The sequence below is a fragment of the Mauremys reevesii genome, linkage group 5 (genome assembly GCF_016161935.1).
Source record: "Mauremys reevesii isolate NIE-2019 linkage group 5, ASM1616193v1, whole genome shotgun sequence".
Taxonomy (NCBI): domain Eukaryota; kingdom Metazoa; phylum Chordata; order Testudines; family Geoemydidae; genus Mauremys; species Mauremys reevesii.
In genome coordinates this window covers 118,714,240-118,931,737 of record NC_052627.1, presented here as the reverse complement: position 1 = coordinate 118,931,737, position 217,498 = coordinate 118,714,240, and the positions used below count along the sequence as shown (strand labels likewise).

Below are 217,498 nucleotides of genomic sequence, written 5' to 3'. Positions count from 1 at the left end.
CCACTTCTTACCGGTACACCATACTGGCCCGTACTGGCCCACTTTCACCTCTGTTAAAGGGTGACTTGAGTACAGTTTATAGCAGTGATTCTGAAACGTTTTTTTTCGCGGACCACTTGAAAATTGCTGAGGGTCTTGGCAGACCACTTAATGATCTTTCCAAATGTTGTTTGTACTGTTGGCTAACTATTGTAAAGTGCTTTGGATAAAAGTGCTATATAAAAAAACCTTCATAATTAACATTTTTTGTTCTACAAATAAAAGCACACAGCTCCATTTTTTAATATCAGTAGTCTTACCTTTCTAATTCGATGATTGCCCTCTGTCCCCTGCCACTGCAGCCCCCGAGCTGGGGCTGGGAAGGAGGGGTGGGTCTCTCCCCAGCAGCAGCCCTGGAACTGCGGAAAGTCACCTCTTTCTCTGGCTGCCACAGCCCTGCATGTCCCAAATTCCCCTCACCACCTTTTCTCACCCCACTTCCCCCTCCCACCTACCCCCTATTTCTCCCAAGGCCACCACCTCACCTTACGTGTGCATCTTCTCCAGGGTCCAGGCAGCTAATTAGTGGAGCCACCTCTGTGCGGCTCCACTAATTAGGTGGGTGGCCCTTTATTCTCTCATGTGTGGCTGTCCAGGTGTGCACCTTAGAGGGAACTATCCGTGGATCACCTGAATGGAGCTTGTGGACCACTTGTGGTCCTTGGACCATAGTTTGAGAACCTCTGGTCTATAGGTATCTACACAGGGAAGACATTTAATAAATGTCTCTTCAATCTAGCATGATCCAATAGCTGGAAGTTGAAGCTAGACAAATTCATGCTGGAAATAAGGCATATATTTTTAATGGAGAGAGTAATTAACCATTGGAACAATTTACCAGGTACCACAATTCAGTGTGCAACTGCAGTAAATGAACACGAATTTCTTTCTAAAATTATCTGCACCTCTGAAAACCTGGCTTTGTAATGAAGAGAAGTTAAATGATCAAGAATGGACAGAACTAAATAAGCAAATTTTATCCCGAACTTCAGATATAGCTCTAGAAAGACTCCCTGGAGAATCATCAATCTAGTGTTAAACATCTTTCTCAGAGAAGATGAAAAGGCTTAACTTGTGTAGTGTGAATATCTATTTCAAAGAGTCTTTTTTTAGCAGGTGGAGCTTATATTAGCCATTTAGCTTTCCTAGTGTAGGCAGACTTCAGCAGCTAGTTTTCCAAAAGCTGCATACATTTTGTTGCAGATTTTTATTACATTGATAAATTTTTCCTTACTTTTTCTATCTAATTTGCATAATAAAAGGATTTCAGTTAAATGGGTTCAAGCAACCAGTTTTATTAAAGCCAGAAGTAGTAACTGTGTGGAAAATTCAGTGCAACACTACAGTGATTCCCCCCCACACACCAAAAAAATTAATTTATATTGATAGAAGTATTGACTTAAAAAAACCTACTTCACAACAGTAGATTGTAAAGTTAATATTAATTAATTTTGCAAAGAAGAGCAAAGGTACTTTTGACACAGAACATTATAGGAAGAAGAGGAGCGGTGCCTTCATGTAAATCAGGGTACTTGGACAAGTTTTACCTTCAGAAAGGCGAAGGCTGAAGAAGGCAGAAGTTTTTAATTCAGTAACGCTGAATATGTACAAGGATGAATGCTACACAAGTAAATAGGAGGTCTATATGAATGCAAAATGTCATGCTGGTGTGAAATATAATAGTAAAGTACAGTCTTAATATAAACCTAGTTTACCTCTGACCTGCATCTGTCTCAAAACAAGGGGTGGGAAAATAGAAAAATGGGAACTAATTCAGACGAAAATATTCTGTGTGGCAATGCGTCACTGGTTCTTTTCAATCTTTTAGCGTGAGTTCTTATAATAAATGTCTCCTTTTAGCCTATGTCAATGTCTTTGTTCTGTAGCGCATGTGCTATTAGAGTGGAAATGTGGAGAAACCTAATTGTTTTTTCCATTTCAACAGAGTAAAAATCAAGAGGGAATACTACTTGGGAAGTAAATGTTTATTAAGTGCACTTGTTGGAAACCTGTGTATTTGTCCTGTAAAACTATTTTGAGTGCTGATAGCACAGGTAGTGTTTGGCACGTGTAATTTGTAGTGTACAAGTTTATATATAAAATATTGTTTGACCTTGTGGAGTTCTGAGTATATTCTTACAATTACGTTTTTTAATACCTGTGCCTGTTCATTCCAAAGTCAAAAATTGCTTTTCAGAAGTGTCTTTCTGAGCTCAGATACTGTTATCCCTTACCTCTATGTCCTGGTCTGCTCTTAAACCTTAGGTCAGCCTAGCTATGTGACTCAGGGGTATTAAGCTGTCCTAAACTCTGTTATTGATACCACTAGCTCAGTGATGGAAAACCCCCTTCCAGTGCTGTAGCAAGTGTCTACATTACATTTCTAGTGAAGTAGCTGCAGCTGGACCACTGTAGTGCTTACAGTGTAGACATACCCTGTGAGATGTATATATACCTTAGGTGTATGCATGTTGTCCCACTTCAACTAAATCTGTATTATAGAAACAGTTTGTTATACCCTGCAAGGGTGGAACCAGTTTAGCTGCATCAGGGCTTGTTAATGCAAGGATACTCAGGACTATAAAGATGAACTGAAGGTGCAAAGAACATCAAACCTACAGGAATACTGTCATTCAATTCAACCTTAGGATATGTCTGCACTACAGCAGCATAGGTATGCCACTACAATGCTGTAGTGTATATGCCTACTAGATCCATGGAAGCTTTTTTTTTTTTTTTTTTTGAGAACCACTGAAGTAAATAATCCAGGTCTGCAAGAGGGGGCAGAGCTTGGTTGATGGAAGAATCCTTCCACTGTCCTAGACATGTCTAGGCCAGGGGTTGGTTTGATCTAACTATAACATTCAGAGCACAAAATTGTTCACAGCCCTGAGCAACATCACTATGTTAACTTAAATTTTAGATGTAGCCCAGGCCTTAGTTTGCTTTATCTGAATCCCTTCTGATGGTATCTTAAGTTAATGTGAATGAAGTGCACTTCACTTTTGAATGGGAGTGTCTACATTAGGGTTTAATATGCATTTACTTCACACCAGGGCTGCCCACAGGGGGGTGCAAGTGGGGCATTTTGCCCCGGGCCCCACAGGGACCCCCACGAGAATATAGCATTCTATAATATTGTAACTTATTTTTCATGGAAGGGGCCCCTGAAATTGCTTTGCCCCAGGCCCCCTGAATCCTCTGGGTGGCCCTGCTTCACACCTGTTGTCCTTAATTCCTCTTACGTGTTACTGAGGGTTAAAGGTAGGGTGACCAGACAGCAAATGGGAAAAATCGAGACGGGGGTGGGGGGTAATAGGAGTCAATATAAGAAAAAGACCCAAAAATCGGGACATCTGGTCACCCTAGTTAAAGGCCAGACAGAGCCTGAGCCCCTATAGCAAAAGCAGCACAAGAGCTAGGTGTGCACAGACCTGGAGCTTGCTCTGTGTGCCCTGCTGTCCCCACGGAGCTAGGGCCTGCTCTACGGGAGCCCGACCATTCTGCCAGAGGCTCCGCACGCACCATTCGACGGGCGGAAGCTGGCAAATGGGCCCAAGCTTGACACCAACCCAAGGGGCACTAGGACCTGACAACCATCTTCCCGAGAGGGGGCGGAGCGCGCTGAAGCGAGCGTGGCCGAATTTGTGTTTTCTCAACCAAGCTTGTGTTTGTCTGAGCGGTGACGCTGCCCCAAGGCCTCCTCTCCCGCTAGTGGTGGTTAGGGGAGGGGGCGGAGCGCCTGCTTTCTGATTGGTGGGTGAGGCTGTCGCTCTTTAATTTTCCACTCCCTCCCGCGGGTACGCCGGGCCCAGTGGCCTGCGTGGGGAACTTTGCTCCAGGCCGGGCCGGGAGGGGTAGCGTGGGGGATGATGGGAGGTTTCCAAGATGGCGGCGAGGTGGCTCCAGAGTGATCGCGCCGCCCCGCAGCGTCTCCTCCATTCATTGCAGTAACTGGGACGGTGTCGCGGCGGCCCGGGCGCGGCGAACGGGGAGTCTCCGGGGCCCCGGGAGCGGGCAGCCAGCGCGCTGAGAGGCTCCAGGCTCCCGGCCGCTGTGAGCGGGGAGGCGGCTCCGGGTCCAAGCGAGCGGCTCAGGGGCTGTGAGGAGAGAGGGGGAGTCCGGTCCCCGGGCGCTGCGGTCGACTAGCCCCCGCGGTGCTCGGCGCGGGCTGAGCGGACATGGCCACTATGGAGAAACTGATGAAGGCCTTCGAGTCCCTCCGCTCCTTTCAGCAGCAGCAGGGGCCGGCTGCCATCCCCGAGGAGCCGCTCCAGAGAGCGTGAGTGTCCGGCCGCGGGGCGGCGAGGTTGGGTCGGTAGCGAAGACTAGGCGGGGGTGGAAGGGAACTTCGAGCTTCTGAGAAGCTGCTGCCCTCAGAGGGAGCGAGCTGGTGTGGGAAGAGACGCCCGTGGGCGCCCTGCCACGGGTAGGGGTGGATGGGCCCCTGGTGCTGCCCCTTGAGTTAACGGTTGTATGAAGGCGGGTTTCGTAAGCACTTGGTTTCACTTAAAGATCCTCCAACAAAATCCGTTCTCACCAGAAGGAAAAGCATTAACCTGCTCCGCAGGTTCGCTCGCCGGAGTGAGTTGGCTTCGTCTCCAGGCCGCTGCTACCTGCGACTCCTCGTGACAGCCAGAGAGCCTCTTGCACACGCCCTGGCAAACTCCAGGAATAATAATAATCCACGTGTGTGCCAGCAAAGCACGGCTGGTGTTCTGCTGTCAGCTGGCCCTTTCTCACTGGAAGAAGATACTTTAATAAAGTGTCTGCTCTGGTAACTGTCTGGGTGTCTGGGTATCTATCTAGAAAATACTGAAACCTTTTTTTTTAAAGAAGTTATGAGAAATAAACTGTAGTTATGTTGCACCAGTAGCGTTAAAGAGCAGACAAATTATTATAGTACTTATGATAACCTAGACAAATAAGTACAAATTAAAAACATAACCACTCCTTTATACAAACATCTACACTTTACTGGACTCAAATCTCTCCAAATACTGGCCTTCTGGATCTTGTTACATTATGTGGCATTAGATAGGTATCATCTTAGTAGAACCAGTTCCCCAGAGGAATGCAAAAAGTTCAGTAGTATATCATTCAACTTTTACCAAAAGTGCTGGCACTTATTTGTCTGTTATGCCAGAATCTGTTTCTTTTAGGGAAACATTTTTAATCTTGTAGAAGTAATAATATGTTGTTTGAATTATATGTAACAATTTCTTAAAAAACCTGAACAGTGAAAAGAGATTAGTTAGTTTTGTCAGTTTTATGTTCTACTTCCTGTTGCAATGTCTGAGTGTCAGATACTGCTAGGGAGTGTTTAAATCACAAACAAAACTGGTTCTTATACAGGTGGAGTTTTACTAAAACATTATTATAGCATTGATTGTTTAGGTGATCCTCAAGTATACATTTTTTCACAAACCAAGAAAAGCAGTGACCCCTGTGTGTATTATACTAAGTATCCCAATTAAAAATAAATAAATTATGTCTTGGGCGTAAATACAACATTTAAATTTCATACCTAAACTTCCTGATAGTTTCCCTATAGTTTTAATATTTTTACAAAATGAACTCTCAAACCCCAAAGGTCTCCATTCATTTGCCTATAATATACAGTAACATTGCATAGCAAAATTCTTAATGGGAATTATGCATCACATAAATTAATAATAAAAGTATCCTGTGAAAGTTAGCTTTCCAATTGTTTACACTGATGTTAAAAACTTAGATGATAAAAGATGACAGAGTTAAAACTTAAAAGAGCAATAGCAACTAGGCCTTTAAAAAAAAAAGTAGTTCAGGGTGCTGTTTCTTTTGTTTATAGGCTCTTCTGTGATATCTCAACGAATTTATTCTCAGAACACCTGGCAAATAAAGAAGTACTATCCCTGTTTTACAAATGGAAAAGAGACAGGAACGAATGATTGGGGCAGGGTCACACAAGACATTGCCTAACCCCCAGTGGTCCAGTGCCTTAACCACGAGACCAGTTTTCCTCCACCACACATACCCGAGTCCCTCTGTCACTTTGTAGTTTTACCACATTTTCCTATTTTTAAGTGAAAGACACGAACAGTTGAGGAAATTGACCAGCTGTAGAGCTGAGGCAGTGAAAGAGACCTTACACAAACTTCTGTGTGTCAAATGCAAACTTAACACACCAAGCGAGACATTTTTCCTTTCTAGTCTCTCTAAATTATAGTATTCTTAGGTCAAAATATTGCAGGTAAAAGTATGATTTAAGTTGAGCTTATCCCTTGAAATTCATAAAAGCATTTAAAAAAACATAAGCAAAGAGTATCACCACATCCTATGTGGCCTTAGTGTGTTTTAGTTTGCAACTGTATTTATTTTGGGTTCCGCCAGGAACTATCCAACCAATTACCTGGCATACCATAGAGCCTATTCTTAAAAGCAGAGTCAATAAGATTAGAGCAGAAGACTGAATTTTCAGTGCTCTTATTTTGCAAATTTAAATTCAGACCCTTACATCATATTTTAATATCCACTTGCAGATATTTGTACCCAATACTTTAACAGGTCTTTTGTGAAAAAGCTACCAATTTAAGAAATTATCTTATTAGTGTAGACTGGAGAAATTTAACTGGATATGTTAAAGTTTTCTGGACAGTGTTGTTCAATGGTAAAAGCAACTTTCAGTCTACTCTCTAGATAGTAAGAAGCACCAGCACAACAGATACGCAAACAGTGGGATCATGCTACTGCCACATGAGAAGGCAGCTAAGAACAAGATGCCCCAGGACAGGGGTATGGGCTAGCTTCTTCACAGACTGTTCCCTGGAAAAATGAAAATGGGTTGGGATCATTTGCTAAAACTTTCTCCAAATATGAAAGATCAAGGTGTATGCTAGGATTGCAGACTTCCTTCTGGCAATTCAGTGACTTTTGGCAAGTCAGAAATTAGAGAGACAAGATAGATGAGGTTATATCTTTTATTGGACGGAACAGAAGTTGGTTCAGTAAAAGAGATTATATCACCCACTTTCTCTCTGATATCCTGGGAACACCACCAGCTACAACATCACTGCATACAAGTCAGAAATCATTTAACCCACCTCCCTTCTATTTTCCCTAATGCTTTGGGAATCAGGAAGAACACAATTCTGTACACTCAGTGTTTAGACAATAAAGATTTTAATTTGGGGCCTTCTACACCTGCTCCATCAAGACCTTCACAGGAGACAATCACAGTGATGGGATGCTACAGCACTGGGACACTGAACAGCTCCTTGCCCTCATCCTCCACCATAGCACTAGTTAGAGTCCAGAACAGTCATGATTAAGGTTAAGATTTTTGTCACGGTTATTTTTAGTAAAAGTTACAGATGGGTCCCGTCCAATAAACAAAAATTCACAGAAGCCTGTGACCTGTCTGTGACTTTTACTAAAAATAATGGGGGTGGGGGAATGATGGAGAGATGACTTAAGACCAAGGCGTGGAGGGAAGACAGCCTGAACCCTGCTGGGGGATGTCCAGCACCCACAGGCCCTGCTGGCTGACAGCTCTGGGGCCCCCGGCACCTTAGGGTTGAAGCAGAAAATGTCACAGATGTCCCTGAGAGTCATGGAATCCTGTGATCTCTGAAACATAGCGTTATCCTTTGTCATGCTGTAGATGTTGATAATGATATTAGTCACATCCAAGAGAAAGATCTGATCTAAGAGATAAAAGTTCATGAGGGAAAATATCCCTTGGAATTTTTTCTCCATATTTCTCAAATGCATTTGATAATATTTAAGGAAAACAAAAAGTGCTAGCTGTTTTAAAGTTATTCATTCCTCAATACCAGTTCCTCCTAGTTCTCAGCATCACAATTCCTTAGTAAACAAGATTATGCACAGTGATGCTTGTCATCAAAACTCAGGTTCCCAGAAAAGTAGTTCTTTAATAGAGATTCATCTTTAAACATCACACACAGCTGTATTAGAAAATATTAAGTTAGTGATGAAGAAAGGGTTGGCAACTGGAAATGGCCCATAGTTCCATGTTTCACATTGGTATATTACCCAAATGTTAGCTAGTGAAGTGTTTGCATTCTTTGTAGACTTTCTCCTTCTAAAATCTGAGCATAAACCAAAATAAAGTATGAGTCATTCTTTTCAGGAAGATTGAGTTTGTTCCATTTTTAGCTCAACTCATTGATTGTAGATTTTTACAGTGGATTGACTTTCACAGAGATGGGATTACCCTGTGCCAGTTCAACTAACTTTGAAGACATGCTGAGTCTTGGTTGGGGCTGGAGTGTCTTTGGTTTAATAATGAAAAGTACAAAGGTAGCCAAATTCAGCAACTTAATTGGCATACTTTATATCTAGTGAGTCTACATGCATGTCCAAATGTAACTTGATACAGTAAATTGCACTCTTCCTCTGTGTCTGTACTGAACATTGCCTACTATAGTGCTAAAAGGCACTGTGCTGCTGGAGATGCTTGGTAAACATTTTCCAAAGAACCTAAGTGATTTAGTAGTTTGATTTAAGAGCTTGTTGACTTTAATTGGGCTTAGACTCTAAATCACACAGATTCTGAGTATTTTAACCTGCTGTTTTAAAAGTGTTGTGAAATGGAGATTCTGACATTGGTCATTAAAGGTCCTATGACACCTTTCCAGGAGTTACTGGTGTTTACTCATGGTCCTTTTGGCCAAATTTCAACTTGGTTGCTCATTCTGCCTACTGCGTAATTTGGCCATGGCATTTTTCATTATTTTTGTCTTAAACTATTATGCAGCGTTGATGTTAGCTCTTAAACTGCTGCTTTTTTATTGTGTGTGTGGTTGCATTTAAGTGTGTGTGTTGGTGGGGGGCTTGAAACAATTTATGTAAATTTGTAAGATATTTTAGCATTCTTAAGAATGCAAGGTGCTTTCAAAATAAGATTTTATTATTAATCCTCTTCTTTGTTCACTCTTTCTTCAAAAAACCCCCAAAATCTTGGGTTGAGATGAAATGTGAGGAACTTCATCCCAAAAGGGAAGTTTTTGAGAAATGTGAAAACAGTGTATTAACTATTTCAACCTATGTTTGTGAAAAATTGAATGTCACTTACTGACAAGAAATAGGTAGCTGAAATTTGTGTGTCACTGAAGAAACTCATTGTTACAAATTTGGTTAGAGACATACTGTCAACGTTAAAATCTTGCCAAGGTAAAAGTAGTTTTTAGGTACTGTCTGCTTCTTCCAATTTTTGTCATTCTTCATTCACACCTTCTCTTCTTCAAAATTTGTTCCTCTTTGCTGCATGAAAGATGTGTAGAAAGAAAAAGGGAAATTATATGGGGATAAACTAATTGACTATACACAAAGTGCTTTGTTTACTTTGTGCATTTAACAGCAAAGATTTTCTTTCTAACCTTCTAGTTCTAGCAATCTTTAGAGTTGCTTTTAAATCAGTAGGCTAAATGTTTTCAGATTTTTTTTTTAAATTGGTGTCCCTTTAGATAATTACATGCAACTTGCCTCTTTTTGCATCTCTCAAATAAGTATTTAACTTAATGTCAAACTTTTGTACCTTTACCTATTGGGGATTAATATGAACCCATATGCAAATATCCCCCATGCCACCCCTTTTCCCAACAAAGGGGTGGCATTAGGGCTGCCACAGAAAACCTAACTTTGAATTTCCTGACCTGAGTATCTAAAATCTCAACATAACGATTGCATTAGTATAGTTCATGGGTTCTCAAACTGGGGGTTGGGACACCTCACGAGGTTGCGAGGTTATTGCATGGGGGGTGTCGTGAGCTGTCAGCCTCCACCCCAAACCCTGCTTTGCCTCCAGCATATATAATGGTGTTAAATATATAAAAAATATTTTTAATTTATTTGCGGGGGGTTGCACTCTGAGGCTTGCTGTGTGAAAGGTACAAAAGTTTGAGAACCACTGATATAGCTTATTACATTTAATATAGTTTCTCTTTCTCAATGAGGGGTTCAACTCTTGTATTAGGATTTACTTCAGTACTCAGTGGCAAGGCAATTACATCTTTATGCAAAAAGACAAATTAGTATTCTGAAAGTGAGAGCTTACTCTGTGTGTGTATTTTATCTTTTAGCCTTGTTTGTGATTTGTATGAAAATCTACCAACATCATATAATTGGATGAGGAAGTAAGATGAATCTGGCTTTTGGACTACAATTTTCTAGAATTTTTCTTGTTAGTAGTCTGTGCTTTCTCATTTTGATCGTGTCATATTGACCTGCAAAAATTGAAATGTACTTCATTTTATACATCTATGGATCTGTTTTACTGAGACTTTCTATCTATCCTTGCTTTCCACATGCTTAATCAACCAATATAATTTTGCCTGAATTTTTTGTCATTTGCTCAAACAGTTGTGTAATGTATGATTATGCAGCTAGTTTATAAACCAGGTGCGGAAAACTAGCAAGTCAGCACGACATACTAGATAGGAACCCTGCACTGAGAGAGTTAGGGACTCTGGGTTACAATTTTGACTCTGCAGCTAAAACTTTTTGGGGGACCTTGTTTCCCTTACCACTCCTTGTCTGTCTTGTCTCTTTATATTGTGAACTCTTTGGGGTAGGGACTGTCTCTACCTTTGTTGTACAGTGCCTAGTACAATAGGGGTCTAAATCTTGGTAGGGGCCTTTAGATGCAAGTATATTTTAAACAGTAATAATTAAAAAATACAATCATTATTTGCACACAGACTCTAAGGTGGTGGAAAAGCTCTATTTTACTACAGAAAGAACAGGAGTACTTGTGGCACCTTAGAGACTATCACTCATAGGACCCCTAACCATAGGGCGAGAATCCCACCCTTAGGAATCCTAAACCTAGGGCCGGGAATCATACCCAGGAGAACCCTAGCCCCATGTCCCCTACCCTTGGGAACCCTAACTTTAGGGCTGGGAATCCTAACCCTAGGGCTGGGAACCCTACCCTATGGGAACCCTAATCCTAGCCCCAAGTTCCCTATCCACAGGAACACTAATCCTAAATCGGGGAACTGTACTCATAGGAAGCCTAACCCTAGGCCCAAGTCCCCTTCCCCTTAGGAACCCCAATTGTAGAGTAGGGAGCTCTACCCCTAAGATCTCTAACCCTAACCCAAATCTACTACCCATAGGAACCTTAACCCTGGGGTGGGGAGACCTACCCCTAGGAACTTTAAGCCTAGCCCCAAGTCCCCACCCTGGGAAACCTAACCCTAGTCCCCCCCCAAATCTCCTACCCTTTGGAACCCTAGCCCTAGCCTGAAGTCCCCTAAGCATAGGAACCCTAACCCGAAGGTGGGGATCCCTGTCCTTAGGAACCCTAACCCTAGCCCCACCTCCCCTACCCATATGAACCCTAACTCTAGGGTGGGGTGCCTGCCCCATAGGTACCCTAACCCTACAGGGGGGAGGCCTAGGAACCCTAATCCAAAGTCACCAACCCATAGGAACTCTAACCCAGGGGACGGGGGGAAACCTACCCATAGATATCCTAACCCTAGGGTGGTGAGTCCTGCCCACAGGAACACTAGCCCTAGCCCCAAGTCTCCTACCCATGGGAACCCTATCCCTAGGGCGGGGAGCTCTATCCATAGGTACCCCTAACCCAGGGTGGGGAGCCCTAACAGTAGGAACTCCTACCCTAGCCCCAAGTCCTCTATCCATAGGAACCCTATCCCTAGGGCTGGGATTCTAACCTTAGATACCGTAACCCTAGCCCCAGGTACGCAGACTGTTGGAACTCTAACCCTAGGGCAGAAAGTTATACCTATAGGATCTGTAAACCTAGTCTTAAGTCGTCTAACCCTAGGGCAGGGTGGATTTGATTTCTTAAACCATGTTTTAAATCACTAGTCAGGAAGACTCAATTTAATCATGGATTTCTACATAACAACCAACGAGAATGTACTTTTATAACCTTAATACATATTCTTCACAACTCAAAGATAGATGGTTTCATTTTTAGAAGGTACACACTATACATTTTTAAAGTGATTTATTTTGAAAAACTTTTTAGATTAGTTTTACAGCTATACCAGAAAATGTATGAATGTTTGGTTATTTCATTTACCAAAGGTAATTTAAGCAGATAGTTCACCTCCCAATGACTTCATAAATATCTCCAATTCAGCAGGTTAATCATTAATATTTGGAGGATTTAAATTGTTTTATTTAACTAAAACAACAATTTATGTAGTCTGGATTTTTTTCTTCAACAGCAAACATATATTTTAACAAAACAAGTATATTAATTTTTGAATTTAGTTAAACATTCAAGTTTTTTAAAATCAGGGTTGTTTTTGTTAAAATTGTTTTTAACTAAAATACACCTCTACCTCAATATAACGCAACACGATATAACACGAATTCGGATATAACGTGGTAAAGCAGTGCTCTGGAGGTGTGTGGCTGCGCACTCCAGTGGATCAAAGCAAGTTCGATATAACGTGGTTTCACCTATAATGTGGTAAGATTTTTTGGCTCCCGAGGACGGCGTTATATCGAGGTAGAGGTGTAGTTCAATGAAATTTAAAAAAAAAAAAAAAAAATTAAATCAACTATGCCAGCCAGATCAACATGAGAAACTTAAAATATTGGCTTTTGCAGCTAACTCAGTAGTATTCACCTTCATTTTTCTGTTTGTTCATAATCTGGAAAATAAAAACAAGCTTTCCTGCTTTTTTCAGGTCCCAAATGATTTCTCAATTTGGAATGAATTAGTCCAAAGGAAGAAAATATTCTTTCTACACTGGTAGAAGAAGCTACTGCTGTTAAAAGTGAGATTATCACTTCAACAGTCTCTGAATCCAAGTGACTTCCACCAGTTCACTGATGTGACTTTCTTTAAAACATCATCAGCAAATACATTTCTTGAGTGGTTCACCCTTAGCTCTGAAGTTTATTATAGTTGGCATTATGGAGGGATGATTGTGGGTTGTCCATGTCATAGCCAACTCCTCTTCTTCAGCAGTTAAGGTTTGACCCTGGTACCGAGTATTGAGAATATTTGCAAGAAAATGAGCTGGAGATAGTGCTTGTCCCATTTGTTTTTTTAATGCTTGTAATTTAACTCTGTCATTGCATATTTCTCTTTTTAAGATCTCACTCAGTTCCTTCTAAATTTCAACAGCGTCAGCAATAAAACAGCTGTTTCCCTGCATTTTGTTCAAGGCAACAGAAATAAGCTTCAGGGTACTCAGCATGTGTTCAACATTTCTCTTAAGCGCAGTGTTGAGAACTTTGGCTGTAACGGTGCCATGTATTTTTTCACGATTTTGTTCACAAACTGTCATCAGATTAGGCCAATTCTTGATATAGTGCTCAAAACAGTCCACTAGTGACTTCCATCACACATCTTGTGGGAGAGTTAGCTTAATTCCTCCCACTTTTTTCAGAGCGGCTGCTGCAAAGTGGCTGTTATGGAAGTATTTTGGAATTTCAACAACATTAGCCTTTATTTCTGGAACACTGAAGTCTTTGGCTAGGAGGTGCATCAAATGACCACTGCAACCATATGTTATTAGCTTGGGACGCTTTTCACTCTCTTCTAAATTTTTTCTCATCTTGGATACATTTGCAGCATTGTCTGTGACCAAGCTGCGTACTAAACATTTGAATTTTTTTCCACAGTTTGTTATAGCTTTTACTGCTACTTGTAAGTATTCTGCTGTGTGTGTATTTCCTGATGTATCAATTGTTTCCGTAAGGAATACATTCCCTTCTTTTGTTGTCACACAAGCACATACAACAGGATCACTGTGGACATTGCTCCATCCATCAAGACTCAGGTTAACACTTTCACCCTCTAGACCTTTTGCACACTGCTCAATTTCTCTTTCATATACTTTATCCAGCAATTTGCCTGCAACATCTGCTCTGTTGGGTGGACTGTATCCTGGTCTTAATGACTGAACCATGTTAATCAAGTGTGGGTTCTCAATCATACAGAAAGGAGAGTTTGTTGCATAAACAAACCAGGCAATTTTTTTTCATCAACTATCTCTCTTTGTAATATGCTGGTTCTTATCACAAACTTATCTATGGTGGTTTCTGGATGATGGAGATATTTTTTTTTCTTTTTGCTGCTGTGATATACTGTGGCTATGTGACACACATGATGTGATTGAAACAACTATCATTGGCACATAACTCTGAAACTATAGAAAATGATGGTGATCGTGAAGGTGGATAGTCTTCAGAATCCTGTATGTTGAGGATAGATTCTCCTAAACAAAATAAGTCAATGCAGTTATTTAATTATTATTACCACACTGCTCATTTAGTATTACTCATTGCATTCACTGACACTCAGTACTACTTTAAAGGTGAAATTGTAAAAGGAAGATCTGCCTATTTCAGCTATTTGTTTTTTATCACAGCTGCGTCTAAAATGATAGTACCATAGAGTAACAATTATATTTTTTGCTCAAACATGAGAATTCAAGAATAGTCCAGAAGGAAGACAGGCAGTCCTTTAGAAAGAAGTATGAAATAAAAAAGTTTACCAATCTGAAGATCCTGCATGTTCAGACATGTTTCTTTCATCATCTTCAATGCAGCTTCCACCTGAGAAGGAACACTTCTCATGATGTTGTTTCATTTAGGCAACCAGGCCTTGCATTTCTTTGTTGCACTGTTTGCATTTTGCATGCATGCTTGTCTTACCCACACGTAGAGGAACTTCATTAAAATATTCCCAAACTGGGTCTCTTTTACAGCCTGCTGCCATTATAGGTTTTCCCTTCTAGTGGGAGAATGGTATGGTAGATCTCAAATCAATGAAGGCTTCACTCAGAAAGACCTCAAGACTTCTGGAATATGCTGCTCAAACAGTTTCACTTTTGTTTCTACTGCCTGTCCCTCCCTTCTCACATTTATCTCCAGACTTCTCCTTGTCCAGATCTGTTCCACCCCCAACAATCTTCTTTTCATTTAACTTTTTGAAACTTTGCACTTTTAGAGAGAAGTAAGAGATTGACTCTGTGTACACAAATTTGCAGAGGGACAATAGGGTTGAGGTCTGTTATTTCTCACCTCCATGTATTATTGATTTATTCAAAAACATTTTTGCTGTTAACAAGCATGTTATCTCTGGAGATGCAAATCCACAGTTTGAGAACTGAAAAACTAAGTATCTCTGATGGTATCTTCTAGACTGACCACTGAGTCCCATTGGGTAGATAGAAAGATTAACCTAAATAATCTATACAGATGCACCTGGAACACCTGAGATTGGATCCCTAATCCATGAACTATTGGAACTCATTTACAAAACTTTTCTTAAAACATTACATGAATATATTGTTTCATACTACAGAATTAGAATTTATAATCCCTATTCTATGGTGAGATATCTTTGAGCTATAATGTAGCTTAATTAAAACTATCTTTAGATAGGTTTTTTCCTCAAAGCATTTTATCAAAAAATCCGATTTTTTTAAATTGATTTTTATCCACCCTGCCCTAGGGCAGGAGCTGTACCCTTAGGAACCCTAAGCCTAGGTCCAAGTCCCCAGCCCATAGGTATCCTAACCCTAGGGCGGGGAGACCTAACCGTAGGGTGGGGATCCCTACCCTTAGAAACCCTAGCCCTAGGCCCACCTCCCCTACCCATATGAGCCCTAACTCTAGGGCGGGGTGCCCTCCCCATAGGTACCCTAACCCTAGGGCTGGGAGCCGTAGCCCTAAGAACTCTAACCCTAGCCTGACGTCCCCGACACATAGGAATCCTAACCCCGAGGTGGGCACTGTACCCACAGGAACCCTAGCCTGAAGTCCCGTACACATAGGAATACTAGCCGTAGCCCCAAGTCCTCTACCCATAGGAACCGTAACCCTAGGGCTGGGAGCCTTATTTATAGGAACCCTAAACCTAGGCCAAAGTCCACTACTCATTGCAACCCTAAATCTAGGGCGGGAAGCTGTACTTATAGGAACCCTAACTCTAGCCCCAGGTCCTCTAACCATAGGACCCCTAACTCTAGGGCCGGGAGTCATACCTATAAGAACCTTAATCCTAACCCCAAGTCCCCTACTCATAGGAACCCTAACCCAAAGGTTTAAATTATCTGTTAGAATGTTTGTGCAGCACCATGGGCTCTTGATACTGGTTGGGCTCTTTATGTACTATCACAATAGAAAAAAGTAATTAAAGCAGTATTGTGCCTCAGTTTCTTATAATCCGGAAGTGCCAATATGGTACCATGACTTCTATCTCCTTCAGGTATAATCTGGTTGATTTTAATACCACTTATGGGCTTCGTAGGGAGTTCTGATCCGCTTTCTTTGGCTGGAATGGATGCCAGCTGTGATGCAGGTCTGTGAGAGTGCTATGTTTTAAAACAGAGCTAAATTGAGGATAAGGTGTTATAAGGCTACTGAACGACAAAACTTTTGTCTTTCAGAAGTGTTAAACCCCTCCCACCTGAAAGATTTGCCGACGACAAATGCCAGTGTGAACAGCGCTTTGCGTTGTCGGCAGGTGAGCACTCCTGCCGACAAACGCCGCTCGTTAGGGGTGAATGTTTTTTGTCGGCAGGAGAGCTGACAAACAGCGGCTACACGGTGCGACTTTTAGCGGCATGGATGTAGCAACGCAGCCATGTTGCTAAAAGTTGTGTAGTGTAGACATTACCTTATTCATTTAGGCTATGTTGGCAAATAAAATAGCTGATTGTGTATCTGTCAGTCCTGAATTACAGTAAGGAATGCAATATTTAAGTTGTCATAGCACACAAACTAACAGTGATTGGTTTGACATGTTGTTTGGATTTATTCAAAGTACATTCTCTTCTTAATTTTAGAAAGAAAGAACTTTCAACTACCAAGAAAGATCGAGTGAACCACTGCCTGACAATATGTGAAAACATAGTTGCTCAGTCTCTAAGGTAATAAAATTCTTTCTGAACTCATTTTATTAATGTTGGTAAAGTTACTCTGGAGTTTTTTATGGTTTTCTCATTTTAATCAATCTTTAATTCTAAATGTTGAAAATACTCTTTTTAAACAGGACATTCAAGGGCTTGAAAAATTTACCAGACAGACTCTCTGGAGGACCAAACCCATTATCCAAAGGTTGTTATGAGACCTTGCAATAATTGAGGTCCAGGAGCAATGCCCTGGTGAAAACCCCAGTCCTCCAGATTTCTTCAGCTACTGGGAAAGTGCTGAGATTTCTACCTGGAGTTAGTCCCCAGATTCTGCTTGGGAGCTTAATCTTTCATATCGGCCTTTGTTTGGTTTACTTATACAGGAACAGATTCAAATTATAGGTGCAAGCATGCAGAAATTACATCTTTTTTCTCTCCTTCAGGGCCTCCTGGCCTTGCAAGAGCTACACTTTCCCCTTATTATACTCCTACCCCAACTTCCATCCTTTGTGTCATTCTCCCCAGTAAACTTCTGTGTCTGTCTCAGCTGCATCTCATGGCATTCTCAAGGAACAGTGTGAAAGTGACATGGTTCTTGACAGTTTCATTGTTTCCCAGGGACTTGTTTATAGCAATATTTATGTAGGTTGTAAGCTGTTTGGAGAATATGCTATCTTTTATTGTATGTGTGGTCCTAGCACGATGACTCCTGATTGGGGCCTCAAGCCTTTTCCACAATATAAGTATTATTAATAATATAATAGTATAGGAATTGACCAGGTCTTTTTCATTCAGTTGTTGCTTGGCAAGAGTAAGAGAATAGTAGGGGCACTGGAACTGTATATGTGCAGACTCCAAAGAAAACGCTGCTTGAGTTTACTTTTGTTTCCCGTTTAGTGACTTCATTTTTTAAAATGAAAGCTTTAGCTCTGCAGAAATTTGCTTAGAGCCCACGCTCATCAGGCCCTTTTTAAGTTGTCTCACATTGGACATCCAAAATTAGTAGTTGCTCTGAAAAATCTTGGCCCAAATATATACTTGTTTACTGTTTATTTACTCTTTGTATTTTCCTAAGATCAGAATGAAACTATACTTTGGACCAGATCCGTCATGTGGTTCCAGTGACAGGATTTGGGTCTCAGTTTGTAGTTGGTGTTGACAAAACTGCAGGCAAAGTAAACTCCTTGGGGCAGGGATGGTCTCTTTTTTTCTGGTTGTACAGCACCTAACACAGTAGGAACCTAGTGCATAACTAGGGCTCCCTCATAGGTGATACGGTAATAACATCCATGACAATCTTTTCAGTGACTTTAAAAAAAAGTTCCATGTAAATATTTGTGTTCACATTTAATTATTTTAGCAATTTGGTCCTACACTATTTGACATGGAATGTTATGCAGCAGGGGTAGGCAACATATGGCATGTGTGCCGATTTTCAGTGGCACTCACACTGCCCGGGTCCTGGCCACCCGTCCAGGGGACTCTTCATTTTAATGTAATTTTAAATGAAGCTTCTTAAACATTTTAAAAACCTTATTTACTTTACATACAACAAGAATTTAGTTATATATTATAGACTTATAGAAAGAGACCTTCTAAAAACGTTAAAATGTATCACTGGCACGCGAAACCTTAAATTAGAGTGAATAAGTGAAGACTTGGCCCACCATTTCTGAAAGGTTGACGACCCCTGTTATACAGTAAGGTGAAATAAGTTTTATTTTTGAAACAATATATTGTAAAAAAAATACAGAATATTGATCAAAAGTATAATTTCATCTTTAAGGATTACATTTTAAAATGAGAGTTTGGCAAATACATAACTTCTGTGTAATTTTTGCCGTGCATTTCTGTTGCTTACAAACTTGGGCTAAAATTGTCTACTACATGTTAATGTTCATTTAATAATGATTTAATAGAGAAGGCAGAGTTTGGTATGTTAACTTTAAAAGCTATATAGATTTTCTTTGAATTACCATGTTTCTATGCCCTCCTGACTATTTTAACTTGATATGTTGTCTTCCCTGAGAAAGGTGGTGGATAATCCTAGCCATTGCTAAACAGTTGACAAATCCCAAATGAAGTATTTTTTGCCTATATGAGACTCATCTGCAGGTCCCTTTTACCATAATATCTGAGCAGCTCACAATCTTTTGTTTTTTTAGTGTGGTTATCCCTACAACACTTCAGTGAGGTAGAGAAGTACTTTTAGCCCCATTTTACAAATGGGGAACTGAGACTTGAGTGTCTTACCCCAGTTACACAGGCAGTCTGTGGTGGAGCATGGAAAAGAACCAGGTCTGACATGTCCTAGGCAAATGCCCTTGATCAGTGAACTATCCTTCCTCTCGCATAGGGGAAAAAAAAAGTTTTGCTTGCCCCATGTAATCTGTGTTGTATTTTGCAAGGCTGCTTTAAAGAGATTAGAGTCTCGTGGAGGAATGCTCTCTGGATTCTAAATAGTCTGTCTTTGCAATTTAAGAGTGAGCTTTGAAATCAATATGCTGGTTTTTGGGACCTAGACCAAGTGCTGTGATTTGTTGTTTTTACTGATTCAGTAAGAGCAGTTAACACACACTTCTGAGGTAATGGGTGACTCTGGTGCAAGGACTGTCTCTTCTGAGCTGCCTTGCTTTAATATATTGTTTGCAAGATGCAGGGTCATCCTGGGGTAAAAAGAGGATGGGATACAACTCCAATGGTATGTAAACAATATGATGCTATATTGACCACTCTTACATTCAGAATATTGGGCATGGGAAATTCAATTCAATTGTAAAAGGACAACATTTGTAATAACATATTTTATTTCCAAACCGTGTCAATCAGAAAAGTGAAAACTATAAATATGGACTCCAGTCTTCAGCCTGTCTATCTTCACAAACAATAACATTCATTTAACTTTCCATAGTGTACTTTTTAACATGCTAACTTTTTTTTGAATTTAGGAATTCTCCGGAATTTCAGAAACTGCTGGGTATTGCTATGGAACTCTTTCTTCTCTGTAGTGATGATGCAGAGTCTGATGTCAGGATGGTTGCTGATGAATGTCTCAATAAAGTTATAAAAGTAAGACTTATGTAATGTATGTATTTTTATCAGGGTTGTCCTTTTTTAAATATGTTGTTCTATATGAAGATAAATTGATATTCATTTCATCATCTGTTTCCCTGATTCTTGACCGTTTCTCTTAACACATTGAGAGCTCAAGTACACTTGCTAACCTTGCTTATCCACCAAGGTCAACACATTCCTTAAGAACAAAAGCATGTAAGAGACTTTCTGATATACTGTTGGCACTGTTTCTTTACTTTTATCCTTTCAGGCCAAAAGGTTTCTAACGATAAGGGTAGTTAAGCTCTGTAATAGGCTGCCAGGGAAGGTTGTGAGTTCCCCATCATTGGACGATTTAAGAACAGGTTCAACAAACACCTTTCAGGAATGATCTAGGTATATTTGATCCTGCTTCAGTGCAGGGGATTGGACTTTGACCTCTCAAGGTCCCTTCTAGCCCTATATGTCTGTGATTCTGGGAAAGTGATGAAAAGCTGAACTTCTGAGGAGGGAGAGGGTCTGCAGAGGAGAGGGTTTTAACTTGGTCCCCAAGACAACAGGAGATACCAAGGCTAAGCTGGACCTACTGCTTGAAAGAAATACGAAGCTTAGCTAAAATTATATATGTTTAGGTTTTTGTTGTGTTGACCTTTTCCTCTGTTGTGTCCTATGGGTGGGTAAATGTTACTTGATTTTGAATAAGCTGTTCTGTGACTGCATTCTTCTCCTGGTCTAGATTCCCAGAGGAAAGTCTAATCGTGGGCTATAACCTAGCTAGCCCTGCTAAGGCTACAGTGGCAAATGAATACTGTAATTTGATGACCCAGTCAGAGTGGGGGTGAATCATGGGATTCCACCATGAGAGAGGTGTAGATGTTAGCCTGTAACTTGGAAAGAATTGCAATGGAGAGATTGAGTGGAGGGTCAAAGGTACAGCTCACTCTGTAACCTTAACAGCAATTAATTGGAATTTCTTACTTCTTATTGTAATGAGTAATAACTAAAAATAAGCTTGTTCATAAGAACAAAAGCATGTAAGAGACTTTCTGATATACTGTTGGCACTGTTTCTTTACTTTTATCCTTTCAGGCCAAAAGGTTTCTAACGATAAGGGTAGTTAAGCTCTGTAATAGGCTGCCAGGGAAGGTTGTGAGTTCCCCATCATTGGACGATTTAAGAACAGGTTCAACAAACACCTTTCAGGAATGATCTAGGTATATTTGATCCTGCTTCAGTGCAGGGGATTGGACTTTGACCTCTCAAGGTCCCTTCTAGCCCTATATGTCTGTGATTCTGTGAAAGTGATGAAAAGCTGAACTTCTGAGGAGGGAGAGGGTCTGCAGAGGAGAGGGTTTTAACTTGGTCCCCAAGACAACAGGAGATACCAAGGCTAAGCTGGACCTACTGCTTGAAAGAAATCTGCTTAGCTAAAATTATATATGTTTAGGTTTTTGTTGTGTTGACCTTTTCCTCTGTTGTGTCCTATGGGTGGGTAAATGTTACTTGATTTTGAATAAGCTGTTCTGTGACTGCATTCTTCTCCTGGTCTAGATTCCCAGAGGAAAGTCTAATCGTGGGCTATAACCTAGCTAGCCCTGCTAAGGCTACAGTGGCAAATGAATACTGTAATTTGATGACCCAGTCAGAGTTGGGGTGAATCATGGGATTCCACCATGAGAGAGGTGTAGATGTTAGCCTGTAACTTGGAAAGAATTGCAATGGAGAGATTGAGTGGAGGGTCAAAGGTACAGCTCACTCTGTAACCTTAACAGCAATTAATTGGAATTTCTTACTTCTTATTGTAATGAGTAATAACTAAAAATAAGTCATTTATCACGAGCCTTGTTATAATGGGTTTATAAACTAATTATGATTTTGAAATGAATATATGGGTAAAACAAATTTAGAATTGGTGCCTCATAATGTGTAATCTTTAATGGCAATGCCTTCAAGAATTAAGTTTGTCTTACACCTTGCAAAATCAGCCTGCTTCAGATAGCTAGCATTGGATTTGATCCTGTAAGCTGCTAAATACTGTAGATTTCCATCTAAATTGATGAAAGTTGAAGCAGCTCATCACTTTGTAGGACAAGGCTGCTGGCTTTTCCTTCAGATATTTGTCTTCAATAGCAAACATCCATCACCACTGTATGTAAGCACTTACTAGATAAATTAGGTTTTCATGACAAGGGAACTAATAGACTTGGAGTCTTCTACTCTTTTCTCTTCCTTTGTATTGGAGACTCTGTTTGAGATAAATATTTCCCCCCTCCCTTCTTCCTTCCCTCTTCCTTTTGGCTGTGGTAAAAAGCTTTCTCAAAGAGTAGAGTCTTACAGCATCGAACACTTGCTCCTCTCCCTCCACCCCCCACCAATAAAAGAGCATCTGGTCAGATTGCCTCGTATTTTCAGAAGCTGTTCCAGTACAAGTGTAGCATTGTTAGTTGAAAATCACATTCTGCTGTGGTACAATAAACTCTGTTTCATTTTGTTATAGGCTTTGATGGATTCCAACCTTCCTAGGTTACAGTTAGAACTCTATAAAGAAATTAAAAAGGTGAGTGTAGTTCTTTCCTTTTATCTATTTGGGCATGTCTGATATTTAATAATTTTAAATATTCTGTTAGATTAATGTTATGTATTGATCTGTGAAGTGATTGTTTTTTAAAAGTGTAAATTTCTCTTATTAAATTGACATTTAAATTGAGCTGCTGCAAGAGCTATATTTATTGATTTCTTTTTAATGTATATTTGTGTGTGAGAGTGTGTGGATGTCAAACATAAAAATGTCCCTTGTTAACAGCTGCTCAGGTGACATGCACCTCCATATAGCTTGGCAAACATCTTTCTTTCCACTGAAGACCACACTTTTATTATATATGCAAGCTAATTATTTTAGTCTGTGGTAGCTTCTGTAGCAGGTGCCTGTAAGAAGAAGAAATTAAACAAATGATAAATGCAGAACACTGTATCATTGGGTGACTGCTTACTGCACCTGTGAAGACATACGCATGAAGAGAATTTATAGCCGGACCAATGTTATCATTAATCATTTCTAACACATTCTTAATGCTTTTAATATATTTCTTATGAGAGGCAAGGGAAATATTACTCACTAGAATAGTGTTCAGGGAAGATAGAAGTTCTATTCAGGACTCCAGCAGCTCTTCTCTGCTGAAGACTAAAACACCCTGTGGAACTCTATGCAAGTCTCTCATTATTTGCCATGTTATATGTAGCTGCTCTTGCATCTTGATCAGAACTATGAGTAAAAAATAAACCCTATTATTTTCATTAGTTTTAAAAAATACCCAACAACTTGAGACATTCCTTCTAAGGCAGGGGTTCTCAAACTGGGGGTCAGGACCCCTCAGGAGATCGCGAGGTCATTACATGTGGGGGTCACGAGCTGTCAACCTCCACCCCAAACCCCTCTTGCCTGCAGAATTTATAATGGTGTTAAATTAAACACCCTTTTAAATATATTAATTAGGGGGGTTGCACTCAGAGGCTTGCAATGTGAAAGGGGTTGCCAGTAAAAAAAAGTTTGAGACCTGCAGTTCTAAGCGGTAGGAGAAGCTGACAGTATGAAAGGATTTTACATGTATTGAGATGTTGTGCTAACTGTTCCACTCTCCTCCTAACCTGTGCTATTAATGACTTGTGAATATTAATCTTGTCTACATGGACAGATTATAGAAATACAAAAAGAGACAGAAAAAATGTGTTTAAACTGAAGTTTGAAACACTCTCATCTGTTCTTTGAGTATATGCAGCCATGTATTACACTTGCGCGCTCGTTGCACTGGAGCTGGAGAATTTTGACTAGCAGGACCCGTGTGTGCACACTCACTTCTCAGGGCCATAGCTCTCTTCCCTCCCCACCGGCTATATGAGGAATTGCTGTCCCGACCCTCTTCAGTTCCTTCTTACCACCTGTGGCTGGAGTTTGAGCTCTGTGTGCTTTTCACCTCACCTCTATTTTAGTGACTTTTTCTAGTTGTATATTGTTGATTAGTACCCTTAGTATAGTGTTAGTTAGATTGGTATTAGTTAATTTTAGTTTAAGTACTTCTCTGGTGATCCCCCCTCATCAGGGTTTAAACATTGTCCATCACGGCGGGGGGGGAAGGGGTGAGCGATCCCCACATATGGTGCTTGTGCTTAGGAGAAGCCCAGGTCAAGGAGTGGAGTTTAATTTGCAAATTGTTCACCAAATAGACTCAGGTGGCAAAGGATCTTTGTCTAAAGCAGCACCTGCTTAAACAGGCCGTGTAGCCTGCTTCAGCACCAATGCCTTCAGCAGATTGGAGGTCACCCCTGGATTCTAAGAGTGCTGCTGCTTTGCCCTCTGGAGCTGGCGCCTCTCTGAAGAGATGGAGGAGATGTTTCCTGTCAAGTGTGCCAAGGAAAATGTCGCATCTGGTCTAGATCCTGTGGGGACCCATCTCTCTCCTCCAGAAGTGTGAATTGGCACAGTGTGAATGCCACTGCATGGGAAGGATTGGGTCCTGGCAGCCACTCCCCAGTGCTATGTGGGGAGGTCAGAGGTTGATTCGGTTCTGGTCCCAGGGTGTTGGTTGAGTTTGGTACTGATGAAGGTGAGCCTGCCATCGGCTGTTTCTGTGCCAGGAGTGTGTAAGTGTCAACAGACTTCCTCTGCCTCTTTCCTGATCTCTCCCTTGGTTCAGGAATTTGCTAGGCCTGTGTCCTTTATAGCCCTGTTGGCTGGGTGGGCTTCTGAACCTGTGGGTCTGTCAACACTATGCCCCTATGTTTCCCCTTTGCAGTCGGTGGAAGTGGGGTTCAGTACAAGGGATCTCCTCAGCACCAGGAGCTTCTTCAGCACCCCTATGGTCAATGTCACAAATGTTACCATGGAAGCACTCACCTCCCTGCTCTCTGGTATCATCAGTTACCTTGGTATCGCTGCCAACTTTGGGGTTAGTACAGCTTTCAGCACCAGAACTGACTGTTCGCACCAGCTCCCTCTTCATTCTGGGCTACAGATCAGTCGGACTGGAGTCAGGGTTGGTGCCACCATTATCCGCTGAAGGTTGGGATTCCTCAGTGTCTGGGTTGGAATCTTCCTTCTCTCACTCTCTACCTGACCCACATTGGGAGCTCTTCATGGAGTGCTATGTGTAGGAGGTTGGTGCTTGTCTTGTGGTCAGGACAGGGGTCCCTGGCATGGCTCCTGCTGACCACCAAAGCCCTATCCATACCAGTGGCTTCTGTGGGATGCTCCTCGGTCTCTGAGGTCCCACTCCATATCTTGCTTGAAGGTGAGATCACCGGACAGGTCTGTGGCAGTGACTGTCAATCTGTCACAGGCCCAGGCACTAGTGAGCCTTCCCCTCTCAGAGCCCCCAGAATGTCCCATCCAGGTCTGTCTGTCCTGGAACGGGATCCGGCTCTGCCACAGTTAACCACTTCATCTTCATCTGTGAATGATTCTGTGATTCCTGGCTCTTCATCTCCCTTATACCGGAGATTTCAAGGCATACAAGAACCTTTTGCAGTGCATGATTGCTTCCCTGGATATTCAAATGGAGTTCCTGCAGGAGAACACCTCTGGAGCATGCTGCATTTGTTATTGCCTGCAGCAGAGCACATGGAGAAATGCTGTTTGATTCCAGTGCAGAGATTTGAGAGATTCCATCCAGCCCCAAATTCCCTGGTTGTAACCGGTGAACGGTAGGGCAGATTTAAGTCTGCTCCCACAAGATTTATTCCACCTTTTCCTTGCAGATGTGGATTGCTAACCAGCAGGCATCAGGCTCCATTTGAGGACCTGGCATCTCGTCCCTTTCTCCTTTTGTGTCAGACAACTGCATTCCTGGTAGTGATAATATCTGCAAGAAGAGTGTGACGCTCCTTATTCAGAGTTCTCTAATGACAAAGTGATTTTATGACTACACTCAGAATGTTCAGTTTAATTTGAACCAGGCAATATATTTACCTGTATTCTTTCCTAAGCCGTATTCCTCTCCGGAGGAGCAACGTGTCCTTATGTTAGATGTCTAGCAATGTCTAGCTTTTTATCTGAACAGGACTAAACTGTTTCACGATTTGCTTTGCCTGTTTGTGTCAGATGCAATTTGTATGACGAGGTAAGTGGTTTTTTCACAGATGATCTCTAAATGGATAATGTCCTGTATCAAGACTGGATATGAAATAGCTTTGGCTATGCCTCCTTAACAGATGCAAGATCATTCTACAAGAGCTTGAGGAATGTTAATAGGATTCCTCAGGGCTTGGCTACACTTGCAAGTTGCAGCGCTGGTAGAGGCTTTCCAGCGCTGCAATTAGTAACTGTCCACATCTGCAAGGCACATCCAGCGCTGCAACTCCCTGGCTGCAGCGCTGGCTGTACATCTGGTCAGGTTGGGGTGTAGCGATTGCAGCGCTGGTGATCCAGCGCTGCTCATCAAGTGTGGACACACACCAGCGCTTTTATTGGCCTCCAGGGAATAAGGAGATATCCCAGAATGCTTTAAACTAAATTACTCTCTTTGTTTTGTTATGCAGCCTCTCTTTGTTTTGTTGTGAACTCCGATGAATCGGAGCTCCGTTGAACTGCTTATCTAAAAAAACAAACACTGATCACAGCAAACAGGAACTATCTGTACCTGGCTGTGAACGATCAAATGAGAGGCAGGGAGTGAATGTTTGCTTGACAGAGAAACAGCGTTGGATGCAGGCTGTTTGCAATTAAGACTAAGGGTTCGTGAACATTTTGTGATTTTTCAATCCAGGAAGCTAACACACAGTGTTGGCTCCAAAAATCCACTCTCTCTATCTTCCCCGCTCCCTGTCACAGTACACCACCCTCCACCTCCCTCTTTTGAAAAGCACGTTGTTGCCACTTGAATGCTGGGATAGCTGCCCATAATGCAGCACTCCCAACAGCGCTGCAAATGCAGCAAATGTGGCCACACACCAGCGCTGGTAGCTGTGAGTGTGGCCACACACCAGCGCTGCTCCTACACAGCTGGATGACCAGCACTGCAAACTACCAGCGCTGCAAACCGTAAGTGTAGCCATACCCTCAGTGACATCTCAGTACTGTACATTTGCAGGGCTGCTAGGTGTTCGTCCATATATTTACAAATCATTACTGCATCTTCCAGGGTGGATACAAGCTTTCGTAAGCAGTCCTGCAATCCTTGTTTAGTTAGACTCCAAGCCCCGCCTCCTGGGGTGGGTATTGCTTATGAGTCACCTAAGTGGAATACACTACTTACTGTAACTGTGGTTTTTTGAGAGACGATATAGGTGGGTATTTCACGACCCACCCTCCATCCCTTCTGCATTGGGTATTGTCTCTGGATGTTTGGTGCGAAGGAACTTAAGGGGGTCAGGACAGCGCCACCTCATATAGCCGGAGGAGTGGCTATGGCCATGGGGTGTGAGCACCGCTGCTCTTTGGGCCCTGCTAGGCAAATTTATCTGGCTGGCATGCTGAGCATGTTCACATCTAAGTGGAATGCATGTTTGCATCACACCTTGAAGAACCACAGTTACAGTAAAGTTACCATTTCTTACATTGCTTTTAGACTCCAGTCGCTATTTGGCAAAGGATTCAACTTCCACTTCTAAAAAATAGAACAGATTTAAAGCAATATGTTCCCTTTATGCTGAGTCACAAGAAGTCCTATCTAGCAGGGGCCTATCTGCTTTAAAAAAAAAAAAAAAAAAAAGCACATGGTACTCTCCCTATTTTCCATTGCTTGGTTCAGGACAATAACCCAAATCCCAAGGGGTACATAGTTTGGATTTCAGGTGAAGTTTTTACTACAATTTTTTACAAGGTTAAGTATAATCTTGTTTCTTTGATACCACCATGATAAGCAGCTTGTATATAGGCAGGAAGAATTCACACATGAGAAACCAATTCAAGAATCCCTCAATTCAATCTTTAATCTCTTTGGTTTCTAACATTATGGGATTTCCTTGCAGTTGATATTCTTGAAAGCACTTGGTATTAATGACCTGCTGAAGAAGAGTATTAAACATCTACACATTTCAAGATGCATATAATGACTGTAGTGTCTCATATCATTAATTTAACATTGCTAAAGAGTGAATTTTTTTTCCACAGTATTCAAAATGACTTCAAAAGGTCTCCTATTTGTCTTTCCCTGTGAGTTTACTGTTTTGAACCAATTCTGTTATGGATGAGGACCATACTTCTAACTAAAGTGGTTTAAAAAAAAAAAAAAAAAAAAAAAAGCAAACACATCTCCCTCCAGCAGCATGCACATTGCAGGCTTAAATCTTAAATTGAAATGGCCCGGCCATCTTGGGCTGTGGAGTGAAGCCTGAATTTATGACTCTTGACCAGGAACTATTAGATGTTGGCATTTTATCATTCTACGTTATACTGTGAGATGTAGGATGGGGAGCAAGAACAATCTGCTGTTACTGGCTGGTCACTTTCTTATCACTGAAGTTGATCACTTTTTCTTACATATGACTACCTTCTCTGGTCCCTATTTTTTATCACTTCATAAAACTCCAGGAAGAGACTAAAAAATTGAGCTTTTTTAACACATTTTTATGTTCCTTTTCAGCTAGGAGAGAGTTTAGGCTGTCCTTTGTTTTTAATTTCACTTCCTGTCTGGAAGCCATATTAGGATTTACAAGCATGAGATGTAAGGGAAGTGAATCTCTCTTGTAGTTAAAATTCATATACAGTCAAAATCACTTTATCCAGTTTTAAAGGATGTTTGTGAGTGCTGATCTGTAACAAATTATACATTCAATCTATCTAGAATGGTGCTTCTCGAAGCCTACGTGCTGCAGTTTGGAGGTTTGCTGAGCTTGCCCATCTGGTTCGACCTCAGAAGTGCAGGTAGGTGACTTACATTTTTGGTATGCAGAAGTGCTATTTGTCTACCATACACAAACATAAAACTGAAAAAGTAAATACATCATCACTGGTGGCAGTGCTGTTTCATAATCCAAACTGAGATGTTAATTTAATAAAGCTGTTGGGTGGGATTCAGTGGGATTCTCGTATGGTCCTTTGACATTCCACATGTTGCGCATAATTCAGTGGTATAAATTTAGCTGTATTTTTACCAGAGGATAGAATTTTGATGTAATTTCTTTATCTCCCTCATCCCCCCAAGCCTTATTGTTTCACTGCATTAAATGTGTTAACTGAAAAAAAATCTAGACAAATTAGCATCACACAAAATACTTCATGCTTGCATAGCGCTGTGCATCTGATCTCAAAGAACTTTACAAAAATGATAATCCCCGGTTTCCAGATGAGGAATCCAAGTCACAGATATGAAATAATTACTTGCCTGAGGTTACCTAGCCACACGTGGCAGATTTAGAAACTGGATCCGAGTCTCCTGACTTCCTGTCTTTCTGTAACTACTAGACCACACTGCTTCCTATTCTTATCTTGTGAGTCTCTTTCTATAGTTATTTCTATTAACTATTTATTATTGTATAACCCAAAGATCCCATTAATGATTGGGGCCTGTAGCAATAATTGGGGCTTAGTAGGACTACCCTAGTTGTGAGCTTAACTCTGGGAAAGTGGATGGAAGCTTATGAAATAGTCCGATCTCTATAATAACAAATGTTGATGGGAAAAGATAACAAATCCAACTCAGTCTGTTAAATAAAATTGTTTTACAAAATTTGTAAAGGTGAAAAACAGACTGACTTAATCTAAACAAAAAAGTCTTTCAGATATAATTCAAGGATTCTGGTGAGATCGTATCTGGCAAACAAAAAGTGTGTGGGACTGGAAATTAATGGGCCAAAACTGGTGTGTTGGAAATTAGGCGTAATTGGTGGACATGTTAATGAAAGGATGGGTTATTACACCCATCACTTCCTTTTGGGGTCCTTAAACAAAGAGACTTTGGGAGGCAGATTGGTGCAAGCGAACATTGCCTGGCAGAGATAAGGGGGAGGGCGCGAGCTTCATTGTTCTGGCTGCCACCTCCACCATTTTCTGAGAGCCTGGGATCCACCATGGCACTGTTGGGCCTTCATTGTCGTGATCCTAAAAGATGCCCTGACTAGACTGGGTCAGATTACATGGCCACCTCCATTGGCTCTGATTAAATCCCAAACACCATCAGAGATCTGAGACTTTGTCACGCCTCTTGTGTGTCTTTTTCTTCCCAACTGTATTTCTTTCTCTTCGCTATCCCTCTTCTTTTGCATTCTGTATAAGAATCTGGCTTACCCAGATAGACTGCATATTTTACAACATATTTTGTTGCATATTTTGTAAGCCTGTGACCAAAAAGACAAGCAATGCCTAAACAGCCCAATGCTGGTAATAGTTTGCCAGGTCTCAAAGTAGCTAATAAAATGGTGTGTTTGTGCATGTGTTTCTCCAGCAGTGAGGTAGCTAGTAAAAGTGAACACCACAGATGGAAGCAGTAGTATTTTTCTATCTCTGCTGGGTTTTTTCCTCTTCCCTTTTGTGTGCATTTGTCTTGTTTTGTCTTAAAAGCAAACAAACAAACAAAAAACAGGACTGGACTTTAACAACAGCTCCAGCCCATTGCAACTAACTTAGCCTCTTTATTCTGGAAAGGACAGTTATTGCCATCTTTTATACTATCGAAAGACTGTTTTAAAAAGGTTTGTTCCTATAAAAACTCCCTATAGCTAAAGAGAAAGGGAACAAAGGTTATGGTTAAAACGAAAGCCTTATTTAACACTTTACATTTCAAATGCTTTAACTGTTTGTTTTTCTTTCTTTTCTGTATCTTTAATAAAATGTTAACAAAAAAATTAATGGAGTGTTTGTCATGGTATTAAGGAGGCAGAGGTTTCTGTATACTAAAAACTGAAGCTTGTTTGAATCTATTTAATGTGGGACAGTGACAGTTATGTTAACACCTTTAACACTTTGATTGGATATAGTCCATTGAAATGAATACAACAGGCCGCATTGTGTTTTGCTCTATACAAACCCTCATGAAGACAATAGTCCCTGCCCCAAAATTTTAGTTCAGTGTTGTGTACTCTTTGTAATGTCTTTCACTTCTAATCACCATAATGGTGTATATTGCTGATATATTGTATCTTTATGTATGTGAATATAATAATGTTGTACAGCACTCCGAGCTTTGATGGGGGGGGTGCATTAGAAAGAATGTATCAAATGCTTATGATTAGATAAGATATAAAATATTATTGACCAAAATAATTCTTCTTCCTGTGCTATAACTAGGCCATACTTAGTCAACCTATTGCCCTGTCTAACACGAATAAGTAAGCGGCCTGAAGAATCGGTACAAGAGACACTGGCTGCAGCAATACCAAAAATCATGGCAGCATTTGGCAACTTTGCAAATGACAATGAAATCAAGGTACAGCTGTTTTAAACTATTAAGAAACATTTTTATTACACATGAGAACATAGTTAATCAACCATTAGAACCATTAATCAGATGTTACAGACAGCAGTGTAACAGCTACCAGATTTGAATTATTAAAACATGTATTATTTATATTCTCCTCCACCCCTTGGATTATTGATAGGAAATTTTAAATCAAAATAACTTTTTGGGTGGATGGAGGGGAAGCATTTTCTTGTTTGCTTACTGACTTCTGCCTATCTTTAAGTAACTTTTATGATTTTTTTTATTTTTGTAACTTTTAGGTTTTATTGAAGGCTTTCATTGCTAATCTTAAATCCAGTTCTCCTACCATCCGTCGAACAGCAGCTGGATCAGCAGTTAGCATCTGTCAACACTCACGAAGAACACAATATTTTTATACCTGGTTACTGAATGTGCTTTTAGGTAAGATTCAGGAAACTGCTCCTACATCCTCAAGCCATGAGCAATATTGGAAAAAACAGAATTGGCAAATATAAAATTAAACCATTATAGTAATTCCTGTTAGGTAGCTTTGCTTGCCAACTTCTAACCTGCATGTTAGGTGTCACCAATGCTTGCTCTATGGGTACAAAGAGGTCTTCTAGGGGCTACATCAACTCATTTAGACAGTTACCTAGTTTTACAACAGGCTACCTATAAAGCACTAACGAAGTCAGTACAAACTAAAATTTCATACAGACAATGACTTGTTTATACTGTGCTCTATATACTATGCACTGAAATGCAAGTACAATATTTATATTCTCATCAATTTACTTTATAATTATGTGGTAAAAATGAGAAATTAAGCAATTTTTCAGTACTAGTATGCTTTGACACTTCTTGTATTTCTATGTCTGATTTTGTAAGCAAGTAGTTTTTAGTACGCAAGACAAATCAGACTCCTGAAAGGGGTACAGTAATCTGGAAAGGTTGAGAACCACTGCTTTATGGTATTGTGGCACATTTAATCAACATAATGAAAAAATTAGGTATGGCCCATTTTTGCCTTTTGTCAGGGGGACTTTTACAGATATATATAATGCCATATTTCTGTGGTACTCATCACCTCTTCCCAAATCAGATAAATGCTATATCAGAACTTTGGATAGATAATCTAGAAGCATAGATTAATGAAAAAGCATAGTCCACAAAATAAAATGAGAGAGCATTGTGACTTAAAACATGTATATAATGAAAAAAGAAAAGTTGGAATAATCCAGTAAATCAGAACTCCCAGTGTGCTTGAAGGATCAACAGTTTCATTAGTCTGGCAACTGTGAAAATGTCCTTCTAATTCTAGTTCTGTTAATGGAATAAGCATGTGGATTTATTGCTAAAAGAAAAAAATACAATTATTTCATTGCCAAATCTTAAATTTTTATCAAAAGAGTTAGAAAAAACTGAAATCAAATCAATGTTATGATTATTTTAGTGTTTAGGCTTGGCAAGATGGACACTGCCCAGGCATGTGTCACGTGACTATTATCTAATGTTGAAAGATAATAGGCAAAGAAGGGGAGCATGCATTTGGGGCATTGGGAGGGGTCGTTTTGGGATCTGAGAAGACTTACAAAACGTGTGTGAAACCACTGTTGTGTGCAGTAGGGTTTTGTCTTTGGTGTGAAGGGTCTTGGTTCTTTTCCCTGAGGGTATCTGTTTGACTTTCTAATTGCTTCTCTTTGGTGGATACCTACATTTTCTGGATTCAGAGTAGCAGCCGTGTTAGTCTGTAAGTACTCCTGTTTTTTTTACATTTTCTGGAGTATCCTTCATGTCCATTTTTCCTTCTTTAAAAGCCAACCTTGAAGATCCTGCTGGCCATCCCTGCTTTAAAGGCACTTCTTTACCTTTCTGTACTTGAAGAACTAAGTCTTGAGTTAATAAAATGCTTCCACAATTTTAGATGGGTGGAGTTTGCACTCTCTTCTAAAAATTAGAAGGCATTCTGTGGCTGCCCCTACCCGTAACATGACATTGTGTAGTTACTTTAGAAGGGATACTTTGAGCAGAGACTTTGAGGTCCCCGGTACTGTCCACCAGTAAGCATTGAGGAGGGCAGGTCAGGGTCTGCTCCAGAAAGAGTCCCTCCACAGTACTGACCTTTTCTAATTGGGGTCATCAGTTCCAGCACCAGTGCCTGGGCTGTTGAGACTGATGTCTGCTATGGTACTGACTACTTCATTCAGCAACAGAAGCACCAGGAAAATCTCGGCAGCAATGATGCTGGAGGCCTGTGCCGTGCCACAAGATGTACTCTTGGCACTGGACTCACTGATGGTATCGGAGTGAAGCCGGCCGATACCAGTGTGGATCCTTAGGCCATGGCTACGGACTTAACTCAGAGTTGTGATGAAATCTTGATATGGGGCAGGGCTAGATCATCAGAGCATCCAGCACTTGCTTGACCCGTGCACTCTAGGGGTAAACCTAGCATATCATTCCTTGTAGTGGTATATCTCTGGAGAGAAGCTCTTGAACCTCAGCACCATCCTCCTTGGAGTGTGAGAGAGGCTCTTATGCTCCTTGAAAAGGAGGAGGCACTCCCCTTCTCCTTCATCAAGGGAGTTCAAGCAGCAAAGAGTCCTGTGGCACCTTATAGACTAACAGACGTATTGGAGCATGAGCTTTCATGGATGAATACCCACTTCGTCGGATGCATGACATGCATCCGACGAAGTGGGTATTCACCCACAAAAGCTCATGCTCCAGACATGCATCTGACGAAGTGGGTATTCACCCACGAAAGCTCATGCTCCAATACGTCTGTTAGTCTGTAAGGTGCCACAGGACTCTTTGCTGCTTTTACAGATCCAGACTAACACGGCTACCCCTCTGATACTTGACAAGGGAGTTCAGTTACTATCCACCAAATGTTCAGAGACAAAGACTCTTGCTTCTGTCATGGTTCCTGGAACCCGTGGGGCATGCCTCCCACTTCCGGATCCTCTCAAGTTCATCACCAGATCTCCTAGCAGAGGACATGCGAGGGCACATGAGGAGGCCCAGGAGATTATTGTTGGTACCACGGAAGACCCTCAGGACTGCAGGCATTGGAACCTCCACCCACTGCACTACAGGAGGATCAGCCTTAGTCTCCTTTGCAGTCCTCCTCATCGCCAAGTGAGACTGTTGTACTCTGAGATTCCTTACCTGTCCAAAATGACTGTAGGACTTACCACGATCCTTTAAGGAGAGTAGCTACCTCTTGATATTCCTCTTGAGACGGTCCAAGATAATTCTCACAGGCTGGTAGACATTCCGAGTTCGGCAGAGCCTTCTGCCTATCAGCAAGGCCAGACTAAATCTGCAAAATCCTTGTGGCAACTGTCACCCTCTGCCTTCAACAGCCAAGAGAACCAAGAGATGGTGTCCCTTCTCAAGTCTATGAATGTTTTTATAACTATCCTTCCTCAGTTGTCACGCCAGAAAATGAGAGTGCCATCAGGGTAAACCCTTTTCTACCTCAAAGGACAAGAATACAAAGAAATTAGGCTTTTTGGTAGAAAAATTTATTCCACATCTGGTCTACAATTTTGTATAGTTAACCAACAAACCTTATTGGCCAGATGCGACCTCTTCCTCTGGGACAGTAAGATGAAGATCTCAGACAAGTTGCCAGAGGATGCCATACACTGCCAGACAAGGGGAAGCTGTTGGCTCACAGCTCTCTGCAAGCATTGTTAGGTGGGGCAGATTTGGTGGCCAGGTCCCTGGGATCTGCAGTATCTGTGCACAAATGTTGGTGGCTTCAGTCCTTGGGTCTACCACAGGAGCCCAGCAGACGATCTAGGATCTCCCTTTTGCTCTTCTTGCAGAAGACTAATGAGACACTCCACAGTCTCCAGGATTTGAGGGCCATGTTGAAATCATTGGGAATTTTCATGCTTTTTCCTAAAAGAAAACAATTCCGCCAGCAGAGATCCCTTCCTTTCCCATTGAGGCAGCCTGACCAATCTAGAAAACAGAGGAAAAAGCACAGGAGAAGACCACTTCCTCCTCAGTTTTCTTCTATGGCAGGTTCTTCAAGATAGTTGGGAAATCCATAGATGTCTGTTTGACTGTCTTGTCAAGGACAGAGTACCAGATCACAATGTACCAGTTTTCTCCCTCCCCATTTTTTTCCAATAGGTTATCTCACTTCCTGTATGCTTGGTCCCATCTTACTACAGACCAATGGGTCCGAAGTACTGTGGAACAGGACACACACTGCAGTTTCTGTTCCCCTCTTTTAATCCCCTTTCCCATCTGTCTTCAGGGACCACTCTCATGAGGATGTCCTTCTCCAAGAAGTGCAGTCTCTTCTCCATTTGGGAACTATAGAAGAGGTTCACCCTCTCCACCTAGTGAAGGGTTTCTGTAAATGTTACTATCTGATTTCAAAGAGAAAATGAGGGCTCATACCCTTCCTAGACTTGCAACATTTGAATAAATATATAAAGAAAATAAGGTTTCACATGATCACTCTGGCCTCTGTCATCCCCTCCGAGGATCCAGGCAACTGGTACTCTGCTCTTGACATGAAGGATGCATATTTTCATGTCGCTATTCATCAAAGCCATAGAAGATTCCTAAGATTTCTGGTCAGCAACATTATCAGTTTATGGTCCTGTCCTTCAGCGTGTCTGTGTGTCTGCAAAACGCATGGTGGCCGTAGCTCAGGGGTTCTCAAACTGGGAGTCAGGACCCCTTAGGGGGTTGCAAGGTTATTACATGGGGGGTCACGAGCTGTCAACCTCCACCCCAAACCCCACTTTGCCGCCAGCATTTATAATGGTGTTAAATATATAAAAAATGTTTTTAGTTTATAAGGGGTGTTGCACTCAGAGGCTTGCTATGTGAAAGCCATAGCTGCATTCCTAATTAAAGCAGGGATGCAAATATTTCCGTCCCTGTACGATTGGCTGATATGAGGTCTATCCAAGCTCTAAACAGAAGTCATTCTATCCTGGATCTGTCCCTTTTCAGTGTTCTGGGTCTGTTGATCAATGAGGGCAAATCAGTATAAATAAATAAGAGAATAAAATGTATAGGGATGATTCTGAATTGTATAATAGCCAGGGTATTTCTGCCTGAAGCCAGATTCCAGACAATGTTAAACATTTCCATAGATCTGAAAGCCCATCCACTTACAACATTAAGAAATTGCCTCAGACTACAGGGACACATGGCCTCCTGCATGTATGTGATTCGGTATGCCAGACTTTGTCTCAAAAAGTTGCAGGGCTGGTTCAAGTTGGTTTACTCCTCCCTCGTGACCCGTTGGACATGCTGATTCAAGTACTAGCCTCGTTGGACTGGTGGTGGATGGATCTGGCCAACATATATAATGGGAATTTCCTTCATCCTCCCTTACCCATATTGACTCTGGTTACAGATGCTTCCTCTGTAGATTGTGGAACTCACCTGGTAAACCTACCAACTCAAGCTGTGTGTTCTCAGCAAGATTTGACCCTCCACACAAACATGAAGGAATTGTGGGGTATTCATCTGGCTTGTTGATCTTTTCTACTTCACATGAAGGGGAGGATCTACAAGTCCTCACGGACAACGCTGTGGCAGTATTCTATGTGAATGGGCAAGGAGGATTCAGATCAGATTGCCTCTGTGAAGAGGCAATATAGCTAAGAGTTTTGTATTGCCAATGCAATACACCTCAGCCTCCTGGGAGTTCAGTAAGTAGATTGTTCAGCAGAGATCACAAGCAGACTCTCAAGGTGGATATGGTGAGATTAATTTTTCAAACCTGAGGGGTCTCACACATAGACCTATTTGCTACTCTTCCTAACAGAATGTAGTAGGTTTGTTGTTGCAGGACAGCGCACAGTCAGGGATCTCTGATAGATGCTTTCCTACAGTCTTGGAACGGCAATGTGATGTATACCTGCCTTCCCATTCTGCTTCTTCCCAGGGTGTTGCTCAGGCAGGATCATGCTTGTATGATCCTCATAGCCCTGGTGTTGCCACGCCAGCATTGGTTCTCCAGTTTGCTGAGTCTCTTGGCAGGGCTTCTTTGGTACTACCTTCAGAACTGGACTTGATCTCCCAAGATCCCAACCTGCTACATCCCAACCTGGCTGCTCTCCATCTCACGGCCTGGATGCTCCATGTTTAATGCCTCAGGAAGCAGTGTGTTTGAGGAAATGTACAAAAAATTCTCCAGAATATCAGAAAGCTACCTACTAGATATACTTGCCTGTTAAAGTTAAAACAATTCTCCTTATGGTCAAAACAGAAGGGTGTTTTGCCAGTCCTAGCTTCTCTCCAACATATTTTGGATTACTTGTTCTACCAAAACCACAAGGCCTATCAGTTAGCTGCCAGGTAAACCCTAATGGAACTATCTTTGCTTTCCACCCTCCAATTGTGGGCTACTTGGTATTTTCTGGTCTGATGTCAGATTCTTAAAAGTGTCTGGACAGGTTATATCCCCATGTCATAGATCACTTTCCTCTCTGGCTGTTAAATCTGGTGCCAGAAAGTGAGATGGGATTGCCCTTTGAACTGGTTGCTGCCTGCTCTTTGCTGCATCTCTCTAAGAAAGTAGCATTTTTGATAGCTGTTACCTCAGCGAGAAGAGTCTGGAGTTATGAGTATTGGGAGCTGATCCTGCTTATGTTTTTTATATATTTGTGTCTATGCCTCAAATTCCTGACAAAGGTAGTATCAAAATTCCACGTCAGACAGGGCATATAATTACCAGTGTTCATAAAGAGGAGGAGAGGCTCCATACCTTGGATGTAGAAGGGCCATTGGCCTTTTACTTGGACAGGACTAGATATTTTATGTTGTCATCCCAGCTGTTCGTCACAGTTGCAGACAGGATGAAAAGCCTTTCAGTCTTGATGTAGAAGATTTCATCCAGGATTTTTTCCTGCATATGCCTATCCTATCAATATACCTCCCCTAGCCAGGTGGTAGCTGTGCAAGGTGTCATGCAGCTTCCACAGCTTTTTTGTGGGTGTGAAGGAGGCAGGGGCTCAAATACTCATTGCAGACATTTACAGAGCTGCAGCTTGGTCATTGGTATATACGACTTCTACTTACTATGCTGTATCTTAGCTTTCCAGAGATATAGCAAGTTTGGACAAATAGCTCTTCAGTCCTTGTTCAAGTAGATTCTGAATCCCACCTCCAGTTTGAACTGCTTGTGATTCACCTGAAGTGGAATGGACATGTGCAATCACTTGAAGAAAAAATGATTACTAACCTTTTCTGTAACTGTTGTTCTTAAAGATGTTTCACATGTCCATTCCATGGTCTGCTCTCTTTCCTCTGTATGGAATCTGGTACTAAGAAACTGAGTGGGGTCTGGTATAACTCTGACCTTTATACCATGGTGCAGCAGCACAAGACAGCAGATGCTGCCTGTGCTGCCGCAGAGGGTACCACCAAGGGAAGAATGTCTGACTTGGGTGCACACATACCCCTGAAGTGGAATGGACATGTGCCACACATCTTGAAGAATTACAGAGCAGGTTAGTAAACCTTTTTTGTTCTCCACTACTCTTGCTTTTTTAGTGACATTTCTGACATAGTTGTGTTTTCTGTTTTTTGTTTTGGATAAGTAAAAGAACTGATGATAATGTCTTGAGTTAATTTATAGTACTTGTACTACCAATAAGATAAGAGTCATAACTTTTTTGCAGGTTTGTTGGTTCCTGTGGAAGATGAACATCCTACTCTTTTAATTCTTGGAGTACTGCTCACACTAAGGTATCTAATACCATTACTGCAGCAGCAAGTAAAGGATACCAGTCTGAAAGGCAGTTTTGGTGTAACACGAAAAGAAACAGAGATATCACCTTCTCCAGATCAGCTTATACAGGTGAGAGTTGAATGGTAACTCTTTCAAAGTACTAATTGGCTTATGAGCTAGCAAACATCCTTGTAATGTACAGTATGATGGATTTCTCATATTTGTTGTCAGCTATTTTAGTTCTGAGTTGGGAGCCATTTACAGTTTATTTTTGTCAATATTATTTGATTATATGTTTGCCCAGTGACTGGCAAAATATAAATATCCCTACAAAGGAAAGTGCAATGGCAATATTATGAATTAGTAGTTCTAAGGAGCTAAGGACCATCACAAACCTTGCCAGCTTCTGCTTCAAGTGCAAAGTACACTTATTTGACTTGCCTTCTCTAATATAGCAGTGTGTACTTTTTAAAAATAAAAACACTACCAAAACAAAACACATTACACACACAATTATCTCTGTGGGAAGAGAATGAGTTAAAACAAACCGCATGTGACAGATGTTAGTCACGTCACTTAATGCACTACTGGAAGTTGCTTAGAACCTCTGGCTGCAAGAGTAGTGTAGGAGCCTATTTAGAAAAGGAGATAGATAGTTATAAATATTTACTACTAAGGTTTCTTTGATTTATAGGTCTATGAATTGACTTTGCATTACACTCAGCACCAGGACCACAATGTTGTGACTGGAGCTTTAGAACTATTACAGCAACTTTTTAGAACACCACCGCCTGATCTTCTTCATGCCCTGACCACTTCAGGAGGCATTACACAGGTCAGTGTATCCAAAGACGAGTCTATCAGCAGAAGCCGCAGTGGAAGCATAGTGGAGCTTATAGGTAAGCAATATTTTTGGTGTTTTAGCTGAGAGATCAACACACATCGTAGGCTCTTTAAATTCCTTAGTTAGCCAAAATGATAAAAGATTAGTGTTAAAAAATGGTGTGTGGAAACTTCAGGCTTGTTCAGAAGTAGGTATGCAGATTCTTTATGCATGTAGAGGAAATTGGTAAAGATTGGCGTTTGGGACAATGTTCTTAATATACATATCTTAGTACAGTCATATGTTTTGTACTTATCTCCTTTTGTTTAACCAAAAGTTGTAAGACCACCATTCTAATTGATAACTTTGAGAAAATTAATACCCTTCTTACCAATCTTTTGACCAGGCTGCTGTGATGCATGGAAAGCCGATCTAATAAAAATGTACATTAACTATGAAAGCTCATTGCCAATTGTCTAGTTTACTACCAATAATAAGCACAAATTCTCAGTGTAACTATTAAGCTTGTTTATAATTGTTTCTTTAGGTTTTGATGCTCTTGTCTATTAAGTGCATGTTCTTATAAATAAAATATTGTCTTAACTTTTTAATTTCCAGAAATGAAAATTTTAGCCCCCGATTGGATTTTTTAAAAAACTTCAGTTTTATGGTGGACTCATTTTCTATATTAGAGGAAAGAATGAACTTTCCAATCTCTCTGATTTACAAGTTTTCTGATAATAGATGGTAATTCATTAGCCAGGCCAAAAAAACAAAACAATACTGCAATGACAAATGAATTGTATATTTTTAAAAGTAAAAAACTTCAGTTGAGTTTATTTTCCTGGAGTGCAAAGAAGTGTCTGAGTACAACATTTTAGAGATACTGTACCTGACAAGGATTTGAAACCTTAAAGGAAACACATTTTCTATTTAATTTCTAAACTTTATCTAATAGCCTTATGAGGCTATTAGAATTCCTTCTTAATTTCAGCAGCTCTGTTCTTTTCTCTGATTTGTTACTTTGTGATTTGCAGCTAGAGGGGGGTCTTCATGCAGTCCTTGTCTGTCAAGAAAACTAAAAGGTGACTATCTTCAGAATCACAATTGCTTAACCACATGCTTTTTCACTTTTTGTCTTGCTAAATTTTGGTTTCTATTCACTAATGCGTTCCTCTTTGCAACTGGGATTGAAGAGCATAAATCTAATTTTTGTCAGAGTTTGACGCTACAACCAAGATATAGTGAAGTAATTAAAAAAGCAGAAATATTATTTCAATTTTTTTCTTTGCTTTGCTGGCAAAATTATTTTGATCATTATTGATGCAGCTTTCACTGAACAGGGTCTGGTTGCCTTTTTTAACAACAGTATTTGACCTGGAATGAAACAGGCACAACAGCTAACAGACAATTAAATTGGAAAATTGTGCTTTTTGATCTTTCTAACTGTTGCATTCCTTCACTAATGCATGTGTATGTCTTGCATGTTTTAAAATACCACTTGTGCTCTGATCTGGTCTGTCTGTCCTGTGATGACTAACACTGCTCACTTATGACTATTACCTATCATTTTGATTTTTTTCTCCATTACTGGAGGTTTATGTTGAAATCTTAGTTTGAGCTATCACCCTTAGACATTCTGTGCGCAGTTTGACCATAATAACGTACTTCATGTTCAGTCATACTCGTGTAGTTTTCTAAAGAAACTTGACAGCAGTAATGGAGTCATTTTAAACCCCACCCTACATCAGGATTCACTAGTTCTGTCTCCTGCTGTGCCACTGCAAAATCCCATTGGCTTCTGTGGTACTCTGTGTGGGAACAGAGGTCTGTGCTAGCGAATTCCAGTATAGGATTTGGGGTAGAGAAGGAGGTATAAGGGAGAAAAATACCTTTCCTGGGATAAACAGTTTAGAAGTAGAACGGGGATTCAACAAGCATGTGTTGCCACTACATCAATTAGGGCCACCACAGCACCTAATTTACACTGTTACTCTTTTTTCCCTCTAATTGGTTATTTTTTGTGTGTGAAAATAAATAAAAAATAAACTATTCTTGATCTCAGTGTGATAAGAAAATATCTTAATGTGATAAACTGTGATGTTGCTGAATAGAATGGATGCTTGGGAGCTACAGTGATAGGTCTGTATAAGACTCTTTTTAGGAAAGATAAAGGAAGAGATGGTATTGAGAAAGTAGAATCTATTTCTATATGCATCTGGAAGCCGGCTTACTATGCGACAAAATAAGTGAACACCATGTTACACTATGTACTAATAAAGGTGTAATCTTTGTTTTTCATGTTTGGTTTAAATATTTTGAATATAGCAGTAGGTCTTCAGTAAAATAAGTTTATATTTTACTAATAATGATTATAGATTAAACAGTCCTTAAATTAAAAAATATTAAACTGTCTACAATTAATGAATATAATCTTCATTTGATAAAACACGTTTTGCACATCTTGTGTCATTGCTTAATGTCAGGTCCTGCCTGTTAGATGATCATGAAATGAGAGCTGATATTATAATTTATATGTAGTTGCATGTAGCAGGCTTTGAGGTCAAAAGGGACCATCGTGATCATCTAGTCTGGGGCCTGTAATGTGCAGGATATCAGAACCTTACCCACCCACTCCTGAAATAGACCTCTGGCTGAGTTACTAAAGTCCTCAAATCATGCTTAAAGACTTCAATTTACAGAGATTTCACCATTTACTCTAGTTTAAAGCTGCAAGTGACCCAGGTCCCATACTGCAGAGGAAGGGAACCCCCTCACCCCCAGGGTCTCTGCCAATCTGTCCTGGGGGAAAATTCCTTCCTGACCCAGATATGACCCTGAGCATATGGGCAAGACCCACCAGGCAGATACCTGGGAAAGAATTCTCTGTAGTAACTCACAGATCTCTCCATCTAGTGTCCCAACTCCAGCCATTGGGGAATTTTGCTTCTGGAAGTTGCCAATGGGCCACATGCCATTGTAGGCAGTCCCATCACACCTTCCCTTCCATAAGTTTATCAGGCTCATTCTTGAAGCCAATTAGGTTTTTTGCCCCCGCTGTTTCCCTTGGAAGGCTGTTCCAGAACTTCACTCCTCTGATCGTTAGAAACCTTCACCTAATTTTGAGCCTAAATTTTTTGATGGTCATTTGTTCTTGTGTCCACCTTGAGGCTTAACTTAAATAACTCTTCTCCCTCCCTGTTTTTTATCCCTCTGATGTATTTATAGAGAGCAATAATATCTCCCCTCAGCCTTCTTTTGGTTAGGCTAAACAAGCCAAGGGTTGAACAATGGCTATTGTAGTATCCTAACTGAATTTCTTTACTTGTGCATATTTTAATCCCATACTTCATGTTCATTCCTGTAGTCTTCGGTATAAATGAACAGAATATTCAGTCTAATTATCAGTTCTTACCATGAATTTCAAATATGCATTCCCCTTTTAGAGAAGACTTTAAAAATTAGCAGAAGTAGCTAGTTGCATTGAAGTGGATTTCTAATTTTGCAGTTTACTGGCATATAGAGCATTGGGGTTCTGCTCTTTTTGCTAGGAGTGGGGCTATTGGACTTTTAATATGCTCCCCATGGGTCAGTGGGTGGAGAGGTGAGGAAAGGGAGGGAGAAACACAGCAGCATTTGATTCCACCCCCTGCACGCTGTAATATTCTGTACTCTCTTGGTGCTGTTGCTTCAGGGTATCTGTGGTTTTAGTTTAGGCTTTGGTTTATGTTTGGGCCATATTTTGAAGGCTGTCTTGTCAACCATAAGAATGAAAGACTACATATTTTCTAAATGAATCCTTACATTTTGGACCACAACTTTACAGAATTTTAAAAACAGAGCAATTATCTGGTTGTTTGCATGGCCACATAATCATATTCTACAAAGGGGCCTGAACAGAGCTAAAGTTGACTTCAGCTTTTGTTCACAACCTACTTTGCAATTAATCTTAAATTTGGGAAACTAAAAACTGTCCTTTTTAATTTCTTTAAAATGTCTAAATGCATGAAAAATTGTAAAATGAAATATCGTCTTCCCTAGTTTTGGTGGTGGAAATCCTAGTAGAAGTTTTTTCATCCTTTCATGGGTATAGGTGTATGCATGTATGATTTATTGCTGATCATGTGACTGGCCTGTACACAAGTACAGTGTCTTCCCTGAGGACATTAAAAATCCAGAAGATGTGGATTATAAAAAAAAAAATCTGAGGAAGCTTGGAGCAGTGGGCAAATTAGTACACCTCTACCCCGATATAATGCTGTCCTCGTGAGCCAAAAAATCTTACTGCATTATAGGTGAAACCGTGTTATATTGAACTTGCTTTGATCCGCTGGAGTGCGCAGTCCCAGCCCCCCCGGAGTGCTGCTTTACCGCGTTATATCCAAATTCGTGTTGTATCGGGGTAGAGGTGTAGCATATTACTTGTAGTATCAGAGAAGTAGTGGCTTTTAGGAAGGATTTGAATGAGGAGAAAGTGTTGAATCTTTCAAGGAAAGTGTTTATTTTCCAAGTGTGTCCAGGTTTGAATTAAATAGGTGTTACAATTTGGGATTTAAAATTTTTTTTTCCAGAAAAACCCACTATCTTGGTAGTTCGGTCTTCACTTCTTTACCAGTTTTGGTGTCATCCCAGTATTCCATTTTTAGCTAGAGGAGTGAAGAATTCATGACTTGACACTTCAGATGTAAAAAACCAAGCCAAAAATTGCCATTCCTTTATGCGTCAAGGACAAATAAAAAGGGCAAAACCCCACTTCTTTTCCCTTTGCTGGTCGCCTTTAATGATGGTTACCAGCAAAGATCCCTGGAAAAGTCATGGAGCAGGTCCTCAAGGAATCAATACTGAAGCAATTAGAGGAGAGACAAGTGATCGGGAACAGTCAGCATGGATTCACCAAGGGCAAGTCATGCCTGACTAACCTAATTGCCTTCTATGATGAGATAACTGGCTCTGCGGATGAGGGGAAAGCAGTGGACGTGTTATTCCTTGACTTTAGCAAAGCTTTTGTTATGGTCTCCCACAGTATTCTTGCCAGCAAGATAAAGTAGTATGGGCTGGATGAATGGACTATAAGGTCGGGGACGACTCACCTTGCAGCACCTCCTACTGGTTGTCCAGGGAATTAGCTTTTCCAGCCTCCGGAGCACCCTCTGCAGGCTGATGCCCCGCTTGCTGCTGGCCCCCGTATCCCACCCAGCCCTCGGTGCCTCTTTGCCTAGGGATTCTGCCCCCTGGCAGGACTCCCACAACTGTGGGTCTCCCCTCCCCGGGGAACCCCTAACCCTCTATCCCCCACCTCGCCTCAGTCTATGGCTACTGCCAGTCACCATCTAGCCCCTGCTCACTGGGTCCAACTGCAGTGTACAAGCCATTCATCATTGCCATGGAGGGTTTGGACCTGCTGCCTTTGCCTACCCTGGACTGTCCCTCTGCAACCCCAGTACCTTTCCGGCCTTTATCAAGGCCTGCAGCCTAGAGGGTTTCCAGGCTGGAGCTCCCCAGCTCCTCTAGCTTTCCCCAGCCCTGCTCCACTCAGGTACCCTGTTCGGCTCCCAAGCAGTCATGCCCATTTCTCTCTTCTGCTAGAGAGAGACTGCCTGAGTTCCTGGCTCCCAGCCTCTTATAAGGCCAGATGTGGCCTGATTGCGGTGTGGCCCCAGCTGTGGCTGCCTTCCCCAATCAGCCTAGCCTAAGGCTTCCAGCCCCAGCCCTCTCCAAGGGCTGGCTTTTAACCCCTTCTGAGGTGGAGCGGGTAATCACCCCACTACAGGTGGATAGAAAGCTGGCTAGATCGTCGGGCTCAATGGGTAATGATCAATGGCTCCATGTCTAGTTGGCAGCCGGTATCAAGTGGAGTGCCCCAAGGGTCGGTCCTGGGGCTGGTTTTGTTCAATATCTTCATTAATGATCTGGAGGATGGCGTGGACTGCACCCTCAGCAAGTTTTCAGATGACACTAAACTGGGAAGAGTGGTAAATACGCTGGAGGGTAGGGATAGGATACAGAGGGACCTAGACAAATTAGAGGATTGGGCCAAAAGAAATCTGATGAGGTTCAACAAGGACAAGTGCAGAGTCCTGCACTTAGGACGGAATTATCCCATGCACTGCTACAGACTAGGGACCGAATGGCTAGGCAGCAGTTCTGCAGAAAGGGACCTAGGGGTTACAGTGGACGAGAAGCTGGATATGAGTCAACAGTGTGCCCTTGTTGCCACGAAGGCTAACGGTGTTTTGGTCTCTATAAGTATGGGCATTGCTAGCATATCTAGGGACATGATCATTCCCCTCTATTTGGCATTGGTGAGGCCTCATCTGGAGTACTGTGTCCAGTTTTGGGCCCCACACTACAAGAAGGATGTGGAAAAATTGGAAAGAGTTGAGCGGAGGGTAACAAAAATGATTAGGGGGCTGGAGCACATGACTTATGAGGAGAGGCTGAGGGAACTGGGATTGTTTAGTCTGCAGAAGAGAAGAATGAGGGGGGGTTTTTATAGTTGCTTTCAGCTACCTGAAAGGGGGTTCCAAAGAGGATGGATCTAAACTGTTCTCAGTGATACCAGTTGATAGAACAAGGAATAATGGTCTCAAGTTGCAGTGTGGGAGGTTTAGGTTGGATATTAAGGAAAAACTTTTTCACTAGGAGGGTGGTGAAAGCCCTGGCTGGGATGATTTAGTTGGGGATTGGTCCTGCTTTGAGCAGGGGGGTTGGACTAGATGACCTCCTGAGGTCCCTTCCAACCCTGATATTCTATGATTTAATGATCATATACTGAGTCTTCTGTGCTTGAGATTCAGAACACAGTATAACCTTAAGTATACTCAGCCATTTTCAGCATAATTAATTATTTAAAAAAATACGTTCTCATGCGTTTACAGCACAAAAAAGGGAATTTTTAGTTGCATTATTTTCCAGAGTACCGTGAAGTTGCACAATTCCAAATGCCACATCTACATTTTCCTTATCTGTAGACTTGGGTACTCTAAAACTTATGGTGCTGTGGATAAACACAATTCTGCAACTCTGTATTATCAGAGCTATGTTTCATTTTTTTCTTCACATGAAAAATACAAAACCAAGAATATTAAATGCAAATGTCTGTGTTAATGTAGCCTTGTGGTTGCATCGTAAAAGAAAACAAAATTGTAAATGCAAAACAATTCTCTGCCACGCATTTTGGATTACTTGGTTAGTCTTTCTAAATATATAATTTAGTAGTATGTGTCACATAAGCTGCTAATACTATTATCATAATATTAACTCTTTTGTTTCCTGGGTGTTTTTAATGTATTATCTTATTGCATTAGTTGGGGTTTTGCATCTTTATGTAACCCATACTTTTTTTTTTTTTTTTTTAAATATGTGTATTATAGCCCAGGCTGAGCACCCCATTGTGGGACTTATTAGGCTGCTGTATTAGACTCAAACTTTGCATCCCCCACATGCTTTTGAATTTACTGAGTGTGAGCAGCATCCGGACATGGACTTGCTCTGGCCTTTCAGGCTCACTCCTGGGGTGCAGACTGGTGCAATGCTAGTATCTTCTCGGGATGTGAAGCCCTGCAGCTGAGCTACCCTTGATCCCAAGACCAATGTGGACCTTCCAAGTCTCACCAGTAGCTCACACATGCCTTCTCCAGAGCTCCATCCTCGTGGATACTCCGGATTACTGTTTCACCTTTTGGGGATTTTGTGACAATTAAACCAGTAACACACAGACTTTGTAAAGGCGCTTCTAAACCACACACACTTTACTTCTTGGCCATGTCTATACTTTGAGTGCTTTGCTAGTATATCTATATTGGTACGTGTATGCTGGCAAAAGGCTCCTAGTGTGGATGAAGGTTGTACCAGCAAAAATGTGCTTTTACATCTATGTGAGGGGCTTTTGGGGACACAGCTGTCAGTCAGGGATCACACTTCTTTACACCCCTGACTGACAGAGCTATGCTGGCAAAAGTCTGTAATGTAGACCTGGCCATAAACAAAGCACACAAGATACACAGATCTATGGGAAAATATCAAACACTTGCATGTGAGACCCTCCTCAGTTTTCTCACCCCTTCTGAGAGCCCTTTGAGTCTTAATCAGCATCTTCTGGCGCCCAGTCTTCTGCAGCCTTTCTACTCCTGCCCAGTCTTGTCTTCTAGTTTTGATATGCTGCCTCCTTGTTAGAGAGTTTCCTTTTTAACAGCAGATTCCAGTACTCTTCCTGTCCTTTCCTTGGAATAATTCCACTCTGTAATTCTTTATGGACTGCGGTCTCCAACCCTCAGTCTTTGTTACTGGGGGTAAGAGACATTTGGAAGCCAAACATTTTTGGCTGGTAGAATCTAATACCCTGATAAGGGAAGGTTATTGCAATGCTGATGGTCCTTAATGTCTGCTTTATTCAGGGGAGACACCCAGACCTTCTCCCTTTAAACAAGAGGATTAATGCAAGGATACAATGAAAGCTATGAGTAAGGGTATAAGCATACAGAGAATTCATAAAAGATTGGAATTCATAAGTTCACATAAACAGATTCCCAAACTGTCATGCAAAGCAATCAGCCTTCATTGTCGATTTGTCATTGTCCACTTCTCCCCGACTACATAGTAAAATGCTGTCTGCTCTTTCTCTTAGTTATTCATTTTCCCCATATCCATTATTTTATAATAACCTAGATATTTTTTCAGTGCAAGGATAGATAATCTACTTCAAAGAGGGTAGACATTTTACATCTGACTCTTTTTTCATGTATGCAATGTTGTAGCCATGTTGGTCCCAGGATATTAAACAAGGTGCGTGAGATAATATCTTTTATTGGACCAACTTCTGTTGGTGAGACACAAGCTTTTGAACTTAAACGGAGCTCTTCTTAAGGGCTGGGAAATGTACTCTAGAGCAGGGGTCGGCAACCTTTCAGAAGTGGTGTGTCGAGTCTTCATTTATTCACTCTAATTTAAGGTTTCACGTGCCAGTGATACATGTTAACATTTTTAGAAGATCTCTTTCTATAAGTCTATAATATATAACTAAACTATTGTTGTCTGTAAAGTAAATCAGATTTTTTAAATGTTTAAGAAGCTTCATTTAAAATTAAATTAAAATGCGGGGCCCCCGGACCAATGGCCAGGACCCGGGCAGTGTGAATGCCACTGAAAATCAGCTTGCGTGCCACCTTCGGCACGTATGCCATAGGTTGCCTACCCCTGCTCTAGAGTATCATAGCTAAATACAAGGTGGAACAGAGCTAAACAATATGTTCCACCTTGTATTTAGCTGTGCCACTCCTGAGTACATTTCCCAGCCCTGAAAAAGAGATTTGTGTAGCTTGGAAGCTTGTCTCTCTCACCAACAGAAATTGGTCCAATAAAAGATATTACCTCACCTACCATCTCTCTCTTTTTAAAAGCATTGGGACTGTTTCCAGGATGTAGGATAGCATTTTTAGCAAACTTAAACATATTATTGCTGCATCATTTATCAGGTAAAGTACTTTTAGGAGAAGAAGAAGGCTTGGAGGATGACCCTGAAACACGGTCAGAAGTCAGCACTGCAACTTTTGCAGGTAGGACTGCATTCTTTTTAACATGGAGTTTTTGGTGTAATTTCTGCGTTTCTGTAAGCTGTTCAGCAAGTCCACCTTGAATAGTAAATAAGTGTCTGTCCATAAAGTATGATTGACTAAAAATGGAATAGCCCAAGGCTATATACAGTTATATTTTACCATCTCCTTTACCTTTACCATTTATCCTTTGTTCGTTTACGAAGTGTGGACGTTGTTAAGTCTAATTCAACTGTGATTATGGAATTTGCGTAGTTGAGGATTAAAGGGGAAACAGCATAAAAGCTGTTTAATGCGGCATCATGTATTTAAAAGAATCATTATTTAAAAACAAAGGGATAAAAATGAATTTAAAATCTAGAAAGAGTTGAATGTAGTTTTAAGTATTAAACCTGTTCCTGGGTAGTCCTGCCAATCTTTCTCTTTACAATTATATTTTCCTATTTAAAAAAATGTTTCTATTCATTATTGCTGTGTTGAAAGACCTGAAAACAGGGGAAAAAGACTGTCTATACAATGTACCAAATGCACTAAGTAAACAAGTTTAAATTTATAGATTTTTTTCTGATCTTTCTGTCAAAGTAATCTTGGTGTTTCTTGTGACACTAAGTGAATAAACTTTCACAGTGTTTTTATTATCACATAGTTTCCTTTTAAAATATCTGCCTACCTTCTCATCTCCTTCATTCTAGTCGCTTGCAACTGTTTCTTGCTGTTATTTTAAAATGTTGTTTTTAAAGTGCTGTTAGCAATCATAGTAACAGAAGATGAACAAATAATATTTTTTAAAGTAGAAGATGCATACTATTTAGAAACATAACTCCCTCAGACTCGTATCCAAATTTGCATACATTTTCTTTATTGAACTTTAAAACCCTGCTTCTGGCATCTTAACCCGTAATTAAAAAAGATGGTTCTTGGACTGCAGTGTTCAAATCCAAAAGGACTAAATATGGGCCTTAAGGTCTGGTTATAGCCGTTATAGAAGAAGCAATGAAAAGTTAAAAAGGCTGTACTCTATACCTAAATGGCTTACAGGCATTTACCTCCCTAGCAATATTTTTATTGCTTCATTCACTGCTCCCTTCTAAGCCTTTTCACTTAATCCAGTTTTATATCAGAGGTATAAAGCTGAATTTGATTATTTTATTTTTCTTTGGTGTTTAAATCTTTTCCTTAAAGTTTATACAGATAATATTTTCTTGATAGATGACTTTGGATCACTAATTGCTTTTTGTTTCAGCCTCCATGAAGAGTGAGATAACCAGTGAATTAGCTTCTTCATCAGGAGTATCAACAGCTGGATCAACAGTAAGTTCTGCAGCTGATCTCACAGGACATGACATCATCACTGAGCAGCCACGTTCACAACATACTTTGCAATCAGACTCTGTAGACCTGACCAGTTGTGATTTGGCCAGCACAACTACTGAAGGGGAAGAGGATGACATGCTTAGTCGGAGCTCCAGCCAAATCAGCACTGTCCAGTCAGACAGCACTATGGACTTGAATGATGGCACGCAGGCTTCTTCACCAGTTAGTGATAGCTCTCAGACTACCACAGAAGGTCCAGATTCAGCTGTGACCCCTTCGGACAGTTCTGAAATTGTAAGTGTGCAACGGGCAGAGCGGGTATCCCAGTCTTCTACTGAGGGGCCCGACATATCTCAGAGCTCCTCCATGGAGGGCCCAGACTTGGACACATCTACTTATTCATCTTCTACTTTCCTGTCCTCAGCTAGTAACACTGAAAAGGTCAGCAGCTCATAGCTTTAACTGAGAGCTTGACCTCATTTTAACACTTTCACTGCAGCTTTAAAAAATGAATTGCTGTTTATAAAAATTAGTTTGAACACAAGGCTTTAAACTTGACCCTATGTATTAAACACATTATAAAATTACTCTTTTCACTGAAAGAATGAAAATATTAATGGGTTTTCATGAGAAATTTTCTAAATATTACATGCTTCATTTTAATAGCACGTTAGCCCTTAAAACTAACTAAATTGTAAACCTTCCATTTAAAAGGGTTAGTGAAAGTGTTAAAGGGTGAACCTTCCATTTGGAATAATAGATAAATACCCCTCAAGTCTGAGTGTTTCAGCCTCATGCTTTCATGTTGCATATTCTGTGGCTTATTGCCTGTGCTTTCTCACTTGGAAATTGTTTTACTACCTCTTGTATACCCTCTTGGAATGTCTGTTACATTGTTTGAACATTGCATAACTTCATACGCACCGCACGTTGATGCTTTTATGCTTACTTCAAGCATTTATTCAGTAGTGTACTCTACAGATATTTCAGTATGCCCATCTCTTTTCGGTGAAGATGTCATGTAGTTGAAAAAGAACAATTCAACAGACACTAATGCTTTTTGTTTGTTTGTTTGTTTTTGTTCATTTTAAAAACTTTTTTAAGGGATTTGGCAAATGACACAATCAAATGCAGATGTGTAGCATATCAACCCTCAATTCAGGCTTCCAAATGCGTTGTCAATGCTTGACCTAAAAACAGCTTTGTGAACTCATTGAAGATAAGTTGGGAAGAATAAAAGACCTGTGGAGTTATTTTTAAAAATGGTTACTTTATAAATGTGACAGACAGGTACTCTTGCTCAAAAGCGGGGTCAGATTGTGCAGAAGAGAAGTAGTAATATTTTCTCAAACTCTGACCAGCACTTAAATGCTCATGATGCAAAAATGAGCTGGTGTTCAGAGTAGATCATACAGATCTTTGTAATAGGATTGACCTTCTCCTTTCTTGCAAGCTCCCAATAGTGAAATAGCTAAGATTGTTGATTTCTAAGAGGTCATCATCAGGCTTCAGTGTGAATGCTATATTCAGAAGAATTGGAGAGTTCCCATTTCCCTTAAAGCTGTTGCTTCAGGCTGTCTGCATGTTTGGGCTGATATCACTGCATTGGTTTAGACTTGTTCAGATTTTGATGGTTATCGTTGCAATCATAAAGTTTGGAGTCTTAAGCTTTTTTAAATTCATAAATATTAAGACCAGAAAGGACTATTAGGATCATAGTCTGATCTTCTGCATCACACAGGCCATAGACTCTCACCCAATAATTTCTGCATCAAACCTCTACAGACGCTCCCCGACTTACGCAAGCGTTCTGTTCTGGAATGCCTTGCATAAGTTGAATTTTGCGTAAGTCGGGAATATACCCGATAATTATGTGCGCGCAAAAAAAAAAAAAGCTTATGGAGCTTTTTCCATAAGTGCGGATTTGCGTAAGTCAGGTCTTGCGTAACCCAGGGAGTGTCTGTAATTTCTGTTTGAGCTATAGTATATCTTTTAGAAAGATATTCAGTCTTGATTTACAACTTCAGGCGATGATGAATACAAGATATCCATAAGTAATTAAATAAAGTTTAAATCCTAAAGCCCAAGATTCCGCCTTCAGGGAAAAGTATCAATTTGGTAAGCTGCTGAGCCAGATGATCACACTTATCCCACTTTACAGATGCAGAAATGCCAAATAGATACGTCCTTCACTGATAGTTTTTAACTCTTACATATCTTTTATTTCCTCCTTTCAGTGTTTAGTATGCTCTCGTAGCACATAACCATTGCTCTGATGTACTGGGATTGTGAACTCTGGAAATGAACAGTTTGGACAGTTAAGGTCGTACAGAGTTCTTTTCAACATGAGTTGCAATCTAAAATTGTCAACGGCTTTCATATTTTCTTGGTACAGTAACTCCTCGCTTAATGTTGTAGTTATATTCCTGAAAAATGCTACTTTAAGCGAAATGACGTTAAGCAAATCCAATTTCCCCATAAGAATTAATGTAAATGGGGGGCAGGGAGGGTAGGTTCCAGGGAAATTTCTTTTGCGAGACAAAAGACTATATTTTATATGTACACACACACACATACATATATGTATGTACATATACACATATATATATATATATTTATATACACACACACACACAGTATAAGTTTTAAACAATCAATTTAATACTGTACACAGCAATGATGATTGTGATGCTTGGTTGAGGAGGTGAAGTCAGAGGGTGGGATATTTCCCAGGGATAAATTATGCTAAATGATGAACTAGTGCTCGGCTGAGCCCTCAAGGGTTAACACGTTGTTAATGTAGCCTAACACTCTACAAGGTAGCCCCAATGGAGGGAGGGGAGACAGCATGGCAGAGACAGACAGCTTGTGTGAGAGAGAGACGAGCATTGCACCTTTAAGTACCCTGACCCCACTCTAAGTACACTGCCTTTTTAAGTATCAGAGGGGTAGCTGTGTTGGTCTGGATCTGTAAAAAGCACAAAGAGTCCTGTGGCACCTTCTAGACTAACAGACAATAAAAGCTTATGCTCCAATTCGTCTGCCTTTTTAAGTAGATCAGCAAGTTGAGACAGCAGCTGCTGCCAGCAATATCCCTCCATCCTGAGCCTTGTTGTGTCTCGCCTACCCCCCTCCCCCCCAGCGGAGATGAGGTAAAGGAGCGGGGAGTGGAGAGGAGGGGGACACCCTGACATTAGCACCCTTCTTCTCCCCCCTCACATTAGCACCCTTTTTCCCCCCCCTCCTGGGAGCAGCTCTAAGGCTGAAGATAGTAGCAGCACACAGTGAGCGGGAGGGACAGCCTACTGCCCGGCAATTGGTAGCCTGCTGGGCTGCCGCACAGGGAACTTAGGGGAGCGGGGAGTTGATGGGGGGGCTGCCGGTCCACCCTGGTTCCAAGCCCCCATCCACTAGCTCCAACTGTCTGCTCTTTCTACAAGCAGTGGACAAAGCAGGCAGCTACAATGTTATAAGGGAGCATTGTGCAACTTTAAACGAGCATGTTCTCTAATTGATCAGCGAGGTACCAACGAAACTAACGTTAACCGGGACAACATTAAGTGAGGAGTTACTGTACCTGTTTTGGAAATCCAGTACATATATCTTCAGTGAGGTTTAGTGATACTTAATGCATATATAAAGTGCCTCTGAAAGGCATATTGTACTGTAAGTTGATAATTATCTAAACAATGAACTGGGAAATACCCAGAGGTCACCAGGTATTTAGCAAACAGGTTAAGAATTAACCATTTTAGATGCAATCTCTCCTTAGGCCTGTTCATTCAGAACAGAATTTTATGATGGCATTGCAACAAGTGTGACTGAAGTTAGAATTTGTCCTGCTGAATCTTATTGCTGATTCCATTTGCTGTGGAAATCATGTTCAGTCATCATAAAACGCTGCAATGCCATTTCTAGTCACTTTTTATTGTAAAACTATAGTGCAAAATACAAATAAATTTTAAAAACCAGTGTTTGAAAAAGGTTTTTATTTATCTGCCAAAACCTGAGTTCAGGGTTTGGAATCTTCTCTGCAACAGCTAATCAAAACACAGTTATCTAAAATTATACTTCCTACATTGTCATAAGCTTCCCCTGGAAGTTGGGAACACTGAACTTGGGTTTTGGCAGGTAAGCAAAAGAGAAGTTGCTTCACAAGTACTGTTTAAAAATATTTATTTTAAACACACACATTAATGTAATGATTTGGCCTTTAAAAATATTTGAGTCTGTTTATTTTTAAGAAATCTATGGAAAATTTGATACCATGGCAATAATAAAGCAGAGTATTCGTGTATAAATCTAAATCTGTTATAGGTTTAGACAAATAAGGAGAGAAGTTAGACTAAGCATATACCCAATAGGATTTTGAAATCCAAATAAGTGATGGAGTGACAATTCTGAAAGTGGTCATATCCTATATAATCAGGTGAGCCGGGCTTGCCTTTTTCATGTTAAATTGGTTATCTTTGGGCTGTGGGCTTTTTCTGCCTGTTGTCTTTGTTTATGGAGTTTCCTGCCATATGAAATCCAAGAATGCTATCTCTTGGTTTCTTAAAGATATGCCATTTTAATTTGGTATTTTGTTACACATTTAAATACTTTCAGACTTACATGTTTTTTTTTTTAATTTATAGGCTGCTTTTTATTTGCATTGTATAGTGGGTTGCTGTCATAAAAACCATGAGGGATGTTTCTAGCTAGTTTGTTGCGATGGGAGATGAGGTGTCACTTCGTCTTTCTGCATGCTTATATAATTTTAGTAAGTCTGGATTTGCTGTAAGTAGGTCCTTACAGGTCTTTTTAATATTTGAAAGAGAACTATTAAATGATTATAAAGATTTGTTCCATAATTATATGGTTGGATCTTAGGCTTTTATAAATTAAAGACAAGAGACTGTCCATAGTCATTTCCTGGCCAGTGCATGATAGGAATGTTAAAGGTAACTGACTCAATCATCATAATTGTTTACGTATTTATTTTCATATTATAGTCCAAGCAGCTAAAATTTCTTGAGAGCTTAATTGGTATCTTTCACTTTTAACGATTTACATCGCATTTTGCAGCCAGAAAATTAACAGTTACCTTCTGATAGTATAGCTGTGAAATGTTGTTTTGCTACGTTTTGGTGGTGGTCTCTTTACATTACTTAAATAAGTGGCAAGTCCATAACATTAGTATCAGGGGTTGGGTTTTAAAAAAAAAACCTCCTCATTTCCATTAGACTTTGAGTTAGAATGAAGGGATAAAATGAGAGTATCTTGAGGAGGTCCAGCCCTATGTTTTGTGGTGCACAGTGGGATCACTGCTAGACTTCCATTACCCACATACTGCATCTGAGGTCATTGGAGAGTTTGGCAGCTGGACAGTTTAGGTCAAGCTGGGGCCTTAAAAAGGGGTGGTGTAGGTTGATAGCAGGTGGAATGGAGGATCAGTTTGCCTCACATCAATGAGAAAGGCCCAAGCCATAGTACGGAGTCAGGTCTAAGTCAGATCTGTGAGCTATCAAGATCACAATTTTGCATCTTGGAAAAATGAGGAATCTGAGAAGTTTGAGGCCAGCACATAGCTGCACGCTTATGCTAACATGCATCAGACTGACTTTGGTTTGTGAATTACTAACATTGCATGTTTGTGCTCCGACTTGTGCACTCAAAGTTAGTCTACTCTAAAAGTCCATTCCTTGTATATCTTAGGTTCTAGAGGGTACTGAAAGCCAATATTCTGGAATGCAGATTGGACAGCTGCAAGATGAGGAAGATGAAGCTGCAAATGTTCTCCATGATGACTCCTCAGAGCCTTTCAGAAATTCTTCCCTTGGTATGTTGATAAATAGGAAAAATCAATTACAAAAATAGTAGCATCTTTCTCATCTGATTTCCAGCAAGACTGATTATCTATTTTATGTCTACCAGAAACAAATATAACAACATTATGATGAAAGTACACCTCTACCCTGATATAACGTGACCCAATATAACACAAATTCGGATATAACGCAGTAAAGCAGCGCTCCTGGGGGGCGGGGCTGCGCACTCTGGCGGATCAAAACAAGTTTGATATAACGCGGTTTCACCTATAATGCAGTAAGATTTTTTTGGCTCCCAAGGACAACGTTATATCCAGGTAGAGGTGTATTTTCATTTCTTTAACAAATCATTTTACTTGTTAGTTCTAGGCTACTTTTTTTAACTGTCTGGTAATAAACTTCAGTTAAAAGTGTGTGGTCTGCATTTAGCTTAATTTACATCTTAAGTAATGTGCTATGTATTGTTTTTTTTCTGAAGCCCTTCAGCAGCCACACTTATTGAAAAACATGAGCCATAGCAGGCAGCCTTCTGACAGCAGTGTAGATAGATTCATGGCAAAAGAAGAAGCAATAGAATCTGTTGATCATGAAAATAAGGTAAGATATTCTCACACTCAAGGTGGGTTTTTAAGTTAGGTGTTTGTTAAATTTTCAGAACAAGCATACATGAAACAATTAATGGAATTCTGCTTTATAAGCAGATAATTTGGTAATCTGTACAATAGTAGGTATACTTTACGGTATATATCTCATCTTTAAAAAAGTGCATTCCAGTCATCAACATTCTACTTGTAATTAAAACTTCCTAGATCACATAAATACACTATCTTGAAAACTTACATATACAAAAGACGGTACATTATTAGGCAAACATAAATAGACAAGTCATGCAATTAAGGGTGTCAGAATTGCAGAGAGAAAAAGAACAACTCCCCCTTGCTGTGTGCATGAAGAGTAACCAAGGGACATGTAATGAATTTTTCATCTGCTGCTCAAATATCATTGAACTGTCTACCATCTGTGATGAACAAATACAGCAAAGAACTGCCAAGGAGTTCAAGTTGAATGCAATGAGTTTTATATGGGAATTTTTTTTTAAATCCCCAACACTGAAAAGGTATGATAGATTCTCTATCATACAGTTTAAGCTAATAAAACAAATTTTGCAACTTCCAGAAGGATGTTACTCTTGAGCTGGGTTTCCATATTATGTTTCCAGAGAGCATAACTTTGTAGCCGAAGGAGCCTCATGGACAGTCTTTTGTCAAACAGCAAGTCTAGATAAATAACAGTCTACTAGAACTGTCATATTAAAGTTTTTATGGTGAAATTAGAACAATTATAGTGCTGGTGGTGGCATCTTTGCAAAAATATTTGGTTTTAGGGCATTCTCACAGAAGATGTATTTAATGTGCCTCTGATTTATTACCAGGGATCCTAGTTTTTCATGATTAAAAAAACCAAAATTCTCAGATTAACCCTTCCCCCCCCGCCCCATAAAATCCATGTTTTTCCACATTTAAAATAAAATGCTGAACTTTAATAATAGTAATATTAATAATATTTCAATATAAATAGGTGTCACTTGAACACAATGTTTAATTGATATATTCACAATTTTTAAGCTGGCAGCCCAAGCCCCGGCCATTTTCCCTGTTATGTTACTATATATGATTCTGTTTTTTCAAAAAATATAAAAACTAAATATGCTCTGTAAAAATGCAAATTCTGTGTTTTTCTATGGCAAATAGATTTCTAGGATCCTTGTTTATTACTTAGTGTTTCTAAATTGTGTTCCCTTTTATGATTTTTTAAATTTAAACTTAATCTTAAAAACATACATAAGACCTGTGATTTGCTTTTTGTAACAGCCTTCCAGAATAAAGGGAGATATAGGTCACTACACAGATGGAAATTCTGCTCCTCTGGTTCACTGTGTTCGTCTCCTGTCTGCTTCTTTTCTGCTTACTGGGGAGAAAGGTGGTAAGTTGCTGTCAAAAACAGTGATGGCTTATTGTCTGCCTCAATATACAAAACAAAGTGTGATCACTTTATCTAGTTGTGTGGCAGCTCTTCATTGACTGAGTGTATCATTTTTTCATGACAGGACTTTAAGTATGACAACAGCTTGTAAAGAGCTTTAAAAGGATTTGTAGCCTATTTCGTAATTGCTGAACCTAGTTTTGACCTGCTTGTTCCTGATGAAATTATTATATTAGTGTAAACTTGCTGGTCAAATATTAAGTTATTAAAAAAAAAAGTATTTTAAAGGATGTTTTAAATGGTAAAATAACCAGGTAACTTATTATTTAGCTCCTTAAGACACCAATTCTCTAATTCTAATCCGTGGGGAGCTGGGAGGTCACATGATGATGCCAGCAGCTCCTCCATTTTACCAGTGGTTTACATGGGTGTTTAGGTTTTGTATAGCATAGTTAAGAGTTTGCTTAGACTGCTGCTGCATAAGTGGAGGAAATGGATTTTTCTGTCTTGTGCCAGAGCCATCAGCAGGAGTGGAACTGCCTATCAGTGAAGCCACCAGCAGGAAGGAGGGAAGGACTACTTACAAGATCAAAGCCACTAGCCAGGCAGTGTGTCTATAGGAGCAAATGGAGAAGAGACTAGGTGGTTCGGTAGCATATCCTGCACAGAAGAGAGCCAGGAAGCAAATTCAGGGTGAAAGAAGGACTAGACAGCCTGAGGAGTGTTAGGGGACCAGACAGTGGGGGGAAAAATAGCTTGTGCAGGGGAACAGGGAGATGGACGACTGTTATAAGGTGCTAAAAGGAACAGTATATGCCTTTTGAAAAGGACCAGACACTGTATTTTACAGTTAAATACAAATACTTGAAATTTTCCATTTAAGCAATTGCTGCTGTTGTCACAGGGAAGCTCTGTGACTGTGTGGGAGGGAAATCTCTCAAGATGTGGTCCACATTATATGAAGCTTGTAAAAACCCCATCTTAAAGGGATACAACTTAAATAGAACACTCTTTTCTCTGAACATTCTTTATCAATGAATATTACATAAAGATACCCAAGTTTATAATAATTGAAGTATGAGATTTTCCTCCTCCCCCCTCCCCACTTTTCGCTATTTTGGATACTTATGTGGTCCCCCATTACCATATAACATCTGAGTGTCTCAAACTTTTTTTTGCCCTCTCCATACCCTTTTGAGGTAAGAAAGTACTATTGTCTCCATTTACAGATGAGAAACTTAAGTTATGCAGGGAACTGAAGAGGGATCTCTTAAGTCCCAGGCTAGCATCTCAACCTTAGACTATCCTTCCTTCATATGTGCAGTTGACAGCATTTTGTGTATAATTAGCTTGGCTGTTTTCTCTGTGTGGATCTTCCATGCTGCAGTGGGGGGAGAAACATTTTTAAAAACACTGAATGTAATTTCTGCAAAAATTGAAGTGGGGACTTAGGCAGATGTAATACATGAAATTAATTTTAACTTCATTTTTAAAATGGATTAGGTTTTAAGCTGACATTGCCCATTTAAGTGATTTGTCATTTTTCTTTTAGCAAATACAAATATTTCTGTTTTGAAATGTGTCTTTGGTTCAAATTCTAGATAGCATCTTGTTGCATACTAGCATGTTTATATAATAATACCTAACTCTTTGAGTACTTTTAATCAGTTGTTCTCTGGGCTTGTCCAGTGTGTGATAAATCAGAGTGTAAATCTGTGGTGCTATAGCCTGTTGCACACTCACTAGCCATGTGGATCCTGCTACCATGCAATAAAGTGCCATAGTGCACTCTGCTGCAGTAGGTCAAAGAACATGATAAGGAATTTTTAGGGTGTATGGAGTCTATCTCTCTGGCCCAGTGACTTTTTATCCAAAGTGGAACAGTCATTGAAGGAGAGAGACACACTCTAGTCCAGTGGTTAGGGCACTCCCGGGGGAAGTGGGAGACCTTGGGTCCAGTCCCCTTACTCCAGTCACTCTTTTGTTGTTTATGCGGAGTGGAACAGCTTCAACAGGAGAGACAGAGGGAGTTACATGTCACAATATCTCATGGTTAGAGCAGGGGTTCTCACAACAAATTTTTTGGTGACCTCAGAGTGTGGCCACCAACTCTTGCAGGTGGCCGCTATGACACTTTTCCCTAAAACACTTAACTTTAGGAAAAACAAATATGCACATATACATGTCCAAATCATAGTAATTTATTTATGTAGGGTTTTTTTGCAGATTCAGTAATAAAAATAATGGACAGTTGTGTCTATTCTTTAGTGGAACTAAACAGAAGAGAAACACAAATAAGGTGCTTTGCATATTTTTGTCTTTTGTTGTTGTTTCTTTTGCTTTTTTGGTTTTGGTTTTTTTTTAATTTGCTAGATAGTAAGCCTGTTTTGTGAACAATGATGTTTGTTGATATCACTTTTCACAGCAGCAGACTTGCTAGTTAGCTGGGAGTCAGTGAAAAATATTAACAAACATGCAAATATCACTTTTCACAGCAGACTTTCTCAGGCCTGGCAAGCCATGAGACAAATTAAGCCCTGGTCGGATGCGTAGGGAGACAGCGGGGGCCAAGGGTGATAGGATGGGTGAGGGACCAGGGGATGGAGCCTGCTGGGCCCTGCGGCTGAGGAATGGAGCCCGTGGCCAGAACCTGCCACCACACAGCCAGTGCCCATGTGCAGAGCCCACCGCTGAATGGCTGGAGCCTGCCTCCCGCGACCCCAGTGCTGTAGCCCTGAGCTCCATCACCCCCAGGAAAGGTGGGGAACTCACACCAGCTGTCTGCTCCTCTGGCATTTGTGTTTCCAGAGGGGGGATGACCCAACACCTCTGGGCGGCCCCAGGGGAGGGGCTGCTTAGCTCCTCTCCCAATCACTGCTCAGGAGGCTGTGGCCGCAAGAGAAGCCCTTCATGGCCACATTTGAGAAACTCTGGGTTAGAGCACTGGTTCTGAAAGGTGTGGGAGACCCCAGTTCAAATGCTTTCTCCCCTCTTTGCCTGAGGAGGGACTTAAGCCTGGGTCTCCCACATCCCACGATTTAGTCACGGGAGTCACAGAATCGGTGACTTCAGCCCTGGTGGCTGGGAGCTGCAGGGTCCAGCAGCCTTTCGCAGTGACAGGGAGCTGTGAGGTATCCCTCCACCTAAGGTAGCGGTTCTCCCAAGCTCCCAGCTGCCGTGGGCAGGCAGGGTACCCGGCAGTTCCCCGACTGCTGGTGGCGGCATGGGGAACCCCTGCAGCTCCGTGGCTGCTGGCAGCTGCTACTGCTGGCTACCATGGGGGGTAGGGGAACCCTTCAGCTACCAACTGCAGGTGGTGATGGTGTTGGAGCCTGGAGCTCCCAGCCACCTGGCATCTGCCCAGCCCCTTCCCATTTTACCATTGATATTTTTAGTAAAAGTCAGGGACAGGTCATGGGCTTCCGTGGATTTTTCTTTATTGCCTGTGACCTGTCCGTGACTTTTAGTAAAAGTATCTGTGTTAAAATCTTAGCCTTATTAATAACCACTAGTGCCACTCTGCTCTCTGTCGGAACCTAAACCAATACCCCAACATTATATGAGGGATGTTTTTAGAGGTGCCCACTTTCAGATGAGATGTAACATACAATTACTGATTATATGTGGATAGTAAAACCTCCGTAGCAATGGTAGGAGAGTTTCTCAACCTCACTGTCCCACTCACATTCCAATTTGGGTAAATAATTTCCTCCCAGTGGAAATTCTCCTTACAGTTTCAGTTGGATGTGGCTGTGTTAGACCTGAGTGACTGACTTGTTTTTCCTCATTCTTGAGCTCTTGTCAGCTTCACCTTGAAATGTAAGAATATTAACAAAGGCAAAAGGAATCTTTCCTCACCCACATTTGCTTACTATTATTACTGTTTACATTACCATAGCACTTAGTAGCCCTAGTCATGGACCAGGGACTTCATTGTGTTGGGTGTTGCACTAACGCAGAATAAAATGGCAGTCCCTGCCCCAATGAGCTTACAGACTAAATATATGACAAGAGATACCAGATGGATACAGACAGACGTGGAAGTACCAGGAAAAGTTGAGATAAAACTTGTCAGCATGACATGTAGTGGTCCCTGTGCACAAGTAGTTCCTGGTAACAAACCTAACCGTTGTCAAGTTTTTTGTAAATATCACGGGAAAGGAGAGTTTTGAGGTGGGTAACGAGCATCTGCAAAGCTACCTCATGGGAAGCAACTCCCATGTGTGTAGAGCAGCATGGGAGAAAGCGCAGCAGTGCTTGTTCGAAAATTTAACAAGTGAACAGTACAGGCTGGCATCATGAGGTGATTGAAAGTGAGCATCAACAGCAAGTGAGAGATGATAGGTAGTGTGTATATTGATAGTGGAAGGCCTTGAAAGTGAATTAAAACAGTTAATGTTTGAGGAGATGGAGAAGAGAGCTAATGAAGGGATTCAAAGAGGGGTGACACGATCAAAGCGAACAGTCTAGGAAAATGATCTTTGCAGCAGCATTCTGAATGGATATGAGTGGAGTAAGATTGCATTTGTCAAGGCCAGAGGCGAGATGAGAGCTTTGACTAGCGTTTTAGTTGCATGGCTGGATAAGAGAGGCCATATTTTAGAGACGTTGCGCAGAAAGAATCAGCAGTATTTAGATATAGACTGGATGGAAGCACCTAAAGAGAGATGGTGCCAAGACTATAGGCTTGGATGACAAGCATTCTTTCATTTTTATGCCGTTAGTAAAAATTCTTACGGGTTTCTTAATTTCCTGTACAAATTAACACAGTTTAGATAATCTAGAATACTGTATTTTGAAACAGCAACTATTTTGCCTTTGGAATACACCATGCTGCAATAAAATGTCAGGGAGCTATTTTCAAAAACACTTTCTGGTGCAGTATGCCCATCCCTTCTTTTTACATGGATTTTGTCTGCTTCTGCAGTGGGGATAGATGTAGTTTTAAAACTTAGATAAGCATGTCACACTAGGATTTGATATATTCTTTCCTGTCCTAAACTATGTAATATTGTACACTGCTAATGTAGCTACCACATTCTCAGTGGACGGAGAAAGCCAATGTTTAGCAATTGGAAATTTTTTAGGAGGAAGGTGCTATATAAATGATTCTAATAACTAGATACAATTACTGGGTCTTCATTAATACCTTGTCAATAATATTTATCCAGGTTAAGTTGTAACAGGATATTAATTTTGTGTGCTTTTGCTCTTTAACAATTGAAAGTAGTTACTTATGTTCAACATTTTTCTTTTTTTTTCTTTTTTTACAGCTTTAGTTCCTGATAGGGATGTGAGGGTCAGTGTAAAAGCATTGGCAGTAAGTTGTGTTGGAGCTGCTGTTGCCCTTCATCCTGAATCTTTCTTCAGCAAACTGTATAAGACACCTCTTGAAACCATGGGAGAAGAGTATGGTATGTTGAGATTTACATTGTAGTTCCCTACTCTTTTGTGAAACATTTTAACTTGTTGACTTTTGAATACATAATTCAATGTCCAGTTCCGTTCTTTAGTGTACACAGAGCTCACATATACTAGCCATGTCACACAGTTTAAGTATTACTCTATGTGCACACTAGTGCTGTCTTAAACTATTTCAGTTACAATGCCCACATTTCCCCCTTGGCTATGAGAAGCAGTGGACACCGAGAATTTGCAGCAGTACCAGTGCACTATGGGACAGTAGCAGGAGAACTAATGAAATCATTTTTGCTTGTCTGCAGCTATGCTGGCACCGAACCAATTAGTTTAACCAGTTTTAAATATGCTAATGGTAATCTGTTCTAAATGGTTTCACAATTGTTTGTAAACCATTTGGTGTGTCTGTGTGGATGCATAGTGTTCTTCAAATGTTCTAGGGTTTTTAACAGGTTTTAATTTTTTTAAGTGTCAACAAAGCCTGAGTGTTACACTTCAGGAATCCTGTTTTAGTTCTCACCATTACTACACCCAATGCAAAATTATATGTCTAGGAACAAAGAGTATAGATCAGACTTAGGATGAGGGTCTGTATCCTGCAAAAATAGTGACTCTCCAAAGAAGTTAGAGGTCTTGGTTGATAACCAGTTTAAAACGAGCTCCCAGTAAGATGCAGTGGCTAAGAGGGCTGATGCTAACCTTTGATGTATAAATGTGAATATCAAATGGTATTACCTCTGTATGCAGAGTTAATGAGACCATTACTTAAAATGCTATCTCCAGTTTTGGTACCTACACTTTAAGACAGGATGCTGAAAAAGTAGAAAGGGATCAGAAAAGACCTACAAGAAATATGAGATCTGGAAAACATGCCTTATAGTGAAAGACTTAAGCTCAATCTATTTAGCTTATCAAAGAGGAGTTTACGGGTTAGGTGATATGATCATAGTCTAAATATGGGGGGAAAGATTTCTGATGATGATTTTGGACTCTTTAATCTGGGAGACAAAAGCATAACCAGAGCCAATGGCTGAAAGTTGAGGCTACACAAGTTCAGACAGAATATAGGATACAAATTTTTAATGGTGTAATTAATCAGTGGAATGACTTGCCTAGGGATGTCGTGGATTCTGCTCCACTTGAAGTTTTAAACCATAAGATGTCTTTCTAAAAGAGGTACTCTAGCCAGCCAGAAGTCAGGGGTTCGATGCAGGAGTTGGGTGAAATTCTATGGCCCCTGTTATGCTGAAGGTCAGACTAGGTGATCATAATTGTGATATTCGTATTTTTTGAAAAGTTCGTTTCTGCAGCCTACTGTCTCTCACAGGTCTGGGTATCTGTGCTGCACTCCTCTATCTGTAGCTAACAGAGGCGGGTCAGTGTTCTTGTGCTGTGTGGTCTGGTCACACTGCCTCTGCTCCTGCTTACTGCCAGATTGTCTGTCTCTGCAGCAGCAGACAATGGTGGTTTATTTTGCTGCCTCCCTTATTTCTTCTATTTTAACTTTACTGCCCAGTTTTTTGGGCAGTGGAGAGCTGTTCCTCCTCCTTAGTATTCCTCCTCCTTCTTGGGTTGGGTAACCCCTTAGGGGTTCAATCCTCCTTGAGCCTCCACTGCAGCATCTCTGTGAAGGCTCCTCTGTCCCTTACAGGCATGGTAGCGCAGCAAAGAAAGCACTGGAGCAAATCCAGGCAGTGCTCTATATGTGAGATAGGTTTCCCAGGCTCAGCAGATGGAGAGTTCTGCTCAGCCTGCACCCAGCCTTCTAACCCTAACTCCGTTAGGTCTTGGGGCAATGAGTCGGATACGTCCCTGCCCACTGAGGCAGCTGTAACACCAACTGGGGAAAAATGGATCAGGAACCCCAGTGCAGAGCAGGAAGAGGTTCCAAAAGCAAGGACCTTGACCACTTGACTCAGGGGTTAAGTCCTAGGGGACCTCTGCAGAAGAAAGAAGAGAAGCCCGTGGGGCCATAAATCCCCCCTTTCCAAGTCTTAAAGTGGGTCCTGAGCACCCTGAGGAAAGAAGCTGGGCTTCTAATCAGCTCCTTCCAACCAGGAAGACTCTGACAATGAATTCCTTCTTTCCCCCGTCCCAGGGGGAATGGGACCCTGTGGGCGAGGATTCTGAGACAGACCGTTGAAGAGGGTTCCAGGCCCTAAGAAAGACGAGCCGCAAAAGGCCTCCCCAAAGCTGCAGTAGAACTTCTATGCTCTCAGTGTGCAAAAAGGTTTAAAAAAAAAAATGTGAAAAGCCAAAAGGAGAGAGACAAAGCACAAAATATGCAGGAGAGAGGAGTCTTCCTTCTCCCCTACCCCTCCTCCACTGAGGAAGATGAGCTGTCTGGATCTGAAGCCTGAGTAGGCTCCATTGAGTAAGGCTCAGAGTAAATTTCTCTATTTCAAAATCCTCCCCTGATGCTGCAGTACCCCCTTGCTCCTCCTTTGAGGAAGTGATTAGGGATGAATGGAACAAGCCTGATAAGGGCGAGCATGTTAACAAGAGCAACCTTAGGCTTTATAACATTCAGGAACCAAAGGGCTGTATTGCTGAGGTCATTGATATCGCTGTTGTGTCCCTCTCCAGGGATAAGGTTATTCCCTCAGAAGTTCTTCCCTGAAGAGCCCACAGATAGAAAAATGGAGGCTGCTTTCAAAAAGGGCTTTGAACCCTCTTTGGTTTCTTTAATGTATAGTATTAGCAATAATCTAACCAAATATCTTCATTTGCTCACTTAAGGGCTTTATAACTTATCTTTAAATCACAATGACCTGAAACTTACAGATATGATTTTTTTTTAAAAAGTTGAATATAAATAGTGTAGAGATTCTGGCTTTCAGATTTTTATCTTAAAAAAATACAGATTGGTGCTTTTTAGGTATCTTGTAGTTGGGTAGTGGATTTCAAAATAGCAGCTTGGTTGAGGTGGTGAACTTAGAAGGTGGAAGAGGGAGGGATATTTCCCAGGGAATGCCTTGATGCTAAATGATGAACTAGCACTCAGCTGAGCCCTCAAGGGTTAACACGTTGTTAATATAGCCTCTTGTTAATGCAGTCCTTTGAAGGTTTGGTGGTTGTAATTTTTGCAGCTATGCTAGAATATTATTGGATTGGGCTTAGAGACGGAGAAGACCTATTAGATCCTGCAAGGACAAAATATTCATAGATTTAAAGGTCTGAGAGGCCCATTATGACCATTTAGTCTACCTCCTGTATAATGTGTAGAGCACAGAACTTCGCCAAGTAATTTTTGTATCAAATCCAATAACTTCTAGTTGAACTAGATTTTTATATATTTTATATATACACCTCTACCCCGATTATAACGCTGTCCTCCAGAGCCAAAAAAAATCTTACCGCGTTATAGGTGATACTGCATTGTATTGAACTTGCTTTGATACGCCAGAGCGCGCAAACCCCTCGCCCCCTCCTCCGAGCACTGCTTTACGTGTTCTATCCGAATTCGTGTTATATCAGGTTACGTTATATCAAGGTAGAAGTGTATAATTTTTTCTTTAAAAAAAACACCCAATCTTGATTTAAAGATTCTCAGTCATGGAATAAATTGTTGGAGTGGTCTTCTAACACATTACCTGTTCTATACTATGTTAGATATTAATTGGGCGACAAGTATCATTCCAAAACTGCCGCTTCATTATTAATTTAGTGCATGCTTGGATGATAGAAAATAGTAACATGCTTTCATTTTATTTGTTTTTGATGAAGCTTTGTGCCTCGTTTATTATAGTTGATTTACTATAGTCTGTTTACATTTATTGTAAGCAATGAAATGTCAATAGAAGACTTTTTAAATCCTAGAATTAGTATTTTTAAAATAAAGTAGTTGTAACTTATTTTCTCAGAAGAGCAGTATGTATCAGATGTTTTGAACTATATTGATCATGGAGATCCCCAGATTAGAGGAGCTACTGCCATTCTCTGTGGAACCATTGTCTACTCCATTCTCAATAAATCACGTTTTGATGTGGAAAACTGGCTAGCAAATGTCAGAAGTTCAACAGGTAACAGTTGAGTTATTTTGAGGGGGTTGTTTTGGTGCATGTAGTGAAAACTTTGCCCTTATTGTTTCATTATTCTTTTTTTCAGGAAATCTCTTTTCTCTGGTAGACTGTATACCTCTCTTGCAGAAAACTCTGAAAGACGAATCCTCAGTTACATGCAAACTGGCTTGTGCAGCTGTGAGGGTAAGCAAAATTTCTATTGTTTTTTGCTTATATTACTGTAGAGCCCTTGTCATGGACTAGGGCTCTATTGTGCTAGGTGCTGAAAAATCACAGAACAAAAAGATGGTCCCAGCCCCAAAGAGCATACAGTTGAAGTATGAGAGAAGACAGCACATGGATACCAACTGATGGAAGAATTCAAGGAAATTAGATAATTTTGATTAGCATGATAGGCAGTAGTTATTAATGCACCCAGTGGCCTAACCATTCTCCAATTTTTATAAGCATCATAGTTGAGGAGAATTCGGAGGATAATGAGGTTGCTTTGTAGAGGTTCACTGGGAGCTGCTCCCAAGCATGAGGGACAACATAAGAAAAAAGTTTTTAGTAAGTGGGCAGTGGAGGCTGACATGATTGGTTGGTTGATAATAGGTGGGAGTTAACGGTTTGGTAGTGAAAGAGAGATTGTGGAGAGCCTTGGAAGACAAGCAACTTATATTTGATACACTAAAAAGGGGGAAGCCATTTTAGGGATTAAAAAAGAGGGGTGATATGGTTAAAGTGGCAAGTCAGAAGAATGAACTTTGCAGCAGCATTCTGAATGAATATAAGTGGCACAAGATTGCATTTGTCAGGGCCAGTGAAATTGCAGTAATTGGATGTGAGATGCAAGCAGAGTTTTAGCTGTGTGGATAGGACAGGTCCTAGCTTAAAGATGTTATGCAGAAGATTCTGCAAGATTTATACATACCCTGGGTGTGGGGACCGAGAGAGAGAGCGGTCCGAGTCAAAGATAATGCCCAAGCTTGTGGGGAAAGATTAAGAGCTCTGTTTAAACCATGCTAAGCTTGAGTTGATGGCTAGACACCCATGAAGAAACATCAGAGACCAGCAGAAATTTTAGGTTAGACAGAAGGAGACAGGTCTGGAGTAGTGGTAGATTTCTAAGTTTTCAGCATAGAGATGGTAGTTGAATTTGTGTTTGTGGGGGTCTCATTACCTAGAGATAAGATGGGGAGGGAGAAGAAGAGGAGACCAAAGACTCCGTTGAACCCTCACAGAAAGTTGTAGAGTAGCAATGATACACTGATGGAATGATTAGAGAGGTAGGAGAATCAGGGGAGGGCAGAATCACAGAAGCCAAGCGAGGACAAGATTTCAAGAATAGGAATATGGTTCCTTGTGTTGAAGGTGGCTGACAGGTCAAGGAAGATGAGGTTGGAATACTGATTCGTAGCTTTAGCTAAGCAGAGGTCATTAGACTTTGGCGAGAGCAGCTTAATTGGAGCACAAGAAGCCGAACTGGAGAGGGTCTAGAATGGAATTGGAGGAGAGGAACTTGGGTCAATGAAATGTAGTCGTTTAAATATGTGAAAAAGTTCACATTTTATGGAAGCTGGGCTCTTTACCCTGTAATCCATGATGATTTTAGGTATGTATTCATGCAGTGGTTGCACTTAAAATTCATTCCATTTTTTAAAGATTTACTGGTTCCAGTGGCATTTCCCATTTTAAATGTAGGCAATGTTGCACAAAGTGTGGTGTAGAGTCTTTTAAAGCTTTGGAAAATTTAGGGAGGTATAGGGGTGGCTGGATGTGACTTTGGACACTCAAATTTGGGTAGTCCTCAATTAAGCATATTCTACTATTATAACACTTAGTCTCCTTCAGCATAAGTAATTCAAAGCACTTTACAGCTATTCATTCTCAGAGAAAAGTATATTACTTTTATAGACAGGTAAAGTGAGGCATAGAGGTAGAAGAATCCAGAAAGGTTACATGACTTGCCCAAGAACACATAGTGAGTCAGCGCAGAATTGGGGATAAAACCAAGGAGGTATGACTCAGTCTCTTGCTTTTACATTTAAATTTAATATTGCTCCGGCCCCCCCTGTAGGAGTCACTTCACTAGGGAAGAGGTTTTTGAGTAGGTAGAGGTATCCCTATAGACCGTGGCCCCTCAGGTGCTGTCTTGCTGAGTCTTGAGGTCTCTTGCCAGAGTTTGGAGCCTTCAGACTTTCCTAGCAGCTCGCTAAGCTCAGTGCCGAGCCCCTGTAGAGGTACTCTAGAGTTTCTCTGCTTTGGCCCCTGCAGTAGGTTGGTTTTAGGTTTTTATATGTTGAAGCACGAAGTTGGTGCAAGAAGAGACGCTCTCTAAATCAATAAAAGGTAACATAATAATTAAAAACTTGTGTCTCTACCTTTTTAGCATTGCATCATGAGCTTGTGCAGTAGCAGTTATAGTGAACTAGGTTTACAGTTAATCATCGACCTCCTTACTCTGAAGAATAGTTCTTATTGGCTAGTAAGGACAGAGCTTCTGGAGACTCTTGCTGAGATAGATTTCCGGTAAGTGTGCATATTTCAATAAGTTGTGTTGTAGCTGTGCATACAGTACCTAGCTTGTGAATTTAAGTTTGAATAGTTTGAAAAATTAATGAACCTCTTATAAAACAAATCCTCAAGACTGACTAGAAAGCTGCCATTAACATCAGTGGTTACAGGATTGGGCACATTAGCAACTTCTGTGTGTTCTTTTAATCTGCTTGAATCTGTCTTCTAAAAAACAGTGAACAGATAGATATGGCCCAGTGTTCAAAATAACTGGGGACTCCTGTGAAATCTATTGGAGTCCTAGATGCAGCACAATTTTTAAGCTCCTTCTGTTAGCTTTTGTCAACTATTTTCCACTTTTCACTTATTCCAAAAAACTGTTTGGGTAAATAATACTGCACTTATGCCCTTCCTTTTACATTCCCTTACTCTCCAAAGGCTTTTCGAAATAGAAGTCTTGTTTTAAAAAATAAATTAATACAAAATTGCCCCAGCCAGATCCTAGTTGAGCATGTTGGAAGCTTTAGAATGTTGTTTCAATATATTGTCTTTTGGAACAGATTAACTAAAATGTGCTAATTCTGACCTTTTTGCCTAAATAATTAATAAAAGTAAATTTTAATTCTTTTAAAAATTAATTACACTGTGTAATACTTAGGAAAAGTTCTTGTGACTTTAATGATGGTTAGTAACGTGGTCTGTCTTTGTCCATTTTACCTATTAAGGTTAGTCAGCTTTTTGGAAGGAAAAGCAGACAACTTGCACAGAGGTGTTCATCATTATACTGGGGTAAGAAGCATTGTTCCCTCTAACTTTTCCCACCCATGTGCGGAATGAATTTTGTTATGTGCACCAATATGGAGGGGACGTGTGACACATCCCCTCCATATTGGTGCACATAAAAAATGTCATGTGGTGGGGGTGGTTTGGAAGGGTTTGGAGTGTGGGAGGGGGGCTCAGGGCTGAGGGTTGGGATGTGCACTCTGGGGTGGAGCTGAGGATGAGTGGCTCAGGGCTGGGGCACATGGTTGGAGTGTGGGCTCTGGGGTGGGGCTGGGGCAGAGGGTTGGGTGCAGGGGGTCGGGCCAGGGATGAGAGGCTCAGGGCTGGGGTGTGGACTCTGGGTTGGGGCCAGGGATGAGGAGCTCAGGGCTGCTGCAGAGGGTTGGGTGCAGGGGGTGAGGACTTCAGCTGGGGGTGTGGGCTCTGGGGTGGGGCTGAAGGGTTTGGAGTGCAGGAGGGTGCTCCAGAGCTCCAAGGCTGTGGTGGGGAGAGAGGACTCCCCCGAGCTCTTTCTCCTCGCAGCAGCACTTAGGCTTTGGGGGAGAGGTGTGTCTCCCCGCTGCGGCAGCTCCGGGGCTGGAGCCGCAGGATAGGCACCTCTCTCCTGGCTGCGGCAGAATTGGGGCTGGGGCAGGGGGGCCATGGCACATTTGGGCCAGAGGTTCCCAGGCAGGTTCCCTGGGCGCCTGCGCGGTGCTAAATAGGCTACTGCATGGCCATGCGGCCATGCAGTTTACAGGGAATTTAGGTAAGAAGCCTATCTTTTGCATATTATATCAAAGCATTATGATTGGGGTTTTAGGCACTGATCCAGTAAAACACTGTAAGTATATGATTAATTTTAATCAGGTGCTTAAGACCTACAAAAGCCAATGGGATTTACACATGTGATTTGCTGAATCATGGCTTAATTCTTAGTACTGGGCGTAAAGTTGCTTTTCTGTTGAAATGTAGATCTTTATAGTATGATTTTAAAAAGTTATAATGTTTAGATTATTTACATATGTAAATAAACAGTTTGTTCAGCAGTGTAGAAGTAAAACTGTTATATTAGTAACTTCTGCTTACAAAGGAATCATACTTTTAAATGTTGACATTACAAAATACATCTTTAATAATCTGTGAAGTTGGTCAGAGCAGTGAAAATGTGCTATGATGTTTCATCTTTGCTTTTACTTATCTATTCCCATAGCTATTAAAACTTCAGGACAGAGTGCTCAACAATGTTGTAATCTACCTTCTTGGTGATGAAGACCCCAGAGTGAGACACATAGCTGCAGCTTCTTTGATGAGGTATAAGCTAAAACAAAGGATTTTAATAATATCCTAGCCTAATACTTCCTGTACCTGTACCTAAATAATACTTAGCACGTACTTAACACTCTACATTTTAACCCTTGTTTTTATGTATATCTATAGCTATACACACACACATACGCTACTTGTGATGGAAGGAATAGATTAGTTCTGAATCACCTGTTGTTTTGAATGATCACACAGTGATTTCCATTTTTCAAAGCATTGCATAAACATTTAATCTTCACAATACCCTTTGAGGTATTACTCCTGAGGTGTTAATTCTGTGCCAAAAAATTCTGCACACAATATTTTAAAATTCTGCATATTTTATTTGTCAAAATAACACTATATAATCGCACCACTTTAATTTATTTTGGTAATTTATTTGAAAATACCTGTCAGTAGCTATGTCTGTATTGTAACAGACCCAAAAAAATGCCCCCAGGAGTAGTGTTAAAGAAACAGCTAAGACAACCCAGTTCCTGTCTCTCTGTCCCATCCCCTCCAGAGCCCAGCTTTAGGGCCAGACTCCTGCACCCTCTCTTCCGCCTGAGCCCAACTGTGGGGTGCCCCCACAGCCCAGACACTTGCACCCCTTTCTCCCCCAGATCCCAGCCGTGCGGCACTCCCCAGCCCAGACACTCACACCCCATCCTCCCCCAGAGCCTGGGGATCCAGAGGGAGAAACAGCCTGATGCTGGGTCCCAGACTTGTTTGGAGTTTCCTGCACGTCACTTCCTTCTTTAGGGCATGCTGGGAACTGCAACTGCCGGACCCTCCAGCTCCCTCCCCACTGCAGTGTCTTCTATTTGGAGCTGGGAAGCTGGGCTCTGCTGGTTCAGCAGCCCCTCGTGGCAGCCAGCAGCCCATTTCTGTGAGGGGGGAAAAAGGAAATTTTGCACAGAACATAAATTCTGCATTGCACAGTGATGCAGAATTCCCCCAGAAGTAAGGTGTATTATCTCCACTACACGGATGAGGAAACTGTAACTCCAGGAGGTTAAGTGATTTATTCAGTGACATGGAGAGAGTTGATGATTAAGTTTGGACTAGAGTTCAGGAACTTTACTGATTTTTTCAGTCTTGTGTAAGGGATCATAGCAACCAATCCTGTAGCAGATCATGTATAGCTACCCTATTCAAGAATGGCATTTGGGAATGAAGGAGTAACATGATTAATCCCTGGGGTGCCACTCTTCACTATTTCCCATGTCCACATCTGATTCAGTGGTGTAGCACATAAGCTAGTGTCACAAAAGAGTGTTTTTCTGCCTTTGTCTTGAATGGGAACGTTGCCAGAATAGTAGGTGACAATGGAGAGGGCAGGGATTGGGCAAGAATTGTTGTCCGAAGTCAAAGTGGTTTTATACAAGCCTGCAAAAGATTGATCCTCAAAATCCAGGGTGAACAATCAGGAAGTATTGTTCAATGGGTTATCCTGTCACTAAACTATATTTTCTGGGGCTATTAAATTCCATCTATGTTAACAAAAATGAATTGTAACATCACACTATAATTTACACATGAAATCTGGCTCAACATTTAGTTTTCAGTGCACTACAACTTTTCTAGCATTGTAAAATTAGTCAGTTGACTCGCCAGAGTGTGTGCATGTGCCACTTTATGAATTATTTGGAGTCAGAAGCTAAAGATCTTGGCACGTGTCCTCACTCTGTTAGTGGGATCAGTCTTAGGGAAAGAGGCAGGGGACGAAAATTGTTGTTTGTTACTCAGCACCAGTCACTGCTGCAGATATTTTTTTAATTACTTTGTTTCCAGAGTGAATCTATTGTATTCCTTACTGGAATGCTAGTGGTCTCAATAGAGGACGGTGAGGGTAAAGGTAAAATTGGAAAAGTGGGTGGTCTTCAAGTCTCCAGTAAGGATGTAAATGGTTCCTTTGAGTTAAATGTTTGAGGAGAAAGTGAGCGTTTGAGTTTAGAGTAACACTTTTAATTTAAAAAATCAGCACAGATTTACCCACACTTTTCCCTAAATTGTACATTAGATCAGTTTTTGTGACTTATCTTTTAAAAAAGGGATTTTGCTTACTATTTTACATGTTTTCTGCTTTATTTAAGGCTTGTTCCAAGGCTGTTTTATAATTGTGACCAAGGACAGGCTGATCCAGTAGTGGCCGTGGCAAGAGACCAAAGCAGTGTCTACTTGAAACTCCTAATGCATGAGACTCAGCCTCCATCTCACTTTGCAGTGAGCACTATCACCAGGTACAGGATTTGCAGTATTGCATTTGCCTTGCTCTAGTTAAAGAAACACTGGCCATGGTTAAGTGCCTAAATTCTGTTAAGTGCTCTGTTGTTACCACGAAGACTTAAGTGCATGCTTAATTTTATGCACTGTGAGTATCTTCATTTACTTCAATATCTCTTTTCAGGATTGAGGTTTTAGGCTTGTCTTTTTTTTTTTTTCTTCAAAGGTGCAGACGGTTTAGAGTCAAAAGCTGTGAATCCTCAGCACTTGGAAAATTAAGCCTTTTAGATATAGGAGCCTAAAATTAGCATCAAAACTTAAGTTTTTATCCACTGCAGTGATGATTTAAAAAAAAAATCTTGCCTTTGCTTCTAATCCATTAGAATTATTAAAAGTTAATACTAGAAATCTAGTATCAGAGGGGTAGCCGTGTTAGTCTGGATCTGTAAAAAGTGACAGAGTCCTATGGCACCTTATAGACCAGGGGTAGGCAACCTATGGCACGCGAGCTGATTTTCAGTGGCACTCACGCTGCCTGGGTCCTGGCCACCAGTCCGGGGGACTCTGCATTTTAATTTTAAATGAAGCGTCTTAAACATTTTAACAATCTTATTTACTTTGCATACAATAGTTTGGTTATATATTATAGACTTATAGACAGAGACCTTCTAAAAACGTTAAAATGTATTACTGGCACGCAAAACCTTAAATTAGAGTGAATAAATGAAGACTCGGCACACCACTTCTGAAAGGTTGCCGACCCCTGTTATAGACTAACAGACATATTGGAGCATAAGCTTTCGTGGGTGAATACTCACTTCATCAGATGACCTTCAGTCATTTGTGCTGTCTATTTACAGATTTAAAAATTTTATTAAAGTAAATGTTTAAAATGAAATATATACAGGTTGAGAAGGAAGGTACTGTACATCTGGGGTCAGGCTTGGGTTATGGGGGGTTACAGATATCGTTTGCAAGGATGAAAAGATACATACATATCGCATAACCAGCATAGACCCAGATTGGAGTACAAGGGTTTTTAAAGTGTCAGAAAGTTTTTAAAGTGAGTCTGTGGACAGGCTGAGCCATATAGTTATAAGGACCTGCTGCGTGGATTAAGTTGCAGGATTCAGGCCGTAGATTGTAAGCTGTTTGGGGCAGGGGCTTGATTATCTTATTTGTAAAATGTCATGTGCTCACAGTGCTACAGAAACAATAAAACTAAAACAAATTAAGAAATAGTACAAAATACAGACTGCAAAGCTTGTAATAGCCTTTTCGTTTAATACTACAAGGAAGCAATTTCACTACTTTGTGGTCTGAAACCGTTAGATATGTTTAAGCAGAAACTAAGAGCCAATGTTAGAAGGGTGATAACTTACAAAGAGCTTAGTTAGGTATTGGAAAATCAGTCTGCTCTATGCACTGGCAGTGCAATGAGATGAGCAATTAAAAAATAAAATAAAACTGCTTTAGTCGATCCAGCAGTAACACCATTAGAGCTTGCAGTTTAAAATGTAATTCTACAAAGATAAAGTTAATTCGGATTTAGAATGTGATTGTGATTGTGTTGCATTTCAATGTTACATTTTATTTGTTAATATCTGGTGGACATTTTGTGAAATTTATCTCCTCAACCATCATTCACATTTAATTTTAACAATTTTTAACAAGATACCCTTTGACTTTTATATACTCATGTTTTAGTTAGTTAAATTATGTTTGATTCAGAACATACAGGGGTTACAACCTGGTGCAAAGTCCAACAGATGTCACTATGGAAAACAACCTTTCTAGGGTTATCTCAGCCGTTTCCCAGGCATTGACAACATCAACTACAAGAGCGCTTACAGTGAGTATTTTTATAATCTATAAATAACATAAATAATTGTTATAGTTTGTATTATATATATATATAAATAAAATTCAGTACTTTCTTGCTGTATGCATGTGCCCCAAGTGTCATATAGCAGATAATGAAGAAATGTTAGTGATGGAAATACAATATCTTTTGCTCCTACTCCCTATACTGTTAACATTGTACCATCTTGCTTAATTTTTTCAGTTTGGCTGCTGTGAAGCTTTGTGTCTTCTCTCCACAACGTTTCCAGTCTGCACATGGACTGTAGGATGGCACTGTGGGTATGTTTCTTCATCCAGTATACAAGCTTCTAGAATTCATGTTTACAAAAACAGAGGACACTCATTCAGGTATCAGAAGCCCTGCTTTAATTATTTGCTGTTAAGCCTCACTTAGTTGTTTAAAGATTTCATACAGACAGGTTTAAACATATTAGGCTTATAACAGGCTGGCATTGAACCAAATAACAGCACTTTCCACAGTCTTAAATACAGTCCAAATTCTGAGGTATTGGTTGTAAGTGTTAGAAAAAAATCAGTATTTGTTTGTCAAATGGAAATGGACAAAACATTGTGGTGGCAGAGAGGGAGGGGAAGTATTTTTCAAGCTTCTGAAGGAATGTTCTAAACTCTGGAGTGGTAAATAAAAACATGTAGAGAAAAAAAATCAGCCTTTTTTTTGGGAAGTCTGAATTTTTCACGTGACCTATTCTTTATGTCTGTGTTATAGGTGTTTGGCAATGGAAAGTTAGTGTATAGCTGTTTGTATAAAGGGGACTGGCAGATGCTTCCCAGTTGCTTTTATTGGGAAGTCTGAGAAATGGAAAGCACTTGTTGAAGTGCATACTTCCACTTATGTGGCTAAAGTGATTTTGAAAGCCATAAGATACTGTCTGTCTTCCAAAGAGATCTGTTACTTAAAGTAACCGTAGCCGTGTTAATATTGGGGTTTGATCCTGTCTTTGGATACCAGTGTGTGTATTGCTGCATGTCCACTAAAATCAGTTACTGCACAGGTGTAAATGTTGTAGCTGATTGTACACGTTATGTGGCTGTGCATCTGCTTGGTTTGTGGGATTTCCAAATGTTCTTATTTATTTGTGTGTGCGCGTTTCTGCCGCAGCTACTATTTTCAGTTAACCAAGTATACAGTAATAAACTACTGCTATCATCTGTCTGCACTTCCCATGCCGACTGTGCCGCTTTTGCTAGTGTTTGGTGCCCCTCCTCCCTTACATTAGGCTTCTGTTCAAGTCCTTTAAGTTCATATGTTTGCTTGGTTTCTCTCCCTATTTCCACATATACAGAATTAGACTCTCACATGCTTTTTCATGTTTTCTACTTCAGCGGTTTTTCTCCCTTTCTGGTGACTGAATCGCAAGGGGAATCTGTGCCTTAATTTCATTACTTGTGGTAAAATGACAAAATCTTGCTGCTTCTCTGGTTGCCTGAAGTTGTGTTATGAAGTATAATCTCTTTAAAGACATTGTGTCTTTTTTGTTCATCATCTTGCCCTATCTTTCTATACCAGGCTCAGTTTTGCAATACTGTTGCAATTAGCTGTCCATCCATTCAATATACTATGTGCGACATCTGTGTGCTGAAAGCCTATCTTTTTGAGCTATAAACTTCTCATTTTACAGGTGAAATAGGTTCAGACCTGATCAATACTTGACTGGCAGGAAGGATGGATAAAAATCTATAGGTTGTGGTTTTTTCTTTTTTTTTTTTTGAAAATAAAAAAAGTGTTTTTAATTGGATTTTTTTATTTTGTTATATTTTTTTTCTTTTTAAAAATAAACCTGTTTAAAATGAAATCTGAATTTAATACAAAATATGTTAAGGCCTAAACTTGTTACAGTTTAGTTATAAATATGAAACACATTTAAGAGAAGTTTATGTACCCAAAGCATTTAAAGTTGCTTTGTTTAATAAAAATAAATGTATATGCCGTTTTGTGTCTAACTAAATTACAGTTACCATCCTAATGCAGCTTGACACAAATGAGCCAAACATTAATTATCTAGTAAATAAGCAATACATCATTCACCATTTTCTAGAATACTAAAAATATACAGCTAATAAGAATTTGAAAATATTAAACTATATAATTGCTTCAGTAAATGTATATAGTTATGGTATATCTTCCTAGGTAGAAAAAAGATTTACCAAATCTAGTGCAAAGGCTTTATTTAGTTGGAAATCAACATGTTTGAATGGTTGTATCAGCCAACAAGAATTCACCTTTCTTTACAAAATAACTGAAGTACAAATGGAAATGCTGATTAAAATTGATAATTTAAATTCAGGCTTTCCACTAGGTGAATAAAATCATGATTTAAATCAATCCCTGTGTTGGGAGATCACAAAGAAAAAGTAGAGTACTATAGAAAGTGGGGTTGATGATTTAATAAATAACTCATGTCCTTCTCTGAGTCAACACAAAATCAGTGGCTCGTCATGGGGCTCAGTCTTGTTAAAAGTCCCATATGTAGGTCCAAAATGAAGCTGCTGCTTCTCATTTTCCAGGCCCTCCGTTGTTTAGCCCCTTGTACTCCTCTCAGTTTTGTCTTCCTTTAGTCTCTCTCAATGTTTTCTTTATTCTGCCCATACTGTTTGTCTGATTGCTCCCTCCCGTTCCTATCTCTGTTGTTTTTCATTCTGTCCATAAATTTGAAATAATCTGTCCACTATACCTCCACTCTTTTCTCTAAATTTCTGCTCCACTCCCTTCAGGGTGGCTTGCCAACTTGTATGTATAAAATGTATAAATAAATAAATGTACAAATAAAAACCACCCTCAAAATGCATGCAGTGCTCCTACATGATTGCATGGTCATGTTATTGTATTTTTGGCTTTCTCTTTTCCCAAGCCCTCCAATTGGTTGTTTCCTCTTGTTCTTGTATTAATTTAGATTGTAAATTTTGTGGATTAGAAACTCATGGTAGCATGTCGTGTGCATTGATGTGCATTGATGGTGGGAGGGGGCTCCAGGCAGGGGGTTGAGGTGTGGGAGGGGGTGAGGGCTTCAAGCTGGGACCAGGGATGAGGGGATTGGGGTGCAGGAGGGGACTCCAGGCTGGAGCTGAGGGGTTTCGGGTACAGGAGCGGGCTCTGGAAGGGGGCCTGGGTGTAGGAGGAGGCTTCAGCTGGGCAGGGGATTGGGGTGTTTGGGGGTGGGTGGAGCGGGCTCTGGGTGGCTCTTACATCAGTCGGCTCCCGGGAAGTGGTGGCATGTCCCCACTCTTAGGCGGAGGCGCGGCCAGGCAGCTCTGCGCGCTGCAGGAGCCTCCCCCACAGCTCCCATTGGCCATGGTTCCTGACCAATGGGAGCTGCGCAGCTGGCGTTCAGGGTGGGGGCAGCACACAGAGGTCCCCTAGCCGTCCCTCTGCCTAGGAGCCAGATGGACATGTTGGCACTTCCCGGGAGCTGCACGGAGTCTGGTAGGGAGCCTGCCAGCCCCACGCCAACCAGACTTTTAACGGCCTGGTCAAAAAAACTTTTCCGGTCGAAAACTTGACACCTGGTTACCCCCTAATGTTAACTGGTGTTTCCTCAATAAGTCTAAAACTAAGAGAAACCGTTTCTGTGCTGTGTTTGAGCTTAACTTTTGAAACATTTAAATCCACATCCTTTTCCTTTGCTAGTCTTAGTATGTGCCTATTTCTAAATATCTTTAACAGAGCATCCAAACATACATGACGTATTTGCGAGCATTTTAATTCGATAGTTCATTATAACAAACCATTGTTTTGTGTTACATCATGCCTTAATATTGAAATATGCAAATTAGCAAATTGTTGTTTAATTGTTGTCCACCAGTAGGTTCCCGAAGTAGCTGTGATGATCACTGCAGTAGTAAAGCACTCTAGTTCTTCACTGGATGCACAACAGCTTCCATGTTAGTCTTTGCTGAAACTTTTTGTGTGTACTTAATTCAAGATACTAAAGGTAGTTCAGCCATACAGATAGATTAATAGTTTCAAATTAATAAGAAATATGATGTTAAAACCATGTACCACACTGTTCTTAGTTTCCATAAGACTGAAAATTTGCCTAGGAAGACATGTATGACAATTTCATAATCAAACTTTCAGTGCTTCCCAGCTGAGTCCTTCGGAGGAATCTCGGAAGAGCTGTACAATTGGAATGGCTGGAATGGTTTTGTCCCTTCTTTCAACGGCCTGGTTCCCACTGGATCTTTCTGCACATCAAGATGCTTTGATTTTGGCTGGAAACTTGCTTGCAGGTAGACAAAAATTGTTGGGCTGTGTCAGTGTGTGCTCAGTGTCATAATCTCCATTATGTAGTCAGAATGCCCCATCTCCATTTCACTCTAAGCAATAAAATATTTGCAAGCTTCAGAGCTGAAGAAATGCAGGGCAGGAGAAAAAAAAAAGTTATACCCATGGGGTTTTGGATTATCTTTCAAGTCTAATGGTTTCTCCTTGTTGGGCTGGGCATCTGTTGCTCGTGCATGGCAGTTATCTAGATCTGTGGGCCTTCTCAAATTTTAATAATGTTTGTACAACTGGCTTTCCCTATGTGTCACCTGGTAGTATGGTTAGGATATTAAGTATCAGAGGGGTAGCCATGTTAGTCTGTATCCACAAAAACAACAAGGAGTCCGGTGGCACCTTAAAGACAAACAGATTTATTTGGGCATAAGGTTTAATGGGTAAAAAACCCACTTCTTCAGATGCCTGGAGTGAAAATTACAGACACAGGCATAAATATACTGGCACATGAAGAGAAAGGAGTTACTTTACAAGTGGAGAACCAGTGTTAACACGGCCAGTTCAGTCAGAGTGGATGTGGTCCACTTCCAATAATTGATGAGAAGGTGTCAATACCAAGAGAGGGAAAATTGCTTTTGTAGTGAGCCAGCTACTCCCAGTCCCTATTCAAGCCCAAATTAATGGTGTTAAATTTGCAATGAATTGTAGCTCTGCAGTTTCTCTTTGAAGTCTGTTAGAGTCTGTTAGATCCCTTTTGGAGTTGGTCCTGCTGGATTTTAATTGGCTAAAGGAGTCACTGTTAACACAAGGCACAATCATGTCTCTTGACATCAGGCCAGTAAGTCACTAGCCAACACATGACTTCTGCCAAAACCTAAACCAAGGCCTTTCATGTTTTAATAATAACTGTAACAGTTTTCTTAAGTAATGGGCTTGTTATTTCAGCAAGTGCCCCCAAATCTTTGAAAAACCCCTGGACTGCTGAAGAAGATATGAATCCAGGTGCTGCTAAACAAGAGGAGCCATGGCCAGCTTTGGCTGACCGAACTCTTGTTACTTTGGTAGAACAACTCTTTTCTCATTTGCTGAAGACCATTAATATTTGTGCTCATGTGGTGGATGATGTTGCTCCTGGCCCAGCAATAAAGGTATGATTTTTATTACGCTTTATGACTCCAAAATGCTTGTGATATAAAGAGCTGTTGTTGAGTTATGCACCTTGTTGGAGACTATTTAGACAGCTGCATTTTATTTTGATGGGTGTGTGTGTGTGTGTGTATCTATATTATATATATCTATATATATATATATATAGAGAGAGAGAGAGAGAGAGAGAGAGAGATGAGGAAAACTAGTGATGTTAAAGAGGCACTAACAGTTGTCTTCTGATTTACAGTTTTTTGTTGAACTCCATTGTGCTCAATATCTTCTTAAAAGGTTGAAACTATCTTTCTGTCTCTCAGATTATTTTCCTTGTAGCAAATAACCCGTCAGCTCTAGCTTTTGTTTCATAGGGTTAAGAATGTGTTGGTCTACTTCAGTCACTGAGCGTTTGTTTGCACTGTGATCAGATGTCTGATTGCAACATGGGCTAGCATACCTACACTAGCATGAATCTAGCTAGCACAGCTAAAAATAGCAGTGAAGACATAGCAGTGTGGGCCTCAGTGAGGGTTAGCAATACGAATAAGTGCCCAGCTGCCATCCCATGCCATCCCATGCTGCCACCAGACCTCCAGTGTAGGATGGATGTATCCTGAGTTGTTGCTGTTTTGCAGCTCTCGGGAGGGTTTATTAATATTTATCCCTTCTGTCTCATTTATCAATGACCATAACATTTTAACGCCTCCCAAGAATATAGAAATAACAATCTTCTTTCTTCCTGCATAAGAAATAGTTTGATTAGTTCACACTGTTTTAATATTATTTTATTTGCTTATTGGAAGAACTGATGGAGAATGTGAAGGCAAAGAAACAAGTTTTGCATTTAGTTTTAAAAATACTGAAGTATCTGGTCATTTCTGCCTCTAGGGGAGCAACCTGGCATTGGCCACTGTCGGTAGACAGGATACTGGGCTAGATGGACCTTTGGTCTGATCCAGTACGGCCATTCTTATGTTCTTAAATGGGGCAGACCCACCCCAAACTGGTGATTATTCTTCTGTAAGAGATACCAAGCCAGTAACAAAAGCAAACTTCTATCTCACCACATCAATTCACAAGAAATCAGAAATGCAGTGTCCTTAGGCATTCCAGCACTTATTTCACCACCCAGATGCTAGACCAGGGGTAGGCAACCTATGGCACGAGTGCCGAAGGCGGCACGCGAGCTGATTTTCAGTGGCACTCACACTGCCCGGGTCTTGGCCACCGGTCCTAGGGGCTCTGCATTTTAATTTAATTTTAAATGGAGCTTCTTAAACATTTAAAAAACCTTATTTACTTTACATACAACAAGAGTTTAGTTATATATTATAGACTTATAGAAAGAGACCTTCTAAGAACGTTAAAATGTATTACTGGCACGCAAAACCTTAAATCTGAGTGAATAAATGAAGACTCGGCACACCACTTCTGAAAGGTTGCTGACCCCTGCACTAGACTATATGAAGAGTGGTTATTTAAAGCCAATTTAATCAAACAAAGGGTTCTTTTAATCCCAAGAGATCAGCCACATAGCGAGGTTAAATTTATAACTCAGGTCTTACCCAGTAATCATGCTGTTGCAATCCTTTAGTATATAATATCTAAAGATTTATTTATAAGCGAAAAGGATGAGAGTTTTAAAATGGTCAAAGGAATCAAATACATACAACCATTGCAAAATTTTTGTATCAGGTTTGAAGCAGTGATGGAATAAACTGCTGGTTTATAAAGTCTCTGGTAGCTTCCAAAAGATTGGAAGGTCTCCAGTCCATTGGTTGTAATGCTTCTGTTAGTGAAAGTTCATAGTCCAGAGATCAGAGCAGGAAAGAGGCAAAATGGAGATGCTTCCAGGGTTTTTTATACATCCTCCCATGTGGAGCGGATGCTCTCAGTCTTAATTTGTGGAAAAGTACAGGCACAAGATAGAGTCCAGGATCATATAAGCTAATCACATGCCCTTGCATGCTTTGATGAGTCATAGAAGTAGCCATTATCCCTATTCTGGCTAAAAGGTCCTCAGACAAGCCAATCAGATGGGGATGAACTTTTATGACCCTTTGTGTTCGTTGATGTGCCATTAACTTGAGTGGTCCATTCAGTGTGCTGACTAGATTGGATGTAAACTACCTGATGGGTGTTAATCCAGAAGCAAACACATTTAAAATACAGGTATATAGTTAATATTAATAACTTTAATTATGAAGATGATACATGCATACAAACAGGATAATTCTATTTGGTAGACTGTAACTTTTCCATTTTTACCTTACATGACATACTGTATGTACTCGTTCATTAGCCTGTTCGTTTATAAGCCGACCCCCCAAAATGGATAGGTAAAAATAGCAAAAACTGTACGACCCTTTCATAAGCCTACCCTATATTTCAGGGGTTGGAAAACTTTGGCTCCCGGCCCGTCAGGGTAAGCCGGTGGCGGGTTGGGACGTTTTGTTTACTTGGCGCGTCTGGAGGCATGGAGCTCCTCAGCTCCCTGTGGCCACAGTTTGCTGTTCCCAGTCAATGGCAACCTTTCAGAAGTGGTGTGCTAAGTCTTCATTTATTCACGGTAATTTAAGGTTTCACGTGCTAGTAATATGTTTTACATTACAGGGGCCAGCAGCCAGAACCCCAGACCGGCAGCAGGCTGAGTGGCTCAGCCTGCTGTCGGTCTGGGGTTCCGGCCGCCGGCCCCTGCCGGGCCAGGTCTCAACCGCCAGCCCCACTCAGCCCACTGCCAGCCCAGGGTTCTGTCCATCCAGGCTGGCAGTGGGCTGAGAGGGGCCGGTGGCAGGGACCCCAGGCTGGCAGCAGCGTGCCACCATAAATCAGCTCACGTGCTGCAGGTTGCAGACCCCTGCCATAGAGTTTAAAATCATCAAATTTTGGTGTAGACCCGTTTATAAGCCGACCCCTGCTCTTTGATGCGTTGTTTTTTTGTTTGTTTTTTTACCAACAATATTGGGCTTATAAGAACATAACATAAGAACATAAGAAAGGCCGTACCGGGTCAGACCAAAGGTCCATCTAGCCCAGTATCTGTCTACCGACAGTGGCCAATGCCAGGTGCCCCTGAGGGAGTGAACCTAACAGGCAATGATCAAATGATCTCTCTCCTGCCATCCATCTCCATCCTCTGACGAACAGAGGCTAGGGACACCATTCTTACCCATCCTGGCTAATAGCCATTTATGGACTTAGCCACCATGAATTTATCCAGTCCCCTTTTAAACATTGTTATAGTCCTAGCCTTCACAACCTCCTCAGGTAAGGAGTTCCACAAGTTGACTGTGCCATGTGAAGAAGAACTTCCTTTTATTTGTTTTAAACCTGCTGCCTATTAATTTCATTTGGTGACCCCTAGTTCTTGTATTATGTGAATAAGTAAATAACTTTTCCTTATCCACTTTCTCAACATCACTCATGATTTTATATACCTCTATCATGTCCCCCCTTAGTCTTCTCTTTTCCAAACTGAAGAGTCCTAGCCTCTTTAATCTTTCCTCATATGGGACCTTCTCTAAACCCCTAATCATTTTAGTTGCTCTTTTCTGAACCTTTTCTAGTGCTAGAATATCTTTTTTGAGGTGAGGAGACCACATCTGTACACAGTATTCGAGATGTGGGCGTACCATGGATTTATATAAGGGCAATAATATATTCTCAGTCTTATTCTCTATCCCCTTTGTAATGATTCCTAACATCCTGTTTGCTTTTTGACCGCCTCTGCACACTGCGTGACATCTTCAGAGAACTATCCACGATGACTCCAAGATCTTTTCCTGACTCGTTGTAGCTAAATTAGCCCCCATCATGTTGTATGTATAGTTGGGGTTATTTTTTCCAATGTGCATTACTTTACATTTATCCACATTAAATTTCATTTGCCATTTTGTTGCCCAATCACTTAGTTTTGTGAGATCTTTTGAAGTTCTTCACAATCTGCTTTGGTCTTAACTATCTTGAGTAGTTTAGTATCATCTGCAAACTTTGCCACCTCACTGTTTACCCCTTTCTCCAGATCATTTATGAATAAATTGAATAGGATTGGTCCCAGGACTGACCCTTGGGGAACACCACTAGTTACCCCTCTCCATTCTGAGAATTTACCATTAATTCCTACCCTTTGTTCCCTGTCCTTTAACCAGTTCTCAATCCATGAAAGGACCTTTCCTTTTATCCCATGACAGCTTAATTTACGTAAGAGCCTTTGGTGAGGACCTTGTCAAAGGCTTTCTGGAAATCTAAGTACACTATGTCCACCGGATCCCCTTGTCCACATGTTTGTTGACCCTTCAAAGAACTCTAATAGATTAGTAAGACACGATTTCCCTTTACAGAAACCATGTTGACTTGCTCAAGAGTTTATGTTTTTCTATGTGTCTGACAATTTTATTCTTTACTATTGTTTCAACTAATTTGCCCGGTACCGACGTTAGACTTACCGGTCTGTAATTGCCGGGATCACCCCTAGAGCCCTTTTTAAATATTGGCGTTACATTAGCTAACTTCCAGTCATTGGGTACCGAAGCCGATTTAAAGGACAGGTTACAAACCTTAGTTAATAGTTCCATAACTTCACATTTGAGTTCTTTCAGAACTCTTGGGTGAATGCCATCTGGTCCCGTGACTTGTTAATGTTGAGTTTATCAATTAATTCCAAAACCTCCTCTACTGATACTTCAATCTGTGACAGTTCCTCAGATTTGTCACCTACAAAAGCCAGCTCAGGTTTGGGAATCTCCTAACATCCTCAGCCGTGAAGACTGAGGCAAAGAATCCATTTAGTTTCTCCGCAATGACTTTATCATCTTTAAGCGCTCCTTTTGTATTTTCATCGTCAAGGGGCCCCACTGGTTGTTTAGCAGGCTTCCTGCTTCTGATGTACTTAAAAAACATTTTGTTATTACCTTTGGAGTTTTTGGCTAGCCGTTCTTCAAACTCCTCTTTGGCTTTTCTTATTACACTCTTGCACTTAAGTTGGCAGCGTTTGTGCTCCTTTCTATTTGCCTCACTAGGATTTGACTTCCACTTTTTAAAGGAAGTCTTTTTATCTTTCACTGCTTCTTTTACATGGTGGTTAAGCCACGGTGGCTCTTTTTTAGTTCTTTTACTGTTTTTCTTAATTTGGGGTATACATTGAAGTTGGGCCTCTATTATGGTGTCTTTAAAAAGGGCCCACGCAACTTGCAGGGATTTCACTTTAGTCAATGTACCTTTTAACTTTTGTCTAACTAACCCCTCATTTTTGTATAGTTCCCCTATTGAAATTAAAGGCCACAGTGTTGGGCAGTTGGGATGTTCTTCCCACCACAGGGATGTTGAATGCTATTGTATTATGGTCACTATTTCCAAGCGGTCCTGCTATAGTTACCTCTTGGACCAGCTCCTGCGCTCCACTCAGGATTAAATCTAGAGTCGCCTCGCCCCTTGTGGGTTCCGTACCAGCTGCTCCATGAAGCAGTCATTTAAAGTATCGAGAAATTTTATCTCTGCATTTCGTCCTGAAGTGAAATGTTCCCAGTCAATATGGGGATAATTGAAATCCCCACTATTATTGGGTTCTTAATTTTGATAGCCTCTCTAATTTCCCTTAGCATTTCATCATCACTATTACTGTCCTGGTCAGGTGGTCGATAATAGATCCCTAATGTTATATTTTTACTAGAGCATGAAATTTCTATCCATAGAGATTCTATGGAACCTGTGGATTCGCTTAAGATTTTTACTTCATTTGAATCTACACTTTCTTTAACATATAGTGCCACTCCTCCCCCTGCACGGCCTGTTCTGTCCTTCCGATATATTTTGTACCCCGGAATGATTGTGTCCCATTGATTGGTCTCAGTCCACCAGGTTTCTGTGATGCCTATTATATCAATATCCTCCTTTATCACAAGGCACTCTAGTTCACCCATCTTATTATTTAGACTTCTGGCATTTGTGTACAAGCACTTTAAAAACTTGTCCCTGTTTATTAGCCTGCCTTTTTCTGATGTGCCAGATTCTTTTTTATGTGACTGTTCATCATCTGATCCGGCCCTTACATTATATTTTTCATTCCTCTGCTCCTGACTATAACCTGGAGATTCTCTATCATCAGACTCTCCCCTAAGAGAAGTCTGTGTCCGATCCAGACGCTTCTCTGCAGCAGTCGGCTTTCCCCCATCACCTAGTTTAAAAACTGCTCTACAACCTTTTTAATGTTTAGCGCCAGCAGTCTGGTTCCACTTTGGTTTAGGTGGAGCCCATCTCTCCTGTATAGGCTCCTCCCATCCCAGAAGTTTCCCAGTTCCTAATGAACGTGAACCCCTCCTCTCTACACCATCGTCTCATCCACGCATTGAGACTCTGAAGCTCTGCCTGCCTACCTGGCCCTGCGCGTGGAACTGGGAGCATTTCTGAAAATGCCACCATAGAGGTCCTGGATTTCAGTCTCTTCCCTAGCAGCCTAAATTTGGCTTCCAGGACATCTCTCCTACCCTTCCCTATGTCATTGGTACCTACATGTACCACGACCACCGGCTCCTCCCCAGCACTACACATAAGTCTATCTAGATGCCTCGAGAGATCCACAACCTTCGCACCAGGCAGGCAAGTCACCATACGGTTCTCCCGGTCATCACAGACCCAGCTATCTACATTTCTAATAATCGAATCTCCCATTACTAACACCTGCCTTTTCCTAGAAACTGGAGTTCCCTCCCCCAGAGAGGCAACCTCAGTGCGAGAGGCAACCCCAGCACCATCTGGAAGGAGGGTCCCAACTACGGGAAGGTTTCCCTCTGCTCCCATTGACTGCTCTACTTCCCTGGGCCCTTCTTCCTCCTCAACAGCACAGGTGCTGTCTAAGCGGAGGTGGGACAATTCTACAGTGTCCCGGAAAGCCTCATCAACATACCTCTCTGCCTCTCTCAGCTCCTCCAGTTCCGCCACCCTGGCCTCCAAAATCCGTACATGGTCTCTGAGGGCCAGGAGCTCCTTGCACCGACTGCACACATACGCAACCCGCCCACAGGGCAGGTAATCATACATGCTACACTCAGTGCAATAAACTGGATAGCCCCCACTCTGCTGCTGGGCTTCTGCCTGCATTGTCTCCTAGTTAGTGAAAGGATGGTTTACAGAAAGTAGTTTTGGAATGTAATTTGGTTTATAGGTTTTAGGATTTTAGCGGGGGCTACAGGGAAGGGGTTATGGCCGGCGAGGGGTTCCCACTCCCCTTCTAAACTCCCTTGCGAAACTCCCTGTTAGCAGCCCCTGTTCGCAAAGCTCCCTGGTCGCTTATGAACGAGTATATACGGTACTTTGTATAAGATTTGTTGCAATTATGTAACAGTGGTAGCAATAATAATCTACATGGTCATATTTTAATCATACAGCGTCACACCCCCCAAACTAATAAGATTAGATGCAACCATTGTTGAAAAAGGCAGGTGTAATTAAACATGTGTAACCCTATAAATGTATTCTATGTTTAGATGAAGGAAAAATGCTGATATTTAAGTTGTCACACTGTTTCAAACATTATTTTAGGCAACATTGCCTTCTCTCTCAAACCCACCTTCTCTAAGTCCAATTCGTCGGAAAGGGAAAGAGAGAGAACCTGTGGAACAAACATCTGTACCAATGAGCCCTAAAAAGGGTAGTGAAACTAATCCAGGTAAGAGGAGAGAGAGAGAGAGAGTGAGTGTGTGTGTGTGTGTGTGTGTGTGTGTGTGTGTACGTGGTGTATTGGCAAGAAACACTGATTTGTATAATTCACTTTACTGTGAAGTTCCAGTGTTAATTCTGAAGAGGGTTGCATACAATCAGAAGAAGATCAAATTATTTTCAAAAAGAACAGGAGTACTTGTGGCACCTTAGAGACTAACACATTTATTTGATCCTAAGCTTTCGTGGGCTACAGCCCACTTCATCAGATGCACAGACTGGAACATACAGCAAGAAGATATTTATACATACAGAGAACATGAAAAGGTGGAAGTAGCCATACCAACTGTAAGAAGCCAGTCTTACAGGTGGAAGTAGCCATACCAACTGTAAGAAGCCAGTCTTACAGGTGGAAGTAGCCATACCAACTGTAAGAAGCCAGTCTTACAGTTGGTATGGCTACTTCCACCTTTTCATGTTCTCTGTATTTAAATATCTTTTTGCTGTATGTTCCAGTCTGTGCATCCGATGAAGTGGGCTGTAGCCCATGAAAACTTATGCTCAAATAAATTTGTTAGTCTCTAAGGTGCCACAAGTACTCCTGTTCTTTTTGCAGATACAGACTAACACGGCTGCTACTCTGAAACCTGAAAGTATTTTCAGTGTTAAATCTTGAGTGGCAATTCTTTTTCGTAAAGAACCCATGAACTCTTCGGTAGCCATATGGATTTGTGTCTCTTGCTGTTACAATCACGATTTCAAATCCCATAAACTTTTGACTAAAAACAAAAATAGTCTGTACATATGCTTTGCAAATGGAAGCTCTGCTCCTATTCAGAGCACAGAGTGGGTGATCCTGGAAAGCAAAAATCTAAATACTGAAAATATAAGAGCTTGCAGGTTTTTCTGTAGCTAGTGCAGAAATGGGCAGGAGTAAGAGGAGAAAAAGTTAATTCTGCTTTAAAATAGTTCTTGGGAATTTTAGTAATGAGTTCTGCATGGGTTAGTTGTCTTATTTTGTAGCTGATTCACATAGAATGTATTGTTTTATAATACTGTAAATGCAGGTCCTCTGCGTCATTCTAGGAGCTTAAAGACAGTTCTTACTCTAATCTTTCAAATATATATGTTGACTCATTTTACAGTTAACTTCAGAGTGGTTAAATTAAATGTTGAAGAACACTAGGGAATATAGTTAATGTGCTAATTGATTTCTTCAGGATTATTTTTCTCTTTTAATAAGCTACTAGGCAAACCGATACTTCAGGGCCTGCTCCAACAAGCAAATCGTCGTCACTGGGCAGTTTTTATCATCTTCCATCGTATCTCAAGTTATATGATGTCTTGAAAGCTACCCATGCTAACTATAAGGTACATAACAACATGTCCTTTAGGTGAAATACAAGAGAACTCTTTTCTGCTAGTGTTGCACTACCTCATGTTGCAAGTTTCATTCTTCTTTGAGTGCTTGTTTATATATATATATAAATTCCACTAATGGTGTGAATTTGCCCTATGCACTGAAATTCATATTCTTTTGGCCAGCAGTATCCTTTGTGGCCACACCTGAATGGTCAGTGTCTTTATCCCTCCAGCCCGAAGGCATATAAAGGGTGGGCTAACCCCAACCATCCCTCAATTCCTTCTCAGTGCCCATGGCTAGGAGTTGGAATTTGCAGTGTCTACACTTCTCGCTCACGGTGTGGCCTTTCCATTGTGCTGTAAATAGATGGGCACTTAGCAGTTAGTCATTGGATTAGGTTAGTTATTTTTGATAGTGTTTCCTTTCCTCATTTGAGGAGACAAAACTTTTTCCTTTGCCTGTAGGACTTTCCCAGTACCTGGTCCAGTCATTACGTCCATACAGAGCATTTTACTGTGCCCTAAAAATTCCTGAGTATGCTTTGACTTTCTGTAATAAGTTTGACCCAGTAGGTAACTTCTAGTGTGCCGCAGCAGGGTCCACGCACAGTTACTGCGCAGCACACTGCAGCACTGTAGGTTAATATTGAAACTTGCTGCTTATTAACCGGTTGTATATACAAGGCATGAGTGTGTTTCCTTCATTATATCTGGGACTTCTCTCTTTGCAAGAGGAATACTCCTCCTCTTCTGGCTCAAATAATAACAGGGAGGTGTCAGCGGTGCATTCCCTGAGGTCTAGGTATTCAGATCCGTACACTTTAGAGAGGGGGTTGAGGGCTCATTTTTATTACTCAAGACATAGAGCTCTGAGAGCTACTCCTTGGTATCTGCCCCCATGACCTCTACCTCATATAGGCACCATGGGAATTACATCAGGACAGAAAACCAAGTCTGCAACCCAGTCCACAAAGGGACATTATAGTCAACTCAAACTGCAGCTCTTTCAACAACAGTCGGGCCTCTGATGAGGACTGAGGCCATGGCTACACTTGCAAATTTGCAGCGCTGCAGCAGGGTGTGAAAACACATCCTCTCCAGCGCTGCAAATTGCGGCGCTGCAAAGCGCCAGTGTGGTCAAAGCCCCAGCGCTGGGAACACAGCTCCCAGCGCTGTACGTTATTGCCCACAGGGAGGTGGAGTACGGACAGCGCTGGGAGAGCTCTCTCCCAGCGCTGGCGCTTTGACTACACTTAGCGCTTCAAAGCGCTGCCGCGGCAGCGCTTTGAAGTGCAAGTGTAGCCATAGCCTGAGAGTGAGAGGTCTTTTCTATCCCAACACCCATTTTTTCTTTCTCTAATTTCCATCTAACTGTCTAATAACTTTTCTGGGTAAAACATTTACTCTTCTATTTTGACAAGGTTACATTGGATCTTCAGAACAACATCGAAAAATTTGGAGGTTTCCTACGATCTGCCCTGGATGTCCTCTCTCAAATTTTGGAACTAGCAACTCTTCAAGACATTGGAAAGGTGTGTTGCTTTATTTAATATAATGTGAAATTAGCCATATTTATAATGTTCATAGGGAAGCAAGTATTTAACAAAATTTTAGTTCATCCTTCCAGTATTAGTGCTTGGAAAGGCTGACAGATCTTGGAGACAATGACAAAATATTGGGTTGCATAGTAAGTGATTTTTAAATCATGGGTGTCATATCTTCTTTTTTCATATGGCATTTGAAAAGCAATGGGCTGGGATAATTTAATTTTAAGATTTGAAAGCCATTCTAATCCTTCTGGTGTAGCTAGGTGGATCCCCACCTTGTGCAACCACTGTGAGCATGAATGGGGCAGTTGTCCGTGATGAGTTGTGTGATTTGCACCTCACCACAGTCAAAATTTGGTAATTCTTTCATTTTCCATTTGTGGAGGAAATATCCACACTTAACTAATTAAAACATCATCAGTAGGTTTACTGTGTAAAGTCAACTACTAAAAAGCTGAATAATTTTGCATAATTTAAGATACAGTGCTTCGTTTTCCAAGAAAGTTAGAGATCTTTTGAGTCATACTCTTATTATAGTCACATAATTATACTATATTTATATTAAACGAAGAAAATAATCGGGTTTTGCTCTTTTTCCTGAGTTTGATATTTTCAGTTCTTAATTTAACCGGTGGTCTTTCATACAAACTTTTTAAGGTATGTCAAAGTGTAGATTAAAATTGTAACTTCCTGGGTTTCTTTATGGTCCATATTTCTGGTTTTAAAGCCTGCAGTTTTGCATTTTTTTTTGTTTGAGAATATGCAATAGTAGCTTCTCTTTTACTTCATGAAGAAATGTTGATTAAATGACTGTTAAATTTGTGTCTAGTGCGTTGAAGAGATTTTGGGGTATTTGAAATCCTGTTTCAACAGAGAACCAATGATGGCAACAGTTTGTGTACAGCAGGTAAGGAAGTAACTTTTGTTTGCATTTGGGGGGGGGTAGTGTTGGCACTGAGGGTCCCCTCTGCCCCAGCAATTTGAACATGAACAACCATTCTCATTCTGAAGGAAGGGAGTGTAGGGGAGTTTCGTCTAAGAAACAACCCTGTAGTGGCCAGAGAGGATGGACTAGATAACCTTTTAGGTCACTTTAAATCACTTGTGTGATTTGTTCTGGAACCCCTTGTGCCATCTGAATAATTTCTCTTGACACAGTAACCCTTATTAAAGGAGCTTTATTATTAAGTGGCAGGAGACAAATTATTCCAATTGTCTGGTTACAGAGTGCATTTAAGAGAGGGTAGGAAGCACAGTTTAAAGGACTGTTAGGGAGTTGAGAGATCTGGGTACTATTCTTGACTTTCCTGTAGATTTCTTATGTGGCCTTTGGGATACTTCGTATGCCTCTCTCTCCTCCTCTCCCCTCCCCCCACTCCACCCCCCTGACCTGCTGAACCTCCCATTGACTTCAGTTGAAAGTGAGTGCTTAGCACTTCTGGAAATCAGGTTCTTAACTTCTCTCTCCTTCAGTTTCCTCATCTCTAAGATGATGATGATCTGCTTACAATGAGGTTGTGAGGCTTAATTCATTGAGGTTCATAAATTATTTGATTCTTGAATTAAAGGTGCAATAGAATCATGCAGTATTATTTTGGTATAATTCTTAATTTTATCGGGTTATTTTATTCCTCAGCATAATGAGTTTCTGGCAGTGTATTGTTGAGGTTTATCTAGCACCTATTTTAAGCTCTAATTTAAAAAAATACAGAAGTAAACTTTACAGTAAAATAGTTAAGTTAATGAAATACTCAGATACAAAATTAGTAAATTTTTAGAGTACCCTACTAAATACAAAGACTTCCAACTAAACCCACTCTGCATGGGTTCACTAGTGATGTCTATGATGTCCTAGCATGGCCTAGTAGGTAGGCACAAGTCAAATATACAAACTCCCTGTAACATTTCTTTGTAAAGGCTACCAGAAGGAAAACTCTAGTTATGACTTTGGTCTTGGATGACCTGGGCTATATAGGAACCAGTGATAGGATTGAAAGATGACTACTGGTGAAAAACACAAAAAACCAACTTTTATTTATATATTTAAAACATCATCAGTAGGTATACTGTGTATAATTATTTTAATATATAAAAATTATAGCCAGTAGTCTTCATCAGAACCAAATTCAGTGCAAGTGATCAAGCTTCTTCTGAATTTTGCTTGCTTTCATGGTTGGCTTAGTTCCAACAGCAAATAAAGAATCATCTTGTTCAAGGTAAACAACAAGCCATAAGATTCCATTCATATTTAAGTAAAGGCTTATTAAAAGGTATTTTAAAAATGTAGAAACAAAATTCACTTTTCATAGGATGGGATACCAGACTGATTACATATAGACATTTGGGGTGGACTCGCATAGTTGAGTATTTTGTGTTGGTAGCTTGTAATCCAGCCAGGGTAAGGTACTGTATGTAACTGCACTGTCCCAGGAGCAAGGCTGGGACTGAGTCTGCCAGAGTCTCACAGTTCAGTCCTCCTCTTCCCCCTTTGCTGAATGGGGGAAGTAAGCTGCACCAACCCTTTTCCCATGCTATGCTGGCCCTATAAAGCTTTCTCTAGTACTGAAAGATTGAGTCAGTCTGGGATCTTAGTTTAAGCAATTGCCTATTCCAGCCTTGGAAGACTGAGCTTAGCTTGGAAGCCTGTCAGAGGTCTGTACCAGCCTGAAAAGATTTTATTTAGCCTGGGCAAAATATTGCTTTAATTCCAAGGGTGGGGCTTGCTTTAGCAGGTCACTATATTGTTTTGAAGATGCCATGGGAATTTTTGTAACTTCTATCCGTGTCTATAGGAACTAAAAGTGTTTAGTGTATTGTTTCTATATTTTTAAGGCTCCTGAGTTTACGAAGGGGAAAGAATCAAAAATAGCATTTGAGTCCATGACCCACAGTTGGCACATGTTAGACTACCGTGTGACAGCCTCATTCATAGAATGCTTTTTGGGAGGGTGGGCATTCAATTTGCGTTGTTTCAGAAATGTTCATTTTTTTCACATCTTTCCTTAGTTGCTGAAGACTTTATTTGGCACGAACTTGGCATCGCAATATGATGGCTTATCTTCAAACCCCAGCAAATCTCAAGGCAAAGCCCAGCGTTTAGGCTCTTCTAATTTGAGGCCTGGTCTTTATCATTACTGCTTCATGGCCCCTTATACACACTTTACACAGGCACTTGCTGATGCGAGTCTAAGGAACATGGTACAGGCAGAGTCGGAACATGATGCTTCAGGGTAACTGTTATTGTTTTTCCCCTGTATGTGGTATAGTGTGTTGACTTTCATAAAGTTAATCAAAACATTCTAGCTGGAAACAATAAATCATAACTTCATTAAAAGTTCTGAACAGTGCTGTTGGTGAAGTTTTAAATTATTGAAGTCACTTACATATTGAAACGATAATATATTGTTCAATTGTCAATAGCAGGAATTTTTCTTTTATATTCTTTTGAAATAACATAATTTATCTTGCCTTTACTAATTTGATCTCTGGTACAATACTATATTCTGGATAGAACAAAAGTGCTTCACAAAGCAAAGTGGAAGATAAATTTCATGCAAAAATATAGCCTTTGTATATATCTATATTTAGAATAAAACATTAATATTTATTAATATTAATACTACTGTTTTAAACTCTCTTTATTTTTCACTAATTGGCATTCATGTTGAGAGTCTTAAGAGAGGCAAAGGAATGGAGACTAAATTCTCCTCTCAAGTCTACAGGTAGTCAGGCTACAAATATATTAGTAGGACAGTGTGCGGAAGTTTGCATTGCTTCTGTTCTTGCTATACAGTAGATGTTCCAGTGAATTTGTACTCTCCAATTATCTGGTTACTAAAATACTTGAAGCAAAGTGAATTTTTACTTTCTAATTTTCTCTGAGCTTACTAAAATACTTGAAGCAATCAAGCCCTATTACAAAGCTAATGTTAGGTAAATTAAAATATTAGTAGAGTGTGCATGTAAGAATTTTCTCAAAGGTATCCCTTTGTTTTAATTTTTTTTATTTTGATAGATGGTTTGATGTGCTGCAGAAAGTTTCTACGCAACTGAAAACTAGCCTTACAAGTGTAACAAAACATCGTGCTGACAAGGTATTTAAAATACGTACTCAAAGAATAAAATGAAAGGAGGGGAAAGATTTATCTTTTATCCACATGAAGTTGTATTTTTAACTATTTGGTTTTGAACTGGAATCTCATGTAGAAAATATGTGGCTTTAAACTTTTTTCTTTTTCATAGAATGCTATTCACAATCACATTCGCTTGTTTGAACCCCTTGTTATAAAAGCTTTAAAGCAATATACTACGACGACGTCGGTACAACTACAGAGGCAGGTTTTAGATCTCCTTGCACAGCTGGTTCAGCTACGGGTTAACTACTGTCTTCTAGATTCGGATCAGGTTAGTCACACTGTATTCTCATTTTGGTCAGTGTATAGCAGATTAGAGAACTCTAGTTCTTAGAGGGACATTGCCAAGCTAAAATCTTTTATTGTAAAAATAATTACCTTCCTTGTCCTACTAATACCACCATAAATGAGAACTGTGATTTAAAACTGAAATTACAGAAATTGTATTTGACTCTGAAGGGCTTTGAAGATCATGATATATTTCTAGTTAGGTTAATTTTTTTTTTTTTTTTGGTTGTCATGCACTATGTAGCATATGGGTGAATGTTTAAATCCACAAAACCATTCATTTAGAAATAATTCCTAAATTATCAAAACTTCATTTGGAAATGTAACAGCCTATCTCACTGCCAAACAATTTTATTACAATGAAGATTATTAAACAGGAATATGTTATAATTACAAGTAGGGAAAAGATGATTTGGTAGTCAGAATCATTCTGATTACTACTTAATCAAAGTAGACAAAGAGAGAGATCTTAATTTATGTTCCCAATACGTGCCATTGTGAGAACAGACTAAATTGTAGATTATCTGCCCAGCTGCCATTTGCATACATTATCAACTTTAGAATTTTCTCTGAAGCATACTTAATGGGGATCTGTGGGCATGAATCTGCAAGTTTTGTACCCACTAGCAGTTATTAATCACCATCTATCTCAGTGGTTCTCAAACCTTTGTACTGGTGACCCATTTTCACATAGCAAGCCTCTGAGTGTGGCCCCCTCCCCCCTTATAAATTTAATATATTTATATTTAACACTATTATAAATGCTGGAGGCAAAGTGGGATTTGGGATGGAGGCTGACAGTGGAGGTAGAAAGTCTCTACCTTGCCCTACTTCTCATATGAGGCACTCCAGAGACCTCAGAAAGCTTGAAGTATCCTTTTGAAAACTGAAAATATCCTTACTACACTGAAAGGGGCAAATTCTGCATCTTTACACCAATGAGAATCCAGAGTAATTTTATTTCCAGAGGATCCCTACTTATTCAGTGTACAAGTTAGATCAGGGGTTCTGAAACTTGGGTCTTTATTGTTACAGACATACTTGCTGACAGGTATTTTGAAATAAATTACCCAAAATAATTGAAACTGGCGTGATTATATTGTGTTATTTTGATGAATAAAATATGCAGAATTTTGCAGAATTCTTAATTTTTTGTTGCAGAATTCATCCAGGAGTAAAATTTATATATGAAAGAAAAAACTTACTTTGATGCATCAGTACAAGGGATCAAAGTTAAATTTGAAGTTTCAATATTAAATCTGCATTTCCTAATTTCAGTTCATGATTTCTCATCCATAACATTTTATAAATGCTAGATTTTTGTATGAAATATATAATGCTGTCATGTAAATGTATGTAAACTGTAAATTTGCAACACAGACACAAATTCTCTTCTAATCATTCATGTATTGCCATAGGTAAGGCTAAGATTTTGTCATGAATATTTTTAGTAGAAGTCACGGACAATAATGAAATATTCATGGAAGCCCGTGACCTGTGCATGATGTTTACTAAAAATATTCATCATAAAATGAGGCCTGGGCAGATGCGGGTGTGCTGGGAGCTGCAGGGTCCCCCTCCGCTGGTGACTCCAAACTCCGGAGTCCCACCTGCTGCCCGGGAGCTGCAGGATGTCTGTCTCCCAGCAGCAGCAGCAGGGGACCTGCAGCTCCCAGCTGGAGCTGGCTGAAGTCTCACAATCTGTGACCTCCTTGAATAAATTGCAGCCTTAGCCATAGGTAGGGCCCCACCAAATTCATGGCCATGGAAAAATGCGTCATGGACTATGAAATCTGGTCTCCCCCCATGAAATCTGGTCTTTTGTGTGCTTTTACCCTAAACTATACAGATTTCATGGGGGAGAACAGTGTTTCTCAAATTGGGGTTCTTGACCCAAAAGTGAGTTGCAGGTGGGTCGCAAGATTATTTTAGGGGGGGTCGTGGTATTGCCACCTGTATTTCTACGCTTCAGAGCTGGGCAGCCGGAGAGCAGCTGCTGTTAGCCAGGTGCTTTACCAGCAGCAGTGTAGAAGTAAGGATAGCAATCAGTGATGAGCTGCTAAAATCTTAACAACCGATTCCCTATAAAAAGTTCTGATTTAAGGGATGTGCCACAGTATGTATTTTTTGTACCAATAGGGTTACCATACGTCCGCATTTTCCCGGGAGGAATTTTTAAAATTTACCACCCAGACAGCGATTTAAGAACCTAAAAGCCTGACATCTCTGGGAAAATACAGATGTATGTTAACCCTACCTAAAGTTCTTTTTAAAAAAGATGGGCCTGAACTAGAAATGAGCTCCATTTCACATGTGTGGGTCCCCGCCACTCCCTGGGGGTGTGCTAGGGTGACCAGATGTCCCAATTTTATAGGGACAGTCTCAATTTTTGGGTCTTTTCCTTATATAGGCTCCTATTACCCCTTACCCCTGTCCCGATTTTCACACTTGCTGTCTGGTCACCCTAGGGTGTGCACATGTGTGGGTCCCAGCTGCTCCCTGCCCCCCTTCATTGAAGCAGGTGTGCAGGGTTAGTGCCCTGAGAACTGCAGGGCACCAGTGGACCTGGGGCTGGCTGCAGACAGGGGCGTGGAGCAGAGCTAGCTGGAGGCAGGGAGTGTGACATGGGCTGGCTGCAACAGGAGCTGGCTGTGGGCAGGTGGTGTAGACAGGCTGTGGCGGGGAAAGGGGCTGTGGCAGGGGTCGGGGGGTGGCAGGGGTTGTGGGCAGGGGCTGGCTGTGGGCAGGGGGCGGAGGAGTGGCAGGGGCTGTGGGCAGGGGCTGTGGCAGGGGGCAGGAGGGATGGCAGGGGTTGGCTGTGGGCAGGGGGTGGCTCTGGGCGGGGGAGGGCAGGGAGGGGCTGGCTCTGGGCAGGACGGATGGCAGGGGAGTGGCAAGGGCTGGCTGCGGGCGGGGGAGGGTGGCAGGGGCTGGGGCAGGGGATGTGGCAGGACAGATGGCAGGGGCTGGCTCTGGCCAGGGGGTGCAGACGGGCTGGCTGCGGGCAGGGGAGGGTGGCAGGGGCTGGGGCTGGGGATGTGGCAGGACAGATGGCAGGGGCTGGCTCTGGCCAGGGGGTGCAGACGGGCTGGCTGCGGGCAGGGGAGGGTGGCAGGGCAGGGGGTGCAGACAGGGGCTGGGGGCAGGGTGACAGGGGCTGGCTGCGGCGGGGGGGTGCAGGCAGGGGGAGTGGGAGGGGCGCAGACACTCACACGGGGAGAGCGGCTGGGAGCAGCCCGAGCAGCAGGACGCAGCCGGGGACCCACCAGGCAGCAGCAGGAGCCCCAGGGCCAGAGGTCCGAGGAGCAGCAGCAGCAACAGGGCCAGGAGGCAGCTCACATGCCTCCTGCAGCGCAGCACGGCGCCCCCTGGTGGCCGGGAGGAGGAATTACACCCTTCCCAGCCAGAGCCCATCAAAGCTTCCCTCGCAGGGAAGCCAGTTAACAAGCGGTTCTAAAACCGCTTCTAAATTTAACAACCGGTTCATGCGAACCGGCTCCAGCTCCCCCCTGGTAGCAATACCATTCCATCCCATCCTTACTTCTGTGCTTCTGCTAGCGGTGGCTATGCCTTCAGAGTTGGGCTCCCGGCCAGCCGCCGCTGCTGCTCTCCAGCTGCCCAACTCTGAAGGCAGCGCCCCACCAGCAGCAGTGCAGAAGGGTAGCAGTACCGCAACCCCTCCTACAATAACCTCATGATCCCTCCTCCACTTTCCAAACTCCTTTTTGGGTCAGGACCCCTACAATTACAGCACTGTGAAATTTCAGATTTAAATAGCTGAAATCATGAAATTTACTATTTTTAAAATCCTGTGGCCGTGAAATTAACCAAAATGGACCATGAATTTGGTAGGACCCTAGCCATAGGAAACACTTCAGAATATCTTGTAGCAAAGTGAGGGAATCAGTGCTTTTCATCTGTTTACCCATAGATGCACTTTTAAATCTTCATCTGCCAGTTTAGTTTTAGATGAGAAATTAATATTGACAATGTTATGTCACTCTTAATGTGTACACCTATTAATACTTATTTTTATCCTTTTTGCAGGTGTTTATTGGATTTGTGCTAAAGCAGTTTGAATACATTGAAGTGGGACAGTTCAGGTAAAATCAGACACACAAAATCTCTCTCTTTTCTATAGTAGGATTATGGGCTACAATCACACAGGTCAATTGAAGAGTTTGGGTTAATATCGCTTGTAGAATTTTACTGTTTCTTTGGCATGTCTGTTTTAAGAGAGGGAATGGATCTAGAGGAAATAACTAGCAGCTTTGAACTATCCCCTTGTCCCACTACCCCTATTATGTCTATTTTTTCAAAAACCTGCAGTGATTAGTTCTGACATCTCTAAGGCCACACATTTCCATTTACATCCATCCAAAGAGTAGTGTCTGTCCACCAAAGGAGGAGAGTTCCATTCTAGGCCATGTGTTTCCCATTCCCCTAATCCAGTGGTTCCAAAACTGGGGTTCGCAAAATGTTACAGGGGGTTCTCAGGGGAAAAATTCTCAGTGGCGGACAGAGCTGTCCCTAGGGATCCTGGGCAGCATGGGACCAGCAGCCTGGAGCCCCTGGACTTCCAAGAGCTAAGCAGATCAAAGCAAGCATAGCTATCACACTGAGGAGGTTTAAACTTCAAGACTCCTTATAGGAAATGGAAAGGGAGGTGGATATTTTTTGCTGTTTTTAAAATGAAATTGGCAGCTAGTATTATTTTTTTAAATTATTATGAACAGTTTTAAGCTTTGTTGTAACATGCATTGTTTGCCTGGACTGCTCAGGACCTGAATGCTTGTGTAGGAGGAACTCTTTGAGTTGGCTTCTTAAATACCTTCATGCTATTTCACATCTGATACACCTTGATGAAACATAGGAGTCTTGTCTTATAACAGGCTTATTCAAAGTGATACAAGCTACAAAAGTGAGATCTTGGAAGAATGTTGCCGTTTTCATAATGTAATAAAAATACTGTAATAATAATTAATAATTAATAACAAATAGTGTGTAATAAGCATGTCATAAAAACAAATTTTATATTTCCAAGATCACTGCTGTTATAATTTATACTCAGGTAAAGGAGAAAATCCCTGGAAATATTCATTTTTAGGAGGGAGTTTGCAAGACTTGACATTTTAGTGAAAAGGGTTCACAGGTTGTTAAAGTTTGGGAACCACTGCCCTAATCCCATGGGATCTTCTTCAAGGGGTTTGGGCACTATGTAATGGGAGGGGTTGGGGAGCAAAGTGCAAGAAATATAACCCTAATCTATATTAACTTGTACTACTTCTCCTGTATTGTGAAACACTCTCTCTCTCTCTCTCTCTCTCTTTGAGAGATTTCAGAGGGAATCTGTAATTTGGGGGAGTCCCTGGATCCATGCATTCTGGTAGTGAAAACTCTTTATTGATAGGTTTTGGCTCAGCAGTCACTTAGCATTAATTTTATATTGAAAAAATAACATTGGGAATGTTGTTTAGATTTTTAGTGGGAAATGAGAGCTGTGTGTGTTCTTGAGCCACATACTACTTTTGGAAGGAGAGGTAGGAAGGAAGGGAGTAGGGGATGTCTCGAGTATAGAGGAGTTTTAAAACGTTGGATTTTAATAAAAATATAAACTAACAAATATACTCAGAATAGTAGAGAGAAGAAAATAAGCAAGGAATCATTACATTAGAAACTATTTTTGTACTATGAACTCCCCTAAATTCATTTTGAAAAAAGCAGTTAAAATAAATGGGACATGCTGTAACAGTATTAAGCTACTCCAGAGCATGTATCACTGGGCTATTTATGCCCTGTTTTGGTGCCTGAAAACAGGATGCCTCCAAAGTGCCTTCTCTTAATGCATGTTTTATTGCTTACTGCCATTGCTTTCCAAAACGAATTTTAAAAATATCACTGTTGTCTCCAAATGATGCTTTGTTTCTGAACTGCCATTCCATTGTGATTGTTCAGCAGGAGTTCCAGTTTGATGTAGATTAGGAATGCCGGTTACTGCCTAAGTGGATAATAGACAACAGATGATCATTATTGTTCTAAGCAGAGTGGTTGGTTAATAGTAACTAGTTTGTTTTTAAGTACTGCAGTTTTCCCTACAGCTTTGATAAGACGTCAGCTTTTGTTATGCATGCATATGGTAGCTTGTAATCCATATTTTATTCCATTTTGTTAAACTGTCCATCAAGATTGTAACTTCCTGTTTTACATTTTTAATTATATTTAAGAGAACTTTTTTTAAAAATGGCACCTTGCTCTCATTTGTAACTAGTTGCTAGATCTTCAAAACCAGTGTATTACGATATATTGCAATTTTCACATTCTAGTTGCAAACAATTTTTAGCTATTTTTCCCCCTTCCCTTGTTTTTAATAGGGAATCTGCATGCAAGCAGCATCTGTTTCTTAATTCATCAGTTTAATCCCCACCTAAAAGTATGATGCCTCCATCTTCTCCTTCAAATCTTCCTTAAAACATTTCTTTTTTTAAGCCTACAAAATTCAGTTCCGCTGCCAGTCCCTCCCTTCTGGCCTTAAAGTCTGAATCTGAGTCAATTGTTAACAAAATAAGAATAAACACTAACCAGTCTTTAAAAAAAAAAAAAAATCACAACCAAGTGGAATTACGGTATAAACTTCACTTTGCTTGCTTTGTATTATATCTCATCCTCCAGTCTTCATCTACATGTTGGCTATCAGGTTATAAGCTCCTCAGCGCAGGGTCTTCCTGCTGCTTTGTAAAGCACCTTGCACACTTGATGTTTATATAAACATGATCTGAATGGCATTTCAGTGTTTCTGCTGTTTAACCTTCACATCCGTTTAAACAGATCTTGTTTTCATGAAATAAATCCTTCATAATGAGGCTTTTTTGAATTGTAATCCTTGATTTGCATTAGTTCTAATTCATATGAACAAAAACTTTATTAAGTGAGCTTATATTGAGAAATTCAATAAACATAACTTCTAAGGTCTGGTCTACACTATGGGGGGGGTCGAACTAAGGTACGCGACTTCAGCTACGCGAATAGCGTAGCTGAAGTCGAACTACCTTAGTTTGACTGACTTACCCGTCCAGACGCGGCGGAGTCAAACTCCGCGGCTCCAAGGTCGACTCCGCCACCGCCGTTCGCGGTGGTGGAGTTCCGGAGTCGACCGGAGCGCGTGGGGAGTTCGAACTATCGCATCTTGATTAGACACGATAGTTCGAACTCCGAGAAGTCGAACTCACCGCGTCGAGCCGCGCGGTAAGTATAGGCCTACCCTAAATAATGTCTTGTAGTAAAAAATGGGGAACAGAAATACTATACAGAAGCAGAAGAGTATGTTCATGAATTTTCCATGAAACATAAGCAGATTATTTTTCTACTGAATAGAACTGACCTGTATGTTTAATAAAGAGAAGGTAGTGTGTATTGACATTTTTCTTTTGTTCCAGGGAATCCGAGGCAATTATCCCTAATATATTTTTCTTCTTGGTATTATTGTCTTATGAGCGATATCACTCCAAACAGATAATTGGAATTCCTAAGATTATTCAGCTGTGTGATGGTATCATGGCCAGTGGAAGGAAAGCTGTTACACATGGTAACTTAAAAACCAAAACAGTGAAACTACTAACAATTTGCAATATACTAAAAAGAATATACTGTGCTGTGCTAAGGAATGCTGGGCTTATGTTGATCAGCCCAGAAAACCCTTGTATTGTTTTCTTGTATTTTTTCAAACTACATTTTTCACATATTAAACTAGTTCAAAGGTATGAACCTACTCCTGACAGAAAATATTATTTATCCCATTTCCACAATTATGCATAATTGGCTATTTTTGTTCAGAGCAATTAAGAAATTTGAGTAGAAGACAAGCTATAAATTAAGCATGTTGCTTGAGCTGTTTAGGTAAGATTGTATACTGTCTGCCTGGTTCTATCCAGTGATATCTGTCCCTTGCTTTTCTCGTAAAATGTTTGACTTAAAAATTGGTATGATGAAAAATAATTGTTGCTTTAAATTTGCAGTTACCGTTTTGTTACAAGGATATTGCGAATTGATACTTAACATGGCAACATAACACTTTTCTGCTACCTTTTTACAATACGTTGTTAGCACAGAAAAAAACAGACTTAGGCCTGGTCTACACTAAGAAGGGGGGTCGAACTAGGGTACGCAAATTCAGCTACATGAATAGCGTAGCTGAATTCGAAGTACCCTAGTTCGACCTACTCACCCGTCCAGACGCGGCGGGGTCGAACTCCGCGGCTCCCCTGTCGACTCCGCCACCGCCGTTTGCAGTGGTGGTGTTCCAGAGTCGACCGCAGCGCTTCCGGAGTTCGAACTATCGCGTCTAGATCAGACGCGATAGTTCGAACTCCGAGAAGTTGAACTCACCGCGTCGACCCGGAAGGTAAGTGTAAACCTACCCTTAGATTTTGATCTAAATGTCTGATTTTCATAGAATATCAGGGTTGGAAGGGACCTCAGGAGGTCATCTAGTCCAACCCCCTGCTCAAAGCAGGACCAATCCCCAGACAGATTTTTGTCCCATATCCCTAAATGGCTCCCTCAAGGATTGAACTCTCAACCCTGAGTTTAGCAGGCCAGTGCTCCCCCCACTGAGCTATCCCTCCCCCAGAATGTTCTGTGTGTGTATGGGTATATAAAATCAGAAAAAATTACTTGTATGCTACAACTGTGACAAAATTTCTGCTTGTAATGAGGATCTTTAGGAATTTTCTGTCTAATTTTAAAAGTAAAATAATAACGAAAATGGTGGCTAAACAGTATTTAATAGCAACATAATTATATTATTAAGGGCTTGTTAGTTATTTAAATAGTAGGTTAACACAGCTGTATTTTTGAAAGATTTTGATGAATCTAATTTGATATTTGCTTTATTTACCTTCCTTTTGGAAAAAGAACATTGGAAGCCTTTCCTTATTCCAGAACTGTTGGTATAAGAGATGCATAGGTTTTTACTGAGAAAGGCATGTCTTTTGAAAAATGTGTAAAATCCTGAAGGGGGGGTAATGGTCATCTGTCTCTAACTGTGACTTAGACTCGGCTTTAGTAGGGATGAAGGAACAAGAGATGTGGAAATGACTTAAGTTTTCCGCAAGTATTCATAGAAACATTACAATTTAAATGCTAGCTTTCAGCAGTAAAATTGCTGGGAGTTAGAACCTTTCTGTACTATTCAAAAATAACCTGTATTTAATATTGAAATATGAAACATCTTAATTTTAGCTATACCAGCTCTGCAACCCATTGTCCATGACCTCTTTGTATTACGAGGAACAAATAAAGCTGATGCTGGAAAAGAACTGGAAACACAAAAAGAGGTGGTGGTGTCAATGCTACTAAGACTTATCCAGTATCATCAGGTAAGATAAATTGACAGATTAATGTGCCTGTGTATGTTTTATAATGTGAATTATTTGTTAGACTGGCCAATAGGAGAAAATGGGGGAGAGAGTGCATAGGTAATTAAGGCTAAGATTTTGTCAGTTATTTTTAGTAAAAGTCACAGACAGGTCACGGACAATAAACAAAAATTCACGTGACCAGTCTGTGGCTTTTACTAAAAATAATGGGGGGAGAGAGGGGTTCACGTGAGGGATGACTGAAGCCCAGTGGGGGGAGGAAGAGAGCCTGAGCCCCACTGCGGGATCGGGAATGGCCAGCACCCGCCACTGCAGTGGCCATCAGCTCCAGGGCTCCAGTGGCTCAAAGCTCCAGGCTGCTCATGGCGGCGCCTCACAGCTCGGGGTGGCCCTTGCTGGCTAACAGCTCTGGCCCTGCCACCCCAGGGCTGAAGTAGAAAATGTCATGGAGGTCTCTGAAAATCACACAATCCATGACCTCCATGACATAATCTTATCCTTAGTAACAATCATGGGAATGCATAATTACATAGCTTTTTATGGAGACAACTAGATGATTGCTAGTCATTTACTTTTTATAAGATATAACTAAAGACAACTGAAAAACAGTAAGTTATGACTATTCGCCTAGTCATTGTTAGATGTCATTTTATCAATAGCCTAGATGGGTCTTGAAGAATTTTTCGGAGAACAGTGTAGAGGTTGTAAAGAGAAGTACCGAGAGACGTTCCAGGCGTTTGGGAGACAGAGGGGAAAAAAGCATAAAGGTGCTTGTGAAAGAAGTGATCTTGAATCTTTTTGCTTATTCCAGACACTTAATATAAGTGTAATACTTTTTTATTGAACTTCATCCAGTTGTGGAATGCTGCTCTCGTGTGTATTAATGTAAGGAATTTGCCTTTTTTGAGTACAATTGAAGAGGCAACCCTTTTTTTTTCTCTTCCAATTTAGTTAAAAAATAAGATTTGCCAGAAATTTGGATGTTATGTGTGTCAAAGTTCAGACTGAAATTCATTTCTGCAACTAAAATTTTATAGGTTGATAGCAGCAAAGAGTCCTGTGGCACCTTAAAGACTAACAGAGACGTATTGGAGCATGAGCTTTCGTGGGTGAATACCCACTTCGTCGGATGCATGTCCGTTGATAATGAATTTTATAGGTTGATAGTGAATTTATAGTTTTACATAACTAGTCATAAAATAGTGTTTGGATACATTTTTTGACATGATATTAAACTGTTATTCACATAATGTGTTCTGATATTATCTGATATTAACTATGTATTCACATATAGGTTATTTTTAACCTTTAGTGTTATGTAGAGTACAGGAGTTTCTAGCAAAGATCTGGACTATCCAGTATTAGGACCTGATCTTGCCAACTGCTCTACACAAGCAGACTCTGTGTCTGTGCAGAACTCCATTGACTTTAATGAGTTCAAAGTTCCATTCAGATAGAACAGCTTGCAAAATCAGTGTTTTAATATATGTCCCATTTCGATTCTTCCTTTCATTAAGACAGGAGCAAATACAGATACCCTTCTGATATATGAAGACTTTTACTTGCCAGCTACCAACGTTTTGCTTTTCTTCCCATTCCCCATGCGTTTCATCTCATACTCTATTCTTCCCACTATTGGACTAATCATTTGTAAATTTTGGCTTTGCAAAGCACAGAAAATTTTGCTTTTATTTGTTTAAAAGATTGGGAAATACCAGGTATTTTGGTCATCATAAAAGACCATATCTGAGAGAGAAACTTGTTCTTTTTATAAATTCTAGCCTGAAGTGAATTTTTTGCTATTGTCATAGACCTATATTTCATTTCTTCTCCTGGATTTACGTAGTTTTATTTCTTGTATGTGTAAAAATATCTAAGTGGAGCAGAGTAGGAATACTGTCTCTCTTACTCTGTTACATGAAAGGCGAGGTGAAGCAGAACAGTATATATATGATATTTTAGGATGATCTTAAATCATCTTTGTGAAACACCTTGCATAACTTTTTGGTTTGCGGGAAAATGATAGTTTTATTAACTGTTCCCTCCCTCAATTGTATTATTTAAATATGCCGTTTTCTAAAGTGCAGGTGTGTTTTTTTTGGGGTGGGGTTGGAATATTTTCTTCAGGTGCTGGAGATGTTCATCCTAGTACTACAACAGTGCCACAAAGAGAATGAAGACAAATGGAAAAGATTGTCCCGACAGATAGCAGATATAATTCTCCCAATGTTAGCAAAACAACAGGTTAGTATCTAACTTTGATTTTATTCTTGCATATCAATTTTGCTTTTATTACATGAAGCATGACTGTGTGCCTACAGTCTGCAAGTAAATATAATACTGGAAACTATTCTACTAAAATAGATTTGTATATATGAAAGACTTTGTAAATATAGCATTCAAGATAAGGCATCCCATTTATTCTTAATGGGGCTGATGATGATGAATAATTTCTGTATAATTTCATATGTACTTATAGATTGATGTCATTTTTTAAATTATTTTAAAATCACAAAAGACTAAATTTGTAGATAAACTATTTGTAGTGTCTTCTAATATATCTCAGCTTAGAGTTAAGTCCATAACTGCTTTGAGTCATGACCACTGTTCTGTTGTATAGCTAATCCAGCTCACCATGCTTACTATATGGTATCAAGTCTTTTTTCTTTACGTACAGAATGTTGTCATTGTTTGGCATTATAATCAGACAATATAATAGCTGTTCAGTGACCTTATTTTATAACCTATTGTAATGAACAAAATAAAAACTGTAATGAAATTTGTTTACTTGAAACTGATTTGGTCATCTGTAATGGCCTGTAACTTTATTTTTAATGTTTTTAAGGTACATTTTTAGATGTCTTTATTTTCTCTATTAAATAACTTAATCTGACAAAACTGCACTTATGTTGTCAGGACCTGGATCACAGGCAAAACTGACATTATCCGGACCTTATTGCACATTACTCCACGTAGGCAGATCCCAGCCGCTGTGGGGAGACTCATTGAAGTCCATTGGTGCAGAGTAATTTACAGGGTTGGAGACCTCATGAGCTGCATATAAGTTTGTCGCCAAACCTGAGATCTGTGTGCAAACTGAAGGCGGCCAACATATGAAGCTCAGTTTATTATTTGATTGCTGGTCCCTGGTTGTATTCCACACGTGGATGCACGTGTGTGCTATGCGTGAGAGTCTGGAAATTTTAACAGGCAGTGTCTGTTGGTCTGCACATGTGCAGTAGTTCTTGTGCTCCAGACTGATGGCATAAGAGGCAGTGTGGACCGACGCCTCTCCTGTTCTCCATACCCACCACATGGCCTGAGTCAGAATCTGTGTCCACAGATTTCTCCAGATTTTCTCTTTGATGCCCTGTAAATGGCTATTGTAAATAGTTTTATATTAGCATAGTTAGTGTTCTAATAAAGTGTAGCTTGTTCTTTCTGTGCACTGGGAACTGCCTCCTTGTGGCCTGGGACTGTGCCCAGGGGTTCAATAATACGTCTCCTGCCCTCGCTCCTTCTCTGTGAGCAACAATCACCAACACCATCTCTATTGCTTGGGCGAGACACATATTGGGATATCAATGGCGGAGCTCCAGGATTCCCAGCACTGGCTCCTAAATTTCTGCTGCTTAAGTCCAAGCAACGTGGTGCTCCCTTGTAATGAGGCCATCATGGAGCCAGCCATAGTGGTCTGGCATCCCCCAGCTCCTGTGCCCCCAGGTGTAAGAGGTCTGAGAGATGCTCTTTCATCCATACCCAAGGGACTGAATTTCTTTTCTCCAACCCAGCTCCAAACTCACTGATGGTACACATAGCCATAGGGAGAGCATGATGACAACCTCCCAAGACCACCACAGCTGTCAAGGGCTCAAAGAGGTTGGGCCTCTTGGGGGGAGTGTGGGGGAAAGGTCTGCAAATTTGTATCGCTAACTGTCAGACCTTGTTAGTGAAATATTATTTTAACAGTTACTCCAGGCTGGCTGACTTTAAAGACAAGCTTCCCTCTGGGGACAAAGCCCAATTTTAGTCCTTTGTAGAGGAGCGCAAGTTAGTGACTAAGACTTCTCTTTAAACTGTAGAGGATGCAGCGGACACAGCATCCAGTGGCTTGGTCACTGGCATAGTTATGAGGTGTGAGTCTTGGCTTCACTCTTTGGGGCTACTCAGGAAGGTCTAGAACACCATACAGAACCTCTCTTTAGACAAGTCAGATTTGTTTAACAAGAAAATAGATGAGTCCCTACACTTGTTGGAAGACTCAAGGTCGACTCTACGGTCCCTGGGAATTTACACCCTAATCCCCAGTAGAAAACATCAGACACAGGTGTATAAGCCAAAGCCACCCCCTCTACAGATGTTGTACCACCAGTGTCCAGATGAGGCTCTACTTAAACATCAGAGGGTTCAGAGGCCTCAGTGTTCAGCCCCCTCTGCTACCATGACTTCTGCCCATTCCCAGCCATCTGCTACGGGCTACTTTTGATGCCTCAGTCGAGATTCACCTATCACTATTGATGCCACCCACTTCTACCTCCCTTCTCTGTGGGGACCATCTCTTGCTTTTTGCCTACAATTGGGACTCAGTCACAGCATACAGTTGGGTCTTGGAATATTCTTGATGGATAATTTCTAGGTTTCTCACCCTCCCTCCCCACAAACCCACTTCCTGGTCCATTTCAGGAACCACTCTCACTAGGTGTTTCTTCAACAGGAGGCAGACTCCCTTTTTCATCGAGGGGCAATAGAATGAGTGTCACCTTGGTATCATGGGGACATGTTCTATTCCCTATATTTTAGTCCCCAAAAAGATAAAGTGGAGACCAGTCTGGACTCTCAACAATTAAACATCTTTTTTCAAAAGCCTACATTCAGAGGTTACTCTAGCATTGATAGTCCCCTCCCTATGGAAGGGAACATGGTTCACAGCTCTCAATATGAAGGATGCTTATTTTCATGGTAAATATTCATCCATCTAACATCAATTGGTTTTGATTGGATCAGAAACACTTCCAGTTCAGAGTCTTTCCCTCTGGACAAGCAACAGGACGCAGAGTATTCACAAAGGTTTTCTTTGTGGTGGCATCCCAAATGAGACAATTGACTCCTGGTGGGTCACTCTAGCCAAGAGGTCAGGTTGGCAACTTTGTTCCTGTTCCATCTTCTAGCAGCACTGGGTGTCTGCATGAACAAAGAAAGTCTATTTTAACATCCACACAGACTCTAAACTTGATTGGGGTAATACTGGACTCCATTTCAGCAAGAACTTTCCTCCCCATGGAAAGATTTCAGTTAATAAGTAATCTGATAGTCTTTGGTCTGTGAGTAATTTGTGCTATGGTCAACATATGCCTTGCTCTTCTAGGCCATATGCATAGGCCGTGTGCACTTATGTGGACACTGTTCTCCAGGCTTCATCTATGATGCTTGCAGGCCTGGCTTCAGTCAGTCTACTCACAAGACAAGGATCACATCAACACCAGAGTGACTGTTCCCACCAGGGTCATTGCCTCTCTTACCTGGTGGTCGGATTTGGAATGAATCAGAGTAGGCATCCTCTGCAAGACTCCCTCCCTCTGTGTCACCATTGTAACACAGGCATCCCTTCTGGGTCGGGGTGCTCACCTGAACAACCACACCAGACAAGGTACCTGGACCCCATCGGAGGCCAGACTGCTTTTCATTCTACTAGAACTGAGAGCAAGCAGGAGTTTTTCCCATTTATGCATTCAGTGTATAACCAAGTAATGTCAAACAACATCACCACTGTCTTTTACATAAAGAGGGTGAAGCAAGATCTCTTCTCCTCTGTCTAGAAGCAGTAAGGCTTGGGAACTGATGCATCAGAAACTGCATCACCATCCAAGCTGCATACCTTCTGGATGCTCAAAACTCTTTAGCGCAAAACCTGAGTAGACGCTTCTCTGCAGAAGTGGAATATACACAGCTCTGTCCTGAGTGAGATATTCACTCTGGGGAACACCTCATGAAGATCTCTTTGCGTTCCAAATGAACAAAAAACTTCCCCTATATTGCTCCAGATGTGAGCTATAGGTCACAGCACACAGGGCAATGCTTTCTTGTTGTCATGGAGGGACAAACTCAGATATGCCTTTCCTCCCATTCCCCTGCTACCACAGGTCTTGAAAATGACTCTCTCTCTATTATGATGAATCTTTTTCTTACGAGGCAACTTACCCAGACAGTTTTGGTTCCTGTGGAATTTCAGAGAATATCTGTCTGCCTATCAGGGTCCACCCCTTCCCGGCTTTCCTAAATCAAGAAGGGGAAAGAATCAGACACCCCAGTCCAGACTCATTCCTCCTCATGGCTGATGTTTGGAGGGGCATCAGAATTAGACCGTTCTTGTTCAGCACCTGTCCAAGCTATCCTTCTCAAAGTAGGAAAGATTCAACTAGGACCTGCTACCTAGCTAAATGGAGACATTTCTCTACCTGGGCTCAGCATGATTGGCCTTCCCCAAGCAGTGCAGATATTCTAGCTGTCTTTAACAAAACTCATATATTTACATTTAGCTCACTATGATGAGCTAGAAAGCAGCAGATCAGTGTTTGGAGACAGAAGCTGCAGCACTGACTGTTCTGGAATTTAAGGACACAGCACGTAAACCAAAGCAAGGTTTAAGAGCGACAGATGGTGAGGAGAATGGGAGGGGAAAAGGTTAGTTGTGAGCTCCCCCTTATCAGCCTGTGTTAATTGCAGGAGTAATATAGCTTTGCACTGACAGTAAAAGCTGTGATCAGTGCCTTCCTATCTCCAGTAGATAGATGTTCCAGTTTTACGTTCCTCCCAAAGGTTATTTCTGAAATCCATGTCAATCAAACTGTCTGCTTAAGTGTTTCTTTCCCAAAGCCCCATGCCACTGCTGAAGAGTGAAGACTTCATACCCATGGCGTCAGACAGGTTTGGTCCTTTGCAGGTAGACCACCCAGACCCACAAGAAAATCACCAAGGCCATTTCTCACCATAATAGAAAGATTGTGAGGATACTATATCCTCTTAGAAACTCTAAATGGATTTCTGGATGCATCATCATGCGCTACCAATTAGCACATCTCCCTCCACCTGGCAGGGTAGAGGGTATACTCTGCCAGAGCACAAGCTGCTTCTACAGGATCCCTGCAGGAAGCATTAAAACTGGACATACACAGAGCAGCTACCAGGAGTTCCATTCACACATTCACAAAACATTATGCACTAGTTCAGTCCTTTGCTGCAGTGGGAACTGTAGTACTTCAAGCGTCTTTGCTGTCAGCAGCATCACATCTCTCTCCAGTCTGAGTACTGCTTGTCATGTGTGGAATGAAGAAGAAGGTTACTTGAGTGTAACTGGAAGTGCTTCAAGATGTATGGTCCCTATCTGTATTTTGTTACCCTCTTTCCATCCCTTCTGCTTCAGGTCGTATTAGTTGGCATCCTTTCATCTGTGAGAGGTGGTGGGAATTGAAGCCTGTGATGTAGACGGTTTGCAATGTCTCATGTGACTGAATAGTCTAATCCGAGATTTGCACGATCTTTGTCAGTTGTTGCAAATATATGGGAGCTGCTTGCTTCCTATAAGCTCTTTTCTCTTCAAGCTATAGGAGCCAGCTCCTGTCATGGACTTTGATGCCCTGAGGGAGACAGTGGCACCACTTGTTACGCTCACTTGCCAAGGTTTCCTATCGGTCAGGATCAATTCTCAGTTCCTTCATATCTCGTTTGCCTGTGTTTTTATAGTGAAGCTTGGGACGTCTTGTTATTCTTGTTCCCTATGATAGCTCCCCATATAACATGTCCTTGGGTATGCGTCCATCTTCCAACCAAGCAGATGGCCCAACCAGCGCAGTTGTTTTTGCTTGAGCAGGGCTGTCACACTTGGTAAATTTGCCCTTTGCATTGGTGACTTTATCTTGTCATTTGGTGTGGAGTATGCGTGTAACAGGGTGCTGGCTAGGAGAAACAAGCCAGGCCCCTGTTAGCCCTGTTCCAGAGGAAAAAGGGTTAGTTGGGCTGGCTGAGAGGCCACGCCCTAATTACCAAAGGGGATCCACCTGCAGGCCTGGGTAGCCAGCTTGCCCTATAAAGCTGGCTAAGAGACAGGAAGGGTGGTGGTGGTGGGGAGACAGGAAAGGGAGGAGCATGGACTCTAGATCCCTGCTGGCTGGGAAGCTAATAATCTCCAAGAGTGTTGGTCTCTGTAAATGTAAATAGTAGGTGATGGAACGGACACAAACAATAAAAGGACACAGGTGCTGCACCTCGGTTGGTCTCTGGGTGTTTTTGGGGCCTAGGCCGGAGAGGGCCAGGTTACACATGGGGGCTTGTCCGGGATTTGACACCAGCAACTGTGGTTGGCGACCCTGGAGATGGAAGAGACCCTAAAATGACTGATGAAGCAGCAGGAGGAGATGCAGCAGGCCCTGGTCAATGTCCAGTTGTCCCAGCAGACTGAGAAGCAGGCCTGGAGCATGAGCAGAACTACTGTGCATGTGTGGGCCAACAGACACTGCTTGTTAGAATTTTCAGATTTGGGCACATGGCACGTATGCACACCCATGCATGGAATACTGATAGAGACCAACTTCATTTTCTGTGTTCATACTGAAAACTTGCACACTTTGTTAAGCTTCCCTGTTACCCCCGAGTACTGAATCACCACTTAAATATTAGCTTCAGTGTGCACCTTAGAGTATTTTGTAAGATTGAGGATAGAGGTTATGACAGTCTATTCCCCAATTTTTTCTAGTTAATTTATTTTAAGCATTTGGCAGCTCTTTGTTTATAGTCAGCATCATTTCCCCTTTTTAGATGGGTTTTTCTCATAGCAAATGGAAGAGGTGTTTAAAAAAAATATAAGAAAATGTGGTAGTAAAACTACAAAATTAGCACTTGGGGGGCAGGCATACTATCTGAAATGATTTCTAACTCAGGTTTCAGATTGATGACCCTTTTAATGCGTGCCTTCCCAGTAACCACAATTGCTTTTAGATGGAGCCAAAACCAAAATAATTAGCTTTTGGGCAATTGTTGACCAAAGTGTGTGTGTGTGAGATACATACATATACATATACATGTATGAACGACAGACCTCAAGAAAGCTTAAATATATATACACACACACTAAACTTTGTTATAGTTTTTAATTTAAGCTTTCTTGAGGTCTGTCATGTTCTGCATAGCAATGGCTGCACCTGCTTTTAACATTCACCCCTTACGGGTTTTCTAATCTCTCTTGGTTATCAAACTGAAGTGCAGCATTATTGCATGGGAAACATACATGTATCATACTAAAAATAATCAAGACACAGAGGTGTTCTTTGTTTTTGCTGTTGTGTTCAATGGTGAATATAAAATTTTTTCCTTTCTTTTGAACAGATGCATATAGATTCCCATGAAGCTCTGGGAGTATTGAACACTTTATTTGAAATTTTGGCTCCTTCATCCCTCCGTCCAGTGGACATGCTTTTAAGAAGTATGTTTGTTACTCCCTGTACAATGGTAAGTGACCAGTGAAGGAGATTACACTACCTGTTTGATGTTGAAGCCTTTAACGCATTTGTGGCTATATCATACACATTTCTGACTATCCTCCACTCTGTCTGTCTATCAAGACAGTTCAGCATTTTCATATATGGCAAAACAGTAGTGAGTGTTCTCTTAATCCTCTGCAATGTGTATGTTTCTGTTCCCAGATCCTGCTGAAGTTAGTTTGGTAACATATTCAGAAATAGGGAAGAACTCACTAGGAGGACTAGTTTGCCTTTGGATAGGTCATTTTACTTGTAATTCAATGGTGAAGAATGGGGAGCCTCCTGATGTAAGAGCAGTTCCATAACCTGGTTTATGAATAGAGCCCTACCAAATTCATGGCTATGAAAAACACATCACAGACCATGAACTCTGGTCTTTTGTGTACTTTTACCCTATACCCCGATATAACACCACCCGATATAACACGAATTCGGATATAACACGGTAAAGCAGCGCTGGGGGGGTGGGGGGGGGCTGCGTGTTCCAGCGGATCAAATCAAGTTAGATATAACGCAGTAAGATTTTTTGGCTCCCGAGGACAGCGTTATATCAAGGTAGAGGTGTACTATACCAATTTCATGGGGGAGACCAGAGTTTCTAATTGGGGGTCGTGACCCAAAAGGGAGTTACAGGGAGGATTGTTGTATTGCCACCCTTCTACACTGCCTTCATAGCTGGGTGACTGGAGAGCAGCGGCTGTTGGCTGGGCACCCAGCTCTGAAGGCAGTGCCCTGTCAGCAGCAATGCAAAATTAAGGGTGGCAATGCCATACCATGCCACCTTACTTCTGCACTGCTGCTGTCAGAGATGGGCCACCAGAGAGTGGCGGCTGCTGACTGAGGGCCCAGCTCTTCAGGCAGCAGCGTAGAAATAAGGGTATAAGGGAGGCAATACCATACCTTGCCGTCCTTATTTTTGCGGTACTGTTGGCGGCAGCTCTCCCTTCAGAGCTGGGCTCCTGGCCAGCAGATGCTGCTCTCTGGCCACCCAGTTCTGAAGACCGTGCCACCACCAGCAGCAGTGTAGAAGTAAGGGTAGTAGTACCCCCCCCCCCAATAACCTTGCAACACCCCCACCCCCACACAACTCCTTTTTGGGTCAGGACCCCTACAATTACAACACCATGAAATTTCAGATTTAAATAGCTGAAAAATCCAATGACCATGAAATTGACTGTGAAAATGGACTGTGAGTTTGGTAGGGTCCTGTTTATGAATAGGTAAATCTGCTTTTCTCATGCAGAATTTTAAACTCTTTTTTTAGTTGAAATATTAAGGTGTTACAAAGCAAGATTCCCCCCTAGTATTTAATTTTTTAGAAAGTATGGAGTTTTTTTGTGAGAACTGTATTCACAAAAGTGTTGCAGAAGTACACCTTCCCCAGATCACACAGCACTGAGCGCTCTCAAAGCCAAACTGATTTCCAGGAGCTATCATCAGCTTTCAGCTCTTGGGAGCCATGATAGTGGCAGAAGAGAAGGTAGAAAACTTTACCTCATATATGTTCACTTCTTTGAACAAACATCTTTATGAGTGATCTTTTATAAGATCTAATTGTTGTCAGTTCTCCATTACATTATTGCAGTTGTTAATCTCTTAATCTGCTGCATTTTTCTGTTTTGTGTTGTTTTTTTTAGGCATCAGTGAGCACTGTTCAGTTATGGATATCTGGTATCCTAGCTATCCTTAGAGTTCTGATTTCACAATCAACAGAGGATATAGTTCTATCTCGTATTCAAGAGCTTTCTTTCTCCCCTTACTTATTGTCATGTCAAACAATTAACAGGCTAAGGGATGGGGAGAATAATGTACCCACACCTGAAGAACAAATTGAGCTGAAACAGGCTAAATATCTGCCTGAAGAGACATTTTCTAGGTATGTTGTCTTCTGAATCTATAGGTTTTTTTTAAAAAACTTTTGGTGAAGTATTAAGTATTAAAAGAGTGACAAGTGATATGGAAACATAACATTTATATTTACCTGGATGCTACCTGGAGTGGACATGGGGCGGGGTGGATTTAAGGTTGGATGCAAGGTTGAGGGATAGAATGGGATGCAGTGCTGATGGATGTATTACGTAGGATGGAGGTGTGTATTTTTGTTTAACAATTTTGGGCTGTTTTGGTTTCTTTCCCCATGCTGAGGTGAAAAGTACCACTGATTTCTGTGGGACCAGGATTTCACCCTGGGAATTGACTCTTCCTTCTCCCTTACTTTAGCTTGTAGTCTCCATTGTTGCCTCAGTGGCATATGGGTGGGATGAGTCAGGTGACTTCCCCTCCTGTGCATGTGAAAGGGTGAAGAACATGGGAGAGGAAGATCAGCTTTCTTTTAAAAGGATAGGTTGTAATCTAGAGCCTTCTGAGGGTGAGAGACTTACTTATGCAAAGTAATTCAAGAGAGATTTTGGATGTGGTTGAGTTGGAAATACCGTACTACTGCAGGGGGAAGGAATTAAGATAGGATTTTATTGCTCCAGGTGAGGATTAAGACCCTTATGAGAAGATGTTTTTATCCATACATTAATTTGGGGAAGCAGGGAGGAGTTGTGATTTGGCGTAACATTTGGACTGGAAATCCTACTGTATATGAGACTTCCTAAGAGAAGGATTGGGGAATGGTTGTGGAATGGATTGTTAGTCTGATTCAGGTTGTTGTGTGGGTTTTTTTTTTTTTAGCTTTCTTTGGTGGCCTTTATTTGGGTGACTATATTCCTTTGATCACAGTGATGCCTTACGTTAGGAATCATAGAATCATAGTCATCTAGTCCAACCCCCTGCTCAAAGCAGGACCAATCCCCCGACAGATTTTTACCCGAGTTCCCTCAATGGCCCCCTCAAGGATTGAACTCACAACCCTGGGTTTAGCAGGCCAATGCTCAAACCACTGAGCGATCCCTCCCCCCTTTAATATGTATAGCTGATAGAGAAAGGGGAGTCTTTGGTTATGAAGACTTGGGGTCTTTCATGTCTGTGGTGGTGGATGGGAAAGATTTTGTGTAAGGTGGAAGCCTGTTGTGAGTGGCTTAGTCTCTTGGAAAGATGTAGCACATTGGGTAGGGTTCTAGGTGTTTGACTCATGTTGATTGCAAGGATGGTGATTAATGAAACAGTGACCATCTGTCATTTGATGGCAGATGAGGTTTTGCATAACTGAGACCTGGACCCTTAAACACATTGCAAATACTCTGCTTTAATCAATTTTTATGCTAGAAAATGAGTCTGAAAGCTGGAGCTGAGATTTTTTTCCTTGTGGGTAGAGGCAGCAAGAAGAACTTTAAGGGGAAAGTTTTAAAGTGAGGCACTGTTAAACAGGATTGTATTTGGTTCAGGTCAACCTGCTGAAACCTGTTAACGCAGTAGTAAAAACCTTGGTTGGGACAGATAGGAAATAAGCTGTGTTTATTTTCCTGACTCTGTTGTGTGGGATTTTTTTTTAGGTTCTTGTTACAGTTAGTGGGCATTCTATTGGAAGATATTGCTACAAAACAGTTGAAAGTGGACATGAATGAACAGCAGCACACTTTCTATTGCCAAGAGTTGGGCACATTGCTTATGTGTTTAATACATATCTTCAAATCAGGTAATAGTCCCAAAATGAGTTGTGTTGTGCCATGATGACAAGAAAAGAGTTCTTTTCAGTTCTGAATCAGTTGTTTAATGAGTTTAAAATCTGTTTAGGTTGAGAATATTGGCTGCATATAAAATGTTTTCTTCTCACAAGCTTGTGTCCATGTCAGAACCCAAAGTCTTTCTTTTCCTTTAGACTTTTTATTGTATACGCAGCTTCAAGACCTGTTTTCAGACTCTACCCTTTTAGCAGCGCAGACTATAACTGGTGACCTTTCATTCGTTAAACATTGTACTTTTAAATGTCCAAAAGAGCTCCAGCTGAGAAATGCAGTGTGCATCATTACTCTTGGGTTGGATTTCCTCTCACCTTCCCCAGGGGTCTCAAACTCAATTTATCTTAGGGCCAGTGCCAGTCCTCAAATCTTCCCAGTGGGCCAATAATGTCACCGAAGGTGGTGGTCAGAAAAGAAAATGTTTATATTGTATTTTTTATTTCGAATTTCTTAGATTAATAACTGTCATAAAACTTTATAGAATTCTTTGCCTGCCAGAGAGCTTTTAGTGTTTGCCAGATGAAAAAGGAACATACTCTTCACCTCATAGAGAGCAGACCAGCAGAAAATGGTCCCTGGCCAAATCGCTCTCATTGGTGCCGGCCGCACCGCAGTTCAGCACTTATGACTAAGGCTACGTTTTAGTCATGGGTGTGTTTAGTAAAAGTCATGGACAGTTTATGGGCAGTAAAAAAAAATTCACGGCCCATGAGCTGTCCATGATTTTTACTATATACCCCTGACTTAAAACTTTGGGGGGGCTTGAGGAGAGAGAGAATTGGGGACTGGGGCAGGTTCCCTACCCGGCTCCTGGGAAGTGGCAACCTCCAACTCCTAGCTTCACAAGCTGCTTCCACTCGGCTCCAAGCCCCGGTCCTGCAGCTCCCATTGGCTGGGAACTGCAGCCAATGGAAGCTGTGGCAGAGGTGCCTGCGAGCAAAGGCAGCACGTGAAGCGAGGAGCTGAGGGAGGGGAGTTCCTGTCGCTTTTCCAGTGAGCCGCCCCCCCCCCCCACACACACCCAAAGTCCTGCTGCTAGGGTCAAGGGTACCCAAGACTGCCCTAGCAGCAGCTGGTGCGACTGGCCCAGGGGCTGCCTGAGCTGCTCAGGCAGCTCCTGGGCCAGCTACATGGGCCGCTGCAGAAGTCATGGAGGTCACAGAATTCATGACTTCCGTGACCTCTGTGACAAACACTGAGCCTTACTTTTGATACTCTGGGCACCTCCGGCACCACCTGCACGGCGGCTGCTGCTGCTGCCGGAACCCAGCGCTCTGCTGCGGAGTATAAGGGCTCTAAGCTGCCCCGCTCCACCACTGCACCATCTACAGTGCTAAAGGAGACGGCACCAACAACTGCTCTGATTACGATGCTGCAGCCAAATGCTGCTAGCACAACAGCGCCGACAGACTGCACTCCTGATACAATTGGCACCTCACTCTTCGGCAACGAAGCTCTCTGCACCAGAAGGCTCTGTTGGTCTCCCTGACTGTGGAGCTCCCTCTTTTGGGCACCGATGTCTCACTGGGGCCGTCAGTACTGGAGCAACAGTTATCTCCAATAGCACCACCGTTCTTGAGCGATGAAGATGAGGAGGTTGAAGGGGTATTCTCCCCCTCACTATTCCTCCCTGATCAGAACACCTATGGCAGCTGGACCATTAATATCACAGTCCACATATGGGACCACCCATGACCTTCTCTGGGCACTGGCCATACTAGGATCCCTGGAGGTCTTACAGAAGGCACTACAGCAGGTGGCCCAGCCCATATAGGGAAGATGCTGGATCCCTGCCTCCACCCTTGGAGACTGTAGCTACTGAGACAAGGGATGAACTCATGGCAGAGCAGGAAGAGGACACTGTTCCTAACACCTCACCAGTACACTGGACAAGACAATTATGCCCTCCACCCCCAACCACTGCAGATGACTTTAACCACTTCCAAGATTTATTCAAAATAGTGGTCCCCATTCCCTAGTCCCATAGAAGAGACCTATTCCCTGGCCCCACGGGGCAATTTTATTCTCTCCACTCCTCACTTACTGCTTATTCCAACTAAAATTTTTATTTATTCTTTATATTTAATGATTCATTTTCATCAGTAAAATAATAATTGAAACAAACATTCATAAAACTGAACAATTATATTTATATATATATATATATATAAATATATATATATATATAATGGGAAAAATAAAAAAATATTGTGTCACTCAATGAAAATGCTGTTCAGGCCCGCAAGAAATCTTTATTCTGCTCTTTAGTGACACCATGAGAGAGAAATGAAAAAATCTAATACCTAATATCAAGGATCAGTTTCATCTAGGACCACAAACACTATTCTGCACTAATAACAGTATGTTTGTCATAGGCTGCCACTACAGGGCGGTATGAAGGTTATTTGTATGCCTTAACTATGCACTTTCATGACTTAATAGATTTAGAATTATCCTAAGTTTAACCTTAACCCTGAATTTCCCAGGTTTGTAAAGCTTGTTTTTGTTGTAATTATCACAACCTTGTAATTTTTGTTACCCTTAAGTTGCTGACATATATACTTTTAACTTAGCTGCATTTTAATATAGTTTATGTCTGGGAATATAAAAATGTACTGTCAAACTTGCGTATTATGGTGTAGCCGGATATTGCCCTTACCCCTTTTCCATAGCCTCTGTGCTATATTGGTTCAGAATGTGAGCTCTTTGGGAGTGCAGAAATGTATTTTTCTTTGTGTATGGCTGTTAACACACTGTGAGTACTACTGAAACTAACAGATTACAGTTTCAAGGTTTCAGTAGATTATTGTAAACAGATAGGATAAATAGAGGACAAAGCTAAGGTAGATATCTTTAATAGCTATGTGCATCACCATGTCCAGTCACTAGATGTCACACTTACTACACATGCAAGTAGCTAGAACGGGTTGGTAGTAGTTCGGGGATGATATTACTAATAGAAAGTAAGTACAACATGCATTTCTGGATTCTGATATCGTCTCCTTGTGAGACATTTGCACTGTTCCTCTCTTCCTCCAAATACCGGAGGCAGTTCAGACTTGTCCACATGGCTCTGGGACTTGGCCTGTGGCCTTTACGGCTTCACTCTGGTGCTCTGATTCTGACCATGCAAACAGAGCAGCACTGCAGAGTTCCTTTGTTATCCATTGCTATTCTAGAATTTATAGTTGATTCTGCAGCAGCAGTAAGAAATCGATTCCCCTCCCCCCACTCTTCTCTGTTTAAGAGTACCAAAGGGGCTTTGTTACATGAATAGTTGTTCTCTGAGCTCCTCCCATCTATTTATTTCCCTTCCCCAGTTGTGGCAAAAGGGATAAAAGGAGCAAGCTGAAGGACAAGAGGTCACAGAAGGAGAGCTCTGCCACAACTGCTTCCACCTGCAGACCATTACTCAGCATACAGAGCAAAGATTTTCCCCCCTCATTTAATAGTTTTGCTTGTTGCACAAAGCTTTACATCCAAGTCCTGTAGCCACTGCATTATTACAACTGATTATCTGAGCCTGGTCTGCATCTGAAACATAGACTGACCTAGCTACATCACTCAAGGATATGAAAAATTCAAACGCCTGAGAAATATAGTTAAGCCGACCTAACCTCTGGTACTGACACCAAAAGAATGGACAAATTATTCTATCAACCTACCTGTCACCTCTCCAGGGGCTGAATTTACTGCAGCAATGGAAAACCCTCTTCCTTTGCTGTAAGGAGTGTCTATACTACAATGCTACAGTGGCATAGCTGCGACACTTCAGCTTTGCTGCTGAATCACTTGTAGTATAGGTGTAGCCTGCAGAACACCCTCAATAGCTATCTAGGCAGAGAAGTCTACCAACCTCCCACTTTAGTCCCTACCCAAAGGAGCCTACATTCTATCTTCCTTTGTAAGTATAGTAGCTAACACAGTGAGGTTCTGATTTTGATTGGGGCCTCTGCGCACTACCTCACTACAAATAATGCACCCTGGCTAATCAACAATTTCAGGAAGAATAAAATATTGATACATGTGACTTTTATAATGTTTACTATAACTAAGATGTACATCTGTGGTGTGATTTAATTACTTTAGTGTTATGTTTTTTAGACTGAGGTCTAGAGGATGGGATCGGAGGCTGAGAGCCAAGAAGTCCTCAGTTTAATTCCAGTTCTTGTCATTGGTTTGCCCTGTGACCCTGGACAGTCATTTAATATTTCTGCTTCTATATCCCCATTTATAAATGGGGAAAATCTAATTTATTTTAGGTGTCCCTCAGGAATGCTGAGGGTTAGGTTGCTTGGTTGTAAATGAAGCAGTTTAAATTTTCCAAATACTGTGTAACTGATGAGGGTTTTTTTAAATTTTCTCAGTACAAATGGTAGCATATATGGTTCCCCTTAATGTATGTGTGTTTGTTTTCAGGGATGTTCAGAAGAATCACAGCTGCTGCCAGCAGGCTTTTTACAGGAGATGGATCTGATGGTAGTTTTTATACCCTTGAGAGTCTGAGTGGTCTTGTTCAGTTCATGATTCCCACACACCCTTCTTTAGTGCTCCTCTGGTGTCAAATCCTACTTCTTGTCAATTACACTAACTACAGCTGGTGGTCAGAGGTGCATCAAACACCAAAGTAAGGCTGTTTTTAATATGAACTAAGGGTATGCTGTTATAAGACTGTCTATCATACTGATTTTTAATTTCTTCAGTTATTTAAAAGACTTTAATGTAGCTTATATGAATTTCTCAGCTGTTAAGAATTTGAGTACTATATGCGTTAGAACCACTTAAAGAAATTACTGTACTTGTAAAGGAGTGTGTACCATCTTTGCAGTGTTCAATGAGGTCAGTAAAGTCTGACTACTTTAGACCAAGAGAGAGAGTGTATTCCATACTTGATGGCACGTCAGGTAGAACTCCCTGCCAGTTGTTCTCTCCCCTTTTAAAAGGAGGGGATTCCACCTTGAGTGCCTCTGATTACAACTGTGGAAATACTACGTTGGGGAAAGGGCTGTCTTATCAGATCCGAGGATGCTTATGGCTTTATAGGTCAATATCAACATCTTATTTCACCCTCCAACTGCTACACAACAAGTGCAGATCATGGAGCACTGGTGGAGTATATTAATGGAAAGATCTATTCACTAAGCAGCCATTGCATAACAAATCCTCTCTTTTGAAATGGTCTGTTTCCAAAGGGTCTTATAAAATAGTATCTGGTAGACAGGTAGAGTACAAGCATTGCATTGTCTAGACTCTGAGTGACAATGGATGACAGTTGTGAGATCTGTAACTGAAAGAAAAGACCCCAAACATAGTCAGATCTAGATTAGAAAAAGTGGTCTTGGCCCTAGCTGCAACTTGATTGTCTGAAAGAAGCAAATTACAAAATTGAATAACAAGCTGTGGGACATACAGTATCAGTTAAGAATCATAGAATATCAGGGTTGGAAGGGACCTCAGGAGGTCATCTAGTCCAACCCCCTGTTCAAAGCAGGACCAGATTTTTACCCCATATCCCAAATGGCCCCCTCAAGGATTGAATTCACAACTCTGGGTTTAGCAGGCCAATGCTCAAACCACTGAGCTATCCCTCCCCTCTATGAGGGGGCTAATAGAACTTCTGTCAGTTCTTCTTGTTGTTTCCCCCAGTTTACCAGCATCAGCTCCCTTTTATCTGGATTGGGTGTCTGTCTTAGCCCAACACTGGATTAGATGTTCAATCACTGTAGCTGCATGGAGAGAAGTGCTGCGTTTTATCATTACATGGAATGCTCTGTAGCCCATGTCTCCTTGCAGGCACCTCTGTCAGCCACATTTTAATACGTATTGAACAAGAGGGGTGATGAGTAAGGCTACGTTTATGTCACGGAGGTCACAGAAGTCATGGAATCTGAGACTTTCAGAGACCTCCATGACATTCTCTGATTCAGTCCCAGTGGTTGCGGGACTCTGGAGCTGTCAGCTAGCAGGGCCCTGGCAGGGTTCCAGCACCGGGGGTCCGGTGCAAGGTTCCAGTGACAGGTGACGGACTCCTGAGGGGGCCCTCTTCAGGGTTCCAGCGACGGGCGACAGCCATGTAAGGGGGGGTGGAGGGGCCACTGGGAGTGTTGGGGGAGGGGGACACCTCGGGCGAGCGGCTGCGGGTGTCCTATTTTCTCTGGGAAATATGGTCATCTTGCAGCTCCCAGCCGTCGTGGGTGGAGGGGGGGCCCCATAGCTCTCCGCCATCATGGTGGTGGGGAAAACCAGCACTGCAGCAGCAAATGTCACAGATAAGTCACAACATCTGTGAATTTATGATTATTGCCTGTGACCTGTCCGTGCCTTTTACTAAAAATAACCATGACAAAATCTTAGCCTTAGTGATGAGATGTAATTCACAACACTCCACAAGAGACTAAAGAACTAATGACAAAGCAATTCATACTGAGGAATGCTTAAAATGGGTTCCTTTTAAAATGGAAATTGAGTATCTACTTTAACTGAAATATTAGCAATAAAACATGTTTTTCTTGCAGGAGGCACAGTCTTTCCAGTACTAAATTGCTGAGCCCTCAGATATCTGGAGACAGTGATGAATTTGATTCGGAATCCAAATTTGGCATGTGCAATCGAGAGATAGTACGAAGAGGAGCACTCATTCTTTTTTGTGACTATGTTGTAAGTTTAGAACTGTGAATTTTAAACCTATAAGTGTTTTGGGGATTTTGCTTGGGTACTTTATCTTTGAAGTACAGTGTGAGATTATTTTAAACGTAGATCACAATAAAAATGAGAGATCTTAGTCATATTTACTTCCAGGGGGAACTACATGGAATTTTTATATATCAATTTTCACTTCTGAAACTGGATGCTCCTTTTATCTTATTAGTGTGATTATTTTAGATACTCATGCATTAGCCTAAGCATTCTCTCTACACTGAATTTTAGTTGTCTACAGAATTATTCTTTGTAAATAACAATAATGTCTTGAATGTTGTATTCTTACATATGTGATCTCAGGAGACTACTAAGAAGCTTATAAAAGTTTAGACCCTCTGAGAATGACTGTTTCTGCATGTCATAATTAGAATAAACTCTCTTCACCTTAAACCCTCCTACATATATTAACTCTGCTACTGCATTCCCCAGTTCTGTTCAGGCGCTAAGAAATAGGGCAACTCCCATGGCTTCAGACTTCATGGGCTCTCAAACACAGCATTACAGGAGTCAGTCTCTGTACTGATATTAGCACACTTTCCAACAGATTGTTCTGCCTCAGGTGAGAAACATTAACTGCAGAAGGCATAAATAGTTCAGCTGCAACGAAAGATATGGGGCATTCACTTTAAAAGGAAACAAAAACTACAGACAAACATTGAGCCTTTGCAGAAACAATTCTGATATATATTGAATGTGTATCTATCATTCATTATTACTAAAAGTGTTGCATAAAAGCAGGGTCTTTGAGTTTACTAGTTCTTTCCAGTTGTTCTCTACCAGTATTCATCGTCTTTATGATTACGACTTAATGGATGTTGAAACAATTTGTTGCAAATAGAGGATTATGACTTCAGGTGCATTTGCAACAGTTGAAAGAAAAGATCAGGTTGTTATGCAAACGATCATAGTAATAAAGCTGTGTTAATAAAATGTGCACACTTGTAAACAGAATATTTTTAACACAATGTGGTTCAGGTTTTCCAAAGAAAATTACTTGCTTTTAATTGTGTATAATTAGTATTGCATTGTTTCTGCTGTTCTTTTAGTAATGAAATGCATATGTGGGTAGTAATGTTGGTAATTTTAGAATTATGGAATCCATTTTACCTTTTCTCTCCATAGTGTCAAAACCTACATGATTCAGAACACTTGACATGGCTTATAGTGAATCATGTTCAAGATCTGATTAATCTGTCTCATGAGCCTCCTGTACAAGACTTTATTAGTGCTGTTCATAGGAATTCAGCAGCCAGTGGTCTCTTCATCCAGGCTATTCAGTCTCGGTGTGAGAACCTCGCAACTGTAAGTTTGACTTAGGCCTAAACTTAATTATTAAAAGGCTCTTCTTGTTAACTGTATTTGGAAACACTTTGAATGCTTTTTCCTTTCTGGGTCTTTTATAGCACCAAATGTGTTGTTGGTGCATAACTTATTATATGTAATACACTGGTGCCAAAAGACAACTCTTAGCATCTGAACTACATTGTGCTTAGTGCTGTTCAGACACACAAGTAGGTAGATGTGATTGTCCCCAAAGAGCCTACAAGCTAATACTAACTAATAAACTAACTAATACTAAATAAAAAGAAACTCTAGACATTGGATAACTAAAAACTTTGCGTCCACTTCCCCACATGCTTACAACCCTTTGGAGAGAAATTAATTTATGTGATCCCAAGCCTCTTTATTAACAAACTCAATCTTTCATCTTCACAGCCTTTCTGTTGCCCCACAGAGTGCAAACATACCTTGTCAGTTGCTGTGTTATAGATTAATCAAATCATAAATGCCATATGAATCTTGTTTTACTTTTAGAAGCCCCTGTACTGATGTTGTATATTAGCTACAAATTGTATTCCTGAATTGAAAACACACTAATTAAAAGGTGTAGAAGAAACCCTGTAAAAAGCATCCATGTTTGTTTCATAATTTGAGCGTATTTGCTATGGAAAGTACTAAAACTTTTTTTCCCAACTGCCAGTCCAATAAATTCAACTGGGGTCAGTCAATCTACATTCCTTCCTTCCTGTGCATCATCACAAGTAATAAAGTTCTGCAAATTAAGTCCTTGGTGACATTTTTGCAGCACCTTTTGCCTTCAATGGCTGTGTACAGATGTTTGGAAATTAGTAGACAATTCTGCTGCTGATGCCTAAGAACAAGTAAGATTCAGTTCACCTCCATGTTGACCGTAACAAGACTAAAGAGTAATAAAAGAGCAATCCTGGTTTGTGCCCTCTTCCCTAATCCTACACTAATGGGCTGTGCATTCTGCATGAAGATTTGTGAACTTGTTGCTGTTTCCCTTGTCTGGATATTCATCTCTTTGAAGTCACAAGCAGGGGAAGACTTGCTAGAAAATAGGTTAATGTGCATATATTTGGGAGTGGAGGGAACTAAACAATACTAAACTTATTTTAAGATAGGTTAATTCACTGAAGTTTCTCTTTTAAAAGTTTAGGTTTGTGACAGCCGTGCTTTAATTTACAAGCTGTTTTACAAGACTTTTCACAAACTGCTTGAAAATTAAAATAAACAGTGAACACTTACCTTCTCTTTCTCTGCATCCCCTCATTCAAATCTCTAGTGCTGAAGTATCCCTTCTGTTCTTTATCAACCACATTATCTGCCACTATGCTCTCCTTCTCACGCCTATTATTCTCATTTTCTTACCTCCCTTCTCTACCTCTGCACAGGCATTATCCCTTCCATGGTTAAACATGCCTTTTGTTATCTCCCATCCTGAAAAACTCTGCAGATGCTATTTTCCTTTCTCAGTGCTCCTTTTAAGGTCTGCTTCATTTCCTTTTCGCGTTAAATTCAAGCTGTCTGTCACTTCCAGAGCTCTTTAATTCCACTCCAGACCCTCTGTCTTCACTTTCTCCTATTACTACACTAACTCTTGCTCCCTAAATTCTGTGCCACTTCTGATCACGTGTTTTGTTCATTCATCACTTCAGACTTCATGTCTTCTTTATAGCTGCTTTGTACAATTGAACAGCACCCCAGTTACTGCTCACCAACCCCTGTTCTGCACTTCCTTAAATTAAAAAAAAAATTTAAAAACCCACCTGCCCTCAAACCTGTTTAAATAGTAATTTTTACACAACTTTCTCTGCTGTACTGTCTTTGTAACCACTGTTCCTTTAGTCTATAAGCTCTTAGGCATTGGAACCAGTTGCTTGTTTAGCACGGTCCATCTGTTCCAGCACCTTTTCTATTTAACTGTGTTACAGTACAAAATAAATAAGATGAGAAAAAATGTAACAATTGTTTTTTCTACTATTTAGCCAACAACACTAAAGAAGACCCTGCAATGCTTAGAGGGCATTCATCTCAGCCAGTCTGGTGCTGTGTTAATGTTGTATGTGGACAAGCTTTTGTGTACTCCATTCCGTGTGCTGGCTCGCATGGTTGACACACTTGCTTGTCGTCGAGTAGAAATGCTTTTGGCTGCAACTTTCCAGGTAGGGATAAAAGTAAATATACCTGTCTCTAAATTAGAGTTGCTAATACTAGCAAATAATTGAATGTGATTTAAGTTAAAGCACATTTTAATTACTTGACCGTGATGTTTAGTGACAAGTGAAAAACAGAATGTCACTTTGTGTTTAGCATGCATGCCTGAGTGATTCAGTTTCATCCTGTGTTATGGTCTCCAGATTGTTTAATAATTCTTACTTGCTCTTCTTAGTCTGTTAAAATACATATGAATGGTTTTATTCATGTTGGTGCTTCATGTCTATTGTTTTGTCACTGTTTTCTACAGAACAGCGTTTCTCAGTTACCAGTTGAAGAACTGGATAGAATTCAGGAATATCTTCAAAACAGTGGATTAGCACCAAGGTAAAATATTAGTAATAGGTCACTTTTGTCATAACATGGTTTGTAATAAGTGCAAACCATGCATGTTTTTAATGAGGTGACACTGCTTTTTAAAGTTATGTCTATAACAGTGGAGGCATGCAAAGATTTGCCATGACTTGAGTACCCAATTAAAACATGATTAGGCCCTTTCTGTACTGCAAGATGGAAACCATATGGTATCTCTATGAGGAACAACCATGTTATAACTAGTTGCCTTGACAGAGTAGAATTTTTAGTGTAGATGAATTTTAAAACAACAGTGCAACCTGGAGATCTGCAAGGATATCTTCTGCTGGCTGGCTATAATGGAGGTGGGGGGGAGGAAACCCTCTATAAGACTCTAAATTCTTAATAGTGATTTTAATTTTCATAGAGTATTTCGAAGACAAATAGTTCAGACCAAGTCCAGGTCATGTTATCACATGAGCACACCTATTTTATAGCACAGTTTAATCTTGCTTGTGTAGAAGGATTCAAACTGTTACTATTGTTTTTTTTATACAGCCTTGTAAAGGTCAGGAGCCTGATTCACCTGGCTCCTCACAACTGCTGGTTAAGAATAACCTTGTTGCCTTCAGTAGGGGTTTATTGTATCCTGGGGGAAAGAGGTGGTGGGGAGGAAAGAATTTAAGGCTCAAGACTGTAAAATGGTTTGGTAAAAAGAATATAATATTGTTATCTCGTGCCTGCATTGGGATAAGCTTAGTTAACAAGACTTGTTCCATCATACAACTCCCGACATAACTTGTGGTATAGACTTTTTATTGATAATAGTAACAAAAGTCCAAAAGCAATATTAAGAGCAAGAAATGTTTAAGTTGAATTTTGAAAAGGTTTGTAAGAGGCTCATGCCCAGTATTATCAGTGATGTGCTTTCTGCCAGTATTGTCTCTATTTGGGTACATTTGGAGACAATTTTTGAATTTCTTCTTATGGGGACAAAGTGTATGCCAGAAAAATTATCTGCTTGACAGATAGATAAAAAAGGTCAGACCTGTTGTTGCAACATACCATAAGCTATTCTTTTTTCATATTGCTAAGCATGTCTTACGTAGCATTCAGTGCATTAGCTAGTAGAAGGTAAACTAGTTTCTACATATTTTGGGGGTGGAATGTCTATCAGAAGAACTATGCATTTAAACTTCTTATGAAGAAAATAGATTAATTTTTTTAAAAGCTCTGCTAATTTGAAACTTTATTTGAGTTGTAAGAGCTGTGACTTCAGATTCCATACAGAACACTGCAAAATGTCAGTGTCAATGTGATTTCATAGAATTGGTGGAAATCAGTCATAAGGACAGGCTCTGAACTTAAATCAGCAGTTTTGGTTCACTCACTTTTGATTGAATAACATAAGTAGCCCAGTGAAGAAAACAACTTTTAGTGCTAATGCAGATTAATGTCTCCTACGTATTGGTAACGAAGCAAATTTATTGTTTTTGTTTTCCTACGAAAACACACAGTTCTTTTATGACTGTTTGTCCATATGTATTCCACTGTTGGTGTGCATATGCCTAATGCACTTGAGTTTGGATTTTCTGACCAGCAATGTCTGTTGTGGTCCACGCATGCACCCTGGGTGTCCTCATGCCTCCAACAGAGGATATAAAAAGCAGGGTGACCCTAGCTACCTTTCATTTCTTTCTCGCCATCTGTGGGTATGAGTTGGAATTTACAGTTTTTAAGCCTCTTTGCTCACTGTACTGTTTCCCCTTTGTTTTGTAGATATCAATCAATTAATTGAAGTTCCTGAATTTTACCCAAAACCACATGCAAATAGGGATGAGCAACAGCTGCGGACATTGGCCATTAGATGGGCACTGGCATTTTCCATAGACAGGACCAGACCATTTTGGTGGTCCACCCAACTGTTTGTGGCTATTGCAAACACAATGAAAGGTCTTCCAATCTCAGAGAATTTAATCTTAGGTTACTTCTTGTATGCAAGCATGTTTTGATCTGGCAGGCATTTCACCAGCTGGCTAGTTGTGTGTTCTCTCCACAAGATCACAAGCATCTTTAATGTCATTCCTTGCACAGATCCCTATCCTGCACATTTGTAAAGCAGCACCCTGGTCATCAGTGCACACTTTCTCCTGCCATTAAACCATTGCCCAACACTAAGAGGTAATGCCAAATTGGGTCAAGTTGTACTATCAAGCTGGTCTGTGCGTACATGAACTCTGATTCCCTCTGCCAATTTAACTGCTTGGGAATCACCAAGAGTGGAATGCACATGTGCAGTCACTCGAAGAAAAAACAGTTACTAACCTTTCATAACTATTGTTCTTCGAGATGTTTCATGTGTCCTTTCTGCAACCTGCCCTTCTATCCCTCTACATCAGAGTTTCCAGAAAGAAGGAACTGAGGGGGTTTGGGGTCAGTTTGGGTCCTTTATTATCTGCCTCAGCAGTGCATGGCAGCAGAGGGTGCATGAGCTGCCTCAACGGGTACCACTAAGAGAAAAATCTCTGGTGACTCTGTGCGAGGCGTGAGCACACGCAGAGTGGAATGGGCATGTGCAGCACATCTCAAAGAACAATGGTTATGAAAGGTTAGTAACTGTTTTTCCTCTCTCTGTCCAGTGAAGAAAAGTGGTGGCCACATGAAGGGTCTGGCCTATCAAGTACCCTTTTTGTCCTCTGTCTTGCCAAAGCTCCTATTTGAGGCAACTCAGACTTGTAAATTGAGAACAAACCTATAATTTGGAAGAACTGGTTGAGATAGGGAACCATATAGATTTCCCAATTAGTCAGTGATAACCGTTTTGTCCTTTTTTTTTCTAATGCTAAAGCGATGTAATGACCTGCCTCCCTCAGTGAAGTGGCAGTACTTAGGACTAAAATACTTGCTAATATATCAACTTGATCCAGATACCGTAGGGTTCCAGGGGCCCCAGAACTACTGGGAACCTTAAAAATGTTTCATAACCTCTCCAGGCCTACATCCACTATGTATACTTTTTTAATGACAAGGAACTTCATTAGTCTGGAGTTCTTTTTGAAGGCATGGGAAGGGGATTTATCATAGCCCTTAAAACAGTGTTTCTCAAACTGGGGTCCGCCACTTGTGTAGGGAAAGCCCCTGGCAGGCAGGGCCAGTTTGTTTACCTGCCCCGTCCGTAGGTCCGGCCGATCACGGCTCCCATTGGCCGCGGTTTGCCGCTGCAGGCCAATGGGAGCTGCTGGAAGCGGCAGCCAACAAGACCCTTGACCCGCGCCGCTTTCAGCAGCTCCCATTGGCCCGGAGCAGCAAACTGCAGCCGGTGGGAGCTGCGATCAGCCAGACCTGCAGACAGTGCAGGTAAACAAACCAGCCCGGCCTGCCAGGGGCTTTCCCTACACAAGCGGTGACCCCAATTTGAGAAACACTGCCTTAAAAGAATTCCTGTGGCAGGGCATGTTGCCCCATGTTAAAAATGCCTCTGTGGGATTTCGGGCTATATTTGATGTAACAAAACAATTTATTCACAATGTGTTGGATGCCACAGACATTGCACAAAATAAAGGCCTTATCCTCTGATGTTTGTTGGCTCTGTAATCCCTCTTTTCCCCCACCCCACCCAAAAAAAATCCATGATGCATATATTATGAGGCTATCCAACAATCAGGTAGTTGTGGAAAGAGGTGGAGGTGAGTTAAACTAGTGTTCGGCTTCAGGAGCCACATCTCAGCCAAAAATTATATCCTGGATTATTTACCTACTAAATTGGGTTTAACTCCTCCACAAAGACTTTGTTTCTTGAGGGCTACAATGGTAACCCCAAGTGCACGATCGTACAAAAAGTAGGCTTCCACCCAGAATAGAGCAGTTGTATTCAGATCTGTCTGAGCTGTCAGTTAAAGAAAAGGTAGTTATTGCCATAGAAATGATTATATGAAATCGAACAAATTTGGAACCTATTTCTAGATACAGTTGGATAAAAAATGTTGAGATTGCTCAAAGAACGCCAGACCTCCATCCCACCTTTCTCCTCATCCTTTTTTTTCCCTCCCCTGCTGCCTCACTCCTTCAACTCCCTATTCATGTGTTTTCTGTTTTATTTCTGTTACCTGCACCCCCACCCTAATATGTTATGTCTATGTAGTATTGGTTCTGTATTGGTCTTGCAGCTTTGGCAAGTTGTAAAATTTTGTAATTGCATAGTTCTGTTGGAGATCCATGAAGTGTGTAGTATTTGGAAATATACAATCTACAAATATCTTAACTTTTTGTACTTTGCTTTTCATAAAGAAACAATGAAATTAAAAAAAATCACAAAAAGCAATAACATTGGCCAAAATGGTAGGTAAGATACAAGCATTAATGCCAAGATTTTTCTTAGAGAGTAACCTTGAGACTTAATCTGAAATTTCTACCAAAGGTCCTTTCTGACTTTCATCTAAACCGTGTAATACACCTACCTCTTTTTCCCAAAACCGCATTCCAACTAAGGGAAGGCTAAATTTTACACCCTAACTATTCTTAGGATTTTCTTTCCACTTGACAAGAACTAAGCCATTTAGAGCATCCCCCCAGACTGTGCATAGTTTACGGTGAAAGGTCAGCTCATATCAATACAGTACAGAGACTCTGGAATTGTATTTCCATTTGTATTAAGATGTGCTATGAAATAACTTGGACCCACTGGTGAGAGTTATAGCTCCACAGAAGTGCAAGCAACCTCTGTAGATTCTTTTAAATATATTCCAGTACTAGAGATATGTAGGGAGCTATTTGGGTTCAGTGCATACTTTTATCCAGCATTACTCCATAGTGAAAGCATCAGGATCTGATGTTCATTTTGATAGGGCTGTCTTACAGTCATTTAGATAGATTCCTGTCATCCATTTTCTGTGATTCTATGTCACTGTTCATGAGTTACCAACAGTGGAATATATATGGACAAACACTCAAAGGAGAAGAAGAAATCATTCACCTTACAGTAACTGGTTCACCAAGATGTATTGCCCACACATATTCTATGACCTTTCTTCCTTGCTACTACTGAGTCTGATTAAAACTAGGGCTGTCAATTAATCACAGTTAACTCCTGTGATTAACTCAAAAAAAATTAATCGTGATTAAAAAAATTAATCGCCGTTTTAATCGCACTGTTAAACAATAGAATACCAATTGAAATGTATTAAATATTTTGGATGTTTTTCTACATTTTCAAATATATTGATTTGAATTACAACACAGAATACAAAGTGTACAGTGCTCACTTTATATTACTATTTTGATTACAAATATTTGCACTGTAAAAATGGTAAACAAAAGAAATAGTATTTTTCAGTTCACCTCATACAAGTACTGTAGTGCAGTGGTTCTCAAACCTTTTTTTTTAAGGCCCACTTGAAAATTGCTGAGGATCTCAGCAGACCACTTATTGATCTTTCCAAATGTTGTTTGTACCATTAGCTAACTACTGTAAAGCGCTTTGGATAAAACCGCTATATAAAAAAATAAAAATAAACATTTTTATGTTCTACAAATAAAAGCACACAACTTGTATTTTAGCATCAGTAGTCTTACCTTTCTAATGCGATAGATGTGCCTTCTCTCCCCTGCCGCAGCAGCCTCTGAGCTGGGGCTGGGAAGGAGGGCTGTCTCTCCCCAGCAGCCACAGCCCTGGAGCTGGGGAAAGTCACCTCTTTCTCTGGCTGCTGAAGCCCTGCACGTCCCAAATTCCCCGCACCCCCTCTATTCACCCCACTGCTCCCTCCCACCTACCCCTATTCTCCCCAAGGCCACCACCTCACCTTACATGTGTGTCTTTTCCAGGGTCCAGGCACCTAATAAGTGAAGCCACGACTGTGTGGCTCCACTAATTAGGTGTGTGGCCCTTCATTCTCTTGTGTGCAGCTGCCCAGGCACGCACCTGAGAGGGAACTATCACCTGAATGGAACTCGTGGACCATTGCTGGTCCGCGGGCCATATTTTGAGAACCTCTGCTGTAGTACAATCTCTTTATCATGAAAGTGCAACTTATAAATGTAGATTTGATTTTTTTTTTGTTACATAACTTCATTCAAAACCAAAACAATGTAAAACTTTAGAGCCTGCAAGTCCACTCAGTCCTACTTCTTTTTCAGCCAATCGCTAAGACAAACGAGTTTGTTTACATTTACGGGAGATGATGCCTGCTTCTTATTTACAGTGTTGCCTGAAAGTGCGAACAGGCTTTTGCATGGCACTTTTGTAGCCGGCATTGCAAGGTATTTACATGCCAATAAGAAACTTTCGCATGACCCTTCATGCTTTGGCCACCATTCCAGAGGACATGCTTCCATGCTGATGACACTCGTTAAAAAATAATGCATTAATTAAATTTGTGACTGAACTCCTTGGGGGAGCATTGTATGTTTCCTGCTCTGTGTTTTACCCGCATTCTGCCATATATTTCATGTTGTTATAATAGTCTCAGATGATGGCCCTGCATGTTGTTCACTTTAAGAACCTTTCACTGCAGATTTGACAAAATGCAAAGAAGGTATTAATGTGAGATTTCTGAAGATAGCTACAGCACTCGACCCAAGGCTTAAGAATCTGAAATGCCTTCCAAAATTTGAGAGGGACGAGGTGTGCAGCATGCTTTCAGATGTCTTAAAAGAGCAACACTCCAATTCAGAAACTACAGAACCCAAACCACCAAAAAAGAAAATAAGTTTTCTGCTGGTGGCATCTGGCTCAGATGATGAAAATGAACATAAGTCAGTTTGCACTGCTTTGGATCGTTATTGAGCAGAACTCATCATCAGTATGGACGTATGTCCTTTGGAATGGTGGTTGAAGCATGAAGGGTCATATGAATCTTTAGCGCATCTGGCATGTAAATATCTTGCAATGCCAGCTACAACAGTGCCACGTGAACGCCTGTTCTCACTTTTAGGTAACGTAAAAAAGAAGCGGGCAGCGTTGTCTCCTGCACATGTAAACAAACTTGTTTCTCTGAGTGATTGGCTGAATAAGAAGTAGGACTGAGGGGACTTGTAGGCTCTAAAGCAGCGCAAATATTTATAATAAAAAAATATATAAAGTGAGCACTGTACACTTTGTATTCTGTGTTGAAATTGAAATCAATATATTTGAAAATATGGAAAACATCCAAAAATATTTAAATAAATGGTATTCTGTTATTGTTTAACAGCGTAGTTAATTGCGATTTTTTTAAATCGCTTGACGACAGATTAAAACCTGTTGGCAAAGGAACTGAAGGGCAGTTGAGGTTGCCCTGCCCTTTAAGCCCTTGGTTGAGGGCATGAGGATGCTCAGGGCACATACCCCAACAGACAAATGATGGCCAAAAGAATGTAAACTTGAGTTCATGGGATGCATGTGCACTAACAGTGGAAAATATATATAGACAATACATCTCAAAGAACCACAGTTACTGTAAGATGAGTAACTGTCTTCCTTCAAATTCAGTTTGTGATAGGTAGCTGCTGGATGATAATGTAGAAAAGTGGAAAATTTAGTTTTAGTGATAAGAGTGGAATATCAGTACCAGGTAATTAGCACAGGGATATTAAATGTTTGTAGCATAATGTAAAATAGGTATTCTTTATTAAAAAAAATTCTTTTTTTCGGTATTGGTTAACTTTATTTATAGAACATATTGTCCTCGTCCTCTTTTAAATATATATATATTTTTTTGTGGGGCGGAAGGGGATGGGACTCCAAAGCATAATGCAGCTGTAAGGCATAATGCAATTCTGAATTAAAACTAATCTAAAATAAACAATGACTTTCAGTAAAATTCCTCTTTATTCCTGACCAGCTTCTAAAGACAACTTGATTTGAAGATTGTGTATTACATTTTTGGATTAAATGTATAACTCTTTGATCTCATGTAAAGCTCACTTGAAAAATTCACTTTCTCTGGCATGTTGAACTAGTAGTTATCTTTCTTACTCACTATTATTTTCTGAAAGTATTTGGAGTATGTGCCTTACCTGTATTTCTTGGATCTTTCTCCTTTTAAAATTTGAATTTTCTGATGTGTGCTTATCTGTTTTCAGACACCAAAGACTTTACTCGCTATTGGACAGGTTTCGCCTTACAGTAGCTCCAGAAACAACTAGCCCTTCACCTTTGGTTACTTCACACCCACTGGATGGGGAAAACCAACCAGCCTTAGAGAATGTAATTCCAGACAAAGTAAGGCCATATTTAGAATATTTCATAGGAAAACACATCTGCTATCTGTGCTATAACAAGCTTTTATTAGTAAAATATGTCTACGAATGAAGCTTTTTTTTAATCCCCATATGGTGCTCTGTGTACAAATCTGAATAATGTGGTAAATATCAGCTACCTATTCTTAAATTCTGCATTTAACCAAATATCACGCACATACATTTATATCTAATTGTGATAAACTTACTGTTTTGTGCAGTTCTTTTAATTTAAACTTTTTAGCCTGTAATATTGATGAAGAGATGCATGTTATGTCTATTTGCAAGAGACTGTTTGTTTTTGTCCATTTGCTACTTCAGAACGGTTCACTGGTTCCTTAATAGACTTATAGGTACCATCTTTCTCATCTCTGACCACCTCAGCTGTGCTTTTGCTCTTTGTCTTCCTAGTTTGAAAGTAAACAAGACAGTGACTTGCCTCAGTGCAGTCCCTAGTTTAGCCATTGGGTCAGCAAATCCACACAGTTCCTGGCTCCCAACAGCTGATGTCTTATTTAGGCATTAGCCTATCATCTGGTACTCTTTGCAGTCCTCTATCGGCCTACCGTGTTCATGTCCTACAAGAGTCTCCAGCAGCTTTGAGGCTAGCATGTCTTGGTCTTATCTGAAACTGCATCCTACTCAACAGGATCTGATCCATTCACTGTGGGGCATATGTGCAGCTCCACTCATCTGTGTCGCACAGCCAGTCTACCTACTATCTTTCTTCATGTCTAGTATAGGACACTATTCCACTCTAGGGGCAAGAGAGGGAAATGAAGTGGTCCTTGTTCCCTCAGCCAAGGCACCTCCTGAACACTTCAGTCCTATACTCCTTTGGTTCCCAATTAAACAACCGTCCCCTGTGTTGGGATCCTCACCCCAGCCACTTCCATCGACCTGGTAGTCTCTTTAGTTGGGTTTTTCCAGGATTCCCTTCCCTACCTTCCTTGTGTTTCAGTTAGACCAGAGTATTGATGACATGCTTCCCCTCAGTGGTGACCTGCCCTACGTGGTCTCAGGCTTTATCCCGTCCACATCTGACGACTCCTCCTCCTCCTCCTCCTCCTCCTCCTCCTCCTCACTTAGTATGGCCCTTTCTAGAGTGTATTTCTCAGAAACTCCTTCTCCTCCTCTGACCCTGACTGTTTTTTCCCCTTCCACCCTACACCAATGAACATATGAGAAACTACTCCAGAAATTTCAAATAACATGAGAACTATTGGAAATACAATACCACATCCTTCATAGATAGAGAGCTTTCTCCTTCTAACTTCTTCCAGCTCTTCAGAGTCCAAGTAGGCTGAAGACATGAATTTTGACTCTGCATTGGAAAGGTTAGTTGGCAAAAATCCACTCCATCCTAGATCTTCGAGGAACCCCCAAAATATTGTAAATGAGGGAAATTAGATCAGCTCTACCAGTGTACAACAAAAAGATTGTTGGTTGAGTGGCTCTACTTCACTTGGAAAAAAAGGAATCCACTAGACATATGTCAGAAGCTCTATAGAATCCAACAGGACAGTTTCTCTACATTTACTGTCATCTGAGGTGACTATGTCTACCTCTGCTGAAGTGAAACAATTTCCTTACGAAGGGCAGCCACTCACAGACGTTGTAGACAAGCTTAATGAACATTCCCTCAGCAGGTTTTATGAAACTTCTGCTTAAGTGCCAAAGTGCTCAAAGCAGCTATGATCTGATGGTCACCTTCATGGTTTTTGTCATAAATTTGACAGGTTTCAGCTTTGTCAAAACAAAAGGTTGTTGGTACCGAGGCTCTTAAAACTTTCCTTAAATACCTGCTCTCTCTCCCATTCTTTGTCCATAGTATTTCATATTGCATAGTCTATTTCTTATATCAGTTCCCTTCTACATTCCACCATTATGAAGCATAATATCTCAATATGCAATTGGGACGGACTCCACCTCCAGAAACACTTAGTCAAAGCTCCCTTTAATGGGCTCAAGCTATTTGGAGAGACCTTTGATACAGTTATCAAGGAACTTACTGATCTAGCATGCTTCAACTCCCAAAACAGGAAAAGGAAACCCCTCCCCCCCATATGTCTGAGATCCAATTGTCCAGGGAGAATACTTGTATCCCTTTCATTGCTTAGTTTGAGTCAGAGGTTTCACAGTGAAACCCTTAGCATTTTCATTGTAGAGGAAATGGAGGTTCTTCCTTCATTGTTTGGACCAGTTCAGATGGGTTATGAAACGGATTTAATTTGTCTGTTCAAAGTTCTTCTTTCACCCCATGCTACATTGCTATCTCCCTCCCATGTTGTCCTTGAAAGACACGCTCCTTGAAACAGTTAACAAACTGTTACAAACCCAGCACTATGGCTGTTCAACCTGTCCGAGAGGAATCTGCTTGCTCCTGTTGTTTTATGGTGACCCCAAAGAGGTATTTTGAATCATCTTGGATCTCGCCCCCACCCATCCCTAGCAAATCCATTTGAGAAGTCCAGGTTCAGAGTTCAACCACTTGCTCTTTTAATCCATAATCTCAGAGTAAATTCCTTTGGAACTAAGAGACCTACGTCTACATCTCCATCCAACCTGCTCAGACAACACCCCTCAGTTTTTCACAGAACAAAATGACTTCCAGAATGAGGATCTCCCCTTTGATCTTCCATCTGTTTCTCAGATTACTGCAAAGATGAATGGTCATAGTGACTGTAATACTGAGGAAAGAAGGAATCCAGAGCTTTCATTAATTGGAGGACCTACTTATCAAGGCAGTTCCTTTCAAATAGACTGATTTAACTTTTAAGCCCTGTCAGTTCTCTAAGGCATGGCTTTGTAGTAAACTGGGACAAGTTCCCTTGTTCCCATGAAGGATCTTTTAGGTCTTTGGAACGTTTCCCCACCTCCAGGAGTCTGGTTCTGCTTTGTTTGCAAAGCACAGAAACTTCAAGATGTCCATTCATGTTTTCTCAGTGGCTAATTCTGCAACACCTACATAAACTGGCAGGGTGGTACTATGAGTATCTTCCTCTTCTTTAGTTCAGAACCTCGTAGATTTTGTCTAGGAGCACTCACCTATCCATTTCAGTAACAAGTACGCCGGGCAAGCTGAATGTGCAAGCAAATTGACTGAACCCAGAAACTTCCTTCCAAGAGAATGACAATTGGGAGGTGCTGTTTTTGGTATTTGTTAAATGGGATGTCCACCAGATAAATCTTTTTGTATTTTTGTTCCACACATTGAAGCCCTTAAACTTGGCTAGTAGATGCTTTTATTTTTCAGTTGGTTGTGCCCTTTGACTATATGCTTTCTCACCACTTCTCCATTTGCTGAGGATTGCCAGCATGCTCTGGAGAAATTGGGCCAAAATTATTCCTACAGCTCCCTATTGGACCTGAAGACCTTGTTTCTCAGTTTGCTTCAGGTGGTTAATCTGAGCAGTGGCCACTTCAAAGATTTTCTGCAACAGGATCTGGACCTTAATCCAGCCCTTGGCAACCTCAGTTTAGCAGCATCAAAGATAACAGGTTGATTCTGCAGACCTTTGACTACTCTGCTGCTGTTGTGAACTTTCTCTTATAGCCAAAGAAAAATTTCACAGTTCTAAGCATATCAGTATCTGAGTTACACTATTCTGTTAGTGTTTCAGCAAGAATGATTCCCTTTAGGTTTTTGTCATCCATTCAGAAGATGTTTTCAATCTAGACCGTTGTGAATACTCTGTAATGCCAGGTGTAGGCCCTTTTGTCCTTGAACATTACTTTAAAAATGAGGTTTAATTTATATCCCTGCGTATCCTGGTTTTCTTCACTGAGAGACTGACTGGATGTGTTACCACCAGGTATTCAGTATAGTGAGACATAGTCTGGAGTTTCTAGGCTCTTCCAGATATACCCTTGACCGAAAACTCATAGTCCCCTATCACCCTAAAAGTAAACTTCCTTATTGTAGTTGCATAGGTACACCAAATCAGTGCACATTCTTGCAAGAAATACTATATTCAGATTTTCACCAAAAAGGTGGCTGTTCAATTTTTTTCCTGAATTTCTCCTTAAAATATTGTTCTCTCTTCTCATTAACCAGGAAATTGGCTTTTCCTCTTTTTGCCTGAGCCTTTTTGCACTAAGAAGGTTACTGTTCACTCCTTAATATCCCTAGGGCTATCAGATTCTATTTAGATAGGCTAGCTCCCTTCTGTAATACTGGCACCTGTTTACAATTAAAACGGCACCAAAAAGAGAGAGAAAATTTTAAAGGCCATCTTGTATTAAGTCTGCCATTGCAAATTTTAGTTTCCACAAGTTTTCCACTTGGGTCACAGGCCTCACTCCACTAGACCCATAGATACTTTATAATGAGGAAATCTGAAGTGCTAGGACTTGGTCCTCATTCCTTTACCAAGCATTCCTAGATAAACGCTATCTTCTGTTTGATTTTACAGGCTTGCTTTCTTTATGTTAAAAAATTGCATATAATTTTGCATTTCATTCTAATTTTTACTCCCATGACTTGTCTTTATCATTTATGTGCATTACAGTGTGTCTAGTTGACCTCGTCTTGCCTAGATGAGATGACACCTAATAGTCTCTTAGAGTTTCAGTGCTTAAATCGAAATATATAGAGCTCTCTCCACAGATAGAAGTAGGCATGGTTAATCCAATAATTCTGGATTGGCAAAGGGACAGTCTTTGAGAAGACTAATTAGTGGGTAAAACAAAATTGAACTATTTTCTAACTCTGTCAAAAGTAAATGTGTAGTAAATTTCTTTTCTTTTTTTTTCTTTAAAGGACTGGTATGTATCACTAGTCAGATCACAGTGCTGGGTCAGGTCAGACTCTGCACTGCTGGAAGGTGCAGAGCTGGTGAATAGGATACCTCAGCCTGAACTAAACTCCTTCATGACCAGTAAGGTAATTTCTCTCACAATGAGAAGAGGAGAATTTAAGATGACACTTGCTAAAAATTGTAACATTTATTAAGTGTCCCTATTCATATTACTGTTAATGACCAAATTAGACTATTAAAAAATAAATTAAAAAATTCTTTAAATTGTACTTAGTAGTTTGTTGACTTTTTTTGTTTTACTGAGCTTGGACAATAGCACTTTGAGCTCCCAATTGAAAGGTGCTCTAGATAGCCAAGTGCATTAAATATTATTAAGGCTTTGAGTCTGTCACGGACGTCATGGATTCTGTGACTTTCCAGGACCTCCGTGACTTCGGCAGCCAGTGCATGCAGCAGGGGTGCCCGGGGCCACTGTCCCCACCCCTCCTGAGCACCAGCAGCGCCTCAGTCAGGGGTGTTTATAGTACAAGTCATGGACAGGTCACTGGCTGTAAACTTTGGTTTATTGCCATGACTTTTACTAAAAATACCCATGTCTAAATCTGAGTCTTAATTATTATCTTTCTCCCTGATCTCTCCCCTCCTCTCCTCCAAGCATGCTCGCTCTCTCTCTTTCACTCGCCTGGGAGTCAACATGGAATGATTTGTGTCAGAAACCTCATGCTCTGTGGGGCTGCCCAGTTCCATGAACCCGTCCCAGCTGTCACCACCCAGCTCACTGCACTCTGGCTGTGCCCTGTGCGCCCTGAGCTGCATGCTGTGGAGCTCTCTCCTGGCCACTGGGAATTTTTAAAATCAGGTCCAGGCATCTTAAATTAGACACCCAAAATTAGTTTATACTTTTGACCTTAATCTCTGTCTCAGTTTCCCATCTGTAAACTGATTAGTTTCCAAGTTCTAATCAGTTAAAACTCACAGAAAACTCTAGTTTTATTCAGATTAGGTGCTGAAAATTTGGGACAGATGGCATTTTCCACACAAAATAAAGTTGGAATCCAGTTTTCAGTGTGAACCAGAACACAACCTTAACTGTGGCAATCACAGTGGCTCTTCCATAATGTTGCTCTGTTAATTTGCATAGTATTACCGAAATGCTTTAATTTTCTTTCTCCATGGAAATGTGTTGTTTCTAAACTTTTATATACCATTTGTGATTTCAGGAGTTCAACTTAAGCTTATTAGCTCCCTGTTTAAGTCTTGGCATGAACGAAATCTCAGAAGACCAAAAGAGCAGCCTCTTTGAAACTGCCCATAGGGTAACCCTAGACCACGTGTGTAACATTGTTCAAAAACTTCCTGCCAGCCATCAAGTTTTTCAGCCATTGCAGCCAGCTGAGACTTCAGCCTATTGGAGCAAGCTAAGCGATATTTTTGGTAATACAAAATAAAGGTCTTATTCTCTTAATCATACTGTATAACAATGTTATCACAATAAGTCAATTCTCTAATGGGATCAAAGATTCTCAGCAGTAAAATATTTTGCCCAAAATGTTTTCTGTTAAAGAAAATGTTAACCATGATGAGTTTTATTTCAAGCCTCTAGATTTTACCCTGACATTTTATTTTATAGGAGACACGATGCTGTATCAGACTGTGATGAAACTCTCTCGTGCACTGGCTCAGTATTTGTCGTTACTCTCTAAATTACCAGCATCTCTCTGTATTCCACCTGACAAAGAGAGTGACATCCTGAAGTTTGTAGTAATGTCATTAGAGGTAAGAGAGTAAGTGTAATAAAAGGTGTAACAGAATGTTTACAAATATGTTCCGTTTCCCTTTAACTTTGAAGATTCAATGGGAGTTCCGTAGGTCTAGAAGCATTTCTGGGCTCTAGGTTAATGTATAAGCATGAATTTCCAATATTAGTTCATTCAGTGGTTACTCTTTTGTGTCAGAATATATTCTACACATCAGGTGAAATTTAGCAGAAGATATGGGACAAAAAACCTGGGATCTTTTGGGTTTTTTTGGGAGGGTTGGGGGTTGTTTTTTGTTTTTTAAGGGACACTTATCACTGCAACTAAGAGAGTCTGGCTGAGGGACAGGGAGGTCTTGACAGTTTGGAAAGAAGCACTGTGGGGCTTGTTGAGAAGATGAATAAACATGATAGTTTACTCAATATAGTGCTTATAACTTTTTTCCTAGTTGGAACTTTTTGAACTAGTGACATGCTAATTTAATGTAACAAGAAAAATGAACCCTGCTAGTTTTGGTAGCTGCAAATATATGTAATTATGTGGATAAAAATAATTGGATCTCATATTTTTGCATATGGGGACAGTTTGATATAATGGAAAACTTTTTCTTGTACAGGCACTGTCATGGCATTTAATACATGAACAGATTCCTCTAAGTATAGATCTTCAAGCTGCTTTGGAATGCTGCTGCCTAACATTACAGCAACCTGGTCTCTGGAATTTGCTGGCTTCTGCAGTGTATGTGACACAGGCTTGCTCCCTAATTAATTGTGTCAGATTTATAATAGAGGCAGGTGAGTTAAATTTGCACAAATATGGAAGATGTTCTGAATAAACCAGCAAACCTCACTGATCCTAGGCTAAGAATCCTGAAGAAATGCAGAATTTTCTCTAACTGTCCTTTGAATTTTTTCTTTGCCAAATGTATTTCCACCATAGAAATTAACTTTTTATTTTTTATTTACCTTTGAACTTGCCAGATATCTTGCCAATACAAGTGCTGCTTTGACAATTTTGTGAAAGGATTAAAACTGAGAAATAATATTGATAATAGGTTTTTCAAATGTTTCTCTGTATTTATCTGATTTAGTTGCAATTGAACCTGGAAACCAGCTTCTTAGTCCAGAAAGGAAGAAGAATACTTCAAAAGGGGTCAGTGAGGATGAAGTTGATTCAAATGCTCAAAGTAAGTAAACAATGAAGTTCTAGTTTGCATGCAGTTTTGCATAGTTTGTAGAAAAATTGCCAGATTTTCCTCCTTATTTCCAGTTAAAAGCAAAAAGAAGCTGATTGAGTCATATCTGCACTAAGGAATTATTTCAAAAAATTCTCACTGTTGGTTAAGCTTGCATTACTGTTAGAAAGTTGGGACCTCTCTAGAACAGTTCTCCGACCACAGCAGCCATTTGCAGTACTGTAGTGATTGGGTGTGCTCTGTGCAGATTTAACTGACACTGTGTCAGTGGAACACTCTTTGAAAAGTGTTATGAGAACCTTAAGTTGAATCTGGACCGATAGTGTAAAAACTATTAATTTGTCATCTGAAGGATGCCAACTTCAACACTGTGTTTGGGGTTCCTTCGTGCGGGAGTCACAACTTCATCTTCTGCATTGCACTGTCTCGGGTATGAGTACAAGTCTGGGTGTGGGACTAGGACTTACTGTGATGATATGGCTCATCTGACATTCAGACTCCACTTTAGTTGGTTAGAAATAGGCTTATTCTTACTGGAGTATTTGTGTCCTCTTACATCTTTAGATTTGTATGCATTTTGTATATATTTACAATATTTTACACTAAACTTCTTTGTTTTTCTCTCAACTCAAAAGCGAAATATATTACAACAGCTTGTGAAATGGTGGCTGAAATGGTGGAGTGTTTACAGACTGTCTTGACGTGCGGACATAAGAGAAACAACAGTATCCCAGCATTTCTCACTCCTGTCCTTAAGAACATAATCATCAGCTTGGGTAGACTGCCTCTAGTAAACAGCTACACAAGAGTACCTCCCTTGGTATGTGCTTTACGGTTTATTTCCTCAGTAGATGAAAAATACTGGCCATTTTTGGATAAAATGAATATAATAATTTACTAGATCTTCAGTCTTTACACTCAGATTTGGTTGTCCCCTTTTGTCCTTTTTTTCCCCCCCTCCTTTAAATAGCGCCTGGTAATACTAGCTTTAAAAATATTTTCAAATATGAATGTCTTCTGTGGAGAGAGAGGTTTGGTTAGAATTATGGGATCCTTTGAGAGTTCCTTGAGATTCTGTTTGAAACAGTTCCATCTAGTACTTAATAAAAATCAGGTATCAGAGGGGTAGCCGTGTTAGTCTGGTTCTGTAGAAGCAGCAAAGAATCCTGTGGCACCTTATAGATTAACAGACGTTTTGCAGCATGAGCTTTCGTGGGTGAATACCCACTTCTTCGGATGCAAGCAGTGGAAATTTCCAGGGGCAGGTGTATATATAAGCAGAACCAGTTTCTCCTCCCTTGGTTTTCACACCTCAGCTGCTGGAACAGGTCCTCATCCTCCCTGATTGATCTAACCTCGTTATCTCTAGCTTGCTTCTTGCTTGCTTATATATACACCTGCCCCTGGAAATTTCCACTGCTTGCATCCGAAGAAGTGGGTATTCACCCACGAAAAGCTCATGCTGCAAAACGTCTGTTAGTCTATAAGGTGCCACAGGATTCTTTGCTGCTTCTAATAAAAATCAGGACTCTTGGATTTTGTTCACATTTGCTGCTGGCTAACTGTAAACTGGGCAAGGTATTTAGCCCTTCTAGTGCTTAGTTAATATACCTGTAAAATGGCTAGAGAAATACTTCAGAGTTGTTGCAAGATTTCTTAATATTTTTAAAGGACTTTAAGATCCTCTGATTAAAAGTACAAAGCAGAATTATCAGAAGCATTTTTAGCTATTGTGGGGGAAAGTGTTTTTGAATCTGCATATACTGGTGTTTCTCAACACTTTGTGGCATCCAGGTTGTCAAAACACTTTTTTTTCCCCTCTTGAGTTCACTTTCTGCTTTATGCTACCCTTTGCATGTGGAATATCTTCCCTTAATTTAATCTGAGAGGCCACAATCTCTCCTTTAAATCCTTCCCTCAAAAGTGTTTACATTGTACTGTCAAATAATAGTGGGTAGGTAGAGGGCTTATTTTAAAAGTATATGATTTATATGAAGGATTGGGGAAGAGTGGTGGTGTTTGATTTATAATCTTAAATCTTTTGGGGCAAAGAGTGAGTTATACCGGGAGTCCTCGGACTTACGACACAATTCATTCCTCAGAATTGCGTTGTAAGTCGAAACTGCTTTTCCCATAGAAATCAATGGTATGAAGGGGGAATTGGTTCGTGAACCAACACTTGATATGCTATTTTTGCCACAATAACCCAGATTTTTTTACTAAATCAATTATAGATGACTAATGTTGCAACATCAGTGTATTTACTGTACACTGTATTTTGTAAACAGCATTCAGATAAACACAAACTCACATATGCTGCTCAGAATGCTAGCAACACAGGCTCAGAAAGCCATGGCACACATGCTGAGCCTCAGCCAATCACTGTTCAGATTTTCTGATTGGCTGAGCCCGGGGTCAGGAGCCAATCAAAAACGAGCACCAACCCTACCTGGCAACAAGCTCCCCTTCTGCCTCGAAGCCAAGCAGCAGTGACCCCTTCCAGCGCAACCAGGAAGTGATTTCAAGTAAACTTTATGCTAATCGAGCATCAAAAGGGTGAAACAGGCATCATAGGGGTGAAACGGGCAGTCAGTTGAAAAGCGTAAGTGGTGTCTGACGTAAGTCAGGCGTCGTAATTCCGAGAACTCCCTGTATTTGGAAAGAACTTTGCACATTGTTGGCACCACTGTAATCCAGATTAATGATGTGAGATTGGTTTGATGTCAGTTTGGTATGTGAAACATGGAACTTCCAAGTTTTGCTTACTTCCGTTAAATTTAACATCTTATTTTGAAATGCTGCCTTTTGGGAGGAAGGTTTAATTGATTTTTGGGTCCTCTGAGACTAGATGGGCTTCTAACCATTAAATATAGGTTTTGTGCATAATATCTTAATTACACAGTTCAGGTTTTAAGGAGAACATGGAATCCTTTAAATTTCAAAGCAATTACTAGGCACTGCTTCTCTTTCTTTCTACTGGCCTAGTGTCAGTACTATGCACTATTACTCAGGTAGACCAAATTCATAACTGATTTTAGGACTTCTGAACCTCAGTCCAGTGTGGAGAGAGAGAGAGAGAGAGAGAGAGATGTGCTGTGTGGTTTCTAAGTGAAGAATTTGGGATTTACCACTTTCAGATACCTATTTCTGAAATGATGTAAGGGTAGAAAAGAAACCTTGGCTTTTTTATTTACCAAAAGTTTCCCTGTCTGACAACTTTCAGTAAAGAGGAAGAAGTGTAAGAAGTCTGCTACTAGAAACAGAAAAAAAAAAAAGAAAAAAAAAAGTTTAAACACTTTTTAGTAACAAGATTATCCACTTGTTTTTGTTATTGTTGGAAGAGTTGAGTAATTTTCACTCAGTTATTAGCAAGTTATGTAACACGTACCGTGAAAAAGACTGTCAAAAATATAGTAGGCACATAAAAGTATACCTCTACCCCAATATAACGCTGTCCTCGGGAGCCAAAAAAAATCTTACCGCGTTATAGGTGAAACCGCGTTATATCGAACTTGCTTTGATCTGCCAGAGCGTGCAGCCCTGCCCCCCTGGAGCTCTGCTTTACCATGTTATATCCCAATTCGTGTTATATCAGGTCACGTTATATCAGGGTAGAGGTGTACTATTTGAATTTAGAATCTTTTTACAAATCCTTTGTGCATTAGGATGGGTTATCATTACTATTGGTATCTTGCTATATTTAATTCCAAATGTGATGATCATTGCTGTAATATTAATATAACATTTACTATTTTAAAATAATTAATATCCTTTTTATATTCCAACAGGTCTGGAAACTAGGCTGGTCACCAAAACCTGCAGGTGATTTTGGCACAGCTTTTCCAGAAATTCCTGTAGAATTTCTTCAAGAAAAAGAAATCTTTAAAGAGTTCATCTATCGCATTAATACATTGGGTAGGTAGACAACATGTTTATGGTTCTTTTGAATACTTATTAGAAATAGCTATCAGAAGTATGTAAATTCATAGTTTGGAATATAGATCAAGGAACAACCTATGATTATGATAAAAGATAGACCGGGGTAGGCAACCATAGGCGGCACGCGAGCTGATTTTCAGTGGCACTTACACTGCCTGGGTCCTGGCCACCGGTCTGGGGGGCACTGCATTTTAATTTAATTTTAAATGAAGCTTCTTAAACATTTAAAAAACCTTATTTACTTTACATACAATAAAAGTTTAGTTATATATTATAGACTTGTAGAAAGAGAACTTCTAAAAATGTTAAAATGTATTACTGGCAGGTGAAACCTTAAATTAGAGTGAATAAATGAAGACTCGGCACAGCACTTCTGCTGACCCCTAAGATAGACCATCGCTGTTTACCCGAATGTGTTGGAGGACAGAAAGAAATGTGGATAGGTGGTGGGACATTTTTAGTGTCTTTGATACATGATGGAGCACTTGATCTTGTGTCAGATAAACAAGTTTTGGGTATATGAGCTTCAGATAAACTAGGTTTCATTATAAAAGCAAAAATGAAGTATAATATTTGATTTCTTCTCAAACTAAAATAGGAAAGAATTACTCTGGGTTGAAACTAAACCAAAATATCCTGTGATCATGATTTCATCTTTCCCTTTCAGAGAGCAGGGATCAAATACTGCGTAATTCCCAAACTAAAATGAATGCATTGGTCTCTTCCTAATTGTGGGGGGAAGAGTGGGTGGTATATACGTATGTATGTATATCAGCGTTATGAAAAAAATTCCCAAACAATTCAGTTTTGGTACTTCATTGACTATCATTTTCTATGTAACAGTGGAATAGTGGATATTGCAGAGCAGGATAGAATTACTGTAATTCAGTGAGCACTAAATTCAGCTCAGAATTGTAATATGAAATTTTAGTAGTACAGAGATTTAACTTTGGTATTGCCAATTCCTTGTTCCTTGTATTCTATAGAAATACCCATTGTTTTTTTCCTGCAACACACCATTACTGTTAGATATATCAATCACAATTCAGGGCAGCTGCACCTATCTTCTCTCTATGGTCCAGCAAGGGAACTCACTCTTAGGCTTCTGGCTCCCTAGCTGTTACTTCTCTTGGGCGGAGACATGCTTCTGTCTTTCCTGACTGATTTATTTCCAGGCTGCACAGTTCCCTACTTAAATTGTGAATTCCCAGCAAGGCAGACTGCCTCAGCAGGTCTTTGCCTTCCTCCCTCAGGGACTATAAACAGTGTACTGCTCATGCTTCAGTTACTACGTAGCAATTTCTAAGCTAGTACATTTATTCTTAAGGTGAAAGTATTACAGAAAAACATATTAAAACAATAAAAGAAGCTACACACTGCTAATAAGCTTACTGGCCCCTGTGAATCTGAGAGTGTCTTCTTTATATTGTTTGGGTCTTTAATCTGTCCTCCTGTAACCGACGATCAGCAGATATCAGGTCCCCTCCTCATGGCATAGCTTCCAAAGTATGAGTTTTGAAGTAGAAAACGTGCATTCTTCGAATGCTGTCCCTGTGGGTGCTCCACTGTAGGTGTCTGTGCGTCCCGGTGTCATTGATAGGAGACTTGATAGCAGTGTCTGGTCGGGGTGCATGTGCCCCAGTAGCCGCCTTGTGGTGCTGGCCCCCCTCATTTCCTTCTCATCCATCCTTGGCTGCAGACTGAGCTCCATGAGCAGTGTCTGAAATAGAGCAAAACAAAATACATTAGATAGTAGAGTTAATAGGTAGCTATAGGTAGTGGATAGCGTAGATTTAGTATTAAGTATCAGTTTCAAACCAGTTATCCCCCAAAAAAACTAACAAAAAAAATTTGGTGTTCTTTATAAATAGTTTATACAAAAAAATTAGTAAAATAATGCCAGGCTCACCTGGGTTCAAAAGATGCCTTTCTCAGATGGACACTTGTTTAAGGAAGTGATGCCAATCTCAGATGGACACTCGCAGTGCATTCATTGCTTAGGAGAGAGACACGTCCCTCAGAAATGCACACGCTGGAGCAATCTCAAAGCCAGAGCGAGGAGAGACAGGGATCTGAGACTAAAAATGATTTTGTTGGAAAAATCCCTTACTCCTCCATTGGACAGTAATAAGAACCAGAGAGAAGATTCTCCAGGAACCTCCTCTCTGGACAGGGAAAGCACCCTAACCTCCAGAAAATCAAGGAAAAGGGATGCCTCACCCTTGCAGAAAGAGATGTTAAAGGGAACTGTTTCCAGCTGATGGCCAGCAGGGGTAGCACGCTCGACACTTTGGGCATATCTGGCACTGGCCGCACCGCGAGCACGAATGATAGAGAGGGAGTCGAGTGGAAGGCATAAGACTGCCGCCTCCTCCACAGCACCACCAACCCCAAGGAAGGACCCGGTGCCGACGATACCTAAACCGGTGATGTAACCTCCCAGTACAGATTCCATTGGAGCAGTTATCAATAAAGATGAGACCAGCCACATCAGTACCGACTAAAGCGACACACAAGAGGTCGGTACCGAAGCAAGTGCTCAAACAGATATATACAGCACCAATGACCTCAGCCCTGATCAGACCAATAACATCAATACCAGGGGCTCCTATACTTGGCACTGACAACTCCCCAGTACCGTTGGCACCGATAAACCAAGACCTTCTCTAGTGAGGAGGAAGATGATATGGAGGAGGGAGTATTCTACTCAGATCACTCCTCCCCCCTCCGGTGCCAAACCTCAACCATCACTTACAAATACTAAACTACGCCCATGCAGAGACATGCCACCATGGTTGACCAACTCATGGATGTGCCCACCCTTACCATTCCCAATGCAGTGGGCACACGGGGCTCCATGGGTGATGTACAGAGTGCAAATGCAACGGGGACATGCCTCTTAAAGGAAGCAAATATGACCACCTACAGTGACAGTCACAGAACCATTGGAGGCACCTGAGGAAACTATAGAGGACTTGGACGATACACAAGAACTGCCACCGGAACACAACTTCTCTTCATCACCAGATGAGTCAGTCATGCCTCCTTCAACCACGGTGATAGATGATCCAAAACAATTCCAAGAATTGCAGCTGTATCTGCATTTCACCACAAGACAGAAGGATTTATAGCCTTTAGGCATCCAATCACCAAATGATTACTTTTATAGGAATTAAAAACATGTACTTTGTGGTCTGCAAACCAACACCAGCATGGGATCTAAACTTCGTACTTAAGAGCCTCACCAAAGCCCCATTCAACCCCTTGCTACCTGCTCGCTACTACATTTATCAATGAAGGTAGCATTCCTCGTAGCGATCATATCAGCACGCAGCGTGAGCGAGATCGGGGCCTTTATGGCCCATCCGCCTTACACTGTATTCTTTAAAGACGAAGTGACTTTGAGACCACACCTAAGGTAACCTCATCATTTCACATCAATAAATCTATACATTTCCCTGCGTTCTACCCTAAACCACAAAGGTCTACTCAGGAATCCGTGCTACACACACTAGATGTTAGACGAGCACTAGCACTCTATCTAGATAGAACAAAACATTTCCATAAGTTATCAAGACTCTTCATATCCACCACGGAATGATCAAAAGGCACAGCCATCTCAAAACAGAAATTGTCTAAATGGATTTCAAATTGCAAACAAATATTACCAACAACAGAAGAGAGAACCCCCATTACCCAGAGGATTAGGGCCATAGAATCATAGAATATCAGGGTTGGAAGGGACCTCAGGGAGGTCATCTAGTCCAACCCCCTGCTCAAAGCAGGACCAATTCCCAACTAAATTATCCCAGCCAGGGCTTTGTCAAGCCTGACGTTAAAAACCTCTAAGGAAGGAGATTCCATCACCTCCCTAGGTAACCCATTCCAGTGCTTCACCACTCTCCTAGTGAAAAAGTTTTTCCTAATATCCAACCTAAACCTCCCCCACTGCAACTTGAGACCATTACTCCTTGTTCTGTCATCAGGTACCACTGAGAACAGTCTAGATCCATCCTCTTTGGAACCCCCTTTCAGGTAGTTGAAAGCAGCTATCAAATCCCTCCTCATTCTTCTCTTTTGCAGACTGAACAATCCCAGTTCCCTCAGCCTCTCCTCATAAGTCATGTGCTCCAGCCCCCTAATCATTTTTGTTACTCTCTGCTGGACTCTTTCCAATTTCTCCACATCCTCCTTGTAGTGTGGGGCCCAAAACTGGACACAGTACTCCAGATGAGGCCTCACCAATGTCGAATAGAGGGGAATGATCACATCCCTCGATCTGCTGGCAATGCCCCTACTTATACAGTCCAAAATGCCATTTGCCTTCTTGGCAACAAGGGCACACTGTTGACTCATATCCAGCTTCTCGTCCACTATAACCCCTAGGTCCTTTTCTGCAGAACTGCTTCCTAGCCATTCGGTCCCTAGTCTGTAACAGTGAATGGGATTCTTCCGTCCTAAGTGCAGGACTCTGCACTTGTCCTTGTTGAACCTCATCAGGTTTCTTTTGGCCCAATCCTCTAATTTGTCTACTTTCCTCTGTATGCTATCAATTCAGTGAGAGCCATTTCTACCTCAACAGCATTTCTGCATAACGTACCAATCAAATAAATATGCCAGGCTGCAACCTGGGTCTCAGTACACGTGTTCACAAACCACTATGCAATCACAAAAGATTCTGAGGCAGATGCAATACTAGGTCTTACGGTACTATCATCGACTATCTAACCTACTCCGGAACCCAACCAGCCATAATGGGGTACTGCTCTACAGTCCCCTACAGTGGAGCACCCACATGGACAGCGCTCGAAGAAGAGAGGGTTACTCACCTTGTGCAGTGACTGAGGTTCTTTGAGATGTGTCCCCCTGTGGGTGCTCCACTACCCACCCTCCTCCCCTCTATTCTGGAGTTCTAAATAGGAGCATTACGGTAGAGAAGGAACAGAGGGGGGCTAGGATGCGCGAGCACTAATGGCACCACAAGGCGGCTACTGCACATGTTCGCCCCGACCAGACAGTGCTACCAAAAATCTCCAATCAGCGGTGCCGGGATGCACCGTCACCTACAGTGGAGCACCCACAGGGGGATACATCTCGAAGAATCTCAGTTACTGCACAAGGTGAGTAACCCTCTCTTCCCTTCCCCTCCCCCCCCCCAGGTATTTCCTAGTAAACCCACTTAACTTGAAAAGTTCAAATTATTTCAAATATTCCTTTGAACCTCATAACAGTTCCCAGGGTTTGCATTAGTCAGGTCTCCTCCCTAGACTCGTTACTTAGAATCCCACAATAATACATAACATTTGCATTTTGAATACGAGCCCCTAAGATACTTAAACTTAATTCAAAAAGGTTTTATCCAGGTTATTGCAGTAAAATTAGCATAACTGTCGCAGTGCCATGAAGTTGTTTTTTATGTTTGGCACTGACATTGTCAGGCTGTGCCACTTCTGTCTCACCACACTGGCTAACAAGAATATTCCAGTCCTGGATTCAGCAACCAGACATTAGACTTAATGATGAACGGTTGTTTAAAACCAATTTAATCAAACAAAAGGGTTATTCTGATCCCAAAGGACCAGTCACGTACCCAGGTCAATATATAACTCAGATCTTACCCAAGAATCACGCTGTTGCCAATCCTTTAGTATCTAAAATCTAAAGGTTTATTTATAAAAAGAAAGCAAGTTGAGAGTTAAAATTGGTTACAGGTATCAAATACATACAATAATTGCAAAGTTCTTGGATCAGACTTGTAGCAGTGATGGAATAAACTGCTGGCTTAAGTCTCTGGTTGCTTCAAAATCATTGGAAAGTCCTCGGTCCTTTGGTTAGAATGCTCCCATTAGTATAAGTCTATAGTCCAGAGGTTTGAGCAGGCAAGAAGCAAAATGAAGCTGTTTCCAGGGCCTTTTATAGCTTCTGCCAACTGAAGGGAAAACCTGTTGTTCTAGTTTGTGGAAAATTACAGGTAAGAAGATGGTGTTTGGAGTCACATGGGCAAGTCACATGGGCATGCATGCTTTACTTAGTCAGGGTAATGGTCGCTGCTATACTCTAGTTAGAATGTTCACATGAAAGTCCATCAGGTGTGGATGGGCATCTTCCATGGTCCATTGTGAGTTAAGTGTTCCTTGATGGGCCATTTAACTTGAATAGTCCCTTCAAGATGTGCAGCTTAAATACCGGTGTTATCACAGGAACAAACATTTGAAATACAGGTACATAGTTAATATTCATAACTTCAGATACAAATATGATACGTGCATACAAATAGCATAATCACATTCAGCAAATCATAACCTTTCCATAGCCACCTTACTTCACATACTTTGTACAAGATTTGTTGAAATTATATAGCAGTGGTAGCAACAATGATCTACATAGTCATATTTTAATCAGATAATATCACACAAGGCTCATTAAAAAGAGCAATGGAGGCAGTTAGTAAAATGAATGGGTCTTTCCCACCAAATGAGATTTGGAAGGCTGCAACATAGAATTCTCCGTGCACTTACAAAAGACCATTGTTTGGATAACACATCACAGAAGAAGATGTATTTGACTGATTTATGATTTAAGTCTGTATCCTGTTTGATCACTCTGTACGCTGAGTTGGAAGAATGTTCTCATATTTTATTTATTTTATATGTAAACTTTAGTAGTCAGGGATCTATTTGGGAAACCTTTGCATTATTTGAATTGTGTTTAAAAAAAAAAAAACCCTCTTCTTCTGGGAATGAGCTTCCACTGAGAGCTATATATTTTTTTAGGGTCATTTGGGACCCTCTAGACATTTCTACCCTGCAGAAATGGACAATTTTGGATGCCTATTTATTTATTTATGAAAACCCTGTTCTCAAATTTTTGTTCATTGAGGTTTTATTGCTTTTAAACTATAAAATCAAAAACTAGAATTGTGTCTGAAAAACAAATCAGAATAGGATCATTTACGTACGCATGTTCAGAATCCAGTTTAGGTAAGAGATTGACATTTTTTAAAATAGAATTGAACAAACTTAGGTTACAACAGTTATAAAAATGACTTAAATTGAAAGGGAACCAGTGTGAAATTATTTCTGTGGACATTACGTCTCATTTTAAAATGCTGTTCCACATTTGTAATAAAAGCTAGTTTATAGTTGCATTGAAGTAGTAAATAGCCTTATACCTTTGAATGTGTTCATAGGGTGGACTAGCCGTACCCAGTTTGAAGAAACCTGGGCTACTCTCCTTGGTGTGCTTGTAACTCAACCAATTGTAATGGACCAAGAAGAAAGTCAACAAGAGGTAAAGCCATTCAGTGACATGTTTATGTAGTATAAATGCTTTTCCTTATTGGTAGACCCTTGCCCACTGTAATACTGCAAGATGACTTCCTTTTATAATTAACATTTACCTTCTCGGCTAAAGTCTCTGCCTGTAGGTAAATGGTTTTGGAAAGTTTGAGGAAAAAATTCAACCATTTTTGAGTTACAGATAAATGAAAGAAGTACACTTCAAACCCTAATTATGGTAATACAGATGCTTAATTTTATTAAGCGCAGGCAGAAATCACCAAAAGATTACAAGAAACCTATTATTGCATCAGAAAAAGGCTGCATCTTTATAAACAAACTCAGGAAATGAACTAATTAAGGTTCCAACAGCAACAATAATTTGGTCAGATTACACATGATATTTTCTATTCCTGTTTTAGTGTTAAAAAGTAGCTTGATACAGTACTGTTTGTTGTAAGATTTATATCACAAAGTGAGCAGGATGTGTAATGTAGCCCAGTCACTGTTGCTGTTGTATCCTGAACTAACCCATAGACGTCATAGATGGAGAAACCCGCTATGTGGTCCATCTCCCTGCACTTACAGGCAGCTTGAAAGTACTGTATCAATAAGGTCCTTAAATATGTTTTACTGCAGCATATTTAACAGACAAGGTTATTGAAATTGAACACTTACAAAGTGCTGCAATGCAAACAACTTATTGGAAAATAAATGTAAACTAAAAAGAATAAATATGAATGAATTAGGAAAGGTTGGTGCAGGCAGAATGGGGAGAAAGGATGGGCCAGTGGCTAGGTCACTAGCCTGGGACTTTGGGTGATCTAAGTTCAATTTGCTGCCCACCACAGACTTCCTTTGTGATCTCGGACAAGTCATGTGGTCTCTCCGTGCCTCAGTTCCCATCTATAAAATGGGGGCATGTTTACCTACTTCACAGACGGTAAATACATTAAAGATTGGGGATGCTCTGATACTATGGCAATGGGAGTCATATTTTTTTTAAATTGAAGAAATGAGTATCTAAGATAAATGTATAGAATGGAAAAGATTGCTGAATACAGCAAAATTTGGAAAAATTGTTAATGTCTTAAGTAACAGTTTTCTTAAGGTGAAAGCATTACAGAGGAAATGTTAAAAACAATAAAAGAACCTTCACAATTGCTAGCTAATAAGCTTACCAGAGATCACCCGTCTTCCCCAATCTCCAACCAGGGTTCTGTTTGCTGTCAGTCCTTCCAACCCTTCTCTAAGGCTTGGGGCCCTCCCTTTGGCCAGAAGGTCCTGTCCATTTGCAGGATCAGAAAGACTGCCCTAAATCAATTTAAATTCATTTATACAAGTCCTTTTCTGGCCAGCTGGTCTTTAGAGAATCCAGTTGTAACTGGTATATGCAAGTCTCCCCAGGTTGTGGTCCCTCTTAGCAAGTGTTATAGCCTGAGTGAATTTGCTTAATCACTCCCACATACACTGTTCTTAGTTCCTGGAGGGCTGTGGTCTCCTCCCCCACGAAATTGCATACAATCCTTGGCCCACAGTGATATATAAACTTAATACAGTAAGATTTCACATAATTCAATAAGGTTTGACAAGGATATTGCAGAAAATTGTCATATTTGTCACAGTAGTTATTGACTTGAGCATAAATGTATATCATTTAGTTATGATGGATTATATTATTGCAACTTAATCAGTATCTAAAAAGTGATCACAAAAACTTGGGAATGGATCCATCTGAATTTAGACGCAACATGAAAGTAAGTGGATGGTTCTGAAAATATTAAAAAATCTCTATCACGAGATTGTAGTTTAAATACTTATAATTATATTTAGTTCCCAAAGAATATGAGGCGTCATACAAACAACAACATAGATCAGGAGATTGATGTGGTGGCCAAAGTTCTGGTCAGGAAGAAATCTACACTCTCACCAGAAACATTGCCAGAGTCTTTAGGGTGTTGCTTTCCACGGAAGTATTGAGAGAGCATCTGTAGCATCAAGCGATATGTTACATTGGTTTTGGTGGAGCTTACGATTTTCCATTTTCACTTTCACATAGAGTATGTTCACTTTACAGGAAGACACAGAGAGGACCCAAATTAATGTTCTTGCAGTACAAGCCATAACCTCCTTGGTGCTGAGTGCAATGACAATACCAGTTGCAGGCAATCCAGCAATTAGCTGCTTGGAACAGCAGCCCCGCAATAAAGCTTTAAAAGTTCTGGATACCAGGTATTATTTCACCTGTTCTGAAAGCACATGAATGTATATTGATAGCTTGATGTAGAGTTATGCACAAGATAGCTTATTCTATTAACAGCACTAATATAGACATGTGGTGTATAATATAGATGTGAATATGTGTGTATATATACATACACACGTTATATTTTGTAAACCCCAAAATGAAACACTACACTATGAGTACATTTACTTTTAAATATAGCTACATCTCTTTTGTTGGCAGAGCAGTTGTCCGATGAAAGCTCTTAATGTTTTTCTAAGCTAAATATGGAAGGAACCCTAAATATCACAGTAAACCTTAAGCTCAGGCAAAATTTCAGACTTGTTTAAAAACAGTTAAGTGAATATGCAGCTAGGATAGTAAACTAGTAATTTTCATACTTAATTTTATAGGCAAATGCTGGAAAAAACATCTTAAGCCATTAATGTGCTTTCTTCTGCACTTTCAGGTTTGGGAGAAAGTTAAGTGTTATCAGAGGAATTGTGGAACAAGAAATCCAAGCAATGATATCTAAGAGGGATAATATTGCCACGCACCATTTTTATCAAGCATGGGACCCTGTTCCATCACTTTCTCCTGCTACCACAGGTGTGTGTGCAATGGTCATTTATACCAATAATTCTTCAGTCCTGCAGTGAATGAAATGATGGCTGCTTGCTGAAAAAAGTAACTTTTATATGTGATAGAAAAATCAATTACAGGAATTACCATATACACTATTCTGAACAAATAATGTAGAAAAAAAGTAGTTTTCAGGTTTATTGGGCATTTGTTTAAAAAGTCCTTTGTCTTTTTATTTTAGGTGGTCTTATCAGCCATGAAAAGCTTTTACTGCAGATCAATACTGAGCGAGAAATGGGAAACATGGGCTATAAACTAGGACAGGTTTGTTCAAGTTAATACATCAAGCCCAAACTTTTTAAAACTTTTTTGTCTTTATTCTCAAAAATCCAGTTTAAGAAGCATTGCTTAACATCCAATTTAGATTTAGTAAACTAAGGACAATCTTAAATCCTGACTGAAAACAAAACAAGTGAGGTTTTTTTGAGTTGTAAATAAATTTCCTAGCTAGGGAGCACAAGTCCTCCACCAGGGTTCATTGAATACTTGTTAGCACCAAGTATAATGCCTTATCAATAATTCTGATGTTTAAATTCATATTTCATTCCATGACTAAATTTAAACTCCTTTTGGAAAAATAGTATTCCATTTTAAAAAGGCACAAATGCATTAGCAAAAACTTCTTAATTTCAAATACTTAATTTAAATAACATTACTATCACTGTTAAAAGATCTAAATTGCCCAAGTTAGTATTTCCAAGTAAGATATGGAAAATATCAGATTTATGTTGTCTGTCTCTAGGACCCTTGCTTCCCCCTTTATTAGTTGGGAATATTTTAACTTGCTGGATGTCATATTACTGTCCATTAGCAAGGCATTTGTATTTCCTACAAGAAAATCATTACAGCTATAATATAACAATAATACCAGCATTTTTATTGTAGGACTAGTAGTGCAAAAGTTCTGACTGAGAAGGAACTTCTATTACAAACTACCATTTTTAGGTACTTACTGTCACTGTTCAGGGCAACTGCACTTGTATTCCACCTCCATGGTCCCTGAGGACACCCACTCTAGTCTCATAGCTCCACAGACATTACCTCTCTTGGGAAGAGACCCACATATCCCTCCCTCCTGACCAGGGTTTTTTCCAGGCTGCACAGTTCCCTGCCTCCATTGTGGCCACTGTGCTTTGCTTTCTCTCCAGAAGCCACTAACAGCATAATTTCTATAGTTACAAGTTACCACACAGCTCTTTCTATTCAAGCACATTTTATACTGAAGGTGAAACCATTACAAATAAAGCACATTAAAAACAAAAAAGAACCTGCATACATGCTAAAAAGCTTACAAGAGGTTGCCCCAACTCCAGCCTTAGGCTCTCATAGGAGTCAGTCCTTCAGAACCCACAGCTGGGTTCACCCATCGTTATAACTTCATAACTGTCTCAGATTCAGAATAAGAACTACCACGAATAGTTCAGTCTTTCCTTGATGCTACTTGGTCATCAGATCTTGGCCGCATATAACAGGTGATCAGCAAACGATAGTCCACTTCTTAAGGGCGTTGCTTCAAAAGGCTGGGTTTTGCATAACCAGGAATTTGCATTCAACACTTTTTGTTCCAAAAGACCATTATTATCTGGCATATTATGCAACATAGTCCTTTGTACCCCCAGGTCTCACATCTGTCACATCTCCTCATTCCAGACATTACATACATTCCTGGCCCATGATAATACATAAATCATCCATTTAAAATAATGGACCCCAAAGATGTATAAACTTAATTCAGTAAGGTGTATCAAGGATACTGCAGAAAAATGCCATATCTGTGTCACTTACGTCCGAAAATGTTACTGCCCAAAGGTGAGTTTATTTGGCCAGGAAAGCTTTTTTTTGTGTGTGCGTGTGTGCTATTGAGTGAAAATTAAGTTTATTCATAAGTTAACTTTTCTGATTTTTTTTCTTGAACTCCCAATTTAATTTCATTTTTAAAATCTTCAAATATGTCATTGGCTCATTCCTTAATGACATCCCTTTGACATGTTTCAAGTCATTTTGTTGACAGAGTTGAGCATTACAATATTCTGCATTGTATAAACACATTGTACAAACTTCTGGTGTTTAGCACCGTACCAGAGATGCAGTTTTTTAAATATAGACAATTTAGCTTCACACATTGAAATAAATGGTCTTCTGGAGTAAGGTTTTTGTGTGTTGAATTTCCTTTCAATCTTTTTAATTGAAGTGACTCCATCATTAGACTAATATGCAGCTGTGAAATTAAGTTTAACTTGCAGTCTAAAATATGACCCTGCCAAAATGCGCCATGTACATTTGTGAATATTCTGACAATTAGAATTTGTTGCTCATTGATGAGTAACATCATTTTAAAAATAACTTAATATTAGTCTTATTTTTCTTTCTCAAAATAACAAAAACATTTAATCCTTATGTAGAGATTAATCATTGGAGAGAATTATATTTTACATTCGTAAAAATTAAAATGGCCCAATGGATTTTTTTCACATTCTTTATTCATTTCCTCACTCACCTATGCCTCTTTACTCCAAATTAGAAGCCCAAACAAAAAAATTTGCTATTTAGCTTGTGGGCTGAGATCTTGTACCACTTTTTCTGCCTGGATTGAATTTTATTTCCAATTTGCAAGCCCCTGAAAACAGAGTTCACAGTGGAAACATGACATAAATAACCTTGATTGTTGTGAGTATAATGCTATATGTGGGTACTGTGTATAGAATATATATATAAAGTATTTATAAATATTAAAAAGTTTAGATTAAGGGAAACCTTTCTAAGTATGTATGTGTGTGGTCCTGTCTAGCTTTATGTAATGCCAGCTAATTTAACTAAGATCATAACCTCAGTACTGTTAAATTTCCTGGATGGACGTTCTAGTGTACACATCATCATTATAGCTGCTGCTTGCATGATATAGAGCAAACAAGAATGCAACATTTTAAGCCTATTTTATTTTTAAAATGAGGAAGCAAATCTGTATTTTTTTTGTGAATAATTTTAGAAACTTTGGGAAGGGATGGAAGAATGTAAACATACACTTAGGAAAGATAAAGCTGGTTTAGCTAGACTATCTATTGGTGTAAAAATTTTGTTTTTCAAGTTAGAATTCATAGAAATAACTTAATTCCCTGATTAAAACAACTTTTTCTATAGATAATTGGAGTAAAACCATGTTTTGTAGTCTAGGTTGAGACCAGAAATCCCATCTCTAATTGTGATCCATGTAAGATTTTTAACTCCTTAGTCTCCCTCTCTTTCTTTAGAGCACTTAAATATATTTTTTAAATGTATTATATTGTGCTTTAAAATTCAGAATTATGACTCAGCTTCTTACCTAAAATGTAGTTATCATAAGAAATGATGCTTTGAACTTAAATTAGAAAAATTGGAGCTGCTCTGTGGTGTTCAAGACACGGTTTCTCAGATTACTTGCAAACACAAGTTTTTACTGCAGTCTGCATTGCAGAACCATTGAATCCTCAAGCTATATTGTACTCTACTTATGCAGCAACAACAACAAAATTTCATCTAATTTCTGATTTCATAAACTTATCAGTGATAAGATAAGCAAGGGCACAACTTGCTTTTTGGAAACTGGTCTCAGCTTACTGTACTCAGAAAAATATCATTTTGACTTGTCATTGAGCAAACTGATGCAAACATTCTTATTGTGTGCCAGATATGAATGTGGTGCTTTACAGAAGTGTAAATAAGCAGTGCTGTAAATATTTAACACCTGAGGCCAATATTTCCAATGAGTGCCTAAATTTAGGCTTCTAAAACCATATCTAGGCACCCAAATGAAATCGGCCCATTTTTTTAGAGACGGTAAACAATCTCAGTAATGTTTTTTTTAACAAAACTACTATTGACATTCTTATAGTTACCCTTGGAAGTATATTGAAAGATGTTCCAATACATCAGTTTTTCAGGAGTTTACTTTTCTTGCTTAGTTTTCAAAGAACAGTAGAGCATGAAAGGTGTTAAAAATGTGTAATGGAAATGAAATGCGCACTCAGTCTGACTCAGTGAGATCCCCCCCCCCACTTGCAAATCTGAAAATCATGTATACTTAATTTTTCTGCCCAATGCTGCAAACTGACAGCACAATGGAAAGCAGTAAAACTGCTACGGATAATTCTAGCAAATTCTGGATCCAGATTAAAAAAAAGTCACATTTAAAGCAAAATATTTTCAGTCAGAAGTTAAACATAAGCATTGTAATATTAACCTGTACATGACCAGGAATGATATAACGTATAAAATTTAGGAGAGCACTCAAAATCTTTTATATTAAGTGGTGTTTTTCTAGAGTTGTGTGACACTTTCATAGTTTAACCTTTCAGCCAACTTGTCCCAACTTTCATGAGCATTGGCCAGATTGATTTTAGTTTTGTCTGATTTTTTTCATAGTTTCAACCCAACATTATCTACAGTGAGGCCATTTCAGCTAACTGGCACTTTGAGTTTGGGATTTATTTAGCCCCCAAAATTAGGGTACAAAATCCATTTATGCGAACTGGATGGGATTCACACACATTCAGATGTTTCCACAAAACCCTGTGGAATGATATCAGAGTTTCATTCTGATCTATTTTTTTTTCCATCCTCCAGACACCACTAAGGGAAGGCAGCAGTGTCACTGCATATATCTCGTAGTAGAAGTCTAATACTGCATATTACTTGAGCCTTGGCTGTTTTAAACATGATTATTCAAACTCTGAACTTCCAATTCTCTTTCCTAACAAGCATTTTTCTGAAATTAGCATAGGAGTTGCAATTAGCTAAACCCAGTTAAGTTTCTAAACGTTTGCAAATGGCAGTAGAACCAGCAGTCACTAACCTTCCCATGTCCTCTTTAATTTCACAGTAGTAGCATTTTCTGAATTGTTTCTAGTTTGACACTAGAATATAAATAAAGGAAACATTTTTTTAAAGTATTTTTTGCTAGGGAATTCAGGGTTGGGACTTGCTCCTACATATATTGGTTCCCAGACAAGATACAGTTGGTTATAGCTATAACTTAATGGGTCTGTGCTAATGTACTGTAAGTGTAGTGATATGATTGATGCCTGTAAAACTTACTGTTGTGCCTGTAAACTCAATATGCCATATGTTTTTAGAAACAAGTTTAGTATTTTCAGTGAAGTGATATGGTGCACAGCATAATCTTGTTGCTGCCATATAAGCATAACACACATGCAACATAAAGTACTATAAAAAGAATGGTATAAAGCTTTTATAAACATCTCTTTATATACTGTAGAGTATTTTTGCTCCACTTTTAAACAGAAAAATTTGTTATAGCTTTTTTGTTCTAGCAACTTCTAATTTGATTATGAAAAAGCTAAATATTTTTCAAGTTAATGTTTTCTGATATTTAAGGTTTCTATACACTCCGTGTGGCTAGGAAATAACATCACTCCATTGAGAGAAGAGGAGTGGGATGAAGATGAAGAAGATGAAAGTGATATGCCTGCTCCTTCTTCACCACCAACCTCTCCTATTAACTCCAGGTCACTTGCGTTGTTTTTTTTCCTGTTTGCGACTTGAACAGACTTCAGTTCTTGTGTTTTGAAGTCATTAAAAGAGAATCATATGTTGCCTTTTATAAAATGGATGCTGTGTAAGGATTGATTTTCAGAGTAATTAGGAAAGAAACACTAATATAGTGATTGTAATCTTTGCTCATTGTACGTTGCAGGAAACACCGGGCTGGGGTTGATATACATTCTTGTTCTCAGTTCTTGCTTGAACTGTACAGTCAATGGATATTGCCATCAAATCCTAGCAAGAGAACGCCAGTCATTCTGATTAGTGAAGTGGTGCGATCAGTAAGTCTAAAAAATAAATTCTGTGCCATAATTGAGTGCACTTTCATGGTATGTTTGAGTTTACAGAGAGTTCATAAAGTAGCTTTTCCTAATATGCAGAAAAACTGACTTCTGTAGGCATCGTCATTGATGTAATGATACATCCTTCATCCGTAATGATAACTTAAAGTTCAATGGGAAAGATTTTGATTAAAATATATTAAGCTGTTTTAAGCACTCATTAATAGTAGGATATGTGTAAACTTGAGTTAAAAATAAATGTTATAAAAGAATACTTGAAAATAAATTCTTCTTTTACTTGCCTACCAACTAAGACTAGAGTTCAGGATTCTGTGTTTACCCTGTAATATAATGAGGGAGAAAATATAAAAGCAGAGGAACAAACGATGTAAGTAGGCACTAAGATTATTATTGAAGCATCTGATGAAATCTAGGATTCTTGAGGGATGGAGAACTGGGGAGTGATTGCCACTGAAACTTTTAAGATAATATAAATTGAAAGGCAATTATTCATAGACTTAGAAAATGTTAGGATGGGACACTCTTGCTGCAAAAATAATGTATTGTGCATTTTTGGAAGTCTGGGTTCATAGTGTTGCTAAACAGTCTTCAGAACTTGCTAGCAGATATTTCTAACAGAATCACAAGTGGTTTGTGAAGGACTCTGACATTGGGTCAGTGTTTGACCAGTGGGATTTTCCTTGCACAGATTTGTTTGCAATCAAGAACAAGAAGTGAAAAAAATTCTGATCCACTGAGGACCAAGTGCCAGTTCACAGTCAGATGCTTTTCTGATTCCATTGACTTGAGGCCTATATTATGCCTGCCTATCCATCCATCTGATCACATGAGTAATGAGAAAGATGAAGCAGGACTTGGGATTAATCACTCTTTTAGCTCTTGCCTGGACAGGTGGTAGAGCTCAAGAGGTGGTCCATATAGTCCCCCCAATAACTCTTTCTTTCTTTCCTTCTTTCTTTCTTTCCCTCGGGACTTAATCAGCCAGGACAAGGGAAGAATACTTCTTTCAGACCTGGCATCTCTATGTCTCATGACATAGAAGCTGTGTTGTTGGTGGCTGTAGAGAGAACCTGCTCTACATATGGACCTCCAGGGCAGATTAGCACGTTGTATGGCACAAGAGCACAAGGAGCTTCTGGAATTTGTTTCAGAAAATCCCATAACTGAGATATGTATGACAGCTAGTTGGAAGATGATACATACCTTTATTAAGCTTTATTCCATGGCAAAGGCATCTGGTGCTTTATTTGGTAAAGCTGTGCTGCAATAATTATTTTCGTTAGAATCCAAGCACCCTTCTCTGTTACGTTGTCTACTGCTTGTGAGTCGCCAGATGAGGAATACATGTAGACAAGCACTTGAAGAAGAAAAGGAAGTTACTTAATTTGTACAGTGACTGGAGCTCTTCCAGAAATATCTATATGTAGTCCACAGCCCACCCTCCTTTCCCAGCTATTGCAGCATCTAACAACACTGGAATTCCGTATTGGTGAAGGAACTGAGAGTTGGTTGGTCACTCCGCCCACTTTATGCCCTCAAGCGAGGGGGCTTAAGAGCATGAAAGGCACAGGCATGGTCCAACGGGAACTACTGAGTCCAATCTTGGCCTGGGGCACAAGTGCCCCAGACATGGAATACATATTGAGAACACATCTCAAATCCAAGTTACTATACAAGTAAGCCCCCCCCCCTTTTTTTTTGGACTCCTAATCAGGGGTATGTGATAGTAAAAATACCTGGATGGTAGAATAGAGCGTTGAGGGATATGTTTGGGGCACCACCCCTACACATATTCAACACTGAGTTAGCTAACACATTGAATAAGGTAGTGAGCAATTCAGCCATAATTCCTAAAACAAAGCAGGGAACATTTTCCGATGTTTTGTGTTACTGTTATTTAAGAGATACAGAACCTTAAACTCTGCTTTCAGAAGGTATGTAAGAAGAATTGGCTTTAAATATTTTATTTTAAAATGTGTGTAAATGTCTTACTATTTTGGGTTCTTTAAAAAGACAAAGTTTGACTGTTCCTTTTTAAGACAGTGTCTGATTAGATTATATCTGATTTTACTGTAGCTTTCAAATTAAAACCTTTTATAGCCCATGTTACAATAAAAGGAGTTGAATTATTTTTTTGCTGGCAGTTACATTAAGTGGGGAGAGTCTAATGTTTGTGACTTGATAATTACAGATTTTTCTACTCCATTTTTATCATGTTCACAGCTTTTGGCAGTGTCTGACTTGTTTACAGAAAGGAATCAATTTGAGATGATGTACACCACATTGACAGAATTGCGGAAGGTGCATCCATCAGAAGATGAGATTCTTATTCAATATTTGGTACCAGCCACATGTAAAGCAGCTGCTGTTCTTGGAATGGTAAGAAATTGTCACTTAAAAGTTGTGGCAAGTCTGTGAATGTACTGCCATTTTGGTCTATTTGATGCTGGAATTGCTGCACTTCCACCACAAAGAACTGGCATATTTCAGAGGTTTTAGGGAGCACCTCTCGTGCTGGCAGCTTCATATTTTTAATACATTTTTAATTACTTCTCATCCATCCATTTTTTAATAATTTTAATAATTAACGTAATCAAAGCTAGACCTAGTGTCTTTAATTGTGTCCTGAAGACTGCTATATTTGTGGTTTGGAGTGTTCTGGGTAATGAATTCCAGAGGGGAGACCCTTAAATGGCAGAGTAGTAAATAAAGATGAGGACAGGGCAGTCATACAGAGTGATTTGGATCACTTGGTAAGCTGGGCCCATTCAAACAAAATGAGTTTTAATACAGCCAAATGCAAAGTTTTTATACTTCGAGGAACAAGGAATGCAAGCTATATGTATAGAATGGGGGATGTATGCTGGAAAGCCATTACTTTAGGAAAGCTCTAGGGATTATGATGGACAAGCAAGTCAATGTGAGCTCCCAGAGCAATGCTGTGGCAAATAGAACTAATGCAATCCTTAGATGTATGAACAGAGAAGTAGGGATGTGATTTTGACTCTGTATATGGCATTGGTGGGACTGACTTTGGAATTCTGTGTCCAATTCTGGTGTCCCTATTTTAAAAATGATGTTGAAAAATTAGGGAGGATGTAGAAAAGAGACACAAAAATTATTCAAGGGCTAGAGAAAAGGCCTTACAGTGAGAGTTTTTAAAGAACTTAGCATAAAGAAAATTGAGAAGTGACTAGATTACTGTATTGAAGTACTTTCATGGGGAGAAGAGACTGGGTACCAAAGAGCTCTTTAATGTAGCAGGAAAAGGCACAACAAGATGTTTAGAAAGTGAAGCTGGGCATATTCAAATTGGAAATAGGCAAAAAAGTTTAGCGGTGAAGGTGGAAAAAAACTGGAACAAACAACCAAGGAAAAGGGTGGATTCTCCATCTCCTGATGTCTTCAAATCAAGACTGGATGCCTTCCTGGAAGATATGCTGTAGTCAAACAAAAGTACTTGGGGATCAATACAGGGGTAACTGCATGAAATTTAATGTCCTGTGATATGCAAGAGGTTAGCCTAGATGATCTAATGTTGCCTTCTGGCCTTAAACTCTGTGAAACCAAGCGCCTTCCTCTGGACCAGCAAGAGTCTCCATTTGATTTTTAACTGCTGTGACAAGGGATACGGTAAGAGCACAGGTCTATGTAATGGTTCATGCCACTCAGAAGTTGGGTAGTTGCTGTGCGTGCAAGATTGCAGATTAGGATGGACTTTTTGTAGTCCTAAAAAGAGTGCATTTTAGTATTCTAGGCAAAGGCATGGAGGCCCATTGCTAGGTCCCCACTAGGAGTGATTGACCATAATCCTATGATCAGTTGTAGATAGTGAATGTTACCATTGAGCTGCTGCTGTTACCAGAGAGAGCCTGAGCAGTGATAGATCCACTAAGACTCCAAACCTGAAAGTCATTGTAGTGAAAGATGGAAATACATTTTCCAATATATGGTGCAGAAACCACCTTCACCTACTCCCAACCACTTCCACTAAAAATTCTCATTCCATTCATGAAGCTCATTGAAAGCAAAGCTGCTGCCATAAACATCTCCCTGTAAACTTTCATAAAGCCACTTGGTTGTCCTCCTTTAAAATCCCTCCTTAAAATCTTCTTTGCTCTGATGCATACAAAAAGCTTGACAATGGTTAGGCAGCTAGTGTACTGTGCTTAACTGTTGTCTCATTGTGTCCTTGAACGGGTGCCCCTCCTCCCCCAGCTGTCTGTTTCTGTCCACCTGCTGTCTCTTGTCTTTGGGGCAAGGGCTGTCTTGTTATGTTTATAAGTGCCTAGCATAGTGAGGCCCTGAGCCCTGACTGGGACCCCTGGGTGCTACAGCAATATAAATAACCTGCATTCCAGCCTTCTCAGCTTCTGCTTCTTCAGTTACAATCCTCTAATACCATGTTCACCCTAAACATACAGGTGATGGGGAGGAAGAGGTGTCCAGGTGTGACTGTCAGTGGCCATGGGTAACAGATAGTTGTTTCACTGGACCATCAACAGTGTGTCCCAGTGACTGAGGCTCCATGGTAATGTTTACCATAGATGCGGTTTAGAGTGCTTACGTGCAAGCATCCTTATATGCAGATCTTGGGAATATAGCAATCTGTTTCATATATTAGCATTCTTCTTCACATGTCCACCAGTTTGGAGGACCACTGACAGATTAGAAACTTCTAGGAGCTAAAGGCCTACATATAAGGATGCTTAGTATGTAAACATCCTAAACTGCATCCATGGCATCCCTTACCTATCAATAGTATTATTGCTTCCCCTAAACTGATGATATATTATGACAGTTTTTTTCTTTTCCAAGTATGACAACATTATGTTAACATCTTGGTACAATGGTTTACCATTTCACTTGCAAAAAGTTGATAACGTATTTACACTGATTTAATGTTATGATCTCTTTGAGAGAATGCTTTTACACTGAGAATTTGATGCAACCTTTTTAGTTTAACTAAATTTGCAAGCCAGAATATACCAGTTTTCCAACTTGTACAAAGGGAGATTTTAACATTATTCAGATATCTAAGTACTTGTTTTGTGTAAACCTCTGATTCATGGTACATCTTCTATTCTTTAGTTCACTAACAAACATTTTTCCAGTTGTAATGAATCATCAGAATGGTGCATTGGTCCAGTAATGCTTTTAACGCATGGTTTTGTTTATGTGTATTAGGATAAAGCTGTAGCTGAGCCAGTAAGCCGTCTGTTGGAATCAACACTACGCAGCACCCATATGCCAAGTCGGATTGGAGCTCTGCATGGAATTCTTTACATTCTTGAGTGTGACCTGCTTGACGAAACAGCAAAGCAACTCATTCCAATTATCAGCGAGTATTTGCTTTCCAATCTGAGAGGGATAGCCCAGTAAGTGTTCTGTATTTGAAATTTTGCAGAGAACAATTTGAACTGTAGAATAAGCATCTAGAAGTTTCCTGGTTTATCCAAATCTCTTGATCCTGTAAAACAAGCTTTTTGAGAAGATTCTGAGGACTTCAGGTTGAGAATATGCTAATTACATTTCTTGCAGTGTTACTATTTTTGCTTCTGATTCTAATTGAAAATAGAGTGCATACTCATGAGCAAAAAGCTTTTATATTTCAGGTTTGAACCTCAAAAAGATAGTTGGTTTCAAGATTGAGGTGAATAGTCAATTTTTATTTTTATATGGACATTGTTTGCCTGTCCCCTAGCCATTTTGAAATTTAACAGGCTCTCAGACTGGAAACTAAAGGTTTCTATCCATAGATCAGAAATCATAATAGTACTTGATACATACTAGTGTCCCCTTGCCACTATCTTCAGCTTTGATTTGCAGAAGTGACATGCTTTGAAGGAAGAGAGAAAAATAAGTGTTTGATAGTTCAGTACACTATCTTACAAAATCATTCCTTGTTTTAATATAAAAAAGCAGTGGTTTTCAACCTGTGGTCCGCAGACCCCTGGGGGTCCACAAAGTATCTCTAAGATTTCCAAGGGGGCCTGCAACTCCATCTGAAATTTTTTAAGGATCCACAAATGAAAAAGATTGAAAACCACTGTCATAAAGGGTTTAAACTTTCTTCAAGTGCTTGTACATGTCCATTCCACTGTTGGTGTGTGCTGGCTCTGAGCACAATCTCCAGAAAAGTTTCCCTCAGTGGTACCCATCAGAGAGGTTTGAGCGTCCTCTGGGGTGCTCATAGCACTGGTAAAAAGGACCCAGCTGACTCTGCCCTCTCAGTTCCTTCTTATCTACTATGATGGTTGCTGGAACTGTTCCTCTTGCTTTGACAAGCATTCTCAGTGATCTTTGTTTCCTCTGATTATTGTATATAGTTGGCATAGTTTTTAGTCAGTTAGTATAGTTTGTGTATCTTGGTTAGTTAGTAGAGTTTCTTCCTTATCTGTTGCCTAGGCATGCCTCAGGCACCGGTCTTGTGCCTCCTGCAACAAGACTGTCCCTGAGTGACCCTGAAGCTTGGGTCACTCAGGGACAGCTTGGGTGAGGCTCACGTCAGGGACCACTGCAAGATTTGAAGGGATTTTAAGCCCCATACAAAGAGAGACTGAGAGGTCAGGTTGAAGTTCCTGATTATGGAGGTGGCACTGAGACCTTCCTCTGAGTTGAGCAGTCGGACTCAGTACAGTATCAAGCACCTCGGCATCAGTGCACTCCGCCTACCATGAAAGAGTCCCAGCACTGTTCGCCATCCCCAGTGCTGAGGAAGAGACATAAGCAGCCAGCCAAGAAGGGATGTTCCCTGACACCTAAGAAGGCCAGGCATGTGGAGCATAGCAGAGTGCAGCCTAAGCCAGGACACTGCGCTGCTTGAGCAGCGCAGCAGTCAGCGTCATTGAGTCTGGCCCTTCTTCGGGCGCTATTGAGTCAAGTACCAGATGAACAGTCAGCACTGGAGGAACAGTGCGGTACCAGTGCTATTGCGATGCCATCCATGCCGGCTTCACTCACTGCCACCAAGAACCTGCTATTGCTGTTGGTACTGGTGTCATCAACAGTGTGAGAGCCAGTGGTATTGGTGCTGGCGGGCAGGAGAGAGCTGGTGGCCACCAGTTATCGTTCTGTACCCAGCCCTCCGGTGCTGTCTAAGGGAAAACTGACCATGCTGGCCCCGACACAGGCTTCCCCATTTTGGCACTGCTCTCCAGCACCAGTGGGAACCACTCCTCCGTGGTCACCAGATAGACACTCCTCATTGGAGTCAGAGGTTGGGTCATACTACTCTTGTCCACTGTGGATCCGGGCACAGGAGTGCCACTGAATGCTTTGCCTAGTGGTCACTGGGGACCTGTGCTGATGCAATGGCCCTTTTGGAACCCGTGGGGATTTCCTCCAATCCTGGGGCCCCATTCGAGGTGCTCCTATTTGGTGGCATCTGAGAGAAGGGCACTGCTGCCCCATCAGGCAGCATCTGATCCAGACTCTAGTACCAAGCCCAGTGCTGAATTTCAGGAATCAGCTCCGCAGGATCCGGTTGGTGCAGAAGGGGAAGAGGAGTGCCCTCAGACAGTGCCAGCCTCCTCCTCCTCCTTCTCCTGATGAGTCTGTGTCAGGAGCAGGAGTGTCGCTGCCCCAAGATGACTATAAGGCCCACCAGGAGAGGCTGAAGATGGTGGCCCAAAATTTGGGCATTCAGGTGGAGGTAGTAAGAGTCTCATAGTCTGGTGGACTTTTGGCTGCAGCAGGCCCATTGAAAGTTGCTCTGCCTCTCAGTGAGAGGCCATCATGGAACTGGCGAAAGCCTTGTGGCAAACTTCCAGCTTTCTTCCCTGCCCAGGGGTATGAGTTCTTGTACACTAATGCCCCCACAGGATCTCTGGTGGTCTCTGCTGCCAATAAAAAGGAAAGGCAGGGTCCGCAAGGTGTGTCAGTTAAAGCAAAAGACTCTAAAAAGTTGAACCTATTTGGTAGAAAGGTCTACTCTACTGGGGGTCTGCAGCTGAGGATCACTAACCAGCAGGTGCTGCTGGGCAGATACGACTTCAGCATGTGGGACTCCATGTAGAAGTTCAAAGATTTGCTGCCACAAGAGGCCAGACTGGAGTTCTCCTCGCTGGTAGATGAGGGGTAATCCATAGTGCGGGCTGCCCTGAATGCAGCAGATTCAGCGGCCATGTCCATGGCTTCTACAGTAGCCATGCATAAGAGTCCTCCAGTCTCCCATGGGAGGTCCAGCAAACCCTCTAGGACCTTCCCTTCGAGGGGGCTTTGCTCTGTTTGGAGCAGACTAACTAGAAGCTTCATGGACTGAAGGACTCCAGGGCTACCCTTAACTCCCTGCGATTGTGTACCAGTGACTTCAAGAAAGCACTACAGACCTCAGCAGTCCTCCTGGTACCCCAGCCCATCAAGACACACAGAGGAAAAGGAGCAGGGGCTTTAGGCGTAGACCACTGTCCCCTTCTAGCTCAGCATCAATGTCTGCTCCACCCAGACACCAAGAAGGCTCCAAGCAGCTTTTGATGGGACGCTCGAGGATGTTTTACCAGTTCTCATGTTTCTTTAACCTATTTCCCACTTTATTTGCAGACTGCCTGTCCCACTTCAGCTGTGCATGGTCCCGTATCACTACGGACTGTTGGGTGCTGAAAACAGTGGAAGTGGGATGTATCCCCGAGTTCAGTTCTACCCCTCCTTTTCACTCTCCCTCCCCATTCCTCTTCAGGGACCCCTCTCATGAGCAACTTCTGACCCAGGAAGTTCAATCTCTCCTTTGGGTGGGGGCCATGGAAGAGGTTCCACAAAATCTAAGGGGGATGGGGTTCTACTCCCATTATTTCTTAATCCTGAAGGCGCAGACCTATTCTAGACCTGTGCCAGCTCAACAGCTATCTCAAGAAATTAAAGTTCCGCATGGTCTCCCTGGCTTCCCTTATTTCTTCTCTGGATCCCGGGGGCTGGTATACTGCCCTCCATTTAAGAGATGTCTCCTTTCACATATCAATCTTTCAAGGCCACAGAAGATTCTTCACGTTCGTTGTGAACCAAATGCACTACTGATTCGCAATACTCCTCTTTGGCCTGTTGGTGGCTCCATGGGTATTTACAAAATGCATGGCAGTAGTGACAGGCTTCCTGAGGAGGTGAGGAGTGCAAGTCTACCTGCATCTGGATGACTGGCTAGGCCAGTGGTTCTCAACCTGTGGCCCCTTGGCCGCTTGCGGCCCAATCAACACAAAGGTGCAGCCCGTGTGACATCCTCAGCGCCATAGAGGTAGTATTGGATGCAGCCCACAATGGTAAATAGGATGAGAACCACTGGGCTGGGCAGATGCAGGTCAAGGGCTCAGATAGAGTCTAGCATTCTCCTTATCCAGTTGACATTCCAGGCCCTTGGCCTGCTAATAAATGTACAGAAGTCCACCCTCACTCCAGTACAGAAGATAGAGATTATTAGAGCAGTGCTTGACTCTACCTAGGCCAGAGCCTTCTTTCAAGAACGTTGATTTCAGACAATCTCATCCCTGATAGTGCACCTTAAGGGCAACATAGTTACAACAGCCCGAAATTGTCTGAGGCTTTTGGGTCACATGGCCTCCTGTACGTACGTAGTGCAGCACACAAAAATGCATCTCAAACCCCTCCTAGCATAGCTGGCCTTGATGTACTTGCCAAACTGCCACCACCTGGACTCGGTTCTTATGGTACCTTCTCCAGTCTTCATCTCCCTCAACTGGTGGCTGGACCTGCTGGTGGTCTGCGCCGCTGTTCCCTTTTCACGGCCCCAACTGTCAATATCCCTGGTCTCAGACACATCAGCGTTGGGCTGGGGGCTCACCTGGGGCACCTCAGGACTCAAGGCCTTTGGCCTTCAGAAGCGCTCTCACTACGCATCATCAGAGAGCTCAGGGCAGTTCGTCTGGCCTGTCAGGCATTCCTACCTTACATTACAGGCAAGTTTGTGTTGATTCTTATGGACAGCCATGTTCCATCTCAACAGGCAGGGAGGCGCTCGCTCTCCCTCTGTGTAGAGAAGCCGTTTGGCTGTGGGAGTTCTGCATAGCCCATTCAATCTACCTGGAAGCTTCTCATCTTCCAGGAGCATAGAATGAGCTGGCAGATGGCCTCAGTAAGTCTTTCTCCAGTCACCACAAGTGGTCCCTTCACCCGGACATCATGAGGGGTATTTTCCAGCAGTATGGGAATCCCTGGGTAGGCCTGTTTGAAACCAGGCACAATAGGAAGTGTCACCAGTTCTGCTCCCTGCGAGGTCTCAGCCTGGGATCATTCACGGATGCCTTCCTGCTATCATGGACCGGTCACCTGTACTACGCTTTCCCATCTGTCCTGCTCATGAACAAGATTCTGCTCTAGATCAGATGTGACTGGGTGTGGGTCATTCTAATAGCCTCAGCTTGCCCTCACCAACATCAGTTTGCCTCACTGCTAGGCCTTTCTGTGGCGGCTCCACTCCTGCTCCCTCTAAATCTGGACCTGATCTATCAGGAGTATGGTTAGATACTGCACCTGAACCTCAGCTCCCTTCACTTGATGGCCTGGAAGCTCCATGGCTAAATCCCAGAGAGCTGGCTTGCTTGGAGTAGGGTTGTCATGTCTTACTGGGTAGCAGGAAGCCCTCAATCCACCAGGGTTACTTACTTCACAAAATGGAAGTCGTTCTTCATCTGGGCTGCCCAACGCGGAGTCTCGCCTGAACGGTCATTATTTCAGGACATTCTTGAGTACTTGTTACACCTGAATCAGCAAGGTTTAACTGTCTCCTCAATCAAGGTTCACCTTGCAGCTCTATCAACTTTCCGTCCTCGGTGGATAACCGATCTGTTTTTTCACATGAGATGTCTATCCGTTTCCTCAATGTCCAGAAAGATTATACCCCCAGGTACAAGAGCCCACCCCTGCCTGGATCTAAACTTGGTCTTATCAAAATGTATGGGTCCCCTGTTTGAACTGTTAGCAATGTGCCCCTTATTATACCTTTCATGGAAGGTGGCTTTCTTAGTGGCCGTTAGTTACATCCTCACTCTAGCTTCCTCCAAAAGGTGGTTTCCCATTTCATAGCAATCAGGCATTCTTCCTGTCAGTTTTCTACCTGAACCACATGCAAATAGGGAAGAACAGCGGCTTTGCTCATTGGATGTAAGATATGCACCAGTGTTCTTTATAGAAGGGACCAAACCATTTCATAAATCCACCCAGCTGTTTTAGCGGTAGCTGACAGGATGAAAGGTCTCCCCATCTCTGTTCAGAGAATTTCATCTTGATTCGCATAGTGCATTCTCACGTGTTACGAGCAGGCGAATGTTCCGCCACTAGCTAGCCCAGGAGTGAGCAAAATATGGTTCGTGGGCCACGTTCGGCCCGCCATGACTAACATTTCTGTCCAGCCTCCTCTGCCCCTTCCAGGGCTTTGGAGCGGAGCCCAGAGCTGGAGTGCAGTGCAGCTCTGGAGCAGTGGAGCTGCAGGTTTTTGCCTGGAGCTGGAGCGGAGCCAGAGCACAGCTCCAAAGCCCTGGCCTCCTCGCAATCTCTGAGTCCGGGCTACTAAAAGTCCTGCGGTGCAGCGGGGCGCTCAGGTAGGCTTTCTGCCTGCTGTGGCCCCACGCTGGTCCTGGAAGTGGTCCTGGAAGTGGCGCTCAGGCAGGCTTTCTGCCTGCTGGCACATTTCTGCGTGCCCCTGGCACAGGGGGAGATGGATCTGCATGCTGTCCCCGCCCCCAGCATAGTCCTCACAGCTCCCATTGACCGGAAACCACCCAGTGAGAGCTGCAGGGGCGGTGCTTGTGGGCGCGGGCAGCCCACGGAGACCTGCTGCCCTCCTCCCCCCCCAAGGGGCGCGCAGAGACGTGCTAGCAGCAGCTGGCTGCAGCCACTTCGGGGAGTGGCGCAGGGCCACAGGAGGCAGGCAGCATACCTGAGCCCTACTGCACCGCCACCCAGGAGACGTCTGTGGTAATCGCCTCCTGGCCAGAGCCTGTACCTCACACCCCCTCCTGCATCCCAACCCTGTGCTCCAGGTCAGAACCCCCTCCTGCACCCAAACTCCATCCCAGACCCTGCACCACCTGCTGTGCCCAAATCCCCAGCCCGGAGCCCCCTCCTGCACTAAACTCCCTCCCAGAACCCACACCCCTCACCTTCTACACCCCAACACTCTGCACCAGTGCAGAGCTCCCTCTTACACCCAAACTCTCTCCCAGACCATGCATCCCCTCCATTAATATAGTAGAAATGTGTGGCCCGTGATGATTTACCAAAATTCGTGGAGTGGCCCCTCTGTGAAAATTATTGCCCACCTCTGAGCTAGCCTGATTGCCCACTCCACAAGAGCACAAGCATTGTCAGTAGCATTCCTAGAACAGATCCCTATTCAGGACATTTGCAGAGCAGTGATTTGGTTGTCAGTGCATACATTCTCTGTTTATTACACCATCACTCAATAGTCTAGGGCCGATGCCAGATTCCGTCAAGTTGGTTTGCAGATAGCAGGTCCATGAGCGCCAGTCCCACTTGTTGGGGAGTCACCTGCAGTGGAATGGTTATGTGCAAGCACTCGAAGAAAAATAATGGTTATTTACCTTTCCGTAATGGTTGTTTTTCAAGATGTGTTGCACATGTCCATTCCAAGACCTGCCCTGATACCCCTCTACATTGGAGTTGGCCGGAAAGAAGGAGCTGAGGGAATACAGGGTTGGCTGGGCCCTTTATACTGGTGCTGTGAGTGCACAGCACCATAGAACAGGTATAAAGCAACTCAAGTTGCACCAACAGGTACCACTCAGTGAAAAATTGCCAGCGACTGCGCTCAGGGTGAGCACACACGTACAGTGGAATGGACATGTGCAACACATCTTGAAGAACAACAGTTATGGAACTGTTTTCTCCTAAGAGTTTTGCTTGAACAACTGCAGAATCTATAGCGGAAAGTATTTGTCCAAAACAAATGCAACTCAGACAATGCAAGCTGTGATTGCAGCTCATATTTTCTTGTACTAAAAGTGTTACTACTTAAAACCTTAAAACCCAACGTTTTTCTAAAAGATCTGCTCTAGGAATTACTTTGTGGAAGTTCTATGGCCTGTGGTATATAGGAGATCAGTCTAGATGATCACAGATCTCCTGGCCCTGGAATCTATGGAAAATTTTTAGAAGCATATGGCAATTCCATTATAATTTTCCATTACTTTGTGGTGTTTGGTGATTTAAACACTGTATTAATGTAATTAAAAATACAAATAGTGTAAAAGATCTAGAGACCTTGAGTTTTTTAGCGCTTTTGTTTAAGGGATTACTTACACGGTTTCTACTGCGTGAAAAAATATTACTACTTTGAGTAAATGCTAACGTGTATTCTACATAGGTGTGTGTGTCCAGTGCACTAGCAGTAACTGTAGAGGGCAGCGCTTGTACCATGTGGGCTTAGGCCCTCCCCTGGCTATATGAGGTGACACTGTCCCAACTCCCTTCAGTTCCTTCTTGTCATCCATGGCTAGAGTCGGAGCTCTGAGTTGTCTTAACTTCACAAGCTCTCACTGTTTTAGTGGTTTTTTTCTAGTTGTGTATAGTTAGTAGTACCCTTAGTATTAATTGTATTTAGTTAAGTATTCCCCTGTGATGACCTCACTGGGGTTTAAACATTGTCTGTTGTGTGGGGGAGCGATCCCTAACAACGATTCCCACACGCTGGGCGTGCTGTGCTTGGTTGAAGCCCACGTCAAGGAGGGTGATTTATCACTAGATTGTTCACAAAACAGACTCAAGGGGCTAGGGACTTTAGATTGAAACAGCACTTGCTCAAACAGGCCATGCAGCCAGCTTCTGCACCAAGGCCCTTATTGGAGCCAAGGTCACCCTCAGGGTCCAAAAGTGTTACCACTCCATGCTCTGGAGCAGGCGCCTCTCTGAAGAGACAGAGGAGCTGTTCCCCATCAAGTGCACTGAGGAAGAGCATGGACCGGCACAAGGTTAGTGCTGGCATGTGGGATGGTGTGGGTATCTCTAATTGCTCCCTGATACCAAGTAGGGAGGTAGAGACCCTGTACTGTCGACTCCGTTTCTGGCCCGGGGCATCCAGTGAATCCAGTACTGACTAAGGAACTGATTGTTTCCACGTTGGTGACATAAGAGGCAGCTACAGACCTCCTATGCCTTTCTGTTCTGACCTCTCCTTTGGTCCAGGACTTGGCCAGGACTGTGTTGATTATTGCCCCATTGGCTGCACAGGCCACTGAACCCTTGGCTCTGTCAACACTGCACCCTGATGTTCCCCTTGCACAGTCAGTGGAAGGGACCTTGGCACCATTGCAGTCAGCACTGCAGATGTTACCTTGATGGCTTTCACCACCCTCCACTTTGACACCAACTGTTTTGGTACCACTGCTGAATTTGGTATTAACATCGCGTCCAGCACCAGAGTACTTGTTGCTGGCAGTACTGATTCCATCATCAGCACTGGTCCCTGCCTCATTCTGGGCTGTGGATGAATCAGATCAGTTATTCACTCCATCAGGTCGGGCTCCACAGCGTTAAGGTCAGGATCTTTCTCTTGCTCTCCATCACCCGACCCACATCAGGAAAAATTTATGGACCACTATGGGCACCAGGATTGGCACTCATCGTGAGGTTCAGATGGGGAGTCCTGTCCCAACACCTTTTGGCCTCTAATTCCCTATCCTTACCAGTGACCTCCAAGGAATCCATAGGATGCTCCTCAATCGTGGAGGTTGCACTTCTCAGCTTGGTGCAAGCCAAGGTCACCAGGCAGATCGGTGTCAGGACCTGTGGATTCAACTCAGTAAAGCTACCTCCTCCCTGGAAATGTGGATTGCGAACCAGCGGGCATTGTCCAAGTACGACTTGGTAAAGAATTGGACAGCTATGTAATAAGTTTGCAGACCAGCTGCCTGAAACCTCCAGAGAGAAATTTTGTGCATTTGTCAGAGAAGGCTGCTTAGTGGTCAAGATGTCATCGCAGTCCATGCTGGATGTCTCAGACCCTTCAGCCAGAGTTATGGCCTCTGCTGTGAACATGAGGAGGGTGTCCTGACCGCAGAATTCAGGCATTGCTTCTAACGTGCAGCAGGCCATAGAGGATTTGCCCTTCAGTGGCTGAGTGTTATTTTTAGCCAAGATGGACAAAACACTGCATTCCTTCAAGGACTCTAGAGCCAGCTTTTGTCTCTTGAGGTTCAGAAGCACTACTTTGGTGGCTAACAGCAGCAATACCATATGCTTTGAGAAGCCTTTTCCTCCCCGAGACAGTGGGATTACCCCAGAAGGGGGCATAGATCCCAGAGGAGGAGGCAGTCAGGTCTGGGGTTTCGGCCAGTTGGCATCCTCCCCCACACCACCCAAGTGCTCATTTTGATTCCTTGGTCTGGTCCAGTTGTCACTTCCTTTACTCCACCTCCATTCAGGGACAGGCTGGCACTCTTTTGGATGTTTGGGGCTTAATTGCAACTGACAGCTGGATCCTAAGCACTGTCAGATCAAGCTATGCAATCCATTTCCTCTCCACTCCTCCAACCCACGCACCCTCCCTGTCCCTCTTCAGGGAGCCCTCTCATGAGATATTTTTCCTTGAGCAGGTCCATTCTTTATTTGCGTTGGGAGTGGTGGAGGAAATTCCTCAAGAACCCTGGGGTCAAGGCTTCTATTCCACGTACTTCTTGGTTCCCAAACCCAAGGGAGGGGTAAGACCTATTCTCAACATCAACAAATATATATGATACATGAGGTTCCAGAGGTCACCCTATCAGCTATCCTCCCCACGCTGACTCTGACTGGTTTGCTGCTCTGAACCTTCATGGTTGCATTCTTCACGGTACTTATTTCCATGTGGCAATTCTTCTGAGCTACAGAAGATTTTTCTGGTTCGTTATGACAAACCACCATTTGCAGTGCACACTCCTTTTCTTCGGACTGTCTCTTGCCACCAGTGTTTTTACCAAATGTATGGTCATGGTGACGGCATACCTCCAAAAGAAGGGAATCCATGCCTTCTTGTTTCTGGACAACTGGCTACTCGGGCAAATCCAGGGAAGAAGTCCCTTCTCACATGTGCATCACTTTACACTTACTCAACCATCTGGGTCTCATGCCAAACATAGAAAAGTCAACATTGGTCCCTACTCAGACAATCGAGTTCATAGAGGCTCTAATATGAGTTTGAGAGAGTTCCTGCTGATCAACTGTTTGCAGTCAATTTGCTGCCTTTGCTTTGGTCTGCAGTCTTAACTTTCCATGACAATTCGCGTGTGCCAGATGCTCTTAGGCAACATGTCCACATGCACTGGTGATTCAGTTCTCAAGATTGTGCCTTTGCCCTCTGCAAATGTGGCTCAGGATGGTTTAGCACCCAACCCGTCATCCATGGACAGGTTGGTCTGTCTCCCTTCGTTGATCCTGGATTCCTTGCAGTAGTGGACGGTTCAGGGAAATGTATGTCAAGCCCTTACCGTCTGGGACCATTGTCACCGACAGGTTACAGAATGCATTTGGTGTCATGGAGGGCCTGTGGTCAGAGCAGAAAGTTCCACTGCCTATCAGTGTCCTGGAGCTTTGGGCCATCTACAGTGCCTTTCTCACTTTCCTAGACCACATCAAGGGTTCGATAGTTCACATACTTGTTGACAATACCACTGTGATGTATTATGTGAACAGGCAAGGGGGAGCACACTCCAGAGTGCTCTGCCAAGAGGCAATCAGGTTGTGGCAGTTCTGCATTGACGAGAATATCACTCCAATGGCTAATCACTTGCCCGGGATCCAGACTCCTCTCACGGATCATCTCAGCAGGAATTTTTCCTTGAGCCATGAGTGGTCTCTTAAGCTCAGTGTTTGCAAGTCATTTTTGCAGAGTGGGGCATCCTGATGATCAACCTTCTTGATACAAGGAACAACAGAAAATGCCATCTCTCTGCTCTCAAAGGGGCCTCAGTACAGGGTCCCTCACCAATGCCTTCCACCTCAGCTGTCAGTCGGCTCTCCTGTACGCTTTTCCTCCAATCACAGTTGTTCTACAGGTCATCCTCCAGCTGAAAGTGGATCAGACCAAGCTCATCCTCATTACCCTGGCATGGCAGAGGCAGTGCTGCTTTTCTGACCTTTTTGTGCTGTCAGTTTAGCCTCCCATATTCCTTCCTCTCCATCCTGACCAGCTCACGCAGAATCACAGTTGCATTCTTTATCCTGGGCTCAGGTCCCTGCATCTCACAGCATGGCTGCTCTAAGGTTGAATGAGGAGAAAGAACTATGTTTGGGGGCTATTCAACAGGTCCTCCTCAGTAGTAGAAAGCCTTCTACCAGGATGGCCTATTCAGCAAAGTGAAAGCGTTTTTCGTTGTCATCATTGGCCTGTGGAGTTCACCCAATGCTGGCTAGTATCCAGGACATCTTGGAGTATTTGCTTTAGCTTCAGTTGTCGGGCCTTATGCTTAGCTCGCTGAGAGTGCATCTAGTGGCAGTCTCCTCCTTTCATCTGCCCATTCATAGAAGATTGGTGTTTTCCAATTCCACAGTGGCAAGATTCTTGAAAGGAATCCTTCATCTCCATCCAGCAGTGTGGAAACCAGTTTCCCTTCTGGGACCTTACCACGGTCTTTGCAGCTTTCTTGGGACCTCCATTTGACCCTCTTGCGTACTGCCTTTTTCATCTTTTATGTCAAAAAAAACTTGTTTTCCTTCTGGTGGTAACATCTGCAAGGAGAGTGAGAGAGTTGCAGGCTTTGATGGCAGAGCCTCCTTACACGCAGTTCTGCAAATACAAAGTGACATTGTAGCCACTCCTGAAATTTGTGTCTAAAGTGGTCTCTCGATGCAGTGTCTTCACACATTGAAAATCAGACAATGTCTGACCTTTTCTCTGGACAGGGTTAAACCCTTTTGGGCTTTGCCTTGTCTGTGTCATATGCAGACTATCTGTGAGGAGACTGCTTCTCCCTTCATACAGTCTCTAAGTGGATAATTTCCTCCATCAAGAGTGCATATAAAACAGCTTCAGCTACACACCCTTTATGGGCGGAAGCTCATTCTGCAAGAGTGCAAGGTATGTCAATAGCATTCTTAAGTGACGTCTCAATATTGGATATTTGCAGGGCTGCTACATGGTCATCGATACATACATTTATGAACCATTATGCCATTACCACAGTATCCAGAGCAGATACAAACTTTGGGAACGCAGTCCTGCAGTCCTTGTTTAAATAGACTCCGAGCCCCTTTCCGTGGGGATACTGCTTGTGGTTCACCTAAGTGGAATGCACAGCTGCGTCTACTTGAGAAAAAGAAATGGTTACTTACTGTATGATTCTTTGAGATGTGATGCAGATGTGTATTCCACAACCCACCCACTGATCTTTTCTGCATTAGAGTCTAGTCTCTGGTCATTCAGTGCAAAGGAACTGAGGCGGGTTGAGGTGGCACTGCTTCGTATATCCAGGGAGGGACTATGGCCACAAGGTTGCAAGTGTCACCCCTCTATGGATAATGTAGGCAAAATTCTTCAGGTCTGGCATGCTGGGCACGCACACACCTACATGGAATACACGTCTGCATCACATCTCAAAGAACCACAGTTTACAGTAAGTAACCACTTCTTTACTGATATATAACCATTTGCTTTCTTGCTTATTTACAGCTGTGTAAATGTCCATAACCAACAGCATATTTTAGTGATGTGTGCTGCAGCATTCTACTTGATAGAGAATTACCCACTTGATGTAGGGCCTGAATTCTCTGCAGGAATTATACAGGTATGTAGTGCACAGTGCTTCAGATTACAGAAGATTGATGCAATCTTGAAGCAGTGCAGATTTTTTTTAAACGTTTAGGTGGATTATTATTGATAAGCTTTATGAAAGAAATGTTTTCTTCTTTGCATATATATCTCTATAGATGATCCACCCTATGATTTGTGTGTGTTCCCTGAGGGCCAACACCTGCTCAGAGCAGCACCTTGTGTCTCCAAATGAGGTCATATAAGATACTTACCCACCACCGCTCAGTTCCTTCTCAGCTGCCTTCAACTTGATACAGAGCAATTGTGTATCTGCTGATTCTTGGCTTCCTGCCTTTCTTAACATAGTGGCTTATTCTAAATTTTTCTTTTATTTGTTTAGTTATTTTATTTCTCTTTATAGTTTTAACACAGATGGGTGTAGAAGAAGCTTGCCCTCTTCCCCCCTCCCACACACCTTTTTCTTTGTCCTATGAGTTACACCGAAGACCCTGGGGATTAAACCCTGCCAAAGGTCTTTTCCTTGTAGTTGACAGGCATTCGAGCTACCTTTGCTGCCTGGGAGACAACCATGTTCCATCAAAGTGCATGGTCTATATGGGATTTAGAGGCAGGTTGCAGAAAGACAGGTAGGTTAGGCTGAAGCTCCTTCTAATGGAATACTCGCTAGCCCTGGCTCCAGCCAGACCTTCAGAGGGTAGGACTGCTTAGAAATAGAAGACTCTTTCCCCTGATAGGGAAATAAGGAAGAGGGGTAGGTCAATCATAAATCCCACTCTCTGAGACCTCACATCTCTCAAGGGGAATGGTTGAGTTTCTCATACAATTCCAGTACTGAGCTGTCAGTACCATATAAGAAGCAGCATGTGGAGAATTCTTCTAACAGATAGCACAGGGAGCAATCTACCTTGGTACACAGACTCCTACTCATGCTCTGGTACTGTCGTCTTCTCTGCACTGGAGTTCTGAGGTCAGAGAAGTTCCTCTATAAGCCTCTCTAGTACCACACTCACCATCACTGCACTGACCATTCTCCTCTACCAACACAGACTTCAGGATACTATAGCTCTCCAGCACCCTTCAGATTTCTCTCTTGGAGACCCTTTTCGTACTGGAGGAAGTGGAGTCCCCTCTGTTATGGAATTCTATGAAAACCCCTTCCCTGGTACTGCTCAGTCACCTGCAACCGCAATCATCCTGGATTGAACTCCAGTCTGGCCTCTGGTACCAGACTTTTATCTGATGTTCCCCATTTCAGCCCAGGGGTGACACTTCTTCAGAATCCAAGGTCTCAGTATAGGGCTCTTTTTTGGCACCATATTATCACACCCCACTGAGCTGCCATTCTGAGGAGGATCTTATGGACTTCCCCAGACTCCGTACATCCAGGGGTTATGAATATCCTTGGGGAAAACCTTCCTCTCTCCACCCCCTTAGTGGGCTCACTGGAATCCCTGGGGTCAGCTTGGTGAATAACTTTATAGGGGACAAGCCAAAAAGAGATCCCAATATCCATTAGCACTTTCATACTATTCCCCCCTGCCTTCCCCATCTGTCTTCAGAGACACATCTCATGAAGATCTCTTAAAACAAGAGATCTAGTCTCTCCTGCTCTTGGGGCAATCGAACTGGTTACTCCAGAGTTCGTTGGGAATGGGGCAGAGGATAGAGACTGATACTCAGTCTCAGAAACCTGAACGCTTGTATCCTTTCCCAGCACTTCAGAACGGTGACATTATTCACTGCATATCTCATGCTTAGATATGGGAAATTGCTTCATCAACCTTGACCTGCAGGATGTCTTCTTTTATTTAGCTTTCTACCCATCCCACAAACGTTTCCTATGTTTCACAAAAGGCTCAGAACGCTGCCAGTACTGAGACTTTCCCTTCGGGCTCTCCACAGCCCCAAAGATCTTTACAAATCTCCTCTCAGCAGCGGCAGCCTATTTATGTCAGTGGGCCATAGCAGTATTTCCCTTACCTGGACGATTGACTCCTCAGGGCTTGATCAGTTAAGGAGGTCCAGTTGGCAACCAGGGCTCTAGCACTGTTTCAGTCTCTAGGACTTTGCATTAATCGGAAGATGTCTACATTGACTCTCATCCAAACAATGGATTTAATCAGAACCACTGTAGACTCCCTAACTGCCAGAACCTATCTCACCAAAGAGAGTTTATCCAGTCTAATCTCGACAACACAACACAGTCTGCAAGAACCTGCCTACAACTCTTGGGCCACATGTTGGCCTCCATCTTTGTAACGCCTCACATGAGACTGCATGTCAGGTGCCTTCACACATGGCTTACGTCTGTGCACACGCGAGTCTCCTCAAAAAGTTCTGGACTCTTCCAGGTGGTGAAATCTGGAAGTCTGAGCGAGAAGCCCATTCTCATATACCCTACCCTCAAAGATCCTCACAACTGATATTTCTCTTTTGGGATGCGTGGCTTACCTCGAAGGGGAACTTCGCAGGGCAAGTGGTCCACATAAAGGTCACACTCTACATCCACGTTCTGGACCGGAGTCATTCGATAGGCTTCCTTCACACCGTAAAGGGCCACTCCTTCAGGGTAAAGCTGGACAATAGGGCAACGATGTATTACATCAACTGACAGGAAAGAGAAAGATCCCAGCCCTTACACGCAGTCTCCAAACTTGTGGAACTGATGCCTTCCCCATGAGATAGGAATCTCAAGGTTGTAGATTTCCTGAGCAGAAATTTCCTTCAAGATTACAAATGGGAGTTCAGTGATTCTGTCTTTCTTGGCATCTGCCAGACGTAGGGTCTCCCAAATGCAGACCTCTTTAACACCCAAACAATGCAAAATGTTGTCTTTGCTCCAGATGCCCTGATAACACCAAGGCCCTGTACCATGCTTTGTTTACCAGCCTCTGCCTCTGATTCTCAAGACCTTACTCAAACTGCATCAGGGTTATCCTTACAGCACTGTCCTGGCGAAGACAAGCGTGGTAGTCAAACCTCCATCACCTCTCTGTGGCAACGTCCCTCCAACTGGGTCCTGTCAGGAAAAATCTCTTGTCACAGAAGTCTGGGACCCTGATCAATCCCAATCCTTCCTCCTTTAACTTGAGAGCATGGTTCCTGGATGGTTCTCAAGGTAGAGCTAACCTGTTCCGAAAAGGTCCAATCAGTTCCCCTATCTAGTAGTACTTGCAAAACTTACCTTCAGAAGTAGAAACACTTCCATTCCTGATGTTCTCTTCACTCTTCTCCAGCATCAGAGGTTCTGCTTTCCAAAATTTTAGACTATCTGGATTTGAAGACACAAGGTCAATCAGTGAGCTCAGTCAGAATACATTTGGCCACTATCACAGCCTTCCACTCACACATCAAGGGCTTCTCAGTTTTTGCCAACCCCGCTATGGCCAGATTCCTCAAGGGCCCCCAGCTTCCCAGTGGGACCATAGTTTGGTCCTAAGTGCCCTGAGGAAACCCTCCTTTGAACCTACATACTTGTTCTTTACTCCACCTCTTCCTCAGGACTTTGTTCCTTATAGCCATCATTTCAGTCCGTGCGTTTATGGCAGACCTGTCATTTACTACCTTCTGTAGAGGTAAGGTTACACTCTATCCTCATCCTAATTTCTTCCCTAAGGTCTCTTTGGAATAATATTAATCAAGAGATCCACCTACCAATGTTTTATCCAAAGCCTCATGTCTCCAAGAGATCTGCCTATATATGCTCCAGGGATGGTATGTTTCCAGGTATGATACTACCTTTAGTGTTACAGTCTTCTGGACTGTCTTGGACTTGCCTCCTCAGCACCCGCCTCCCACAGCAGAGCATCCGTACTCAAAGGAGGAGGAGAGGTTACTTACCTTCAGTAACTTGAGTCCTTCAAGATGTTTTGTCCCTCTGGGTCCTCTGTCTCCTGCCTTCCTGTTTCTTGTCTGTGGTGGCTCTGCTTCACAGTCAAGAAGGAACTGAGTGGTGGTGGGTCCAGGCCATCTTTTATGCCCTCATTTGGAGGCACAGGGTGCTGCTCTGTGCAGGCGTGGACCCTCAAATACTGCTTTGCATTCTCCGGTCAAGGGTAGCCATGCATCCTGTAGTGGAGCACCCATAGGAAGAAAACATCTCAAAGAACGCAAGTTATAGTATGATGAGTAACCTGTCTGCCCCCACCCCCCCAAAGGGATTTGATTGAGGAGATTAAATCAATTCTCCTTGTTACAATTGTACATTAGTCATTTTCTAATATGTTGGTGTTGGAGTTTAGTTAAATACAATCAATTGTTTCTTAGATTTCTTTCTTGCTTATTTCAGGTCTGTGGCGTAATGGTGTCTGGAAGTGATGAATCAACTCCATCCATTATTTACCATTGCGTCCTCAGAGGATTAGAACGACTCCTCCTTTCAGAGCAACTTTCTAGACTGGATAGTGAATCTTTAGTTAAACTAAGTGTTGATAGAGTGAACATACACAGCCCCCACAGAGCAATGGCAGCCTTGGGGTTAATGCTGACTTGCATGTATACAGGTGTGGATTTATTATTCAATTATTTATGCTCTGTGTTTTAAGTACATCTTTTTAGTAGACTAATATCTAGCTCCTCTAGAGCACTTTCCAGAAAATTAAACAAATGTTTACAGCTTACTGACAGAAATGAATTTTTTTCAGTTATACCTTATTGAACTTATTACAAGATATCTTTTTTCTGCTTAGGAAAAGAGAAAATCAGCCCAAGTCGTGCAACAGATGCAAATCCCACAGCTCCAGACAGTGAGTCTGTTATTGTAGCTATGGAACGGGTGTCTGTTCTTTTTGATAGGTAAGAAAACAAAACCTGAAGCATAAAATGGAATAATAAACGCCTCACATTTTGGCATTGGCTCAGTTTGTTGGCTACTATTCTGTTCATGATTTTAAAATGTCATTGCTGATAGTTACTGTGCTGTTGATTAAAAGTACTGTACCAATAATGTACACAGCAATGTCATTACAGCGGTTGGGTCCAAAACAGACATACAAGAATGTAAATAGGAAACATTAAATGTTATACAAAACAAATGCCTCTGCTTACCTAAAATACATGCCTCAGCACATATGGTGATTACTTGCGTAAAATATTTGAATGATCATAACAAAGTAAGAATTAACAATACTATAATCCTATTTATTGACACTTATAATGTAGTCAGAAAAATATCACTTCCACAGTCATGATGAAAATCATAGTTTTGACTCCGCCTGCATAAAGTAATCACAGTGTATGCCATCGCCAAGGGTTGGAATGCCCATTTTGAGGGTTATGAGTATGTGAACTGCAAGAACTATTAAAAAGTATGCTTTTCTTTTATAAAAAACATTCAGCAATGATTTAACTGTTCCCATTAACTTCAATGGGAGTTATACCTCTGACTTCAGTGGGTACAGTTACACCAACGCTAAATGCTTTAGAAAATACTGCCTTTTAAGATTTCATAAGTCAGTCCTAAAAGGCATTATGGAGTACTCCACAAGATCAACCCTCATTAAGCAGAGAGATCGTACCTTTGCAGGGGAAATCAGTGGTGTGGTAATTCATATTTGCTTTTCCCAATACACCATGAGCTTGATGTGCAAGCATCAACAGATGCAGCCTTTGACCGGAAGACTCTCCAGTTGGTGGTTCCTCATTAAAAGTATCCTTAAAGAAAATGACCTTCATTTCCTTACCATCTAGCTCTGTTTCTCTCCATCCCTAACATAACATTCTTCTTGCTATTTTCCCTTTGTTCAACCAACAGAGATGGTATAGATGAAAATGAAAAAAAAATTTACTTGTGAATTTTCTTTCTGAGATTGCCAACAGTGCTAATGCATTCCCCCAAATGCACAGACACACCATCTTTTTAGCATGCATCTCAGACATAGTGTGGTACTCTCCGGTGTAGAGTTAGTTTGTTCTTGGGGTTTTTGTTTTTTTTTCTAGAGCTTCACTTAGTCCCAGCCTATCATTTAAAAAAAATAAACCCATTAGCAGTCAAAAGTTGAATGTCATACAGCTGTTGGAGAACTGGATTGTCAGTTGGGTCAGTGTTAGATCTTAATGCTGAAGAGCCCACAGGTCTAGCTACATATAAAAGAAAAGAATTCCTCTCCTATTCCTCTTGACTCTAGAAAAACAGGAAAAAAAATTTCATAGGGACTAAATCAGCATGAATGTTCTACTGAATTAAAATGGTCAAATATATTCTTTTTTGTTTTAGGATCCGGAAAGGATTTCCTTTTGAAGCTAGAGTAGTGGCACGGATCCTCCCTCAGTTCCTAGATGACTTTTTCCCTCCACAGGATGTAATGAACAAAGTTATTGGAGAATTTTTATCCAACCAGCAGCCATACCCACAATTCATGGCTACAGTAGTTTATAAGGTAGTGTATTTTAAATTGGTGAAAAGGCTGTTCACTCTTTGAAGTCAGTAACTAGGACTCCTGGCAAATGTACTATTACTGGTATTATGTCAAGCATATAATCTGGCAAAAATAATTTTAAACCTCTAAACTACTGACATTTGAAAATTCCATTTGTGACATTGAGCTGAATATGTGAAAAGGGCAAATGTTTTGATTTTTTTTTAAATGCCGTTTACGCTAAATTTCATGACACAATACATATAATTCTGGTGCAGAACTTCATAACAGTGACTAGCAAAATAAACCAGCATGTGGCTTTGTTTTAGTAAACAAACTACATGTTTGTGCTATTACATTGAAGGTGAAATTAGAAATTCCAAAGATAGACCTGAACATGTTTTGTTTTGTCACATTTACTTGCACAAGTTGAAATAAATAAAACCCATAATTCTGAAGTAATAAAATTCAGAGAAGACTACATTCTTACAATACTGAATTCATAATGGAAAGAAGGGGAAATTTTATTTTAAGAGCCAGGAAATTAAAGAAAAGGTTTATACACTCTTATTCATGTTATATCCTGTTCAGGAGTGAGAGAAAGAGGCCTGTTCATGATAGAGAATCAACTTTACCTAATTTGTCAATTTAGGGTAGAAAATTACAGTAACTCCCCATTTAACGTCCTCTCGCTTAACGTTGTTTCGTTTTTACGTCCCTGCTCCATTACAGAACGTGCTCGTTTAAAATTGTGCAATGCGCCGCTGTAAAGTCGTTTGTTTGCCTGCTTTCTCCACAGCTGGCAGCCCCCCTATGAGCTCCCCTATGCCCCCCCAGTGCCTCCCGCCCGCCAGCGGACTTTGTGGATCAGAGCCTTCCCCCTGTTCCCCCCGCCTCCTGCCCATGGCAATCAGCTGGTTTGCAGCATTCAGGAGTCAGGGGAGGGAGGCGGAGCCTGCATGCCACATCCTCATTCCTCCCCTCCTGAACGCCGCAGACCAGCTGATTGCTGTGGGCAGGAGGCAGGACGCACACTCGGAGTAAAGGGGGAGGAGGTGGGGGAGAAGAGGTGGGTTAAGGGTGGGGGTTTGAGGGAAGGGGTGAAGTGGGGGGGGCAAGGGTAGAGCCCCCCGCCCCTGGTGCTTGCACAGTAGGGGAAGCTGCTGCTGTTGCCCAGCGTGCTTCCCCTAGCCTACAGCACCTTCAGCCTCTTTGCCTGCCTCATTGTCTGCAGTGCCAGTGGGCTGTGCCTGTGTGGGGTGAGGCAGGGGCACCTCCCATTGTTTCATACTCAGCAATGATGATTATAGTATTAACTTTTCTTTAAAATTGTTTAAAACTTATACCTGTATTAAATTGCTTGTTTAAAATGTATATAATGCCTTTTGTCTGGCAAAAAAAAAAATTCCCTGCAACCTAGGCCCCCCCCCCCCACATTTACATTAATTCTTATGGGGAAATTGGATTCACTTAACAGTTTCGTTTAAAGTCGCATTTTTCAGGAATATAACTACAATGTTAAGTGAGGAGTTACTGTAGTTTGTATGCAAGTCTAGTTCTAAATCCCATTTAAAGGTTTAGATGTTATGACATTCCAAAGAGGGCAGAATCCATAGTCATAGTATTACATGACTAAACTGACACTTACCAAATCAGTGAACAGAAAGACAGTTATGAATCTACGTATAACTGGGTGGGGCACCCTGAAGTGTCTCAGATCATTTGAGATGGATTGGGAAGAATAGCCCCCTCAGTTGTAACACTAGTCTGGATATGCTATTTTGGCATAATCTCTTGGAATCTGTTTCCCCAACATCTGAAGTAGAAATTAATCACACACAAATTATTTGAAGGCTCAGATGTTTAATGTGCTATTTTAATTGTGATAGATAGCTGTATCTAAATATAATGTACCCAAATGGAATTTTGTAGGCAATCTCATGTACGTAATGAACATTTTTGACTGACAGCCTGACTACTAAAATCTGACTGCCACATCTAATATCATAAAGATTTAATAAATATTCTTATGCTTACTTGAATCACCCATCTTAGAGGGTAAAATGCCTCTAGGGTTTGGAGTAGCAGGACACTCATCTAGGCTTACATGTTTGCAGTATGTTTTATATCTTGCCGTTAGTGTTCTAACGTCTTTTCTCACATGCAATATTTATTATAATTTTTGCAGGTTTTTCAGACACTACATACCACTGGACAGTCACCAATGGTCCGTGATTGGGTGATGCTCTCTCTCTCCAACTTCACACAGAGAACGCCTGTTGCAATGGCAATGTGGAGTCTTTCCTGTTTTTTTGTCAGTGCTTCCACCACTCAGTGGGTTTCAGCAATGTATCCTAAATCGGTTTTATGTGGGTTTAGCACTTCTGTAAAGTGCATTGATAACACTGGAGACTGAAATCCTCCCTTCATATATCTAACAAGTACACCATGGGCAGCAGTACTTCTCCACAATGCCCTGCCAGGGCATCAGATTTCACCAAGTGGGGCCACTTCCAAAAGTGATGACTTAGTTCATTCTCTATGTCTATTCAGTAGTTAATATACAATTATTTGGTTAAAATGTATTACCTGTATTATGCAGGGGGTCAGACTAGATCAGTGGTTCCCAAACTTTAACAACCTGTGAACCCATTTCCCCAAAAATGTCAAGTCTCGCAAACCCCCTCCTAAAAATGAATATTTCCAGGGATTTTCTCCTTTACCTGAGTATAAAATATAAAAGCAGTGATCTTGGAAATATAAAATGTGTTTTTATAACATGCTTATTATTACAGTACTTTTATTACGTTATGAAAACGGCAACACTCTTCCAGGATCTCTTTTGTAGCTTGTATTTAAGAAGCCAACTCAAAGCATTCTTCCTACACAAGCACTCAGGTCTTGAGTAGTCCAGGCAAACAACGCACATTACAACAAAGCTTAAACTGGTTGTTCACAATTTTAAAAATAATACTAGCTGCCTATTTAATTTTAAAAACAGCAAAAAATATCCACCTCCCTTTACATTTCTTATAAGGAGTCTTGAAGTTTAAATCTCTTCAGTGTGATAGATATGCTTGCTTTGATCTGCTTAGCCGGCAATCTAGGGGCTCCAGGCTGCTGGCCCCATGCTCGCCAGGGCCCCTAGCAACAGCTCTATCCGCCATTAGGGACTTTTTCCCCTGAGAACCACCTGTAACATTTTGCGAACCACTGGACTAGTCATGGTGGTCCCTTCTGGTCTTAATCTACAACTCAGTTGTTTGAATTGCCAAGAGTGGATGCCAGTTGGTACAAGCTGTAATAGTTCAACATTGGTACCATAATGGTTTTTAACTTTACTATCAGATGTAAATTGTGAATTATTTAAATATCAGATAAGGGTGAATTTTTTAGCAGTATGTCAGGTTCAGCCATATCACTTACATATATTTTAAGGGGAGTCTTGCATCTCAACCCCTACATTACTATGGAAAATCTTTCTTTTAGTGGTGTAAGCTTTAATGTAAAGAATTGTGAGACACTGAGAACTGAGTTATTTCAGGGAACAAATGATTAACGATCTTATAATGTTTAGAACTTTTTACCAGATATTTTCAAGGTGGCTTTTTATTATTTTCCTTTTAAAAATCAGTCATAAGCATTGTGCCATGCTCTAGGGCAGAGGTGGGCAAACTACGGGCCATGGGGCCATCTTGTGTGGCCCCTGAGCTCCCAACTGGCTCTAGCCCCTCCCCTGCTGTCCTCCTTCGCCCACAGCCTCAGCTCACCGTGCTGGCAGCACGGCGGCGTGACTGGCTCCAGCCGGCGGTGCGGCTCAGGGGCAGATTTACAAGTGAACACAGGATGCCCTGGCACGGGGCCCCCCAACAACAGGGGGCCCCCAGGGCTGGGCACTCGGGCAGCTCAGCACTGGTGCACCCTCCCACGGGGGGAGGGGCTGCAGTGTGTGTGGAAGGGGCACAGGGAACGGGGGCGGAGGACTCAGGAGAAGCACCGGGCGGCCGCGCAGCTGGCTGGAGAGAAGCGGCACTTTGAAGGGGAAATAGCTGTTTCTCTCTGGCTGCGCGGCTGCCCCTGCTCCTCCTGAGTCCTCCACCCATGTTCGCAGGGCCACATTCTGAAAGGGGCTGGGGAGAGTGGGGGGTGGTCCCAGGGGGCGGTTACGGGCAGGGTGTCCTGGTAGGGGGTGGTCCCAGGGGGTGGTCGGGGCGGGGATCCCAGGAGGGGGCAGTCAGGGGACAAGGAGCAGGGAGGTTGGATGGGTCGCGAGTTCTGAGAGGGGCACTCGGGGCAGGAAGTGGGAGGAGGCGAGGGCCAGGCTGTTTGGGAGGCACAGCCTTCCCTACCCAGCCCTCCATACTGTTTCGCAACCCTGATGTGGCCCTCAGGCCAGAAAGTTTGCCCACCCCTGCTCTAGGGTAAAACACTCTCAAAGAACATCCTCATCCACTTTCTTTCCCTTCCTTGCAGCTCTGTCTTTCCCCCACCTCTCCCAAAAAGAATTGTATTTGGCAAACATTCCTCTGCAAGGCAGCAAATCACAATAATTTTAAACTGGCAATAGGATAACATTCCCCAAAATAGTTGGAACAATTAATTGAAGGATGCAGTGGCATTGCCTAACAAACGTGTAATTAAAAAAAACAAAACTTCTCACCTTAAAAAGAACTGCTGCTCAGGAAAATCAGCCCTGAATATGACATTTGATAAACAGTCTAAAAATGGAAATGTCTCCATTATGTTTTACATTTCCTTGATGATTAGTTTTGTGGCTCTCTGCATTGGCAGTTCTGTTGATCTTTAAGTAGTGCAGAACTGTGTTGCTGATGAGGGTTTTTCTCCTAATATACAATCTAACAAGTGGAAAGTATTCCTACCAACTCATTTTAAGCTAACAATAAATGGAGAAGTTGCATAGTTATTGAGAGAAATATAACTAAGAAATAAAGCTTCTGCAATGGCAGTTTAATTGCTACCTGCAAATGTCTTGCATTTACAATTACACAGTAGTAAAGCAAAAATATTTAATTAAAGTCAGTGATATTTTATGTAAAACTTTAAAGTTTGTCTCTTACCTCATTATTTATGCCCTTAACTACTTCCTCAGTCTTCCACATATTATCAGCAGAATGGGAAAATCGGAGCAAGTGGACATTAACCTCTTCTGTTTGGTGGCCATAGACTTTTACAGACACCAGATAGATGAGGAACTAGATCGAAGGGCCTTCCAGTCTGTGTTTGAGATGGTAGCATCGCCAGGAAGCCCATATCATCGCCTGCTAACTTGCTTGCAAAATGTTCACAAGATCACGGCATGCTGAACGTCGTGATATTGGTTAATGAAACTCGGTGGCTTGATTTGGAATCTGGTATGAATGTTTAGAGAAATATAAAGGTGCAGAAAGCAGCTGGGATTTGCTTCTGCAATGAATCTGCATCTGTCAGTTTTATACTTCATGCTTGTTTGCACGGAGAAGCGCTGTGCACCACAGAGAATCACATGAAAGGTGTAATAGGAACATTCTTATTAGCAGTGGGTAACTATGCTAAATGGAAATATGTATATGTTTTATGTAATGTTTGGGACTAACCTGAGGCTGAATTACTAACTGTAAAATACATGGGCAGATACTTTGTGCAGGAAAGCCAGGTATTACTCTTCTTCCTGATGTTCAACTTAAGTCACCGTGTTGCATCTGGTATTGAAACTCTGACAGAAATACTCTCAGTGCAAGTTTTCAGTCATTATAAATCTTTATAGTTTATGTGTGTATATATATATAATATATGTACACTGTGAGGTAGTATAGATCAGAAATTGTTTCCTAATGTCTCTCCCAAACAAGGAAATGAGAAACCAGTTTTCAGGAGTAATACTCCCAGCATGCAATTATTCTATCTCTGGACTTTCTAATATACTGTGGTGTATGTGTTGGTGGCATGGGACATGTAGTGCACATACATAACCACACTTTTCTTTTTTCTTCTCAGGATTTAAAATTTGAGTACAATATATCAGTAAAAGAAATTTTAACTTAAATATTTCTATATCATGTAAAGTATGTAAAATTGTAAAATGTGTGGTGCATGAGATGTGCTATAATTTGAAATGAACAAAAAGCCACTCTGCTGAATGTCTTGACATCTGTATTGTCCTCATTTTCTCATTGTGTGCTCAAGTTCATGTTCATTTTTAAAATCCATCTTAATGTACAGGTTACATTTTATGTTCTACATTTCACATTTTTGTAGGTTAACACTTTTAAAAACTGGAATATATAGGCTAGTTGTGTTGATGCTATGTTAAGAAGGCATTTTTGTGATCCATTTGATGGTAGCTTGTCTTGAGTTTCTTTATTTTGAGATGTAAAGGAGAGGGGACTAGATATCCTGGATTAGCACTTTGTATACTAAGCTGCTCTCACCTGCTGCAGAGGCGTTGGGTTTTTTTTGTTTTTTTTTTGTTTTTTTTTGTTTGGTTTTTTATTTTTATTTATTTTTTTTGAGAGAGAGAGAAAAAAATGATGCAAGTTCCCAGTAGCCAATAACTATCTGGCTTTTTCATTTATACTAACAGAAACCATGGAGTCATTTGGATATAAACCACTCACTTTACTCTAAGCAAATTTATGATGACAGTTAAGAATCAGAAGTCTAATGTGGTCTACTTTGGGGCTGGCTAAGGTGTTAGATTATACAACCTCTTTTATTAGTTGTTTATACACAAACACAGCATAAACATCCACAAATTCCAAAATTCTCCAATTCTACACAGGGCCAGATTCTGCTTACGCCTCATACAAGCCTTTGATTTTAGTTGGTTGCACGTGGGGAAATCTAGGGCAGTATTTTTCCAATAACTGTATCTGATATAATTCTTCAATATAGAAAAGCAATGCCTTGGTTCTGAGCTACATTGCTATATTTAACCTCATTACATTTTCTCATTAACACCTGTTGGTAACACTCAGAATATCTGAATAGTGTTATCAAGAGGAGCATATACTGTATGTATTTGTGTATATAATGTATATGTAATTATACACATATGACTACATTTACTGTATACAAATGTGTATATTTGTATTTATTAAACCCATGGATTTAAACTAATTCCAGTTCTTAGACCAAAAATGGTTGCTTTTGCCCATAACTTGATTATAAAGGAATTGCCCAATGATGTCACTTCCTTTTATGATAGGTACAAAACTGATTATATGGGCAGCAGAAATAACTGTAGACTTTGCTGTATCTAGCTGTTTGACAGAGTTTATTATCTAGAGAGTTATTTCTGCCCTCTGAGTTGGCTGCTGCTTCTTCTTTCTTGGGCCACGGCACTTTCTTTTTAAAAAAAGAAACTGAAGTTCAGAAAGGGTTTAAAAAATAGATATTAAAGGTTTTGGTTATACTGGAAATCTTACAGTTCTGGTAAGAGACCACTTGCCAGGGAAGTGAGCTATAATGCCGTCAGATTGCAATTAAGGGTAATATAGATCACTAGTCCCTTTTGCAACCCCCAATAATAGTCTTCAACTATAAACCCACATACCAGTCAGTTTTTGTATGATATATTGTAAGTGAAGATATTTTTCTAAGCTATTTTCCAAAATTTAAAATAGATTTTAATATATTTTTGAAGCATTTGGTAGTTACATCTTAACCATAGATCACTATACTTTCTGTTTCACGGATAGATAAATCTTACATATTTTTAGCCTCATAAATAACCACTGCATGGTTGGTCAGTATGCCTCCAGATGATGGAGGCTGGCCATCCCAACTTGTGAAGTTTTCCAAACAAATCAGCTGAGACTTGCCATAGAAACTTTCCAGCCAATAAAAAGAGCATATTAAGCTAAGGAGTCAACATGTGACAGAAATGGATTTCTGTTCAACATGTGATAAGTTCCCTCTCGTCAGTACTATTGTTGGCATTTGATAGGATGTTCAGATTTCCCACTTCAAAATGTCACCCAAAAGTGATGCAGCCAGGTCTTACTTCAGATAAATTCAAGGATAATTAGAACAGTTGTGTGTGTCGGTCTTATCTCCATGAAGATTTGTCATACATAGAAAACAGGTTTGCTGTCTGTAGATCTTCAATGTCTCTAGATTTTTCTTCCTCAGAATTATTAACTGAATACAAATACACATTCATTTTCAGATGTATGAATGTCTTGAAGGGGACATGGCTTGTTATTCTCCATAGTTTGTAATTACACATTTATAAGGCTAAAATTTAACATTTATTTCCTTTGATGTGCATTTTTGTCCTTTGTTTCTTTTGGAATGAAAATTATAATTTTTGTATTTGTAAAAATAATATCTAATATCTACACAATTCTGGTGACACCCATCAGTAGTTACGTTGTGCTTTATGGCTTAATTTCCGCTTCTTACAGCAGAACAGAATATCACATGGTCATGTTTTCTGTGTCTATTTAAAAAAAATCTTAAGGTTAGATTTTTTTTTTAATTACCATCTGTAAGATTTGTTGCTCCAGTTTATGATTTTTTTATATTTGACCAAGATTAACTGTTTCCCTTTTTAATATGCTACCAGTAGCATAAAACCAGATCCATGCTTGACATCAAATTGGTTTTGGAAATTAAACTGAGTTTTTCACTGAGACCCGAGGTATAAATAGTTAGATGTATATCTGGTGTCCTAAATAACTAAAATAAGCAATATTTTACATATTCTATATACATATAGTGCGAATTGATAAATCAATTTTTTCATTTAGAGGGTCTTGAAAAAGTTTGTAGCATAGCTAAGAAAATACATTTGTGAACAAGCAAATTGATAACGTATTGCAATCTAAATGAGGTTTAACCTAGAGGACCTGCTTTTTTTCATAAAGTGCTGCCTCTTTTGAGACTCTCTTACTTGCCTCTGAATTTTTAAAAAGTATCAGGCAGATATCACTTGATCAGTAAAGTTTGGCTAGAGTAACTTCCTTCCTTTTCAGTGAAGTTTTATTTTATTCCTTTCAACAGAGGAGAAATTTGAAATACCTTATACTAAAACAAGTAGAATTAATGCAAATAATTTCTGTTTGCAAGTTAAGACTGTCAGTTGAGGTTTTATTAAAGAGCCTTCTTTTTAGTCCTTGTGCCCACTTTGGGATGTCTCCCTCATTCAAAAAAATAAATACAAACACCTGGTACTCATGAATTCTACTTTATATCACTTTCCCATTGCAGAAAACCCCTTCTCAGCATGAAAGGATAAAATCTGACTCACTAATTGACATGAACATTGATTAAAACTGTGAATACCTAATGAGCAGTTTTCAGTAAAACTTGAAAAAGAATAGTCAACCTTCAGGTTAAAAGTGAATTCCAATCTAGTATTTCTTAATTCTATTTTAAGAACATTTTATCATGTCATTCTCTTTTAAATTACAGTTGGCTTTGTATAGCAAATAGAGGTTGTGTCAAAAACACTGCAAAGGCAATCCTCCAAGAGCAGTCTTCAAGAGCAGACTCTAAGGCTTGATACGGTATTTCAGCACTGTCATGACTAAACACTATCCATGTATCATACCTCCTGAATGCAAGAAACATTCAGGTGTAATGAGCAATAAATATAGCAATAAGCGGTCTAAAGAGATGGTTAGTCATTCAGGATTTTACACATTTGGTTCTTTGTGGGGGCAACTGAGTTACTGTGTTAAATAAGGTTTAGTTTTCTTATAAAGACCCCAAGAATGCTATGCACTAAAACCAGGAACCAACTGAGAATAACCAAGGATATATTTTTAAACTGGCACCAGTATGTAACAGTAAAAAGAAGGCAATTTTTAAGGTTATAAAACAGCAAAGAAAGTATTTAAGTAATTCCCTTATTCTAAATAAAGTTATCTGTAGTAAAACTGAGAATCTGAGATGCCTACCTACTGTTAGGATAAACACTGCACCAAAGAATCTGGAAAGGGTGCTGAAGTCCAGTGTGCTAATTTACCTCATTTTGAGAATTCAGATGGAAATGTTTGTGCCTGTTACCTTAAAGTATCCATTAAATAACTTCAAAAAAACTAACAACATTCCTACGAGGAGAGCTTCTATGGTATGTCAAGTTATTAAAGTTAGCTGGACATGAATGCCATGGAAACACAGTTTAGGGATGTTTTTACTGCTTTGTCACATGCATGTTGTGTGTGGACTTGTCGTCATTCACATCAGTCTTTGTCTACACATAATGTCAAATTAGACCAGCCTGACAAAGGAAGGATAAGGTAATTGGCATACCATACAGTCCTATGATGTTGTCTCATATGGTTTGAGGGCTATGATGGGCAAGGCTTGGAGCCCCAACACTAACAGTAGCTGTATTCAGAGTAAAAGGAAGGAATATAATTTTAGATGTATGTTTAAATTTAAAGACGTTTGCTGAAAATATTGCACATTAAAATTAGAGAAAATAAACTATACACTGTTGCTGTATGTGATTTTTTCTGTTTATTTAAAAAATAAGTTCTGAATACACTTTAACCGGCTGCAATCAAAATGTGTGCTTATGCTCACTACACTGATCCAAATGTAGGAGGTGTTGAGAAAATGTGAAAACATTTGAGCTGTACACTGCTGCATGTAAACTTTAGTACTGTTTACATGTTAAATAAGAGAGAACACAGTGAAGATTTTTTTTTACTCTTTCTGCTAGACATGCTTTCCAGAACTTACAGGATAAGGGCTTGTCTACACAGGGACACTCAGGGCAGGTCTACACTACAAACTTGCCTCAGTGCAGCTGCTGTAGCGCTTCTGGTGAAGACACACTAGCCGACAGGAGAGAGCTTTCCCGGCTTAATAACTCCACCTCCATGAGAGGCAGTAGGGAGAAGCTCTCCCACCGACATAGCACTGTCTACAAAGGTTAAGTTTGGTATAACTATGTTGCTTAGGGGTATGGATTTTTCACACTCTGAGCGATGTAGTTATACCAAAGGGTACTATAGACCTGGCCTCAGGGAAATTAAATTCACACCTTTAGTTAATTCGGATTAAAGTGCTCTTATTCAGCATTAAAGTGTATTTAATTGGATTTATCTTAATTCACTTCCAAAGTGAATTAAACTAAATCAAATTAAGGCCACTTTAATTCTGAGTAAATTTCCAGATGGGGTTTAATGCAGTTTAACTAATCCATTTTAATTCATTCAGATTACTTTTCTTGTGTGTACCCATATAAAAACAAACCCAAAAGGTTTTGGAGGAGAACAAAGAAAAATCTAGCCAAACACAAAGTTTAAAAGTGAACAACTGCATTTGTAAATGATGATGGTTTTAATCTACTGGAGCCCTACATGATGGATTACATTACACAGGAGGAGGAAAGATTTAGCTTGTTAAGTGTGCTTTCACAGCTGTTAGGCATTCTGTTGGGTTAACTTTTAAAGAAAAATCTGGAGAGTCCTACCACACAATAGCAATGAACTCTTGCAGTACTTTGCTGTTAAGACATCTTGTTTTGATTAACTATGTATGTGATACTCAATGTTTTCTGGAAATTTTGGAAGAAGCTTATAGCAGCAGCTCGATACACAAGGCAAGTGCTGGGTTCAGTCACATCCAAAATATTTTTACATGTTTAAGTTCTCTGTCAGGGATAGTAGCAAATGATATGCCATTACTGCCACGTTTGATAGACCAATATAAAACAAAAAATATAGAATTAAAATTCAGAACCATACTATAGTAGGACTGTTACCTGAGGGGTTTTTTAGTTACATTTTTTTAATCATTGAAGAACACTTTGAGTGATTGCTCCTTTACTTCTCTTCCTCTTCTTTCAGCAATGAAAGAATGACAGGAGTCTAGTCTTTAAACGGTTCAATATCAGACAAGCTAGTAGTGGGGGATGAAATGTTATCCTTGTAAGAACTGACAATAACCCAAATTATCATAATTGCCCAACTTGCACCCATTCTCTTTCCTCTCCCTTAAATTGTGTTCTAGTTAGTTTAGATATGAGAGCATTTCAGCCCTATCTTTAGCACTGGGCCTTCATGGTCTCTTGCACTATTAATATGCTGCCCAAATTGCCAATACACTTTTCCTGTTACATCTGTTAATGGGAGCCCTACCCAGCTATCCTTTTGATTACATGGAGGGGCCCTAACAAATCTAGTTTTAAACTGGTATGCCTAAACTGGTAGAACTACACTATTGGTTTTACATACCAATTTCAAGATATAGAGAGTTTCCAACTGTTAATATGTTAAAAAGGAGCTATATGTGAGTTTTAACCATACGCTGCAGTTCTTCCATGTTGGACATAATTTTGCCTTGAGCTACAGAAGATCTTTCTTCTCCTTCAGATGTACCTCCAAGTATGGTAAGGTAATCAATCTCACACCAGATACTGGTTTCACATCCTTCAAATTGCAAAATGTAATCTGTGGATTTTGCCAAGATGCAAGGGGTGCAAAAAATGTTGCCACCTCATGATCTACTTTCTGGGGCTCTCCTCTCACAGTCCAATACTCAGTCTGTTTCTTGTTTAAGAATATAAAAACAGCCATACTGGGTTAGACCAAAGGTCCATCTAGCCCAGTATTCTGGTTTCCGACAGTGGCCAATGGCAGGTGCCCCAGAGGGAATGAGCAGAACAGATAATCAAGTGAGCCATTCCCTGTTTCTCATTCCCAGCTTCTGGCAAACAGAGGTTAGGGACTCCATCCTTGCCCATCCTCGCTAATCGGATGGACCTATCCTCCATGAATTTATCTAGTTCTTTTTTTAACCTTAATGTAGTCTTGGCCTTCACAACATCCTCTAGCGAAGAGTTCCACAGGTTGACTGTGGTCTTCCTCCAAATAATGTAAGCAGTTGTATGGAAACATTAAATATTTATTTATGCAGATTTCTGTTAGTTACATGGATCCTGAAGAAACCAGTGTAAAGACAGCCAAAGAAGATCTTAAGGGGGGCAGACAAAGAGAGAAATCAAGTAACAGTTTCAATTTTGGATTCATACCATTCCCCCAGTTTAATCTATTTGGGCTATAACAAGCAGTGAGGAAGCGAGAGATGTAGGACAGAAAAATTATTCCCCTTCCCTACAATCGCATTGATCTTTAACACACACAGGAATTATCATGCTCCATCAATTCCATGATACAAATAGTCCAGTGTCCTGCCTCCTAATGTGGCCAGTACCAAATGCTTTAAAGGAAGGTGTAAGTACCCCATGGAGATAGATTTAGGATAATCTGCCCCTTAAATTGTTTCATCCTGGTCTCTACTAGTTAAGGGATTGGTTTATGCCCTAAATCATAGGGTTTTTTATGCACTGTTGGAGGATGCTTCTGTGGAAGATTGAAAGTCAAGCTTGAAGTACTCTAGAAGGTGGCATTTCACAGATTCCTCTGTGGTTGTGGCACCCCTTTCTGCCAGGGCACTATGGTGCAAAAAGATTTATGGGCTCTGATCCCATGTGGAATCAGTTTACTGTGGCAGTAATACAGCGTTTGATCTGCCTGACTATAAAGGATTTTGATGCTTTGAATCTTGGGTGTTCAGGGAGTAAATAAGTGAATAATAAATGTTTACCGGAACTCATCAGTTCTATCTGAGTTTATGCTGCTTTCAGGTATTGAGACTTCTGGCAAAAACGGGTTCCTTGACAGGTCTGGAAAAAACCCCACTAACCTCTTACATCATCCCTCCTTCCTTTTACTACTCTGACTTGTCACATCTTGTTTATATTTAGACTAAGTTCTTTGTGGCAAAAAATGTCTTTTGAGGCACCTAGCACAAATGGATGATATTTAAAGAGAAAAGGTAAGACGGCAATTCTTTAGATGAAAAAGGGATCTCTGAGAGAGAAATTTACCTCTTTAAAATATCACCATCCCTGGATATGGAACAAATTTTTAGGTGTTTCCTGATAGGTGTGATTGTCTTTTATTTTTTCAGGTTATACTCCTCAGATAATACCATATTATGTAAAATCAAGAGCTTGCAGCAGATGGGTCAAGCAATCTAATACTTTTAAGGCTTAATGTGAACGTAAGGCCATCTTACATGATACAGAGGTTATAAGTAAAATATATTGTCTAGTAAAAACTACAGGCTGAAGAGAAGACAAGAATAAATTTCATTTGCTCTTCAGATCTAATAAAGTTGTAGAAAATGAAAAGAAAAAATGACAATTTAGTACAGCATGGGGCTATCTAGAAGTACATACCATAATGTGCATCTTGTATATATTAGCATTAGCACATAGAAGATCCCTTCCAGTCCTGGGTCATCAAGTTCAGTTCCCCGCTATCCCAGGCAACCCTGTCGTATATAATCCCACTCATAAATTTATCAAACTCCATCTTTAAAGTAGCTAAACAGAAAAATAACACATATTGTGGTAACAGGTTTGGGGGCCACAAACTTGTTGCAGTAACTGCAACTTTTAGCAGCCATAGCGACTTTTTATAGTTGCTGCAAACTTCAGCACCGCCAGCCCTTGGATGCTGCTGCCAAAGGAAGTGACCAGCCACACTGCAGTGAGCTCCACACATCTCTACTCCCTACTACCAAGGAGAAAGAGCTGGGCTTGAAATGGCACCCCTGCATTGTAACCCCATGTGCCAGGTTTCCACAGCACTCATTCAAATTTGGCTTGGCCACCCCTGTGTCAGACAGGGCGTGGGGTGAAGGGCCAAATTTGAGTGAGTGGCACTGCAACTTTAACAAACTGTGGCTGCAACTTTTAACAAAAAGAAAGTTGTGAATATTTCTTTCACCCTTAGTAACAGATACAAGTTGACTATAATGCTGAGGCATATGCACTATAAGCATATAATTTTAAGCATTTCCCAAACTTTAAAATGAGTCCCTGTCAGGAAACAAACAAATTGTACTGCCACTGTAACCCTTCTGTGTGTTGTCAAAGGCCTCCTCATTTCATGTATAAATCTTCTGTGCCCCACCATCCTGGGAAGATGAAGGTGTTCAACTTCATAATATTCTGTTATGGGTTGGGTGAAACCTCATTTGAAAAGCATGTAACTGTTGCCTTCATTTAAGATAGTTGTAAGAAGCTATTAAGCTCCTTTCGGGTAACTGAAACAATAGGGGCCTCCACCCAAGATAAAGCCACATGCCAGACTAGAGTAGGAGTTAGCCGTGCAGCTTGAAGTGGGTTCCACTTTCCACTGTGATCTGATAAACAGACCTAGAACAAGCCCCTGTAAACCGGGCCTAAGAAAAGTCTGGTAAGAGCTTTGGGGCTAAGTGCTGGGACCTCCATATACAGTTTTCTACAAAGATAAAGTTAAGGCCTCATCCGAAATTCATATTGAATCCATCCTCTATTAATCTCTCTGAATTCATACAACTATAACGATGAAAAGACTGCACTCACTGGATGCATGCAGGACCCTTTCCTTCTATATTGATTGGACTAAGGATCTTCCCCAAGGCTCTTCATAGATTATAGATCATAAAAAGGATGAGAGGACAAGCAATTTCTGCACAGAAGATTTCACATTGAGTCTCTTCTTGTCTTAAGACTTGTTATGAAGTAATAGGTGTAACAATTACAGAAAGAAGTGCTTGTCCTACTGAAGCCCAAGATATCTCTGTAGATTTTCTGAGAAACATCCCAGTCATGGACATTTGTAAAGCAGTCACATGGTTATGTATTCAGACTTCCACTAGATATTTATGCCATGACACTTGCTTCCAGACCTGATGCAGACTTTGGGAAATCTGTACTTCAGTCCTTGTTCAAGCAGAATCTGAATTCTCACCACCTAAAGGAGTACTTCTTGGAATCCTCTGAAGTAGAATATATACGTGCACAAGCACTCAAAGAAGAAATGGATACTTACCAATACAGTAATTGGTTCTTCTAAATGTGTTGTGTGCACACACATTCCACAGCTCACCCTCCTTCTCTGCTAATTTGGAGTTTGACACTAAGATTCTGGAGCAAAGGAACAGAAGGGAGATCAGGGTGGCCCTTGTCCTTTCTGCTCTCGGTTGGAGGCATAAAGATGCTCAGGATGCATGTGCTGCCCCAACGTGTACTGTTGATTAAAAGTCTCTGGCTCAAGGGCACTGGGTGCACACAACGCATCTAGACAAAACACAGTTACTTTACAGGTAAGTAACCATTTCTGACAAACGACCTGGAAGTGTGAAGGAGTGACGCAGTGAGGGAAAAGAGAAACAGAAAACTAAGTAGAACTAGGAGGCCTTGAGCTGGCGTAAGGGTAAAACCACACAGGCTACAGTATTCAAACTTGAAGGGCTAAAGCAATACATCTAAATCCATATTTAAATATGTGGCCTAATTTTCAGTGGTGCTGACCAATAGTGAAGTCAATGGAAGCTACAAATGCTCAGTGCCACTGAAAATCAGGGCACTTTTTTAGATCACTAAATTTAGATTTTGATGCTTAACTTTGGTCACCCACATCTGAAAACTTTGCCCATAAATGGGCAGGAGAGCAAAATGGGAGCAAGACAGTATAACTAAAAAGTGTGTATGTATGTGGGGCGGGGAAGACACTTGAGAAAATTGCTGTCCCCTAAGGTTTTTTTTATTATTAATAATTTTTTATTTAGAGAACTGATTACTGGAGTATGCATGGGGATCAGGATCAGCAGGGAAAGGATGCAGCATCCCTATCTAGCATATGACTCCTGGGGGTTCCCCTTGTCCCTAACAAGGGAACAGTAGCCAAGCCTCATTTGTTTTTGTTATTTAACAGAATCTGTCTGTTCACTATTCACTCCTAGTGCTACCATCACCATAGTATTTAGCCTTGGGCTAGCAATTAGAAGCTTTTTTCAGTTGGCTCATGTGCCTTATTTAGGTTTTTATATAGTGCCCATCAGCATTTATATGAAAACACTGCCCCAATGTGATGGTCTGGATTGTTTTTGTTTGGCATTTATTTATCATCACATTCATTGCTGAAGAATGAGAAAGAAAGAGACCCGACACGGTAACTGTGTAAGGTTGATCTTTCTTCAGACTATAGTTCTTTCCTTTTTTCAAAATATTAATTTTAAAAGGGAATGAGATTAATTTATTTTCTCTTCTCTGCTGTGATGTTGGTTATATCTCGGTTTGGCTTACGTATTCCAGCAGCCATTGATTAGTCTACTTTATCATTATCACTTATACTGTGGAAGTACCAACAGGCTTCCCCTCATTGTGCTAGGCACTGGGCAAACACATAAAGAGAACAGTACCTGCCCTGAAAAGCTTAAATCTAAGGCCTGGTCTGCACTTAAGTTTTGCTGGCATAGCTATGCCACCAACATCATCACACCCCAACTGACATAGATATGCCAGCAAAAGTCTGAGTACTGTATAGACAATTTTATACTAGCAAAGAAGTTCTTTGCTGGTATAGCTTATTTCATTTGGGAAACTGGTATAAACTATACCAACAAAAGCATTCTTTTGTTAGTATCAGCTGTCTCTCCATTTGTTAACTAGCTATACCAGCATGCCCTTTCTAGTGTAAACAAGGCCTAAGTATAAGATGAGACACAACAAACGTATACAACATCCCTGCAGAGGAGAGATTGAAGGAGGACAATGTAATGGATTTTGTGGATTTTTGTATTCATTTTTATCTCTAATTTAGTGGCTTTGTACATTTTTTTTAAGGTTCCAAAATGTTTGATTAATTTTGATTAAAGTCTGGGATAAGAATTTTGCTGTCATTTGTCCTAAGAAAGGTATTGAGCTTTGAAAGTGATTTTGATCATTCAATTATATGTTAGCGTCCTGTTCACAAACTTTCATGAAATAAACAATACTTTGCTCTTATCTTGTGCCTGTCATCCAAGAATTTCAGAGTGCTTTGGAACTGTAATACTGATCCAGAAAACCCAATAAAAAGCAAATATTTTGTTTTAAAAATGAGAACACTGAAGGGGGGGAAAAACAGAGCCTTGTACTTGCTATAATGTGAATTCTGTGCAGAGTTATGGATGAGGCCAGCTGTAAAACTTGGCTCTGAATCCTTCACTCCACAAATTTGGGGGCTGTTTGGATCTTGAATTTTGGTTCAGGCCCATCTGTCAAATAGGTGCATATGCTTCTATCAACCTGGGAGGGTCCAAAAGACTAAAGGTTTTTTTTTTAAACATAATTTACAATGAAAGCCAGACTCTGAACAGTCTAAACTTAGTCCCAAAGGTTAATGTCAGTCTTGTATGTCCTGCCATGCACAGAGCACCCTGTTTGCTGTCTGGACTGGACTCATTCAAAGTGGAGTCTTTTCTGCACTTGTGCCCATTAGAGCTCACACTGTATACTGGCCTTTCAGATGTAGGTAAGGGTAAAGCTTTGAGGGAACTATTCCTAGCACATAAAAACTAGAATTCACAGCCAGCTTCTGATGTGATCCTTCTTGATATAAAGGCTTTTGTAGAATTTTCACTTAGCTTTGAGCACTTGTCTTTCCCCTCACAATGTGTAGCTTTGACTTTCTTCTCCATGGTTGTCACAGTAAAATAATTGTCCCTTTGATAGAAACCTTGCCTATCCTTGAACAGCAGTTACTCTGGCACCTGATGTGTCATAGTGCTACATATACTGAAGAAAGAAAGAGGTGCAAGTTTAATGTTCTCTTTAATATCTCTTTTAAAAAAAATCAGAGTTTTCCCAGATTCCTTTGCAGAATGACATGAAAGTTTTTCTCAAGGCTTAAAAAGTTTTGCACATTGGTACAGCTTTATTTAGAACAGTGCAAAAATGCTCTCTCTCTCCCGTTGGGCCAAAGCTGCAATACTCTGTATTGACTGGATCTTTACTTAATTTGGTCCCATTCAAGATGTATTAAAATTTGTGACATGGGTATTTCATTATTAAATGTGTAAAAGGCCTTTAATTCTGAAGGATCCCCACAAACACTTTGTAAACTATATGCTGCACATACCACATTGCTGCAATGCAGCCAGCATTTATGTAGATAGAAACTATTCCCAACAGGGGACACTATAGTGTTGTTATATATAGGATTTAAAGAACTCTACTTTCAGGAAGTGCTTGTTGAGAAAGAACAACGTATGTGGCAGAAGGAAGAAAACCCAAATGTTGCACTGTCTCAACTCTCTTTTTATGCTTGAGTACTGAATGTACTGTCAGATGTGAGTTGGCTCCTGCAGGTATGTGAAATCAGAAACTAAGATTATTGAAAATAAAAATAATGGCAGCATACCAGATTCCTGTCCCTGAGCAGATGGACATGAAAGAGGAAGTGTTTAGCAACTGGACATTCTTTATATCACAGTGGGAAACTATGAAATTGCAAATGGACTAGTTAAAAAGGAAAACAAAATTTAGAGCAGCACATTATTAGGTGTAACAGGCAAAGGCTGCTACATGCTCTAACAGCATCTGGATGTGTCAGCAGCACAAGAGAAAGTTACTCAGCTTGTGCAGTAAAGTAGGTTCTTCAAGATGTGTGTCCACTTTAGGTGTTTGTGCACCCCTGCACTCGTAATTGGAAATTTGTGGTAGCAGTGCCTGGTTGGGTCACATATGCACGGTCCCCATCTCATGCCGCTTCAGGCGGTTAACTAGCACTGTGTGACCAACCCCCCCCCATCAGTTCCTTCTCTATTGCAGAGAGTAAGTGATCAATTCCGAAGTAGAGGGGAGGAGGGAGGTTCGTGGAGCACCCACAGGGACACACATCTCAAAGAACCTACGTTACTGCACAAAGTGAGTAACTTTCTCTTTTTTGAGTACTATCCCTGTAGGTGCTCCACTTTAGGTGATGTCAGAGAAGTGCCCTCAGGTGGAAGGAGCGGGGCTTCAGAATTGAAGTTGTGGCAGAAGACAGTAAAGTGAGCCCGAAAGAGGCATCAGATGTTGCCTGGTGCTCTAATGCGTAATGCTGCATAAAGGTATAGACTGAGGCCCAGGTTGGAACCCTACAGATGTCCATGATGGGTACGTTGTTGAGCAAAGCAACGGAGGTCGATAGGGCTCTGGTGGAATGTGTGCTAATCCCCGTAAGGGGGTTGTTGGTTACATTGATGGTAGCATAGTTTTATGCAGAAATCCTCTTAGAGAGCCTCTGTTTGGATAAGGCACTCCCTTTGGAATATTCAGTGATGGAGACAAACAGTTTGGGTGATTAACGAAACGGTCTTGTTCTGTCTAGATAAAAGGCCAATGCCCTCCATAGGTCGAGAATATGAAGTGTGAACTGCCTTCTGTCCTTGTGGGGCTTGGGGCAGAATGTTGGTAGGTAAAAGGGTTGATTAAGGTGGAAGGCTAAGACGACTTTAGGTAAAAACTTGGGCTGTGATTGCAGGGATACTTTATCTTTTAAAAAGTGTACGTGGAGTCTGCCATGAGAGCACCCAACTCTCCTACATGTCTGGCAGATGTAATGGCCGCTAAAAACACCACCTTCATGGAAATGTGTAGTACTGAGCATGTAGCCATGAGTTCAAATGGGGAACCAATGAGGGCCCAAAGGACTAGGTTGAGGTCCCATGGTGTTGTAGGATCACGTAGTTCTGGGTAGATTTGGTGAGGCCTTTGAGGAAACGTTTGGTGAGTGGGTGAGTGAAGACAGAAAGTTGATCCATTTTGTGGTGAAAATCTGTGATAGAGGAGAGGTGTACTCTTACTGAACTCATGGAGAGGCCTGACCTTTTAAGTTCTAAGAGGTAGTCTAATATTAAGGGTAAGGAGGCTGAAATTGATGTCATCTGTCTTTGCTGGCACCAGGCATTGAATTGCTGCCACTTGTGTAGATACGTGTGACAGGTGGGTGCTCTATGACTATTTAATATGTTTTGTACATTTTCCGAACAAATCATCTCGGATCCCTTGAGCCATGAAGGAGCCACGCTCTGAGATGGAGTCTTTATGGATCCAGAAGCAGAATGCGACCTGCATCCTGGGACAGCAGATGAGGCAGAAGCAGGAGCATGTGTGGTGGATGCACCGACATCCTGAGAAGGTAAGGTTACCAGATTTGTTGGGGCCATGTAGGGGCTGTTAGGATTACTGTGGCTCTGTCCTGTCTGATCTTGTGGATCACTCAGGTCAGGAAGGGGATGGGAGGGAAGGCATATAGGAGGGGAGTGTTCCATTTGATGAGAAAAGTGTCACACATAGAATGTGTGCCAATACCTGCCCTGGAGCAAAAATGGTGGCATTTGGTATTTCGTCCGGTTGCAAAGAGGTCTATCGTTGGAAACCCCCACTGTTGGAATATGTGTAGGAGCACATGGTTGTCAAGCTCCCACTCATGGTCCTGAGAAAAGTGTCTGCTTAGAGTATCCACCGTGGTGTTCTGGCATCAAGGTGATGCTGTGATGTGCATATTGCGTCTGATGCATCATTGCCAGAGTCTCATGGCTTCCACGCATAGGGAGTGCGATCGTGTTCCCCCTTGTCTGTTTATGTGAGACATACAAGCCACATTGTCTGTAAGGATCTGAATAGTCTTGTCTTTGATGATTGGCAGGAAGTGGGAGCAGGTTTTGTGGACAGCTTGCAGTTCTAACAGATTTATGTGGAGAAGGGATTCTGCAGGGTTACCAGCAGCCCTGGATAGAATGCAGATCCAGGTGTGCTCCTCAGCGCAACAGTGAAGCATCTGTGGTGATGGTTAGTGTTGGTGCCTTCTCAATGAAGGGTACCCCCATGCAGACATTATCTGGTTGTGTCCACCAAAGTAGGGAAACTTTTATTTTGTTTGGTATAGTGAGGCATTTGTTTATGCTGTGTCTGTGTGGGACATCGTTTATATGGAGCCACGCTTGCAGGCAACACGTGTAATCTTGCATGTCTGATGATAAAGGTCATGGCACCCATGTGGCTGAGAAGTTGAAGGCAAGTCCTGGCAGATACCTGTGGACTGTTTCATGCTGTGGATATGAGGTTGGCTAGAATGATAAAAGGCTCTGGCCTCGAGAGAACTGAGATGGGTCCCAATGAACTCTAGCTCTTGCACAGATGTTAGAGTGGACTTTTGTGCATTTATTTGGAGGCCTGATCTTGTAAAGAGGGTCACCATCTGTTCAGTGGCTTGTAAGGCTTCTTGCCATGTTGGTGCTTTCAGCAGGCAGTTGTTCAAGTACGGGAATATCATGATTCCGTTTCTGCGGAGGTAGGCCGCAACCACTGCTAGTGCTGCTAAGTGTTCCGAATCAAAGCCAAAGGTAGGGAAGGAACTGAGGGGGGGTTGATCGCACAGGGCCAGTTAACCACCTGAAGCAGCGCGAGATGGGGACCCTGCATGTGTGACCCAATCAGGGACCACTACCACAAATCTCCAATTATGAGAGCAGGGGCGCACGAACACCTGAAGTGGAGCACCCACAGGGACAGCACTCGAAGAAGAACCAGGAAGGACCCATGTAAAATCCTAAAAGAGGTCCAAAAGTATTTTCAACTTAATTGTCATATATGAATGGTATATTTTCAACACCTGTGATCAAGAGTCTGAATGTACAGAAATATACAAAGCTATTGAGCAAGCTCGCATCCAAATACAGAGACTAGATGGAACAGACACACAAATATTCACAAAATAGCACAGGTGAAGAATGAAAATACACGGAAAAATACACCAAAAAGTATGCAAAAGCAAATGCACAAATACAAGGCACACAAGATGAGCAAAACACCAAGGAACACCAGTGGGTACAGTGTAGGAAAAACATGATAGTGGAAAATGCCCAGCATATGGGTTCACATGCGACAATTGTGGCAAGGAAAATCATTATGCTAAAGCTTGCAGACAAGAAAAACACCATATCAAGGAAGCAAGCAGTAATTCAGCGGATAAGATTTTGCATGTATATGACATTAATGCAGTGCAGATTACCAAAAATAAATGGTTTCTACAGCTTAGAATAGCATCAGATAGAAAAACGAAGCTGCAGTGCATAAACCGGAAACGGAATGCCAAATAGACAGTGGGACATTAGTGAATGTGCTACGCTACAAATATTTCTTTAGTATGTGCAAGAGAAACAAAAAACAAAAAAATTACCAGCCAAATTAAAATTATACAGTGGCACAATCATAATACCACTAGGACAATATAAATTACAAAGAGTGTACCAAGGAAAAGTATACAGGCTTAAGTTTCAGATAGTATAGACAGTACAGGAGCTGCTGCTTTCTGCTGAAACAGATGAATTTATGAACCTAGTGATACTAAACCTCAGATAAATGATTCATAAAGTAGACACACAAGCAAACAAGACATCTATCTAGAGCAGACAATGTACTATGATGTCCCTGCAGCAAAGCAACTAAAATATTACCATGATGTTTTTGAAGACTATGATGTCTTCCAGGCATGTTATTCCTGGAAATAGATACAATTCAGCCAATACAGCACCTGCAGAGAACCACTGCATTAAGAGGAGCAATAAAGCAAATGGAAAAAAAGAAGGTGGCATTATTGAAGTCAAAGAGCCCACAAATTAGATAAGCAGCATAGTAGTGATTGAGAACCCAGACAACCTGCGCATCTGTATAAACACAAGAAATGTAAAGTACTAAATAAAAAAACTCCCTACCAAATTAAGAAATATTACCTGATTTGGCAAAAGCAATATTCTCAGTACTTCAGGCTGAAGATGGATATTGACAAGTGCTACTGGTTAAAATAAACAGCTACCTCACCACATTTTGGACACCAGCAGATAGGTGCAGATGGTTGAAAACACCATTTGGGATCAAACCTGCAATAGAAGACTTATTGTGCTAACAAGATGTACTAACAGGGCTCGCAGGGATCAGTGTCATAGCTGATGTCATTCTGGTATATGGACACTGAGGCAGCAAAGCAGAAGCCGTGGCAGCTCATCTGTCTGCTAAAAAGAGCCAGGGAATTAAATCTAACATTGAATAGAAGCAAGATGACATTGTGATTGACTGTAGTTCCATTTATGGGACACTTGCTGACCTCCCAGGGACTATGACCTGACCCCAAAAAGGTAAAAATAACACAGTAGATGACCACATACCAAAATATTAAATCACTTCAGAGACTATTAGGATTTGTAAACTATCTGACAATTTCTTCCAAGCCTATAAGATGTGTGAGAAACCCTGATGTGACTAATGGACAGAGATGCAGTTTGGACATGGTCACCTCAACATGATGTAGCTATCACACATATCAAGCAGCTGGTGACCAACTATCTTATTTTGAAATACTACTATGAGAACAAAGAGGCAACCATACCAGCAATGCCAGAGAGAGTGAGAGCTTGGAGCATCCTTCTTACAAAAGGATAGCCAGTAGCTTTTGCATGGAGGGACCATTATTGCCAATGGATCCAAAGATAAGCCCAAATTATGAGTGTTCACATGTGAAAAGTTTGAGCAGCAGAAAGTGACAATAAACTACTTGAGAGCCATTTTTAAGTCACTGCTAGAGACCCTAAAATGCCTTCAGCACATGCTATTGAAACTGCAATTGTACAACGTAAATGTATACCACAAGAAAGGGACGGAGATGTTCATAGCTGACTTCTTATCCAGAGCACCGGTGCAGCATTAAAATATGGTAACTGGATGAAATACAGAAAACACAGAAAGACATAGAAAGCATCAAGCATACCAGATGTGTACCAGGCTAGAAAGAATCTGAGAACTAAACTGTACAACACAACTTAGAAGTGCTCACGTCTAACATTTTGGCAGGATGGCCAGACACTGAGGAGATGCTGCCTCCCACCACCTCCTAACAATACAGGCACTATGGAGACAAGCTGAACATACAAAATAGCATCATATATAAAGGTAGTTAAATCATAATACCCAGATCATTGAAAACAGAAAATCTCTCAAGAATAAAACTGGAGCCATCTGCTGGCTAAAGGTGACCAAGGATATCAGAGACCTGGTGAGCAGTTCTGATACATCAGGGTGGAGGCCAAACAACAAAAGGAAATAACAGACCTTGGAGAAAAGTAGGAAATCACAAAAACTACTTCAGTACTGTAGACTGTTGTATAGACTTTGGGGAACTAGATCAACTGTCAGACAGTTCTCAGTTCAACTGTCAGATCAACTGTCAGTCAGATCTCAGTTTACTTGCAGTGGGTTTGTACAATTAAAACTGGGAATGGGAATTCAATTATATTGTATCACCACCATACTACAGTCAGTCAAATAGCAATGCTAAATTGGCAGTTAAAATAGCTAAAACTATAGTAAAGAAAGCTTCAAAAAAGCAAAGAAAATATATGGCAAACCATCCTTGAATGGAACTGAGCTGCTATTAATGCCTTCTGTGAGGGCAACACGAAGTGAAGATGCAAAGTGTACCTTGGTGCCTACAGCCCCAGCATTACTACAGCTAGCAGTGATAGAAGAAGCACCAGACAAAAATGAAGAGACATGCCAAAGGCCAAAGCCTACTGTTAAGTCCTTGGGGCAGCCGGTGTAGGAAACAATCACTTGAGGCCAGAGAGCAGACAGCTAACAAAACCACCATTTTATTTACAGAAACAGAGAGCTCACTCAGCCGGTTGAAACCGGCTGAGCTATCCCTTAATAGTCTAACTCAGTTGCCATAGTAACAAAACCCATGACAACCAAATACACAACATATTCCTCCCCCCCAATAAGAACATCCCCTAAATAAAACACACACTAAACTAGAGAAGGAGGGTAGACTGCCTCCATTCCCGGCTAAACCCTGGGGATTATTTTGCCCCATAACCGTGGGTTTGCCCTAACTAAAGATCCAGCCGATGAGGAGGCCTTCTGTCTCTAGGTGGATTACGGCGAACTTCTGGTGTTGTTGCACCCGAAAGTACTAGGGGCTCAGGGCCTGCAGCACGAATAGGTGAGGAGGTGGTATCAGCTCGTGCTGGGCAAAGGGGTATCTCAGCTGCCGGCAGTAATGGAGGAGAACAGTCAGGAACAGGTGACTCATGATTCGGTGTCTCACCAGGAGGGGTGAAGTCAGACCCCTCAACTGCAGATGGGTCCTGAAGACTGGCATGACCTGGCAACAGCTGATCTACATGTCGCCGCCAGGTAAGATTCTCTGCAGTCCGGACTGTATAGGAAACAGGTCCTGTTTGAGTGATGACTGTGGCCGGGACCCATTTAGCTCTGGAAGTATAATTCTGAGCCAAAACTGGCTGCCCTGGGCTAAAGGTTCGGTCTTTTGCTCTGGGTGCCCGTCTGATTACTTGATATTGCTGCTGATGTTGCACAGTTTGTCTGGGTTCAGAAGGTTTCAGCAGATCAAAGCAAGTGTGCAGCTGTCGTCCCATCATTAGAAAGGCTGGGGAAGCCTGGGTCGTAGCATGAGGTGTGTTTCTATAGGAAAGTAAGAAGGTATCCAGACGCTTTTGAATGGAGTGTTGTCCCTTTGCTGATTTCAAAGCGTTTTTCATTGTCTGCACAAATCTTTCAGCTAATCCGTTGGTGGACGGATGATATGGTGCTGACGTGATGTGGTGTATTCCATTTGCCTTCATAAAATTTTGAAACTCCTGAGAGACGAACTGCGGTCCGTTGTCGCCACAAGTTGTTCTGGCAGACCAAAACGACTAAAGAGTCCTCGTAGTTTTTGGATAGTACTCTCTGCAGTAGTGGACTGCATTA

General features: G+C 41.1%; 1 protein-coding gene across 7 annotated transcripts; it reads left to right on the top strand.

Moving 5' to 3' along the window:
* Positions 1–3,853: 3,853 nt before the first annotated feature.
* HTT (huntingtin) lies at positions 3,854–198,027 on the top strand. Of its 7 annotated transcripts, none has more exons than XM_039540905.1 (67): positions 3,860–4,321; positions 16,830–16,913; positions 19,844–19,964; positions 22,447–22,506; positions 28,727–28,806; positions 31,168–31,306; positions 31,600–31,741; positions 38,968–39,146; positions 39,712–39,916; positions 40,878–40,925; positions 49,314–49,394; positions 50,635–50,999; positions 56,403–56,526; positions 56,994–57,112; positions 58,387–58,498; positions 63,772–63,912; positions 67,780–67,938; positions 68,024–68,121; positions 70,310–70,449; positions 71,160–71,223; positions 72,410–72,510; positions 74,598–74,744; positions 76,459–76,579; positions 76,793–76,938; positions 80,687–80,838; positions 81,773–81,975; positions 89,507–89,633; positions 90,867–90,994; positions 92,407–92,517; positions 93,362–93,439; positions 95,539–95,762; positions 96,548–96,626; positions 96,775–96,936; positions 101,001–101,056; positions 104,387–104,535; positions 106,191–106,327; positions 108,455–108,571; positions 115,706–115,828; positions 117,498–117,736; positions 119,301–119,443; positions 123,906–124,113; positions 126,002–126,143; positions 127,308–127,487; positions 129,476–129,652; positions 129,955–130,031; positions 138,057–138,195; positions 142,975–143,097; positions 144,193–144,406; positions 144,603–144,748; positions 145,346–145,523; positions 145,820–145,915; positions 146,560–146,744; positions 149,713–149,839; positions 157,053–157,153; positions 159,218–159,372; positions 159,834–159,973; positions 160,188–160,270; positions 165,377–165,507; positions 165,696–165,825; positions 168,070–168,225; positions 171,034–171,224; positions 184,454–184,568; positions 188,844–189,057; positions 189,244–189,349; positions 190,770–190,932; positions 193,100–193,260; positions 196,022–198,027. In XM_039540905.1, the coding sequence occupies exons 1-67, from the start codon at positions 4,221–4,223 to the stop codon at positions 196,233–196,235; spliced, it is 9,357 nt and encodes a 3,118-aa protein (XP_039396839.1). In that variant the 5' UTR covers positions 3,860–4,220; the 3' UTR covers positions 196,236–198,027. The 7 variants fall into 7 exon arrangements, 6 of the variants coding, with proteins under 6 accessions (XP_039396839.1, XP_039396840.1, XP_039396843.1 ...); XM_039540906.1 differs by having other exon boundaries at positions 49,329–49,394; positions 196,022–196,235; XM_039540909.1 differs by having other exon boundaries at positions 76,793–76,869; positions 196,022–196,235.
* The last annotated feature ends 19,471 nt before the right edge of the window (positions 198,028–217,498 follow it).

Excerpts from the sequence above, each read along its gene's own strand:
- HTT (XM_039540905.1), top strand. The coding sequence starts at position 4,221 with ATGGCCACTATGGAGAAACTGATGAAGGCCTTCGAGTCCCTCCGCTCC. Across the intron at positions 39,917-40,877 it reads AAGCATAGTGGAGCTTATAG|CTAGAGGGGGGTCTTCATGC; the intron begins GTAAGCAATATT and ends TGTGATTTGCAG. Across the intron at positions 49,395-50,634 it reads CAGCACTGCAACTTTTGCAG|CCTCCATGAAGAGTGAGATA; the intron begins GTAGGACTGCAT and ends TTTTTGTTTCAG.